General features: G+C 45.6%; 1 long non-coding RNA gene across 1 annotated transcript; it reads left to right on the top strand.

Annotated features, from left to right (window-relative positions):
- Window positions 1-95,899: 95,899 nt before the first annotated feature.
- Window positions 95,900-263,942, top strand: LOC141156376 (uncharacterized). The gene is made up of 4 exons (XR_012247598.1): window positions 95,900-96,009; window positions 99,590-99,698; window positions 105,391-105,429; window positions 263,732-263,942. It is a non-coding gene; the product is annotated as an uncharacterized lncRNA (long non-coding RNA).
- The last annotated feature ends 24,416 nt before the right edge of the window (window positions 263,943-288,358 follow it).

The following is a 288,358-nucleotide window of genomic DNA, read 5'->3' as shown; positions in this document are numbered from 1 at the left end:
CCACCACTATACCACCAGGGTGACCTTGATCCGTGTTGCCAGCATTGCAAGTTCTCCTGTCCTAATTTTTTGCAGCTTTTGCTTGGAAGGCATAGGCATAGACTATGGGAGACCAACTCCTCAATAATGGGAATAATGTTTTTAATATGCTGTACTGCATGGTTCTTGTAAGGGGCATTGCAAGTTCCTCCATCCTAATTTTTGGCAGCTTTTGCTTGGAAGGCATAGGCAAAGACTATGGGAGACCCACTCCCCCATAATGGGAATAACGTTTTTAATATGCTGTACTGCATGGCTCTTGTAAGGGGCATTGCAAGTTGCGCCGTCCTAATTTTTGGCAGCTTTTACTTGGAAGGCATAGGCAAAGACTATGAGAGACCCACTCTCCAATAATGGGAATAATGTTTTTAATATGCTGCACTGCATGGCTCTTGTAAGGGGCATTAAAACAGTCTTGTTAAGCTACTGTGACCTCCACGTCTCTTCCAAAGGGCATTAAAACCGTCTTGTTACACCACTCTGAACTCTACAGCTCTTCCAAGGGGCATTAAAACAGTCTTGTTAAACCACTCTGAACTCCACAGCTCTTCCAAGGGGCATTAAAACCATCCTGTTAAGCTACTGTGACCTCCACGTCTCTTCCACGGGGCATTGATATTGTCTTTTTATTCCACTGCGACCTCCACCACTCTTCCAAGGGGCATTAAAACCATCTTGTTAAGCTACTGTGACCTCCACGTCTCTTCCAAGGGGCATTAAATCCATCTTGTTAAGCTACTGTGAACTCCACGTCTCTTCCAAGGGGCATTAAAACCGTCTTGTTAAACCACTCTGAACTCTGCAGCTCATCCAAGGGGCATTAAAACCATCTTGTTAAGCTACTGTGACCTCCACGTCTCTTCCTCGGGGCATTAATATTGTCTTTTTATTCCACTGCGACCTCCACCACTCTTTCAAGGGGCATTAAAACTGTCTTGTTAAGCTACTGTGACCTCCACGTCTCTTCCAAGGGCAACTAAAACCGTCTTGTTAAGCTACTGTGACCTCCACGTCTCTTCCAAGGGGCATTAAAACCGTCTTGTTAAACCACTCTGAACTCCGCAGCTCTTCCAAGGGGCATTAAAACCATCTTGTTAAGCTACTGTGACCTCCATGTCTCTTCCACGGGGCATTAATATTGTCTTTTAATTCCACTGCGACCTCCACCACTCTTCCAAGGGGCATTAAAACTGTCCTGTTAAGCTGCTTTGACCTCCACGTCTCTTCCAAGGGCCACTAAAACCGTCTTGTTAAGCTACTGTGACCTCCACATCTCTTCCAAGGTGCATTAAAACCGTCTTGTTAAACCACTCTGAACTCCGCAGCTCTTCCAAGGGGCATTAAAACCATCTTGTTAAGCTACTGTGACCTCCACGTCTCTTCCACGGGGCATTAATATTGTCTTTTTATTCCACTGCGACCTCCACCACTCTTCCAAGGGGCATTAAAACCATCTTGTTAAGCTACTGTGACCTCCACGTCTCTTCCAAGGGGCATTAAAACCGTCTTGTTAAGCTACTGTGAACTCCACGTCTCTTCCAAGGGGCATTAAACCCACCTTGTTAAGCTACTGTGACCTCCACGTCTCTTCCACGGGGCATTAATATTGTCTTTTTATTCCACTGCGACCTCCACCACTCTTTCAAGGGGCATTAAAACTGTCTTGTTAAGCTACTGTGACCTCCACGTCTCTTCCAAGGGCAACTAAAACCGTCTTGTTAAGCTACTGTGACCTCCACGTCTCTTCCAAGGGGCATTGAAACCATCTTGTTAAACCACTCTGAACTCCGCAGCTCTTCCAAGGGGCATTAAAACCATCTTGTTAAGCTACTGTGACCTCCACGTCTCTTCCACGGGGCATTAATATTGTCTTTTTATTCCACTGCGACCTCCACCACTCTTCCAAGGGGCATTAAAACTGTCTTGTTAAGCTGCTTTGACCTCCACGTCTCTTCCAAGGGCCACTAAAACCGTCTTGTTAAGCAACTGTGACCTCCACATCTCTTCCAAGGGGCATTAAAACCGTCTTGTTAAGCTACTGTGACCTCCACGTCTCTTCATCGGGGCATTAATATTGTCTTTTTATTCCACTGCGACCTCCACCACTCTTCCAAGGGGCATTAAAACCATCTTGTTAAGCGACTGTGACCTCCACGTCTCTTCCAAGGGGCATTAAAACCGTCTTGTTAAGCTACTGTGAACTCCACGTCTCTTCCAAGGGGCATTAAACCCGTCTTGTTAAACCACTCTGAACTCCGCAGCTCTTCCAAGGGGCATTAAAACCATCTTGTTAAGCTACTGTGACCTCCACGTCTCTTCCACGGGGCATTAATATTGTCTTTTTATTCCACTGCGACCTCCACCACTCTTCCAAGGGGCATTAAAACCATCTTGTTAAGCTGCTTTGACCTCCACGTCTCTTCCAAAGGCCACTAAAACCGTCTTGTTAAGCTACTGTGACCTCCACATCTCTTCCAAGGGGCATTAAAACCGTCTTGTTAAACCACTCTGAACTCCGCAGCTCTTCCAAGGGGCATTAAAACCATCTTGTTAAGCTACTGTGACCTCCACGTCTCTTCCACGGGGCATTAATAATGTCTTTTTATTCCACTGCGACCTCCACCACTCTTCCAAGGGGCATTAAAACTGTCTTGTTAAGCTACTGCTTGGAAAGCATCGCCAAACCGCGCGCCTATCAGCGTCAGCAGGGACAAGGAACAGCATGGCAGATGTGACATCCTACATGGTGAGCTGCAACATGTGCTACATGTTCTCAGAACGACCAGAAGCTGAAAGCAACTTCACCTGCAAGAAGTGTAGACTACTGGCTCTTTTAGAAAAAAAGGTGCGGCGACTGGAAGAAAGAATTGCGACATTAAAACTCATCAAGGAAAATGAAGACTTCCTGGACAGAACAGAAGCGTCACTACTGGTCACGGAAAGTGAAGGAAGCGTCAGAGAACCTCCAGAGGCAGACAAGTGGAGGCAAGTGACCAAAAGAAGCAAGAAGACCATGGAGACACCACCAACCACACAACTGAGAAACAGATTCCAAGGACTTGTGGAGGACGAAGATGGCACACCTAAGGATGAGGAACTACCAGCAAGCAAAAAAGAAAAGAGCACCCAGAAACACCCAGAAGCGACAAGAAAAAGGACAGCCAAGAAGGGAAGAAGAGTGGTGGTGGTGGGAGACTCACTACTGAGAGGAACAGAAGCAGCTATCTGCAGACCGGACATAACCGCAAGAGAAGTATGCTGCCTCCCAGGGGCGAAGATCAAGGATGTTACCGATAGGATACCGAAGCTCATCAGTTCCAAGGATGTCCACCCATTTCTTCTGATACATGTTGGCACCAATGACACGGCAAAGAGGGACCTACTGACAATCTGCAAGGACTTTGAAGCATTGGGGAAGAAAGTAAAAGAACTGGATGCGCAGGTAGTTTTTTCTTCTATCCTTCCAGTAGACGGGCATGGCGTCAGGAGATGGAACAGGATCCTTGATGTGAACAACTGGCTTAGACGATGGTGCAGACAACAAGGATTTGGATTCCTGGACCACGGTGTGAATTACCTATATGACGGACTCCTTGCCAGAGACGGACTACACCTCAATAAACCCCGGAAACACACATTCGTCAGGAGACTCGCAACACTCATCAGGAGGGCGTTAAACTAGAAGAAGAGGGGATGGGAAGAAAAACGCCGGACACGAACATGCAACCAGAGAGCATACTAATGAAAGATATGAAGTGCGACAAAGAAGGTCCAAGACAAGATACTTGGAAGGGAGGTAAGAAAATTTCTAATACATTCCACAGGGAGAAGATTGGAACAAAACAAAATCGTGTAAACTGCGTGCTAGCAAATGCCAGGAGCCTGACAAACAAGATGGATGAACTGGAAGCAGAAATATCTACAGGTAACTATGACATAGTGGGAATAACCGAGACATGGTTAGATGAAAGCTATGACTGGGCAGTTAACTTACAGAGTTACAGTCTGTTTAGAAGGGATCGAAGAAGTCGGAAAGGGGGTGGAGTCTGTCTATATGTAAAGACGTGTCTAAAGCCTACAATTCGGGAAGATGTATGGGAGGGAAATGAGGAGGTCGAGTCCTTATGGGTGGAGATACATGGGGCAAAAAACAAAAATAAAATTATCATAGGAGTCTGTTATAAACCACCAAATATAGCAGAAGCCACGGAAAGTCTATTAATGAGACAAATAGACGAAGTAGCAAAAAATAACGAGGTGATTATTATGGGGAACTTCAACTACCCCGATATAGACTGGGAAACCGAAAGCTGTAGATCTCAGAAAGGAAACAGGTTTCTGTCAATTATCAAAGACAATTATTTGTCACAACTTGTGCAGGAACCAACTAGAGGGACGGCCCTTTTAGACTTAATATTAACTAACAGGCCAGACAGAATAACTGAGGTGCAGGTTGGGGGGCACCTGGGAAATAGTGACCACAACATTATACAATTCCACATGTGCTTCAGTAGGGTGCCCAGCAAGGGAGTCACAAAAACACTGAACTTCAGGAGGGCAAAGTTTGATCAGCTAAGAGATGCCCTTCACCTTATAGACTGGGATAGTATCTTTAGTAATAGGAGCACGGATAGAAAATGGGACATTTTCAAAACAGTCCTACATAGTCACTGTAGAAGGTACATACCTTATGGGAATAAAAGGGCTAGGAATAGGAGGAAGCCAATGTGGCTAAATAAGGAAGTCAAGAGGGCAAAGAAAAACAAAAAAAGGGCTTTCGGTAAACTTAAACAAGAAGGCAGCGAGGAAGAGCTAATATCTTATAGGGAAAAAAACTAAATCTGTAAGAAACAAATAAGAATAGCAAAAGAGGAGACAGAGAGACTAATTGCCAAGGAAAGTAAAACGAATCCCAAACTGTTCTTTAACTATATAAACAGTAAAAGGATTAAAACTGATGGAGTTGGCCCACTGAAAAATAACCTGGGTAAAATCATAGAGGGCGATGAGGGTAAAGCAAACCTACTCAATAGCTTCTTCTCCACTGTTTTCACCAAAGAAAACAATTTATCGGAGGAAATGAAGAGTGATAAAGTAAACCCTCCGCTAAATATCACCCACCTAACCCAGGAGGAAGTTCAGAAACGCCTAAATAATATCAAAATAGACAAGTCACCAGGCCCAGATGGCATACACCCCCGGGTACTAAAAGAATTAAGTAATGTGATAGACAGACCGCTGTATTTTATATTCAAGCACTCTTTATGGACAGGGACTGTCCCACTAGACTGGCGCCAAGCAAATGTGGTGCCAATATTCAAAAAGGGGTCTAAAAGTGACCCTGGGAACTATAGACCAGTCAGCTTAACATCTGTTGTGGGTAAATTGTTTGAAGGATTTCTTAGAGATGCTATTGTAGAATATCTTAATGATAATAACTGTCTAACTCCATATCAACATGGATTCATGAGGGATCGCTCCTGCCAAACAAACCTGATCGCCTTCTATGAGGAGGTGAGCTCACAGCTGGACCAGGGAGAGTCAGTGGATGTTGTATACCTTGACTTCTCCAAAGCGTTTGATACCGTGCCACACAAAAGGTTGGTATATAAAATGAGAATGCTTGGTCTGGGGGATAATGTGTGCAAGTGGGTAAATAGCTGGCTGAGTGATAGAAAGCAGAGTGTGGTTATCAATGGAGTAAGCTCAGGGTGTGTCAGGGTTACTAGCGGGGTGCCTCAAGGGTCTTTCTTGGGCCCTATATTATTTAATATATTTATTAATGATCTAGTGGAAGGGTTGCATAGTAAAATAGCAATATTTGCAGATGATACTAAACTTTGTAAAGTAGTTAATACAGATGAGGATAGGGCACAGCTACTGGAGGATTTAGATAAATTGGGGAGTTGGGCCAAAAAATGGCAAATGGGGTTCAATGCCAATAAATGTAAGGTCATGCACATGGGAAAGAAAAACAGCAGTCACCCATACATATTAAATGGGAAACCGTTGGGGAAATCTGACATGGAGAAGGACCTGGGCGTCTTGGTTAATAGCAAATTAAATTGGAGTGCCCAGTGTCAGGCAGCAGCTGCGAAGGCAAATAGAGTCATGGCATGCATCAGAAGAGGAATAGGAGCATATGATGAGAACATTGTTCTTCCTCTGTATAAAGCGCTGGTAAGGCCGCACTTAGAATATTGTGCACAGTTCTGGGCTCCGGTGCTCAGGAAAGACATATTGGAGCAAGAGAGGGTACAAAGGAGGGCGACTAAGGTAATAAAGGGAATGGAGGGACTAGAATACCCAGAGAGGTTGTCAAAATTAGGCCTATTTACATTGGAAAAGAGAAGGCTTAGGGGAGACCTCATAAACATGTATAAATACATCAGGGGGCAGTACTGAGATCTCTCCCATGACCTGTTTATACCAAGGATGGTGACAAAGACGAGGGGGCACACTATGCGTCTGGAGGAAAAGAAGTTCCTACACCAGCATAGAGGGGGATTCTTTACGGTCAGAGCCGTGAGACTCTGGAACTCTCTGGGAGAGGAAGTGGTGATGTCCAACTCACTTAATGAGTTCAAGAGAGGCCTGGACGCCTTTCTTGAGAACAATAAAATTACATCTTATGCTTAGTTAATTAATCCAGGGATTTAATCTGACTGCCAGATTGGTGTCGGGAAGTGAATTTTTCCTCAATGATGTAAATTGGCCTATACCGCATGGGTTTTTTTTGTCTTCCCCTGGATCAACGCTGCAGAATAGCTGCAGTGCACAAGAAATAGGCTGAACTGGATGGACGCTTGTCTTTTTTCGGCCTTATAAACTATGTAACTATGTAACTATGTACTGTGACCTCCACGTCTCTTCCAAGGGGCATTAAAACCATCTTGTTAAACCTCTCTGATCTCCACAGCTCTTCCAAGGGGCATTAAAACCATCTTGTTAAGCTACTGTGACATCCACGTCTCTTCCACGCGGCATTGATATTGTCCTTTTATTCCACTGCGACCTCCACCACTCTTCCAAGGGGCATTAAAACCGTCTTGTTAAGCTACTGTGACCTCCACGTCTCTTCCGAGGGGCATTAAAACTGTCTTGTTAAACCACTCTGAACTCCACAGCTCTTCCAAGGGGCATTAAAACCATCTTGTTAAGCTACTGTGACCTCCACGTCTCTTGCACGGGGCATTGATATTGTTTTTTTATTCCACTGCAACCTCCACCACTCTTCCAAGGGGCATAAAACCATCTTGTTAAGCTACTGTGACCTCCACGACTCTTCCAAGGGGCATTAAAACCATCTTGTTAAACCACTCTGAACTCCACAGCTCTTCCAAGGGGCATTAAAATCGTCTTGCTAAGCTACTGTGACCTCCACGTCTCTTCCACGGGGCATTGATATTGTCCTTTTATTCCACTGCGACCTCCACCACTCTTCCAAGGGGCATTAAAACTGTCTTGTTAAGCTACTGTGACCTCCACGTCTCTTCCAAGGGGCATTAAAACAGTCTTGTTAAACTACTCTGAACTCCACAGCTCTTCCAAGGGGCATTGAAATGTTGTTTTTAATTACCTCTAACCTCCACAACTCTTCCAACGGGCATTGCATTTCCTCCTAATTTTAGTCAGCTTTTGCTTTTCAATGCATAGGCAAATACTAAGGGAGTCCCACTCCCCAATAATGGGTAGAAGGTTTTTTAGGACGCTGTAATCCACGTCTGTTTCAAGGGGCATTGCAGTTCCTCATAATTTTTGGAAAGCCTTCCATTCACTGCTTAGGCCAACAGTGTACAGGAGACCCAGTTGCTATAAATGGAAAAAACGGTTTAGTTAAGGCCCTCTGACCTCCATGTCACTTCCAAGGGGCATTGGAGTGCCTCGAAATTTTTGGTAGGCATTGCACTCACTGTATGCCCTATAACTGTGTAGCCGAACCGCTCCTTTTGTTACAGAAATATATCCGACAAGACATGTGTGGTTGACTGGCCTGATATTGATGTGAATGGTCCCTGTTCCACCACCTCATCCATGATTTATCACCTGAAGCTTTGTTTTAATGGGAGTCATTGAAATGGGATAGTAGCAGGAAAACATCCAGCAATCCTCGGAGGAGGTAGGATATGCGCCAAAACGCTGACCACCTCAGGCCTAGCCGCTAGTGTTGAGCGAGCATGCTCGACACTGCTCGGCACTCGCCCGAGCATCACACTACTCGGGATGTTCGGCGAGCACCGAGCATTTCGGGGTTACTCGGGCGGGAGCTCGGGTCTCCGCCCTGCATGTTTGGCGCTCTTTACAGAGCCAATGAACATGCAGGGATTGCCAGCCAGTCACTGTAATGCCGCAGCCATGCTGTTTGTGGGCATTACAGTGAATGGCTGGCCGCACAGCGTCACCTCGAGTATTTAAAACCGGGCGCCGCCATCTTGGACACAGTTGCTCCGGATCAGACAGTGTAGGGACAGCACTGCTGATTTAGGGAGAGATATATCCTGCGATATAGTTAGTGTAGGGTCTGTAAAGGCTGCCAGATCAAACAAACAGTCCTTCTCAGGACTAATACCCATCCCAGATATCAGGCAGGCAGGCAGGCAGTATAGGAGACGCAGTGGTTATACCAGCAAACGCTGCATTACAGTCCTGTGTGCTCCTGTTGCTGAAATTGCTGGACTTAGCTCCAGGTCTCGGGGGCCAGGAAAAATCCATTTTTTTTCATCTAAATCCTCTTTTTTTTCCCTCCTTCACACTGTACAAATACCCATCTTATTAACCTTTTGGTGTCACCCCCTCCCCCCAAAAAAAAGTGTTTCTCTGATTTTTCAGACACAAATATATCTGTTAAAAATAGTCTTGTGTAGGCTACAGAAATGGAAGTGTGGTTTGCAGTTCCACAGTTCAAACCTCTGTATTATCCAGTTTTGGGCCACTTGTCTCTTAAAAAAACAGTTTGAGTATGTCACTCACTGTTCAGCCGTAAATATATATATTTTAAAAAGTCTGGTATACACCAGTAAATTATAACTGTGGTTTTGCTGTTCCACGGTAAAAAATCTCTATTATCCTGCTTTTGGCATTTTTTGCTGTAAAAAAATCAGTAGTAGTGTCTACTGATTGTTCAGACACAAATATATCTATTGAAAATAGTCTGGTGTAGGCCCGAGAAATACAAGCGTGATTTTGCAGTTCCACGGGTCAAATCTCTGTATTATCCTGCTTTTTTGCATTTTTTGCTGTAAAGAAAAACAGTAGTATCTCCTGATTGTTCAGACACAAATATATCTGTTGATAATAGTCTGGTATACACCAGTGAATTATAACTGTGGTTTTGCTGTTCCATGGTAAAAAATCTCTATTATCCTGCTTTTGGCATTTTTTGCCGTAAAGAAAACAGTAGTAGTGTCTCCTGATTGTTCAGACACAAATATATCTATTGAAAACAGTCTGGTATACACCAGTAAATTATAACTGTGGTTTCGCTGCTCCACGGTAAAAAATCTCTATTATCCTGTTTTTGCCATTTTTTGCCATAAAGAAAAACAGTAGTAGTGTCTCCTGATTGTACAGACTAATATATCTGTTGAAAATAGTCTGGTGTAGGCCCGAGAAATACAAGTGTGGTTTTGCAGTTCCACGGGTCAAATCTCTGTATTATCCTGCTTTTGGCAGTTTTTGCCGTAAAGAAAACAGTAGTAGTGTCTCCTGATTGTTCAGACACAAATATATCTATTGAAAACAGTCTGGTATACACCAGTAAATTATAACTGTGGTTTCGCTGCTCCACGGTAAAAAATCTCTATTATCCTGTTTTTGCCATTTTTTGCCATAAAGAAAAACAGTAGTAGTGTCTCCTGATTGTACAGACTAATATATCTGTTGAAAATAGTCTGGTGTAGGCCCGAGAAATACAAGTGTGGTTTTGCAGTTCCACGGGTCAAATCTCTGTATTATCCTGCTTTTGGCAGTTTTTGCCGTAAAGAAAAACAGTAGTAGTATCTCCTGATTGTTCAGACACAAATATATCTGTTGAAAATAGTCTGGTATACACCAGTAAATTATAACTGTGGTTTTGCTGTTCCACGGTAAAAAATCTCTATTATCCTGCTTTTGGCATTTTTTGCCGTAAAAAAAAAACTAATAGTGTCTCCTGCTTGTTCAGACACAAATATATCTGTTTAAAATAGTCTGGTATACACCAGTAAATTATAACTGTGGTTTTGCTGTTCCACGGTAAAAAAATCTCTGTTAACCTGCTTTTGGCATTTTTTGCCGTAAAAAAAAACTAATAGTGTTTCCCTGATTTTTCAGACACAAATATATCTGTTGAAAATAGTCTGGTGTAGGATCGAGAAATACAAGTGTGGTTTTGCAGTTCCATGGGTCAAATCGCTGTATTATCCAGCTTTTTTACATTTTTTGCCGTAAAGAAAAACAGTAGTGTCTCCTGATTGTTCAGACACAAATATATCTGTTGAAAATAGTCTGGTGTAGGCCCGAGAAATACAAGTGTGGTTTTGCAGTTCCATGGGTCAAATATCTGTACTATCCTGCTTTTGTCATTTTTTGCCATAAAGAAAAACAGTAGTAGTGTCTCCTGATTGTTCAGACACAAATATATCTGTTGAAAACAGTCTGGTATACACCAATAAATTATAACTGTGGTTTTGCTGTTCCAAGGTAAAAAATCTCTATTATCCTGCTTATGGCATTTTTGCCATAAAAACAAAATAATAGTGTCTACTGATTGTTCAGACACAAATATATCTGTTGAAAATACTCTGGTGTAGGCCCGAGAAATACAAGTGTGGTTTTGCAGTTCCACGTGTCAAATCTCTGTATTATCCACTTTTGAGCCATTTTTACTTAAAAAAAAAACAATTTGAGTGTGTCGCTCACTGTTCAGCCGCAAATATATCTATTTAAAATTTTCTGGTATACCCCAGTAAACAATAACTGTGGTTTTGCCATTTCACGGTAAAAAATCTCTATTATTCACCTTTTGGTATTTTTTCCGTAAAGAAAAACAGTAATAGTTTCTCCCTGATTGTTCAGATTGTTTAAAAGAGTCAGGTGTAGGCCAGAGAAATAGAACTGTAGTTTTCCTCTTCCACAGTTCTAATCTACTTTTTATTACCCTTTTTCTATTGATAGTGCGAGTATAAGCTATTTTACTTCCTTTGCAATGGGCAAGGTGCGTGGCAAGGGACATGGAACTGGACGTTCTGGTGATGGTGCGTGCAGAGGACGGGGCCGTGGCCAAGGTGAAAATGTGCCACAACCAGCAGCCACATCTTCTCACTCCCACTTCTTGACCGAATTACTAGGGAAGCACAGAACAACACCAGTATTGTGAACTGATCAGTGTGAACAGGTTATTAATTGGATAGCAGATAATACTTCCAGTTACCTGGGCACTACCACCTCCGGTCTGTCTTCCACACGGTCAACTCTTACTGTAGTAGCCATGAGTCTCGACCGCATACTCCTCCTCACCCTGATGCTCCTTCCTCCCACCATGCTGAGTGTCGTCAGACAGCAACTGATCCCACACTTGGACACTCTGAAGAGCTGTTCACTGGTCCATTTCCAGATTTGTGCCTCTCGCCCCCTTGAAGTGGTGGAAGAGGAGATCCCATGTAGCGATGGCCAAATATTTGAACAGCCACAGCCACAGGAAGTCGACGCTGGCAATTTGTCACAAGAGGTGGACGATGGCGAGACACAATTGCCAGGAAGTGAGGAGGAGGATCATAGTGCGCAAGTGGAAGAGGAGGAGGTTGTGGATGATTTAGTAACTGACCCAACATGGCAGGAGGACATGCAGAGCGAGGCCAGCAGCACACAGTGTGAGGGAGGCAGAGTACCCCAACAGGCAGGAAGAAGCAGTGTGGTAGCCGCACACAGAAGGCGGGCAACAGTTCCCCGTAACACCAACACCAGGGACGTTGTCAGTACAACCTGTAGGTCTTCCAGAGTCTGGAATTTTTTTAAAGACTCTGATGATAACTCCAAAAAGGCCATTTGTACCACCTGCCATGCCAGCATCAGCAGGGGTGACAAAATTACCAGCCTGACCACCAACAGCATGATCAGGCATATGGCAGCAAAGCACCGGACTTTGTGGGGCGAACCCCAGGGTCCACGACCAGTGTCAGCGGGTGTCACCACTGCTTCTTCCACTGTTGTGCGTTCAATAGAACCCCCTATTGTGTGTGCAAGGCAATCCCCTGTCCATACTGCATGCAAAGATGCCCCCTCCTCTCAGTCTTCACTTGTTATGGCAGTTTCTCAAGAAACAGAATCAACGTCCACGTCCACGTCCCACCACAGCGATCAATTGTCCATATTCACTTTCTGACACCGGAGGGTGTGGACATGTCTGTCTGCCTCTCTGCTAGATTGTGGAGACAATACGGCGCCGGACTACTGGCAGCCCATTGCAGCAGCAGAAGCTTCTACTTTATTTCAGTTACAGTTTTGTTACAGTTATTTTATTTTATTACCTTCTTTGGATTGCAACGTTCCTGTATACTCATATATTGGGGATGGAAGATACAACACTTCCCACACTATCATCTGCTGCTGGGCACACAGCACGAGATCTGCACCTGGATCTTCTTCCACCACTTACAAGTCTCCTGCAGGTACAGACACTCTGGGGCACGTAATACGGACCATCTCAGCTAATGCTACTGAAGGATGCATGCTGCTACCCACAGCCTGTGACAGGGATACATCCATATGTGAGCGGTGGAGGTCACTGCATACGATCTGCCATGGAGAGGACTGGTGTGACGGGTGGAAACAATGACGGGATGGTGGACCCTAGGTCTGTTGCTAAACGAGCAGTGTATTCTAGGGATCGTCTTCTGGAACTGCGCAGGATAAAGTCTTCTCCAGCAGTGGCAATACTGAATGTTCCACGGGAAATAAGGAGACCTTTCAGAGGCTGCAGAGCAGGCAAGAAGATCAAGTCCTGGAGGAGAAGGTTTAAACCAGTGGTCCCATCCATTATCATGGGTAACGTGCGATCGCTGGGAAATAAGTCGGATGAACTGCTGGCTCTGAGTAAGACCCAGAAGGAGTTTAGGGAATGCAGTCTCATGTGCTTTACAGAAACCTGGCTGCATGAGGAGGTCCCAGATTCATGTGTCTCGGTACCAGGGTTTCAAATGGTTCGGGCTGATAGAGAGAGAGTTAGATGCGGCAAGAAAAAAGGTGGAGGAGTGATTCTCTACATTAACAACAGATGGTGCAATCAGGGGCATGTAACTGTTAAGGAGAAACATTGCTGTCCAAATATTGAACTGCTAGCAGTGGGCCTCAGGCCTTACTATCTGCTTAGAGAATTCACTCTTGTTATTGTAGTTGTGATGTATATACCACCATCTGCGAACCCAGAGGCTGCTGGGGATGTGTTGTCAGGGGTGATGGCCCGGCTTCAGACTAAACACCCAAACTCTCTAACTGTAATTTCTGGGGATTTCAATCGAGTAAAGATCTCATCTGCAATACCAAAGTTCTATCAATATGTCAAATGTCCTACACGGGACAACAACACACTGGATCTCCTCTTTGCTAATGTTAAGAATGCTTATTCATCGGCTGCATTACCCCCCTGGGGAAATCTGACCACAATCTCATACTATTGTCTCCTGCTTACCAACCAGACGTCCGAAAACAACCAGTGACAATTAAAAAGATAAGGAAGTGGTGTCCAGCAGCAGAGGAGGCGTTACAAGACTGCTTTGATTGTACAGACTGGGAGGTGTTGTGTATCATGAAAGAGAATTGTGATGTTAATGAGATTACTGGCAGAGTTACTGATTACATCAACTTCTGTATGGACATAGAAGTACCTGTTCAAGAGATTCGGTGTTATGCAAACAATAAGCCATGGATTACAAAAGAGTTGAAACATTTACTAAACATGAAAAAACTGGCTTTTAAAAGGAAGGACAAGGAGGCATTGAAAATTATACAGCGAGACCTAAAGGGGAAAATTAAGATTGCCCGTGAGGCATTCAGAGTTAAATTAGAAAATCAATTTGCACAAAAAAGCTCCAGAGAGGTGTGGGCTGGAATGAAGCTAGTGACTGGGTTTAAGGCAAGGTCGGAGCAGGGGGGTGGTGGACTTAGAATGGCTAATGAAATGAATGAGTTCTTCAATAGATTCAGCAATAAAGGTGCGGTAGCAGCAGGGAAGGGGGAGGAGGCCGGGGAACAACTAGCTAAATTAACAGGGGGTGAAATAGATCATTTCTCGGTCTCCAAAAATGACGTGAGGGACCAGTTTAGTAAGCTGGCCATTGGCAAAGCAGCAGGGCCTGACGGTCTCAGTCCACGTGTCCTCAGAGTGTGTGCAAATCAGTTGTGTACTGTCTTCCAGCATCTCTTTAACCAGAGCTTACAATCAAAGAGAGTACCAGTGCTATGGAAGACTTCCTGCCTGGTGCCGGTTCCCAAGACTACCTTCCCGGCTTCCCCGGGGGACTATAGACCGGTGGCCTTAATATCGCATGCGATGAAGTCCTTGGAGAGAATAGTACTTGCTCACTTGTGTCCGAGGGTGATGGCGCATACTGATGCTCTTCAGTTTGCGTACCGACAGGGACTGGGGGTGGACGATGCTGTAGCATCTATGCTACAAACAGTACATTCCTTTTTGGACAATGATGGAACCACTGTGCGTGCTTTGTTCTTTGATTTCTCTAGTGCGTTCAACACATTACAGCCACTCTTACTGCGTGGAAAGTTGATTAAAATGGCGGTGGATGAGGGACTTGTGAATTGGATAATTGACTACCTGTCGGATAGGCCACAGTTTGTTAGGTGGGGGACGGCTACATCAGATAGTGTACTGAGCAGTGTCGGAGCCCCGCAGGGAACAGTGCTGTCGCCATTCCTCTTTACATTGTACACAGCTGACTTTCAGTATAAATCAGACCGTTGTCACCTCCAGAAGTACTCGGATGACTCTGTGATAGTTGGCGGTATTGGGAAGGACCGGGATGAAGAGGAATATAGAAAGGTGGTTGCGGACTTTGTAGTATGGTGCCGGCTAACCATCTAGAACTAAATGTTAAGAAAACCAGGGAGTTGGTGATGAGCTATGGAAGGTGCAAGAAGGTATGCCTACCTGTTACCATTGACGGTCAGGATGTGGAGATGGCGGACAGTTTCAAATATTTGGGGGTTTACCTGGATAGCAAGCTAGACTGGAAGTGCCACATGGAGAAGGTTTACAAGAAGGGGATGAGTAGATTGTACTTCCTAAGGAAGTTAAGGTCTTTTAATGTGTGTGGCAAAATGCTTGAGGTGTTCTACCAATCCATTGTGGCTAGTGCCACCTTTGCAGCAATAATTTGCTGGGGTAACAGTGTGCGTGTTGCTGACGCCAACAAGCTCAACAAACTTATAAAGAAGGCTAGCGCGACGGTGGGCCTACAGCTTGGGACTTTTGAAGAGGTGGTAGAGGATAGGATTAAGAAGAAGTGCAGAGCTATAATGGGCAACAACACACACCCGCTTTATGAACTGTTTGCGAAACAGAAGAGCACATTCAGCAATCGCCTAATACAACTAAGGTGTAAAAAGGAAAAATACAGGAGATCGTTTGTTCCAACAGCTATGGGGGTGTTTAACAAATGTTTGAAAAGCAATGTCTAAAGCATTCCAAATGTTATGTTATCATATGTGTCATGTTCGAGATCTGTATTCTGCTGCTGTGATACCGCAATTTCCTCCGGGATAAATAAAGTATATCTTATCTTATCTTATCTTATCTTATATCCCAGACCTTTGAACGAAAGCGCAAATTCACAGCTAACGTTCCACAAGCCACAGTCCTAAATTCGCAAATTTCACGACTGCTTGCATTGGAAATGCTGCCTTTTAGGCTGGTGGAGACCTGCTGGGGACTGTTTATGGACACCCGGCTGCCCCCTGGAGGCTGGGGACCGAGAGTGGACACCGCCGCCGGGCGGCTGGGGACTGAGTATGGATTCCAGGCCACCAACGCAGCCATGACGTGGTGGCCAGATTCCGCCTCCACATGCCTAAAAGGCCCAATTTCAAGTGCAAGCAAGCATGCAGTATGGTATTGCAGTCTGGGGGTGGGTGGGTGGCAGGCTGCACACTTACGCTTGTGACTCTCCCTCTGGGCCGTGGGGCACTCGGATCCATGCAATAGGGAAACGGTGGGAGTAGTAGTGGCAACCCGGTTCCATGGATCAGGGTGGTCAGGCCAGTGGCAGTCCGTTATGTGCTGATGATTATGTCCGACTACGCCACCCGTGGATTTGCAGTCATTAGGAACCGCCGCTGCAAGGCAGACCGCTGGGGCTGATGATGTATGCAGCTGGGATGGTGTGACTCCCCACGGGAAGAGTGCGGACCCAGGGCAGTGTAGTGGATGGTGGGAGTGTTGGTGGTGAGAGTCCCAGTGCCGTTAGTGCTGGAAGAGCAAGGAGCACACAGACAACAGGTTGCAGTCCAGGGTCTTTACTAGAACAGGTAAACTGACCCACAAACAGTCCTGGCTAGTAGGGGACCTGGATGTCTGAGAGCAATTGGGAAATTGGCCCTGGTCAGGGTGAGGGTGTAGGCCTACCGTGCTTTCTGTGCTCCTTCTGGCTATCTCCTCCTTATAGGGTAACAGCCCACGTTTCCGAGCTTTCCGTGTACTCTCGCCTGTATAGCCTGCGACGTGGGTTCCTTTCTGCTCCCGGCCTGGTACGGCTTTACTGGTCCCTTCTGTTGTGGCAGAGCCTCCAGGTTTCTTAGGCCAAGGAACATACAGTCCCCTGCGGACTGGCTTTCTGCTGTGGGATGTGAAATCCTCCCAGCCTCAGACACCAAAGTCTGGTAAATTAAGTCCTTTATCTGCCAAGACAGGCTCACTTCGCCTCTTGTCTCTGGCTTGTGGCTCTCCTCCTGCTACTCTTCTTCTTAGGTGCAATACAACTTTCTGTCCCTGCTCTGCTCTGGGACAAGTCTCAGTCCTGAGACAGGTTGTCCAGTTCTCTCTAACCCTGCCCCCAGTTCCAGCTTTTATAGGAGCAGCCTGCTCCCCCTACTGGCCTGTGACAGGAGGTATTGCATGCTAATGTTCCCCTGACTAGAGAACCTCCCCCTTGCTCTCAGACACAGCTTTATTACATTTTGTGGCATCCAGGCCAGTGTGACACATTCCCCCCTAGTAAAATTTAGTACTCTGGGACTGAACAATAAACAAGGATTATATGCATGACCATAAAACAGACGACGCACAGATTGAGTTCTTAAGGTCACAGTGTGGTCTGTGACCGGGTGTCCATATCACCAATACAACGGGAAGCCTTAACCAGGTGGGGGTCTGTCCTACCCCAAGTCCTTTACAGTCTTATTTCATTCCTTGGCTAGGCTCCGAATGCAGTCCATGCAAGGTCCCAGTTATAAAAAAGTCCATAACCTTTGAGTCCTTACGGTAACTGCAAGAAACTGAAACACGCTATTAATAATCACGCAGGTAACTTGGCAAACATTTCAGTAAATGAGCATCAGTCGGTGGCGCTCGTAGGTGGTCCTAAGGGTATGCAGCAAATTTTAGAACAGGAGCCACTACCTGTCCAGAAGGTATCAGAGATAGAAACCTGGATAAAAAACTAGATTAATTTGCGCTGCCCTGTGGGCCAAAGTAATTAGATCTCAGGTGTTAGCAGGTATATAAAAGCGGCTGAATAACAACCTAAATAGATTGGTAAATTAAAATAACAATTTAATGGTAAAGTTTAAAAGGACAATGACAATAGAAATTTAAAAGTACAACGAATATAAAATATTAAAATGGCTAGAGGTAATGACAATGATTGAGATAAATGGTGGGTATCGGCGTGGAATAAAAGGTGCAAGTGAACTCCTTGTCAGATCCTGGTTAGTCAGCTGGTTAGCAGTTCATAAGAGTCCGCTTGTATAATAGTAGGAAGCGGGGACCAAAGTATGGGTGACAGTCCAGTTGCTGGGTCTAGAAAAAACGGAGGAGGGGGAAATTAATATAGGGAAGGTAACTGATGTAATAGCTGAATAGAGATGAATGGTAGTTACCTAAGGTACTAGGTTTGGTGTAAGTACTCAAGTGGCGGGAGGCCTTGTGAAGACACTGTGAAAGGTATAAACAAGAAAAATCAGTATAATGCTAGCAAACAAATAAGTGGAGTGTAAATGGTAGTTACCAGTAAAGATGGATGTGAGCCTTGTTAGGTAGGATGAAGAGTGAGCCCACTAATAGATGTTAAAAGGTTCTTTGGAGACCTGTGTAGATGGGAGAATACAAGGTGAAAATAGGGATGAGGTTGATTGTTGATTCTAAATGATGGAGGTAGAGGTTATTACTTGCTTGAATGGGGAACGTGTGTGGTCCCAAAAATAGGGGCACGCTCCTAGGTGGTAAAAGGACCGATGTTCTGGCTGGGAGGGGGGTGGGTATGACCCCCAAAATCCAATTGGCTGTTATGATCAATAGGATGATGCTTGGATCACTTAGGTGATCTGAGGAGGGAATAAGAATGGAGGTTAAAAAAAAAAAAAAAAAAATGGCACTGAATGGTAGTTCACTTAATGTACTGAGGGACTTGGAACAAATAGCGTGAAATCTGGGGGAGGGAAAAGAGAGTGCCAACTATATTGGTTGTTTATGGTAGGCTAGAGCGTCGGAGGTTTTGCAGCCTACCTCCTTGGTAGAAGAGATCTTTGCTGTAGTGGTCAGTGCGCGTTTCTTGAATGATAATGATGAAGCTTGATAATAGGGGGTTTTGGGGCTTACCTTCCGGATGTTGAAGGTGGAAGCCTGCGTCTTCGAGTGTCCGTCTGAGCGGAGATGAAAGGGCGGTTCTTACCTCCGTTCCTATGGTGGAGTCCCCCGGGTGGGTAGCTGGAGAGGAGGATGGGCGGGGGATGCAGGAGCAGAGTCCCGGCCGGCGACTACTGCTCTGTACCTTACCGCACGTGTAATTGTGGAACTGGTGCAGGACCTAGGAGGACCTGATGTGACGTCACAGTCACGTGTAGATCACGTGATTCAATGGAAGACGGTGTGGCAGAAGGACCAATTCCTACTAGTTTCGAAAGCTCCGGCTTTCTTCATCTTCTCACTCCCACTTCTTGACCGAATTACTAGGGAAGCACAGAACAACACCAGTATTGTGAACTGATCAGTGTGAACAGGTTATTAATTGGATAGCAGATAATACTTCCAGTTACCTGGGCACTACCACCTCCGGTCTGTCTTCCACACGGTCAACTCTTACTGTAGTAGCCATGAGTCTCGACCGCATACTCCTCCTCACCCTGATGCTCCTTCCTCCCACCATGCTGAGTGTCGTCAGACAGCAACTGATCCCACACTTGGACACTCTGAAGAGCTGTTCACTGGTCCATTTCCAGATTTGTGCCTCTCGCCCCCTTGAAGTGGTGGAAGAGGAGATCCCATGTAGCGATGGCCAAATATTTGAACAGCCACAGCCACAGGAAGTCGACGCTGGCAATTTGTCACAAGAGGTGGACGATGACGAGACACAATTGCCAAGAAGTGAGGAGGAGGATCATAGTGCGCAAGTGGAAGAGGAGGAGGTTGTGGATGATTTAGTAACTGACCCAACATGGCAGGAGGACATGCAGAGCGAGGCCAGCAGCACACAGTGTGAGGGAGGCAGAGTACCCCAACAGGCAGGAAGAAGCAGTGTGGTGGCCGCACACAGAAGGCGGGCAACAGTTCCCCGTAACACCAACACCAGGGACGTTGTCAGTACAACCTGTAGGTCTTCCAGAGTCTGGAATTTTTTTAAAGACTCTGATGATAACTCCAAAAAGGCCATTTGTACCACCTGCCATAACCAGCATCAGCAGGGGTGACAAAATTACCAGCCTGACCACCAACAGCATGATCAGGCATATGGCAGCAAAGCACCGGACTTTGTGGGGCGAACCCCAGGGTCCACGACCAGTGTCAGCGGGTGTCACCACTGCTTCTTCCGCTGTTGTGCGTTCAATAGTACCCCCTGTTGTGTGTGCAAGGCAATCCCCTGTCCATACTGCATGCAAAGATGCCCCCTCCTCTCAGTCTTCACTTGTTATGGCAGTTTCTCAAGAAACAGCATCAACGTCCACGTCCCACCACAGCGATCAATTGTCCATATCCCAGACCTTTGAAAGAAAGTGCAAATCCATATCCCAGACCTTTGAATGAAAGCGCAAATTCACAGCTAACGTTCCACAAGCCACAGTCCTAAATTCGCAAATTTCACGACTGCTTGCGTTGGAAATGCTGCCTTTTAGGCTGGTGGAGACCTGCTGGGGACCGTTTATGGACACCTAGCTGCCCCCTGGCGGCTGGGGACCGAGTGTGGACACCCGACCGCCGGGCGGCTGGGGGCTGAGTATGGATTCCAGGCCACCAACCCAGCCATGACGTGGTGGCCAGATTCCGCCTCCACATGCCTAAAAGGCCCAATTTCAAGTGCAAGCAAGCATGCAGTATGGTATTGCAGCCTGGGGGTGGGTGGGTGGCAGGCTGCACACTTACGCTTGTGACTCTCCCTCTGGGCCGTGGGGCACTCGGATCCATGCAATAGGGAAACGGTGGGAGTAGTAGTGGCAACCCGGTTCCATGGATCAGGGTGGTCAGGCCAGTGGCAGTCCGTTATGTGCTGATGATTATGTCCGACTACGCCACCCGTGGATTTGCAGTCATTAGGAACCGCCGCTGCAAGGCAGACCGCTGGGGCTGATGATGCATGCAGCTGGGATGGTGTGACTCCCCACGGGAAGAGTGCGTACCCAGGGCAGTGTAGTGGATGGTGGGAGTGTTGGTGGTGAGAGTCCCAGTGCCGTTAGTGCTGGAAGAGCAAGGAGCACACAGACAACAGGTTGCAGTCCAGGGTCTTTACTAGAACAGGTAAACTGACCCACAAACAGTCCTGGCTAGTAGGGGACCTGGATGTCTGAGAGCAATTGGGAAATTGGCCCTGGTCAGGGTGAGGGTGTAGGCCTACCGTGCTTTCTGTACTCCTTCTGGCTATCTCCTCCTTATAGGGTAACAGCCCACGTTTCCGAGCTTTCCGTGTACTCTCGCCTGTATAGTAGAGATGAGCGTTGTTCTACTCGAACTGTTCGCCAATCTCAAATTCGAGCTGTTTTGGGCGGTGTTCGAGCCGTTCGGCGAACACGAACGATTTGAGAAAAATTCGGCTGTTCGAGGTTATGTTCGATAACTGTTCGTGCACCAAAATCATAACTGGATTTTTTCTCAGTAATGATGAAAATTAATGTTAATACGCAGTTTGAGTGTACAGCGGGGTGGGGGGAGGGGCAGGGGATGGATCTCTGCAGGAATAATGAAGATCTCCATTTTTTTTTCTCTTTCCCGCATTTGCAGAGGGAAGGTGCAGTCTGTCAGCCTATCAGCAGCGCACACACGGAGCGAACTGCTGTTTTTCACACAAGCAAGGGCATGTGTCATTGGCAGTGTATGTCACATGTCCTTGCCCTATAAGACCAAGCCATTTTCCCCGTCGCCACCATTTTCTCACTGCTGCAGCTGCGTGTTAGACGGCACCGCTGTTGCTGTGTGCGCTATACCTTGTTAATTTCAAGCCAATTTTCGCACAAATCTACAGATAGCTTGGGAGTAGGGAATAGTTGTGATTGCAGTCCTTTTAAGGACTAGGTTACAGCATTTCCTACGACTTTTATCAGGCAGGTCTGTGCTCTTAAATAGATAGATTGTGGGAGTAAAGACTAATTGTAATTGCAGTCCTTTTCAGGACTAGGTTACATCAGTTCCTATCAGTTTTTGCCAGGCAGGTCTGTGCCAGTGCTGTGCAAGTTTTTTTCACAGCATTTGGCTGAATCTAGCAAAGCTAACCCTTTTTGGCCTATTGCAGAGTGTGTTAGTCAGTGGAGTAGCCTATCTGTGTTGCAAGATATACCACCTGTGTATAGAATACCAATTTTTTTACTGCACCTAGTGAAGTAAAATCTTTTGGGCATAGCATCATTCTATTAGTCCATCTATACTGACCTCCATCAGGTTGCAAATTGAATATAATTTTTATCTGCATCTACCTCTGAAAAACTATTTGGGCTTCTAGCTGTGTGTGGGACTTGTTCTATTAGTCCATCTATACTGACCTCCATCAGGTTGCAAACTGAATATAATTTTTTTCTGCATCTAGCTCTGAAAAAATATTTGGCCTTCTAGCAGTGTGTGGGACTTTCTCTATTAGTCCATCTATACTGACCTCCATCAGGTTGCAAACTGAATATATTTTTTTTCTGCATCTACCTCTGAAAAAATATTGGGCTTCTAGCTGTGTGTGGGACTTGTTCTATTAATCCATCTATACAGACCTCCATCAGGTTGCAAACTGAATATAATTTTTTTCTGCATCTAGCTCTGAAAAAATATTTGGCCTTCTAGCAGTGTGTGGGACTTTCTCTATTAGTCCATCTATACTGACCTCCATCAGGTTGCAAATGAAAAATAATTTTATCTGCATCTACCTCTGAAAAAATATTTGGGCTTCTAGCTGTGTGTGGTACTTGTTCTATTAGTCCATCTATACTGACCTCCATCAGGTTGCAAACTGAATATAATTTTTTTCTGCATCTAGCTCTGAAAAAATATTTGGCCTTCTAGTAGTGTGTGGGACTTTCTTTATTAGTCCATCTATATTGACCTCCATCAGGTTGCAAATTAAAAATAATTTTTATCTGCATCTAGCTCTGAAAAAATATTTGGCCTTCTAGCAGTGTGTGGGACTTTCTCTGTTAGTCCATCTATACTGACCTCCATCAGGTTGCAAATTAAAAATAATTTTTATCTGCATCTACCTCTGAAAAAATATTTGGGCTTCTAGCTGTGTGTGGGACTTGTTCTATTAGTCCATCTATACTGACCTCCATCAGGTTGCAAACTGAATATAATTTTTTTCTGCATCTAGCTCTGAAAAAATATTTGGCCTTCTAGTAGTGTGTGGGACTTTCTCTATTAGTCCATCTATACTGACCTCCATCAGGTTGCAAATTAAAAATAATTTTTATCTGCATCTAGCTCTGAAAAAATATTTGGCCTTCTAGCAGTGTGTGGGACTTTCTCTATTAGTCCATCTATACTGACCTCCATCAGGTTGCAAATTAAAAATAATTTTTATCTGCATCTACCTCTGAAAAAATATTGGGCTTCTAGCTGTGTGTGGGACTTGTTCTATTAATCCATCTATACAGACCTCCATCAGGTTGCAAACTGAATATAATTTTTTTCTGCATCTACCTCTGAAAAAATATTTGGGCTTCTAGCTGTGTGTGGGATTTGTTCTATTAGTCCATCTATACTGACCTCCATCAGGTTGCAAACTGAATATAATTTTTTTCTGCATCTAGCTCTGAAAAAATATTTGGCCTTCTAGCAGTGTGTGGGACTTGTTCTATTAGTCCACCTATACTGACCTCCATCAGGTTGCAAATTCAAAATAATTTTTTGTCTGCATCTAGCTCTGAAAAAATATTTGGCCTTCTAGCAGTGTGTGGGACTTTCTCTATTAGTCCATCTATACTGACCTCCATCAGGTTGCAAACTGAATATATATTTTTTCTGCATCTACCTCTGAAAAAATATTTGGGCTTCTAGCTGTGTGTGGGACTTGTTCTATTAGTCCATCTATACTGACCTCCATCAGGTTGCAAATCGAATATAATTTTTTTCTCCATCTAACCCAGCCAATAGTTTTGGCCTAATACCACAGTTTGGCCACTCAGCTCTGCTCGGTTCCCATCCATTGTTTTTTTGTGCAAACAACTCCAGAGTTGTGAAGTAGTTAACCACCAAAATGAGTGGATAAAGGCCTGCTGCTGGTGGAAAGGGGAATAGGCGTGTTGGGAAGGGGAAAAAAGGTTGTGTCCGTGGGGTAGATGTTAAAGCAACAGTAACATCTGCAGAAGAAAGACCATCTTCCAGCCAAACTGAAATGTCTACTTCTTTTAGCGGACAATGTGATAAGATCCCTTTCTTACGGCCACGCCAATCGCTACAAAATCCAGATGAGGCACAAAAACAGCAGGTGCTTCAACGGATATCAAGTGCTCCTTTAAGTGGGCTCTCCTCCACATCAACTTCAACATCACAAATACTCCAGTCTTCAAAGGTGTCACCCCAATCGCACTTGCTTCCTCACAGCTCCCAAATCTCCAGGGCAGACCGCTGAGGCTGGTGTTGTGGGTGCAGCAGAGCGTAGCATAACTCCCCACGGGAGGAGTATAGCCTCAGGGCAGTGTATGCGGAGGATGGGGTGATGGTGCAGGGCAGCAGCAGTAACGACACAGAGTCAGTGATGCAGTCCAGGGCCTTTACTCACAGTTCTTATTATCCAGACCACGTCTGCAGGTAACGGCTGCCCACGTCGTACTGTGCTCACCAGGTGAGGGGCTCAGACAACTCCCAGATAACTTTGGAGCGCTTCACAGGACCCCCTTTGTGTGTCCTTTGTCTGGCCTTTCTTACCAACCCTTCTGTCCGGCTGCCTCGGGCCTCCTCTTGGTAAACTTGGCGCCAGTTTCCCTGACCCTATGTGGTGCCTTCCTAGCAGGTGTAGCGAGGGGCTGCGCCACATAAAATGTCAGAGCCTCCGGTTTCTAGCTGAGGGTCGTTTCCTGCCTCCACTAGTTTCGGGGACCGGTCTCCCCCTTTGGCCTGACCCCTCCACGCAGGTGGATTCGGACATGCGGTGGCGACTCGCCCGTCCGCACCCCTGGGATCCCTTCATTCCTCATTCCTGGAGCCTTCTCCGCTCCTCTTCCTTCCTTCTCCCTCTTCCAGGCCTGGGCCTCTGTTACTAGGCCCGCCTCCGGAGCAGAGCTCATGCAGAGCCCCTGCTCCCTGCCACTTCTGCTCAGACTTCTCTGCACTGAACAAAGATGGTGCCCACCTTTTATACTCCCTTCTCAATGCACCCAGGAACTGCTTCCTCCCTGCTCCTGCACTACAGGGTTCCCCTTCCTCAGTGTTCCCTCCCCCCACTCCAGCCAGGGACAGGGACTGTCGTGCCCATCTCAGAGGCATATTGGCATATTCCACACTCCATCCTTACCTGAGAGTGAGATATCACACCTCTGGGTGAGGTGCAATACCTCTGTAGCAACCGAGCCCTCAGGGTGCTACAGTTCCACTTATCTTCAGCCTAGGTGACGTATTGTGATACAGGGCCGTGATTTTGGCTATAAAAGGGTCCCCTAGACCCCTACCCCAAGCTTTTTAAGAGAATCATATATGGCGTGCCAGGAGACTCTATGGAATGCTTTCTCAGCATCCAACGAGAGTATCTAATTACAAATTTTTAACTGCATCTAGCCCAGGAAATACTTTGTGCCTAGTAGCAGTGTCTGCTAGTCAGCGGATTATCCCGTCTGTTAAGCAAGCTACACCACCTGTAGTTTGGACACTTAATTTTTTCAAAGGAAATGCTTCGGGACCACGGGATACTCAGTGAAGAGCATCAGGAGGCACCCCAAGGCATAGGGGCTGGGACTGGCAGTAGGATGCCTTGCGGTGGACAGCCGAGCTCGATCCTTATAAAAGCTTTTTAACTGCAGCAGCTTTAGTGGACGCTACTGGAGCTGGAATTACGCGGCTGCTGGCATGAGACTTGTCCTCCAATAGATCCTTGTAAATGGATTTAAAGTGTATTCATTCAAATTAGAGAGACAATTTAAATTAAAAAGCTTAGAGCTGCCTCCACCACAGGGGGGCTCGCTCGACCCACCAGCGGACAGGCACCAGTATTGGGAGAGGGGGGCTGGCCATCAGGGTTCACCGCGGCTCTGGCACAAACCCGGCGACACGGAGGTGGCACGGGCAGGAGCGGACTGAACGTGTCGGCTTCTCACTTTTTGGATTTTAGAAGGGCATGACATGCCTATATTTGTGTCTCCCCCTCCTTTTACTCCTCCACCTCTTTTATTTTCGCATGACTATATGTACTTGTCACTTTTCCATGTGTTAGTTGTGTCTTCTGAGCAGTTTGTCAGCTTTTGGACACCTTTGAAGGTGTTTTCTATGTGTTTCTATGTGTTTTTGTTTGCCTGCCATTGGTTTTAACGGTGTTCGAAGGTGTTCGACGAACAGTTCGACGAACAGTTCAGCGAACACACGGGTGTTCGACAAACCGAACCGAACTCGAACACTACGGGGGTGGCTCAACACTACTGTATAGCCTTAGTCCATAACCTTTGAGTCCTTACGGTAACTGCAAGAAACTGAAACACGCTATTAATAATCCCGCAGGTAACTTGGCAAACATTTCAACATTTGGTAACAGGGTTATTTACAATTTTTGTGCACCCTATATTCTCCAGCGAGCGGGTATCTGCCCCTTTGTGCTCCTGGTTGACCTCCTTAACCCACTGTCTGGTGGTGGACCGACCTGGCTTTCCCCATTAGCGTTAGGGGTACAGCTACCAGCTGGGTGTACAGGTAGGGCAGGCAGCTGTCTGCAGCTCCTTTGGCTTACCGCAGGCATGGCAGGCTCACTGTCAGCAGAGGGTTGACTCTCCTGGGCTGCTGGTACAGGCTCTTCTGCCTCTGGAACTGTTTGCTCCTCTTCACCTCCTGGCTCTGGTGCAGGTTGTTGCGCAGTCGGTTGCAGGAAATGCAGGACGGGTACCACTATGGCATCGTTTATTCGAGTCCAGGACTGAGGGAACTCTCCGAGAACGGTGCTGATCATTTCTTCCTTGTCCTCTGTGGGTTCTAGGTCACTTTGATCCTCTTCTGCACTACGGAGTTGCTCGGGGCAAGTTTTTAGGTGGTCTCTGGAGACGGTACTAGTGGTTTCTCCTCCGTCCTTGGTGATCACGCACACCTTCGGGTTGTCGTGATCAGACTGCAGTACGGTGTAGGGTTCCCTTTCCCACTGGTTGTCCAACTTGTGAAGCCTTCTCTTTCGCTTCAGGACCTGCTCACCAGGTTCTAGGGGACCAGCAGGGGCATGTTGGCTGAAGAGTTTTTCTTGCCTCTCTCTCACCTGGGCCAGGCTCTTCTCCACACTCTCCTGTACCTTCTTGTACTGCAGTTAACTTTCCGGATCCCAGTCCGCATCCGGGGAGGTGTCCTCAGGTGTCAGGACTCCCATCTCCAGGTCTACGGGCAGCTTACCTGGTCTGGCTCGCATCAGGTAAGCCGGGGTGCAGTTGGTAGCATTCACCGGGATATGATTGTATAAGTCTATCAGGTCCGGCAGTTTTTCTGGCCACAGGCTGCGTTCCTCCAGGGGCAACGTCTTTAGGAGATCAACGACTATGTTGTTCATTTTCTCACACATACCGTTGGTTTGTGGGTGGTAAGGCGTTGTCCGAATCTTCTTACAGCCATAGAGATTGCAGAACTCTTGGAAGATTTCAGCCTCGAACGCTGGATCCTGGTCTGTCAGGACCTGTTCCGGATACCCGTGTGGACGGCAGAAGTATTGCTGGAAGGCTCTGGCCACTGTTTGGCCTGTCAAGTCCTTTACCGGGACCACCACTAGAAAACGGGAATAGTGGTCCACGATTGTCAGGGCATAGATGTATCCTGACCGGCTTGGAGCCAATTTGACGTGGTCCAGAGCTACCAGCTCAAGAGGCTGTGTGGTGACGATGGGCCTCAAGGGTGTCTTCTGGCTGGCACGGTCCTTCCTCCTTAGGTGACAAGGGCCACAGTCTCTGCACCACTTCTCTACAGCCCCTCTCATGCCGACCCAAAAGAACCTTCCTCTTAGCAGGAACTCCAGTTTCTTCCAACCGAAGTGCCCCGCTCTGTCATGGTAAGCCCCCAGGACCATAGCTGCATCCCGCCTTGGGACCACGACTTGCCAGGTCAGCTCGTGCGTCCGGTGGTTGACAATCTTTCTGCACAGCTTGCCTTCATAGAGGAACAGCTTGCTCTTCTCTTTCCATAGCTGCTTGGCTTCCTCTGGAGCATCCAGATCTATGCGGACATCTTCCTGGGTCAGCAGATCTTTCACCAGGTGGTTGGCAGGGTCACTCTCTTGGGTCTCGGCCCAGCTGTGGTGAGGTAGGGGATTGATCATCACGGTTGTTAGATCCTCCTCCTTCACGTGGTGGGAGTATTGAGCGGCTCCATACCGGTGAAACGCGGGGAGTTCTACCTCCTCCAGCTCTTCTGGGTCTTCGTCACCTTCAGGTAAGTGAGGCATTCTCGATAGGGCATCAGCGTTGGCATTGGTTTTGCCAGCCCGGTACTTGATCACGAAGTCATAATTGGAGAGACGGGCCATCCACCGCTGTTCCAGGGCACCAAGTCTTGCATTGTCTAGCTTTGTTAACGGGTTGTTGTCCGTGTACACCGTGAACTTTGCGGAGGCCAGGTAATGCTTGAAGCATTCCGTCACGGCCCACACCACCGCCAAGAATTCTAGCTTAAAGGAGCTGTAATTCTCCGGGTTCCTCTCGGTGGGTCTCAGCTTCCGGCTGGCGTACGCGATCACCCTTTCTCTGCCCTGTTGGTTTTGGGACAGTACGGATCCCAGTCCCACATTACTGGCGTCTGTGTGGAGAATAAAAGGCTGGCCATAGTCAGGTTAGGCCAGGATCTCATCCCCCGTGAGGGCCATCTTCAACTGGCGGAAGGACTCCTCTTCCGGTTTATCCCACTTGAAGGGTGGCTTTTGACTACTGGACTTAGACTGTCCGATCAGGAGGTCCTGCATAGGAGCTGCCATCTTAGTGAACCCGGGGATGAACCTTCGATAGTAGCCTACCAACCCGAGGAACTGTCTCACCTCTTTGATGTTCGAGGGGCTTGGCCAGCTCTTGATTGCCGTGACCTTGTAAGGGTCGGGGGCCACTCCTTCCGCGCTTACCACGTGTCCTAGGTACTAGACCTTTGGTTTCAGCTGGTGACACTTCGATGGTTTCACCTTCAGGCCGTAGCCTGCCAGGGCTTCGAACACCTCGGCCAGATGCTTTAGATGGTCCTCGTAGGTCTTCGAATAGACGATCAAGTCGTCCAGGTAAAGGAGGACCGTCTCGAAGTTTCGGTGCCCTAGACAGCATTCCATCAGCCTCTGGAAGGTCCCTGGTGTGTTGCAGAGCCCAAAGGGCATACAGTTGAACTCACTCAGTCCCATCGGGGTGGTGAAGGCGGTCTTCTCCTTGTCAGCCTCTGCCACAGGAACCTGCCAGTACCCGCTAGTAAGGTCCAAAGTAGGAAAGAAGTTAGCTGATTTTAGTGTGGCTAAAGACTCCTCTATTCTGGGCAGCGTGTATGCGTCTTTATGGGTGATACGGTTGATTTGTCTAAAGTCCACGCACATTCTCATGGTGCCGTCTTTCTTTTTCACAAGAACCAAGGGGGCTGCCCAGGGGCTACAGCTATCTCTAATGACCCCAGCTTCTTTCATTTCTCTTGGCATGCCCTTTGCGTTCTGATGATGTGCAGGGGGTACAGGTCTGTGTCTTTCTTTTATCGGTGGGTGGCTCCCTGTGGGGATGTGGTGTTCTATCCCCTTTACTCTGCCGAAGTCTAGCGGGTGCTTACTAAAGACTCTCTCGTACTTCCGTACCACCCGGTAGATTCCTTGTTTTTGGTGCAGGGGAGTGGAGTCAGCTCCCACGTGGAGTTTCTGGCACCAGTCCTCCTTTTGTTTCTGGGAGCCATTACCCTCCGCCTGTGGAGATGGAGGCAAGGGTTCCACGGCCCTGATAGCTTTGTGTTCGACAGCAAACAGTTTGGCGAGTGTAGCGTACCTGGGTAAGTGTACTTCCTTCTCCCCAATGTTGAGGATGCGGACGGGCACCCTCCCATGACGGACATCAACCACCCCCCGGGCTGTCAAAATGGTGGGCCTGCTGTCTGAGTACACGGGTTCTACCATGGCTTGGTAGTCTCTACCTCTCAACCCGATTGCAGTACGACACCAGATCATCATTTCACTTTTGGGAGGCATGGAAATGGGGAATGGGTCACTCAGTCTTACGCTACCGATCTCACCACCAGACAGTTCTACCTGCTGCCGTCTCATCAGGGCTTTTATCTCCTTGTTGAGGACTCTCTGTTGGCTGGAACTAGCATTCACCACCACCTGTTGTAGAATTACAATTACCTCTGAAAGACAATTTTCAATCACGTTAGTACCCACAGTTATTTTAGGGTGACTTTCACGACGGTCAATGTCCACAATAATTACTCCCTGTGCCGGTAGTTCAACTTTACCAATTTTAATGGTCATCTCCTTGAACCCCATCTGCGGCACGGGCAAGCCATTACTGGCGATGATGCTCAAGTTACTGTCTGGATGCCGCGTGATATCAGCATCAGTCCAATACTGCTTAAAAAGTACATAAGGGATAGTGGTTACTTGCGACCCAGTATCCAGCAAGGCGCTCATGGGTAAAATCGGGTGCCCCCCAACGTACTTATCATGCCAATTATAAGGGCCTGGTGATCTTATGCCTGGGGGTCGGCCCTCTGCCCCAGGATGGACCCGTTTAAATTACAGTACCTGGAAATGTGTCCGGGCTGGTTGCATCGACGGCAAATGGGCTGTCCATCCTCTGTGTAGCGGTCTGTGGGCCTCCCTCGGAACGACGGGATCCTCCTCTGTCGACGACACGGGACATCCTCCGGACTTGAAGCCAGCTCGATGGGTCTTGACGGGTCCACTTGTAACGCCTGGATGGTCCTGGTCAATGCCGCGACGCTCCTGGTCAGCTCCTGGACTTGTTGGTGCAGATCTTTTGACGGGGCTTGGTTCAGGGCCTGTGCATCAGCCCCCACAGAGTCCATAGGGGAGGGCGCTGCCTCCTGGTGGTAGGTGAGAGCAGGACGTCGGGGGTTTATAGCGACACTGGTTGCGGGTTCACGGAGCACCCTTATGGCCCTGTCCTTAAATTGGGCAAAGGTCAGATCAGGGTTCTGAAAGAACATGAGGCGCAGTTGGGCCCTGTGGGCGCTAGACAGCAGACCTTCTATGAATTGTTCTGTTAGCAGCTTGTCCGTTTCCTGCACGCTGCCAGGGTCAGTTTGTTTGATGGCCCTCAAGGCTTCCTGCAAATTTAGGGCATAGTCTCTGATGCTGTCCTGTGCCCGCTGCTTACATCCATAGAACCGCATTTTAATTTCTGCTGAGGTACGGGTATCAAAGGTACCTCGCAGCCGCGCCAGAATGTCCTTCACAGTCCTTTTCTCCTCAGTGGGCCATGACTTTACCTCCCGCTGGGCTGCGCCAGTTAACTGCCCTGTCAGTATGCTAACCTTCTGTTCCTCTGTCAGGGGGTAAACTTGGAACAAACCGTACAGCCTTTCCTTAAAATCAGTGAGGGCATGGGGCTGCCTGAGTACTTAGGCAGCCAGGCCGCTCCAGGGATGTAGGGGAGGGAAAATGGAATCACCGCTGTTGCAGCTGCGTTGGTGGTAGTGGGCGCCACTGTGTCCGACATCTTCCTCCCTCCTAGTTAAGCGCGGCCTACCTTCCGACGATCCTCTTCTGTAGGCCGCGGCTTCGCTGATGCTGCTCCGGGCGAGGACTTTGCGTCGCGTCCTGGTGACGTCAGCGTCATTCTCTCTCCCTTCCAGGACCTTGTGCAGCGTCGGTGCGTGGGGCGGAGCTTCGGGTCTTGCGCCGTTTGGACGTCCACGCCCCTCTTCTTCCCGCGCGGCGTCCTGAAGATGGCGTCCGATGGCGGGAAAACGGCCGAAGATGGCGGGAACCGACGGAAGATGGCGGGAGATGGCTGGAAATGGCGGGAAGCGGCTCCGGATGGCGGGAAACCTCTTTTCAGGTAGGTGCACAGTCGTTTTCAGGCACGCAATACCCGTTTGTGGCGGGTTGGTTACAATCCTGCCGACTACGCCAAAGCTGACTCGCCCCCTGGGCCGCGGGGCACTCGGATCCGGGCAATAGGGAAACGGTGGGAGTAGTAGTGGCAAACCGGTTCCATGGCTCAGGGTGGTCAGGCCAGTGGTAGTCCGTTATGTGCTGATGATTATGTCTGACTACGCCACCCGTGGATTTGCAGTCATTAGGAACCGCCGCTGCAAGGCAGACCGCTGGGGCTGATGATGTATGCAGCTGTGATGGTGTGACTCCCCAGGGCAGTGTAGTGGATGGTGGGAGTGATGGTGGTGAGAGTCCCAGTGCCGTTAGTGCTGGAAGAGCAAGGAGCTCACAGACAACAGGTTGCAGTCCAGGGTCTTTACTAGAACAGGTAAACTGACCCACAAACAGTCCCGGTTAGGAGGGGACCTGGATGTCTGAGAGCAATTGGGAAATTGACCCTGGTCAGGGTGAGGGTGTAGGCCTACCGTGCTTTCTGTGCTCCTTCTGGCTATCTCCTCCTTATAGGGTAACAGCCCACGTTTCCGAGCTTTCCGTGTACTCTCGCCTGTATGGCCTGCGACGTGGGTTCCTTTCTGCTCTCGGCCTGGTACGGCTTTACTGGTCCCTTCTGTTGTGGCAGAGCCTCCAGGTTTCTTAGGCCAAGGAACATACAGTCCCCTGCGGACTGGCTTTCTGCTGTGGGATGTGAAATCCTCCCAGCCTCAGACACCAAAGTCTGGTAAATTAAGTCCTTTATCTGCCAAGACAGGCTCACTTCGCCTCTTGTCTCTGGCTTGTGGCTCTCCTCCTGCCACTCTTCCTCTTAGGTGCAATACAACTTTCTGTCCCTGCTCTGCTCTGGGACAAGTCTCAGTCCTGAGACAGGTCGTCCAGTTCTCTCTAACCCTGCCCCAGTTCCAGCTTTTATAGGGGCAGCCTGCTCCCCCTACTGGCCTGTGACAGGAGGTATTGCATGCTAATGCTCCAGTGACTAGAGAACCTCCCCCTTGCTCTCAGACACAGCTTTATTACATTTTGTGGCATCCAGGCCAGGGTGACACACTTGCATTCCAAGAAAACAAAGCAGATGCTAACTTGTATCATCATCATCATGGTCCTCACCTTAGCACTCTCAACTCCTCTGATGGAGAAGCCAGGGCCCACCTGAGAAGTCTGGTTCTCTGGTGGGCTTGTCCAATGCTGCCCTAAAGCAGGCCGGGCTAAGAAAAGTGTGTGGGGGGATGTTCCAAGGAGAAATAGGAGGGCTGGGGACCGTTTATGGACACCCGGCTGCCCCCAGGTGGCTGGGGACCGTGTGTGGACACCCGTCCGCGGCGCGGCTGGGGACCAAGTATGGACACCCAGCTGTCCCCTAGCGGCTGGGGACCGAGTGTGGACACCCGGCCGCCGGGTGGCTGGGGACTGAGTATGGATTCCAGGCAGCCAATGCAGCCATGATGTAGTGGCCAGATTCCGCCTCCACATGCCTAAAAGGCCCAATTTCAAGTGCAAGCAAGCAGTATGATATTGCAGCCTGGGGGTGGGTGGGTGGCAGGCTGCATATTTGCGCTTGCATTGCAAGGAATGGGGGAGGTATAATTGAACACTGCCCTGGAACAAGAACTTGCACGGGGATAGTTGCAAGTCTGCATCTTCTGATGCGGCAAGGATGACTTCTGATGGGCACACTTTTAGGCAGTGACCTGGGTGTCAGAGATGCTTCCAGGGGTCTTCCCCATGCTGTTCCCATGTCTTTTCAGCATTGTATGCATGTGTCACACAGTACATGGCCAGATAACGTTGTAAAATGTTAAAATTATATTTCCCGGTGAATGCATTTGTCACGGTTGAAAGCAATACAAAAGAGCAAAAACGCATAAAAAATGCTACTTGTGAACATAGCCCAAGGTGTGGAGGAGTATTTTTTTGGGGGGTTATTTATTTTACCTTATACACAAGTCTTTACCCTGGAAAGGGTGTTCCTTAACATATTTCACAGGAAAACTGTTTCAGTTTAGTTTTTGAACGTTTTATTGTGAGCCCGTAAAAGTGGATTAATACCTCTGACCACGTTGTTGACAGCAGTGACCTGGGGGTCATAAATGCTTGCTGGGGCGATCCCCATGCTGTCCCCATGTCATTTGAGCAATGTCACTATTGTTTTGGGCACTTTTTAGGCTTACTACAAACTGCCAGGGGTGCCGCCGCAAAAATGCTCAGGTCTTCCATAGACTAACATTGGGCTCGTTGCTCAGGTCGAGCACCCGATCATTTTAGTGCTCGCTTAACACTAGTCATTACTAGTGATGAGCGAGCATGCTCTTTACTGCTTTGTGCTCGCCCGAGCATCTCACTGCTCGAGATGCTCGGCGCTAGCCGATAGAAAGCAGAGGGTGGTTATCAATGGAGTAAGCTCAGGGTGTGTCAGGGTTACTAGCGGGGTGCCTCAAGGGTCTGTCTTGGGCCCTATATTATTTAATATATTTATTAATGATCTAGTGGAAGGGTTGCATAGTAAAATAGCAATATTTGCAGATGATACTAAACTTTGTAAAGTAGTTAATACAGATGAGGATAGGGCACAGATACAGGAGGATTTAGATAAATTGGGGAGTTGGGCCAAAAAATGGCAAATGGGGTTCAATGCCGATAAATGTAAGGTCATGCACATGGGAAAGAAAAACAGCAGTCACCCATACATATTAAACGGGAAACCGTTGGGGAAATCTGACATGGAGAAGGACCTGGGCGTCTTGGTTAATAGCAAATTAAATTGGAGTGCCCAGTGTCAGGCAGCAGCTGCGAAGGCAAATAGAGTCATGGCATGCATCAGAAGAGGAATAGGAGCATATGATGAGAACATTGTTCTTACTCTGTATAAAGCGCTGGTAAGGCCGCACTTAGAATATTGTGCACAGTTCTGGGCTCCGGTGCTCAGGAAAGACATATTGGAGCTAGAGAGGGTACAAAGAAGGGCGACTAAGGTAATAAAGGGAATGGAGGGACTAGAATACCCAGAGAGGTTGTCAAAATTAGGCCTATTTACGTTGGAAAAGAGAAGGCTTAGGGGAGACCTCATAAACATGTATAAATACATCAGGGGGCAGTACAGAGATCTCTCCCATGACCTGTTTATACCAAGGATGGTGACAAAGACGAGGGGGCACACTATGCGTCTGGAGGAAAGGAGGTTCCAGCACCAGCATAGAAGGGGTTTCTTTACGGTCAGAGCCGTGAGACTCTGGAACTCTCTGGGAGAGGAAGTGGTGATGTCCAACTCACTTAATGAGTTCAAGAGAGGCCTGGACGCCTTTCTTGAGAACAATAAAATTACATCTTATGCTTAGTTAATTAATCCAGGGATTTAATCTGACTGCCAGATTGGTGTCGGGAAGTGAATTTTTCCTCAATGATGTAAATTGGCCTATACCGCATGGTTTTTTTTTGCCTTCCCCTGGATCAACGCTGCGGAATAGCTGCAGTGCACAAGAAATAGGCTGAACTGGATGGACGCTTGTCTTTTTTCGGCCTTATAAACTGTGTAACTATGTAACTATATGTATCCGAGTATTTCAGGAGTTGCTCGGCGTGAGCTCAGGTCCCCTCACTGCATGTTTGGAGCTCTATACAGAGCCAATGAACATGCAGGGATTGTCTGCCACTCACTGTAATGTCGTAGCCATGTTGGTTGTGCAATTACAGTGATTGGCTGGCCGCACAGCGTCATCAGGTCTATATCAGACCTGGCGCCACCATGCTTGTCACAGTCACTCCGGAATCAGACAGTGTAGGGAGAGGTGTGGCTGAGCTAGGGAGATATTTGCTTGTTTCTAGTTAGTGTAGGTATACCAAACTATATTAGAGACACATATCCATTTCAACAAACAGTCCTTCTGAGTACAAATCCTTCTGCAGAGATATCAGGCAGGCAGTATATAAAGGCAGGCAGGCAGTGTATATAGCAGACTCCAGTGTATATAGCACAAGAGGCTCCATTCCAGTTTTGTTTGCTGCTGATGCTATTAGATATTTCTAGACATAGGCCCAGGTCTCAGTGGTCAAGAATAATTTTTGGGGGGATCTTAATCCTCATTATTTGCTTAAAAAGCAATCCAGAGAACACCGTTTTTCTGCGCCATTTGCTTGTTGGCACTGCAAAATACAGCCAGGTCCTTTCCATATTACAGCATTAAAAAAAAAACTATTTAAAACTGTGGTTTGTCCATCACACGGATCAGATATAAAATACTGCCATTTCTGGCCTGAAATTTGTTTCAGTGTGTCAGTGAAGCTATTGACACCAGTTTACTGTTCAAAATAGTTACCTACTGGCCAGCTAATTAAAACTTTGTATTCTCTGTCACACGGATCACATATACGTTTTCAGAAAATACTGCCATTTCTGGCCTCCATTAAAAATTTGTTTCAGTGTGTCAGTGAAACTATTGACACCAGTTTGCTGATCAAAATAGATACCTACAGGCCAGCTATTGAAAACTGTGTTTTCTCCGTCACACTGATCACATATACGTTTTCAGAAAATACTGCCATTTCTGGCCTCCATTAAAAATTTGTTTCAGTGTGTCAGTGAAACTATTGACACCAGTTTCCTGATCAAAATAGTTACCTACAGACCAGCTATTGAAAACTGTGTTTTCTCCGTCACACGGATCACATATATGTTTTCAGAAAATACTGCCATTTCTGGTCTCCATTCAAAAAAAATTTCAGTGTGTCAGTGAAGCTATTGACATCAGTTTGCTGTTCAAAATAGTTACATACAGGCCAGCTATTGAAAACTGTGTTTCTCCATCATACGGATCACATATACATTTTCAGAAAATACTGCCATTTCTGGCCTCCATTAAAAATTTGTTTCAGTGTGTCAGTGAAGCTATTGACACCAGTTTGCTGATCAAAATAGTTACCTGCAGGCCAGCTATTTAAAACTGTGGTTTGTCCGTCTCATGGACCACATATAAGTTCGCTCCACATTCAGCCATTTGTTGTGAGCGTGAAAGATATTGTGCTCCATTTAAAATGGGCAAGGCACGTGGCAAGGGACGGGGAACTGGAAGTGATGGTGATGGTGCCTTCAGAGGCTGAGGCAATGGGCAAGCTGAAATTGTGCCACAACAAACACGGACATCTTCTCGCTCGACCTTCCTGTACCAATTAATAGGGGACTGCAGAACACCACTATTGAACACAGAGCAGTGTGAAAAGGTTATTGGTTGGATAGCAGATAATGCTTCCAGTTACTTAGCCACCACCATCTCCACCCTGTCTTCCACATGGTCAAGTCTCAGTAGCCGTGAGTCTGGTCTGAATATTCTTCACCCTGAACCTCCTCCCTCCCACCATGCCGAGTGCCCAGAGACAACTGATCCCACACTTCGACACTCGGAAAAGCTCTTCACTTTTCCATTTATAGATTCGGGCCTCTAGCCCTTTCCACTTGAAGCGAGGCTAGAGGAGATTGCATGTCGCGATGCCCAAATATTTGAGCTGCCACGGTCACATAAAGGCGACGGTAAGAAAGTGTCACAAGAGGTGGACGATTATGAGACACAATTGCCAGAAAGTCCGGAGGAGGACTGGGGTGCGGAAGTGGAAGACGAGGTGGTGGATGACATAGTAACTGACCCAACCTGGAAGGAGGACATACAGAGCGAGGACAGCAGCACACAGGGGGAGGGAGGCAGAGCATCCCAACGGGAAGGAAGAAGCAGTGTGGTGGCTGCAGACAGGAGGCAGGCAACCGTTCCCCGAAACACCAACACAAAGGAAGTTGCCATTACAACTGTTAGGTCTTCCCGAGTCTGGTTGTTTTCTAAAGACTCTGCCGATAACCCCAAAAAGGCCGTTTGTGCCACCTTCCAGGCCAGCATCAGCAGGGGTGTCAAAACTACCAGCCTGACCACCAACAACATTATCAGGCACATGGCAGCAAAGCACCCGACTTCGTGGGCCAAACCCCAGGGTCCAGGAACAGTGCCTGCGGGTGGCACCACTGCTTCTTCGGCTGTTGTGCATGCAAGCTAATTCCCTGTCCATGGTGAATGCGAAGATCCCTCCTGCCCTGCACCTGTCATTGCACACTCTCAAGTAGCAGCATCAGGAAGCACGTCCAAGTCCTTGTCCCAGCGCAGCATTCAGTTGTCAATACCCCAGTCCTTGGAATGCAAGCGCAAATACGCAGCCATTGCACCACAGGCCACACTACTAAATTCCCACATTTCGTGACTACTTGTGCTCGAAATGTTGCCTTTTAGGCTTGTGGAGATGGAAGCATTCCGCAACCTGATGGCGGAAGCCGTCCCTAGGTAATTGGGCCCCAGCCGCCACTATTTCTGCCGGTGTGCCATCCCCGTATTACACAAGCATGTGTCCCAAAACATTAGCCATGTCCTCAACAACGCAGTTACCGGGAAAGTCCACCTAATGACGGACACGTGGACAAGTGCTTGTGGGCAGGGACGGTACATCTCGCTGACGGCACACTGGGTTAACATAGTGGAAGCCGAGATCCAGTTGGATTTTGGGACAAAACATGTCCTCCCGACGCCGAGGATAGCACGCCCTAGATCAATAAGGGTTGCCCCCACAGTCTACAGCTCCTGCACCTCATCCTCCTCAGCCTCCTCCTCCTATTCAGCCTCCTTCTCCAAAATGACCACATCAGTCACAAGCTGGAAGCACTGCAGCACTGCCTCGGCCAAGCAGCAACAGGCTGTGCTGAAGCTAATATGCTTAGGTGACAAACCACACAATGCTGAAGAGTTGTGGACAGCTCTGAAAGAGCAGGCAGATCTGTGGCTCACACCGCTGAACCTACAGCCAGGCATGGTCGTGTGTGACAATTGTCGAAACTTAGTGGCGGCTCTGAGGCAAGGCGAGCTCACACACGTACTATGCCTGGCGCATGTGTTTAACCTCGTGGTTCAGCAGTTTTTTAAATCCTACCCGGAGCTGCCGGATCAGCCTGTTAAAGTACGCCGCCTGTGTGCCCATGTTAGAAAGTCACCTACAGCTTCCGCTGCCCTTGCCGTGTTTCAGCAGCATTTGCAGCTTCCGGCTCAGAGACTGGTGTGCGATGTCCCCACGCGTTGGAACTCTACACTGCAATTGCTGGGAAGGATTTGTGAGCAGAAGAGGACAGTTGTTGAGTACCAGCATCAACAAGGCCATCGGTATTCATTTCAGACTCCACACATAAGACCTCAGGAGTGGACATGGATGTCAGACATATGTACCATCCTCCAAAACTTTGAGGACTCCACGAAGATGGTGAGCGGTGATGACGCCATAATTAGCGTCACCATCCCACTTCTCTGTCTTCTGAAATGCACTCTGCTCACAATCAAAGAGGATGCATTGCAGGCGGAGCACGATGAGATGGATCAAGGAACCATACAGGGTGATTACACACAGCCCAGCCTCATCTCATTCCAACGTGGATTGGGTGACAATGAGGAAGAGGAGGAGGAGGAAGAAGAACAGGAGCTAGTTTCATGCGCTATAGACAATACTACCTGCACAACTATCATACCGTCTGTTCAGCGTGGATGGCCTGAGGACAGAGAGGGAGGAAGAGAGCATGGTCACTTGTCCTCTTGGTGAGGACACGGAAGTCTTGCCTGTTAGCAGTCTGGCACGCATAGCTGAGCTAATGTTACGCTGCCTTTCCCATGACCCTCGCGTTCTCAAAATTTTGGGTGACAGTCATTACTGGTTGGTGACACTTCTAGACCACGCTACAAGGAGAACTTTCTATCTCTTATTCCTGAGGTGGACAGATCTACAAAAATGGGGCAGTACCAGAAGGCCCTTGTTGCAGAATAAATAAAAAAATTCCCATCTGAAAACTCTGGCGCCAGAGGTCACAGTTCATTGGACAACCAAGGACTACAGGCGAGAGAGACACAACTCCAATCCAGCAGAGTCAGGCGAACAATGTCAAAGTTCTGGGAGAATTTTCTCAGCCCCTTCCATCGCATAAGCCCTGAGTCGCGGGGTACTCTCACAAGGAGTGCAAAGTTTGGGAAGATGCTAAGGGAGGGAGTAGCTTGCCGACAGTACCAACATCCTCCGTGATTCCTCTGTGCCTTATAATTATTGGGTACTCAAGGTGAATACGTAGAATGAACTGACTCACTACGCCTTGGAGGTCCTGGCCTGCCCTGCCGCCTGCGTTTTATCAGAGCGGGTTTTTAGTGCTGTAGGTAGAATTATAACTGATAAGCGCATCTGCCTGTCAACTGAAAATGCTGACAGGCTGACTCTTAAAAAATGAACTAGGGCTGGATTGGGCCAGACTTCTCAACACCACCGAATGATAGCAGCGTAACATAAACTCAAATCCAGTGTCTTTTTTTGGGAGGTGTATTCCCATGCAACTTTTTACAACCACACAAGGGTATATGCATCCTGATTTTGACAATTTGCTCTTGCCCTCCTCTTTCTCCTCATCCTCATCCTCCACCACCATATCACCAGGGTGACCGTGGTCCGTGATGCAACACCCACATAATTTTTTTAAAGGGTGTTTATGATGGCCGTAAAAAACAAAAATTATACAGTATGTTGTTGTATACCCCCCAGGGGTAAATGTTTGTCAGCCCATACACTTAGTGCATGGGCATTACAAGTATAAGAGACCTGCTCCTTTCTAGTGGGAACATTTTTTTATGAGGCCCTCTAAGTCTCTTCCAAGGGGCATTGTAGCGCCAGCCCTTGCATTCACCTCATAGGCCAATTATATGGGAGACCCTCTACTTTCTAATGGGAATTTGTCATTACTGTGGCCCTGCTCTATGTGTCTTTAAATTGTTAGTGGGGTTTTTCAAAAATTTGGTCAGCCGTTGGACTCACTGCATACCTTTAACTGTATAGCAGACTCTCTCCTTTCTAACATGTCATACTCATTACTGTGGCCCTGCTCTATGTGTCTTTAAATTCTTAGTGTTTTTTTTTCCAAATTTTGGCAGCCCTTGTAGTCACAGCATGGGCATTACCACTATATGAGAGCCGCTCCTTTATAATGGGAACATTTTTTTTACTGAGACCCTCCTCTATGTCTCTTCAAAGGAGTATTGGGTTGCGTCCGAATTTTTGGCAGCACTTGCAGCCATTGCATACGCAATAAAAGTATAGGAGACCCACTCGTTAATAATGGGAACGACAAAGCATTGCGGGGTAATGCCTCTCTAACAATAGCGAGGGCCAACTGCTGGCCTTTTAAGAATAGTAAGGGCCGCCTGATGGCCCTATAAAATAGCCTTTATGACTTTCAGAGTCCCGACATCATAAATGAAAAAGGATGTGTCTGATGATGAGTCACACTCCACATTGCCAGATAAGGTTGTAAAATGTTAAAATGACATTTCCCGATGAATGCATTTGTCTTAAGAAATAACGTAAAAAAAAAACAGTAGGATCTTTCTTTAGTATAAAAAACAGAGTCACTAATGTAACCTCAATGTAATCACATTGACCACATCAGTCACAAGCTGACAGCACTGCAGCACTGCCTTGGCCAAGTGGCAACAGGCTGTGCTGAAGATAACATGATTAATGCTTAGGTGACAAACCGCCCAGCGCTGCAGAGTTGTTGAAAGCTGTAACACAGCAGCCTAATCTGTGGCTCTCACCGCTGAACATGCAGCCAGGCATGGTTGTGTGTGACAATGGGTGGAACCTGGTGACGGAGAAATGACAGCCGGAGTAGATACTGTTTCCCTCTATGCCAGTCCTTTCACCGAGCTAAAGAATATGGCTGTGGTGAAATGCAACTCCCACTGAGAAGCTGTTTCAGATTGAAAAACATTGGGCCAACCAAAGGATTTGATTCTGAGGGCTCACCTTTCTCCCCTGCTCAAGAGCCCCATAGCAGCTGCAAAGTTAGCGCTATCATGAACTCTCTTGAGGTAGAAGTCAGGGCACACCAGAGGATTCTCTGGTGGGACCGTTCAACCCTGCCAAGAAGCAGTTCTGGCTAAGAAAAGTGTGTGGGAAAGTTCCCAGACACTCTATGGCTGTTTTTTACTGAGGTAGAAACCCACGCAAACATTGGGAGAAGATACAAAATCCTTGAATATGTTTTATTTGCTGGGATTTGGACCCAGGATCCCAGTGCTGCAAGGCTTCAGTGCGAACCACTGATCCAATGTTCTGCCATTCACCCTCTGATATTTAACAGGCTAGAGAAGCTTGCACCTACTGCCACTCTATCTTCAGCTCCTTTGTGAGAAACTAATGTATTTGGGCAGCCACTCAGTCTACCAAATACAATTCCTGAGAAGGAAATTGGGGATGGCTTCACTACTGGTACTGGGGGCAGTGCTAATACCATGGCGTCGTACCATAGTTTACTGGAAATATTCCAGGCTGGTAGGAGGCAAGCAGATTCCCACAGAAAAGTACTAGCAGTAATATTCAGGGACCCGCTCTTGTAGAAGGCGAAAACAACACCGGGAGAAATAATGGCGGCTGGGGACCGAGTATGGACACGAGGCCGCCGCCGGCATGAGATTATGATAAGTTTTCACCTCCACAAGCCTAAAAGGCCACATTTCAAGTGCAAGCAGCTGCCCAGAAATCTGGCAGTTTAGTATTGCGTCCTGTTTGGCTGGCTGTATACTTGCGCTTGCATTCCAAGTAGCAGAAAACTAAGCAGATGGTGGCCTCTATCATCTTCATGGCCTCACTTTGGCACTCTGAACTCTCCTGAAGGAGAAGCTAGAGCCCACCGGAGGAGTCTCTGGTTCTCTGGTGGGCCCGTCCATCCCTGCTGAGAAGCAGCCCTGGCTAAGAAAAGTGTGGGGGAAGGTTCCTGGACACTCTATGGCTGCTTTTTTAATGTGGATTGGACGTGCTTATGCAGGTTATTTCTCATACCGCACTGCAGATCAGGCCATTGCCCAACTCTGTAGTCATGAAATTAAATGAAAGATGTTTGTGTGTCAAAGCACCACTGACAAGTGCGAGCTGAAGTTGGACGGGCTGCCATTACTTCTTCAACAAGCTGCATTAGAGGACTTCCAAGGAGAAATGACACCCAGAGTAGATATGGTTTCCCTCTATGCCAGTCCTTTCACCAAGCTAAAGAATATGACTGTGGTGAAATACAACTCAGCAAAAAAAGCTGTGGTCTGGCTCCATACCGTCCCTGGCCACAATCACCTGTCCACTTGTTTGTTGTTAGGCTGTCCTTTCCAGTAAGTGCACTGGGGAGGGCACTGGTAAAGTTGTGGGACCCGTGCTGGTGGAAGGACAAAGATGATACCGGTTGAAATAGTGGCGGCTGGGGACCGAGTATGGACACGAGGCATGAGGCATGAGGTTGAGAAAAGCTTCCGCCTCCACGAGCATAAAAGGCTACATTTCAAGTGAAAGCAGCTTTAGAGGACTTCCTGGGAGAAATGACAGCTGGAGTAGATATGTTTTCCCAAGTCCTTTCACCAAGCTAAAGAATATGGCTGTGGTGAAATTCAACTCAGCAAAAAAAGTTTTTGACTGGCTCCGTACCGTGCCTGGCCACATTCACTTCACCACGTGTTTATGGTTAGGCGGTCCTTCCCAGTACGTGCACTGGGGAGGGCATGGGTAATGTTGTAGGACCCATGCTTGTGGAATGCGAAGACGAAACCGGGAGAAATAGTGGTGGCTGGGGACCGAGAATGGACACCCGGCCGCCGCCGGCATGAGGTTGTGAAAAGCTTCCGCCGCCATGAGCCTAAAGAGCCACATTTCAAGTGAAAGCAGCTTTAGAGGACTTATTGGGAGAAATGACAGCTGGAGTGGATATGGTTTCCCAAGTCCTTTCACCAAGCTAAAGAATATAGCTGTGGTGAAATACAACTTAGCAAAACATTCACCTGACCACGTGTTTGTGGTTAAGCGGTCCTTCTCAGTAAGTGCACTGGGGAGGGCACGGGTAATGTTGTGGGACCCATGCTTGTGGAAGGCGGAGACGATGCCGAGAGAAATAGTGGCAGCTGGGGACCGAGTATGGACACTCGGCCACCACCGGCATGCGGTTGTGTAAAGCTTCCACCTCCTCGAGCCTAAAAGGCCACATTTCAAGTGAAAGCAGCTTTAGAGGACTTCCTGGGAGAAATGACAGCTGGAGTGCATATGGTTTCCCAAGTCCTTTCACGAAGCTAAAGAAAATGGCTGTAGTGAAATACAACTCAGCAAGAATAGCTGTGGACTGGCTCTGTACCGTCCCTGGCCACATTCACTTGACCACGTATTTGTGGGTAGGCAGTCTTTCCCAGTAAGTTCACTGGGGAGGGCACGGGTAACGTTGTGGGACCCGTGCTTGTGGAAGGCGGAGACGACACCTGGAGAAATAGTGGCGGCTGGGGACTGAGTATGGATACCCAGTCGCCGCCACCATAACATTGTGGACAGCTTCAGCCTCCACGAGCCTAAAAGGCTACATTTCAAGTGCAAGCAGCTGTCAAAAATTTGGCAGTATAGTATTGCAGCCTGTGGGTGGGTGGCTGGCTGCATACTTGCGCTTGCATTCCAATGAATGGGGTAGGGACAACTGAACGCTGCACTGGGACAAGGACGTGGACGGTGATTGTTGCAAGTCTGCAATGACAGGTGCATGGCGGGAGGCATCTTTGCATGCGCCAAGGATCACTTATGATGGGTACACTTTTAGGCAGTGACCTGGGAGTCAGAGATGCTTCCAGGGGTCTTCCCCATGCTGTTCCCATGTCTTTTCAGCAGTGTATGCCTGTGTCTGATGATGTGTCACACACCGCATGGCCAGATAAGGTTGTAAAATGTTAAAATGACATTTCCCAGTGAATGCATTTGTCTTGGTTGAAAGCAATGCAAAAGTGCAAAAATGCATCATAAACGCTACTTGTGAACATATCTTAAGGTGTGGAGGAGTATTTTTGTTTTTGGTTATTTATTTTGCCTTATATACAAGTCATTACCCTGGAAAGGATGTTCCTTAACATATTTCCCAGGAAAATCTATTTTAGATTAGTTTTTGTATGTTTTATTTTGAGTCCGTAAAAGCGTAATACCTCTGACAACATTGTTGACAGCTGTGACCTGGGAGTCAGAAATGCTTTTAGGGGTCTTCCCCATGCTGTTCCCAAGTCAACTGAGCACTGTTCCCATCGATTTGGGCAATTTTTAGGCCCTGCAGACCACCCGGGGGGGAGCCACCTGAAAAATGCTCGAGTTTCCCATAGACTTACATTGGTCTCGTTGCTCGGGTCGAGCACCCGAGTATTCCAATTTGTTCGACCCGAGCAATGAGTACCCAAGCATTTTAGTGCTCACTCATCACTAGTTAAAATCTTTTACACATGATCAAACAGGGGAAAGTTTTGTCATTAAAAATCATATGTCTTGTTCTAGTAATTTTGTAGTATATGTGATTATATGCAGCTGTAAAAGCTGTAAGTCGGTAGAACAATCAAACCCCTGCATAAGAGATTGAACTCACACAGATCAAATATTTCTAATAGTTTTTTAAAACATGGTCTGTCCCGACATTGTACTGTGAGGCATAATAAGGAATATAAGAATTTAAAAATAATCCCAATAGAACAAATCCCCCTGCACTCCCCAAATCGGATTGAACAGTTAAACAGGAAGGAAATCTATTGGATATATAAATTAAATACTCTGACTCCAAATGGGCTCAATGAAATTACAGATGTGTTTTTATAATATAAAAACTATTTTTTGATGATATTTATTAGGTTATTTATTCTAATTTTACTTTATATTATATAATTAATTGATTGGTTTTAAAAGACAGTTATTAATTTATAATTATCAGTTTATACAGGTAATTGTTTTTAATATAACATTAATTTTACCCACTTTCTGCTGGTTCCTTTCAGTAGATTTACTTTTTAGTAATTTTAAATCATTTAATTATTTATTTACGTTAGCTTTGGAATTAATGCATCATATTCCTTGGTGTGATCAATGGGACTATATTCAGTAAAATATTACAATAGCTCTATTTAGTAAGTTTAGTATATCCAATAAGTAGGTTTGAAATAGGTAAATTAATGGGGGATAATATAGATATAATGCGCCGATAATTATTGAGGTCACGTAAATGTCGGGTTTCCTGTTCTCTGCTTTAGTTTGTTCTTTGTATGCAAGGAAAAGCATTTTAGCTTTTAAACACTAAATTATGTGTTAATTTTATGGGTAAATTTGATATAAGGCGGTGCAGAACTGTGAAGAGCTTTGTGGGTGAGAGCGATGAGTTTATATTGGACCCTGTAGTGAATGGGTAACCAGTGTAATGACTGGCACAAGATGGAGGCATCGATGAAGCGGCTGGACAGAAATACTACCCTGGATGCCACATTCAGGACGGATTGGAGAGGATAAAGTTTGGTAAGAGGGAGACTGATCAGAAGCGAGTTGCAGTAGTCCAGACGGGAGTGAATAAGAGCGACAGTAAGAGTTTTAGCAGTTTCAAAGGTGAGAGAAGGTCGGATTCTGGAGATGTTTTTAAGATGCAGGTGACAAGACCAGGTGAGTGATCGCATGTAGGGAGTAAAGGAAAGTTTAGTGTCGACTATGGCCCCAAGGCAGCGGGCATGCTGCTTGGGAGTTATGGTTTAACCCTGCAAGGTAATTTCAATGTTAGGTAGAGTTAGATTAGTAGAGGGGAGAAACATAAGAAGTTCAGTTTTGGAGATATTCAGTTTAAGATAGAGAATGAACATGATGATAGAGACAGCAGACAGACAATCCTTGGTATTTTGTATTAGGGTAGGGGCGGTGTCAGGGGAAGAAATGTATAATTGGGTGTCGTCAGCATAAAGATGGTACTGAAACCAAATTCTGCTGATTGTTTGTCCAATAGGGGTAGTGTATAGAGAGAAGAGGAGGGGGCCTAGGACTGAGCCCTGCGGAACCCCGATAATAAGGGGAAAAGGAGAGGAAGAGGAGCCGGCAAAAGATACAGTGAAGGAGCGGTCAGAGAGGTAGGAGGAGAACCAGGAGAGAATAGTGTCTTTGAGGCCTACGTACAGTGCAGACCAAACGTTTGGACACACATTCTCATTTAAAGATTTTTCTGTATTTTCTTGACTATGAAAATTGTATATTCACACTGAAGGCATCAAAACTATGAATTAACAAATATGGAATTATATACTTAACAAAAAAGTGTGAAACAACTGAAAATATGTCTTATATTCTAGGTTCTTCAAAGCAGCCACCTTTTGCTTTGATGACTGCTTTGCACACTCTGAATAAGAGAGAGGTTAAATATTTTAGTCAGGTGAGTGGTGACCACCGGTGACAGAGACTGCAGGAGATGTGAGGGAATGAGGTCACTGTTGCAGGTTGTAGGACGAGAAGAAGCGAGAAGCTTCCTCTGTGACAGGCTCAAAGATAGTTAGTGAGCTTGAAGTGCAGCAGAGAAGGGGATTCAGGCACTGAGGAGATTGGGCTGAGGTGTCCTGATTAGTGATGAGCGAGCACTAAAATGCACGGGTACTCGATGCTCGGGTTGAGCAAATTGGAATGCCTGGGTGCTCGACCCGACCAACGAGCCCAATGTAAGTCTATGGGAAACTCGAGCATTTTTCAGGTGGCTTCCCTCGGCGGTCTGCAGAGGGCCTAAAAATTGCCAAAATCGATGGGAACAGTGCTAAAATGACATGGGAACAGCATGGGGAAGACCCCTGGAAGCATTTCTGACTCCCAGGTTACTGCTGTCAACAACATTGTCAGAGGTATTATGCCACTTTTACGGACTCACAATGAAACATACAAAAACGAAACCAAAATAGATTTTCCAGGGAAATATGTTAAGGAACATCCTTTCCAGGGTAATGACTTGTATATAAAGCAAAATAAATAACCAAAAGCAAAAATGCTCTTCCACACCTTGGGCTATGTTCACACGTAGCATTTTTGATGCGTTTTTTCACTTCTGCATTGCTTTCAACCGTGACAAATGCATTTACCAGGAAATGTCATTTTAACATTTTACATCCTTATCTAGCCATGTGGTATGTGAGATATGATCAGACACATCGTGTTTCATTTATGAAGGAGGGACTCTGAAAGTCACAAAGCCTATTTTTATAGGGCCATCAGGCAGCCTTTACTATTCTTAAAGGGCCAGCAGTCGGCCCTCACTATTCTTAGAGAGCCATCAGCCGGCTATGTTTTATTGTTCCCATTATTAAAGAGTGGGTCTCCTATACTTTTATTGAGTATGCAGTGAGTGGCAGGGCTGCCCAAAATTTAGGCGCACCCCAATACCACTTTGAAAATTTTGATGCACCCCAATACCCCTTTGAAGAGACTTAAAGAAGGGCCTCCTGAAAACAATGTTCCCATTATTAGGAAGTGGGTCTCCCATTGTGCTGGTCTATGCAGTGAATGCAAGGGTTGCCAAAAATTTGGAGGCACTTCAATGCCCCTTGGAAGAGACATGGAGGTCAGCGGGTCTCCTGAAAACAATGTTCCCATTATTAGGAAGTGGGTCTCCCATAGTGTTGAACTATGCAGTGAATGCAAGGGTTGCCAAAAATTTGGAGGCACTCCAATGCCCTTGGAAGAGATGAGGAGGTCAGAGGACCTCTTGAAAACAATGTTCACCTTATTAGGAAGTGGGTCTCCCATTGTGTTTGCCTATGCAGTGAATGCAAGTGTTGCCAAAAATTTGGAGGCACTCCAATGCCCCTTGCAAGAGACGTGGAGGAGAGCCTCATAAAAAAATGTTCTCATTAGAAAGGAGCGGGCCTCCTATACTTGTAATGCCCATGCAAGTGTATGGGCTGACAAACATTTACCCCTGCGAGGTAGACATGAACATACTGTATAAAAAATGATTTTTACGGGCATCATAAAAAATTATGTGGGTGTTGCTTCATGGACCACGGTCACCCTGGTGATATGGTGGTGGAGGAGAACAAGAGCAAATAGCCAAAATCAGGAAGTGTATAACCATGTCTGGGTGTGAAAAGGTGCATGGGAATACAACTCCCAAGAAAAGACACTGGATTTGAGTTTATGTTACTCTGCTATCATTTGGTGGTGTTGAGAAGTCTGGCCCAATCCAGCCCTTGTTCATTTTAATAAGAGAATAAGAATCAGCCTGTCAGCATTTTCAGCTGACAGGCGGATGTGCTTATCAGTTATCATTCCACCAGCAGCACTAAAAACCCGCTCTGATAAACCGCTGGCAGCAGGGCAGGCCAAGACCTCCAAGGCATTGAGAGCCAGTTCATTCCACATATCCAGCTTGGATACCCAATAATTATAAGGGGCTGAGGAATCATAGAGGATGTTGGTGCGGTCGGCAAGTTACTCCCACAGCATCTTCCCAAACTTTGCACTCCTTGTGAGAGTACCCCGCGCCTCAGGGCTTGTGCGATGGGAGGGGCTGAGAAAATTCTCCCAGAACTTTGACAGTGTTCGCCTGACTCTGCTGGATTGAAGTTGTGTTTCTCTTGCCTGTACTCCTTGGTTGTCCAATGAAGTGTGCCCTCTGCTGCCAGTGTTTTCAGATGGGAATTTATTAATAGTTCCGCAACAAGGTCCTTCTGGTACAGTCCCATTTTTGTTGACCTGTCCACCTCAGGAATAAGAGATATAAAGTTCTCCTTGTAATGTGGGTCTTGAAGTGTCACTAACCAGTAATGACTGTTACCCAAAATTTTGTGAATGAGAGGGTCATAGAAAAGGCAGCATAACATAAACTCAGCCATGCGTGCCAGACTACTAACAGGCAAGACTTCCGTGTCCTCACCAAGAGGATGACTGACCAACTCTCCTCCTCCTCTCTGTCCTCTGGCCATCCACGCTGAACAGACGGTATGACAGCTATGCAGGTAGTACCGTCTATAGTGCATGAAACTATCTCCTGTCCATCCTCCTAATCCTCCTCTTCCTCACTGTCACCCAATCCACATTGGGATGAGATGAGGTTGGGCTGTGTGTAATCACCCTGTATGGTTCCTTGCTCCATCTCATCATGCTCTGCCTGCAATGCATCCTCTTTGATTGTAAGCAGAGAGCGTTTCAGAATACAGAGAAGCGGGATGGTGATGCTAATTATGGCGTCATCGCCACTCACCATCTTGGTGGAGTCCTCAAAGTTTTGGAGGATGGTACATATGTCTGACATCCATGTCCACTCCTGAGGTCTTAGGTGTGGAGTCTGAACTGAATACCGACGGCCTTGTTGATGCTGGTACTCAACAACTGCCGTCTTCTGCTCATAAATTCTTCCCAACATCTGCAGTGTAGAGTTCCAACGCGTGGGGACATCAGACACCAGTCTGTAAGCCGGAAGCTGCAAATGCTGCTGAAACACGGCAAGGGCGGCAGAAGCGGTAGGTGATTTTCTAAAATGACCATACAGGCAGCATACTTTGACAAGCAGATCCGGCAGCTCCGGGTAGGATTTGAGAAACTGCTGAACCACGAGGTTAAGCAAATGGGCCAGGCATGGTACGTGTGTGAGCTTGCCTCGCCTCAGAGCTGCCACCAGGTTCCGGAGATTGTTCCACAAGACCATGCCTGGCTGTAGGTTCAGCGGTGTGAGCCACAAATCTGCCTGCTCTTTCAGAGCTGTCCACAACTCTTCAGCATTGTGCGGTTTATCACCTAAGCATATTAGCTTCAGCACAGCCTGTAGCCGCAAGGCCAAGGCAGTGCTGTAGTGCTTCTAGCTTGTGACTGATGTGGTGTTTTCGGAGATGGAGGCTGAAAGTCTGAAGAAGAGGAGGAGGCTGAGGAGGATGAGGTGCAGGAGATGTAGACCTTGGGGGTAACCCTGGTTGACCTAAAGCCCGAAATCCTTGGCGTTGGGTGGACGTGTTCCGTCCCAAGGTCCGACTGGGTCCCTGCTTCCACTATGTTAACCCAATGTGCCGTCAGCGAGATGTACCGTCCCTGCCCACAAGCACTTGTCCACGTGTCCGTGGTTAGGTGGACTTTCCCAGTAACTGCGTTGTTGAGGGCACGGCTAATGTTTTGGGACACGTGCTTGTGTAATGCGGGGACGGCACACCGGGAGAAATAGTGGCAGCTGGGGACCGAGTACCGATGGATGGCTGCCGCCATCAGATTTCGGAATGCTTCCGTCTCCACGAGCCTAAAAGGCAACATTTCGAGCGCAAGCAGTCGTGAAATGTGAGAATTTAGTACTGTGGCCGGTGGGGCGTTGGCTGCATATTTGCGCTTGCGTTCCAAGTAGAGATGAGCGGTGTTCGACTAGAACTGTTCGCCAATCTCAAATTCGAGCTGTTTTGGGCGGTGTTCGAGTTGTTCGACGAACCCGAATGATTTGCAAAAAATTCGGCTATTCGAGGTTATGTTCGATAACTGTTCGTGCACCAAAAGCGTGTCCTGCATGTCTGGCGCTATTTAGAGCACCAATCATGCAGGGATTGTCTGCCACTCACTGTAATGCCACAGCCATGGTAGTTGTGGCATTAGAGTGATTGCCCAAATCGATGGGAACTGTGCTCACAGTGAAACATGAAAAGCCGGCAATTCAGCAGCGGCATACACCGGTACCCGACAATTTTGAACCGAAAGAATAGAGCTTCACACATAGATTAGATAGATAGAAACATGTCAGTCACATATATAAGAAGTACAGTGACAGTGTTGATTACTGTACTTGTCATTTAGTGTAAAGGATTTATAAAAAAAAATATTAGTGTTTTCATGCACCGTCTCTTTAAAAAAGCCGGCCGGCAATTCAGCAGCGGTACCCGACAATTTAGAATAGAAGGAATAGAGAATCACACATAAATTAGATAGATAGAAACATGTCAGTCACATATATAAGAAGTACAGTGACAGTGTTGATTACTGTACTTGCCATTTAGTGTAAAGGATTTATTAAAAAAAATATTAGTGTTTTCATGCACCGTCTCTTTAAAAAAGCCGGCCGGCAATTCAGCAGCGGTACCCGACAATTTAGAATGGAAGGAATAGAGCATCACACATAGATTAGATAGATAGAAACATGTCAGTCACATATATATGAAGTACAGTGACAGTGTTGAATACTGTACTTGTCATTTAGTGTAAAGGATTTATAAAAAAAAAATATTAGTGTTTTCATGCACCGTCTCTTTAAAAAAGCCGGCCGGCAATTCAGCAGCGGTACCCGACAATTTAGAATAGAAGGAATAGAGAATCACACATAAATTAGATAGATAGAAACATGTCAGTCACATATATAAGAAGTACATTGACAGTGTTGATTACTGTACTTGTCATTTAGTGTAAAGGATTTATTAAAAAAAATATTAGTGTTTTCATGCACCGTCTCTTTAAAAAAGCCGGCCGGCAATTCAGCAGCGGTACCCAACAATTTAGAATGGAAGGAATAGAGCATCACACATAGATTAGATAGATAGAAACATGTCAGTCACATATCTATGAAGTACAGTGACAGTGTTGATTACTGTACTTGTCATTTAGTGTTAAAATAAAGGATTTATTTAAAAAAAAATTAGCGTGGGGTTCCCCTTAATTTTAGGCTCTAGATGAGGTTAAGCAGACGGCTGGGGCAGATGTTTGAAGCCTGGGAAGGGGGTAATACCCATGGAGCTTCCCAGGCTACTAATATCAGCCCCCAGCTGAATGCCTAGCCTTTACTAGCTATTAAAATGGGGGACCCCCCAAAAAAATGACGTGGGGTCCCCCCTATTTTAATAGCTAGCAAAGGCTAGGCAGACAGCTGGGGGCTGATATTAATAGCCCAGGAAGGGTGCCATGAATATTGGCCCCCTCCCAGGCTAGAAACACCAGCCGTCAGCCGTCCCAGAAATGGCACATCCATAGGATGCGCCAATTCTGGCACTTAGCCTCGCTCTTCCCACTGCCCTGTAGCGGTGGCAGTGGGGTAATAGGGCTGGGGTTGATGTCAGCTTAAAATGCCAGCTGACATCAAGCCCAGGTTAGTAATGGAGAGGCGTCTATAAGACACCCCCATTACTAACCCCATAGTCAAAGTAAAAAAAAAACACAAACACCCAGAATAAAGTCCTTTAATTGAAATAAAGACACAATTCTTTATTGTTCTAAATTAAACCATACTTACCGTCACGCCCATTCCAGCTGAAGCCAACGATCCCCTGCAATAAAAGAAAAATAATAAAGCAACATCATCCTTACCTTTCCATGGTTCCCACGACAGCTTCAGCTCTGCTACATCGAGATGACAGGCTGGACCGCAGCAGAACGCTGCCATCCAGCCTGTCATCCCGCGGTCACTGAGAAGCGCAGGCATGCTTGCGCTCCACAGCGTCTCTCTGTGACGGCATCCAGATGAGCCGAGGTCACCTCATGCACGTCACTGACAGCGTGGGAAAATTCTCATGCTGAAACGCTGAGTGCAGGAGAATTCTCCCACGCTGTCAGTGACGTGCATAAGGTGAGCTCATGTCCAATGAACTCATCTCACCTCATGCACGTCACTGACAGCGTGGGAAAATTCTCCTGCACTCAGCGCTTCAGCGTGAGAATTCTCCCACGCTGAAGCGCTGAGTGCAGGAGAATTTTCCCACGCTGTCAGTGACGTGCATGAGGTGAGCCGAGTTCATTGGACATTAACTCGGCTCATCTGGATGCCCTCACAGAGAGACACTGTGGAGCGCAAGCATGCCTGCGCTTCTCAGTGTCTGCGGGATGACAGGCTGGATGGCAGCGTTCTGCAGGTCCAGCCTGTCATCTCGATGTAGCAGAGCTGGACCCGTCCTGGGAACCATGGAAAGGTAAGGATGATGTTGCTTTATTATTTTTCTTTTATTTCAGGAGATCGTTGGCTTCAGCTGGAATGGGCGTGACGGTAAGTATGGTTTAATTTAGAACAATAAAGAATTGTGTGTTTATTTCAATTAAAGGACTTTTTTCTGGGTGTTGTGTTTTTTTTAAATACTTTACTAGAAATTCATGGTGGTCATGTCTAATATTGGCGCGACCCCATGAATTTCGGGCTTAGGGCCAGCTGATAATGCCAAGCTGGCCCTAACCCCTTTATTACCTAGTGAGCCAACGCATCAGGGCCCTGGATGAGTTGGGTACAGCGCCAGAAGATGGCGCTTCTATGAACTCGCCATTTTCCGGGGTGGCTGCGGACTGCAATTTGCAGCGGGGGTGGCCCAGAAAGCTTGGGCCTCCCTGCGCTGCGGATTCCAGCCCCCAGCTGCCTAGTTGTACCTGGCTGGACTCAAAAACAGGGCGAAGACCCACGTCAATTTTCTTTAAATTATTTCATGAAATAATTAAGAAAAAAAGGGCTTCCCTATATTGTTGTGTCCGGCCAGGTACAAATAGGCAGCTGGTGGTTGGGGGCAGCCCGTTCCTGCCTGCTGCACCTGACTGGACACAAATATAGTGCGAAGCCCCACGTCAATTTTTTTTAAATTATTTCATGAATTTCCTGAAATAATTTAAAAAAATTGAAGTGGGGCTTCGCACTATATTTGTGTCCAGCCAGGTACAGCAGGCAGGAACGGGCTGCCCCCAACCACCAGCTGCCTATTTGTACCTGGCCGGACACAACAATATAGGGAAGGCCTTTTTTTCTTAATTATTTCATGAATTTCATGAAATAATAAAAAAAAATTGAAGTGGGGCTTCGCACTATATTTGTGTCCAGCCAGGTACAGCAGGCAGGAACGGGCTGCCCCCAACCACCAGCTGCCTATTTGTACCTGGCCGGACACAACAATATAGGGAAGGCCTTTTTTTCTTAATTATTTCATGAATTTCATGAAATAATAAAAAAAAATTGAAGTGGGGCTTCGCACTATATTTGTGTCCAGTCAGGTACAGCAGGCAGGAACGGGCTGCCCCCAACCACCAGCTGCCTATTTGTACCTGGCCGGACACAACAATATAGGGAAGGCCTTTTTTTCTTAATTATTTCATGAATTTCATGAAATAATTTAAAAAAAAATACGTGGGGCTTCGCCCTATTTTTGTGTCCAGCCAGGTACAACTAGGCAGCTGGGGGCTGGAATCTGCAGCGCAGGGAGGCCCAAGCTTTCTGGACCCCCCCGCTGCAAATTGCAGTCCGCAGCCACCCCGGAAAATGGCGCGTTCATAGAAGCGCCATCTTCTGGCGCTGTACCCAACTCATCCAGGGCCCTGGTGCGGTGGCTCACTGGGTAATAAAGGGGTTAGGGACAGCTTGGTATTATCAGCTGGCCCTAAGCCCAAAATTCATGGGGTCACGCCAGTATTAGACATGACTGCCATGAATTTCTAGTAAAGTATTTAAAAAAAACACAATACCCAGAATAAAGTCCTTTAATTGAAATAAACACACAATTCTTTATTGTTCTAAATTAAACCATACTTACCATCACACCCATTACAGCTGAAGCCAACGATCTCCTGCAATAAAAGAAAAATAATAAACCAACATCATCCTTACCTTTCCATGGTTCCCAGGACGGCTCCAGCTCTGCTATATCGAGATGACAGGCTGGACCGCAGCAGAACGCTGCCATCCAGCCTGTCATCCCGCAGACACTGAGAAGCGCAGGCATGCTTGCGCTCCTCAGTGTCTCGCTGTGACGGCATAAAGATGAGCCGAGGTCATGTCCAATGAACTCAGCTCACCTCATGCACGTCACTGACAGCGTGGGAAAATTCTCACGCTGAAATGCTGAGTGCAGGAGAATTCTCCCACGCTGTAAGTGACGTGCATGAGGTGAGCAGAGATCATTGGACATGAACTCACCTCATGCACGTCACTGACAGCGCATCAGCGTGAGAATTTTCCCACGCTGTCAGTGACGTGCATGAGGTGAGTTCATGTCCAATGATCTCTGCTCACCTCATGCACGTCACTGACAGCGTGGGAGAATTCTCCTGCACTCAGCGCTTCAGCGTGAGAATTCTCCCACGCTGAAGCGCTGAGTGCAGGAGAATTTTCCCACGCTGTCAGTGACGTGCATGAGGTGCGCCGAGTTCATTGGACATGACCTCGGCTCATCTGGATGCCGTCACAGCGAGACACTGAGGAGCGCAAGCATGCCTGCGCTTCTCAGTGTCCGCGGGAAGACAGGCTGGATGGTAGCTTTCTCCTGCGGTCCAGCCTGTCATCTCGATGTAGCAGAGCTGGAGCTCTGCTGGGAACCATCGAACGGTAAGGATGATGTTGGTTTATTATTTTATTTTTATTACAGGAGATCGTTGGCTTCAGCTGGAATGGGCGTGATGGTAAGTATGGTTTAATTTAGAACAATAAAGAATTGTGTGTTTATTTCAATTAAAGGACTTTATTCTGGGTGTTTGTGTTTTTTTTAACTTTTACTATGGGGTTAGTAATGGGGGTGTCTTATAGACGCCTCTCCATTACTAACCTGGGCTTGATGTCAGCAGGTGTTATAAGCTGACATCAACCCCAACCCTATTACCCCACTGCCACCGCTACAGGGCAGTGGGAAGAGCGAGGCTAAGTGCCAGAATTGGCGCATCCTATGGATGCGCCATTTCTGGGGCGGCTGACGGCTGGTGATTCTAGCCTGGGAGGGGGCCAATAATCATGGCACCCTTCCTGAGCTATTAATATCAGCCCCAGCTGTCTGCCTAGCCTTTGCTAGCTATTAAATTAGGGGGGACCCCACGTCATTTTTTTGGGGGGGGTCCCCCATTTTAATAGCTAGTAAAGGCTAAGTATTCAGCTGGGGGCTGATATTAGTAGCCTGGGAAGCTCCGTGGGTATTACCCCCTTCCCAGGCTTCAAACCTCTGCCCCAGCCGTCTGCTTAACCTCCGCTAGAGCCTAAAATTACGGGGAACCCCACGCCAATTTTTATTTTAATAAATCCTTTATTTTAACACTAAATGACAAGTACAGTAACCAACACTGTCGCTGTACTTATTATAAATGTGACTGACATGTTTCTATCTATCTAATCTATGTGTGAAGCTCTATTCTTTCTGTTCTAAATTGTCGGGTACAGATGCTGAATTGCCGGCCGGCTTTTTTAAAGAGACGGTGCATGAAAACACTATTATTTTTTTTACTAAATCCTTTACACTAAATGACAAGTGCAGTAACCAACACTGTCGCTGTACTTATTATAAATGTGACTGACATGTTTCTATCTATCTAATCTATGTGTGAAGCTCTATTCTTTCTGTTCTAAATTGTCGGGTACCGCTGCTGAATTGCCGGCCGGCTTTTTTAAAGAGACGGTGCATGAAAACACTAATATTTTTTTTACTAAATCCTTTACACTAAATGACAAGTGCAGTAACCAACACTGTCACTGTACTTCTTATATATGTGACTGACATGTTTCTATCTATCTAATCTACGTGTGATGCTCTATTCCTTCTTGTCTAAATTGTCGGGTACCGGTGTATGCCGCTGCTGAATTTGCCGGCCGGCTTTTTTAAAGAGAGTGTCTTCTGAGCAGTTTGTCAGCTTTTGGACACCTTTGCAGGTGTTTTCTATGTGTTTCTATGTGTTTTTGTTTGCCTGCCATTGGTTTTACTGGTGTTCGACGGTGTTCTAAGGTGTTCGACGAACAGTTCGACGAACAGTTCCTCGAACATCCCGGTGTTCGACGAACCGAACCGAACCCGAACACTATGGGGTATGGGGGTGGCTCAACACTAGTTCCAAGGACTGGGGACTGAACGACAACTGAAAGCTGCGCTGGGACAAAGACATAGACGTGCTTCTTCATGCTGCTACATGAGAATGTACAATGACAGGTGCAGGGCAGGAGGCTTCTTTGTATGCACCATGGACAGGGGATTGGCTTGCATGCACAACAGCGGAAGAAGCAATGGTGCCACCCGGAGACACTGTTCCTGGACCCTGGGGTTCAGCCCAGAAAGTCGGGTGCTTTGCTGCCATGTGCCTGATCATGCTGGTGGTGGTCAGGCTGGTCGTTTTGCCACCCTGCTGATGCTGGCCTGGCAGGTGATGCAAATGGCTTTTTTGGGGTTATCGGCAGAATCTTTAAAAAACAACCAGACTCGGGAAGACCTAACAGTTGTACTGGCAACTTCCTTCGTGTTGGTGTTACGGGGAACGGTTGCCTGCCTTTTGTCTGCAGCCACCACACTGCTTCTTCCTGCCTGTTGGGGTGATCTGCCTCCCTCCCCCATGTGTGCTGTCCTCGCTCTGCGTGTCCTCCTTCCAGGTTGGGTCAGTTACTATATCATCCACCACCTCGTCTTCCACTTCCACACCCTGGTCCTCCTCCTAACTTTCTGGCAATTGTGTCTCATCATCGTGCACCTCTTGTGACACTTTCCCACCGTCGCCTTTGTGTGACCGTGGCTGCTCAAATATTTGGGCATCGCTACATGCGATATCCTCTTGCCCCACTTCAAGTGGACCGGACGAGAGGCCCGAATCTATAAATGGAAAAGTGAACAGCTCTTCAGAGTGTCCAAGTGTGGGATTAGTTGTCTCCGGGCACTCGGCATGGTGGGAGGAAGGAGGATCAGGGTGAGGAATATGCAGTCCAGACTCACGGCTACTGAGACTTGACCGTGTGGAAGACAGGGTGGTGGTGGTGGTGGTGGCTAAGTGACTGGAAGCATTATCAGCTATCCGACCAACAACCTTTTGACACTGCTCTGGGTTCAATAGTCGTGTGCTGTGGTCCCCTAGGAATTGAGACAGGAAGGTCGGGTGAGAAGATGTGGGTGTTTGTTGTGGCATAATTTCAGCTTGCCCATGGCCTTGTCCTCGGCCTCTGCATGCACCATCATCATCACGTCCAGTTCCCTGTCCCTTTCCATGTGCCTTGCCCATTTTAAATAGAGGACAGTATCTTCCACGTTAACTACAAATGACTGAGTTTGGAGCGAACTTATATGTAATCCCTGTGACAAGAAAACAGAGGTTTAAATACCTTGCCTGTAGGTAAGTAGTTTTAACAGCAAACTGGTGTGACTTGCTTCACTGACACACTGAAAGAAATTCTTAATGGAGGCCAGAAATGGCAGTATTTTCTGACAACGTATATGTGATCCGTGTGACACAGAAAACAGAGTTTTAAATACCTGGCCTATAGGTAACTAGTTTGAACAGCAAACCGGTGTCCAAAACTTCACTGACACAGTGAAAAAAAATTGGAATGGAGGCCAAAAATGGCAGTATTTTCTGACAACGTATATGTGATCCTTGTGACGGAGAAGCAGAGTTTTAAATACCTGGCCTGTAGTAACTAGTTTGAACAGCAAACTGGTGTGAAATGCTTCACTGACACACTGAAAGAAATTTTTAATAGAGGTCAGAAATGGCAGTATTTTCTGACAACGTATATGTGATCCGTGTGACGGAGAAAGCAGAGTTTTTAATACCTGGCCTGTAGTAACTAGTTTGAACAGCAAACTGGTGTGAATTGCTTCACTGACACACTGAAAGAAATTTTTAATGGAGGCCAGAAATGGCAGCATTTTCTGACAACGTACAGTACAGACCAAAAGTTTCGACACACCTTCTCATTTAAATATTTTTCTGTATTTTCTTGACTATGAAAATTGTACATTCACACTGAAGGCATCAAAACTATGAATTAACACATGTGGAATTATATACTTAACAAAAAAGTGTGAAACAACTGAAAATATGTCTTATATTCTAGGTTCTTCAAAGTAGCCACCTTTTGCTTTGATGACTGCTTTGCACAGTCTTGGCATTCTATTGATGAGCTTCAAGAGGTAGTCACCGGAAATGGTCTTCCAACAATCTTGAAGGAGTTCCCAGAGATGCTTAGCACTTGTTGGCCCTATTGCCTTCACTCTGCGGTCCAGCTCACCCCAAACCATCTCGATTGGGTTCAGGTCTGGTGACTGTGGAGGCCAGGTCATCTGGCGTAGCACCCCATCACTCTCCTTCTTGGTCAAATAGCCCTTACACAGCCTGGAGGTGTGTTTGAGGTCATTGTCCTGTTGAAAAATAAATGATGGTCCAACTAAACGCAAACTGGATGGAATAGCATGCCGCTGCAAGATGCTGTGGTAGCCATGCTGGTTCAGTATGCCTTCAATTTTGAATAAATCCCCAACAGTGTCACCAGCAAAGCACCCCCACACCATTACACCTCCTCCTCCATGCTTCTCGGTGGGAACCAGGCATGTAGAGTCCATCCGTTCACCTTTTCTGCGTCGCACAACGACACGGTGGTTGGAACCAAAGATCTCAAATTTGGACTCATCAGACCAAAGCACAGATTTCCACTGGTCTAATGTCCATTCCTTGTGTTCTTTAGCCCAAACAAGTCTCTTCTGCTTGTTGCCTGTCCTTAGCAGTGGTTTCCTTGCAGCTATTTTACCACGAAGGCCTGCTGCACAAAGTCTCCTCTTAACAGTTGTTGTAGAGTTGTGTCTGCTGCTAGAACTCTGTGTGGCATTGACCTGGTCTCTAATTTGAGCTGCTGTTAACCTGTGATTTCTGAGGCTGGTGACTCGGATAAACTTATCCTCAGAAGCAGAGGTGACTCTTTGTCTTCCTTTCCTGGGGCGGTCCTCATGTGAGCCAGTTTATTTGTAGCGCTTGATGGTTTTTGCAACTGCACTTGGGGACACTTTCAAAGTTTTCCCAATTTTTCGCACTGACTGACCTTCACTTCTTAAAGTAATGATGGCCACTCGTTTTTCTTTACTTAGCTGCTTTTTTCTTGCCATAATATAAATTCTAACAGTCTATTCAGGACTATCAGCTGTGTATCCACCTGACTTCTGCACAGCACAACTGATGGTCCCAACCCCATTTATAAGACAAGAAATCCCACTTATTAAACCTGACAGGGCACACCTGTGAAGTGAAAACCACTTCCGGTGACTACCTCTTGAAGCTCATCAAGAGAATGCCAAGAGTGTGTAAAGCAGTCATCAAAGCAAAAGGTGGCTACTTTGAAGAACCTAGAATATAAGACATATTTTCAGTTGTTTCACACTTTTTTGTTAAGTATATAATTCCACGTGTGATAATTCATAGTTTTGATGCCTTCAGTGTGAATGTACAATTTTCATACTCAAGAAAATACAGAAAAATATTTAAATGAGAAGGTGTGTCCAAACTTTTGGTCTGTACTGTATATGTGATCCATGTGACGAAGAAAACCTGACCTGTAGGTAACTAGTTTGAGCAGCAGACTGGTGTCAAAAACTTCACTGACACAGTGAAAAAAAATTGGAATGGAGGCCAAAAATGGCAGTATTTTCTGAAAATGTATATGTGATCCGTGTGACGGAGAAAGCACAGTTTAAAATAGCTGGATTTCTACTGCTGTAATATGGAAAGGACCTGGCTGTATTCTGCAGTGCCAACAAGCAAATGGCGCAGAAAATGATGTTCTCTGGATTGCTTTTTCAGTAAATAATGAGGATTAAGATCCAAAAAAGTATTCCTGGCCCCTGAAACCTGGGCCTTTGTATAGAAATATCTAACAGCAGCAGAAGGCAGAATTGGAATGGAGCCTCTTGTGCTATATGCACTGCAGTCTGTTATATACCCTGCCTGCCTGCCTATATACCCTGCCTGCCTGATATCTCTGCAGATGTATTAGTCCTAAGAAGGACTATTTGTTAAGATGGATACACAAGCAAATCTCTCCCTGTCGCAACAGCACCTCTCCCTACTCTGCCTGATTCCGGAGTGACTGTGACGAGCATGGCGGCACTAGGTCTGATATAGACCTAATGACGCTGTGCGGCCAGCCAATCACTGTAATGCCACAACCACCATGGCTGTGGCATTACAATGAGTGGCAGGCAATCCCTGCATGTTGATTGGTGCTCTAAATAGCGCCAAACATGCAGGGAGGGGACCTATTGTGATATTGAAAGCTGTGTGCGCTAAAGTTTTTTTTAGTGTCAGATTCTATTTTAGTGGAGTTGAACTTCAGGTGGTTTCAGAGTAAAAAAATAAATTTTTTCACTTGCTACGCCCAGTCCAAAAAAAATTTTTTCCTGTGCCAAAAGTCATACAGTGCTATAAGCCAGTGTGGCGCCCTGCTGCACACTGGTGCCAAAGAGCACAGAAGGGTGCATGGATGGACTTCTCCACAAGAGGCCCTCACACAGCCTAGTGAGGGCCCTGAGTGTGGCTGAAGGCAAGAGGAGAAGGAAGAAGTAGCGAGGAGGCAGAGGAGCATACCAGGCTCACCCCGAGATATATACCAGACACCGGGTCCGCGCCTACAGGGCCCCTTTATACCCAGTAGGGACCACCGGAACCCCTGGAGGACTACAGGTCCCAGGTTTACCAAACGCTGACTACAGTACCAGGGCTAGGAGTCACAGAGGCCCCAGCGACCAGGGAGAGTGATCTCCAAGAGAAGGCCCTACCACCAGGTCAGCAGGTGCAAGGGAGAGAGAGACAGTAACCAAGCTAGGCCTAGTTCCAGGCAGGTCAGAAGCTTAGCGAGTAAAGCCATGGATCAGGAGGCCTTATACCCGCTCACTGGGGAGAGTCCAAAAGTGTGCCCTTCATCCGGAATACCCTGGACCGTGCCTGCATCATCACCAGTAAAGGTACTGAAGCTTACCCCTGTGGGAATGTCCATCTTTCCTCCGGGACCATCCTGCCATCTCTCACCAGCATCCACCATCTACCCCTACACTGCCCTGAGGCCCGCTCCACCTGTGGGGAGCCATTCTAACCAAGCTGCCCAAACACCTGCCTCAGAGGACTGTCACAGCACTAGTAATCCTTACCAGACACCACAGGTGGCGTCACGAACTTATTACAAACACTTTAAATCCCCTATAAATATTCCCCTTTTTGGTGACCGCCCTGGGCCATGGACCGGGCCAGCCACCGTGATATCTCCCACCGGCATCTAGAGGCCCGGCTGCCGAGTACCCCACGGCCCTGGGGGTGAGTCACCAGCTACTATGTCAGTGGCGGTCAAATTCAGCTTGTACGCACAGTCAAACCTATATATTTTTGGTTGGCAGGCAGAGTCCACCAAAAGTTTTTACTGTGGCAAAGTTGATCCAGTCTGCTAAAAGGCAGATTCTATTTTAGTGACATTGAATTTGTCCTGATTTCAGAGTAAAATATACATTTTTTCCAAAAAATATTTTTTCCTGTGCCAAAAGTCATACAGTGCTATAAGCCAGCTACTACGTCAGTGGCGATCCAAATCAGCTGGACACAGAGCTGATGCAGAGTAATCCAAAAATATTTTTTGCTCTGAGTAAAGTGATACAGCTGGCTGGATCTGAGTTTGAATTTTTTTGGAGCATATATTCTGTGTCATACTGGCCTCATCCACATTCAAAAAAAAATTTCTTCTGTTCCTAAAGTAATACAGCACAGGACATTTCAGTTTCAAATTATTTGGAGAATATCTCGCAGGCTTTAAGGGCCTCATGCACATTAACAAATTTCTTTTGTCTGTTAGTAACATTTTACGACAGGCCATATCTTACCTTGTCATTTAGGTTAGCTGAAATTCAGGTGTGTGCGGAGCTATTGCACAGTAAAAAAACACATTTTTCTTTAGTTAATTGCATGCTCCTACCACTGTATCTGACCAACATGAGTGGGAAAAAGAGAGGGCATGGTGGAAGAGGGAAATGGCTTGGTGTTCAAGGTGTACATGGGGTACGTAGTAATGTTAGTGAAAGCACTAGTGAACCAATACAAACCGTTCCTATCCAAAGACAACTGACAACTTATGTTAGCGGACGGCCTCCTGCACTTTGGCAGTCACACAGCGATACACCTTGTTGATAAGGCCCAGAAAGAGCAGGTGATCCAGTGGATGGCAAGCTCTGCTTCCAGTGCCCTCTCCTCTTCTTCCTCCACCTCAACATCACACGCAGTACAGTCCACAGAGGTGGCACCCCAATTACCCTTGCTTCCCCCTGCGTCACAACTGGCCAACTGCCCAACTGACTGTAGCGAACCACAAATGGGCGAGTCTGTAGAACTCTTCATCCATTCTACAACTACACCATGGGCATCAGAAGTGTACTCCAAACATTAACAGAGTCAAGGGGAGGAAAGAATCTGCACCGATACCCAAAATTTTTTTTAGCTTGGATTCGGGGCAGCACGAAGTAGGGTCCGAACAGGTTCCTGAGCCTCGTCACCAGATGTTAACCGCAGGGGAGGAAGGTGATCCCGATGAGACTCAGATACCTGAGGCTCATGCGGACTGTACTGTGCTGTCAGGTCAACAAGAGGAGTGGGGTCACTCTGAGGGTGAGGAATGGGATAACACATTGGATGATGATGAGGTTGAAGATCCTACTTGGCGTGAACCAAGAGTCACGCAGCCGAGTAGCTCATCTGAGGAGGTGGAGGAGGAAGACGAGGAGGTTACATTTCACTCTACAGCGCAGACACGGAGTGATCCAAGCACGAGGAGCACTGCATCCTTAGCCACAACCGTGGCTGTGGCCAGCAGCGGTCACAGGTCTGCAGCTCACAGGGGAAGCAAGGGTTGCCTAGGATGGGCCTTTTTTGTCACTGCAAAGGATGAGCCAACTCACGTTATCTGCAAACTTTGCGATAAAAAACTCAGTAGAGGGAAAAATTGCAATAATTTAACTACCACATGCATAAACGTTCATATGCTCAAACAACATTCTTTAAGCTGGGAATCTTACCGCACTGAAATACAGACCAGTGCACCTCAACAACCATCAGCTGCCCCATCAAACGTATCCCCTGCTTCTTCCTCCTCCTCTGTTACCACGCCAAGTATTGTCATGCAGGTTTCCCATCGCAGAAACTCCAGTTCTTTACCCGCTCCAGTCAGGCTGAGTGACAGCCCATCAGCTGTAACGGAAGCAGACACGCCTGCTGTGTTTGTTTTACCGAGCACACCGCATGTTTCTCAATCCACCGTAACATCTGCACCTCACTCATGCTCCACCAGTTTTTCCAGGTCACCATACTCCACCCTCTCTTAGCACCTTAGTCAGCCCTAGGTCCCGCAGTTGTGGTCACGTAAAAGATTGTTTCATCCTACGCATGACAAAGCTAAGAGGTTGAACTCCACCATCCCCAATCTGTTGGCCATAGAAATGCTGCTTTTCCACCTGGTAGATACAGATGGTTTCCAAAAACTGATGGTCGTCGCAGTCTCCCAGTACCAGTTGCCCAGTTGCCATTACTTCTCTAAGAAAGCTGTGCCTGCACTACACCAGCATGTCTCAGACAACATCACCCGTTCCTTGTCTAAATCTAAGTGTACCAGGGTGCATTTCACCACAGACACCTGGACGAGTAAGCATGGCCAAGGGAGTTACATCTCGCTGACTGGGCACTGGGTGATGCTGGTGGCTGTGGGGGCAGACAGGGAAGGGGCTTTTCCACAAATCTTAGAATCCCCAAGGCTTGCAGAAGAAACCTCTGTATTTCACACTTCCTCCGTTGCTTCTGCATCCTCCACCTCCTCTAGAGCCTCCACCTGTGCACTCAACCTCTGCCTTAACGAGACATGTGTTCCAAGGGTGCGGAGCGAATACACACCAGCTCCATACTGCGCAGTCAGAGCTCACCATAATCAGGCAGTCTTAAAATTAATATGCCTTGCAGATCGCAGTCATACAGGTGAAGAGTTGTGGGCAGCTCTCCTTCAGCATCATCAAAAGGAGTGTCTATGATGGTGGGAGGCAGTTCACATCTAAGCAACAGCTCTGGGAGGGTATTCTGTCCTCATGCAAAACAATTGAAGCAGAAACCATCCAAAACCTGACAAATTCAATGGACGAGAGAGTTCAGAAGCTCCTTTCGAACAAGTGGTCCTATGTGCAAATGTAACATCACCTAGAATAAAGTTTTGAGTTGAAAACTGTTTGATTTCAGTTTGTAATAACCTGCTAATGCTTATAATTTCAAAAATGACCATTTTTTTGTTCTTTATTAAAATGAAAAGGTTGAAAACTCTGCTGTGCATAATAATTTGGAACATGCATTTTGAGTGCAGTTTGAGTTTTTTATTTTTTAAAAAATATACTGTTATAGGCAGTTTGTACAAAAACCTTTCAATTGTACTCTAATAGTTATTTGACTGGAAAATTACAATGACTGCAATTCATATAGGTAATTTGGGAAAATCTGAGAAAATATTATTTGCATAAAAATTTGGAACACAGTGTAGTTTGATGACAATGATGCCACTTTGCTGGTGTTAGGCCCTCATTTAGGGTAATGTGAACATTCCTGGTTAGGTCTCCATCTCCTCGGTTGGCTGTACTGGAAGAGGTGTGGGACTTATTTACACTATTTCTACAGTAGTGAAATTGATGCCACTTTGCTGGCGTCTGCCATAATTTTTTTTAAATGTGGGGAATTCTGATTGGGTCTCCATCTATTGGGTTGGCTGTAGTGGAACCTTCCTGTTCTGCAGTCTAAGTTGTGTAAGGTTGCGTACCAGTCCTTGCTGACTCCTGATACAGACTCTGCCTGTTGCACTCCTGATACAGACTCTGCCTGCTGCACTCCTGATACAGACTCTGCCTGCTGCACTCCTGATACAGACTCTGCCTGCTGCACTCTGATACAGACTCTGCCTGCTGCACTCTGATACAGACTCTGCCTGCTGCACTATCTAGTCTGTCCTACTGTGTCCAGCTGCTGCGCGTCCATTGGTCTGTCCTGGAGTGGCACCTGGCGTTCATTGGGAGCCAAGTCTAACCTCACCATCAGAGGTTCTAGTGACCAGTCCGGTGCTCGCTTAGTCACGCCCCTCCAGGCTCTCCGAGGTCCGTGGCACAGTGGTTCCACAAACCACGTCCATGCCAGTGCGCCGTCGCAGGCAGGGTCCTTTCTCCTGTTGTACCAGTCGGTGACCCCTTTTGACATCTAAAGCTCAACTGAATAAATGTCGCTGTCATGGTAATAATAATTATAGTATTTGTACTCTGGGTCAATTGATGGCACGTCCCTGGTGTGTACACCTAATTTGATGTGTTTTGGCAGCTTTTGGGCCTGTTTCTAGGTGTTGTGTATGCATTTTTTTGGTCCCCCCATTGACTCCTATGGGATTCGGAAATGTTCGATTTGTTCGGCGAACTTTTCCGAACCGAATATTGAAATGTTTGCTCATGCCTAGTCTTTTCCTCTTGGACAGCTGCCAGCACAGTTAAAACCGTTTGCACCCCATGTCATATTGATTCCTGATCCCAGTGATCCATGGTTGTTCAGCAGCTGGTATATACTTACATAAAGTTGCAGGTTGCAATTTGCTAAGATGAGTGCAAAATTCAATACCTTAGCACTGTTTTTAATCAGTTAAAGCCCTATTTTGTACTTATTATCTTTCCAGTATTTTTACTTTTCCTTCTCATTAGCAACCTAACCCCAATTGGGATGAGATGAGGCTGGGCTGTGGGGCATCACTCTGTATGGTTCATTGCTCCATCTCATCGTACTGCACCTGCAATGCCTCCTCTTTAATTGTGAGCAGCGAGCGTTTCAGACGACAGAGAAGCGGGATGATGATGCTAATAATGGTGTCATCGCCGCTCACCATCTTGGTGGAGTTCACAAAGTTTTGGAGGACAGCACAGATGTCTGACATACATGCCCACTCATCAGTTCTTATGTGTGGAGGCTGACTTGAATAACGATGGATGTGTTGAAGCTGGTACTCAGCAACTGTCCTCTGCTGCTCACAAATCCTTTCCGACATCTGCAATGTTGAGTTCCAATGCATGGTGACATCGCACAAGTTAGTGAGCTGGAAGCTGCAAGCGCTGCTGAAGCACGGCAAGGGCGGCAGAAGCTGTAGGTGACTTTCGAAAATGAACACACATGTGGCGTACTTTGACAAGCAGCTCAGGCAGATCCGGGTAGGTTTTGAGAAACCGCTGAATTACTAGGTTGAGGACAAGGACCAGGCATGGTATGTGTGTAAGGTTACCTAGCTTCAGAGCCGCTACCAGGTTCCGGCCATTGCCACACAAGACCATGCCTGGCTATAGGCTCAGTGGTGACAGCCACAGATCTGCCTGTTCCGTTACAGCTGTCAACAACTATTCAGAGGTGAGCGGTTTATCACCTAAGCATATTAGCTTCAGCAGTGCCTGCAACTGCTTGGCCGAGGCAGTACTGCACTTCTCCGTCTCTTGCCATGTGCCTTGACCATTTTAAATGGAGTGTAATATTTGACCTGCTCCACAAAATGTCTGTATTATTACCGCAGTAATATGGGATCATGGGTGATGACCACGGTTTTAGCCAGTGGCCTTGTAGTACTGTATTGGTCAGCAACCAAGTGTGAATAGGTTTGAACAACACACAACTGCCAGACTTTAAATGGTCTATAATATTTGACACACTCCCAAAAATGTCAGGATTATTATAGCAGTAATATAGGATCACATCTGATGACCAAGGTTTTAAGCACTGGCCTTGTAGTATGGTATTTGTCAGTGACCACTTAACGAGTTCAAGAGAGGCCTGGACGCCTTTCTTGAGAACAATAAAATTACATCTTATGCTTAGTTAATTAATCCAGGGATTTAATCTGACTGCCAGATTGGTGTCGGGAAGTGAATTTTTCCTCAATGATGTAAATTGGCCTATACCGCATGTTTTTTTTGTTGCCTTCCCCTGGATCAACGCTGCGGAATAGCTGCAGTGCACAAGAAATAGGCTGAACTGGATGGACGATTGTCTTTTTTCGGCCTCATAAACTATGAAACTATGAAACTATGACCAAGTGTGAAAAGTTTGGAACAACATACAACTGCCAGACTTTAAATGGTGTAGAATATCTGACACTCTCCCAAAAAATTTTGTATCATTAGCGTAGTAATATGGGATCACATCTGATGAAAACAGATTTTGGCAGTGGCCTATTAGTATGGTATTGGTCAGCGACCAAGTGTGAATAGGTTTAACAGCACACAACTGCAAGACTTTAAATCGAGTATAATATTTGACATGCTCCCAAAAATTTCAGGATTTTTATGCCAGTAATATGGGATCATGTCTGATGACCACAGTTTTAGGAAGTGGCCTTATAGATGTAGTATTGGTCAGTGACCAAGTGTGAATAGGTTCAACAAAACATGGCTTCCAGACTTTAAATGTAGTGTTATAGTTGGCACGCTCCACAAAATGTCTGTATTATTACCGCAGTAATATGGGATCACATCTGATGATGGAAAAATTTCTCTGCTTCCAAAGTACAGCAATGCTAATAAAATCCAAAAAATCTGTCTGTATTCTGCTAACAAGCAAATGGAGAAGTAAAATGGTGTACTGTATTGCTTTTTAAGCAAATAATCAGGATTAAGAGCAAAAAAAAAATAGCCCTGATATATAGGGCTATGGATATCTGTAACAGCAGCAGCAGACAGAACATGCAATGGACCTTATTGTGCTGTATACACTGTCCATAAACCCTCCCTGCCCAACTCCTGCTATCACTAGTAAAATATACAGCTGGATTAGTCCTCAGAAGGACTATTAGTTCAGATGGATATATATATATATTGCTGTGGAATACTTATATCTATTAAACTGCCAATTCTGTCCCTCACTCAGTAGCACCTCTCCCTACTCTGCCTGTTTCCGGGGTAGACTGTGATGAGCATGGCGGCATCGGGTCTTATATAGACCCGATGATGCTATGCAGCCAGCCAATCACTGTAATGCCACAACCAATATGGCTATGGCATTACAGTGAATGGCAGCCAATCCTTGCATGTTAATTGGCTTTCTAAACAGCGCCAAACATGCGGAGCGGGGACCCAAGCTCCCGCACGAGCATCCCAGAAATACTCGCTGAGCATCTCGAGCAGAGAGATGCTTGGGCGAGTACCGAGTAGTGGCGAGCACCCTCGCTCATCACTATTCCCCACTAATGATGAGCTAGCGTGTATTGTTAACTGTTAAGACGAACATTAACGAAGGTGTTTACTAGCCGCTGCATTTGTTTGAGGTATTGTGATGGGACAGGGATTGGCAGAACTCTAAAGAGATAATAGTATTTTAGAAAGAAAGGTCATTTTAAGTGTACGGATGTGACCTAGCCAGGAGAGGTGCAGCTTCTCCTAAGTATGGAGGAGCAAAAGGAGTTTACAAAGTATTTGGGGGTAGTTTGCTGAAAAAAGGGAATCTAAATGGGATGTTAATTTCACCCCTAAGTAGTAAAGATGGTTAGTGGCCCATTGAAAGGGAAAGTTTTGTTTAAACTGGAAGATGATGGCGAGGGGAGGGAGATATTCATGGCGTAAAATTTTGTTTGATTTATTTGTAAGGCAGACATTTCTACAAATTTGTTAAAAGAGTGAAGTAGGGCACATAATGAAGATTGTGGGGCAGTTAGAAACAGCAAAATGTCGTCTGCAAACTGTAATGTAGCGGCTTGCAGCATTACGGTAATGGTCTAGGATGTGTTTTGGCTGACCATGTACCTCCCCCTCAGGTGACTGGTCACATGACTGTGACATAGCACAGGTCCTGTGCACACAGAATGTCTGATCACATGACTGTGACATCAGCACAGGTCCTGTGTGTACACTACAGGATATATAAACCCTGGTAGTTTTGAGACGGGGGTGTGTAAGGCGTGAGGCCTGTTCCCGTGTGGGACACCACTAGATTGTGAGGTCTAGTGAGGCCTATTGAAGCCTGGTGAAGCCTGGAGAAGCCTGAAAGGCGGAGGCTGGATCCTTAGCTGTGTAAGCGATCCCAGTAGCCTTGGAGGGCCAGAGGCTTGGAAGGCAAAAGTCCTGGAAGGCAAAGGCTGGATGTGAGGTGAGACCACATACCAGTAGCCTTTGAAGTAACGAGGGCTGGAGACCCCCATCTGGGAAGCCGTAAAGCCACAGTGGTGGCAGAACAAGTCTGAAGCAGCTAAAACCCGGCAAAGGTAAAACACTGATTGATGTGGACATTTCTATAAGTGACTTTGCTGGGGCTGTAACTGGAGCCAAGTGGGCCTGTCTGCCACTTGAAAGGCTTCTGGACATTATATGTAATATGTCGGCGAGCCACTGAGTTGGACTCTGTTATAGCAGTTATGTTGTATAATAAACTGCTGGAGTGTGAAAACTGGAAAAACGTGGCTGGTGTGCTTTAATTGACCCGGTGCAGCGAGTATCCCCCAGCATGATGACTAGCGCTGCCTTACGAAACATAAAAAGTTTATGGTAAACTGACACAATTTCTCTCTCTTGTATGTCCGAATGAGAGCGGAGATGGATAGCTAATGGTTCGATTACGAGGAGAAATAATAACTGTGATAAGGGGCATCTTTGGCATGTACCTCTATTAATAGGAAAACATTTTGAAGAAAAGCCTGTATAACGAACGCAGGCTGAGGGGGAACTATATAGGGCGTAAATCAACGAGAGGAACTGGTTAAGAAACTTCCATTTACATTGAAATTGAACCTGTTACCAGTAGGTAACGACCTTCCTTATCAGCAACTAAAAACTTGAGAATAAAAGGAACTGACTTCATAAAACAGATTGCAACCCCTTTGGTTTTGTTTGGGGCTTTAGCTGTATAGAATAGTGGGTAAGAAGGGGATAGAAACTTTGGGTTTGTTGTGGAGAAATGCGTCTCCTGGAGACAGATCACGTCAGCTTGCTGAGATTTATAATATTGAAAGGCTTTAGATCACTTGTGCGGGGAATTAAGACCACGCACGTTGTGAGATAAAACCGTTAAAGGCATGATGTAATAGATAGTAGGAATACATATGAATACTCCATATTTGACCTGTAAGTGGAAGTGAGAGCCACTGGTAATAACTGGTATAATACTGGAAATAGTACAACAATATGAAAGGTCTCAGGTAGATGAAAGGGATTGGGATTGAAATTGATAAAGAAACTGGCATAACTTGGTTAGGAAAGGGAAGCTACACCCATTGTGCAGAACAGCAGTGTGTAGTAACACTGAAGGAACATAAGGCGTGCAGAGGACAACGCGTATAATATTTAGTACCAATAGAAAAATAGGGGGAGGAATCTAGGGTGAGCTGGAGGTAATTAGCATGCTTACAGTCTAACAACATATCTTCCAAATCAGGTTAGTTTATATAATGGTGAAGGTCCTGTAACTTGGATGACCAACAAGTAGTTAGGGCTTTGAGAGAGGGTGTATGGGCATTAGGACTAAGTAAGGAAGCAAAAGGGAAATGACCAGGAGAAACTATGTATAGCAACATGAAAAATCAGAAGCCGGGTTAAAGATCAACAATCATTAAATGGATAAACATAAGCTTAGGAAGTTTGTCATAGCTTAACAATAAACAGGCTGAGAAAACATTAAGGATCTATACAAAATCTCAGCTATAGAGCTGTAAAGTGTTTGTTCCATAATACAACTATTAAAAGTCACTTATCTTTCTCAGATATAGGATGAGAATGTAGAGAATAGCTAAGGTTGAAGACCAAGACAGAGCAGTCATCTGGTCTCTGATGTATGATGTACTGGCCTGAAGGTTTGAAGAATATCTGGAAATGAGAAAAACTGTATAACCATGTACAGGTGACTAAGGGATAAAACTGCATAAATGTGTAGTAGGTAAGAAAACTAATGAATTAATCAACAAGTTTTAACAAATTACATTAGCAAACTAGTGATAGCCAAAGTGAACAGGCAAAAATAACTGGTAAGCATAATCTAGGGCCATCTCAAGTATGAGCAAAGTCAGGGGCAACGGTGCCAGGTTCATGTAGGAGTAGGCAGATTGCATGGTCTGGAGTGACGATCTTTAGCTTGCTGTGAAGATGTAGGCGATGAAGAAAAGAGCTCTTAATCTAGGAGGCGCAATTTAGTAGGGCAACGTTTTGCCCCCTCCTGAGAGAGGACTGTATGGACCATTTTGAGGTGTGTGAAAGATAGCTTGAAGGGAAACCCCCAATAGAACTTGATGTTTTTAGCTCATATGACCTCAAGGTATTGCTCTTCTTTTGGCTGTTGTAGAGGGAGCCAGATGTGGGAAAAGTTTGTAGGAGTGTCCTTGAAATTTCAGGGGTGAAGAATTTCTTGCTGCTTGTAGAATTTGTTCTTTCGTTTTAAAGTAATGCATTTTGAGGATGATTTCGCAGGGTGGTCCATTGGGTCTTCTTTTAGTAAGGGCTCTGTGAGTATGATCCATTTCTAGATGATCTATGGAGATTCCAGACAGAAGTTCTTGAAAGAGGGCTGTAGCTGTGCCTTGAAGATGCGTGATCGTCTCAAGCAAGCCTCTAATGCGAATGATGGTCCTGCGAGTGTGGTTTTTAGAATCCTCCAACTTTTTATTTAAAGAATAAATTTCTTCACAGTAGCGTAGATACCAGGGGGGCAGAGGGGGCGGTGGCCCCGGGCCCAGAGCTCTAAGGGGGCCCATCAGGAGCTACGCTATTGTAACTGTATCCGGAGTGCACAGCATGCCGATACAGTTACACTCCTGGCAGAGCAGGGAAACTCTATGTCCCTGCACTGCCCAGCGGCCGCTATGCCAGCATCGGGCCCCCTCGCCTGTCACCACAAGTTCATTGATGAGATAGGGAGCGCAACATTCCCTCTCCCATCAGTCCCCCTCTGCGTCTGACGTCAGTCACGTCATCACTTGCCACCCGGCCCGCTGTGCTGAAGATGTGTGGCAAGGTGCGGCACTCAGAACAGTGAGGGAACGAGGAGGAAAGGTGAGTATTGTGCTTATTCATTTTTTGCCAGGGGGGGTGACATTATACTACGGACCCTGCCTATGAGGGGGGGAGACATTATACTACATACTCTGCCTATGGGGGCACATTATACTACAGACCCTGCCTATGGGGGGGCATTATACTACAGACCCTGCCTATGAGGGGAAGAGCATTATGCTACAGACTCTGCCTATGGGGGGGAATTATACTACAGACTCTGCCTATGGGCGGGATAATTATACTACAGACTCTGCCTATGGGAAGGGGGAGCATTATACTACAGACTGTGCCTATGGGGGGATAATTATGCTACATACACTGCCTATGGGAAAGGGGGATGAATTATACTATAGACTCTGCCTATGGGAGGGCATTATACTACATACTCTGCCTATAGGGGGAATTATACTATATGTATGCTATTTGTACAGTGTGGGGATTACAGTTAAGGTTATATAGTGTTGGAGATAATACGGGGTCTTTGCACAGTGTGGGGGCAATCATACAGTGTGGGAGATATTGTGGGGCCATCATACAGTGTGGGAGATAATGTGGGGTCTTTGCACAGTGTGGGGGCCATCAAACAGTGTGGGAAATAATGTAGGGTCTTTGCACAGTGTGGGGGCCATCATAGAGTGTGGAAGATAATGTGGGGTCTTTGCACAGTGTAGGGGCCATCATACAGTGTGAGAGATAATGTGGGGTCTTTGTACAGTGTGGGGGCCATCATACAGTGTTGGAGACATCAGTTTGGAGGCTACTAAGGGGTCAGTATACTGCGTGCAGGGGGTACTATACAGTGAAGGGCATTATACTGTGTACAGTAGAGCATCATACTGTGTAGAGGGGAGCTGTACAGAGGGGAGACTCAGGACAATATTAAATCTTAAGTGACCACTTATGGTTATAGGGGAACTCAGGTTATTGTGACTGTCAAAGGGGCACACAGAGGGCACTATTACTTTCTAGGGGGAAAAATGTTGGCAATGTTTTCTAGAGCACTTGCACAGGGCATTACTGTATTCTAGAGGTTTGTTTTACCATCTAGAGGGCAGACAGTAGGTGCAGTAATAGGGACACATACGCCAGCAGCAGCTCAGTATGGAATTATCAGCAGGATGAGGAGTTTGTGCAGGTTGGGAATAGATGTGGTCGGTGCCTGAAATGTAAGGAGTCAAATGTGTCTTTGTTGTGATCTCTGCAGACCTGAGACTGTGAGTCCTGGATGGAGAAGTTGTCGTGTCGGTCTTGGCCAGATGGAAAAGATGGGAAAAGTGAACAATTTAATCAGAAAGAACGTCAGCTGTAAGTCACCATATATAACTCTGCTGTGATCTCTTATATATTCTTCAGGTCTGGCATCTATCAATATACAGTGGGTTCGGAAAGTATTCAGACCCCTTTAAATTTTTCACTCTTTGTTTCATTGCAGCCATTTGGTAAATTCTAAAAAGTTCATTTTTTTTCTTATTAAAGTACACTCTGCACCCCATCTTGAGTGAAAAAAAACAGAAATGTAGAAATTTTTGCAAATTTATTAAAAAAGAAAAACTGAAATATCACATGGTCATAAGTATTCAGACTCTTTGCTCAGACACTCATATTTAAGTCACATACTATCCATTTCCTTGTGATCCTCCTTGACATGCTTCTACTCCTTCATTGGAGTCCAGCTGTGTTTAATTAAACTGATAGGACTTGATTTGTCTATATAAGACCTCACAGCTCACAGTGCATGTCAGACCAAATGAGAATCATGAGCTCAAAGGAACTGCCCTCCCGCTGTGTATAGATGGCTAATTGCTGCCTCCCGCTGTATCTGGGGGGCGCCGTGCGGCCTCCCGCTGTGTATAGATGGCTACGTGCGGCCTCCCGCTGTGTATAGATGGCACCGTGTGGCCTCCCCCTGTGTATAGATGGCGCCGTGCGGCCTCCCGCTGTGTATAGCTGGCTACGTGTGGCCTCTTGCTATGTATAGATGGCTACGTGCAGCCTCCCGCTGTGTATAGATGGCTACGTGTGGCCTCCTGCTATGTATAGTAGGATTGTGGCAGCTCATATTGTGTGTAGGGTCTCATACTGTATATAGGGGATATCAGCATACTTAATTGTGCTCAATATTAAGTCATACAATTAATGTAAAAAAATTATTTAATATATTAATATTGTGCCAAATTAATTTCACGTGAACTATCACATTATCTATCACAGGGGATCATGTGACATGTCACGTGATACATCAGGTGTGTGTGGGGTGTGGGGCCACGTCTTCTAAACTGCCCGGGGCCCTTGCTACTCTTAATCCACCCCTGCTCTGGTGCTATCCAAGAATCTTGTAGTGCTTAGATAATATATTCGAGCCCCTGCGGCTGCATGTTTTGTTTTTGTCTGTTAGACAACCACAACACTTAACAAACTGGCAATCCCCGCATGTGTTGCATCTGTCTAACAGCAGATACAACACTATATATACAGTCCAGAACAAAAGTTTGGACACACCTTCTCATTTAAAGATTTTTCTGTATTTTCATGACTATGAAAATTGTACATTCACACTGAAGGCATCAAAACTATGAACTAACACATGTGGAATTATACACTTAACAAAAAAGTGTGAAACAACTGAAAATATGTCTTATATTCTAGGTTCTTCAAAGTAGCCACCTTTTGCTTTGATGACTGCTTTGCACACTCTTGGCATTCTCTTGATGAGCTTCAAGAGGTAGTCACCGGAAATGGTTTTCACTTCACAGGTGTGCCCTGTCAGGTTTAATAAGTGGGATTTCATGCCTTATAAATGGGGTTGGGACCATCAGTTGTATTGTGCAGAAGTCAGGTGGATACACAGCTGATAGTCCTACTGAATAGACTGTTAGAATTTGTATTATGGCAAGAAAAAAGCAGCTAAGTAAAGAAAAACGAGTGGCCATCATTACTTTAAGAAATGAAGGTCAGTCAGTGCGAAAAATTGGGAAAACTTTGAAAGTGTCCCCAAGTGCAGTTGCAAAAACCAACAAGCGCTGCAAAGAAACTGGCTCACATGAGGACCGCCCCAGGAAGGGAAGACCAAGAGTCACCTCTGCTTCTGATGATAAGTTTATCCGAGTCACCAGCCTCATAAATCACAGGTTAACAGCAGCTCAGATTAGAGACCAGGTCAATGCCACACAGAGTTCTAGCAGCAGACACATCTCTTCAACAACTGTTAAGAGGAGACTTTGTGCAGCAGGCCTTCATGGTAAAATAGCTGCTAGGAAACCACTGCTAATGACAAGCAGAAGAGACTTGTTTGGGCTAAAGAACACAAGGAATGGACATTAGACCAGTGGAAATCTGTGCTTTGGTCTGATGAGTTCAAATTTGAGATCTTTGGCTCCAACCACTGTGTCTTTGTGCGACGCAGAAAAGGTGAACGGATGGACTCTACATGCCTGGTTCCCACCGTAAAGCATGGAGGAGGAGGTGTGATGGTGTGGGGGTGCTTTGCTGGTGACACTGTTGGGGATTTATTCAAAATTGAAGGCATACTGAACCAGCATGTCTACCACAGCATCTTGCAGCGGCATGCTACTCCATCCGGTTTGCGTTTAGTTGGACCATCATTTATTTTTCAACAGGACAATGACCCCAAGCACACCTCCAGGCTGTGTAAGGGCTATTTGACCAAGAAGGAGAGTGATGGGGTGCTATGCCAGATGACCTGGCCTCCACAGTCACCAGACCTGAACCCAATCAAGATGGTTTGGGGTGAGCTGGACCGCAGAGTGAAGGCAATAGGGCCAACAAGTGATAAGCATATCTGGGAACTCCTTAAAGATTGCTGGAAGACTATTTCCGGTGACTACCTCTTGAAGCTCATCAAGAGAATGGCAAGAGTGTGCAAAGCAGTCATCAAAGCAAAAGGTGGCTACTTTGAACCTAGAGTATAAGACATATTTTCAGTTGTTTCACACTTTTTTGTTAAGTATATAATTCCACATGTGTTAATTCATAGTTTTGATGCCTTCAGTGTGTATGTACAATTTTCATAGTCAAGAAAATACAAAAAAATCTTTAAATGAGATGGTGTGTCCAAACTTTTGGTCTGTACTGTATATAAACCCTATAGGGCCTGAACAGTTGTGTACTTAGCTTAATGGGGTCTTCTTCTGAAGCTTTTTCTCCTTTTTTGGTCATTCAGGGATCCATCAGGGAATTCTTTCAATCAGGACAACAAAAGGAGACTATAAGCCGAATGGCAATTAGAATAACAGCTCACAGGTCCAGGCAATATGCCCCCACAAAGTCTCTACATACAATATGAGCCCCCACACAGCCCCCCATATAGAGTAGGAGTCCACACAAAACCCCCTACATACAGTATGAGCCCACCATAGCCCTGTATATACAATATGAGCCCTCACATAGTCCCCAATATACAGTTGTGCTCAAAAGTTTACATACCCTGGCAGAATTTTTGCTTTCTTGGCCTTGTTTCAGAGAATATGAAAAATAACACAAAAACTTTTTCTCCACTCATGGTTATTGATTGGGTGAAGCCATTTATTGTCAAACTACTGTGTCTTCTCTTCTTAAATCTTAATGACAACCAAAAACATCCAAATGACCCTGATGAAAAGTTCACATACCCCAGTTCTTAATACCGTGTATTGCTCCCTCTAACATCAATGACAGCTTGAAGTCTTTTGTGGTAGTTGGGGATGATGTTCTTTCTTTTCTCAGATGGTAAAGCTGCCCATTCTTCTTGGCAAAAAGCCTCCAATTCCTGTAAATTCCTGGGCTGTCTAGCATGAACTGCACGCTTGAGATCTCCTCAGAGTGGCTCAATGATATTGAGGTCAGGAGACTGAGATGGCCACTCCAGAACCTTCATTTTGTTCTGTTGTAGCCAATGACAGGTCGACTTGGCCTTGTGTCTTGGATAGTGTTGAGCCCCGTAGTGTTTGGGTTCGGTTCGTCGAACACCGGCATGTTCGCCGAAAGGTTCGTCGAACATCGTCGAACACGGTTAAAACCAATGGCAGGCAAACAAAAACACATAGAAATGCATAGAAAACACATAGAAAACACCTTCAAAGATGTCCAAAAGCTGACAAACTGCTCAGAAGACACAACTAACACATGGAAAAGTGACAAGTACATATAGTCATGCGAAAAGAAAAGAGGTGGAGGAGTAAAAGGAGGAGGAGACACAGACATAGGCATGTCATGCCCTTCTAAAATCAAGAAAGGCTGGAGTAAAAATCTAAAATTAGCCTACCAACACCCAGACGTCGTGACAAGAAAATTAAAAAAGAAATATCTTTTTGTAGAATGGCGGTTCCATTCAGAACACTTTCCTTACAAGACGTAGTGGTATCCCCGTTGGGAGTCATGCCAAAAACGGAACCCAATACATTCGGACTAATCCACCATTTGTCATATCCAAGGGGCAGGTCAGTAAATGACAACATCGACGCGGAACCAAGTACAGTAGTATATACTGTACCTCCTTTGACAAGGCAATCAGGCAGGTCAAGAAGTTGGGAAGGGGCACCCTAATGGCCAAAACAGACATTGAGGGGGCGTTCCGGTTACTTACTACCTGTGCCTCCAAATAGTGTCCACCTATTGGGCTTCTTCTGGGAAGGAGCATATTATATAGATCTGTTTGCCCATGGAGTGCTCCATATCCTGCTCACTATTTGAGGTGTTTAGTTGCTCCCTCGAATGGGTCGTCATGGACGTTTCTAAGGGGGCACATATTATCCATTACCTCGACGACTTCTTATGCCTGAGCCCAAAAGATTCGCCACAGTGTGAATACACATGGTAGTCCACCTGTGAGAAGGAGAGAGCTGGAGGGAAAGCGGACACCACAGAGCCGAGGGGTTAGATGGAGAACGGAAGAAGGAAAGAGGGCGAGGGCGGTAAGGGAGTATGGTGGAAGGCCGACCTGAGCTCCCCCATGTTCCTGCTGGGCGAGGAACAGCCCTGGGAAGAAAAGCCGCTTGCGCATCCCTTTGAGGTTACGGGCACGAGCGGGCAGAGGGACTACGCTGGAGTGTGAAGCCGACATGGCCAAGCCGTTCTTGTCCGTGCGACCTCCGTGTCGCCGGGTTTGTGCCAGAGCCATGGTGGACCCTGACAGCCAGCCCCCCTCTCCCAATACTGGTGCCTGTCCGCTGGTGGGTCGAGACACCCCGAGGTGGAGGCAGGTCTAAGCTCTGTAATTTAAATTGGCTCTGTAATTTGAATGAGTACACTTTAAATCCTTTTACAAGGATCTATTGCAGGGCAAGTCTGGCGCCAGCAGCCGTGGTAGCAGGAAGAGGAAGAGGCGGAGCCTGCCATGTGCTGCTGTGTTTGAGGTGTGGAGAGAGCTCCTGCGAAGGGAGGTTTTGTTTTTTCATCTGGGACTTTTGTCTGCCCCTTCCCAGGAAAGCAGGCGTGCATGGGGACTGGCCTCTGGGGCTGGGTCCCCGGCTCCCACCTCCCAGTCCATGCCAGCGGGGGGTGGGAGGAACACCATTTCGGCTAGGACAGCAAGATCTGGCCAAGCACCTGGCGAGGGGTCTAGCATGAGGACCCGGGTGAGGAGGACCCCTGTGGCCATGACCGCGGTGGCTCCTTCCCCCAGAGGTGGGTCAAGTGCGAGCAGAGGTGCTGCGGAGGTGCACCCTGATTGGGGCACCAAGGTGGCAAAGGAGGCTACCATCAGCTATATCACCCATGTCCACGAGCACCTCTGTGAGTAATGTAGAAAAAATATTTCAGCTCACCTGGGTCAGCCTGCTCGGTCCACTTTCTCATGAGGCACGGTGCTCGGATTGTAAAGATCCCCATCTGGGAGACATTAGGCAGTGATGAAGAGGTAGTAATCTCGCAACTCGTGAAAGTGACTTAAAAAATAGCCTTTATTGAGCACCTCTGTGAGTATGAAGAAGCCTCAAAAAAGCTAAGATCCCTCTGGGGGGAGTTGAGAGCAGCTCAGGGGAGGTCCGAGAGGTCCTCCAGCAGCAAGAAGCCTGAGCTGTCCGCCGCGGTCCAGAAGATATAGCGGGCCATCCAGGAGTTGGAGGATCGGAGATGTACCATCTTGGCAGGCAGCGGACCCTTTAAGGAGAAGCTCAAGAATGAGGACCGGTTCAGAGCCATGACCGGTGGGGCTCTGGAGGGGTCTCAGAGCCCCAGCCAGGCGGTGGAGGACATGGAGGAAGAGGAGGCATGCGCTGAGGAGGTCGTGCCCTACCCACTGTCTGGTGGCCTGGTAAGTGATCTCCAGGCGTCACATAGCGGGATAGCCCCCCAGCAGATGGCTCTCCCGTCTGATTCGTGCCCTTCACAGGGCAGTGGGAGCGAGGGGGAGGATGAGGAGGAGGGGAGTAATAGTGAGGGGGGCTGCCTCATCATGAAGCAAATCCAGCAGGTCGAGTCCCCGTTTCATTTTGGTCAGTTAACATTCGGGGATGAGATCTGCGAGGATGAGGCACCCGGGATGGGGAAGAAGAGGAAGGTGAAGAAAAGGCAGAAGAAAGCTCCGGTCGCACATAAGTTTGTGTATGTCCACCTCCCTGGGGCCCCCTGTCCCGTTGTGTGGTACCCACCCCGGTACGGGCCCAGTTGTGGGTCCGCAGCAAGGGAGCGGGGAGAATATAGGCCATGGCACGCAGAGTGCTGCCTCTGTTGGTAATAATGGAGGCAGTGGGGAGGATGTGTCTGACATGGAGCATGGCGCAGAGGGCGGCCCGTCGGTGGTTAACATCAGTGGTGGTGCTCAGGCTGGACCCCCTGTGAAAGGGGGGTCTGGTCTGGCACCCGGTGCGCCTGCCGGTGTGCGGGGGGTGGCGGGTGCATCTGCCGCTGCCCCTAGTACTGCTGGCGGCGCAGCGACAGCCGGGGCCGCATCTTCGGCAGCGCGTGCTGGGGTGTCTGAGTCCCTCACACACGAATCCACTAAAACTGAATCGCTTTTGGGGGCCCAGGTACCTGCTAAACTCAAGGGCGCAGGGCCTGTGGCTCCGGCAGAGCCGGCTCATAAAAAGGTGGGGTCTGCTCCCCTGGCGGGGTCTGCGGCAAGGTCGGGGCCCCCTGCGCAGGGGCCCAGTAATGGGTCTGCACAGGGGGTTCCGCCGCTGGTGGATGCCGAGGGGGAGTGGCCTAACCTGGGGCCGGTCGCCAGAGACAAGCTCTTTGCAGTCAAAGGTGTGACGCTGCGGGGTGCTGAGCCCTTGGGAGCTGATGCCGCAAGTCCAGGGGCCCCCGTGAGTAGACCCGGTTCCGGGTCACTTTCGGGGGCCCAGCGCGGCCGGCTTCAGGAGGCGTGGCCTCCCTGGCGTCTGCTGTTCAAGTGGGCATGGCCTCAGAGGATCTCTCTGTACCTTTGGGTGTGGGGCGTGGCCTCGCAGGCAAGCCCCGCCCCGTGTGCGTGGCTCCGCCGAAAAGGGGAGGATCTTAGCACCAACAGCGCGGCCAGCTGGGAGCAGTGGTGCCACAGCCGCAGCGGAAAGATGCAAAGAAGGTGCCTGTCGGTCGGAGTCCCCTGCATCTGGGGGTTTACCTGGGGCAGGGGCTCCGGCTGTGCGGGTGTCAGGAGAAGCAGGGCTGGTCGGAGTTAATCCTGTTTCACTTCCCATCTCACTTCCTGTGGGTGGAACAGGAGGCTCTGCCAGTGATGCAGGAACTGTGCTGCTAAAGCCTTGTAGCGTCGTGCTTAAAGGGCCAGTAGCACCTGGCAAGCAGAACCCCCCGGCAGGGAAGGTGCCTCAAATTGGAGGTAAAGCCTCACAAAAACAAAATCATTGTGACCCTGTGGCACCCCTGAGGGTTCAGTCGCCACAGAGGTACTGCACCTCACCCAGAGGTGTGGCATCTCCTTCTCTCAGGTAAGGATGGAGTGCTGCCCGGGACCCTAACACCTGCACCCAACACTACACTGCTCCAGACCAGCTGGAGGGGCAAGATGCACTGCTTTTTGCTGGCCCCATCCCTGGCTGGAGTGGGGGGAACCAAAGTGAGGGGGAACCAAGTAGTGGGTGTGGGTGGAGGACGCAGACCAGGGGAGCACTTGAAGAAGATACATATATATGTATACAGAGAAGCCATCTTGTAGTAGAGTCGGACGTAGAGGGAGTGAGAGGACGTGGAGAACGGAGGCTCTTCAGGAGCTCCGCTCGGGAGGCCGGTTTGGCCTGTCATGCCCAAGACTGAGAGAGGAGAGGGAGCAGGAGGAAGGCTTCAGTAACTGAAGGGATCCCAGGGGGTACGATGAGTGCAGGATGACACCCGTACGCCCGAGTCTGCCAGGCGGTGGAGGGATCAGGCCGCAAGAAGGGAACCGGTCCCTGGACTAGCAGAGTTACTTTAGGTCTCAGCTAGAAAACGGGAGGCTCCTGCCCTTTCAAGGTGCAGTTGCCACATACTCACCTAAGCCACCGAAAAAGGGCACCAAGCAAGGTATGGGAACTCCAAGTTGCCCAAAGGGATCCCAAGGTGCCTGATCAGGACTTTGTGTGGCGGGGCGCAGAACAGGAGGGAGAGACCCAACGTGGGAAGTCGGCTAAGAAAGGAACATACAGAAAGGGGTCCCTGTTAAGTGCTCTTGAGATACTTGAGGGAGTGCTGAACCCCTGCCTGGTAAACACAGCGCGACGTGGGAGGCTGTCACCTGTACAGGCAACCTGAGGAACTTAATAACTGTGAGTAAACTCGGACGACTGCACCCCACTGTCTCTGTCAGTTATTGCTGCTACTTTATCGCTCCTGCACTACAATGCCCAGCATCACCATCTGCATCAACCCTGCCCCGGGGGCCCGCTTCGCCTGTGGGGAGCAGAAACATCTCAGCAGCCAGCCCATCATCCCTGGAGGTCTTCAGCAGCTCTGGTACCCATTACCGGGAACCACAGGTGGCGTCACAAGACAAAACTGTTATTCATCCCTTCAAGTAACAAACACCCCTTTTTAAGAGTGACCCCAGGGTACGGACCCGGGAGCTGACCGCTGTGACATCCCAAGAAGGTAAAGGCCCGGGTACCGAGTCCCCCATATCCCCCTGGGCGAGTCAACCCCAGTGTGCATGGGAGTGGGGTGAGTGGGGTGAATGTTGACGTGGATGTGGATGGTGTGGGGATGGATGTGTCTGCGGCTGGGGATACGAGTGTTGGTATGTCTGTGACAAGGGGAGAGAGTGGAGTGGCTGGTGGTAGTGGGTGGCTTGGGGAGGGGGCTGGTCCATCTGCCCCCCCGGCTGCAAGCCCCCGGTCTTTTGAGGGGGTGGTAGCCGGGGCCTCGGGGGTTTCTCGGGGGTTTCCTCACCTCTGGACCTGAGGGACGGTGACTTGCAATGTCTTTTCTTGGAGGCCCTCAAAAAGGGAGAGTGGATGATCGAGAGAGAAGGAAGAGAGGTGGACCTGGCCTTTTGGCTGGATAGACATGGCCTGGCCGCCTTCCAAGATAAAAGGGAGGGGGAGATGGTATGGTCCCTCCCGACAGCCGGGCAGGGGGTGGCCAGGAGGAATGTGGTCTGTCTTCGGTGGAGGGGCAGTGAAGCGTGCTCACCGAGATCAAGGGTCGTGGAGCTCCTCCTGAAAATGGACTTGAGGACGACCGACATCTTTGCCCTAATCCATCCTTTTGGTACCTCCATCTTTGAGATCAGTTTTATTCGGCCAGAGGGCCTAGAGCTTTTTAGGTCGAATTTTGAACTGGTGAAGGGGAGCCCGGCTGGCGAGACTTTGCTGTACAGGCGGTGTCTGACGAGAATGGTGTTAAGATAGTGACCGTTCTGACCAACAACGAGTCACTCTCTGGAGTGGATATAATGATGTGGCTGTCCCGTTATGGGGAGGTCACGGACGTCCCAAAAAATAACAGGGACGAGTTTGGCATTTGGTCAGGGGGCTGGACCTTCATGGTGAAGTTGAAGGTCTCAGGCGGTACTATCACCCACATCCCCTCCTCAGCATTCCTGGGGAGGGACAGGATCCTACCAGGGGCAACCGAAGGTCTGCCACAGGTGTGGTGATCCCTGCCACTTCAGCGTGGGCTTCAAGGTGCAGAAATGTGCCTCGCGTGGCGGGGTAGGTAATCTTGCCGCGGCATGTGGTGACATTAGGTGTCACCTATGTGGTGATCTAGGTCACCCGTATAGCCACTGCCCCCGCTCCTTTTCTAATACCATCTCTGGTCAGGCAGGGGAGAGCCGTGGGGTGGTCCCTGGCGGTGCATCCTCTCCTGGAGCCGGAGGTGGGGGCAGGAGAGGAGCTGAGGGGCCAGTGAGGGATGGCGAGGCCGGTACATCCGCCCACCAATGGCAGTGGGTGAGGCGCCGTGGGGGTAGGGGGCAGAATAAGCCTCAGGCAACTGGGGTGATGACTGTCCCCTCCCCAGAAGCGGCAGCCAGAGCTCCTGAGGCCCCTGGGGAGGAGGCGGTGAGCGAGGAGATCAGGAGGATGGAGAGGGAGGAGGTGGCTGCTCCCGTGGACTCCTCTCAGTATGAAAGTCTGGACGAGGAGGTGGTGGAGCAGCCTAAAAATTCAGGTGACAGTAAGACTGGTAAGAGTCGGAGGAGGAGGAGCAAAAAAGGGGCAAAAACATCTAAGGCCCCCCCCTGGCCACTAAGGTCCAACGGAAGTGCTCCCCTCGGATCCCCCTCTCCAACCGGTTCCAAGCCCTTGACGACTCTGCTGGGTCGGAGGTCGAGGGTGAGGGACCGGCAGTAACATCTGGAGTGCCTTCAGGGAATGGTGAGGTCCGTCCTCCGGGGGACTCAGTTTCCCCTGGGGAGGGACTGCCCCAGGGTCCCGAGGGGAGGAACCCGTTACGGGGAAGGAGGTGTCCGGAGAGATGGATACCTCGGTATCACTTAAGAGGAGGGGAGACTTGGGCTCCTCCTCGGATGGTGAAGGGAAGAAATCTGGGGGTACAGTAAAGAAGAAGGCCATCTAACTCAATCACCCATGATGGCGGAACCTACCCCGTTGACTCTGGCATCGATTAATGTTGCCAGGATTAAGTCAGATGCGGCTAGATTCACGGCCTTTGATTTTTTCACCCGAGTTGAGGCTGATATTTTATTTTTGCAGGAGACCAGACTAACGGACATGGGGGCCATTTATAAGGCACGGAGGCAGTGGAGGTGCGGGCCCTCATACTGGTCTCTTGCGGCCGAGCTGTATAGCGGGGTAGCAGTCCTTTTTAAGGCCGCTTCGGTGGAGTGCAGACAGGTGATTGAGGTAGAAATGGGGAGGTGCTTAGTCCTTGACGTCTTCATGAGGGGACAAGAGATTCGGCTCATTAAGTGTCTCTTCCTGAAGATCAAGCCCTATCTTTTTATGAGCCGACAGGTTGTCTTCGGTGGGGACTTTAACACTTTAACTAGGTCCTGTGATAGGGGAGGCCCCAGAGACCGCATGGCTTATGATAGTATAGCCCTGAATAGTATAATGAGTGAAGCTCGCCTGGTGGATGTTCACATCCGGCACACCCCAGGTCACGGGGGATTCACCTTTTATAGGGGTAGTAGTAGGTCCAGGATAGATAGGTTTTTTTTAAAGGAGGAGGCCGTCTCTACTGCAGTGTCCGCTGTTGAGGTGGAATTCTCTGACCACTGTTTAATTTTCTTTTCCTTGAATGTTACAGAGACCCCCCGGATGGGGAGAGGCCTTTGGAAGCTGAATTCGGCCCTGTTGGAAGAAGCCGAGGTGAGACAATCCTTTGAGGAGTTTCTTCAGAGCCAGGTACCTCTCTTGGGACTCTGTAGCAGTAAGTCTGAGTGGTGGGAGATCTTCAAAAGAAGGGTCGCAAGGTTCTTCTGTCAGCTCTCGAGCCTCAGAGGCCTGAACAGGTACCGCCTGTATCGGGATCTGGGGAGGAAACTTGAGCAGCTCGTCTCGACTGGAGGGGACGATGAGGAAATCTCCAGGGTGAAGGCCTTGCTCAAGAGGTGTCAGTATGATAGGCACACGTCCTTGGTTTTTGAGAGGGATTTTGGGAAGTACCGCTCGCCCGACCCCTACAGGAACTGCAGGATGTCAGTGAATTGCAAGGTGGTAATGGGACTGATCGACAGTACGGGATCCCTGAACAGATCCAAATCAGGGATCCAGGAGGAGGTCAGATCCTTCTACTCACACCTCTTGGGGAGGAGGGATCCTGATTAGATATTAGCAATGGGATGAAACTAAATGGGAGGAGACACATTAGATATTAGAAAAAACTTTTTGACAGTTAGGGTGATTAATGAGTGGAACAGGCTGCCACGAGCGGTGGTGAGTTCCCCTTCAATGGACGTCTTCAAACAGAGGCTGGACAGACATCTGTCTGAGATGATTTAGTGAATCCTGCTTTGAGCAGGGGGTTGGACCAGATGACCCAGGAGGTCCCTTCCAACTCTACCATTCTATGATTCTATGATTCTATGATTCTATGATCGGGATGAGATGTCGGCTTTCCTGGCAGAAGCCATCCCTGAGCCAGGGGATGACCCCTCTCTTCATGTTTTGACAGAGGTGATCAGGGAAGAGGAAGTGAGATGGGCCATTGATGGGCTCCGGCCCAAGAAATCGCCTGGTCTGGATGGCTTAACATCCGAGTTTTTCAGGACTTTTAGGGACTCTTTAGCACCCGTCATGACTGAGGTCTTTAATGAATGTCTCTCCCAGACATTCTGCCTGGTTCAATGAGGAAGTCTGCCCTGGTTATTCTTCAAAGGGTAAAGACTCGTCCCGTATTGAGAATTGGCGTCCCATAGCGCTTCTCAATACGGACCAAAAGTTTCTGGCAAAGGTGCTTTTTAATCGGTTGGTGAAGTTTGCGCCTCGGCTCCTTTCGGGGGCCCAGCACTGCTCTGTTCCAGGTCGCAGTACTTTTAGTGCTGTGCTCGGTGTCCGAGAGGCAGTGGAGCAGAGTAGGGCAAGTCACTGGAAGGGGTACTTGCTATCTTGAGACCAGGCGAAGGCCTTTGACTGGGTTAACCATGAGTACCTCTGGTCCCTCCTTCTGAGGTACGGTCTGCCCAGGCGGTTTGTTGATTGGTTAAGAGTGTTATACAATGGGGCAGAGACTTTTCCGCTTGTGAACGGTTGGGTTGGACACCCTTTTGAGGTGAAGTCTGGTGTCCGCTAGGGCTGTCCTCTGAGCCCACTGTTATAAAAGTGTTCGCGATCGACCCCCTTCTAAGGAGGGTGGAGCGCGGACTGTTGATGGGAGTCGGGATGGACCGGGCAGAGTCAGAGGCCACCTTGAGGATAGTGGCATACGCCGACAAGGTTTCCCTTTTTGTATCCTCAAGAGAGGAGGCGGATTGGGTCATGTCTGAGGTTGAGCGCTACTCGGTGGCATCCGGGTCCATGATCAACCGGGATAAGTGTGAGAGTCTGTTGCTGGGAGGGGGAGGTCCGAGTTTTGATCTCCCGGACACCCTTCCAGGGCCTCAGGCCACAGCAAAAATTCTAGGCATCAGTTTCGGCCCGGGGGATTATCCCCAGCAAAATTGGGAGGGCAGACTGAAGATTGCCACCCAGAAGGTGGATCAGTGGAAGGGTTGGTCCTTGACCCTGAGGGAAAGGGTTAGCCTGGCCAAGGGGTATTTGCTCTCTTTACTAATATACCTGGGCAGCGTTTGCATCTTGCCAGAGCCTCTTTGGACAAGGGTCTACAGCTTGTTCTTCCAGCTATTGTGGGGGAATAGGCTGAACCTAATCAAGAGGGAGGTCACGTACTGCGCGAGGAGACTAAGAGGGTTGGGTATGGTCAACCCAGTGGTGTTTTTAGTAAACACCTTTCTTAAGGCTAACATCGCCAACCTCTGGTTGGGGAGGGCTCCTCCGTGTGTATTCTCCTGTAGGGGGTGGTTTCGGCCTTTCTTCCAGGAATGGGAGATGGGAGGGCAGGTGAAGGACCTGTGAACGCCTCATGGGCTTCTTCCGGCTTACGCTACTCCAGTTCTGAAGGTGATCCGCAAGTGGGGTCTGGGATTGTGGGAGATCAGGACCTTGTCGAGAAAACTACTTGACAATAGGGTTCTGTTGGCCCACTTCCAGAAGCCCCTGGCGCTCAAGGATTGCCCAAGCTGGGATCTGGAGGTGGGGCTTGGGCTTTTGAACTAAAAACGGATCCCTGTGAAGTTTTGGGACTTGGCTTGGTGCTGCTTCCATGGGAGACTGTATGTGAGGGACAACCTGAAGTACAGGAACTCTGATGACCGGGATTGTCCCCGCGAGGACTGTGGCGGCATGCTTGAAAGCATGGAGCACTTCCTGCTTCGGTGTCCCTTTAATACAGAGGTCTACAGCAGGGTGGGTGCTTCCATTGACTGGCCTCGGCTGGCAAGCCTTTCTTATGCGGAGTGGGCCTATGGGGTATTCAGGTCCCTTGGTGGCCGAGATTGGGGCATGGTTTTTTTAGTTAGCTTAGTAACTAGGTTTTACACGTGGAACGCACGGTGTTTAGTGTCCACCCAGCAGAAAGCCCTCCCCAGGGAGGAGGTGATTAGGAACATCCTGGTTGACCTGGCAAAACTGCGCTCGCTGGAGTACGAGAGGCTGGGTGCAGGGAGGGCCTCCCTTCTATGGAGGGGGTTCTCATTTAATGTGCCCTAGGGATAGTTAGGGTCCTGTGTGCTTGTTTATAGGGTGAGTTTAGTCCTTTTTATATTTATTTATAGGGACAGATAGATGTGTAGGGACAGGGCGGGACAGATAGGGATAGTCCTTAGGGTCAGGCAGTTAGTATTAGGTTGGTAGTGAGGGCCAGTGAGGGACAGGTAGGGATAGGTAGGGAAAGATTGGTAGGGTGGTAGGGACAGATTTTTCTTTTCTTTATTAGGGAGGGTCAGGGTGTTGTGAAGTAGGTCAGGGTGAGGGCCTCTGCAGTTTCCAGTTTCCCGGTGGTGGGCTGTTACCCTCACTTTGTAGCTTTTGTTTTTGGTATTTGAACCTGTATATAGGGCTCGCAGGCACCAAACTTGGGTCTGATTCTGGTTCATGATAATGTAATAGGTGTTGTTATAAGATGCTGCAAAGTTGTGTATATTATTTTGTATGTTTATGGTTATCATGTATATTATTCTTGTATGTAAGTGTATTATAAAGTGTGTGGGGGGTTTAGTTTAGGTTGGGTCGGGGGGAGAGGGGGAGGGTTTTTGGGGTTCGGTGGAGGGGGGTTTGCTATCATGGACGTCCTGAAGTGGATGAAAAGGCGAAAGGACCTGTTTTTTTCCGGACCTGTTTTTTATCCTGGCCACAAACTCTAGTGGGACCCTTGTGTGATGTGATAAGGCTACAAACTCTCGTGGGACCTTGGGTGTCGGGTGTGGATATTTAGTTCAGGTTTTGTTACATTTTATAAAAAAATAAATAAAAAAAATAAAAAAATGTTTGTGCAGTGTTGTGTCGGCCAAGAGGACTACATTTCTCTCTTTTGGCAGTGGGCCAGGTTTTTAGTTCTCTTTTTTGGGGTTTTTCATGAGTGCATAAGAGTGAATTTGTGTATGTTAGGAAGGGGCAAATGGAAAAAAGGAAAAAAAGGACAAAGAAGAGGGTCAAGGCCTTCCCTTGCTGATGGGGGTTTTGAGCAAGAGGTAGTGCTCTAGTGGACATTTTTCTAGCTAAAAGATTGCTGGACTTTGTGTTTTGTTTTTTTGGGGGGGTTTCCTTGGGGATTTGTTTACTGGGGCTTATATTTGTATGTTGTTGTTTTGTTGTGTTTTGTACTTTTATATAAAATAAAAAAGAGTTCCAGCTCCAGTAGCGTCCACTAAAGCTGCTGCAGTTAAAAAGCTTTATAAGGATCGAGCTTGGCTGTCCACCGCAAGGCGTGCTACCGCCAGTCCCAGCCCCTTTGCCTTGGGGCCCCTCCCCGATGCCCTTGACTGAGTGTACCGGGGGGCCAGAAGCATTTCCTTTGAAAAAATTAAGTGTCCAAAGCACAGGTGGTGTAGCTTGCTTAACAGCTGGGCTACTCCGCTGACTAGCAGACACTGCTACTAGGCCCAAAGTATTGCCTGGGCTAGATGCAGTTAAAAATTTGTAATTAGATCTACAGGCGGTGTAGCTTGCTTAACAGCTGGGCTACTCCGCTGACTAGCAGACACTGCTACTAGGTCCAAAGTATTGCCTGGGCTAGATGCAGTTAAAAATTGTTATTAGATACAAAGGCGCTGTAGCTTTCTTCTGATGGGCTACTCCGCTGACTACGAGACACTGCTACTGTACTAGCCCAAAATAATTGGCTGGGTTAGATGCAGTAAAAAATTGTTATTAGATACACAGGTGGTGTAGCTTGCTTCAGATGGGCTACTCCGCTGACTACGAGACACTGAAGGTTTGGAGCAGACCTCTGATTCCCAGGCTATAGTATGAGTAAACAGCTCTGCAGAGTCAACCATCTGTGTTACCCCAAGCCATAGTGTATGTAGTTTCTTACGGTTAAAAGGGGGTGAGCGACCCTACCCACCTGGAATTGATGATACCAACGTCATGTAAAACACAGCAAGGAGACTCCAAAAAGAGTCCCCATTTTTTCCAAAAATTGTGGCACAGACACCACTTAAGTGGCATCAATTGCCCAAGAGTTGCTTAAAATGGTTGGTGAGGTGATTTTCCAAAATCCTCAAGCTTTTATTCTCCGCAGGATGACACAGGGGTAGAAAAGTCCTTGCGGATCAATGATTTGTTCACCTTTATGAACGTGAGTCTGTCTACATTCTCAGTGGACAGCCGCGTGCGCTTATCTGTCAGCACACCACCAGCAGCGCTGAACACACGTTCAGAGAGAATGCTGGCTGCGGGGCACAACAAGATCTCCAAGGCGTGAGTGGCAAGCTCAAACCATTTTTCCAGATTGGAAGCCCAAAATGAGCAAGGGTCCAGTGGCACAGTCATGGCTTCGATGTTCACTTGGAGATACTCCTGTACCATCCTCTCTAGGCGTTGACTATGTGTCAGACTTCTTGTCTCCTGTGGCCTTGCAAAGGATGGTCTAAAAAATTGGTAAAACGATTCCACAAAATTGCTGTTACCAGCAGATATGGTGTTACTGTTACGGTTTGAGTGATGAAGACTCGACAGTCCCACGGTTGGCAGGTTAGAACTGTGAGATTCACTATGTGCACCACTGGTGTTTTGTGGAAAAGCAGTGTAAGATTCTGTAACAGCCTCTGCTGGTACTCCTGCATGCGTGAATCCCTTTCTATGGCAGGAATTATTTCGGCAAATTTACTTTTGTACCACGGATCTAAGAGTGTGGCAACCCAGTAGTCGGGATTACTTCTAATTCTCACAATCCGAGAATCATGTTGCAGGTAGTGCAGCAAGAAGGCACTCATGTGTCTTGCGCATCCAGGAGGACCAAGTCCTTGTTGTGTTGGTGGCGAGGTAAGGATCATGCTTCCTTCCTCTGCCCTCTCTCCCCTTTTGTCAATCATTTTGGTGGTTAACTAATTGGCAACTCTGTAGTTGTTTGCACAAAAAACGATGGATAGGAACCGAGCAGAGCTGAGTGGCCAAACTGTGGTAATAGATCAAAAGGATTGGCTGGGTTAGATGCAGTAAAACAATTTTATTAGATACACAGGCAGTGTAGCTTGCTTCACAGCTGGGCTACTCCAATGACTACGAGACACTGCTACTATACCCAAAAGGATTTACTGGGTTAGATGCAGTAAAAAATTGTTATTAGATACACAGGTGATGTAGCTTGCTTCAGATGGGCTACGCCACTGACTACCAGACACTACTACTAGGCCCAAAAGGATTTACTGGGTTAGATGCAGTAAAAAATTTGAATTAGATACACAGGTGGTGTAGCTTCCTTCACAGGTGGGCTACTCTGCTGAATACCAGACACTGCTACTAGGCCCAAAAAGATTTCCTGGGTTAGATGCAGTAAAAAATTAGAATTAGATACACAGGCGGTGGAGCTTCATTCACAGGTGGGCTACTCCGCTGACTACGAGACACTGCTACTAGGCCCAAAAGTATTTACTGGGTTAGATGTAGTAAAAAATTGTTATTAGATACACAGGTGGTGTAGCTTGCTTCAGATGGGCTACTCCGCTGACTACCAGACACTGCTACTAGGCCCAAAAAGATTTCCTGGGTTAGATGCAGTAAAAAATTACAATTAGGTACACAGGCAGTGTAGCTTCCTTCACAGGTGGGCTACTCCGCTGACTACCAGACACTTCTACTATGGCCAAAAGGATTTCCTTGGTTAGATGCAGTAAAAAATTGTTATTAGATACACAGGATGTGTAGTTTCCTTCACAGGTGGGCTACTCCGCTGACTACCAGAAACTGCTACTAGGCCCGAAAAAGATTTCCTGGGTTAGATGCAGTAAAAAATTAGCATTAGATACACAGGTGGTGTAGCTTGCTTCAGATGGGCTGCTCCACTGACTACCAGACACTGATACTAGGCCCAAAAGGATTTCCTGGGTTAGATGCAGTAAAAAATTAGAATTAGATACACAGGCGGTGGAGCTTCCTTCACAGGTGGGCTACTCCGCTGACTACGAGACACTGCTACTATGCAGAAAAGGATTTACTGGGTTAGATGCAGTAAAAAATTGGTATTAGATACACAGGTGGTGTAGCTTGCTTCAGATGGGCTACTCCACTGACTACCAGACACTGCTACTAGACCCAAAAGGATTGGCTGGCTTAGATGCAGTAAAAAATTGGTATTAGATACACAAGTGGTGTAGCTTGCAACACAGATAGGCTACTCCAATGACTAACAGACACTGCTACAGGCCCAAAAGGATTGGCTGAGCTACATTTCGTCAAATGCTGTGAAAAACACTTGCACAGCACTGGCACAGACCTGCCTGGCAAAAAGTGCTATGAACTGCTTTAACCTAGCCCTCAAAAGGGCTGCAATTAAAACTAGTCCCTACTCCCTAAACCTATCTCTCTATGTAACTGGAAATTCGCTCGCAATTCACACAGTTATACTGTATAGCGCCCACAGCAGCAGCGGTGCCGTCTAACACTCAGCTGCAGCAGTGAGAAAATGGTGGCAACAGGGAAAATGGCTGGATCTTATAGGGCAAGGACATGTGACATACACAGCCAATGACACATGCCCTTGCTTGTGTGATAAAAAAGCACTTCGCTGTGTGAGTGCGCTGCTGATAGGCTGACAGACTGCAGCGCCCCACTGTAAATGCTGGATAGAAAAAAAAAATGGAGATCGGCATTATTTCTGCAGAGATCCATCCCCTACCCATCCCCTGCCAACTCTACACTGAAACTGTCTATTAACATTGATTAACAGTATTACTGTGAAAAAATCCAGTTACGCTTTTGGTGCACGAACAGTTATCGAACATAAACTCGAACAGCCGAATTTTTTGCAAATCGTTCCAGTTCGTCGAACGACTCGAACACCGCCCAAAACAGCTCGAATTTGAGATTGGCGAACAGTTCGAGTCGAACACCGCTCATCTCTAGTCTTGGATCATTGCTATGTCCAAGTATGTCCCATGCGCAGCTTCCAGGCTGATGAGTGCAAATTTGCTTCCAGTATTTGCTGATAACGTGCTGCATTCATCTTTCCTTCAACTTTTACCAAGTTTCCTGTGCTTTTGTAGCACACACATCCCCAAAACATCAGCAATCCACCTCTGTGCTTTCCAGTAGGAATGATATTCCTTTCATCATAGGCCTTGTTGACCTCTCTCCAAATGTAACGTTTACGGTTGTGGCCAAAAAATTCAATTTTGGTCTCATCACTTCAAATTACCTTGTTCCAGGAGTTTGAGGCTTGTCTCTGTGCTGTTTGGCATATTGTAGGCGAGATACTTTGCAGCATTTGAGTAGTAATGGCTTTCTTCTGGTGACTCAACCATGCAGCCCATTTTTCTTCAAGTGCTAGTTTTCAAAGAGTCTTGAATTTCAGCTTATCTTATTTGTGGGTTTTTCTTCACATCCTGAACAATTTCCCTAGCAATTGTGGCCGAAATTTCTGTTGGTCTACCTAACCGTGGTTTGTTTTTTACAGAGCCCTTGATTTTCTAATTGTTATTCCCAGTTTGAACACTTCTGACTGGCATTATCAATTCCTTGGATATCTTTTTGCATCCCTTTCCTGTGTTATACAGTTCAACTACCTTTTCCTATAGATCCCTTGACAATTCTTTTGCTTTCCACATGACTCACAATCCAGAAACATCAGTGGCTGGATGAAAGATGCAAAAGTCTGTCTGGATCCCAGAAACTCACTCAGCTTTTATGCACACACACTGATTACAAGCCAACAGGTCACAGGTGAGGATGTTACCCTTAGTAGCCATTCAAACCCATTTGTGTCAAATTCTGTGCATGTTATCAGGCCAAATCACCAGGGTATGTGAACTTTTGATCAGGGTCATTTGGATGTTTATGGTTGTCATTAAGATTTAAAAAGAGAAAACACAGTAGTTTGACAATAAATGACTTCACCCAACCAATAACTATGAGTGGAGAGAAAATATTTTTGTTATCAGTCATATTCTCAGAAATAAGGCCAGGAAGGCAAAAATTCTGCCTGGGTATATAAAGTTTTGAGCACAACTGTACAGTATGAGCCCCCATATAGCTACGGTAAGTACCCTTACACAGACCCATAGAAACAGTTTGAGCGCCCACATAACTTCCTTTATACAGTATGAATCCACACAAAGTCCCCTACATACAATGACACCACACAGTCCCCTAATATACAGTATGAGACCCCAACATAGCCCCCTACATACAGTATGAACCCCCACACAGCCATATACATACAGTATGAGTCCTCACATAGCTCCCAATATATAGTAGGAGCCCCCACGTAGCTCCTTGCAGCCCCCAAACCCACAGGATAACATTAATCTGTAGCCCCCAAGATAATATACTATGCAGCCACTAGCAGCCCCCACGGTCACATAACCTGCGGCCTCCCCATGGTCACATAACCTGCGGCCTCCCCATGGTCACATAACCTGTGGCCCCCCCATGGTCACATAACCTGTGGCCCCCCATGGTCACATACCTTGCGCCCCACCTCCCCATGGTCACATACCCTGCAGCCCCCCCCATGGTCACATACACTGTGGCCATCCCCATGGCCTTATACCCTGCTGGCCCCCATGGTCACATACCTTGCGCCCCACCTCCCCATGGTCACATACCCTGCAGCCCCCCCCCCCATGGTCACATACACTGTGGCCATCTCCATGGCCTTATACCCTGCTGGCCCCCATGGTCACATACCCTGCAGCCCCCCAATGGTCACATACCCTGCAGCCCCTCCATGGTCACATACACTGTGGCCCTCCCCATGGCCTTATACCCTGCTGGCCCCCATGGTCACATACCCTGCAGCCCAAAGGGTGACACGCCCAAGTCACTCTCTCACAGAACAGGATGCAGCTATTTGCTTCTTACCATCACCAGGAGCTGCCAGCAGGAGGGAACAGGAAGCAAGGCAGCAGAAGACCATGGGGGGGGCAGAGCCAGCACTGAGCACCAGACCGAGCTGCAGTGCAGAAGCAAAGAGCCAGAATCCCAGGGGCTCTGCACGTGAGTACAGCAGACATGGGCATGCAGAGCGCACTGCGTGCATAACATTATAATGAGGGCAATCTGGCCATGGGCTCTCCCCCCCCCCCCAGAGCTTCGGGCAGATTGCCCTCATTATAATCCGCCTATGTACATACCCAAGTGAGTCAGCAAGTATGCACCAACTTTGGGAACGTGTAGAAGAGACCTGGGATCAGAATTTGGTCGAGACATGCTTGAATTTAATTGAGAGCATGCCCAGAAGGATTCAGGCAATGTTTAAAGGTAAAGGTGGATTTACAAAATACTAACAAACTAATGCAAATTAAAATTTAGATTTTTTAGGAGCAAACAGTAACAATGCAGTGACATGACAATAATCTGCATAAATAATCATAATATAAATAGTTGCAAATGTATGTATGAGATAGCCAAGATGATTGTCTATAATACGATGGTTGTCTCACTTTCAAAGCAGTAGTGGATGGTGAGATATGGATTCTGAAAGTCAAAAGTTCAAAACATTGTTATTGTTAACCTTTCACTCGTCAGTGTATACATGTAAATGGGTTTTCTGTTAATGTATATATCTGGTGCCTTGAATGCTTGTTAGATTTGCTAGTGCAGAGATGCCCCACAGAAACATAGAGTTAGGCTATGTGCCCACGATGCAGAAATGCTGCATATTTTTTACGCTTCTCCCTGGCAGGAAAAACGCATGCGTTTTTTACATGCGTTTTTCCTGCCAGGTAGAAGCGTTTGACAAGCGTTTTTATGCATTTCTGCATGCGGGTTATCAAGTGTGACCAAGTGCTTGACAACTTGGTCACACTATATAAATCCATGCAACCGGCATGGATTTATAGTAGTGTGACCAAGTTAGTGAAAAAAAAAAAATAGGAAGAATGGTAAAAAATAAAAAAATAAAGTTTATACTTACCTTCCGATGTCCTCCCGGTGTTTTGTCCACTTCGTCCGGTGTCTTGCATTGCTCGCGGTGGTGTGAAGGACCTGCGGTGATGTCAATGAGTCATGTGATGGGTCACATGACTCAATGACGTCATGGCAGGTCCTTCACAACAGCGCGAGCAATGCAAGACACCGGACAGAGCGGACAAAACACCGGGAGGACATCGGAAGGTGAGTATAAACTTTATTTTTTATTTTAAATTATTTTTTTTACAGTTTCTATGGTACCCAGGTCTGGATGAGTCTCCTCTCCTCCAGACCTGGGTACCATCCGCACATAGAAACGCATATTATCCGTGTGTACAAATGTACTGAGACGGATAATATGCGTTTCAATGCAAGTCAATGGCGGCGATTACGCTGCGTGTCCGCAAAATCAGTGGACATGCTGCAGATTTTTGAGTGCAGCATAAACGCTGCGGAAAAATCCGCAACATGGGCATTGAGATTGCGGCTTGTCATTGGGGATCATGGGGGGCGGATTACCAGTCGTTTCAGAAGCTTTTATGCTGCGGAAATTCTGCAGCATAAATGCTTGGAAAACGCATAGTGGGCACACAGTCAGATCTTGGCATCACAAACAGGATGCGTGACCAGCCCGTTATTAGCGGGTATTGTGTGCCTAAGGACTGTTTTACTACATTGAACAACATGGAACCTCCCATCATGGGCCGGGTCCCAGAATGGCGCCAAAAGCATACCCTGCCCCTTGCAGCAGTGACTGTCCGCATAGATGTGTCCGTCAAGGCAGGAAGTCGGTCACAGTGAGTGACCGACAGCAAATCGCCATGGGACCGCCCCCAAAAGAGGAGAGGAGGAGGAGAAAAGGAATGGAGACAGGGTGTGGTCTTGACCCGTCTAGCCAGACCGCACTCGGCAGTCAAGATGGAAGGAAGCAAGAGCCAAGCCTCCGCCTCTGGCCTGCCGCAGCACCAAGTCACTCCCCTCACCATGGAGGGAGATATGGAAAAGTTGTCCCCGGAGGACGTGGAGTTCCTCGAGAGCGAGGTTCTCGAGCTGGGCAAGCAAGAGGAGCGAGCCCAGCAGGCAGCGGTCGCCCGATGGAAAAGCGAGCTGCTGGAAAAATTGGCAGCACGCCGGAAAGTGACACCGGATGCCAGCAGCCGCAAACCAGCCCCGGCGGAGCTCGCAGAAGACCAGGAGGCCGTGTGGAGTACAGGAGCAGGTAGGAGAGAATGCCCAGTCCCGGGCGCTGCCAGCACCGACCTGCTCCTGGGCCTCCTTCCCCAGCCCCCGCCATATGCTGCCGTGCCCTGGCCGGAACAGCTGTACAGCCCGGAACCTCCACCCCAGGCGCGGAACCAGAAAACTCCTCACCAAGAGCCTTCCCGGAACCCCCACTTCCGGGCGCTGCACCGGAGGATCACCTACTCAGTGCCCCCCCCGGAACCTCTGATCCCGGGTGCTGAAGCCACAGGCCTATTATTGGGAGCCCTCCCGCCACCGCCATCTCCACCTCCGGCACTAGAGTGGCTCTACGGAGCTCCGGTTTTTGATTGGTCCGCCCGCTTTGAGGATCAGCAGCCGTGCCCGCTCCTCCCAATACCAGCGCCCCCGGTTGCCTGCCCCGGCGGAGAGGAGTTATGCTGGGACTACCGGGGGGGGGGACCTGATGGGGCTCTCCTACGAAACCGAGTCCACCGCCCTGCAGAGGAAGGAGTTCTGCAGGCGGGAGCTCCGGCAATTGGAGAGGGAGCGACACGTGCGGGAAGCACGCAGTGAACACCTGGAGGCCCGTGACAAGGCCGCCAAGGCTCAAGTACAACAGGCGGAGACAGCCTACCCCAGCCCCCGTGAGGAGGGCCTGATCATGAAATTCAATTTAAAAGCTGGGTGGGGCTTTATCCACAGTCCCGAATTCAACAGGGACATCTTTGTCAACCGGCGGGATGTGGAGCCTGAGCTGGAGGAAGGCCATCCCGACCGGAACCTGTATCCGGGAGACCGTGTCACGTTCACCCGGCATCATGGTGAGCGTGGCTGGTATGCCCTGCATGTGTACCATGTCAACAAGGACGCACCGCTGCAGGAAGTCCCTCGTGACCCGGCTGGGTCAGGGAAAAATGAGGAGTACCCCAGGCGGGGTCCCCAGTACTAGGAGCAGTATTGGGACTAGTTGCAGTGTTGCAGTATTGAAAATGTTTTCTTTGCATTATATGTTTATCTAAGTACCCGTCAGGGTAAAAAGACATTAGGGACGAGGACAGTGATCTCCCTACAAACTTTCCATTATAAATAGTTCAGCACTTCTTAAAGTGCACCCTATTGGTTTTATAAGTACAATCATTACCTCAGAACAAAAACCCGTTTGGCGTGGCGGAAGACGAGATCCAGTGTCTGGATCCTCTATGCCTTGCAGCCACGCCCAGGGCCTACGTTGAGGGTTTGCGGACGGGTCCCTCATGCTACTGTTGCACTCTGGTGCAGGAACTCTCTTGAAAATGCTTTATATGAAAAGTGTTTTATAGGAATAAGTTCTCTTATGATATTTCATAATGTAACGTTTAAAAGTCATGTGCCTCCCATAAAAGGAAGAATGTTTTTATTGTCTTATATGCGAATGCATTCAAAATTTTGCATGTCAAATATTCCTGTTTTTACTTTGTTCAAGCCCGTGGACGTGCTGTGCTTTACCGGGGGGGAATGTGGCGTCCCTGAGGGTTCGGTCACCACAGAGGTACTGCACCTCACCCAGAAGTGTGCTGTCTCCCTTCTCTCAGGTAAGGAGGAAGTGCTGCTTGGAACCCCAACACCTATATCCACCTACATCCAACTCTACACTACCCCAGGCCAGCAGGAGGGGCAAGACGCAATGTAGTTTTCTGCGGAGCTCTGACCCTGGCTGGGGTGGGGGGAACCCAAAGGCAGGGGGAACCAATAGTGGGTGTGGGTGGAGGAAGTAGTTTATGGGAGCACTCATATAGTAGATATATAAAAGGTAGACATCTTAACAGGGAGGAGTGGTAGTAGTGTGAGATGGAGTAGGAACAGTCTGGGAGCACAGTCTCTGTAGAAGCTCTGCTGTACTACAAGGGCCTAGGACAGAGGCCCCGGAGGGGAGCAGGGAGTAAGTTCCGTTCTGTAAAAGGGATCCTAGGGGGTACGGCGAGTGCAGGCGGCACGCGTACACCCTGAACCTGCCAAGTGTCAGGAGGATCTAGGCCGCAAGAAGGGGACCGGCCCCTGGCCCAGTCGTGCAGCTTTAAGCCTTGGCTGGAAAAAACGGAGGCTTCTTACTTCTATAGCCAGAAGCCAAACCCTCACTTCAATCCAAGTAAGGTCAAGCAGGTCTGTGCAACTCCGACGGACAGGGGGGACCTCGCAGCACCCAAAAAGGATTCACAGTGGGAAGCGCAGGGCAGGAGGGAGTAAGACCCAGCATGAAGTCAGTCTAGAGAGGTACATAAGAAAGTGGGGTTCTGCCAGGTACACCCGAGCTGCCTGAGGAAGGACTGAACCCCTGCCCGGTGAATTAGTGTGATGCGGGAGGCTTGCACCAGTACAGTGCACCTGTGGACTGTCTATGAAATGTGAGTAAATCTTGGATGACTGCACGGTACTGCCTCCGTCCCTTTCTTTCGCCGGTGCCATTTCCCTTCCTGCACTACAAGGCCCAGTGCACCTCCATTTATCTACACTGCCCTGAGGCCTGCTCCACCTGTGGGGAGCCGTTCCATCTCAAGCTGCCCTATCATCTGCCTCAGAGGACTGTTGCAGCGCTGGTGATCCTCACCAGACACCGCAGGTGGCGTCACAACAAATCCCCTATAAATATCCCCTTTTTGCACTGACCGCCCTGGGTCACGGACCGGGTCAGCCACCGTGATATTCACCGAAAGCAGCCATAAGGCCCAGCTGCTGAGTACCCCACGGCCCTGGGGGCAAGTCACATATAGTGCTGAAAAGACATGGGAACAGCATGGGGAAGACCCCTGGAAGCATCTCTGACTCCCAGGTCACTGCCTAAAAGTGTGCCCATCATAAGTGATCCTTGGCGCATGCAAAGATGCCTCCCGCCAGGCACCTGTCGTTGCAGACTTGCAACAATCACCGTCCACATCCTTGTCCCAGTGCAGCGTTCAGTTGTCCCTACCCCATTCCTTGGAATGCAAGCATAAGTATGCAGCCACCCACCCACAGGCTGCAATACTACACTGTGTTCCAAATTATTATGCAAATAATATTTTCTCAGATTTTCCCAAATTACCTATATGAATTGCAGTCATTTTAATTTTCCAGTCAAATAACTATTAGAGTACAATTGAAAGTTTTTTGTACAAACTGCCTATGATAACAGTATATTTTTAAAAAAATAAAAAACTCAAACTGCCCTCAAAATGCATGTTCCAAATTATTATGCACAGCAGAGATTTCAACCTTTTCATTTTAATAAAGAACAAAAAAATGGTCATTTTTGAAATTATAAGCATTAGCAGGTTATTACAGACTGAAATCAACAGTTTTCAACTCAAAACTTTATTCTAGGTGATGTTACATTTGCACATAGGACCCCTTGTTCGAAAGGAGCTTCTGAACTCTCTCGTCCATTGAATTTGTCAGGTTTTGGATGGTTTCTGCTTTAATTGTTTTGCATGAGGACAGAATAACCTCCCACAGCTGTTGCTTAGATGTGAACTGCCTCCCGCCATCATAGACACTCCTTTTGATGATGCTCCAGAGGTTCTCAATGGGGTTGAGGTCAGGGGAGCATGGGTGCCACACCATAAGTTTGTCCCCTTTTATGCCCATAGCAGCCAGAGATCCAGATGTGTTATGTGCAGCATGAGACGGGGCATTATCATGCATGAAATGATCTCGATGGTCCAGATGGATGGTGTGGAGCACGGCTGGTTGATGGACACCCCATGCAAACACGGCTACGGTGCTAACAAGGAGGAGGTGGAGTAATGTTTTGGCTGGAATCATAGGGAGAGAGATTGTCGGCCCTTTTAGGATCCCTGAAGGGGTAAAGATGAACTCCATAATGTATGTTGAGTTTCTCAAACAGCACTTCCTTCCATGGTTCAAGAAGAAGAACTGTGCATTCCACAGCGAGATCATTTTCATGCATGATAATGCACCGTCTCATGCTGCACATAACACATCTGCATCTCTGGCTGCTATGGGCGTAAAAGGGGACAAACTTATGGTGTGGCACCCATGCTCCCTTGACCTCAACCCCATTGAGAACCTCTGGAGCATCATCAAAAGGAGTGTCTATGATGGCGGGAGGCAGTTCACATCTAAGCAACAGCTCTGGGAGGGTATTCTGTCCTCATGCAAAACAATTAAAGCAGAAACCATCTGAAACCTGACAAATTCAATGGACGAGAGAGTTCAGAAGCTCCTTTCGAACAAGGGGACCTATGTGCAAATGTAACATCACCTTGAATAAAGTTTTGAGTTGAAAACAGTTTGATTTCAGTTTGTAATAACCTGCTAATGCTTTTAATTTCAAAAATGACCATTTTTTTCTTCTTTATTAAAATGAAAAGGTTGAAAACTCTGCTGTGCATAATAATTTGGAACATGCATTTTGCGTGCAGTTTGAGTTTTTTATTTTTTTTAAAAATATACTGTTATCATAGGCAGTTTGTACAAAAACCTTTCAATTGTACTCTAATAGTTATTTGACTGGAAAATTACAATGACTGCAATTCATATAGGTAATTTGGGAAAATTTGAGAAAATATTATTTGCATAATAATTTGGAACACAGTATATACTGCCAAATTTTTGACAGCTGTTTGCACTTGAAGTGTGGCTTTTTAGGCTCGTGGAGGTGGAAGCTGTCCACAATGTTATGGCTGTGGCAACTGGGTATCCATACTCGGTCCCCAGCCGCCACTATTTCTCCCGGTGTCATCTCCGCCTTCCACAAGCACGGGTCCCACAACATTACCCGTGCCCTCCCCAGTGAACTTACAGGGAAGGCAAAAAAAGGAGCATGGACCGCACCTCCAAAAATCATACATTTGATCTAATGCCTCTCGGCAAAAATATATATAACTGAACATGAGGTTCTTAGTTTAACATTCTGATCAGACTGTATGAAGCCCACTGTCACGTGACGGCAAACCTCGTAGTGGGTCCTGACATTTCCTACCTAAACGGGAGCGGAGCCGTGCGCCAACCACCGCCACAGCAACAATGCACCAGCAGGGAGGGCAGCCTGGTGCCTACAGCACCTATGCTGCAAGACCGAGTCCCCATGACTCCAAGCCACGCCGCCCCACAAGCACAAAACCACAGCAACAATGGCCGACACACTGCACCAACACCACAAGAAAGGAGCATTGTGACTCACCTTCCTAAAGCTCTCAAATGAGAGCAAAAATAGGCTAGACCCTCTTTGCAGTCTCCTGCTAATTAAAATCACCTGTGCCAAATGGGAGGAGTGCTTACAGGGAAGGACCGCCTACACACAAACACGTGGTCAAGTGAATGTGGCCATAGATATAATCAAAGACCCCACCAGATGTTCTATTTGCTCCTGGTGGTAATTAGAAGTGACACAAATTAGTTCAATAAAATAGTTTTTTATTTGAAATATTAATTAAAAATTATTATTATATTAAAAAAACAGAAAAAGATGCAGGAAAAAAAGTACAGGAGCTATCATTTACAGAAAATTAAAGCGATAATAGTAAATACAACATCAATTATAGTTCTCAACCTTGTTCAAAAAAATGTTCAAAAAGATGTATATTTATTTAGGTTTTCATTTGCACATTGCCCCTTGGCTTAAACTACTAATGCACAATGCCCTTAGAAATATTGAGATACTGTCTTATTGCAGACCCTCCAGATAGAAAGATAAGCTATTTTAGGCTCAAAGGCCATATACTAATTAAACATAGGAGGTTAAATTTCATGCATATAAGGTGCTAGTGCAATTGTAAATATGATTTTGTCCAATACATTCTATTGCCTACTGCCCTCTGATCTCAATAGTTAGTTATACATTCCCCAAGGTCTCAGACCTGTATTACTGCAGAACCTTTATGGGTAGTCACATCATTAGAACTCACAGGTGCATGTGAAAATATATAGGTCAAGTTGGATATCACAGGGGCTCTTCAATATAAAGAAATACCCTCAGTGTTATCAAAACATACCAACTTTTACTTCTCTGGGGTAAAGGACTTACACATATGTACAAAAAACTGGTAGAACTTAAGTTGTTTTTACCTGGTTAAGAAAGATGCTGTCAGTGTGGGAGCTCCTGTACACTGCCCCGATGTGCACGTTTCGTCCAGCTTCTTCGGGGGTGTGTCTAGCTACAGGGGCATGATCAATTAAATACTAGAACTGACCAATGAAAAAAAACATATATGGCGTCATTTGTTGCTGGCAGAAAGGATAGCCAATGGAAAAATTCAATGTGAGTTGCGTTAATTGTTGCTGGTATTTACGGCGCATTCGCCGATTGATCCGAATGTGTTTTGATGAGGAGTCCGGAAGATCGGTCACATGACATAGCCACTCCGCCCCCCCTTGCCCCGGGGCTGGGGAGGAAAGAGTGACAAGCCTCTCTGGACCGTGATTACGGGCTCCCTATACATTCACAGTCAGAACATGCGCTCCCACCGCAACAACAGCAAACACCATTCTAGTTAAGGGTAAAGAGATAAGCTAAAAAGGATTTTTTTAAACACTGAATTATATGTTTGAAAAGAGTGTCTAATCTTGAAAAACTTGATAAACATACATATTAGATTTCATAGCATCTTAGGGCATCCAAAATTTACCCAGCAGGATTTAAAATATAAATACAACCATTTAGAGAAATACCAGTGTTATAACTTATAGTTACGAATACCATAAATATGTGTTCTTTATGTAAATTCAATACATTTAATAAAAATAATTGTATAAAAAATGAGTAATTGCAAAATGTGATGTGAATGTGACTTTGAAAGTGAAGAGGTGCAATTTTTAATATTAATTAAAAATATGATGAATACATAAAAATTATGAAAATAATGCCCGTAAAAAACATGAACATGTTGTGACAAAGTAATCAATGACATTAATTTATATTTAAAATGGTGAGTAAAAAAAATAATAAAATTAATAAATATTAAATTATTAATAAATAAGGAATTTATAGAAAATATATTGTGATGAATTATTAAAAAAAAAATATATATATATAGTGATATAAGAATCCATCTAGCCATGATAAAAGACCCAAACTGACCCATTTCATCAAATAACTGTATCAGACCGATTCATATGTCAAAAAGGCTTATCTCCATGATTAATCAACATTAGCTGTCCCTATTGGACTATATAACAATATCCACATACATATCATACAGGGGACAATAAACATAAAAAATCCTACATAAGAGTCACCTTACTAAGTTTGATTACAAACATTTCTGAAATTTCTCTCTTTCTTCACAGATTCCTGTCCAAGATAACATTATCACCCGACATAACATGGTAAGTATCATGAATAAATTTTCTTGTTGACCCAGTATATTTAATATAATTCTTGAGTCCCATACGTAACTTGATATAGTTCGATGAGGATTAGAATGTCCAAAATTTTATGACTGGAGGATTCCTACTCTGCAACTCATGATATACCTTCTGTGGTGAGTTTCTTGCTCAAAATCTTACGATACGCCTTGAATGACCCCAATGGAATTGACCAGTTCTACCAATGATGGTGAATAGTAGTATGTAAGAAAAACAAACAGTTAAAAATGTTAAAACATTTTAAAAGCATAACCACTGCATAAAACGTGCACAAAGGTGCTAAAAAATGCAGAAAATACAAAAAGGGTACATGTATACTGCATGGTGTCATAACACGAGCTATAAGAAGGCCCCAAAAGCGAGGCTTTCATTTAATCCCTGTGGAGCCAAAGCACCCAGTTTATAGATCCACCTGCTCTCTTGTTTAGCCAGTTTCTTGGCCAGATCTCCACCCCTGAACCCCATGGTGACTAAATCAATACCTCTTATTTTCAATAATGCAGAATTACATTTATGATATTTCTTAAAATGTTTGGGAATAGTTTTTAGAGTTGAGTCATCTGTGCACATTTTTGCTTTATCAATATCCAAGCAGTGCTCTCTAGTTCTTATTTTTAGTTCATGGCTTGTAAGGCCAATGTAGATTTTCTTACAAGGACATTCTGCCTGATAGATGACTCCTTTTGAAGAACATGTAATATGATATCTAATCTTGAAATCTCTTGACTAGTGTTGAGCATTCCGATACTGAAATATCGGGTATCGGCCGATATTCGCGGTATCGGAATTCCGATACTTAATTCCGATACTTTTACAATATCGAATACCGGAATCGGAAGTTCCCATAATGCCTGCGCTCTGCAGTGTCTCTGAAGGATGACAAGCTGGATGGCAGCGCTCAGCTGAGATCCAGCCTGTCATCAGAATGCCATCCCAGCGTGGGAGAATTCTCCTGATCGTTTAAAAGCCGGCGGGCGTTAAAAAGCCGCCGGCTTTTAAACAATCACACAGCCCCATACTGCTTCCCCGCAGCCTTCCACCCCGATCCTCCGCTCCCCTCGCCACCTCCCATCCCGATCGTAAGTTAGGACCGGGCGGGGAGCGCAGCACCAAGGAGCGGGGAGCGAAGGACCCGGGCGGGGAAGCCGGCAGTGAAAAGACTTCACCGCCGGCTTTCCCGTTCTGTGCTGCGCTTTCCCGCCGGTTATTTCAAATGAACAGCTGAGGTATCAGGTGATGCTGATCAGCTGTTCATTTGAAGTCGCCGCGGTGCCCTCAGAGGGTTCACGTGAGTTCATGCTTGACTGCATTGCATAAACTCACATGAACTTTCCCACGGCCGCACAGGTCAGCCTCACCTCCCAGACGATCAGCCCGTCATGATTGGTGTGAGTGGGTGTCTGTGTGCGGTGTCTGCGAGTGTGTGCAGGGTGTCTGTGCGTGTGTCTGCGAGTGTGTGCGGTGTCTGTGCGATGTCTGCGGGTGTGTGCGTGCAGGCAGACATAGGCCGATGGGAGTAGTAGTGTCACATCGGCCTATGTCTGTCCCCCGTCCACTCGTGCCAGCAGGATCAGCTCGATGGGAGCAGTAGTTCCCATCAGCCTGATCCTGCTATTTAAATTGCCCTACTGTGTCCCCAATAAATTTTAAATACATGTCATTGGTGGCCAGTGGTTACCTAAAATAAATTAGTTTATACATTACCTGTCTCCGCCGATCGCCACCTAAAATAAAGTAAAAAGTAAAAAACTACACCTATACTCACCTACACACCTAATTCCCCGAAGCCATTGATCTCCTGTAATAAAATATAAAATAATAAACCACAACCTTATCCTTACCCCTCCGTAGCAGTCCACGAGTGTCCCACGATGATCTCCAGTTTAGAGCAGCCACATAGAATGTGACCACTCTGAACCGCTGCCGCCGGTAGAATGACGGGGCCGTAAAGCAGCCCCGTCATTGCATAAGCGGGTTCGCCGGAGTTCAGGCAGCGCTGCTCCGGTTAGCTCCTTTATGGCCCTGCTGTATCGTGAGAAATTCCCACGGTACAGCAGTGCCGTAAAGGCGGTCTCCGGAGCTGCGCTGCCTGAATGCACTCCAGTGACCTCAGTCAGTGGCTCCCGCTGCCGGGAGCGGACGTGTTCCCGGCAGTGTGAGCTTACAGCAGCCATGCACAGCTGTCACCATCTCCAGATGTGACAGCTGTGCATGGGAGATCAGCGCAGGAACGTGGACAGGTAACTATTTTTTTTTAGTAAACTAAGAATTAAATAAAATTGTGTGTTTTATTTCAAATAAATTATTTTTTTCTGGGTGTAGTGTGTTTTTTCTTTTTAACACTTTGTAGGTTAGTAATGGGGGTGTCTTATAGACACCCATCATTACTAACCAGGGCTTCATGGCAGCTGGCGCTGACATGAACCCCACCACTATTACCCCCTGCCACCGCACCAGGGCAGCGTGGAAGAGCGAGGCTAAGTGCCAGAGTTGGCGCATCCTATGGATGCACCATTTCTGGGGCGGCTGATGGCTGGTGTTTCTAGCCTGGGAGGGGGCCAATATTCATGGCACCCTTCCTGGGCTATTAATATCAGCCCTCAGCTGTCCGCCTAGCCTTTGCTAGCTATTAAATAGGGGGTACCCCACGTCATTTTTTTTGGGGTGTCCCCCATTTTAATAGCTATTAAAGGCTAGGTATTCAGCTGGGGGCTGATATTAGTAGCCTGGGAAGCTCCGTGGGTATTACCCACTTCCCAGGCTTCAAACATCTACCCCAGCCGTCTGCTTAACCTCCGCTAGAGCCTAAAATTATGGGGGATCCCACGCCAATTTTTTTTTAAATAAATCCTTTATTTTAACACTAAATGACATTTGAGGAGTTAATAAAGATGCAGTCCCTAAATTATTATTTATTTTTTAATTTTTCCCAAAAATTTTGACGTGGGCTTTGCCATATTTTTGTATGCCAGCCAGGTACAGCATCCAGCTTCTATGAACGCGCCATTTTCCGGGGTGGCTGCGGACTGCAATTTGCACCGGGGGCGGGGCAGAAAGCTTGGGCCTCCCTGAGATGCAGATTCCAGCCCCCAGCTGCCTAGTTGTACCTGGCTGGACACACAAATAGGGAGAAGCCCCACGTATTTTTTTTTTTAATTATTTCATGAAATTCATGAAATAATAAAGAAAAAAAGGGCTTCCCTATATTGTTGTGTCCGGCCAGGTACAAATAGGCAGCTGGTGGTTGGGCGCAGCCCGTTCCTGCCTGCTGTACCTGGCTGGACACAAATATAGTGCGAAGCCCCACGTCAATTTTTTTTTAATTATTTCAGGAAATTTATGAAATAATTTAAAAAAAATTGATGTGTCATCCCGCAGACACTGAGAAGTGCAGGCATGCTTGCGCTCCTCAGTGTCTCTCTGTGACGGCATAAAGATGAGCCGAGGTCATGTCCAATGAACTCGGCTCACCTCATGCACGTCACTGACAGCGTGGGAAAATTCTCCTGCACTCAGCGCTTCAGCGTGAGAATTTTCTCACGCTGTCAGTGACGTGAATGAGGTGAGGTCATGTCCAATGAACTCAGCTCACCTCAAGCACGTCACTGACAGCGTGGGAAAATTATCACGCTGAAGCGCTGAGTGCAGGAGAATTCTCCCACGCTGTCAGTGACGTGCATGAGGTGAGCTGAGTTCATTGGACATGAACTCGGGTCATCTGGATGCCGTCACAGAGAGACACTGAGGAGCGCAAGCATGCCTGCGCTTCTCAGTGTCTGCGGGATGACAGGCTGGATGGCAGCGTTCTGCTGCGGTCCAGCCTGTCATCTCGATGTAGCAGAGCTGAAGCTGTCCTGGGAACCATGGAAAGGTAAGGATGAGGTTGCTTTATTATTTTTCTTTCATTGCAGGAGATCGTTGGCTTCAGCTGGAATGGGCGTGATGGTAAGTAGAGTTTAATTTAGAACAATAAAGAATTGTGTGTTTATTTCAATTAAAGGACTTTATTCTGGGTGTTTGTTTTTTTTTTAACTTTGACTATGGGGTTAGTAATGGGGGTGTCTTATAGAAGCCTCTCCATTACTAACCTGGGTTTGATGTCAGCTGGCATTATAAGCTGACATCAACCCCAGCCCTATTACCCCACTGCCACCGCTACAGGGCAGTGGGAAGAGCGAGGCTAAGTGCCAGAATTGGCGCATCCTATGGATGCGCCATTTCTGGGGCGGCCGACGGCTGGTGTTTCTAGCCTGGGAGGGGGCCAATATTCATGGCACCCTTCCTGGGCTATTAATGTCAGCCCCCAGCTGTCTGCCTAGCCTTTGCTAGCTATTAAATTAGGGGGGACCCCACGTCATTTTTTTGAGGGGGTCCCCCATTTTAATAGCTAGTAAAGGCTAGGTATTCAGCTGGGGACTGATATTAGTAGCCTGGGAAGCTCCGTGGGTATTACCCCCTTCCCAGGCTACAAACATCTGCCCCAGCCGTCTGCTTAACCTCCGCTAGAGACTAAAATTAAGGGGAACCCCACGCCAATTTTTTTTTTAAATAAATCCTTTATTTTAACACTAAATGACAAGTACAGTAAGCAACACTGTCACTGTACTTCATATATATGTGACTGACATGTTTCTATCTATCTAATCTATGTGTGAAGCTCTATTCTGTCTGTTATAAATTGTCGGGTACCGCTGCTGAATTGCCGGCCGGCTTTTTTAAAGAGACAGTGCATGAAAACACAATTATTTTTTTAAATAAATCCTTTACACTAAATGACAAGTACAGTAAGCAACACTGTCACTGTACTTCATATATATGTGACTGACATGTTTCTATCTATCTAATCTATGTGTGAAGCTCTATTCTTTCTGTTCTAAATTGTCGGGTACCGGTGTATGCCGCTGATGAATTGCCAGCTTTTCATGTAATACATTCTACATTATTCTTAGTTGTTTTACTTCATGTAGAATTAACCTACAAGGAAAGAAAGGGTTTATTTTCATTCCGATATTTGTGTCCCATTGACTTGCATTGGTTTCCGGTATCGGAATCGGCGATATCCGATACTTTTTGGGTATCGGTCCGATCCAATCTGATACGATATTTCCTGATATCGGAAGGTATCGCTCAACACTACTCTTGACCCATCAAAGTTTTTACATTTTTTTGCTTTTACCAAATTAGCACATGCTTTACAAAGACCGCAGGGAAAAAAAATCTCTTGGTCCCTCAGTCTTTTTCAATCCTTCTCATGGTGGATCGTAGTGACTATGTGTCAAAGCATCTCCCAAATACCGTGACCATTTAGCCACGATAGAAGGCTTTGGTGGCAAGATTTGTTTCAAAATAGGGTCTGTAAATAAGATGTTCCAGTGTTTCTTAACCATTTGTATGTCTATTGTTGGAATTGGTTTTGTAAAGCAACAAATTTCTTGAGGTAGCTTTGGCTCTCAAAAAACCTCTTTTAATACTTCTATGGCTATATCCTCTTTCCTTAAACTGTTGTGACAGTTGTTTGGCATGATGTTCAAATTCTGTCATTTCTGAGCAAATTCTTCTGACTCGCAAAAACTGCCCAGTCGAGATACCTTGAATGGTAGAACTCAAATGACACGATGTAGCGTGTAGCAGAGAATTAGTTGCCGTGGGTTTCCAATATAGGGTAGTAGTCAGTCGTCCTGCCGGGTCTGTTGAAACAAATATATCCAAAAACTCAATTGATCTTCCAAATTTGTAAGTCAATTTGATGTTATAAATATTTTTGTTCAATCTATCCATCAATTGATCCAACTCAGCCACTGACCCTTCCCATATAAAAAGGATGTCATCAATAAATCGGATCCAGTTGTGGATTTTACCCACTTCCTGGATTCGTTCCTCTTGAAATATTTCTCGTTCCCAAAGGCCAAGGAAAAGATTTGCATAGGAGGGGGCGCAAGATGCCCCCATCGCTGTTCCCTGCAATTGCAAAAATATCTTTTTATTGAATGTAAAGACATTGTGAGTTAAAACAAACTTTAACAATGTCATAATCAATTCCATCATTGGTTTCTCCACATTGCTGTTTTGTAAAAACCATCTTGCTGCTCTTAGACCTTTCGAGTGTTTTATGGAGGTGTATAAAGCTTCTACGTCAGCTGTGACTAGAAGCATATATTTGTTTAAACATATATTGTCCAACCTTCCCAGGGCAGACGTGGTATCTTGTATATAAGAAGGCAACTTACCTACCAGTGGTTTAAGATAGTAATCCACCACCTTACATGCAATCTCACATAATACCTCATTCCCTGAGACAACAGGTCTCCCTGGTGGATCAAGTGCACCTTTGTGAATTTTGGGAATGAGGTAAAATGTGGGTAGTCGTGGAATTAATTTTTTATAGGCATCGAGAAGTTTTTTAGGAATGATGTGGTTTTCAAAGGCTTGTTCCAAAAATGAATATTAATTCACTATGACATAGGGTTGAATGCAAGTTGTTTGTAACATTTTTTGTCATTTAACAAGATGTTAGCTTAATTTTCATATTTTTGATTAGGCCAAATTACAATATTGCCTCTTTTGTCCGCCACCTTGAAAACCACGTCATTCCATTGTCCCAACTCCTTCAAAGTCTGTCTTTCTTGGAAATTGAGGTTGGATCCACTGCAATCATTTGTGGCCAAATCCTCAATTTCTCTACTTACCATTTTGGTAAAATTGTCTACCGCTGGCACTAAAGACAGAGAGGGAAATTTTTTTGCTTGTTTTATAAGATGATTAGGGAATGTACTTACACTTGGTGAGTTTTCATCAATCAATGACTGTAAAATATTCAGTGCTTATCTCTCCTGGTCAGTTGGGAACATTTCCAAAATATCAGTTTTATGGTGTAATTTTTTTAGAATCAATTTTCTTGCAAATAAATGCAGATCCTTTATCGCCGAGAACGTGTCTATTTGGGATGAAGGGGAAAAGGTTAAACCTCTCTGTAACACTGCTGTCTGAGTAGTTGTTAAAGTATGAGTTGAAAGGTTTATTACCTTCAAATTATCATCTTGGTAATTTTTAGAGGGCCTGTCATATGTTTTTTTCCTTTGGTACAATCTGGTCCTGGGACGCTGTTCCAATTCAGTACCAGATCCATTGTCTTGACTATGTGATGTAAGGGATTGAATAGAGGAACTTCTTGAAAGGTTCCTTTTGACAGGATTTGCCTTCAACTGCCATCTGAAAATGTTGTTATTTTGAAAATCACTCAAATCTCTTTCATATTTTTTTAATTTGTCAGCACTTATAGCCTTCTCCCATTTTTCAAAATCCTTTTCCAATCCTAGAAGCATTTCCTGGAAATTCTCTGCTCTCATTTTCTGTTGTAAGGTTTTCTGTAGTATATCAATTTCATCTTCAATTTTCTTCAATGAAGAGGTATTTTTCGCAATAATAATATCAATAAATTCCAGAGAGCAGGTATTAGCTGCCAAGATCCATCTCTGTGTTAATGCTTCATCTTCTAAATAAAATGTTGGATATGTCTGTATTCTTAAACCTCTTGGTATGATTTTTTGTTCTACATAATTTTGAAGAGATGTTTTTGTCCACCATAGTTGTTTTTTCATACAACATATTTTTGTATTTTCTCAAATTTTCTTGAATTGAAGAAGGGATATGATTTATTCCCACACCTGCACCCTTTCTGAAAATATCCATAGCTTTGGCCAGCCAGGTATTCTCTCTGGCCTTGAAATCCATTACTGTCGGACCCTGTTTAACAAAAGTCAAATACAATCATTTAATCAAAGAATGTCCTTTTTTAACCACTATGCCTGGAAACACTGAATTGGCACTTCTCAAATGCATAGATATCATCAAAGGCCCCACCAGATGTTCTATTTGCTCCTGGTGGTAATTAGAAGTGACACAAATTAGTTCAATAAAATAGTTTTTATTTGAAATATTTTTAAAAAATTATTATTATATTAAAAAACAGGAAAAGGTGCAGGAAAAAAGGTATAGGAGCTATCCGTCACAGAAAATGAAAGTGATAATAGTAAATACAACATCAATTATAGTTCTCAACCCTGTTCAAAAAAATGTTCAAAGAGATGTATATTTATCTAGGTTTTCATTTGCACATTGCTCCTTGGCTTAAACTACTAAGGCACAATGCCCTTAGAAATATTGAGATACTGTCTTATTGCAGACCCTCCAGATAGAAAGATAAGCTATTTTAGGCTCAAAGGCCATATACTAATTAAACATAGGAGGTTAAATGTCATGCATCTAAGGTGCTAGTGCAATTGTAAATATGATTTTGTCAAATACATTCTATTGCCTACTGCCTTCTGACCTCAATAGTTATACATTCCCCAAGGTCTCAGACCTGTATTACTGCAGAACCTTTATGGGGAGTCACATCATTTGAACTCACAGGTGCATGTGAAAATATATAGGTCAAGTTGGATATCACTGGGACTCTTAAGCTGTTTTTACCTGGTTAAAAAAGATGCTGTCAGTGTGGGAGCTCCTGTACACATTTAATTTCATGAGTTGGGCAATGGCCTGATCTGCAATGAAGTTTGAGAAATAACATGCATAAGTGTGGCACCCCAGGGGTCCGGTTGCCACAGTGGCATTGCCTCCCTCACAAGAGGTGATGCCATGACTGGAAGCAAGCAAGGGTCCCCTAGTCAGGTACACTAGCATGCAACACATTCCTGGCTCCAGACCAGCAAGGGGAGCTCCTCCCCTTAGCAACTGGAATCTGGAGGCGGGATTAGTTAGACTGAGTGTGAGGAGTTGAAGTCAGGATGTCGATGAGGAAAGATCTGGGGAGTGAAGCTGCGCAGCAGTTCACCCCAGAGGTAATAAGCACAGAAGAACTGGACAACGGAGTCCGAGGTTGTGGGGCACCAAAGGCCCAGCAGCAGAAACCGGAGGGCAGGAGACAGCAGGTCTCCTGGCCCCATCAGACGCCCAGAGGCTCAGCAGCACAGAGGGCCCAGCACTGCCATGTGGGAGCGACACGCCAGGAAGGCCCGAGCTGCCTGCCATACGGGTGAGCACAAAGGCGTTGTACTCAGGGATGAGGGCCACAGCACAGCTATAAGCAGCAGGGCCAAAGAGATTAATGTAAAGGGAAGGCCTCCAACTTCACCTGGCGAGGTGGATTCCTTACTTGCTTCCAGGCTGCCCGAGATGGCAGAGATGGAACGGCTCCCCACAGGTGGAGCAGGCTTCAGGGCAGTGTAGAAGATATATGGAGGAGGTGCGCTGGGCTTTGTAGTGCAGGGGAAGCGATGGCGCAGCAGAAGTAACGGACAGAGACAGGGGCTTTGCTTCATTACCTTTACTGGTGATGCTGCAGGCACGGTCCAGGGTACTCCAGGTGAAGGACGCACTTCTGGACTCTCCCCAGTGAGTGGGTATAGGGCCTCCTGTTCCGTTGCTTTATTCTCTAAGCTTCTGGCCTGCCTGGAGCTGGGCCTAGCTTGGTTATTGTCTCTCTCTGCACCTGCTGACCGGGTGGTAGGGCCTTCTCTTTGGAGATCACTCTCCCTGGACGCTGGGACCTCTGTGACTCCTGGCTCTGGTACTACAATCAGCATTAGGTGGACCTGGGACCTGTAGTTCTCCAGGGGTTCCAGTGGTTCCTTCTGGGTATAAGGAGTCCCTGTAGGCGCGGACCCGGTGTCCGGTATATAAATCAGGGTGAGCTTACTATACTCCTCTGCCCCCTTAGTTCCACTCTCCTTTTCCTCTCGCCGTCGACCACCCTCGGGGCCCTCACTACTTGGTAGCTGGCGTGCTGCGTCTTCACAGCTCTCTGAGCGTCGGCACGCTCTCAGCTCACTCAGAGCTGTGTTCCTGTCTGGACACTCACAGACTGAACTGAAACTAAGACCAAGACTGAGCTGTCTGGCTCCACCTTCCCTTTATATATCCCTAACGGGCTCCTTCTGCTGGTCTGAGGTGGAAGGTGGAGGTGTATGAATGTAGTGAGGGCCTCTTGTGGAGAAGTCCGTTCATGCACATTTCTGGGTTCTATGGCACAGATGTGGAGCAGGGCGCCACATAAGCACATCCGATCCACATTAAAAAAGCAGCCATAGAGTGGACAGGAACCTTCTCCCACACTTTTCTTAGCCAGGGCTGCTTCTCGGCAGGGTTGAACGGGCCCACCAGAGTACCGGAGACTCCTCCGGTGGGCCCTGGCTTCTCCTTCAGGAGAGTTCATAGTGCCGAGGTGAGGCCATGATGATGATAGAGGCCACCATCTGCTTAGTTTTCTGTTACTTGGAATGCAAGCACAATTATGCAGCCAGCCACTCACCCACCCACAGGCCGCAATACTAAACTGCCAGATTTCTGGGCAGCTGCTTGCACTTTAAATGTGGCCTTTTAGGCTTGTGGAGGTGGAAGATTTTCACTACCTCATGCCGGCGGTGGCCGGGTGTCCATACTCGGTCCCCAGCCATCACTATTTCTCCCGGAGTCGTCTACGCCTTCCACAAGCACTTGTCCCACAACATTACCCGTGCCCTCCTCAGTGCACTAACTGGGAAGGACCGCCTAGCTACAAACACGTGGTCAAGTGAATGTGGCCAGGGACGGTACGGAGCCAGTCCGCAGCTTTTTTTGATGAGCTGTATTTCACCACAGCCATATTCTTTAGCTTGGCGAAAGGACTTGTGAAAACATATCTACTCCAGCTGTCATTTCTCCCAGGAAGTCCTCTAAAGCTGCTTTCACTTGAAATGTAGCCTTTTAGGCTCATGGAGGCGGAAGCTTTTCACAATCTCATGTCGGCGGTGGCCGGGTGTCCATACTCAGTCCCCAGCCACCACTATTTCTCCCCGTTTCGTCTCCGCCTTCCACAAGCACGGGTCCCACAACATTACCTGTGCCCTCCCCAGTGCACTTACTGGGAAGGACCGCCTACCCACAAACATGTGGACATGTGAACGTGGTCAAGGACAGTACGATCCAGTCCTCAGCTGTTTTTGCTGAGTTGTATTTCACCACAGCCATATTCTTTAGCTTGGTGAAAGGACTTAGGAAACCATATCTACTCCAGCTGTCATTTCTCCCAGGAAGTCCTCTAAAGCTGCTTTCTCTTGAAATGTGGCCTTTTAGACTCGTGGAGGCGGAAGCTTTTCACAACCTCATGCTTCATGTCTCGTGTCCATACTTGGTCTCCAGCCGCCACTATTTCTCCTGATGTTGTCTCCGCCTTCTACAAGAGCGGGTCCCTGAACATTACTGCTGGTACTTTTCAGTGAGAATCTGCTTGCCTCCTACCAGCCTGGAATATTTCCAGTAAACTATAGTACGATGCCATAGTATTAGCACTGCCCCCAGTACCAGTAGCGAAGCCATCCCCAATTTCCTTCTCAGGAATTTTATTTGGTAGACTGAGTAGCTGCCCAAATACATTATTTTCTCACACTGGAGCTGAAGATAGAGTGGCAGTAGGTGCAAGTTTCTCCAGCTTGTTAGATATCAGAGAGTGAACAGCAGCACATTGGATCAGTAGTTAGCACTGAAGCCTTGCAGCGCTGGGATCCTGGGTTCAAATCCCACCAAGGACAACATCTGCAAGGATTTTGTATGTTCTCCCCGTGTTTGCGTGGGTTTCCACCTCAGTAAAAAAGCAGCCATAGAGTGTCCGGGATCCTTCCCACACACTTTTCTTAGCCAGGACTGCTTCTCGGCAGGGTTGGACGGTCCCACCAGAGAATCCTCTGGTGTGCCCTGGCTTCTACATCAGGAGAGTTCATGATAGCGCTAACTTTGCAGCTGCTATGAGGCTCTTGAGCGGGGGAGAAAGGTGAGCCCTCAGAATCAAATCCTCTGGTGGGCCCAATGTTTTTCAATCTGAAACAGCTTCTCAGTGGGAGTTGTATTTCACCACAGCCATATTCTTTAGCTCAGTGAAAGGATTGGCATAGAGGGAAACCGTTTCTACTCCGGCTGTCATTTCTCTGTCACCAGGTTCCGCCCATTGTCACACGCTGTATGTTCAGCGGTGAGAACCACATATCAGGCTGCTGTGTTACAGCTTTCAACAATTCTGCAGCACTGGGCGGTTTGTCACCTCAGCATTAAGCATGTTATCTTCAGCACAGTTGGTTGCCACTTAGCCAACGCAAAGCTGCAGTGCATTCAGCTTTTGACTGCTGTTGTCATTTCGAAGATGGAGGAGGAGGTGCAGGAGCTGAACAATGTGATTACATTGAGGTTACATTGGCGACTCTGTTTTTCATACTAAACAAAGATAATACTGTTTTTTTTATGTTATTTTTTAAGACAAATGCATTCACTGGGAAATGTAATTTTAACATTTTGCAACTTCATCTGACAATGTGGTGTGTGACACATCATCAGACACAGTCTGTTTCATTTATGATGGAGGGACTCTGAAAGTCACAAATGCTATTTTTATAGGGCCATCAGGAGGCCCTTACTATTCTTAAAAGGCCAGGAGTTGGCCCTCACTATTGTTAGATAGCCATCAGCCGGCTATGCTTTGTTGTTCCCATTATTAACGAGTGGGTCTCCTATACCGTTATTGCGTATGCAGTAACTGCAAGGGCTGCCAAAAATTCAGACGCAACCCAATACCCCTTTGAAGAGGCATAGAGGAGGGTCTCAGTAAAAAAAATGTTCCCATTATAAAAGAGCGCGTCTCCTATAGTGGTAATGCCCATGCTGTGACTGCAAAGGCTGCCAAAGTTTGGAAAAAACCCCATTAAGAGTTTAAAGACACATAGAGCAAGGCCACAGTAACAAGTACGACATGTTCCCATTAGAAAGGAGAGAGTCGGCTATACAGTTATAGGGTATGCAGTGAGTCCAACGGCTGACCAAATTTAGGAAAAACCGCACTAAGAATTTAAAGACACATAGAGCAGGGCCACGGTAACGAGTACGACATGTTCCCATTAGAAAGGAGTAGGTCTACTATAGTGGTAATGCCCATGCTGTGACTGCAAGGGCTGCCAAAATTTGGGAAAATCCTCACTAAGAATTTAGAGACACAGAGCAGGGCCACAGTAACGAGTACAACATGTTCCCATTAGAAAGGAGAGAGTCTGCTATACAGCTATAGGGTAGGCAGTGAGTCTAACCGCTGACCAAATTTAGGAAAAAAAACACTAAGAATTTAAAGACTCATAGAGCAAGGCCACAGTAACGACTACGACATGTTCCCATTAGAAAGCAGCGGGTGTGCTATACAGTTGTAGGGTATGCAGTGAGTCCAATGACTGACAAAATTTGGGAAAAACTCCACCAAGAATTTAAAGACGCATAGAGCAGGTCCACAGTAACGAGTACGACATGTTCCCATTAGAAAGGAGCGGGTGTGCTATACACAGTGAGTCAAATGACTGACGAAATTTAGGAAAAATCCCACTAAGGATTTAAAGACACATAGAGCAGGGCCACAGTAACGACAAATTCCCATTAGAAAGGAGAGGTTCTCCCATAGTGTTGGCATATGCAGTGAATGCAAGGGCTGCCAAAAATTGGGAGGCACTCCAATGTCCCATGGAAGAGACATACAGGGCCTCATGAAAAAATGTTCCCATTATTAGGAAGTGGGTCTCCGATAGTGTTGGCCTATGCAGTGAATGCAAGTGACGCGCCCCCTGGGACATATTCCTTTTTGAGGGGAATACCCGGCACCGGATCAGATGGGGGGTTGTAGTCTCCGAGCGGCTGTGACCCGGCCCGTGCCCAGGGCGTCAAGCTCAGTGTTATGTGGCAGTCCTACAGATGTTATTAAGAGTTCTTTTGTGTCGACTACGCCACCCGTTGTGATGCGGTCACTGTGGCCGCCGCTGCAGCAGGGTCCGCTGAGGCTGATGGTGGGTGCGCAGCTTGGTGGGATAACCCCCAACGGGAGGGGTATAGCCTCAGGGGGGACAGGTGCAGAGGATGGGGGTTGTGGTGGTGCAGTGCAGACGGCAATGAAGACAGAGTCGGGTTGTGCAGTTAAGGGTGTTTACTTACTGCAGATGTTGTACTGGTCACTCCAGCTGCGAGTGACCACCCGAGCCGTGCTGCGTCCACCAGGTCCTGGATCCAGCCAACCCCCAAACAAGTCCGGAGCGTGGCCCTGAGCTCTCCTTCTGTCCCGTTCTCTGGCCGTCCCCACCAGTGATCCACCTAGGTCCAGCTCCCTCGGGCCTTCTGTTGGGACACCCTTGGCCCTGGGTTCCCTGACCCTTCATGTGGTGTGCCTTCGGGGTGGATGTGATGGGTGACCGTGGCAAACGCTGCCCACGATCTCCGGTCTCTGGCTGGGGAATGTTTTTACCCCCACCAGCTTGGGTTCCGGCACCCTGATGCCGACTCTTCACCCGGGGATTTTAGTTGGGATCTCAGAGTCCTTTTCTTCTGTGCCTCTGGGTCTCTCTCTTTTCTCCTCTCTCACTCTGGGTCTTTGTCTTTCTTCTCTCCTCTGCTCCTGACTTGTTCTCTGCAACTCACTGACTCTCTGCATCTGACCCTGATCTTTGTTGGTGCCCACCTTATATACACCCTCTATGTGTGAGCTCAGGTGACCAGCACCCAATGAGCTCCTATCTTTACCCAGGCTGCTCCCCCTATCTGCCCCTACACTACATGGGATGTACCACCCCCCTCCCACTCCAGCCAGGAACAGACTCGGTCGTACCTGCACATTTCTAAGTGGGAGTACCGTCGGCCTGTTCCCCGGAAATGGGATGTGTGTAGTGCATGCAGCCTACCGAGCTCAGATCCACACTCCTTCCTTACCCGGGAGTGGAATATCACACCTCTGGGTTGAGGTGCAATACCCCTGTAGCAGCCGAATCCTCAGGGTGCTACATTCCCCCCTGGTAAACCACAGCACGTCCTCGGGCTGTAAGACATAAATAACACCAAAAACATACATTTTTTTTTTTTTCATAAACATATAAAACATTATATATATAAAACTTTTCATATCAACATTCTCGTCGTCTCTTGTTTCAGGTTCCTCCTCCGGACACTGTGCAACGTGTGTCCGGGAAAAGTGCGACAGTCTCTTAGAAAAACTGGTTTTCCTATAAAACCGGTAGGGGGCGCTTTAGGAAGCGCAACTATATACAGGGGAAGTTGGCCGCTCTCAGTCCTCGGCCAGGTAGAGGGAAGGGAATGGCTGCTCACAGTCCTCAGCCTGTGGGATGAAGGGGTTAACGGGTAAACAGTTCACTCAGCTGGTCCCAACGGGGACTATATATATATGTATCAACAGTTTCTTTGGTACCCGGTCGGGTAACTATTTACATCACTTCTCTGCCGCACTCAACGGCGTCTTCCTCCTGCTCTTTGCTTATAGCTGGTTGTAACTTCAGACCCGTCCGGATCCTCTTGCTCTTCCTCCTCGCACTGCAACTCCTCCTCCGTCAGGCGGTGTACGTGGAGGGCGTAAGGTCCTTTGGCACACTTGTGCCGGGTAAAGGTGACCTCGTCTCCGATGTAGAGATCACGACCTCTGTGCCCCTCCGGCAGATGGGACTCCACGTCTCTGCGCGTGACAAAGACGTCGCCGGGGGTGTTGTTGTCTCTGATGAAGCCCCACCCGTGCTGCTGGTTAAACTTTATTACAGTCCCGGTGGTACGGGGACTGTGCGCTGCACGGGGGTCCCTCCTGGTCCGGCTCTTTTGCTCGGCGCTCCTTATTTGGGCCTGTTGTTCCCGGACCCGCCTCTCTCTCCGCTCCCTCGCAAACTCCTCGAGCTGTTGGCGGCAGCACTCCGCACGCTCTGCTGCAGCGGCCCTAGTTTCCTGAGTGAACCCCATTAGATCTTCTCCGGTGGGGTCCCACTCAAACTGTGCTTCCGCTAGCTGGGGCGAGATCCGTGCCACGGGCTTCGGAGCCGGAATCAGGGGTGCACACATGGCCCCAACCCTCCTCTGGTGCTCCAGTTCGTAATACTTCTGGGGCCAGATGAAAGGCTGCCCGTCCGGCCACGTGTGCTGGGCAAACAAGTCTTCTCCCAGACGCGGCACCCTTGGTTTTACGGGTGCGGGCGCGGTGGTGGTGGCGCCCGGGTTGCCCAGGCCTTGCGGCCAGGCCTGGGGCACCTGGAAGGTGAAGGGCACCGTTAATACGGCGGCGCCCTGGGCTACCTGGCCTTGCGACCAGGCCGGAGGCTCCGCGGAGGTAGGGGGCGCTGTTGGTGATGCGACGCCCGGGAATTCTAGGCCCTGCGACCAGGCTGGTGGTACTTCCTGCTTGGTCACGCTCGGGGTCGAGGCGTGTGACGTCACAGGGGTCGCGGCGGCGGCTTCCGGTTGGGGCCTAGTCTGCGTCGGTGACATGGCGTTTTCGGGCACAGCAGGGGGACTTTCGGGCTCTGCGACGGGGAGCTGGGGCAGGTAAGCGGTGTCACGGCTTGGGGTATAGGCGTCCCCTTTACCTGCCTCCATGCGTTCGGCTCCCTCCTCGGCGCCGTCTCCGGCCTTGGGTCCTCCCGCGCCATCCTCAGAGGCGGTCTCCTTCCTCATCTCGGCTGGCGTGCTCCGGGTCTTGGTTTGCTGGGCCATCTCCCGGCTCCACTCCGCCAATGTCTCTCGCTGTACCCGGGCCATCCTCCGTGCGAGGCCCTCCAGGGCAGTCTGTGCACACTCCCGGTCTCGGGGGAGCTGTGCAAGGACCTCCACTAGGCCTAGTGGGGTCGTGGTGTCCAGCAGGCTCCTGACCAACGGGTCGGTGCTGCTCTGCTCTTCTTCCAGCAGGCTCCTGGCCAGCGGGCCGGTGCTGCTCTGCTCTCTGGACATCTCCGGGTGAGCTTCTCTGCTACTCCTCTCCAGACTTCTTGCCTCCGGGTGCGCTCGCTCCAGACTGCTCCAGGCGGCACCCATCTTCGCTCTTTTCTTTCGTCTCCTCCCACTTCGAGGGCGGTCCCGGGGCAACTCGGTGACTGTCAGCTCCAGGGGTAGTTCTTTCACGCTGACAGACACCTCCAGCATCACAGTCTCTGTTGGTGGGGGCGGTTTCCACTTTTGGCGCCATTTTCTGTCCTGGCCCACGATGGGAGGTGGCCTCTTGCCCTCCTTTGGCACGCCCATAATGGCGTCCGCTGCTCTTCCAAGGCGGGAAATCTGCGGTTTTGGCGGGAAGCATCGCCCAGTGGCGGGAAACTCTGCAGATGGCGGGACCAAGCTGGAAATGGCGGACAATCGGCGGGAAACGACTGGTGATGGAGTCCGATGGCGTGGACCCTCCGGAACCGGCGGGAGACTTCTTTCTGAGGTAAACTTGTTCTTTTCTTCAGGCACGCAGTACCCGGTTGTTGTGGGCACGTAATCCTGCCGACTACGCCAAAGTTGACGCGCCCCCTGGGACATATTCCTTTTTGAGGGGAATACCCGGCACCGGATCAGATGGGGGGTTGCAGTCTCCGAGCGGCTGTGACCCGGCCCGTGCCCAGGGCGTCAAGCTCAGTGTTATGTGGCAGTCCTACAGATGTTATTAAGAGTTCTTTTGTGTCGACTACGCCACCCGTTGTGATGCGGTCACTGTGGCCGCCGCTGCAGCAGGGTCCGCTAAGGCTGATGGTGGGTGCGCAGCTTGGTGGGATAACCCCCAACGGGAGGGGTATAGCCTCAGGGGGGACAGGTGCAGAGGATGGGGGTTGTGGTGGTGCAGTGCAGACGGCAATGAAGACAGAGTCGGGTTGTGCAGTTAAGGGTGTTTACTTACTGCAGATGTTGTACTGGTCACTCCAGCTGCGAGTGACCACCCGAGCCGTGCTGCGTCCACCAGGTCCTGGATCCAGCCAACCCCCAAACAAGTCCGGAGCGTGGCCCTGAGCTCTCCTTCTGTCCCGTTCTCTGGCCGTCCCCACCAGTGATCCACCTAGGTCCAGCTCCCTCGGGCCTTCTGTTGGGACACCCTTGGCCCTGGGTTCCCTGACCCTTCATGTGGTGTGCCTTCGGGGTGGATGTGATGGGTGACCGTGGCAAACGCTGCCCACGATCTCCGGTCTCTGGCTGGGGAATGTTTTTACCCCCACCAGCTTGGGTTCCGGCACCCTGATGCCGACTCTTCACCCGGGGATTTTAGTTGGGATCTCAGAGTCCTTTTCTTCTGTGCCTCTGGGTCTCTCTCTTTTCTCCTCTCTCACTCTGGGTCTTTGTCTTTCTTCTCTCCTCTGCTCCTGACTTGTTCTCTGCAACTCACTGACTCTCTGCATCTGACCCTGATCTTTGTTGGTGCCCACCTTATATACACCCTCTATGTGTGAGCTCAGGTGACCAGCACCCAATGAGCTCCTATCTTTACCCAGGCTGCTCCCCCTATCTGCCCCTACACTACATGGGATGTACCACCCCCCTCCCACTCCAGCCAGGAACAGACTCGGTCGTACCTGCACATTTCTAAGTGGGAGTACCGTCGGCCTGTTCCCCGGAAATGGGATGTGTGTAGTGCATGCAGCCTACCGAGCTCAGATCCACACTCCTTCCTTACCCGGGAGTGGAATATCACACCTCTGGGTTGAGGTGCAATACCCCTGTAGCAGCCGAATCCTCAGGGTGCTACATTAGCACTGCCAAAAATTGGGAGGTACTCCAATGCCCCTTGGAAGAGACTTAGAGGTCCTCATAAAAAAATGTTCCCATTAGAAAGAAGAGTCTGCTATACAGTTATAGGGTATGCAGTGAGTCCAACGGCTGACCAAATTTAGGAAAAACTCCACTAAGGATTTAAAGACAGATAGAGCTAGGCCACAATAACGAGTATGACATGTTTTCATTAGAAAGAAGCGGTTGTGCTATACAGTTATAGGATATGCATTGAGTCCAAAGGCTGACCACATTTAGGAAAAATCCCACCAAGAATTTAAAGACACATAGAGCAAGGCCACAGTAATGAGTATGACATGTTCCCATTAGAAAGGAGCGGGTGTGCTATACAGTTATAGGGTATGCAGTGAGTCAAATGGCTGACCAAATTTAGGAAAAATCCCACCAAGGATTTAAAGACACATAGAGCAGGGCCACAGTAATGACAAATTCCCATTAGAAAGGAGAGGATCTACCATAGTGTTGGCCTATGCAGTGAATGCAAGGGCTGCCAAAAATTGGGAGGCACTCCAATGCCCCATGGAAGAGACATACAGGGATCAAGAAAAAATGTTCCCATTATTAGGAAGTGGGTGTCCCATAGTGCTGGCCTATGCAGTGAATGCAAGGACTGCCAAAAATTGGGAGGCACTCCAATGCCCCTTGGAAGAGACTTAGAGGTCCTCATAAAAAAATGTTCCCATTAGAAAGAGCGAGTCTCCTATACTTGTAATGCCCATGCACTAAGTATGGGCTGACAAACATTAACCCCTGGGGGCTATACATGAACATACTGAATAAAAACATTTTTTTTACGGGCATCATAAACACCCTTAAAAAAATGATGTGGGTGTTGCATCACGGACCACAGTCACCCTGTTGATATGGTGGTAGAGGATGAGGATGAGGAGAAGGAGGAGGATAAGAGCAAATAGCCAAAATCAGAAAGTGTATACCCATGTGTGGATGTGAAAAGTTGCATGGGAATACAGCTCCCAAAAAAAGACACAGGATTTGAGTTTATGTTACGCTGCTATCATTCGGTGGTGTTGAGAAGACTGGCCCAATCCAGCCCTTGTTCATTTTTATAAGAGTCAGCCTGTCAGCATTTTCAGTTGACAGGCAGATGCACTTATCAGTTATAATTCCACCAGCGGCACTAAAAACCCACTCTGACAAAACGCTGGTGGCAGGGCAGGCCAGGACCTCCAAGGCGTAGAGAGCCAGTTCATTCCACATATCCACCTTGGATACCCAATAATTATAAGGCACAGAGGAATCTCGGAGGATGTCGGTTCGGTTGGCAAGGTACTCCCTCAGCATCTTCCCAAACTTTGCACTCCTTGTGAGAGTACCCTGCGCCTCAGGGCTCGTGCAATGGGAGGGGCTGAGAAAATTCTCCCTGAACTTTGACAGTGTTCTCCTGCCTCTGATGAATTGGAGCTGTGTCTCTCTCGCATGTACTCCTTGGTTGTCCAACGAACTATAACCTCTGCCTCCAGCGTTTTCAGATGGGAATTTTTTTAATAGTTCCGCAACAAGGGCCTTCTGGTACTGCCCCATTTTTGTAGACCTGTCCGCCTCAGGAATAAGAGATATAAAGTTGTCCTTGTAGCATGGGTCTAGAAGTGTCACCAACCAGTAATGACTGTCACCCAAAATTTTGAGAACGCGAGGGTCATGGGAAAGGCATCTTAACATAATCTCAGGCCATGCGTGCCAGACTGCTAACAGGCAAGACTTCCGTATCCTCCCCAAGACTACGAGTGACCATGCTCTCCTCCTCTCTGTCCTCAGGCCCTCCACGCTGAACAGACGGTATGACAGTTGTGCAGGTAGTACCATCTATAGCTCTTGAAACTAGCTCCTTTTCTTCCTCCTTCTCCTCCTCCTCTTCCTTATAGTGACCTAATCCACTTTGGGATCACATAAAGCTGGGCTGTGTAATCATCCTGTATGGTTCCTTGTTCCATCTCATCGTGCTCCGCCTGCAATGCATCCCCTTTGATCATGAGCAGAGAGCGTTTCAGAAGACAGAGAAGCGGGATGGTGACGCTAATTATGGCATCATCACCGCTCATCATCTTGGTGGAGTCCTCAAAGTTTTGGAGGATGGTACATATGTCTGACATCCATGTCCACTCCTGAGGTCTTATGTGTGGAGTCTGAACTGAATACCAACAGCCTTGTTGATGCTGGTACTCAACAACTGCGCAATTCTGCTCACAAATCCTTCCCAACATCTGCAGTGTAGAGTTCCAATGCGTGGTAACATCACACACCAGTCTGTGAGCCGGAAGCTGCAAACGCTGCTGAAGCACCGCAAGGGCAGCGGAAGCTGTAGCTGACTTTCTAAAATGGGCACACAGGCAGCATACTTTGACAAGCAGATCTGGCAGCTCCGGGTAGCATTTGAGAAATCACTGAACCACGAGGTTAAGCACATGGGCCAGGCATAGTACGTGTGTGAGCTCACCTTGCCTCAGAGCTATCACCATGTTCCTGCCATTGTCACACAAGACCATGCCTGGCTGCAGGTTCAGCGGTATGAGCCACAGATCTGCGTGCTCTTTCAGAGCTGTCCACAACTCTTCAGCATTGTGCGGTTTGTCACCTAAGCATATTAGCTTAAACACAGCCTGTTGCTGCTTGGCCAAGGCAGTATTGCAGTGCTTTCAGCTTGTGACTGATGTGGTCATTTCGGAGATGGAGGCTGAAGGAGGAGGCTGAGGAGGATGAGGTGCAGGAGCTGTAGACTGTGGGGGGCAACACTGATTGACCTAGGGCCTGCGATCCTTGGCATCGGGGGGACGTTTTCCGTCCCAAGGTCCGACTGGGTCCCGGCTTCCACTATGTTAACCCAGTGTGCCATCAGCGAGATGTACCGTCCCTGCCCTCAAGCACTTGTCCACGTGTCCGTGGTTAGGTGGACTTTCCCGGTAACTGCGTTGTTGAGGGCACTGCTAAAGTTTTGGGACACGTGCTTGTGTAATGCGTGGGACGGCACACCGGGAGAAATAGTGGTGGCTGGGGACCGAGTACCTAGGAAAGGCTGCGGCCATCAGGTTGCGGAATGCTTCCATCTCCACGAGCTTGAAAGGCTACATTTCTAGCGCAAGGAGTCGCAAAATGTGGGAATTTAATAGTGTGGCCTGTGGGGCTTTGGCTGCGTATTTGCTCTTGCGTTCCAAGGACTGGGGTATGGACAACTGAACGCTGCGCTGGGACAAGGATGTGGACGTGCTTCCTAATGCTGCTACTTGAGAGTGTGCAATGACAGGTGCAGGACAGGAGGCATCTTCGCTTGCACCATGGACAGGGGATTGACTTGCATGCACAACAGCGGAAGAAGCAGTGGTGCCACCCGCAGATACTGATCCTGGACCCTGAGGTTTGGCCCACAAAGTTGGATGCTTTGCTGCCATGTGCTGATCATGCTGGTGGTGGTCAGGGTGGTCATTTGCCAACCCTGCTTATGCTGGCCTGACAGGTGGTGCAAATGGCCTTTTTGGGATTATCGGTTATTCCGCACTCTGGTCCTCCTCCTGACTTTCTGGCAATTGTGTCTCATCATCGTCCACCTCTTGTGACATTTTTCCACCGTTGCCTTCATGTAACCGTGGCTGCTCAAATATTTTCCATCGCTACATGCGATCCTCTTGCCCCGCTTCAAGTGGACCGGGTGAGAGGCCTGAATCTATAAATGGAAAAGTGAACAGTGCTGGATCAGTTGTCACCGGGCATATTGGAAGGAAGGAGGTTCAGAGTGGGGAATATGCAGTCCAGACTCACATCTACTGAGACTTGACCATGTGGAAGACAAAGTGGTGGTGGTTAAGTGACTGGAAGCATTATCTGCTATCCAACCAATAACCTTTTCACACTGCTCTGTGTTCAATAGTGGTGTTCTGTGGTCAACCTATTAATTGGGACAGGAAGGTCGAGCGAGAAGATGTGGGTGTTTGTTGTGGCACAATTTCAGCTTGTCCATGGCCTCGGTCTGCATGCACCATCACCATCACGTCCAGTTCCCCGTCCCTTGCCACGTGCCTTGCCCATTTTAAATGGAGGACAATATCTTCCACGCTCACTACAAATGACTGGATTTGGAGCGAACTTATATGTAATCTGTGTGACGGACAAACCACAGTTTTAAATACCTGGCCTGTAGGTAACTATTTTGAACAGCAAACTGGTGTCAATTGCTTCACTGACACGCTGAAAAAATAATTTAATGGAGGCCAGAAATGGCAGTATTTTCTGAAAATGTACAGTACAGACCAAAAGTTTGGACACACCTTCTCATTCTTAGATTTTTCTGTATTTTCATGACTATGAAAATTGTACATTCACACTGAAGGCATCAAACTATGAATTAACACATTTGGAATTATATACTTAACAAAAAAGTGTGAAACAACTGAATATATGTCTTATATTCTAGGTTCTTCAAAGTAGCCACCTTTTGGTTTGATGACTGCTTTGCACAGTCTTGGCATTCTCTGCATGAGCTTCAAGAGGTAGTCACCGGAAATGGTCTTCACTTCACAGGTGTGCCCTGTCAGGTTTAATAAGTGGGATTTCTTGCCTTATAAATGGGTTTTGGGACCATCAGTTGTGTTGTACAGATGTCTGGTGGATACACAGCTGCTAGTCCTACTGAATAGACTGTTAGAATTTGTATTATGGCAAGAAAAAAGCAGCTAAGTGAAGAAAAACGTGTGGCCATCATTACTTTAAGAAATGAAGGTCAGTCAGTGTGAAAAATTGGGCAAACTTTGAAAGTGTCCCCAAGTGCAGTTGCAAAAGCGCTACAAAGAAACTGGCTCACATGAGGACCGCCCCAGGAAAGGAAGACCAAGAGTCACCTCCGCTTCTGAGGATAAGTCACCAGCCTCAGAAATCGCAGGTTAACAGCAGCTCAGATTAGAGACCAGGTCAATGCCACACAGAGTTCTAGCAGCAGACGCATCTCTACAACAACTGTTAAGAGGAGACTTTGTGCAGCAGACCTTCATGGTAAAAAAGCTGCTAGGAAACCACTGCTAAGGACAGGCAACAAGCAGCAGAGACTTGTTTGGGCAAAAGAACACAAGCAATGGACATTAGACCAGTGGAAATCTGTGCTTTGGTCCAGGGGTGGATTAAGAATAGCCAGGGCCCCGGGCAGTTAAGACTGCGTGCCCCCCCCCCCCATGACTGGTCGGGGGTCACCATATACCTGAAACATTATTATTGAAAAAAAATAGCTGCCGAGTGAAACTAAACTAAAAAACAGCCGTTAATCTAAAATTTACCTTTAGTTAAAAAAAATACTTTAACCCATAGTATTGAACAGACCAACTTTAATATGTAAACATCCGTGTGTCATCAGTGTGACAAGTACCGACGCCTGGGAATCAGCGTTGCGGTTAGCTCTGTTCCCAAGCCTCAGGGGCTGACTGCTGCCCTCATCATGGATCCTTGCGATCAGGATGAGCAGGGACAATAACGAGAGTAGTAGTGTCTGTCTGCTTCCGCATGATCCACCTGCAAAATTAAGATTAAAATAATAAAATTCTTATACTCACCTCTCCTAGGTGTCCCGTGCTGTAATCCATGCGACTGCTGCTGCAGAGGAGCTGGGGAGAATGAGCCGCTCCATAGCTGTGCTCAGTGAGTGACAGGACATGGCTCCTGAGCGCAGCTGTGGAGCGGCTCATTTTCCCCGGCTGCATCAGTGGATTACAGCATGGGACACTTAGGAAAGGTGAGTATATGGATTTTATTATTTTAATCTTATTTTTACATAGGGACAGACACTTCTACCCTCGTCATTGTCCCTGTGTAGCACCCTGAGGATTCGGCTGCTACAGGGGTATTACACCTCAAGCCAGAGGTGTGGTATTCCACTCCCGGGTAAGGATGGAGTGTGGAACGGAGCTCAGTTAGCTGCATGCACTACACACATCCCATTTCCGAGGAACAGACCGATGGTACTCCCACTAGAGAAATGTGCAGGTACAACAGAGTCTGTTCCTGGCTGGAGTGGGAGGGGGGTGGAACATCCCAGTAGTGTAGGGGCAGATAGGGGGAGCAGCCTGGGTAAAGTTAGGAGCTCATTGGGTGCTGGTCACCTGAGCTCACACATAGAGGGAGTATATAAGGTGGGAACCATCTTAGATCAGGGTCAGTCTGTGAGATGTCAGTCTTTGTAGAGGAAGAGAGCAGAGGAGAAGAGCAGCTCCAAGGCCAAGAGAGAGAGAGAGAGAGGAGAAAGAAAGACCCAGAGGGGGAGAAAGAAGGAACTCCAAGAGCCCAAATTAGATCAGAGGGTGAAGAGTTGGCAACAGGGTACCGGATCCCAAGCTGGCAGAGGCTACAGCACACCTTAGCCAGGAACCGGAGGTCGTGGGCAGGACTGATCTGCCACGATCACCCACTAAATCCACCCGGAAGGCAGACCAGGAATAGGGTCAGGGAACCCAGAAACAAGGGTTTACCACCAAGAGGCCCGAGGGAGCCGAACATAGGTGGATCCCTGGTGGGGAAGGCCAGAGAAGAGGACAGGACAGAAAGGGAGCTCAGGACCACGCTCCAGAATCACCTGGGGGTTGGCCGAGTCCAGGACCTGGTGGACGCAGCACGGCTCGGGTGGTCACTTAAGGCCGGAGTGACCAGAACAACTGCAGTAAGTAAACAAACCCTGAACTGCACAGCCTGACTCTGAGTCTCATTTCCATCCCCGCTGCACCACCACAACCCCCATCCTCTGCAACTGACCCCCTGAGGCTATACCCCTCCCGTTGGGGGTTATACTACCTGAGCTGCACATACATCACCAGCCTCAGCGGACCCTGCTGCAGCGGCGGCCGTACTGACCGCAAATCAACGGGTGGCGTAGTCGACACAAAAGAACATCTAGTAACATCATAAGGACTGCCACACACTGAGCTTGACACCCTGGGCACGGACCGGGTCACAGCCACTCGGAGACTACAACCCCCATCTGATCCGGCTCCGGGTATCCACAACAACACTGGCCCAGGGGGCGCGTCACCTGCTCTTGCTGATCACAGAGCCGCCAGGGAACCGTAATGAGGGCAGCGTTCAGCAACTGGCGCTTGGGAAAAGTGCGAACTGTACACTGATTCCCAGGCGGTGGTCTGTGTGATCCTGATGCAGCACACGGGCGGCACATCATGTGTGACACACTCGGACACGGATATCTCCAGTACCGTTTTTTCTAGTACTGGAAATAGTCAGATGTGTGAAACCAGCCTAATGACATGTAATCTCACCCGTGGTGCGGGTTTACAAGATGGAGCATGGCTGCATGTGAATTTCTGTAGCAAAGACCAGTGTCTTCAGTGTATGACCAATAGCATGTCATTAGATGAGGTAACTCTGCATGTAACTAAACACAAGTGCTGTAATTACAATGCAGCGAAAATATGCTGCATCCAAACGCTACCATTCCTGAATCCTGAACATGGCCATGTACAAGCAGAATTTGCAGTGGCGCTCTGTATCTAAGGGCAAGGATCCTTTCATTGTGTAAAAAATGTGGGGGATAGGAGTGGACTGAAACTACATGGGGCAAATGCCCCTGCACACTATGTACCTCTGCACCTTGGAAATTTTGCTTGTATATTTATACAAATAATGAAATACATGATGCAAGCAAAATTTCTAAGATGATAGGGGGGAGGGAGTAGACAGTGTGCAGGGGCATTTGTCTTTATGTAGTTCAGTCCACTCCTCTCCCATCCCCAACATTATGTACAAATTTTAAAAATGACAATGATCCTCTGCCCTTTCATACAAAGTGCTGCTGGCTGCCAGGCTGCCCACCCCGTTCCACTGCCACAGTCCACAGACACTGTCTGAGACAGACGATGATATAAGCTAATGTTTGTCTGTGGCAAGTGGCAGGAACACTAGAAGGCAGCCAGCAAGCACTCTGTATAAAACTGCAGGGGACCATCCATTATTCATTGATATACAAAAAACATACCTTTAAGACATAATACACACTTTGAGACTGAAGCAGCAGGGCTCAGCAGGAGACCAGGCAGGCTGCAGACAAACTGTGGGTCACTGTGCGTGGGTGGGGGCTCCTCTTCAGCAGATGCTGCAGGGCAGAATGACACTGGCTCATGTTGTCAGCCATTTCATGAACTTTTAAATAGAACCGCGCCCCTGTGTATGCTGGGCCCTGCCTGACGTCATGTGGCAGGGCGGTCCCAGCATCATTCAAACTGCCCGCCCCGGTGGATCTGCAGCTGGCCTGATGGCAGCGGCTGTGTCATGCAGCGTGTCTGTGAGTGGCTGCTTTGAACTTTGGTACCGCCCTGCTTGACGTCATGTGGCAGGGCAGTCCCAAAGTTCAAAGCAGCCACTCACAGACACGCTGGCTGCATCGCGCAGTCCTGTATGTGCACTAGCGCCGGCGTGAAATTTAAATGATGTTGGGACCGCCCTGCCACATGACGTCAGCAGGGCGGTCCCAACAGCAACCAGCCACTCACAGACATGCTGGCTGCATAAGGCAGCTCTGTAATTGCAGTCACACCGGCTGGAAATTTAAATGATGTTGGGACCACCCTGGCACATGACGTCAGGCAGGGCGGTCCCAAAAGCAGCCATCCACTCACAGACACGCTGGCTGCATCACGCAGCTCTGTATGTGCACTATCGCCGGCGGGAAATTTAAATGATGTTGGGACCGCCCTGCCACATGACATCAGGCAGGGCGGTCCCAACAGCAGCCAGCCACTCACAGACACGCTGGCTGCATCAGGCAGCTCTGTAATTGCAGTCGCACTGGCTGGAAATTTAAATGATGTTGGCACCGCCCTGCCACATGACGTCAGGCAGGGCGGTCCCAACAGCAGCCAGCCACTCACAGACACGCTGGCTGCATCAGGCAGCTCTGTAATTGCAGTCACACCGGAGGGAAATTTAAATGATGTTGGGACCGCCCTGCCACATGACGTCAGGCAAGGCGGTCCCAACAGCAGCCAGTCACTCACAGACACGCTGGCTTCATCAGGCAGCTCTGTAATTGCAGTCACACCGGAGGGAAATTTAAATGATGTTGGGACCGCCCTGCCACATGACGTCAGGCAGGGCGGTCCCAACAGCAGCGAGCCACTCACAGACACCCTGGCCACCTGCATCACGCAGCCGCTCCAATCTGGCCACCGCGGCTGTATATTCACCATCACGGGCAGACAATTTAAATGATGTTGGGACCGCCCTGCCACATGACGTCAGGCAGGGCGGTCCCAACAGCATTTAAACTGCACGCCCGTGCTAGTGAATAGACAGCTGCGGCAGCCAGATGGGAGCGTCATGTGTCACTGGCAGGGCGGGGTCACACAGCATGATTCAAACCGCCTACAGCTGTGGGCCCGCAGCGGTGATCGTGATCATCTAACCTTCGGCCAGCGCGGCTGTGCCTGTGACCGAAAAAAATGCGCATTATAATGGGAGTAATTCATGGGCCCCCTGGGGCCTCGGGCCAGGGGCGGTAGCCCCGATTGACCTCATTATAATCCGGCTCTGCTTTGGTCTGATGAGTCCAAATTTGAGATCTTTGGTTCCAACCACCGTGTCTTTGTGCGATGCAGAAAAGGTGAACGGATGGACTCTACATGCCAGGTTCCCACCGTGAAGCATGGAGGAGGAGGTGTGATGGTGTGGGGGTGCTTTGCTGGTGACACAGATGGGAATTTATTCAAAATTGAAGGCATACTGAACCAGCATGGCTACCACAGCATCTTGCAGCAGCATGCTATTCCATCCGGTTTGCGTTTAGTTTGACCATCATTTATTTTTCAACAGGACAATGACCCCAAACACACCTCCAGGCTGTGTAAGGGCTATTTGACCAAGAGGGAGAGTGATGGTGTGCTACACCAGATGACCTGGCCTCCACAGTCACCAGACCTGAACCCAATCGAGATGGTTTGGGGTGAGCTGGACCGCACAGTGAAGGCAAAAGGGCCAACAAGTGCTAAAGATCTCTGAGAACTCCTTCAAGATTGTTGGAAGACCATTTCCAGTGACTACCTCTTGAAGCTCATCAAGAGAATGCCAAGAGTGTGCAAAGCAGTTATCAAAGCTAAAGGTGGCTACTTTGAAGAACCTAGAATATAAAGACATATTTTCAGCTGTTTTACACTTTTTTGTTAAGTATATAATTCCACATGTGTTAATTCATAGTTTTGATGCCTTCAGTGTGAATGTACAATTTTTGTAGCATCGGCGTCTCTGCCCCATACTAGGCAGAGATGCCATCCCTATCACCTCCCTGCTCCTGGCGCGGCGTCCTCCAGCGCTTCTCTCCCCGCTGCTTCCGGCACGCGCTCCTTCCCCGGCAGTGTGCTTAGCGCGCGCGCCGTCCTAAGGAGTCCCCGGCCAATTGCCGGAGGACCTCCCATATATTAGGCACCTCCTCCAAAATGGAGGTGCCCGAGCAATGTTGTTGCAAAGCCTTTCAACTCTGCTTCAGCCCTCAGGTCCCGTTACCAGTTACCTGCCAGTTACCTGCCAGTCACCAGCCAGTCACTTGCCAGATTCCTGCCTGTTGCTTATCTATCTGCGGTCCGACAGTCTGCCTACTAGCCCTGCCAGTCTGTCTATGGATCAGTCTGCCCGCTCACCTGGGAGCGCTCACCTACTACCTGTCTGCTAGCCTACCTGGAGGCTCCGCCGTCACGTGCTGTGACCACCTGCCTGTCCAGAGACTCTTGCCCGCTCACCTGGGAGCGCTCACCTGCTACCTGCCTGTTAGCCTACCTGGAGGCTCCGCCATCACGTGCTGTGACCACCTGCCTGTCCAGAGACTCTTGCCTGCTCACCTGAGAGCGCTCACCTGCTACCTGCCTGCTAGCCTACCTGGAGGCTCTGCCATCACTTGCCGTGACCACCCGCCTGTCAAGAGACTGTCCCCGTCACTTGCCGTGACCTCCTGCCCCTCTACCCAGAGACTGTCCCCGTCACTAGCCGTGACTACCTGCCCGCCTTCCCTGGGAGCCACCCGCTTCCTTACAAGGACTGCCCCCTTGTATAGTTGCTCAGAGATTCCACCTCCCAGACCTGTTACAGTTTGCTCGGGCCATGGAACCCGGTGGCCCCCAGATCTCCGATCTGCACCAGGTAGTCTTACGTCAGAAAACTCATCAGGAAGTGGTACTGTCTTATCTACGGTCCGTTAACTCTCGTCTAGGCGCATTGTGTGACTCGTCTTTGTCTACCTCTGGTCCAGCCGTGCCCATTCCTGTGGTACCGCAATCCCATCCCTTCATGGTACCCGACTATGGACCTCGGCTTCTGGCACCTCCACGCTTTGCCGGCGAACCTACTTTAGCTCGGGGTTTCATAAACCAGTGCACCCTGCACTTTGAGCTATTGGCATACCAGTTCATCTCCGACCGGGCCAAGGTGGCCTTCATCATGTCCCATCTCACTGGGGAGGCACTGGCATGGCTAAATCCCCTGTGGGAGAGAGGGGATCCCCTGGTGTCCGACCTGCCGTCTTTCCTCGCTGCTTTCCGGAAAGTCTTCGATGAACCTGGACGGAAAATCTCTTCTGCCTCCTCTCTGCTACGTCTCCGCCAAGGGAGTCTCACCGTGGGCCAATATGCCATACGGTTCCACACCCTCGCTTCTGAGCTTGCCTGGGAAAATGAGGCTCTGGTGTCCGTCTTCTGGGAGGGTCTTTCCGGTCGGATTAAGGACAAGTTAGCTGGTCGGGACATTCCTACCACTCTGGATGACCTGGTGTCACTAGCTACCCGGATTGGCATCCGGTTCCAAGAACGTGCCAAAGAGACTGCCTGGGAGAAAGACTTTTCTCGCTCTGCTCCTACTTCCCTGAGACCTGCCTCTCAACCAGTCACTCCGCGGGCGCACTCGCCTGAACCGATGCAGATCGACCAGACCAAGATGGTCAAATCTCGCCAAGAATCTCGCCGAGCCGAGGGAAGCTGTTTCTATTGTGGCAGTATGGAGCACTTCATCCGTTCCTGCCCGGAAAAGCCGGGAAACGCCAGTGTCTAGGACCACTCGGAGAGGTCGTCCTAGACAAAAGTAAGCCCTCTCCGTCTCTGACTTTACCGGTCTCTATTGCTTGGGGAGAAAAACGTCACTTTGAACTCGCCCACCTGGATTCTGGAGCTGCTGGAAACCTCATCTCCCAGTCTCTGGTAGAGAGATACTGTATTCCCACCAAATCCCTGGCTGAACCACTGTCAGTCGCCTCCGTGGATGGAAGACTTCTCTCGGAGACCATCCTGCTCGTCACTGAACCCATAACCCTGCAGGTGGGAATGCTGCACTCTGAGGAAATCTCATTCCATTTTTTTCGGTCACAGGCACAGCCGCGCTGGCCGAAGGTTAGATGATCACGATCACCGCTGTCCGGACTTTCTCACTCCCTGTTGCTAGGTCTACCTTGGCTCCAGACACACGAACCCTTATTGAACTGGCGATCCGGTGAGGTACACCGATGGGGCCCAGACTGCCATAAGACCTGCCTGGTTCCAGTCCGCCCAGCTCGCCCTCCGCCTACTCCAGCTAATTTACCAGGTCTCCCGGCTCCTTACTGGCCCTATGCGGACGTCTTCGGTAAGAAGGAAGCAGAGACGTTGCCACCCCATAGGCCATATGACTGCCCGATCGACCTGGTACCTGGCACCACTCCTCCCCGTGGGCGTATCTACCCATTGTCTGCAGCCGAGACCCGGGCCATGTCTGAGTACATTGAAGAGAATCTGGCTAGGGGATTTATCCGAAAATCTACCTCCCCGGCTGGAGCCGGATTCTTCTTTGTCAAAAAGAAAGACGGCTCGCTACGTCCCTGTATTGACTACAGAGGACTCAATCTCATCACAGTAAAAAACAAATACCCCCTGCCGCTCATCTCCGAATTGTTTGACCGTCTCAAGGGCGCCAGGATCTTCTCCAAGCTGGATCTACGAGGAGCATATAACCTGGTCCGTATCCGTCAAGGAGACGAGTGGAAGACTGCATTCAATACCCGGGAAGGTCACTATGAGTACCTTTTGATGCCCTTTGACCTCTGTAATGCCCCCGCTGTCTTTCAAGAGCTGGTCAATGACATCTTCCGTGACCTCCTGTACTCCTGCGTAGTGGTATACCTGGACGATATCTTGGTCTTCTCTCCGGATCTCCCCACACACCGAAGGGATGTTCGTCAGGTCCTGCTTAGGCTTTGGCAGAACCACCTCTATGCCAAATACGAGAAGTGCCTCTTCGACCAGACCTCCCTACCGTTCTTGGGCTATGTCATCTCCCAGACAGGTCTGCAAATGGATCCCGAGAAGCTCTCTTCCATTCTAAAATGGCCTCATCCTGAAGGTTTGAAGGCGATACAGTGATTCCTGGGCTTCGCTAATTACTATCGTCTTTTCATCCCACACTTCTCGTCTCGGACTGCTCCCATGTCTGCGCTTACCCGTAAGGGGGCAAATCCCAAGATATGGTCGCCTGAAGCCGAGGAGGCCTTCCTTTCCTTAAAGAAAGCCTTCGCCTCTGCTCCCGTCCTGCACCGTCCGGACTGTAATAAACAATTCTACCTGGAGGTTGATGCCTCCTCCTCCGGAGCCGGAGCGGTGCTCAACCAAAAATCTTCTACCAGGAGAATGGTAACCTGCGGCTTCTTCTCCAAAATCTTCTCCTCGTCTGAGCGCAACTACTCCATAGGAGACCGTGAATTGCTAGCCATCAAATTGGCACTGGGGGAGTGGCGCTATCTTCTTGAAGGGGCCCTTTATCCGGTAATTATCTACACAGATCACAAAAACCTGGCGTATCTCCAAAATGCCCAGAGACTCAATCCTCGCCAGGCCCGGTGGTCGTTGTTTTTTGCCCGCTTCGACTTCATTCTTCATTTCCGTCCGGTGGACAAGAACGTCAACGCTGATGCCTTGTCCCGGTCCTTCCTGTCCTCCGATCAAGAGGAAGAGCCAATGCACATCATCGACTCCTCCAAGGTGATGAATGTGGCCCCCTTGGATCTGACTCGTCTCCCACTCGGTAAGACGTTTGTAGCTGTACCAGATCAGGAGAGGGTTCTTCGCTGGGGACATTCTTCTAAACTAGCTGGCCATGCTGGTCAAAAGAAGACCTTCCAACTCATTACCCGGCATTACTGGTGGCCTACCCTGCGTAAGGACGTGGTAGACTTTGTCGTGGCCTGCTCATCCTGTGTCCGTAACAAAGTTCCCAGACATCTACCAGCCGGCCATCTCCTGCCCCTTCGCATGCCTGCTGCTCCTTGGCAGCACATCGCTATGGACTTTATCACCGATCTTCCTATTTCTGCCAGTTGTACAGTCATTTGGGTTGTCGCTGACCGCTTTTCTAAGATGGCCCACTTCATTCCCCTGCCTGGTCTCCCATCTGCACCCGAGCTGGCTAAAGACTTTATCCGCCACATCTTCCATCTCCATGGCCTGCCCCTCCACATCGTGTCGGATCGTGGGGTTCAGTTCACCTCACGCTTCTGGAGAGCCACATGTAAGCTGCTAGACATCACCCTGGACTTCTCCTCCGCTTACCACCCACAGTCCAATGGTCAAGTGGAGCGGATCAATCAGATCCTGACCAGTTACCTCCGGCACTTCGTTAATGCACACCATTCGGACTGGGTGGATCTCCTACCATGGGCCGAATTCTCTTACAATAACCATGAGAGCGAATCCTCTTCCAAATCCCCGTTCTTTATAGTCAGTGGCCAACATCCCCGGATTCCACTTCCTGTCTCCGTTTCTGTGGACAACCCTGCTGCGGAGTCTCTTGTCAGCGAATTTTCTACTATTTGGGAGAGTACCAGGTCTGCTCTTCTTCTGTCCTCTGAGCGGATGAAGAGATATGCTGAAAGAGACATCTGGATCCGCCTCAATTCCGTCCCGGAGACAAGGTTTGGCTCTCGTCCAAACCTGTGTGGCTCAAAGTACCCTCCTTCAAGTTGGGCCCTCGATTCATCGGTCCCTTCGTAGTCCTCAGGCAAATTAACCCTGTGGCCTACAAATTAAAACTCCCGGCCACCCTACGGATTCCCAACTCCTTCCACGTATCTCTCCTCAAACCCATTGTCTTTAACTCTTTTTCCAATAATCCAGGTACCCCTCCTGCTCCGGTTTCCGCTGATGACGTCTTTGAGGTAGAGAGTATTCTGGCCTCCAAGAGGGTAAGAGGAAAGACCTTTTTTTCTGGTAGATTGGAAGGGGTTTGGTCCTGAGGAGAGAACTTGGGAACCCAGGGAGAACATCAACGCCCCGCTTCTCCTTGAAAAATTTCTTTCTGGCCAAAAAAAGAGGGGGCCTAAAGGGGGGGGTACTGTAGCATCGGCGTCTCTGCCCCGTACTAGGCAGAGACGCCGTCCCTCTCACCTCCCCGCTCCTGGTGCGGTGTTTTCCAGCGCTTCTCTCCCCGCTGCTTCCGGCACGCGCTCCTTCCCCGGCAGTGTGCTTGGGGCGCGCGCGCGCTCCCCCTCTCTTAAAGGGACCACGCGCGCCGTCCTAAGGAGTCCCCGGCCAATTGCCGGAGGACCTCCCATATATTAGGCACCTCTTCCAAAATGGAGGTGCCCGAGCAATGTTGTTGCAAAGCCTTTCAACTCTGCTTCAGCCCTCAGGTCCCGTTACCAGTTACCTGCCAGTTACCTGCCAGTCACCTGCCAGTCACCTGCCAGATTCCTGCCTGTTGCTTATCTATCTGCGGTCCAACAGTCTGCCTACCAGCCCTGCCAGTCTGTCTATGGATCAGTCTGCCCGCTCACCTGGGAGCGCTCACCTACTACCTGTCTGCTAGCCTACCTGGAGGCTCCGCCGTCACGTGCTGTGACCACCTGCCTGTCCAGAGACTCTTGCCCGCTCACCTGGGAGCGCTCACCTGCTACCTGCCTGTTAGCCTACCTGGAGGCTCCGCCGTCACATGCTGTGACCACCTGCCTGTCCAGAGACTCTTGCCCGCTCACCTGGGAGCGCTCACCTGCTACCTGCCTGCTAGCCTACCTGGAGGCTCTGCCGTCACGTGCCGTGACCACCTGCCTGTCCAGAGACTCTTGCCCGCTCACCTGGGAGCGTCCACCTGCTACCTGCCTGCTACCCTACCCGGAGGCTCTGCCGTCACTTGCCGTGACCACCCGCCTGTCAAGAGACTGTCCCCGTCACTTGCCGTGACCTCCTGCCCCTCTACCCAGAGACTGTCCCCGTCACTAGCCGTGACTACCTGCCCGCCTTCCCTGGGAGCCACCCGCTTCCTTACAAGGACTGCCCCCTTGTATAGTTGCTGAGAGGTTCCACCTCCCAGACCCGTTACAATTTTCATAGCCATGAAAATACAGAAAAATCTTAAAATGAGAAGGTGTGTCCAAACTTTTGGTCTGTACTGTATATGTGATCCGTGTGATGGAGGAAACACAGTTTTAAATACCTGGCCTGTAGGTAACTATTTTGAACAGCAAACTGGTGTCAATTTCTTCACTGACACACTGAAACAAATTTTTAATGGATGCCAGAAATGGCAATATTTTCAGCGCAATTATATGTGATCCGTGTGATGGAGAAACCACAGTTTTAAATAGCTGGATTTTTAGCGCTGTAATATGGAAAGGACCTGGCTGTATTCTACATTGCCAACAAGCAAATGGCACCGAACAACGGTGTTCTCTGGATTGCTTTTTAAGCAAATAATGAGGATTAAGATCCAAAAAAAAATTATTCCTGGCCCCTGAGACATGGGTTTATTTCTAGAAATATCTAACAGCAGCAGCAGACAAAACTGGAATGGATCCTCTTGTGCTATGTGCACTGCAGTCTGCTATATACCCTGCCTGCCTATATACACTGCCTGCCTGATATCTCTGCAGATGGATTAGTCCTCAGAAGGACTGTTTGTTGAGATGAATATGTGTCTCTAATATAGTTTGGTACACCTACACTAACTAGAAGCAAGCAAATCTGTCCCTAGCTCAGCAGCACCTTTCCCTACACTGTCTGATTACGGACTGTGACGGGCATGGCGATGCCAGGTCTGATATAGACCTAATGACGCTGTGCGGCCAGCCAATCACTGTAATGCCACAACCAACATGGCTATGGCATTACAGTGAGTGGAAGGCAATCCCTGCATGTTCATTGGCTCTGTAAAGAGCTCCAAACATGCAGGGAGGAGACTCGAGCTCCCACCGAGCAACTCCAGAAATACTCAGCAAGCGCCGAGCATCTCGAGCAGTGAGATGCTTGGGCAAGCACCGAGCAGTAGCGAGCATGCTCGCTCATCACTAGTTGTGAGCACTTCCGGAGCCATCACAGCCATGCTAAAATATTGGACTGTATAAAAGTCAGATAACGGGGCCTGCCATCATTCTGCTCTGCTTAGTGAAGGGATAGGACACTGCTGGAGTGAGGGACAGTGTTAGGTAGCACACTCTGCCACAAATCCACTTTGTGTACTCTGCACTTGACTCAGTGAGAGCAGTGTGCCAAAAAGCGCTGTGTTTACACTGAAACCCATATCTGTGGGAGTACTGTGCCAAAAACTACTGTGTGTTCTCTGCAATCTCACCTGTGGGATTACTGTGCCAAAAGCCACTGTCTGTACTCTGCAACCCTAAGTGTAGGAGCACTGTGCCTTTAAGATGCTGTGTGTACTCAGCGCCCCCCACCTATGGGAGTACTGTGCCATAAGCCCAAAAGCTGCCGTGTATACTCTAAAACCCATATCTGTGGGAGTACTGTGCCAAAATCTGTTGTGTATACACTGCAACCCTGCCTGTGGAAGTCCTGTGCCAAAAGCCGCTGTGTATTCTCTGCAACCCATATCTGTGGGAGTACTGTGCCAAAAGCTGCTGTGTGTACTCTACAATCCCGCCTGTGGGAGTACTGTGCCAAAAGCCGCTGTGTGTTCTCTGCAACCCATATCTGTGGGAGTACTGTGCCAAAAGCCGTTATGTGTACTCTGCAATCCCACCTGTGGGACTACTGTGTCAAAAGCCGCTGTGTGTAGTTAGCAGTAGTGTTGAGCCACCCCCATAGTGTTCGAGTTCGGTTCGTCGAACACCCGTGTGTTCGCCGAACTGTTCGTCGAACTGTTCGTCGAACACCTTCGAACACCGTTAAAACCAATGGCAGGCAAACAAAAACACATAGAAACACATAGAAAACACATTCAAAGGTGTCCAAAAGCTGACAAACTGCTCAGAAGACACAACTAACACATGGAAAAGTGACAAGTACATATAGTCATGCGAAAAGAAAAGAGGTGGAGGAGTAAAAGGAGGGGGAGACACAGATATAGGCATGTCATGCCCTTCTAAAATCCAAAAAGTGAGAAGCCGAGACGGCCAGTCCGCTCCTGCCCGTGCCACCTCCGTGTCGCCGGGTTTGTGCCAGAGCCGCGGTGAACCCTGACGGCCAGCCCCCCTCTTCCAATACTGGTGCCTGTCCGCTGGTGGGTCGAGAGAGCCCCCCTGTGGTGGAGGCAGCTCTAAGCTTTTTAATTTAAATTGTCCCTCTAATTTGAATGAATACACTTTAAATCCATTTACAAGGATCTATTGGAGGGCAAGTCTCATGCCAGCAGCCGCGTAATTCCAGCTCCAGTAGCGTCCACTAAAGCTGCTGCAGTTAAAAAGCTTTTATAAGGATCGAGCTCGGCTGTCCACCGCAAGGCATCCTAGTGCCAGTCCCAGCCCCTATGCCTTGGGGTGCCTCCTGATGCTCTTCACTAAGTATCCCGTGGTCCCGAAGCATTTCCTTTGAAAAAATTAAGTGTCCAAACTACAGGTGGTGTAGCTTGCTTAACAGCCGGGATAATCCGCTGACTAGCAGACACTGCTACTAGGCACAAAGTATTTCCTGGGCTAGATGCAGTTAAAAATTTGTAAGTAGATACTCTCGTTGGATGCTGAGAAAGCATTCCATAGAGTCTCCTGGCACGCCATATATGATTCTCTTAAAAAGCTTGGGGTAGGGGTCTAGGGGACCCTTTTATAGCCAAAATCACGGCCCTGTATCGCAATGCGTCACCTAGGCTGAAGATAAATGGAACTGTAGCACCGAGGGCTCGGTTGCTACAGACGTATTGCACCTCACCCAGAGGTGTGATATCTCACTCTCAGATAAGGATGGAGTGTGGATCAGGACCCGACACCTGCATGCATTACACCACATTGCCGTGGGGCAGGGCGACCAATATGCCCCTGAGATGGGCACGACAGTCCCTGTCCCTGGCTGGAGTGGGGGGAGGGAACACTGAGGAAGGGGAACCCTGCAGTGCAGGAGCAGGGAGGAAGCAGTTCCTGAGTGCATTGAGAAGGGAGTATAAAAGGTGGGCACCATCTTAGTTCAGTGCAGAGAAGTCTGAGCAGAAGTGGCAGGGAGCAGGGGCTCTGCATGAGCTCTGCTCCGGAGGCGGGCCTAGTAACAGAGGCCCAGGCCTGCAAGAGGGAGAAGGAAGGAAGAGGAGCGGAGAAGGCTCCAGGAACGAGGAATGAAGGGATCCCAGGGGTGCGGACGGGCGAGTCGCCACCGCACGCCCGAATCCACCTGCGTGGAGGGGTCAGGCCAAAGGGGGAGACCGGTCCCCGAACTAGTGGAGGCAGGAAACGACCCTCAGCTAGAAACCGGAGGCTCTGACATTTTATGTGGCGCAGCCCCTTGCTCCACCCGCTAGGAAGGCACCACATAGGGTCAGGGAAACTGGCGCCAAGTTTACCAAGAGGAGGCCCGAGGCAGCCGGACAGAAGTGTTGGTAAGAAAGGCCAGACAAAGGACACACAAAGGGGGTCCTGTGAAGCGCTCCAAAGTTATCTGGGAGTTGTCTGAGCCCCTCACCTGGTGAGCACAGTACGACGTGGGCAGCCGTTACCTGCAGACGTGGTCTGGATAATAAGAACTGTGAGTAAAGGCCCTGAACTGCATCACTGACTCCGTGTCGTTACTGCTGCTGCCCTGCACCATCACCCCCATCCTCCGCATACACTGCCCTGAGGCTATACTCCTCCCGTGGGGAGTTATGCTACGCTCTGCTGCACCCACAACACCAGCCTTAGCGGTCTGCCCTGTAGCGGCGGTTCACTCTGACCGCAATCCACGGGTGGCGTAGTCGGACATTTAAACATCAAAACCACATAAATAGTTCCGCCACTGGTTTGACCGCCCTGAGCCACGGAACCGGATCGCCGCCACGAAGACTACAACCACCAGCATCCACCAAAAAGGGTCCGGCTCCGGGTGTCCCAAGGCCCAGGGGGTGCGTCAGAACATTTTCATCACCTTTCACTATCACCAATGGGACAAGGCAGGGATGTCCTCTGTCCCCTCTCTTATACATCCTAGTGACGGAGCACCTGCTCTCATCAATTCGCCATAACCCCAATATTAGGTGGATTGAGGTGGGAGGCACCGAGTACAAGTGCTCTCTATTTGCTGATGATGTCCTAGTATATATCACTCAATCACATATATCCATCCCTGCTGTTATGGCTGAAATAGATCACTTTGTTACATGGTAAAATTTTAAAATCAATGCAGCGAAGTCTGAGGCCCTCGATGTCTCCCTCCCTAAATCCATATAGGATTCCATCCAGTCCAACTTTCCCTTTGCCTGGCCCTCACAGGGTATCAAATACTTAGGAATTCCTATTCATAGAGACCTCTCCCATCTATGTTATCTTAATTTTGGGCCCTTTATTGAACAATTCCATACAGACCACGGTTGGCAAGTTAGAACTGTAAGATTCACTACGTGAACCACTGGTGTTTTGTGGAAAAGCACATGTACACCGCGTTCCAAATTATTATGCAAAAAGTGTTTAGGAGTGATAAGGGAAGAATTTGTTTGTTTGTCAGTTAAACTCATTGATGGTGATGTGTGTCAGGGCTCTTTATATCACTGTAAGCAATTGCAGACACCTGTGCTAATTAGTTTGGCAGGTGTGTCCAATGAAAGGCAAGACTACTTAAGAAGGCTCTCTCACATTATTAAGCAGCCTACATTTTCTGCCAAAATGGGAAAGAAAAAGGATGTGTCGGCTGCTGAGAAGCAACAAATTGTGGAGTGTTTAGGTCAAGGCATGACTACAATCAACATTGTGCGATGATCAGGATGAAGTGTCTTGGCAATCAAGAAGTATGTAGCTGATTCACAGTACACACATGTGCGTGCTGATAAGGGCAAATTGAGGACTCTTTCCTACAGGCAATTACGTCAGGTTGAAAGAGCAGCGGCAAAAAAGCCTTGTCATAGCAGCAGACAAGTTTTTGAAGCTGCTTGTGCCTCCAACGTCCCCCGAACAACAAGATGCAGGGTCCTTCAGAGGTTTGCAGCTGTGCATACGCCATCCTGTCGACCTCCTCTATCCACTTCACACAAGCAGAAACGGCTCCAGTGGGCCAAACATTACATGAAGACTGATTTCAAAACTGTTTTGTTCACGGATGAGTGCCGTGCAGCGCTCGATGGTCCAGATGAATGGAGTGGAGGATGGCTGGTTGATGGACACCCCACGCAAACACGGCTACAGCGCCAACAAGGAGGAGGTGGAGTAATGTTTTGGGCTGGAATCATGGGGAGAGAGATTGTCGGCCCCTTTAGGATCCCTGAAGGCGCTAAAGATGAACTCCATAATGTATGTGGATTTTCTCAAACAGCACTTCCTGCCATGGTTCAAGAAGAAGAACCGTGTATTTCACAGCAAGATCATTTTTCTGCATGATAATGCACCATCTCATGCTGCACATAAAACATCTGCATCTCTGGCTGATATGGGCATAAAAGGGGACAAACTTATGGTGTGACCCCCATGCTCCCCTGACCTCTACCCCATTCAGAACCTTTGGAGCATCATTAAAAGGAGTGTCTATGATGGCGGGAGGCAGTTCACATCTAAGCAACAGCTCTGGGAGGGTATTCTGTCCTCATGCAAAACAATTGAAGCAGAAACCATCCAAAACCTGACAAATTCAATGGACGAGAGAGTTCAGAAGCTCCTTTCGAACAAGGGGTCCTATGTGAAAATGTAACATCACCTAGAATAAAGTTTTGAGTTGAAAACTGTTTGATTTCAGTTTCTAACAACCTGCTAATGCTTATAATTTCAAAAATGACCATTTTTTTGGTCTTTATTAAAATGAAAAGGTTGATCGAAAAGTTTGGGGGATCTAAGAGTGTGGCAACCCAGTAGTCATGATTACTTCGAATTCTGACAATATGAGGGTCATGCTGCAGGTAGTGCAGCAAGAAGGCACTTATGTGTCTTGCGCATCTCGGAGCCCCAAAATTATTTTCCGGGCTAGATGCAGCTAAAAATTATTTTTAATTTTAAATCTGGTGAAGCTTATTATAGATGGCCTAATAGGATCAGTGCTGCACACTGCTACAAAGCCCAAATTATTTTCCAGTCAAGATACAGATAAACATGATTAGTAATTTGAAAGCTTAAAACGGTTGGTAGGGTGATTTTAACCAATCATCAAGCTTTTACTCTCCCCAGGATGACACAGGGGTAGAAAAGTCGTTTCGGATCCATGATTTGTTCATCTTTATGAACGTGAGTCTGTCTACATTATCAGTGGAGAGCCGCGTGCGCTTATCTGTCAGCACACCACCAGCAGCGCTGAACACACGTTCAGACAGAACGCTGGCTGCGGGGCATGACAAGATCTCCAAGGCGTAAGTGGCTAGCTCCGGCCATTTATCCAGATTGGAAGCCCAAAAAGAGCAAGGGTCCAGTGACACAGTCGTGGCTTCAATGTTTACTTGGAGATACTCCTGTACCATCGTCTCTAGGCGTTGACTATGTGTCAGACTTCTTGTCTCCTGTGGCCTTGCAAAGGATGGGCTAAAAAAGTGGTGAAATGATTCCGCAAAATTGATGTTACCAGCAGATACTGTGGTTCTGTTACGGTTTGAGTGCTGAACACTTGACGGTCCCACGGTTGGCAAGTTGGAACTGTGAGATTCACTACGTGCACCACTGGTATTTTGTGGAAAAGCACATGTAAGATTCTGCAACAGTCTCTGCTGATACTCCTGCATGCGTGCATCCCTTTCTATGGCAGGAATAATTTCTGCAAATTTACTTTTGTACCGGGGATCTAACAGTGTGGCAACCCAGTAGTCAGGATTATTTCTAATTCTCACAATTCGAGGGTCATGTTGCAGGTAGTGCAGCAAGAAGGCACTCATGTGTGTTGCGCATCCAGGAGCACCAAGTCCCTGTTGTGTTGGTGGCGAGGTAACAATCATGCTTCCTTCCTCTGTCCTCTCCCCCCAACCTCGCACAACAGAAATGTGATCAAGGTCTCCCTCATCTGATGAGTCTTCCATCAGTTCGTCCTCCACTTCTTCCTGGGCTCCTGCACCTTCCTCACTAGTTTGGCTGCTACCATGCGCCCTGGTAAAATCATCTCCCCCACCCTCACATGCCTGCCGCCCTGGTGCTGCCGACCGTCTGGACCTTGCAGATGTTAGCCCTTACGCATACAACTCCTCCTCCTCTACTTCCTCCACCTCCTCTTGTGCCACCACCTGACTCCGAATTCTGTTTAACATGTGCTCCAGCATGTAAATCACCGGAATAGTCATGCTGATAATGGCATCGTCAGCACTAAACATCTTCGTCGCCATTTCAAAACTGTGCAGAAGGGTGCATAGGTCCCTGATCTGAGACCACTCCTCCAGCGTGATTTGCCCCACCTCTGAATCTCGTTGGCCCAGGCTATACGTCAGAACGTATTGCACCAGGGCTTGTCGGTGCTGCCACAGTCGCTGCAACATGTGCAGAGTTGAATTCCACCGGGTAGGCACATCGCATTTTAGCCGGTGAAGTGGCAGGCCCAACGACTTCTGTAGAGATGTAAGTCGCTGAGCTGCGGGATGCGAACGGCGGAAGTGAGCACACAGCGACCATGCCCTCTGCAGAAGGCCATCTAGTCTGGGATAGTGGGCTAAAAATTGCTGGACAACCAGGTTCAACACGTGAGCCATACAAGGCACGTGTGTGACATTGCCCCGGCGAAGGGCCGCACCCAGGTTTGCAGCATTGTCGCACACGGCCTTCCCTTGTTTCAGGTCCAGTGGAGACAACCATTCATGAAATTGGTTCTCCAGAGCTGACCACAACTCCTCAGCTGTGTGACTCACATTTCCCAGACATTTCAATGTAAAAACCGCCTGATGACGTTGAGCCCTACTGCCAGCATAGTAAGGAGGTGTGCAGGATCCCTTCTGCGCAGTTAGAAAGCTTGTGGCATGACCAGACAGGCTTTGGGTGCAGGTGGAAGACCGAGAGGAGGTTGAGGAGGCAGAAGCAGTGGAGGAAAAATGACATAAAGAGGATTGACGCACAACTCGTGGGGACGGCAAGACTTGGACAGCAGCCCCTTGTCCTGCTGTCACCATAGTTACCCAGTGCCCAGTCAGCGACATGTAACGCCCCTGTCCATGCCTACTCGTCCAAGTGTCTGTGGTGAAATGCACCCTGTCACACACAGAGTTTCTCAAAGAAGCGGTGATGTTGTGTGCGACATGCTGGTGGAGCGCAGGCACACCTTTCTTTGAGAAGTAGTGCCGACTGGGCATCTGGTACTGGGGCACTGCGACGGACATAAGGTCTCGAAAATCCTCTGTGTCCACCAGGCGGAAAGGCAGCATTTCTGTAGCCAAGAGCTTGCAGATGGTGAAATTCAACCTCTTAGCTTTCTCATGGCTAGGAGGAAATGGTCTTTTACTTGTCCACATCTGAGGGACCGAGGGCTGGCTATTGTGCTTAGACGGGGTTGATAAGGGTGTCCCCGGCAAACTGCCGGTCTGTGAGGAAGATGCAGGCGGACATGTTAGGTTGCCTTGATCCAAAGGTGGTGCTATCGATGTCGGACAGCGCTCAACACCAGCTGGTGTTACCACCTCCAAAGAAAATGATGACCTGCCAATCACGCTGGCTGTTGCGGGTAAAGAGGTGGCAGGTCTGCGCCCCAAAACAGGTGTGACTGCTGTCCCCCCAGTCACAGAGGATGAAGAGGCCGCGGATGCACAAGATATGGCAGACGGTGGTTGGCCCGGCCGGCTAGACCGCATTGTAGCACACTGAGCTTCCCACTGCAACTTATGCTTCATGTCCATGTGCCGGTTCATGCATGAAGTACTCAAACTATGTATTTTTTGGCCTCTACTTAGCTTTTGCTGACAAATGTTACAGATAACACGAGTTGGGTCATCTTTATCGATCTGAAAAAATGCCCAGGCTATGCAAGGCTTAGCACCCATGCGACCTGAAGAGCCACCACGACTTGTGGTGAGAGGCAGAGTTGTGTTTGAGGATGCAGTTGTTGACGTGCTTCCAGTACTACGTCTCTGTCCAGGAAGGCGCAACCTGACCTCGTCGTCACTAGCATCTTCCTCCACCTCCTCTGCTGACCTCATCTCTTGGCTGACTGTGGGTTGACAGTAAGTGGGATCTCCGACCTCATCATCATCACCCTTTGCGTTATCACACCCGTCGTCCTCAGAGCCAACCTGTTCCTGCCCTGACAAAAAACTAAAGTTGTCGCTCCAATCAGGTATTTGAGTCTTATCATCGTCTTCCTCATTGTCTCCACCAACAGGAGTTACAGTTTGGGAATGAGGGTCTACATTATGGTCAGAACCTTCTGCGTCTGGTCCTGGATCCGACTCATAAAGATTCTGGGCATCAGTGCAGATCATTTCCTCGTCTGGATTCACAGAAGCGCTGGAGTCGACCTCTGATTCCCAGGCTATAGTATGAGTAAACAGCTCTGCAGACTCAACCATCTGTTCTACCTCATACTCAGACGGGCAGCTGGAGATTTGGGAGCTGTGAGGAAGCAAGTGCGATTTGGGTGACACCTTTGAGGACTGGAGTATTTGTGATGTTGAAGTTGATGTGGAGGAGAGCCCACTTAAAGGAGCACTTGATATCCGTTGAAGCACCTGCTGTTTTTGTGCCTCATCTGGAATTTGTAGCGATTGGCGTGGCCGTAAGAAAGGGATCTTATCACATTGTCCGCTAAAAGAAGTAGACATTTTAGTTTGGCTGGAAGATGGTCTTTCTTCTGCACCTACCCCACGGACACAACCTTTTTTCCCCTTCCCAACACGCCTATTCCCCTTTCCACCAGCAGCAGGCCTTTTTCCACTCATTTTGGTGGTTAACTAATTCACAACTCTGGAGTTGTTTGCACAAAAAAACAATGGATGGTAACCGAGCAGAGCTGAGTGGCCAAACTGTGGTATTAGGCCAAAACTATTGGCTGGGTTAGATGCAGAAAAAAATTATTTTTAATTTGCAACCTGATGGAGGTTAGTATAGATGGACTAATAGACCAAGTCCCACACACCGCTAGAAGCCCAAATATTTTTTCAGAGCTAGATGCAGAAAAAAATTATTTTTAATTTGCAACCTGATGGAGGTCAGTATAGATGGACTAATAGACCAAGTCCCACACACTGCTAGAAGCCCAAATATTTTTTCAGAGATAGATGCAGAAAAAAATTATTTTTAATTTGCAACCTGATGGAGGTCAGTATAGATGGACTAACAGAACAAGTCCCACACGCTGCTAGAAGCCCAAATATTTTTTCAGAGATAAATGAAGAAAAAAATTATTTTTAATTTGCAACCTGATGGAGGTCAGTATAGATGGACTAATAGACCAAGTCCCACACACTGCTAGAAGCCCAAATATCTTTTCAGAGCTAGATGCAGAAAAAAATTATTTTTAATTTGCAACCTGATGGAGGTCAGTATAGATGGACTAATAGACCAAGTCCCACACACCGCTAGAAGCCCAAATATTTTTTCAGAGCTAGATGCAGAAAAAAATTATATTCAATTTGCAACCTGCTGGAGGTCAGTATAGAAGGACTAATAGAACAAGTCCCACACACTGCTAGAAGCCCAAATATTTTTTCAGAGCTAAATGAAGAAAAAAATTATTTTTAATTTGCAAACTGATGGAGGTCAGTATAGATGGACTAATAGAATGATGCTATGCCCAAAAGATTTTACTTCACTAGGTGCAGTAAAAAAATTGGTATTCTATACACAGGTGGTATATCTTGCAACACAGATAGGCTACTCCACTGACTAACACACTCTGCAATAGGCCAAAAAGGATTAGCTTTGCTAGATTCAGCCAAATGCTGTGAAAAAAACTTGCACAGCACTGGCACAGACCTGCCTGGCAAAAACTGATAGGAACTGATGTAACCTAGTCCTGAAAAGGACTCCAATTACAATTAGTCTTTACTCCCACAATCTATCTATTTAAGAGCACAGACCTGCCTGATAAAAGTCGTAGGAAATGCTGTAACCTAGTCCTTAAAAGGACTGCAATCACAACTATTCCCTACTCCCAAGCTATCTGTATATTTGTGCGAAAATTGGCTTGAAATTAACAAGGTATAGCGCACACAGCAACAGCGGTGCCGTCTAACACGCAGCTGCAGCAGTGAGAAAATGGTGGCGACGGGGAAAATGGCTTGGTCTTATAGGGCAAGGACATGTGACATACACTGCCAATCACACATGCCCTTGCTTGTGTGAAAAAAAGCACCTCGCTCCGTGTGTGCGCTGCTGATAGGCTGACAGATTGCACCTCCCCACTGCAAATGCGGGAAAGAGAAAAAAAAATGGAGATCTTCATTGTTCCTGCAGAGATCCATCCCCTGCCCCTCCCCCCGCCCCGCTGTACACTCAAACTGCGTATTAACATTAATTTTCATCATTACTGAGAAAAAATCCAGTTATGATTTTGGTGCACGAACAGTTATCGAACATAACCTCGAACAGCCGAATTTTTCTCAAATTGTTCGTGTTCGCCGACCGGCTCGAACACCGCCCAAAACAGCTCGAATTTGAGATTGGCGAACAGTTCGAGTAGAACAACGCTCATCTCTAGTTAGCAGCTGTGTTTGTACAAGCAGTGTGCATTAAAAATAATTCTACTCTTCAGACATCTCGTTGCCATTTGTAGACCAAACAAGTAATTTATCTGGACTGCTGTGCATTTCTAGTACTGTGGCAAATAAATCTCAGAAGTCATCTCGTTGCCATTTGTAGGGCAAACAAATTATTTTTCTGGACCACTTTGTGTTTTCTAGTAGTGTGGCAAACAAATAAATCTCAACAGGCGTCTCGTTTCCATTTGTGGGGCAAGCAAATAATTTTTGTGGACCGCTGTGTGTTTTCTAGTAGTGTGGCAAATAAATCTCAGCAGCCGTCTCGTTGTTATTTGTAGGGCAAACAAATATTTTTTCTGGATTGCTGTGTGTTTTCTAGTGGTATGGCAAATAATTAAATCTCTTTGCCATTTGTAGCACAAACAAATAATTTTTTTACACTGATGTGTGTTTTCTAGTAAGAAATAAATAAATCTCAGAAGTCATCTCGTGGCATTTGTAGAGAAAACAACTAATTTTTCTGGACTGCTGTGTGTTTTCTAGTAGTGTGGCAAATAAATAAATCTCAGCAGAAGTCTCATTGCCATTTGTAAAGCAAAAAATAATTTTTCTGGCCTACTGTGTGTTTTCTAGTAAAGTGGCAAATAAATAAATCAACACTTCTGCCATCTCTTTGCGAGTACTGTGCAGAAAAATCACTTCCCAAAATGAGGGGAGCATCAAAAAGGGTACGTGGACGTGACCGTGGTGGTTCTTGTGTAGCTGCTGATGGTGGTGGTGGCATAGCTGCTGCAAGGAGAGGACATGGTCATTCTGTACCTGCTATGTGCCCAAATACAACATCTTCAATACAACACAGCACAGCAAAAGCGGGAGCAGGGTGTAAAGGCACAGTGGGCGACCCCTAGCCAGTATGCCGGTTGCTACTGCCCACGGCGCCACTGAAATCAGCTCACCAAAGCAAGCTGAAAAGAGCTCCCTGGTGTGGCCTTTCTTCAGGGAATATTCTGATGACAAGTGTCGGGTGTTTTGCATGCTGTGCCGTAAGATCCTGAAGCAACTCACCTCACCACAACTCACTAACCGAATTCTCCCCTGTTCCCTCCTAAATGTTAATGTTAATCTGCTCCTGCCTATTCATCTGTCTCCACATCCTCCATGCACCCAATATTACACGGGAACTGCACTTAGACAGATACTGGCTGATGACCATGTTCTACCTATTGTGTCTCCCTATTTCCACATAAATTGTAAGCTTGCAAGCAGGGCCCTCACTCCTCCTGTAACTGTTTAAATGTGATACATTGTATTGTTTTTATTGTACATGCCCCTACTTAATTGTAGCGCACCACCTACATGATGAGTCTTCTGAATTCAAAGCATAAGGTGCAGTGGGGTACACACCTTAAAAAGCATGACAAATCTCAGCCTCCCCCTGCTCCCTCTTCTGCTGCGGTCTCGGCCTCTTCCTCCCATTCATGATCATCAGAGCCATCTGCCTTCCCACAAAGAGAACATCTGACAGCATCACCACCACCAAAACCAGTGTCACCAAGCATCTCCACACCATCACATGAAAGTGCTCAGCTTTTCTTCCCCCAAACCCTTGAGAGAAAGAAGAGAAACCCCCTAGCCACCAACGAGCCATGGTCCTGAATAACAGCATTTCCAAATTACTGGCCTTTGAAATGCTGCCATTCCGACTGGTGGAGACTAGTGATGGGCGAGCGAGCTTGGCACTGCTCAATTCTCGATTGAGCATTAGGGTGCTCAATCGAGTATCGAGCAGTGCCGAGTATTGTCTGGCGCTGGAGTGCTCGGGTCCCTGAAATAAGCTCATTTGATTCTGAATCAGCTGAGCTTTTCCCTGCGCTGAAGTCGGGAAATCCCCTGCTGGGAGAGCAGGGACTCCTCTGTCAGCCTGACTCTTTGTGAGTTGAAGAGCTCTGGGGGCGTGGTGTTTCTCTCTGCCGTAAGAAGTTAATTTGAATCATCTGAGCTGAGCGCCGCACTGAAGCCAGGTATATAAATCTATGTCTATCTATCAATCTATCTATCTATCTCCATATCTATTTCTATCGGATGGATGGATGGATATGGATGTTGTAAGGCTACAGTGTTCACACCGTGCAGTAACTGAGGCAGTGACCCAAGCAAGTCCAACATAAACAGCTTTTATTTCAGCAACTCACGGGTTAACAGAAAGTCCTCCGGTTGGCAGCCGGGTTAACAGAAAGTCCATATGACGCGCCCCCTGGGCCATGTTCAGGGGATACCCGGAGCCGGATCTGGATAGGGGTAGTAGTCCTTGTGGCGGTGACCCGGTCCGTGCCCAGGGTGTCAAACTAGGAGGCAGTGTTTGGCAGATAATGCTGTATGGTTCGACTACGCCACCCGTTGAATGCAGCTATGGAGCTGCCGCTGCAGGGCAGACCGCTGAGGCCGGTGGTAGGATGGTGCAGCGTGGATGGTATAACCCCCAACAGGAGGGGTTTGGCCTCAGGGCAGCTATTGTGAGTTGGATGAGGGGAGTGATGGTGCGGGTGTCCCAGTACTGAGGGTGCAGGTGATACAACGAAACACGGAGGCTTGAAGTGCAGTTTCAAAGACTTTACTCACTGTTCTTTATCCGGTCGCTTGTGCACAGTAAGGACCACCCGAGTCATGCTGCGTTCACCAGGGCAGGGACTCGGCCAGCTCCCAGGTAGTTCCAGAGCGTGGTCCAGAGCTCCCCTCTCTTCCTTCCTACTGGCCGTTCTCACCAGGGACCCACCTATGTCCGGCTCCCTCGGGCCTCTTGGTGGTGAAACCTTTCCTGGCTTCCCTGGCCCTACGCGTGGTATGCCTACCTGGTGGATGTGGTGAGGGTCGTGCCAAAGCTTGACCATGACCTCCGGTTCCTGGCTAAGGATGATTAGCCTCTGCCAGTTTGGGATCCGGTACCCTTCTCTGCCAACCCTTCACCCTCTTCGTTCTCCTGTGGGATCTCAGGGTTCCCTCTCTCCTTGCGTCTCTGGGCCTTTCTGTCTCTTTCTCTTTGCTTCAGGCCTGGCCCTGGAGCTGGGCCCAGCCGGAGCCACAGCTCCCTGTCAGCCCCCTCTGGCTGAACTCCTCTCTGAACAGACCCTGTCTCTAGATGGTGCCCACCTTATATACTCCCTCTATGTGTGAGCCCAGGTGACTAGCACCCAATGGGCTCCTAGCTATACCCAGAGTCCCTCCCCTATCTGCCCCTACACTACAGGGATATTCCTCCCCCCTCCCCATTCCAGCCGGGGACAGACGCTGTCGTACCTGCACATCTACCTAGTGGGAGTACCGTTGTTCTGTCCCCCGGAAATGGGGTGAGTGTAGTGCATGCAGCTATCTGAGCTCTGTCCCACACTCCATCCTTACCCGGGAGTGGAATACCACACCTCTGGGTCGAGGTGCAATACCCCTGTAGCAGCCGAGTCCTCGGGGTGCTACATTCCCCCCTGGTAAACCACAGCACGTCCTCGGGCTGGAAAAGAGTAAAACATATAAAACATACAAAATTTTTTTTTTAAAGTATATACTAACATATAAAACATTATAAGAACATTATCAGAAAAATATAATATCATAGGTAACTTTTCATATTACTATCTCAGCAGCATAAACTTTCAATTTAAAACTCTTTCACATTAAACGTTCTTGTTCTTCCGGTCACGGTGCAACTTGTGACCGGGTAAAGTGCAACAGTCACTAATAGAAAAGACAGTTCTTTATAAAACCAGTAGGGGGCGCTTAAGGAAGTGCAACTATTTACAGGGTATGGCCACTCTCAGTCCTCGGCCAGTGGGGAATAGGAATGGCTGCTCACAGTCCTCAGCCTGTGGGGAATAGGAATGGCTGCTCACAGTCCTCAGCCTGGTCAGGGATAGGGGCACACAGGTAACAGTTCACTAGTCCCAACGGGGGCCATACTCTTCATTCACAACAGTTCTCATACCCCGACGGGTAACTTTGTACAGTCCTGTTCACCTCTTATTGGTAACGATGCCCTCCTGCTCCTTCCTGAGGGTAGTCTTCAAACCCGTCCGGGTCCTCTTGATCTCCCTCGTACCGCAGCTCTTCCTCCGTCAACCGGTGCACGTGAAGGGCGTCCGGTCCTTTGGCACATTGATGCCGGGTGAAGGTGACCTCATCACCCAGGTAAAGGTCACGTCCGCGGTGTCCCTCCGGCAGATGGCTCTCGACATCCCTGAGGGTGACAAAGACATCGCCGGGGGTTCTGTGATCCCGGATAAAGCCCCAACCGTGCTCCAGTTGGAACTTTATTACGGTCCCGGTGGCGCGGGGACCGTGGGCCGCAAGGGGGTTTCGTCGGGTCCGGCGTTTCTGCTCCGCACTTTGGACCTGCAGCTGCTCCTCACGGACCCGCCTCTCTCGCCGTTCTCTGTTGAAGACCTCCAGTTGTTGTCGGCAGCACTCCGCACGCTGGGCTGCGGCCGCCCGGGTCTCCTGGGTGAACCCCATGAGGTTTTCACCGGTGGGGTCCCAAGCGAATTGAGCCTCCTCCAACGGGAGCGGAACAATTTTGGCGGGCGCCGGAGCTGGGATCAGGGGCTCACACAAGGGCCGCTCCCTCCGGAGTCGGGGGTTAACGTACTCCGGGGGCCACACAAAGGGCTGCCCATCCGGGCAGGTATGCTGCGCAAACAGATCTTCACCCAGGGGCAGCACTGTGGAAGCCGAGGGCGCAGTGGGGGCATCGGCGCCCGCATTCACCAGGCCGTGCGACCAGGCCGGTGGCACTCTGAAGGTGAAGGGAACTTTAGAGACAGCGGCGCCCGGGGGTACTCGGCCCTGCGGCCAGGCCGGTGGTATTTCCTGCTTCGCCGCGCTAAGGATTGGGGCGCGGGGCGTAGCAGGGGGCGTGGCCGCGGCTCCTGCCATTTGAGGCCTAGTTTGGAGCAGTGGCGGTGCAGCAACGGGCACTATCAGTGGGACTTCGGGCTCTGCGACGGGGAGCTGGGGCAGGCTTACGGCCTCTGGGCTTGGGGTGATGACGTCCCCTCTACCTGCTTCCATCTCTTCAGCTCCCTCCGCGGCGTCGTCTCCGGCCTCCATCCCTTCTGCATCATCTTCAAGGGCAGGCGTGCTCCTCGTTGCGGGTGGCGTCCTCCGCTGGCGGGTTCCAGCCTGCTGGGCCATCTCCCTGCTCCACTCGGCCAGCGCTTCTCGCTGCACTCGGGCTACCTTCCGAGCCAAGCCCTCCAGCGCGGTCTGTGCATGCTCCCGATCTCTGGGGAGCTGTGCCAGGATCTCCACCAGGCCTTCGGGGGTGGCGGCCTGCAACAGGCTCCTGACCATGGGGGTCGGTGCTGCCTGACTCTCCCTCCATCTCCGGGTGTGATCTCTCCAGACTCCTCCAGGCTGCACCCATCCTCTCTCTTCCGTTCTTTATCTGCCCACACTGAGGGTGGTCCCGGGGCAACTTGGTGATTGTCAGTTTCAGGGGCAGCCCCCTCACGCTGATGGACATTTCTATTATTGTAGTCTCTGCTGGTGGGGGCGGTTTCCGCTTTTGGCGCCGTTCTTGGACCTGGCCCACGATGGGAGGTGGCCTCTTGCCACCCTCTGGCACGCCCACAATGGCGTCCGCTCTGCCAGGGCAGGAAATCGTCTCAGATGGCGGGAATTGTCTCTTTATGGCGGGAAACTCCGTGGATGGCGGGAAAAGGCTGCAGATGGCGGGCAAACGGCGGGAAACGATCCGAGATGGCGTCCGCTGGCGGGGACCCTCTGGAATTGGCGGGAGACTCCTTTTTACGGTAAATGTGAACTTTTCTTCAGGCACGCAGTACCCGGTGGTGGCGGGCACGTAATCCTGCCGACTACGCCAAAGTTGACGCACCCCCTGGGCCATGTTCAGGGGATACCCGGAGCCGGATCTGGATAGGGGTAGTAGTCCTTGTGGCGGTGACCCGGTCCGTGCCCAGGGTGTCAAACTAGGAGGCAGTGTTTGGCAGATAATGCTGTATGGTTCGACTACGCCACCCGTTGAATGCAGCTATGGAGCTGCCGCTGCAGGGCAGACCGCTGAGGCCAGTGGTAGGATGGTGCAGCGTGGATGGTATAACCCCCAACGGGAGGGGTTTGGCCTCAGGGCAGCTATTGTGAGTTGGATGAGGGGAGTGATGGTGCGGGTGTCCCAGTACTGAGGGTGCAGATGATACAACGAAACACGGAGGCTTGAAGTGCAGTTTCAAAGACTTTACTCACTGTTCTTTATCCGGTCGCTTGTGCACAGTAAGGACCACCCGAGTCATGCTGCGTTCACCAGGGCAGGGACTCGGCCAGCTCCCAGGTAGTTCCAGAGCGTGGTCCAGAGCTCCCCTCTCTTCCTTCCTACTGGCCGTTCTCACCAGGGACCCACCTATGTCCGGCTCCCTCGGGCCTCTTGGTGGTGAAACCTTTCCTGGCTTCCCTGGCCCTACGCGTGGTATGCCTTCCTGGTGGATGTGGTGAGGGTCGTGCCAAAGCTTGACCACGACCTCCGGTTCCTGGCTAAGGATGATTAGCCTCTGCCAGTTTGGGATCCGGTACCCTTCTCTGCCAACCCTTCACCCTCTTCGTTCTCCTGTGGGATCTCAGGGTTCCCTCTCTCCTTGCGTCTCTGGGCCTTTCTGTCTCTTTCTCTCTGCTTCAGGCCTGGCCCTGGAGCTGGGCCCAGCCGGAGCCACAGCTCCCTGTCAGCCCCCTCTGGCTGAACTCCTCTCTGAACAGACCCTGTCTCTAGATGGTGCCCACCTTATATACTCCCTCTATGTGTGAGCCCAGGTGACTAGCACCCAATGGGCTCCTAGCTATACCCAGAGTCCCTCCCCTATCTGCCCCTACACTACAGGGATATTCCTCCCCCCTCCCCATTCCAGCCGGGGACTGACGCTGTCGTACCTGCACATCTACCTAATGGGAGTACCGTTGTTCTGTCCCCCGGAAATGGGGTGAGTGTAGTGCATGCAGCTATCTGAGCTCTGTCCCACACTCCATCCTTACCCGGGAGTGGAATACCACACCTCTGGGTCGAGGTGCAATACCCCTGTAGCAGCCGAGTCCTCGGGGTGCTACACATACACAATGGCTGCCGTGGGCAACGGCCGCGCTGGGCCGCTTAAAGCCTGACAGGTGCAGAGGCTTCCCAGGCGTGGGTTCAGCCACCCTCAATCCTGCTGAGCTTTCCTGATTTGCTTCTAGCAGGTTCCAACATAGAACACCACTAATCCTTAGTGCAGGGGTTTTAAAGGACCTGTGGCAAGAGCCACTGGAAAACCCGAGTTGGAGGGAGGAGGCTGCCCCACTGTCTCCTGTGACCTCCTCCCAGAAATGAAGGCCCTGCCAGGTTTTTACTAATCTGCCTTAGCCAGATAGCCTGACTAGGTCCATGCTCACCTTCATTCCTGCATTGCAGCAGCAGGTGTGTCTGTGACTGCAATGCACTCCAATGGTTTTAATAGGTCTCTGTACACATTCTGGGGGAGATATAATGTCCCTCGTATAGGATCCCGGTCACTGCCTCACAATGTATATGGATGGATAGATGGATGGATGGATATGGATGGATGGATGGATATGTATGAATATGGATGGATATGGATGGATATAGATGGATATAGATGGATGGATAGATATACATGGATGAATGGATATACATGGATGGATGGATATGGATGGATGGATATGCATGGATGGATATGGATGAATGGATATGAATGGATGGATGGATATGGATGGATGGATGGATATACCTGGCTTCAGGTTGGCACATGACTCAGATGATTCAAGTGAGCTTCTTACGGGGAGAGAGAGAACACTTCCCCAGAGCTCTTCACCTCACAAACATCCGGCTGACAGAGGAGTCCCTGCTCTCCCAAAAGGGGAATTCCTGGCTTCAGTGCAGGGCGGCTCAGCTGATTCAGGATTAAATGAGCTCCCTCTTTACTAATATAGTTCTCTCCCTCTCTCTCATCATCCACCTACCTGGCCGTCGAATGCGGGTCTCACGGAAAAATGCTTTAGCCCTTGATTGACTTACATTATGCTCGGTACTCGAGTCAAGCAGGTCTGATCGTCCGACCTTCTCGATTCGAATACCGAGCACTCGAGCAGTTTACTGCTCACTCATCACTAGTGGAGACGGATCGTTTAAAAAACTCATGGCAGTGGCAGTCCCGCAGTACATTCTATCTAGCCGCCACTATTTTCCTGGCATGCCATTCTTGCCCTGCACACACATGTGGACAAAATAAGGTGTGCACTGCACAATTCCATCAGTGGCAAGGTCTACATAACCACTGATACATGAACCAGTAAGCATGGCTAGGGATGTTACATCTCCCCAACTGCCCACTGAGTAAATGTATTGGCGGTTGGGACAGAGGCAGAAGGCATTCTGGCCCATGTCATACAACAACAGAGGATAGTTGGAAGTTTCTCTGCCCAGGTTGCCTCCTCCTCCTACTCCGCTTCCTCCACCGCCTCCTTATGTGGTCGAAGGAAGACCTGCACCATGAACTTCAGCACAGCCAGGTGAAAATGACAGCAGGCTTTTCTGAAACTCCTGTTTGGGGGATAAATCCCACACCACGGAGGAGCTGTGGACAGGGTATTGAACCGCAGACAGATGAGTGGTTCGTGCAGGTGAACGTCAAGCTCGGCCTGGTGGTGTGTGATTATAGAAGAAATCTCGTTGTATCTTTGGGACTAGCCGGTTTGATGCAGATCCCTTGCCTGCCGCATTTGCTGAACTTGGTGGTGCAAAGCTTTCTGAAAAACTATCCACACATGTCAGAGCTGCTGCTGAAAGTTCGGCCAGTATTTGCATGCTTTTGCCATTCTCACTCTGCTGTTGCTCGCCTGTTAGCGCTGCAGTGTCACTTCTGCCTTCCCGCTCACCGGCTGATAAGCAACGTACCAAGAAGGTGGAACTCCTCCTTGCATATGCTGTAAAGACAGTGTGAGCAACAGCAGGCAATAGTGGAGTTTCAGCTGCAGCACGCACAGGTGAGTCGCTCTGCAGAAAAACACCACTTCACCACCAATGAGTGGGCCTCCTTGTGAGAGGTGTGTGCCGTGTTGCACTACTTTGAATATTCTACCATAATTACTTCCGTCACTGGAGCGGGATCGCAAAATGCGTGAATACAAGCACATATTGGTAGAGAAACTATTGATGGCTTTCCCATCTGACAGCGGGGGTTCAGTGGAAGAACAAGGCAGAGGCAGAGGAGGAAGTCACCAATGCAGCTAGGGCACCACCAGCACCTCTGAAGGCAAGGTTAATATGGCTAAATGTGGCAAAACTTTATGAGCACTCCACAACATCCGGCACTACAATCTGATATGGTTCGTATTAGCAAGAGTCAGCGTTATAACAACATGGTGGGAGAGTACCTGTCCAAACGTCTAACTGATGGGTCTCCACATTTAACTTCTGGGTCTGCAAATGGCCTGAATTTGCTCTTTATGCTGTGACAGAGTCACTGGTGTTATATGTGAGGGGAGTAGTGATGAGCGAGTACTAAAATGCTCGGGTCGAGCAAATTGGAATGCTCGAGTGCTCGGCCTGAATAACGAGCCCAGTGTAAGTCTATGGGAAACTCGAGCAGTTTTTAGGTGGCTGCCCCCGGCGGTCTGCAAAGGGCCTAAAAATTGCCCAAATCGATGGGAACAATGTTCAAATGATATGGGAACAGCATGGGGAAGATCCCTGGAAGCATTTCTGACTCCCAGGTCACTGCTGTCAACAACGTTGTCAGAGGTATTTCACCACTTTTACGGACTCACAATAAAACATGCAAAAACAAAACCAAAATGGATTTTCCTGGGAAATATGTTAAAGAACATCCTTTCCAGGGTAATGACTTGTACACTGTGTTCCAAATTATTATGCAAATAATATTTTCTCAGATTTTCCCCAATTACCTATATGAATTGCAGTCATTGTAATTTTCCAGTCAAATAAATATTAGAGTACAATTGAAAGGTTTTTGTACAAACTGCCTATGATAACAGTATATTTTTAAAAAAATAAAAAACTCAAACTGCACTCAAAATGCATGTTCCAAATTATTATGCACAGCAGAGTTTTCAACCTTTTCATTTTAAAAAAGAACAAAAAAATTTCATTTTTGAAATTATAAGCATTAGCAGGTTTTCAACTCAAAACTTTATTCTAGGTGATGTTTACATTTGCACATAGGACGAGAGAGTTCAGAAGCTCCTTTCGAACAAGCGGTCCTATGTGCAAATGTAAACATCACCTAGAATAAAGTTTTGAGTTGAAAACCTGCTAATGCTTATAATTTCAAAAATGAAATTTTTTTGTTCTTTTTTAAAATGAAAAGGTTGAAAACTCTGCTGTGCATAATAATTTGGAACATGCATTTTGAGTGCAGTTTGAGTTTTTTATTTTTTTTAAAAATATACTGTTATCATAGGCAGTTTGTACAAAAACCTTTCAAGTGTACTCTAATAGTTATTTGACTGGAAAATTACAATGACTGCAATTCATATAGGTAATTGGGGAAAATCAGAGAAAATATTATTTGCATAATAATTTGGAACACAGTGTATATAAGGCAAAATAAATAACTAAAAGCAAAAATGCTCCTCCACACCTTGGGCTATATTCACACGCAGAGTTTTTGATGCGTTTTTGCACTTTTACATTGCTTTCAACCAAAACAAATGCATTCATTGGGAAATGTCATTTTAACATTTTACAACCTTATCTGGCCATGTGGTGTGTGACACATCATCAGACACATCCTGTTTCATTTATGATGGAGGGACTCTGAAAGTCACAAAGCCTATTCTAATAGGGCCATCAGGCGGCCCTTACTATTCTTAAAGAGCCAACTCTCGCTATTGTTAGAGAGCCATCAGCCGGCTATGCTTTGTTCTTCTCATTATTAACGAGTGGGTCTCCTACACTGTTATTGCGTCTGCATTGACTGCAAGGACTGCCAAAAACTTTGCGGCACTCCAATGCCCCTTACAAGAGACGTAGAGGTCAGAAGCCTCCTAAAAACAATGTTCCCATTATTAGGAAGTGGATCTCCCATAATGTTTGCCTATGCTGTGAAGCAACGGCTGCCAACAGTTTGGAGGATCTCCAATGCCCCTTGCAAGAGACGCGTAGAGGTCAGAGAACCTTCTAAAAACAATGTTATCCATCATCCGTGTGACGGATAAACCACAGTTTTAAATAGCTGGCCTGTAGGTTACTATTTTTCACAGCGTCTTGGTGTCAATAACTTCACTAACACACTGCAACAAAATTTACATGGAGGCCAGAAATGGCTGAATTTGGAGCGAACTTATATATGATACGTGTGACGTAAAACCACAGTTTTAAATAGCTATCCTGTAGGTTACTATTTTTCATGGCAACCTGGTGTCAATAACTTCACTGACACACTGCAAAAAAATTTAAATAGAGGCCAGAAATGACTGAATTTGGAGCGAACTTAAATGTGATAAGTGTGATGGAAAACCACAGTTTTAAATTTTAAATGGAGGCCAATATTTTCCATGTTCACTACAAACTTCTGGATTTTTATCGCTGTAATATGGAAAAAATCTGGATGCATTTTGCTGTGGCAACAAGCAAATGTAGCATAAAAACGGTGTTCTCTGGATTGCTTTTAACCAAATAATCAGAATTAATATCAAAAAAATAATTATCCCTGGCCTCCGATACCTGGGGCTATTTGCAGAAATATCTGTTACAGCAGCAGCAGACAGAACTGGAATGGAGCCTCTAGTGCTGTATTATACACTGCAGTCTGCCACATACACTGCTTGCCTGCCTAGCTCTGATCTATATGTATATGTATATACTAGTGATGAGCGAGCACTAGTGTTGAGCGAGCATGCTAGACACTGCTCGGTACTCGCCCGAGCATCTCACTACTCGGGATGTTCGACGAGCACTGAGCATTTCCGGGTTACTCGGGCGGGAGCTCGGGTCTCCGCCCTGCACGTTTGGCGCTCTTTACAGAGCCAATGAACATGCAGGGATTGCCAGCCAGTCACTGTAATGCTGCAGACATGTTGCTTGTGGGCATTACAGTGATTGGCTGGCCGCACAGCGTCACCTTGAGAATTTAAAACTGGGCGCCGCCATCTTGGACACTGTCGCTCCGGATCAGACAGTGTAGGGTCAGTGCTGCAGAGCTAGGGAGAGATTTATACTGCAAAATAGTTAGTGTAGGGTCTGTAAAGGCTGCCAAATCAAACAAACAGTCCTTCTCAGGACTAATATCCATCCCAGATATCAGGCAGGCAGGCTGTATAGGAGACGCAATGGTTATACCTGCAAACGCTGCATTACAGTCCTGTGTGCTCCTGTTGATCAAATTCCTAGACATATCCCCCTGTTTCAGGGGCCAGGAAAAATCTTTTTTTCTTTCATCTAAATCCTGTATTTTTTTTTTCCTCAGTCAGACAGTACAAATACGCGTATAATTAACCTTTTGGTATTTCCCCCCCAAAAAAAAAAAATTGAGTGTGTCTGTGACTGTTCAGACACCAATATATCTGTTTAAAAGAGTCTGGTGTAGGCCAGATTAATAGAACTGTGGTTTTGCAGTTCCACTGGTCAAATCTCTGTATTTTCCTGCTTTTGGCATTTTTTCCGTAAAAAAAAACAGTAATAGTGTCTCCTTGACTGCTCAGACACAAATATATCTGTTTAAAAGAGTCTGGTGTAGGCCAGATAACTACAACTGTGGTTTTGCAGTTCCACGGGTCAAATCTCTGTATTATCCTGCTTTTGGCATTTTTTCCGTAAAAAAAAAACAGTAAAAGTGTCTCCTTGACTGTTCAGACACAAATATATCTGTTAAAAAGAGTCTGGTGTCGGCCAGATAACTAGTACTGTGGTTTTGCAGTTCCATGGTTCAAATCTCTATATTATCCTGCTTGTGGCATTTTTTCCATTAAAAAAACAGTAATAGTGTCTCCTGACTGTTCAGATACAAATATATCTGTTTAAAAGAGTCTGGTGTAGGCCACATAAATATAACTGTGGTTTTGCAGTTCCACAGTTCAAATCTCTGTATTATCCACCTTTTTGCCTTTTTTACATAAAAAATAAAAAAATTGATTGTCTTGCTCAGTGTTCAGACACAAATATATCTGTTTAAAAGATTCTGGTGTAGGCCAGAGAAATAGAACTGTGGTTTTCCTCTTCCACGGTTCTAATCTCCTTTTTATTACCCTTTTTCCATTGATAGTGCGAGTGTAAGCTATTTTACTTCATTTACAATGGGCAAGGCGTGTGGCAAGGGACGTGGAACTGGACGTTCTGGTGATTGTGCGTGTAGAGGACGGGGCCGTGGCCAAGGTGAAAATGTGTACTAGGGAAGCACACTACAACACCAGTATTGCGAACTGATCAGTGTGAACAGGTTATTAATTGGATAGCAGATAATACTTCCAGTTACCTGGGCCGCCACCACCTCCGGTCTGTCTTCGACACGGTCAAGTTTTAGTAGCCGTGACTCTCGACCGTATACTTCTCCTCACCCTGATGGCCCTTCCTCCCATCATGCTGAGTGTCGTCAGACAGCAACTGATCCCACACTTGGACACTCTGAAGAGCTGTTCTCTGGTCCATTTCCATATTTGTGCCCCTTGCCTGCTCCGCTTGAAGTGGTGGAAGAGGAGATCCCATGTAGCGATGGCCAAATATTTGAACAGCGAAGGCCAGAGGAAGTCGACGCTGGCAATTTGTCACAAGAGGTGGATGATGACGAGACACAATTGCCACGAGGTGAGGAGGAGGATCGTGGTGCGCAAGTGGAAGAGGAGGAGGTGGTGGATGATCTAGTAACTGACCCAACATGGCAGGAGGACACGCGAGAGCGAGGTCAGCAGCACACAGGGGGAGGGAGGCAGAGTAGCCCAACAGGCAGGAGGAAGCAGTGTGGTGGCCGCACACAGAAGGTGGGCAACAGTTCCCCGTAACACCAACACGAGGGACGCTGCCAGTACAACCGGTAGGTCTTCCAGAGTTTGGAATTTTTTTAAAGACTCTGCTGATAACCGCAAAAAGGCAATTTGTACCACCTGCCACGCCAGCATCAGCAGGGGTGACAAAACTACCAGCGTGACCACCACCAGCATGATCAGGCACATGTCAGCAAAGCACCCGACTTTGTGGGGTGAACCCCATGGTCCACGACCAGTGTCAGCGGGTGTCAACCCTGCTTCTTCCGCTGTTGTGCCTGTAATAGAACCCCCTGTTGTGCGTGCAAGGCAATCCCCTATACATACTGCATGTAAAGATGCCCCCTCCTCTCAGTCTTCACTTGTTATGGCAGTTTCTCAAGAAACAGCATCAAAATCCACGTCCATGTCCCACCGCAGTGTTCAATAGTCCATATCATAGAGCTTTGAACGAAAGAGCAAATTCGCAGACAACGCCCCACAGGCCACAGTCCTAAATTCGCACATTTCACGACTGCTTGCGTTGGAAATGCTGCCTTTTAGGCTGGTGGAGACTTTGTAAATGTTTTTTCCCAGCGATATGCGCTCCTGAAGGATGATGATGGAACTTGATATTCGGATTCAAAGAATTTTTATTTCAAACTAAAATACAACCGGTTTCGACTTCTTTGAGTCTTCCTCAGGTATAACATCATGCATATAAACAGATCTATCTACACACATTTAATAGCAGATATCCCTGCTTGTCATTTTGGGTGGAGACTGAAAGATCTGTTTTTCAGACACACCCAGATACTCAGATATGCAGGATTTTGCACTCTGAGGAATCTAACAAAACCCATATACTAAATGACTTTCATACAGTTTTAAAAAAAAAAAAAAAATTTTTTTACACACAGTTTTTTTCTTTTTTTTCTCCTTTCCTTCCTTCCTTCACACAGAAAGCATTTTCTTTTCTAAAAACACTATAAATATAATTATAATTTTACCATATATAAAATGTCTTCTAAAATGTTATTGAACATACTAAAAGTGTGATTTCATACAGAAATGTAAAATCCTGCAAAAATGTACATTATAACAAAATTTAAAACCTTTTCTTTCTTCATATTAAAACCATTATCAAATACAATTTAGTAGAAAAAAATTAATAAAGAAAAAAAAAAATATATATATATATATATATATATATACACATATATACATACATATATACACATACATGCATATATGCATATATACACACGAAAAAATATATACACACACATATATATATATGCATGCACATGCATACCTGTCGACATTTGCATGTCAAATACCCTCTATAATATCATTTAATCCATCTGGGTATAATGTACCCAGACGGAAGATCCAATATGATTCTTTCCGGTTTAAATTTTGTACCCTATTAGTACAATTCTCAGGTATTTGCTCCAATGGGGTCACGGAAATATTAAATATTTTATTATGCTTCAAACATAAGTGCCGAGATAAGCTCTGTTTTAAAAACCCATTTTTGGTATTGTGCCTGTGGCCATTCATACGGGATCGTAGGGACTGGATGGTCCGAACCACGTATTGCAGGCCACAGGTACAGGTAATGACATATATTACAAAATCACTATCACATGTTAATTTTTGTGTGATTGCTATAGTTTCACCCGTACTGTACGATGTAATATACTGAGTCATATGATTGATGATTTTGCAGGTACAACATTTTCGGGAGCCACATCGATGGACCCCCGGTTTGAAAGCATCCGTTTTATTTGTCCTAGTTTTTTCTTTTTTCTTAATACATTCCTGTTCCCCATCTTTGGTCATTCTGAGATTACTAGGGGCAATTATACCCTTCACTGTTTGGCCCCTACGAAAGGTAATATTGGGTCTATCTGGTAGAAGTTTTTTCAAAAATGTATCCTTTTTCAACAAGTACCAGTATTTATTTAAAATGTTTCTTATCTCCGTATTACTACGATTGAAAGCGGTAATAAAGTTATACTGCCACCCATCTTTTTTTCTTTCCTTATTCTTATTAATTATCTGCTTGGGCTTTTCTCCTCCTTCCTTCGTTATCCCCTCCTCCACATCCTTATTTTTGTTATTCTCTCTAGATAAGCACTCCTGCTGAGTTCTTGCTAGATTAGTTCTGTATGCTGCCATAATTAATCGTTTTGGATATTTCTTATCTGTAAACCTATTGATCAGAATTTTTGATTGTTCCACATAATCTTCCTTATTTGTATTATTTCTCCTAATTCGACGAAATTGGCTATAAGGAATGTTTTGATTCCATTTTTGATGGTGTGCGCTCCGAAAATCAAGGAAGCTATTAGTATCAGTTTTCTTAAAGTACGTTTTAGTGCTGATTTTTTTATTTTTATGGGATATTTCTAAATCGAGGAAATTTATTTTTTCTTTATTGACCTGTGCAGAAAACGTGATCCCCCAGTCATTCCTATTTAATGTCGTGATGAATTCTCGAGCTTCAACCTCAGTACCTTTCCAAAAAATGATTAGATCGTCAATATAGCGACGATAATATAATATGTTGTTACAGTGGGGGCGCTGACACAAGGGCGATGAGGACTCGAAGCATCCCATGAAAAGATTTGCAAAACTTGGGGCTACCCGAGTCTCCATCGCTGTGCCAAGCCGCTGTATATACAATTGCCCCTGGAAAGTGAAAAGGTTATGTTCCAATATAAATTTTAGACCCATTATTAAAAATCGTCTCTGATTTTCTGGCATATCTACTATCCCATTCAAATAATGTGAAACTGAATTGATTCCCAATATGTGTTCAATATTGGAGTAGAGAGCATGTACGTCTAAGGTTATGAACATGTAATCTTCTTCCCATGCAAAATTTTCACATTCTTTTATTAATTGACTGGAGTCTAGGAGAAAAGAGGGTAATTTTCTAACTAGATCCTGTAAGTGCAGATCGATGTAATGTGACAGTTGACTGGTTAGTGACCCTATACCCGAAATTATCGGTCGTCCGGGAGGTTTCACAGGGTCTTTATGCACCTTTGGCAGGTGATAAAAGAGGGCTGTATTTGGATTTTTGTTAGTCAGGAATCGTTTTTCCCTTTTATTTATGATGTCTTGTTTGAAGGCAGTGTCTATCAACCTATGATATTCTTCAATATGTTTTTTGGAAGGGTCAACATCTAATTTTTTATAATATTTTGCGTCTGATAATATATTGTATGCTTCCTCCAAATAGTCATCTCGGTCCTGAATGACAATACCCCCTCCTTTATCTGCCCCTCAAATCACGATTTTTTCATTGTCCTTTAGTTTTATTAAGGCTTCTTTTTCTTCCTTTGAAATATTCGTTTTTTGAATAGATCTTTTATTCCTGGTTCTTACTCCAGAACTCATGTTTTCTGTTTTCCCTTTTTGTATGTTTTTCTCTCCAGTCCTATTTAATCCCCGAAATTCCTCGGATACCAAAGCGTAAAAAGTATCCAAATGGCTGCCCCGGTGGTGAGTGGGGTTAAAATTGGATTTGGGGCGGACATTTTTATGTATACTATTACTGGGTTGTATGGTATCAGCTTTTTCAATAGTTTTTCCTTCATTCGTATCTTTACACCCTGCTGTTCGATCCATTATAGCAAAATGTCTAATAAGTGTTAATTTGCGGACATATTTATTTAGATCTAGGAATAAATCAAAAGGCCTGGCTCTCTGTGTGGGACAGAAGCCCAGACCTTTAGATAGAATTGCTTCTTCAGCCTTAGAGAGTTGGTATTTAGATAAATTAAATAATTTTATCGTACTGTTCTCTACATTCCCTTCAATATTATTCTTTTTTATACACCTCCTTCTTATGGAGAGACCAGAGTTTTTTTCTTTTCTCCCTCCTCTAGAACCTCTGGTCCTCCTTTTCTTTTTGAGGATTGCAACGGTGTTGGAGGAAAATACTTTGTGATCAGATTCTTCTTTTGTACCTGTATTGGAGACGCTACCAGCGAGCCAGTCTCCAGACTGGGTAAAATGATCTCCGTGGGTGGTCGTGTTGGTCTTGGTACAATCTCTAAAAAAGATATATTTGAATTTGCTGGAGAAGGAGATGGTGCTTGCACTACTGTGGTGTAAAGATTAGGTGATTCAGTGGTATTATGTGTTTGTGAAAATACTATAGTTAGAGCATAATTCAGATATGTGATTCTGTGGTCGTATTATTACCTGTGATTTTGTATTAGACTCTACTAAATTGGGAGAAAGAAAGGAGAAGAGTGAATTGTTGAATTCCTCTTCCTCCATAATTGATATATCTCCCTCAGAATTATGTGTACTAGTCTCCTCGCTAGCTGCTCCATAAATTCTTTTCTTATGTAATGGTAGAGAAATCGCACCTGGAGTGGAAGATATGACCCTAGTATTTTGTTTCTCTTGTTCCAAAATATTATTATTTTTATTCATGTTATTTTTTATATTCATTTTTGGAATAGCCCCTGCTTCCAACGCAGTAAAGGTTCTTTGGGGTTTAAATGAACCCTCCATATGGGCAGAATTAGTCTTAGAATTGTAAAAGGTACGCAAACCCTTTACTATTTCATTTTGTTTTTTCAAAAACCTATTATTATCTACCTCTAATGCGGTTCCTATGGAGTTTACCTGACCAGAGGTTTTTGGTTTTGTGGGAACTTCATTATTTTTAGTCACTCTCCACCCCGGCTGCGGTTTCTCCGGATGTTTATTCACCCGTTTTTTTAGGTCAAAAAAATCTCTGCAAACCTTTTTGGTCTTCATCTCAATTAAATTGCTTTCAAAAGTTTGTAAATTTCTATTTGTATCCCTATTAAGTGCTTCATACAGAGGTAAAGAACTATACTCTACTAGTTCTCCAAGATCACTTTCACATAATGCCGCAAAATTTTTTGCCAACTTATTACGTTTTTCTATTAAAAGTTTCATAAGGTTGTAGGAACAATCATCTAATATACTGTACCATTTTTCCGTGAATTCATTATCTTCTATAAATGTGCTATTAAAATGTATCCGCAGACCATTTGGGATAATTTTCTGCTCCAAAAAGATATTCAAAAAGTCTGCGTCCAGCTGGTGTTTAATTTCACCTTTCATATTTTTCCCAAAGCTAAAAAATAACCTGGAGATATTTTTCTTAGTTTCATTATCAATCTCCAAAGGATTAGACTTATTTATGTCAACTACAGGTGTAGATAAGATTAAAGTAGAAAGGATATTTTTACGTCTCTCAATTCGATTAGTGAAAAGTTCCATATTATAAGCCGCTGCTGTCCTCTTTCTTGGCCTTTAGGAAGTTTCTCCTCTGTAGCTGTTCAGATGCGATCCTCACAACACGATATATATGAAACAAGAGGGGATTGTAGGGAGAGAAAATAGGAAGCGCAGGCTTCTAAGTGTAGTAGTTAGATTCCAAGGGTATATACTCAGTATAAATCCACTCACCTATTTGGTATCTTGAGGTAAAGCATGTAAATCCAATCAGTGGATCACTCCATTCCTCTTTCCATTCAGTTTGCTGCAGAAATCTGGGAGCTGATGAGAGCACTGGACAGAGCTTTCATAGGCAATACCACTTTGTAAATGTTTTTTCCCAGCGATATGCGCTCCTGAAGGATGATGATGGAACTTGATATTCGGATTCAAAGAATTTTTATTTCAAACTAAAATACAACCGGTTTCGACTTCTTTGAGTCTTCCTCAGGTATAACATCATGCATATAAACAGATCTATCTACACACATTTAATAGCAGATATCCCTGCTTGTCATTTTGGGTGGAGACTGAAAGATCTGTTTTTCAGACACACCCAGATACTCAGATATGCAGGATTTTGCACTCTGAGGAATCTAACAAAACCCATATACTAAATGACTTTCATACGGTTTTAAAAAAAAAAAAAAATTTTTTACACACAATTTTTTTCTTTTTTTTCTCCTTTCCTTCCTTCCTTCACACAGAAAGCATTTTCCTTTCTAAAACCACTATAAATATAATTATAATTTTACCATATATAAAATGTCTTCTAAAATGTTATTGAACATACTAAAAGTGTGATTTCATACAGAAATGTAAAATCCTGCAAAAATGTACATTATGACAAAATTTAAAACCTTTTCTTTCTTCATATTAAAACCATTATCAAATACAATTTAGTAGAAAAAAATAAATAAATAAAAAATATAAAAATAAAAATATACACATATATACATACATATATACACATACATGCATATATGCATATATACACACGAAAAAATATATACACACACATATATATATATATATATATATATATATATATATATATATATGCATGCACATGCATACCTGTCGACATTTGCATGTCAAATACCCTCTATAATATCATTTAATCCATCTGGGTATAATGTACCCAGACGGAAGATCCAATATGATTCTTTCCGGTTTAAATTTTGCACCCTATTAGTAGTGTTGAGCCACCCCCGTAGTGTTCGAGTTCGGTTCGGTTCGTCGAACACCCGTGTGTTCGCCGAACTGTTCGTCGAACATCTTCGAACACCGTTAAAACCAATGGCAGGCAAACAAAAACACATAGAAACACATAGAAAACACCTTCAAAGGTGTCCAAAAGCTGACAAACTGCTCAGAAGACACAACTAACACATGGAAAAGTGACAAGTACATATAGTCATGCGAAAAGAAAAGAGGTGGAGGAGTAAAAGGAGGGGGAGACACAGATATAGGCATGTCATGCCCTTCTAAAATCCAAAAAGTGAGAAGCCGACACGGCCAGTCCGTTCCTGCCTGTGCCACCTCTGTGTCGCCGGGTTTGTGCCAGAGCCGCGGTGGACCCTGACTGCCAGCCCCCCTATCCCAATACTGGTGCCTGTCCGCCGGTGGGTCGAGGCCCCCCACGGTGGGGGGGGAAGTAACATCTGCAGAAGAAAGACCATCTTCCAGCCAAACTAAGATGTCGACTTCTTTTCGTGGACAATGTGATACGATCCCATTCTTACGGACACGCCCATCGCTACAAATTTTAGATGAGGCACAAAAACAGCAGGTGCTTCAATGGATATCAAGTGCTCCTTCAAGTGGGCTCTCCATCACCTCAATTTCAACATCACAAATACTCCAGTCCTCAGAGGTGTCACCCCAATCGCACTTGCTTCCTCACAGCTCCCAAGTCTCCAGCTGCCCGTCTGAGTATGGGGTAACACAGATGGCTGAGTCTGCCCAGCTGTTTACTCATACTATAGCCTGGGAAACGGAGGTCTGCTCCAGAGCTTCTGTTAATCCAGATGAGGAAATGATCTGATCCGATGCCCAGAATCTTTATAAGTTGGATCCAGGACCAGATGAAGAAGGTTCTGAGCATAATGTAGACCCTTGTTCCCAAACTGTAACTCCTGTTGGTGGAGACAATGATGAAGACGATGATGAGACTCAAATACCTGATTGGAGCGACAACTTGACTTTTCGGTCAGGGCAGGAAGAGGTTGGCTCTGAGGGCGACGGGTGTGATAACACACAGGGTGATGATGACGAGGTTGGAGATCCCACTTACTGTCAACCCACAGTCAGACAGTCGATGAGGTCAGCAGAGGAGGTGGAGGAGGATGTGACTAGCCCTGGGGATGGGGATGACTCGGTACCCGGGCATTTGCCTGGCCTTGGGGATGTCGCCGTGGTCGGCTCCCTGGCCCGTGCCCTGGGGTCTCTCTTTAAAAGGGTGGATAATTGTTAATTTTATAAGAGTTCATGACGCCACCTGTGGTATCTGGTGACAAGCACCAGCGCTGCAGCAGTCCACTGAGGCCGGTGATAAGGCAGCTCGATGGTATAGCTCCCCACAGGTGGAGCTAGGTCTCAGGGCAGCGTATGCAGGGGGAATGCAGGACAGGCGAGACCCAGCTGGGTCAGAGCAAGAACGGGAACGGACACGGTAGTCACTTCAGTACCTTTTACTGGTGGAAATTCAGGCACATCCCGGAGCACTGTAGGGTGAAGGGTGCATATCAGGATCCTCCCCAATGAGCGGGTGTAGGGCCTCCTGTTTCTTGCCTCTGCGTAGTAAGTTTCTGACCTGCCTGGAGCTAGGCCTAACTTTGTCTCTGTCCTGCGCTGGCTGACCTTGTGGTAGGGCCTTCTCTTGGAGTTCACGCTCCCAGTATGCGGGGCCTAAGCGTCTCCTGGCTCTGTTACATATCAGCACCTTAGCGATCCTGGGACTTGTAGTTCTCCAGGGATTCCGGTTATGCCTTACTGGGTCATAGAGATACCGGTAAGCTCGGATCCTGTGTCCGGTAAATGCTTCGGGGTGAGCTGGTTAAGCTCCTCTGCCCCTTATGTACTAACTCGCCACTCGCCTTCGGCCTACTCGGGCCCTCACTAGGCTATACACACTAACGGCAGTTTGCCGCGCTTCACTGATCTTACGGCACCGGCACACCTTAAGCTCTATCTGGGCTCCCTGAATCTAGCAAGCAGGAGCCTCGTGCTCCACTGCTGAACTATTAACTGCGTTCTCTAGACTAGACTGAGCTCCACTGCAGACTGACCTCTCTTAGGCTTCTCTACTGCAGGAACTCTTCAGAGGAACTGAACTGCCTAGCTCCACCTTCCCTATTTATATCCCTAACGGGCTCCCTCTGCTGGTCTGAAGTGGAAGGTGGAGATGTGTGAATGTTTATGGGGGCCTCTTGTGGAGGATTCCATCAATGCACTCTTGTAGGATCTGTGATACCAAGCGCAGCGGGGCATCACAGATGCTATTGACGACGAGGTTAGGTTGCGCCTTCCTGAACAGAGACGGAGTACTGGAAGCACGTCAACAACTGCATCCTCAACCACAACTCTGCCTCTGACCACAAGTCGTAGTGGCTCTTCAGGTCACATGGGCTCTAAGCCTTGCATAGCCTGGGCATTTATTCAGATCGATAAGGATGACCCAACTCGTGTTATCTGTAATATTTGTCAGCAAAAGCTAAGTAGAGGCCAAAAAATACATAGTTTGAGTACTTCATGCATGTACCGTCACATGGATATGAAGCATAAGTTGCAGTGGGAAGCTCACCGTGCTACAATGCGGCCTAGCCGGCTGGGCCAACCACCGTCTGCCCCATCTTGTGCATCCGCAGCCTCTTCATCCTCTGTGACTGGGGGGACAGCAGTCACACATGTTTTTGAACGCAGACCTGCCACCTCTTTACCCGCAACAGCCAGTGTGATTGGCAGGTCGTCAGTTCATTGGGAAGTGGAAACACCTGCTAGTGTTGAGTGCTCTCCGACATCGAGAGCACCACCTTTGGATCAAGGCAACCTAACATGTCCGCCTGCATCTTCCTCACAGACCGGCAGTTGCCGGGGACACCCTACTCAACACCGTCTAAGCACAACAGCCAGCCCTCGGTCCCGCAGATGTGGAAAAGTAAAAGACCATTTCCTCCTAGCCATGAGAAAGCTAAGAGGTTGAATTTCACCATCTGCAAGCTGTTGGCTACAGAAATGCTGCCTTTCCACGTGGAGGACACAGAGGGTTTTCAAGACCTTATGTCCGTCACAGTGCCCCAGTACCAGATGCCCAGTCGGCACTACTTCTCAAAGAAAGGTGTGCCTGCGCTCCACTAGCATGTCGCACACAACATCACCGCTTCTTTGAGAAACTCTGTGTGTGACAGGGTGCACTTCACCACAGACACTTGGACGAGAAGGCATGGACAGGGGCGTTACATGTCGCTTACTGGGCACTGGGTAACTATGGTGACAGCAGGACAAGGGGCTGCTGTCCAAGTCTTACCGTCCCCACGAGTTGTGTGTTAATCCTCTTTATCTCGAACTTCCTCCACTGCTTCTGCCTCCTCAACCTCCTCTCGGTCCTCCACCTGCACCCAAAGCCTGTCTGGTAATGCCACCTGCTTTCTAACTGCGCAGAAGGAATCCTGCACACCTCCTTACTATGCTGGCAGCAGGGCTCAACGCATCAGTGTTTACTTTGAAATGTCTGGGAACTGTGAGTCACACAGCTGAGGAGTTTTGGTCAGCTCTGGAGACCCAGTTTCATGAAAGGTTGTCTCCACTGGACCTGCAACCAGGGAAGGCCATGTGCGACAATGCTGCAAACCTGGGTGCGGCACTGCGCCGGGGCAATGTCACACACGTGCCTTGTAGTGTTGAGCCACCCCCGTAGTGTTCGAGTTCGGTTCGGTTCGTCAAACACCCGTGTGTTCGCCGAACTGTTCGTCGAACTGTTCGTCGAACACCTTCGAACACCGTTAAAACCAATGGCAGGCAAACAAAAACACATAGAAACACATAGAAAACACCTTCAAAGGTGTCCAAAAGCTGACAAACTGCTCAGAAGACACAACTAACACATGGAAAAGTGACAAGTACATATAGTCATGCGAAAAGAAAAGAGGTGGAGGAGTAAAAGGAGGGGGAGACACAGATATAGGCATGTCATGCCCTTCTAAAATCCAAAAAGTGAGAAGCCGACACGTTCAGTCCGCTCTTGCCCGTGCCACCTCCGCGTCGCCGGGTTTGTGCCAGAGCCGCGGTGAACCCTGACGGCCAGCCCCCCTCTCCCAATACTGGTGCCTGTCCGCTGGTGGGTCGAGCGAGCCCCCCTGTGGTGTAGGCAGCTCTAAGCTTTTTAATTTAAATTGTGTCTCTAATTTGAATGAATACACTTTAAATCCATTTACAAGGATCTATTGGAGGGCAAGTCTCATGCCAGCAGCCGCGTAATTCCAGCTCCAGTAGCGTCCACTAAAGCTGCTGCAGTTAAAAAGCTTTTATAAGGATCGAGCTCGGCTGTCCACCGCAAGGCATCCTACTGCCAGTCCCAGCCCCTATGCCTTGGGGTGCCTCCTGATGCTCTTCACTGAGTATCCCGTGGTCCCGAAGCATTTCCTTTGAAAAAATTAAGTGTCCAAACTACAGGTGGTGTAGCTTGCTTAACAGCCGGGATAATCCGCTGACTAGCAGACACTGCTACTAGGCACGAAGTATTTCCTGGGCTAGATGCAGTTAAAAATTTGTAATTAGATACTCTCGTTGGATGCTGAGAAAGCATTCCATAGAGTCTCCTGGCACGCCATATATGATTCTCTTAAAAAGCATGGGGTAGGGGTCTAGGGGACCCTTTTATAGCCAAAATCATGGCCCTGTATCGCAATACGTCACCTAGGCTGAAGATAAATGGAACTGTAGCACCCTGAGGGCTCGGTTGCTACAGAGGTATTGCACCTCACCCAGAGGTGTGATATCTCACTCTCAGGTAAGGATGTAGTGTGGATCAGGACCCGACACCTGTATGCATTACACCACATTGCCGTGGGGCAGGGCAACCAATATGCCCCTGAGATGGGCACGACAGTCCCTGTCCCTGGCTGGAGTGGGGGGAGGGAACACTGAGGAAGGGGAACCCTGTAGTGCAGGAGCAGGGAGAAAGCAGTTCCTGGGTGCATTGAGAAGGGAGTATAAAAGGTGGGCACCATCTTAGTTCAGTGCAGAGAAGTCTGAGCAGAAGTGGCAGGGAGCAGGGGCTCAGCATGAGCTCTGCTCCGGAGGCAGGCCTAGTAACAGAGGCCCAGGCCTGGAAGAGGGAGAAGGAAGGAAGAGGAGCGGAGAAGGCTCCAGGAACGAGGAACGAAGGGATCCCAGGGGTGCGGACGGGTGAGTCGCCACCGCACGCCCGAATCCACCTGCGTGGAGGGGTCAGGCCAAAGGGGGAGACCGGTCCCCGAAACTAGTGGAGGCAGGAAACGACCCTCAGCTAGAAACAGGAGGCTGTGACATTTTATGTGGCGCAGCCCCTCGCTAAACCCGCTAGGAAGGCACCACATAGGGTCAGGGAAACTGGCGCCAAGTTTACCAAGAGGAGGCCCGAGGCAGCCGGACAGAAGGGTTGGTAAGAAAGGCCAGACAAAGGACACACAAAGGGGGTCCTGTGAAGCGCTCCAAAGTTATCTGGGAGTTGTCTGAGCCCCTCACCTGGTGAGCACAGTACGACGTGGGCAGCCGTTACCTGCAGACGTGGTCTGGATAATAAGAACTGTGAGTAAAGGCCCTGGACTGCATCACTGACTCCGTGTCGTTACTGCTGCTGCCCTGCACCATCACCCCCATCCTCCGCATACACTGCCCTGAGGCTATACTCCTCCCGTGGGGAGTTATGCTACACTCTGCTGCACCCACAACACCAGCCTCAGCGGTCTGCCCTGGAGCGGCGGTTCACTCTGACCGCAATCCACGGGTGGCGTAGTCGGACATTTAAACATCAAAACCACATAAATAGTTCCGCCACTGGTTTGACCGCCCTGAGCCACGGAACTGGGTCGCCGCCACGGAGACAACCACCAGCATCCACCAAAAAGGGTCCGGCTCCGGGTGTCCCAAGGCCCAGGGGGCGCGTCAGAACATTTTCATCACCTTTCACAATCACCAATGGGACAAGGCAGGGATGTTCTCTGTCCCCTCTCTTATACATCCTAGTGACGGAGCACCTACTCTCATCAATTCGCCATAACCCCAATATTAGGTGGATTGAGGTGGGAGGCACCGAGTACAAGTGCTCTCTATTTGCTGATGATGTCCTAGTATATATCACTTAATCACATATATCCATCCATGCTGTTATGGCTGAAATAGATCACTTTGTTACATGGTCAAATTTTAAAATCAATGCAGCGAAGTCTGAGGCCCTCGATGTCTCCCTCCCCAAATCCATATAGGATTCCATCCAGTCCAACTTTCCCTTTGCCTGGCTCTCACAGGGTATCAAATAAATTAGGAATTCCTATTCATAGAGACCTCTCCCATTTATGTTATCTTAATTTTGGGCCCTTTATTGAACAACTCCATACAGACCACAGTTGGCAAGTTAGAACTGTAAGATTCACTACGTGAACCACTGGTGTTTTGTGGAAAAGCACATGTACACTGTGTTCCAAATTATTATGCAAAAAGTGTTTAGGAGTGATAAGGGAAGAATTTGTTTGTTTGTCAGTTAAACTCATTGATGGTGATGTGTGTCAGGGCTCTTTATATCACTGTAAGCAATTGCAGACACCTGTGCTAATTAGTTTGGCAGGTGTGTCCAATGAAAGGCAAGACTACTTAAGAAGGCTGTCTCACATTATTAAGCAGCCTACATTTTCTGCCAAAATGGGAAAGAAAAAGGATGTGTCGGCTGCTGAGATGCAAAAATTTGTGGAGTGTTTAGGTCAAGGCATGACTACAATCAACATTGTGCGATGATCAGGATGAAGTGTCTTGGCAATCAAGAAGTATGTAGCTGATTCACAGTACACACGTGTGCGTGCTGATAAGGGCAAATTGAGGACTCTTTCCTACAGGCAATTACGTCAGGTTGAAAGAGCAGCGGCAAAAAAGCCTCGTCATAGCAGCAGACAAGTTTTTGAAGCTGCTGGTGCCTCCAACGTCCCCCGAACAACAAGATGCAGGGTCCTTCAGAGGTTTGCAGCTGTGCATACGCCATCCTGTCGACCTCCTCTATCCACTTCACACAAGCAGAAACGGCTCCAGTGGGCCAAACATTACATGAAGACTGATTTCAAAACTGTTTTGTTCACGGATGAGTGCCGTGCAGCGCTCGATGGTCCAGATGGATGGAGTGGAGGATGGCTGGTTGATGGACACCCCACGCAAACACGGCTACAGCGCCAACAAGGAGGAGGTGGAGTAATGTTTTGGGCTGGAATCATGGGGAGAGAGATTGTCGGCCCCTTTAGGATCCCTGAAGGCGCTAAAGATGAACTCCATAATGTATGTGGATTTTCTCAAACAGCACTTCCTGCCATGGTTCAAGAAGAAGAACCGTGTATTTCACAGCAAGATCATTTTTTTGCATGATAATGCACCATCTCATGCTGCACATAAAACATCTGCATCTCTGGCTGATATGGGCATAAAAGGGGACAAACTTATGGTGTGACCCCCATGCTCCCCTGACCTCTACCCCATTCAGAACCTTTGGAGCATCATTAAAAGGAGTGTCTATGATGGCGGGAGGCAGTTCACATCTAAGCAACAGCTCTGGGAGGGTATTCTGTCCTCATGCAAAACAATTGAAGCAGAAACCATCCAAAACCTGACAAATTCAATGGACGAGAGAGTTCAGAAGCTCCTTTCGAACAAGGGGTCCTATGTGAAAATGTAACATCACCTAGAATAAAGTTTTGAGTTGAAAACTGTTTGATTTCAGTTTCTAACAACCTGCTAATGCTTATAATTTCAAAAATGACCATTTTTTTGGTCTTTATTAAAATGAAAAGGTTGATCGAAAAGTTTGGGGGATCTAAGAGTGTGGCAACCCAGTAGTCATGATTACTTCGAACTCTGACAATATGAGGGTCATGCTGCAGGTAGTGCAGCAAGAAGGCACTTATGTGTCTTGCGCATCTCGGAGCCCCAAAATTATTTTCCGGGCTAGATGCAGCTAAAAATTATTATTAATTTTAAATCTATTGAAGCTTTAGTATAGATGGCCTAATAGGATCAGTGCTGCACACTGCTACAAAGCCCAAATTATTTTCCAGTCAAGATACAGATAAACATGATTAGTAATTTTAAATCTGGTGGAGCTTATTATAGATGGCCTAATAGAATCAGTGCTGCACACTGCTACAAAGCCCAAATTATTTTCCAGCCAAGATACAGATAAACATGATTAGTAATTTGAAAGCTTAAAACGGTTGGTAGGGTGATTTTAACCAATCATCAAGCTTTTACTCTCCCCAGGATGACACAGGGGTAGAAAAGTCGTTTCGGATCCATGATTTGTTCATCTTTATGAACGTGAGTCTGTCTACATTATCAATGGAGAGTCGCGTGCGCTTATCTGTCAGCACACTCCAGCAGCGCTGAACACACGTTCAGACAGAACGCTGGCTGCAGGGCATGACAAGATCTCCAAGGCGTAAGTGGCTAGCTCCGGCCATTTATCCAGATTGGAAGCCCAAAAAGAGCAAGGGTCCAGTGACACAGTCATGGCTTCAATGTTTACTTGGAGATACTCCTGTACCATCGTCTCTAGGCATTGACTATGTGTCAGACTTCTTGTCTCCTGTGGCCTTGCAAAGGATGGGCTAAAAAAGTGGTGAAATGATTCTGCAAAATTGATGTTACCAGCAGATACTGTGGTTCTGTTACGGTTTGAGTGCTGAACACTTGACGGTCCCACGGTTGGCAAGTTGGAACTGTGAGATTCACTACGTGGTGCACTGGTATTTTGTGGAAAAGCACATGTAAGATTCTGCAACAATCTCTGCTGATACTCCTGCATGCGTGCATCCCTTTCTATGGCAGGAATAATTTCTGCAAATTTACTTTTGTACCGGGGATCTAACAGTGTGGCAACCCAGTAGTCAGGATTATTTCTAATTCTCACAATTCGAGGGTCATGTTGCAGGTAGTGCAGCAAGAAGGCACTCATGTGTGTTGCGCATCCAGGAGCACCAAGTCCCTGTTGTGTTGGTGGCGAGGTAACAATCATGCTTCCTTCCTCTGTCCTCTCCCCCCAACCTCGCACAACAGAAATGTGATCAAGGTCTCCCTCATCTGATGAGTCTTCCATCAGTTCGTCCTCCACTTCTTCCTGGGCTCCTGCACCTTCCTCACTAGTTTGGCTGCTACCATGCGCCCTGGTAAAACCATCTCCCCCACCCTCACATGCCTGCCGCCTTGGTGCTGCCGACCGTCTGGACCTTGCAGATGTTAGCCCTTCCGCATACAACTCCTCCTCCTCTACTTCCTCCACCTCCTCTTGTGCCACCACCTGACTCCAAATTCTGTTTAACATGTGCTCTAGCATGTAAATCACCGGAATAGTCATGCTGATAATGGCATCGTCAGCACTAAACATCTTCGTCGCCATTTCAAAACTGTGCAGAAGGGTGCATAGGTCCCTGATCTGAGACCACTCCTCCAGCGTGATTTGCCCCACCTCTGGATCTCGTTGGCCCAGGCTATACGTCAGAACGTATTGCACCAGGGCTTGTCGGTGCTGCCACACTCACTGCAACATGTGCAGAGTTGAATTCCACCGGGTAGGCACATCGCATTTTAGCCGGTGAAGTGGCAGGCCCAACGACTTCTGTAGAGATGTAAGTCGCTGAGCTGCGGGATGCGAACGGCGGAAGTGAGCACACAGCGACCGTGCCCTCTGCAGAAGGCCATCTAGTCTGGGATAGTGGGCTAAAAATTTCTGGACAACCAGGTTCAACACGTGAGCCATACAAGGCACGTGTGTGACATTGCCCCGGCGAAGGGCCGCACCCAGGTTTGCAGCATTGTCGCACACGGCCTTCCCTGGTTTCAGGTCCAGTGGAGACAACCATTCATGAAATTGGTTCTCCAGAGCTGACCACAACTCCTCAGCTGTGTGACTCACATTTCCCAGACATTTCAATGTAAAAACCGCCTGATGACGATGAGCCCTACTGCCAGCATAGTAAGGAGGTGTGCAGGATCCCTTCTGCGCAGTTACAAAGCTTGTGGCATGACCAGACAGGCTTTGGGTGCAGGTGGAAGACCGAGAGGAGGTTGAGGAGGCAGAAGCAGTGGAGGAACTTTGACATAAAGAGGATTGACGCACAACTCGTGGGGACGGCAAGACTTGGACAGCAGCCCCTTGTCCTGCTATCACCATAGTTACCCAGTGCCCAGTCAGCGACATGTAACGCCCCTGTCCATGCCTACTCGTCCAAGTGTCTGTGGTGAAATGCACTCTGTCACACACAGAGTTTCTCAAAGAAGCGGTGATGTTGTGTGCGACATGCTGGTGGAGCGCAGGCACACCTTTCTTTGAGAAGTAGTGCCGACTGGGCATCTGGTACTGGGGCACTGCGACGGATATAAGGTCTCGAAAATTCTCTGTGTCCACCAGGCGGAAAGGCAGCATTTCTGTAGCCAAGAGCTTGCAGATGGTGAAATTCAACCTCTTATCTTTCTTATGGCTAGGAGGAAATGGTCTTTTACTTGTCCACATCTGAGGGACCGAGGGCTGGCTATTATGCTTAGACGGGGTTGATAAGGGTGTCCCCGGCAAACTGCTGGTCTGTGAAAAAAAGAATGGATGGGAACCGAGCAGAGCTGAGTGGCCAAACTGTGGTATTAGGCCAAAACTATTGGCTGGGTTAGATGCAGAAAAAAATTATATTCAATTTGCAACCTGATGGAGGTCTGTATAGATGGATTAATAGAACAAGTCCCACACACAGCTAGAAGCCCAATATTTTTTCAGAGGTAGATGCAGAAAAAAATATATTCAGTTTGCAACCTGATGGAGGTCAGTATAGATGGACTAATACAACAAGTCCCACACACAGCTAGAAGCCCAATATTTTTTCAGAGGTAGATGCAGAAAAAAAATATATTCAGTTTGCAACCTGATGGAGGTCTGTATAGATGGATTAATAGAACAAGTCCCACACACATCTAGAAGCCCAATATTTTTTCAGAGCTAGATGCAGAAAAAAATATATTCAGTTTGCAACCTGATGGAGGTCTGTATAGATGGATTAATAGAACAAGTCCCACACACAGCTAGAAGCCCAATATTTTTTCAGAGGTAGATGCAGAAAAAAATATATTCAGTTTGCAACCTGATGGAGGTCTGTATAGATGGATTATTAGAACAAGTCCCACACACAGCTAGAAGCCCAATATTTTTTCAGAGGTAGATGCAGAAAAAAATATATTCAGATTGCAACCTGATGGAGGTCTGTATAGATCGACTAATAGAAGATGCAGGCGGACATGTTAGGTTGCCTTGATCCAAAGGTGGTGCTATCGATGTCGGACACCTCCAAAGAAAATGATGACCTGCCAATCACGCTGGCTGTTGCGGGTAAAGAGGTGGCAGGTCTGCGCCCCAAAACAGGTGTGACTGCTGTCCCCCCAGTCACAGAGGATGAAGAGGCCGCGGATGCACAAGATATGGCAGACGGTGGTTGGCCCGGCCGGCTAGGCCGCATTGTAGCACACTGAGCTTCCCACTGCAACTTATGCTTCATGTCCATGTGCCGGTTCATGCATGAAGTACTCAAACTATGCATTTTTTGGCCTCTACTTAGCTTTTGCTGACAAATGTTACAGATAACACGAGTTGGGTCATCTTTATCGATCTGAAAAAATGCCCAGGCTATGCAAGGCTTAGCACCCATGCGACCTGAAGAGCCACCACTACTTGTGGTGAGAGGCAGAGTTGTGTTTGAGGATGCAGATGTTGATGTGCTTCCAGTACTACGTCTCTGTCCAGGAAGGCGCAACCTGACCTCGTCGTCACTAGCATCTTCCTCCACCTCCTCTGCTGACCTCATCTCTTGGCTGACTGTGGGTTGACAGTAAGTGGGATCTCCAACCTCATCATCATCACCCTGTGCGTTATCACACCCGTCGTCCTCAGAGCCAACCTGTTCCTGCCCTGACAAAAAACTAAAGTTGTCGCTCCAATCAGGTATTTGAGTCTTATCATCGTCTTCCTCATTGTCTCCACCAACAGGAGTTACAGATTTGGAATGAGGGTCTACATTATGGTCAGAACCTTCTGCGTCTGGTCCTGGATCCGACTCATAAAGATTCTGGGCATCAGTGCAGATCATTTCCTCGTCTGGATTCACAGAAGCGCTGGAGTCGACCTCTGATTCCCAGGCTATAGTATGAGTAAACAGCTCTGCAGACTCAACCATCTGTTCTACCTCATACTCAGACGGGCAGCTGGAGATTTGGGAGCTGTGAGGAAGCAAGTGCGATTGGGGTGACACCTTTGAGGACTGGAGTATTTGTGATGTTGAAGTTGATGTGGAGGAGAGCCCACTTAAAGGAGCACTTGATATCCGTTGAAGCACCTGCTGTTTTTGTGCCTCATCTGGAATTTGTAGCGATTGGCGTGGCCGTAAGAAAGGGATCTTATCACATTGTCCGCTAAAAGAAGTAGACATTTTAGTTTGGCTGGAAGATGGTCTTTCTTCTGCAGATGTTACTGTTGCTTTAACACCTACCCCACGGACACAACCTTTTTTCCCCTTCCCAACACGCCTATTCCCCTTTCCACCAGCAGCAGGCCTTTTTCCACTCATTTTGGTGGTTAACTAATTAACAACTCTGGAGTTGTTTGCACAAAAAAAGAATGGATGGGAACCGAGCAGAGCTGAGTGGCCAAACTGTGGTATTAGGCCAAAACTATTGGCTGGGTTAGATGCAGAAAAAAATTATATTCAATTTGCAACCTGATGGAGGTCTGTATAGATGGATTAATAGAACAAGTCCCACACACAGCTAGAAGCCCAATATTTTTTCAGAGGTAGATGCAGAAAAAAATATATTCAGTTTGCAACCTGATGGAGGTCAGTATAGATGGACTAATACAACAAGTCCCACACACAGCTAGAAGCCCAATATTTTTTCAGAGGTAGATGCAGAAAAAAAATATATTCAGTTTGCAACCTGATGGAGGTCTGTATAGATGGATTAATAGAACAAGTCCCACACACATCTAGAAGCCCAATATTTTTTCAGAGCTAGATGCAGAAAAAAATATATTCAGTTTGCAACCTGATGGAGGTCTGTATAGATGGATTAATAGAACAAGTCCCACACACAGCTAGAAGCCCAATATTTTTTCAGAGGTAGATGCAGAAAAAAATATATTCAGTTTGCAACCTGATGGAGGTCTGTATAGATGGATTATTAGAACAAGTCCCACACACAGCTAGAAGCCCAATATTTTTTCAGAGGTAGATGCAGAAAAAAATATATTCAGATTGCAACCTGATGGAGGTCTGTATAGATGAACTAATAGAGAAAGTCCCACACACTGCTAGAAGGCCAAATATTTTTTCAGAGCTAGATGCAGATAAAAATTATTTTTAATTTGCAACCTGATGGAGGTCAGTATAGATGGACTAATGGAGAAAGTCCCACACACTGCTAGAAGGCCAAATATTTTTTCAGAGCTAGATGCAGATAAAAATTATATTCAATTTGCAACCTGATGGAGGTCAGTATAGATGGACTAATAGAACAAGTCCCACACACAGCTAGAAGCCCAAATATTTTTTCAGAGGTACTGTAGATGCAGATAAAAATTATTTTTAATTTGCAACCTGATGGAGGTCAGTATAGATGGACTAATAGAACAAGTCCCACACACAGCTAGAAGCCCAATATTTTTTCAGAGGTAGATGCAGAAAAAAATATATTCAGTTTGCAACCTGATGGAGGTCAGTATAGATGGAGTAATAGAACAAGTCCCACACACAGCTAGAAGCCCAAATATTTTTTCAGAGGTAGATGCAGATAAAAATTATTTTTAATTTGCAACCTGATGGAGGTCAGTATAGATGGACTAATAGAGAAAGTCCTACACACTGCAAGAAGGCCAAATATTTTTTCAGAGCTAGATGCAGATAAAAATTATATTCAATTTGCAACCTGATGGAGGTCAGTATAGATGGACTAATAGAGAAAGTCCCACACACTGCTAGAAGGCCAAATATTTTTTCAGAGCTAGATGCAGATAAAAATTATATTCAATTTGCAACCTGATGGAGGTCAGTATAGATGGACTAATAGAACTAGTCCCACACACAGCTAGAAGCCCAAATATTTTTTCAGAGGTACTGTAGATGCAGATAAAAATTATTTTTAATTTGCAACCTGATGGAGGTCAGTATAGATGGACTAATAGAGAAAGTCCCACACACTGCTAGAAGGCCAAATATTTTTTCAGAGCTAGATGCAGAAAAAAATTATATTCAGTTTGCAACCTGATGGAGGTCAGTATAGATGGACTAATAGAGAAAGTCCCACACACTGCTAGAAGGCCACATATTTTTTCAGAGGTAGATGCAGAAAAAAATATATTCAGTTTGCAACCTGATGGAGGTCTGTATAGATGGATTAATAGAACAAGTCCCACACACAGCTAGAAGCCCAATATTTTTTCAGAGGTAGATGCAGAAAAAAATATATTCAGTTTGCAACCTGATGGAGGTCAGTATAGATGGACTAATACAACAAGTCCCACACACAGCTAGAAGCCCAAATATTTTTTCAGAGGTAGATGCAGATAAAAATTATTTTTAATTTGCAACCTGATGGAGGTCAGTATAGATGGACTAATAGAGAAAGTCCCACACACTGCAAGAAGGCCAAATATTTTTTCAGAGCTAGATGCAGATAAAAATTATATTCAATTTGCAACCTGATGGAGGTCAGTATAGATGGACTAATAGAGAAAGTCCCACACACTGCTAGAAGGCCAAATATTTTTTCAGAGCTAGATGCAGATAAAAATTATATTCAATTTGCAACCTGATGGAGGTCAGTATAGATGGACTAATAGAACAAGTCCCACACACAGCTAGAAGCCCAAATATTTTTTCAGAGGTACTGTAGATGCAGATAAAAATTATTTTTAATTTGCAACCTGATGGAGGTCAGTATAGATGGACTAATAGAGAAAGTCCCACACACTGCTAGAAGGCCAAATATTTTTTCAGAGCTAGATGCAGAAAAAAATTATATTCAGTTTGCAACCTGATGGAGGTCAGTATAGATGGACTAATAGAGAAAGTCCCACACACTGCTAGAAGGCCACATATTTTTTCAGAGGTAGATGCAGAAAAAAATATATTCAGTTTGCAACCTGATGGAGGTCTGTATAGATGGATTAATAGAACAAGTCCCACACACAGCTAGAAGCCCAATATTTTTTCAGAGGTAGATGCAGAAAAAAATATATTCAGTTTGCAACCTGATGGAGGTCAGTATAGATGGACTAATACAACAAGTCCCACACACAGCTAGAAGCTCAATATTTTTTCAGAGGTAGATGCAGAAAAAAATATATTCAGTTTGCAACCTGATGGAGGTCTGTATAGATGGATTAATAGAACAAGTCCCACACACAGCTAGAAGCCCAATATTTTTTCAGAGGTAGATGCAGAAAAAAATATATTCAGTTTGCAACCTGATGGAGGTCAGTATAGATGGACTAATACAACAAGTCCCACACACAGCTATAAGCCCAATATTTTTTCAGAGGTAGATGCAGAAAAAAATATATTCAGTTTGCAACCTGATGGAGGTCTGTATAGATGGATTAATAGAACAAGTCCCACACACAGCTAGAAGCCCAATATTTTTTCAGAGGTAGATGCAGAACAAAATATATTCAGTTTGCAACCTGATGGAGGTCAGTATAGATGGACTAATACAACAAGTCCCACACACAGCTAGAAGCCCAATATTTTTTCAGAGCTAGATGCAGAAAAAAATTATATTCAATTTGCAACCTGATGGAGGTCAGTATAGATGGACTAATAGAATGATGCTATGCCCAAAAGATTTTACTTCACTAGGTGCAGTAAAAAAATTGGTATTCTATACACAGGTGGTATATCTTGCAACACAGATAGGCTACTCCACTGACTAACACACTCTGCAATAGGCCAAAAAGGATTAGCTTTGCTAGATTCAGCCAAATGCTGTGAAAAAAACTTGCACAGCACTGGCACAGACCTGCCTGGCAAAAACTGATAGGAACTGATGTAACCTAGTCCTGAAAAGGACTCCAATTACAATTAGTCTTTACTCCCACAATCTATCTATTTAAGAGCACAGACCTGCCTGATAAAAGTCGTAGGAAATGCTGTAACCTAGTCCTTAAAAGGCCTGAATCACAACTATTCCCTACTCCCAAGCTATCTGTAGATTTGTGCGAAAATTGGCTTGAAATTAACAAGGTATAGCGCACACAGCAACAGCGGTGCCGTCTAACACGCAGCTGCAGCAGTGAGAAAATGGTGGCGATGGGGAAAATGGCTTGGTCTTATAGGGCAAGGACATGTGACATACACTGCCAATGACACATGCCCTTGCTTGTGTGAAAAAAAGCACTTCGCTCCGTGTGTGCGCTGCTGATAGGCTGACAGATTGCACACTCCCCACTGTAAATGCGGGAAAGAGAAAAAAAAAATGGAGATCTTCATTGTTCCTGCAGAGATCCATCCCCTGTCCCTCCCCCCACCCCGCTGTACACTCAAACTGCGTATTAACATTAATTTTCATCATTACTGAGAAAAAATCCAGTTATGATTTTGGTGCACGAACAGTTATCGAACATAACCTCGAACAGTCGAATTTTTCTCAAATTGTTCGTGTTCGCCGAACGGCTCGAACACCGCCCAAAACAGCTCGAATTTGAGATTGGCGAACAGTTCGAGTAGAACAACGCTCATCTCTAGTGCCTTGTATGGCTCACGTGTTGAACCTGGTTGTCCAGCAATTTTTAGCCCACTATCCCGGACTAGATGGCCTTCTGCAGAGTGCACGGTCGCTGTGTGCTCACTTCCGCCGTTCGCATCCCGCAGTTCAACGACTTACATCTCTACAGACGTCATTGGGCCTGCCAGTTCACCGGCTGAAATGCGATGTGCCGACACGGTGGAATTCAACTCTGCACATGTTGCAGCGACTGTGGCAGCACCGACAAGCCCTGGTGCAATACGTTCTGACGTATATCCTGGGCCAACGAGATCCAGAGGTGGGGCAAATCACGCTGGAGGAGTGGTCTCAGATCAGGGACCTATGCACCCTTCTGCACAGTCTTGAAATGGCGACGAAGATGTTTAGTGCTGACGATGCCATTATCAGCATGACTATTACGGTGATTTACATGCTGGAGCACATGTTAAACAGAATTCGGAGTCAGGTGGTGGGACAAGAGGAGGTGGAGGAAGTAGAGGAGGAGTCGTATGCGGAAGGGATAACATCTCCAAGGTCCAGACGGTTGGCAGCACCAAGGCGGCAGGCATGGGAGGGTGGGGGAGAGGGATTAACCAGGGCGCATGGTAGCAGCCAAACTGTTGAGGAAGGTGCAGGAGCCGAGGAAGAAGTGGAGGACGAACTGGCAATGGGCATGGAAGACTCATCAGATGAGGGAGACCTTGATCACATTTCTGTTGTGCGAGGTTGGAGGGAGAGGGCAGAGGAAGGAAGCATGATTCTTACATCGCTACCAACACAACAAGGACTTGGTCCTTCTGGATGCGCAAGACACATGAGTGCCTTCTTGCTGCACTACCTGCAACATGACCCCCGGATTGTCAGAATTCGAAGTAATCCCGACTACTGGGTTGCCACGCTCTTAGATCCCTGGTACAAAAGTATATTTGCCGAAATAATTCCTGCCATAAAAAGGTATTGACGAATGCAGGAGTATCTGTTGCAGAATCTTACATGTGCTTTTCCACAAAACACCAGTGGTGCACGTAGTGAATCTCACAGTTCTAACTTGCCAACGGTGGGACTGTCGAGTCTTCATCACTCAAACAGTAACAGTAACACAGTATCTGCTGGTAACAGCAATTTTGTGGAATCGTTTCACCACTTTTTTAGACCATCCTTTGCAAGGCCACAGGAGACAAGAAGTCTGACACATAGTCAATGCCTAGAGAGGATGGTACAGGAGAATCTCCAAGTGAACATCGAAGCCATGACTGTGTCACTGGACCCTTGCTCATTTTGGTATTCCAATCTTGAAAATCGCCGGAGCTCGCCACTCACGCCTTGGAGATCTTGTCATGCCATGCAGCCAGCGTTCTCTCTGAACGTGTGTTCAGCGCTGGTGGTGGTGTGCTGACAGATAAGCGCACGCGGCTGTCCACTGAGAATGTAAACAGACTCACGTTCATAAAGATGATCAAATCATGGATTCGCAAGGACATTTCTACCCCTGTGTCATCCTTGGGAGACTAAAAGCTTGGGGATTTGGTAAAATCACCTCACCAACCGTTTTAAGCAACAGTGGGGCAATTGATGCCACTTAACCCTAGAACGCATGACCATAAAAATCTACACTTTCACATACCTGGGGCCCTTTAGGCCCGTGTGCAAATAACATGGAATAACTCAAACTCAAATGACAAACAACTATATACATGAAGAATACCTAGAGTTTCAAAATTCTAACTAAAGCAATCTTGCAGAAAATAGAAAACAATTAACTGGGCGGGCCTGCAAGGCCACAGGTATGCGTTCTAGGGTTAAGTGGTGTCTGTGCCACAATTTTGGGAGTTCCCTTGCTGTGTCTTACGTGACGTTGGCATCGTCAATTCCAGGTGGGTTGGGTCGCACCCCCCCCTTTTAACTGTAAGAAACTACATACACTATGGCTTGGGGTAACACAGATGGTTGAGTCTGAAGAGCTGTTTACTCAGAGGTCTGCTCCAAATCTTCAGTGTCTGCTAGTCAGCGTAGAATTTTTAACTGCATCTAGCCTAGGCAATACTTTGGGCGTAGTAGCCCAACTGCGAAGCAAGCTGCACCGCCTGTATATCTAATAAGAATTTTTAAATTAATCTAGCCTAGGCAGACTGTGGGGACCCCCAACCAAACCCAGATGCTCAGCCCCCCTACCGCCCCCCTTTCATGGACAACCCAATAATGTAACTCTTACAACTGGATGGGTGAGGATCGGTCACAGCTTTATTTACTCTTTATACTCATTCCATTAGAAAGGCATTTTATTTCTAAAATAATTCAGCTTGTTGCAGCATGCCCTGGGTCCCCACTCCGGCAAGTTGGCCAACAAGTGTAACTCTCCAACATGTCCTTTCTATTTCCAGGCCACGGAGGATCCAGCATACTCGTATGCAGGACTCTGACCCCCACCCATCACTCTTAACGCTTGTTCCACTCCGTCCTGGAGTCCTGACAGGAATATGTCCAGTCCAATATCTATTAAGTGAACACCGTCGGGCCGTATGAGGCCTGCTTTATCTCCTTCCAGTTGTCGGGGTCGTATCACTACTAGTGTTGAGCCACCCCCGTAGTGTTCGAGTTCGGTTCGGTTCGTCGAACACCCGTGTGTTCGCCGAACTGTTCGTCGAACTGTTCGTCGAACACCTTCGAACACCGTTAAAACCAATGGCAGGCAAACAAAAACACATAGAAACACATAGAAAACACCTTCAAAGGTGTCCAAAAGCTGACAAACTGCTCAGAAGACATAACTAACACATGGAAAAGTGACAAGTACATATAGTCATGCGAAAATAAAAGAGGTGGAGGAGTAAAAGGAGGGGGAGACACAGATATAGGCAGGTCATGCCCTTCTAAAATCCAAAAAGTGAGAAGCCGACACGGCCAGTCCGCTCCTGCCCGTGCCACCTCCGTGTCGCTGGGTTTGTGCCAGAGCCGCGGTGAACCCTGATGGCCAGCCCCCCTCTCCCAATACTGGTGCCTGTCCGCTGGTGGGTCGAGCGAGCCCCCCTGTGGTGGAGGCAGCTCTAAGCTTTTTAATTTAAATTGTCTCTCTAATTTGAATGAATACACTTTAAATCCATTTACAAGGATCTATTGGAGGGCAAGTCTCATGCCAGCAGCCGCGTAATTCCAGCTCCAGTAGCGTCCACTAAAGCTGCTGCAGTTAAAAAGCTTTTATAAGGATCGAGCTCGGCTGTCCACCGCAAGGCATCCTACTGCCAATCCCAGCCCCTATGCCTTGGGGAGCCTCCTGATGCTCTTCACTGAGTATCCCATGGTCCCGAAGCATTTCCTTTGAAAAAATTAAATGTCTAAACTACAGGTGGTGTAGCTTGCTTAACAGCCGGGATAATCCGCTGACTAGCAGACACTGCTACTAGGCACAAAGCATTTCCTGGGCTAGATGCAGTTAAAAATTTGTAATTAGATACTCTCGTTGGATGCTGAGAAAGCATTCCATAGAGTCTCCTGGCACGCCATATATGATTCTCTTAAAAAGCTTGGGGTAGGGGTCTAGGGGACCTTTTATAGCCAAAATCACGGCCCTGTATCACAATACGTCACCTAGGCTGAAGATAAATGGAACTGTAGCACCCTGAGGGCTCGGTTGCTACAGAGGTATTGCACCTCACCCAGAGGTGTGATATCTCACTCTCAGGTAAGGATGGAGTGTGGATCAGGACCCGACACCTGCATGCATTACACCACATTGCCGTGGGGCAGGGCGACCAATATGCCTCTGAGATGGGCACGACAGTCCCTGTCCCTGGCTGGAGTGGGGGGAGGGAACACTGAGGAAGGGGAACCCTGTAGTGCAGGAGCAGGGAGGAAGCAGTTCCTGGGTGCATTGAGAAGGGAGTATAAAAGGTGGGCACCATCTTAGTTCAGTGCAGAGAAGTCTGAGCAGAAGTGGCAGGGAGCAGGGGCTCTGCATGAGCTCTGCTCCGGAGGCGGGCCTAGTAACAGAGGCCCAGGCCTGGAAGAGGGAGAAGGAAGGAAGAGGAGGGGAGAAGGCTCCAGGAACAAGGAATGAAGGGATCCCAGGGGTGCGGACGGGCGAGTCGCCACAGCACGCCCGAATCCACCTGCGTGGAGGGGTCAGGCCAAAGGGGGAGACCGGTCCCCGAAACTAGTGGAGGCAGGAAACGACCCTCAGCTAGAAACCAGAGGCTGTGACATTTTATGTGGCGCAGCCCCTCGCTACACCCGCTAGGAAGGCACCACATAGGGTCAGGGAAACTGGCGCCAAGTTTACCAAGAGGAGGCCCGAGGCAGCCGGACAGAAGGGTTGGTAAGAAAGGCCAGACAAAGGACACACAAAGGGGGTCCTGTGAAGCGCTCCAAAGTTATCTGGGAGTTGTCTGAGCCCCTCACCTGGTGAGCACAGTACGACGTGGGCAGCCGTTACCTGCAGACGTGGTCTGGATAATAAGAACTGTGAGTAAAGGCCCTGGACTGCATCACTGACTCCGTGTCGTTACTGCTGCTGCCCTGCACCATCACCCCCATCCTCCGCATACACTGCCCTGAGGCTATACTCCTCCCGTGGGGAGTTATGCTACGCTCTGCTGCACCCACAACACCAGCCTCAGCGGTCTGCCCTGCAGCGGCGGTTCACTCTGACCGCAATCCACGGGTGGCGTAGTCGGACATTTAAACATCAAAACCACATAAATAGTTCCGCCACTGGTTTGACCACCCTGAGCCACGGAACCGGGTCGCCGCCACGAAGACTACAACCACCAGCATCCACCAAAAAGGGTCCGGCTCCGGGTGTCCCAAGGCCCAGGGGGTGCATCAGAACATTTTCATCACCTTTCACAATCACCAATGGGACAAGGCAGGGATGTCCTCTGTCCCCTCTCTTATACATCCTAGTGACGGAGCACCTGCTCTCATCAATTCGCCATAACCCCAATATTAGGTGGATTGAGGTGGGAGGCACCGAGTACAAGTGCTCTCTATTTGCTGATGATGTCCTAGTATATATCACTCAATCACATATATCCATCCATGCTGTTATGGCTGAAATAGATCACTTTGTTACATGGTCAAATTTTAAAATCAATGCAGCGAAGTCTGAGGCCCTCGATGTCTCCCTCCCCAAATCCATATAGGATTCCATCCAGTCCAACTTTCCCTTTGCCTGGCCCTCACAGGGTATCAAATACTTAGGAATTCCTATTCATAGAGACCTCTCCCATCTATGTTATCTTAATTTTGGGCCCTTTATTGAATAACTCCATACAGACCACGGTTGGCAAGTTAGAACTGTAAGATTCACTACGTGAACCACTGGTGTTTTGTGGAAAAGCACATGTACACTGCGTTCCAAATTATTATGCAAAAAGTGTTTAGGAGTGATAAGGGAAGAATTTGTTTGTTTGTCAGTTAAACTCATTGATGGTGATGTGTGTCAGGGCTCTTTATATCACTGTAAGCAATTGCAGACACCTGTGCTAATTAGTTTGGCAGGTGTGTCCAATGAAAGGCAAGACTACTTAAGAAGGCTGTCTCACATTATTAAGCAGCCTACATTTTCTGCCAAAATGGGAAAGAAAAAGGATGTGTCGGCTGCTGAGAAGCAACAAATTGTGGAGTGTTTAGGTCAAGGCATGACTACAATCAACATTGTGCGATGATCAGGATGAAGTGTCTTGGCAATCAAGAAGTATGTAGCTGATTCACAGTACACACGTGTGCGTGCTGATAAGGGCAAATTGAGGACTCTTTCCTACAGGCAATTACGTCAGGTTGAAAGAGCAGCGGCAAAAAAGCCTTGTCATAGCAGCAGACAAGTTTTTGAAGCTGCTTGTGCCTCCAACGTCCCCCGAACAACAAGATGCAGGGTCCTTCAGAGGTTTGCAGCTGTGCATACGCCATCCTGTCGACCTCCTCTATCCACTTCACACAAGCAGAAACGGCTCCAGTGGGCCAAACATTACATGAAGACTGATTTCAAACCTGTTTTGTTCACGGATGAGTGCCGTGCAGCGCTCGATGGTCCAGATGGATGGAGTGGAGGATGGCTGGTTGATGGACACCCCACGCAAACACGGCTACAGCGCCAACATGGAGGAGGTGGAGTAATGTTTTGGGCTGGAATCATGGGGAGAGAGATTGTCGGCCCCTTTAGGATCCCTGAAGGCGCTAAAGATGAACTCCATAATGTATGTGGATTTTCTCAAACAGCACTTCCTGCCATGGTTCAAGAAGAAGAACCGTGTATTTCACAGCAAGATCATTTTTCTGCATGATAATGCACCATCTCATGCTGCACATAAAACATCTGCATCTCTGGCTGATATGGGCATAAAAGGGGACAAACTTATGGTGTGACCCCCATGCTCCCCTGACCTGTACCCCATTCATAACCTCTGGAGCATCATTAAAAGGAGTGTCTATGATGGCGGGAGGCAGTTCACATCTAAGCAACAGCTCTGGGAGGGTATTCTGTCCTCATGCAAAACAATTGAAGCAGAAACCATCCAAAACCTGACAAATTCAATGGACGAGAGAGTTCAGAAGCACCTTTCGAACAAGGGGTCCTATGTGAAAATGTAACATCACCTAGAATAAAGTTTTGAGTGGAAAACTGTTTGATTTCAGTTTCTAACAACCTGCTAATGCGTATAATTTCAAAAATGACCATTTTTTTGGTCTTTATTAAAATGAAAAGGTTGATCGAAAAGTTTGGGGGATCTAAGAGTGTGGCAACCCAGTAGTCATGATTTCTTCGAATTCTGACAATATGAGGGTCATGCTGCAGGTAGTGCAGCAAGAAGGCACTTATGTGTCTTGCGCATCTCGGAGCCCCAAAATTATTTTCCGGGCTAGATGCAGCTAAAAATTATTATTAATTTTAAATCTGGTGAAGCTTTAGTATAGATGGCCTAATAGGATCAGTGCTGCACACTGCTACAAAGCCCAAATTATTTTCCAGCCAAGATACAGATAAACATGATTAGTAATTTGAAAGCTTAAAACGGTTGGTAGGGTGATTTTAACCAATCATCAAGCTTTTACTCTCCCCAGGATGACACAGGGGTAGAAAAGTCGTTTCGGATCCATGATTTGTTCATCTTTATGAACGTGAGTCTGTCTACATTATCAGTGGAGAGCCGCGTGCGCTTATCTGTCAGCACACCACCAGCAGCGCTGAACACACGTTCAGAAAGAACGCTGGCTGCGGGGCATGACAAGATCTCCAAGGCGTAAGTGGCTAGCTCCGGCCATTTATCCAGATTGGAAGCCCAAAAAGAGCAAGGGTCCAGTGACACAGTCGTGGCTTCAATGTTTACTTGGAGATACTCCTGTACCATCGTCTCTAGGCGTTGACTATGTGTCAGACTTCTTGTCTCCTGTGGCCTTGCAAAGGATGGGCTAAAAAAGTGGTGAAATGATTCCGCAAAATTGATGTTACCAGCAGATACTGTGGTTCTGTTACGGTTTGAGTGCTGAACACTTGACGGTCCCACGGTTGGCAAGTTGGAACTGTGAGATTCACTACGTGCACCACTGGTATTTTGTGGAAAAGCACATGTAAGATTTTGCAACAGTCTCTGCTGATACTCCTGCATGCGTGCATCCCTTTCTATGGCAGGAATAATTTCTGCAAATTTACTTTTGTACCGGGGATCTAACAGTGTGGCAACCCAGTAGTCAGGATTATTTCTAATTCTCACAATTCGAGGGTCATGTTGCAGGTAGTGCAGCAAGAAGGCACTCATGTGTGTTGCGCATCCAGGAGCACCAAGTCCCTGTTGTGTTGGTGGCGAGGTAACAATCATGCTTCCTTCCTCTGTCCTCTCCCCCCAACCTCGCACAACAGAAATGTGATCAAGGTCTCCCTCATCTGATGAGTCTTCAATCAGTTCGTCCTCCACTTCTTCCTGGGCTCCTGCACCTTCCTCACTAGTTTGGCTGCTACCATGCGCCCTGGTAAAACCATCTCCCCCACCCTCACATGCCTGCCGCCTTGGTGCTGCCGACCGTCTGGACCTTGCAGATGTTAGCCCTTCCGCATACAACTCCTCCTCCTCTACTTCCTCCACCTCCTCTTGTGCCACCACCTGACTCCGAATTCTGTTTAACATGTGCTCCAGCATGTAAATCACCGGAATATTCATGCTGATAATGGCATCGTCAGCACTAAACATCTTCGTCGCCATTTCAAAACTGTGCAGAAGGGTGCATAGTTCCCTGATCTGAGACCACTCCTCCAGCGTGATTTGCCCCACCTCTGAATCTCGTTGGCCCAGGCTATACGTCAGAAAGTATTGCACCAGGGCTTGTCGGTGCTGCCACAGTCGCTGCAACATGTGCAGAGTTGAATTCCACCGGGTAGGCACATCGCATTTTAGCCGGTGAAGTGGCAGGCCCAACGACTTCTGTAGAGATGTAAGTCGCTGAGCTGCGGGATGCGAACGGCGGAAGTGAGCACACAGCGACCGTGCCCTCAGCAGAAGGCCATCTAGTCTGGGATAGTGGGCTAAAAATTGCTGGACAACCAGGTTCAACACGTGAGCCATACAAGGCACGTGTGTGACATTGCCCCGGAGATGGGCCGCACCCAGGTTTTCAGCATTGTCGCACACGGCCTTCCCTGGTTTCAGGTCCAGTGGAGACACCCATTCATGAAATTGGTTCTCCAGAGCTGACCACAACTCCTCAGCTGTGTGACTCACATTTCCCAGACATTTCAATGCAAAAACCGCCTGATGACGTTGAGCCCTACTGCCAGCATAGTAAGGAGGTGTGCAGGATCCCTTCTGCGCAGTTAGAAAGCTTGTGGCATGACCAGACAGGCTTTGGGTGCAGGTGGAAGACCGAGAGGAGGTTGAGGAGGCAGAAGCAGTGGAGGAACTTTGACATAAAGAGGATTGACGCACAACTCGTGGGGATGGCAAGACTTGGACAGCAGCCCCTTGTCCTGCTGTCACCATAGTTACCCAGTGCCCAGTCAGCGACATGTAACGCCCCTGTCCATGCCTACTCATCCAAGTGTCTGTGGTGAAATGCACCCTGTCACACACAGAGTTTCTCAAAGAAGCGGTGATGTTGTGTGCGACATGCTGGTGGAGCGCAGGCACACCTTTCTTTGAGAAGTAGTGCCGACTGGGCATCTGGTACTGGGGCACTGCGACGGACATAAGGTCTCGAAAATCCTCTGTGTCCACCAGGCGGAAAGGCAGCATTTCTGTAGCCAAGAGCTTGCAGATGGTGAAATTCAACCTCTTAGCTTTCTCACGGCTAGGAGGAAATGGTCTTTTACTTGTCCACATCTGAGGGACCGAGGGCTGGCTATTGTGCTTAGACGGGGTTGATAAGGGTGTCCCCGGCAAACTGCCGGTCTGTGAGGAAGATGCAGGCGGACATGTTAGGTTGCCTTGATCCAAAGGTGGTGCTATCGATGTCGGACAGCGCTCAACACCAGCTGGTGTTACCACCTCCAAAGAAAATGATGACCTGCCAATCACGCTGGCTGTTGCGGGTAAAGAGGTGGCAGGTCTGCGCCCCAAAACAGGTGTGACTGCTGTCCCCCCAGTCACAGAGGATGAAGAGGCCGCGGATGCACAAGATATGGCAGACGGTGGTTGGCCCGGCCGGCTAGGCCGCATTGTAGCACACTGAGCTTCCCACTGCAACTTATGCTTCATGTCCATGTGCCGGTTCATGCATGAAGTACTCAAACTATGTGTTTTTTGGCCTCTACTTAGCTTTTGCTGACAAATGTTACAGATAACACGAGTTGGGTCATCTTTATCGATCTGAAAAAATGCCCAGGCTATGCAAGGCTTAGCACCCATGCGACCTGAAGAGCCACCACGACTTGTGGTGAGAGGCAGAGTTGTGTTTGAGGATGCAGTTGTTGACGTGCTTCCAGTACTACGTCTCTGTCCAGGAAGGCGCAACCTGACCTCGTCGTCACTAGCATCTTCCTCCACCTCCTCTGCTGACCTCATCTCTTGGCTGACTGTGGGTTGACAGTAAGTGGGATCTCCAACCTCATCATCATCACCCTGTGCGTTATCACACCCGTCGTCCTCAGAGCCAACCTGTTCCTGCCCTGACAAAAAACTAAAGTTGTCGCTCCAATCAGGTATTTGTGTCTTATCATCGTCTTCCTCATTGTCTCCACCAACAGGAGTTACAGTTTGGGAATGAGGGTCTACATTATGGTCAGAACCTTCTGCGTCTGGTCCTGGATCCGACTCATAAAGATTCTGGGCATCAGTGCAGATCATTTCCTCGTCTGGATTCACAGAAGCGCTGGAGTCGACCTCTGATTCCCAGGCTATAGTATGAGTAAACAGCTCTGCAGACTCAACCATCTGTTCTACCTCATACTCAGACGGGCAGCTGGAGATTTGGGAGCTGTGAGGAAGCAAGTGCGATTGGGGTGACACCTTTGAGGACTGGAGTATTTGTGATGTTGAAGTTGATGTGGAGGAGAGCCCACTTAAAGGAGCACTTGATATCCGTTGAAGCACCTGCTGTTTTTGTGCCTCATCTGGAATTTGTAGCGATTGGCGTGGCCGTAAGAAAGGGATCTTATCACATTGTCCGCTAAAAGAAGTAGACATTTTAGTTTGGCTGGAAGATGGTCTTTCTTCTGCAGATGTTACTGTTGCTTTAACACCTACCCCACGGACACAACCTTTTTTCCCCTTCCCAACACGCCTATTCCACTTTCCACCAGCAGCAGGCCTTTTTCCACTCATTTTGGTGGTTAACTAATTAACAACTCTGGAGTTGTTTGCACAAAAAAACAATGGATGGGAACCGAGCAGAGCTGAGTGGCCAAACTGTGGTATTAGGCCAAAACTATTGGCTGGGTTAGATGCAGAAAAAAATTATATTCAATTTGCAACCTGATGGAGGTCTGTATAGATGGATTAATAGAACAAGTCCCACACACAGCTAGAAGCCCAATATTTTTTCAGAGGTAGATGCAGAAAAAAATATATTCAGTTTGCAACCTGATGGAGGTCAGTATAGATGGACTAATACAATAAGCCCCACACACAGCTAGAAGCCCAATATTTTTTCAGAGGTAGATGCAGAAAAAAAATATATTCAGTTTGCAACCTGATGGAGGTCTGTATAGATGGATTAATAGAACAAGTCCCACACACAGCTAGAAGCCCAATATTTTTTCAGAGCTAGATGCAGAAAAAAATATATTCAGTTTGCAACCTGATGGAGGTCTGTATAGATGGATTAATAGAACAAGTCCCACACACAGCTAGAAGCCCAATATTTTTTCAGAGCTGGATGCAGAAAAAAATATATTCAGTTTGCAACCTGATGGAGGTCTGTATAGATGGATTAATAGAACAAGTCCCACACACAGCTAGAAGCCCAATATTTTTTCAGAGGTAGATGCAGAAAAAAATATATTCAGTTTGCAACCTGATGGAGGTCTGTATAGATGGATTAATAGAACAAGTCCCACACACAGCTAGAAGCCCAATATTTTTTCAGAGGTAGATGCAGAAAAAAATTATATTCAATTTGCAACCTGATGGAGGTCAGTATAGATGGACTAATAGAATGATGCTATGCCCAAAAGATTTTACTTCACTAGGTGCAGTAAAAAAATTGGTATACTATACACAGGTGGTATATCTTGCAACACAGATAGGCTACACCACTGACTAACACACTCTGCAATAGGCCAAAAAGGATTAGCTTTGCTAGATTCAGCCAAATGCTGTGAAAAAAACTTGCACAGCACTGGCACAGACCTGCCTGGCAAAAACTGATAGGAACTGATGTAACCTAGTCCTGAAAAGGACTCCAATTACAATTAGTCTTTACTCCCACAATCTATCTATTTAAGATCACAGACCTGATTGATTAAAGTCGTAGGAAATGCTGTAACCTAGTCCTTAAAAGGACTGCAATCACAACTATTCCCTACTCCCAAGCTATCTGTAGATTTGTGCGAAAATTGGCTTGAAATTAACAAGGTATAGCGCACACAGCAACAGCGGTGCCGTCTAACACGCAGCTGCAGCAGTGAGAAAATGGTGGCGACGGGGAAAATGGCTTGGTCTTATAGGGCAAGGACATGTGACATACACTGCCAATGACACATGCCCTTGCTTGTGTGAAAAAAAGCACTTCACTCCGTGTGTGCGCTGACAGATTGCACCTCCCCACTGCAAATGCGGGAAAGAGAAAAAAAAATGGAGATCTTCATTGTTCCTGCAGAGATCCATCCCCTGCCCCTCCCCCCACCCCGCTGTACACTCAAACTGCGTATTAACATTAATTTTCATCATTACTGAGAAAAAATCCAGTTATGATTTTGGTGCACGAACAGTTATCGAACATAACCTCGAACAGCCGAATTTTTCTCAAATTGTTCGTGTTCGCCGAACGGCTCGAACACCGCCCAAAACAGCTCGAATTTGAGATTGGCGAACAGTTCGAGTAGAACAACGCTCATCTCTAATCACTACACCACCTCTGTCTCTTCTAAATTTTGCCATCCGAATATTTATTACCCGCCTTGTCCATTCGATGGCCGTGATGTCTCGCGCACCTTGCCATACCGCTATCGGCACAATCTCTGACCATACTATAGCTAATTTTGTGAAATATTCTCTGAAGCGCTCAGTGTCTAGTTTCATTATTGCCATTAGTTATGCGCTCTTGTGATGACCTAGGTTGTTTCCCCCGGCCTGTATAACTAAGATGACCGGACCTCTTGCCTCTCTCCCTACCTTGATTACCTCCATTAGTACCTGTGGCCATAGCAGGCCTCTAATACCTCTCCAGTTGAAATATGTGTTATGAAACTCTAATTTCCTCCTGCCTGGGCAGACTTTCGCCCTTTTTTGTGCCCAATATATATACGAGTGGCCTATCACTCACACTGTTGGCTTAGCGTCACCTGTAAAAGAAACAAACCACATTAGGATAACAAGTCCGGTCTTATGTATCTCGCCAAACACGTGGATCGCCATCTCCCTATCCTCTGAACTTCCGTTTCTGACAGTCCTGCTCTTGCTGCTTCCATGGCCGCACCTATGCGGAATGAGTGTGTCCCGTAATCTTTGGGGTGGTTCCCTGCCGATGTTATGCATTTATTAAATATAGCTTGGAACAAGTATCTTGATAATGGCGTTCCATCAATGTGTGATACGAAGAAATTACTTTGTGATCTGATTGTTAGATATGTTTTTACTATTGTTACCCGACTCAGTGTACCGTTTGTGGGTTGTAGAAGTACCCAAGTACCCCTGCCCGCTGGAACCATTTTCGATTGGTGTATGCGTACACGTATTGCATTATTGGCTATGACTACTTCCTGGTGTAATAAGCGTCCACTGGTGGTAATTTTGGATTGAGGGACTAATTCGCTTATACATAGCGCCCCGAAGAAGGCGATCACAAATGCAGTAGACATTAGTGTTGCTTCAAATTGTGAGTGTCATGTTAATGGTGTTAGGGATAAGATGTGAGAAATCAGTTTTAGTGACACGGGACGGGACGTCTACATTCCTGACTTGGCTGACCCCTTTTCCACCCTTTTATGGATTGTCTGATGATGAATCTTTGTCACATCTCCCCAATTCAGTAGTTGGAAGTGAAATGCTACTCCGGTCAGACACCATTGCGCTGATGCCCCTGATATGCCCCTCATCATTAGCTGGTGGAGAAATTCTATGGTGACTTGTGATCTGGCTTGTTCACATTGGTCAACCCGTCTGCCTGCTACTAGTCGTGTCCACTCTTCCCATGCCTTACCGTATGCTTGCCACGTTGACGGGGCAACTGACGCTCTGATTAATGGCATCAACTATTCGCCACTAGATCCCATAGGGAGGGTGGGCAACTGTTGCCCGATGGGTGGGCGTTGTGGAAGAGCTCTGTGAAAATCTGCCAATTGAATTGTTATAAAGCATTAGCAGCAGCTTTATACCCCTCAGCATAGTGGCTAGCGCGGACCCATACATTGTGTTTTAGGCACAGGAATACTAGCCTGCGTAGTAGGCCTAGCACTGGGAGAGACGATGATGCCATCTTATTAATGCAGTGCGCTAGGCTGGTGTTTTGTGTTATGAAGCGTATATTTTTGTTAGCCAGGCGCGCGCCCCATATTTCTATTGCTACCACTATTGGGAAAAATTATTTTCAGGGCTAGATGCAGCTAAAAATTATTATTAATTTCAAAGCTGGTGGAGCTTGGTATAGATGGCCTAATACAATGAGTCCCACACACTGCTAGAAGCCCAAATATTTTTTCAGAGGTAGATGCAGATAAAAATTATTTATAATTTGCAACCTGATGGAGGTCAGTATAGATGGACTAATAAAGAAAGTCCCACACACTGCTAGAAGGCCAAATATTTTTTCAGAGCTAGATGCAGATAAAAATTAGATTCAATTTGCAACCTGATGGAGGTCAGTATAGATGGACTAATAGAGAAAGTCCCACACACTCCTAGAAGGCCAAATATTTTTTCAGAGCTAGATGCAGATAAAAATTATATTCAATTTGCAACCTGATGGAGGTCAGTATAGATGGACTAATAGAACAAGTCCCACACACAGCTAGAAGCCCAAATATTTTTTCAGAGGTAGATGCAGATAAAAATTATATTCAATTTGCAACCTGATGGAGGTCAGTATAGATGGACTAATAGAACAAGTCCCACACACAGCTAGAAGCCCAAATATTTTTTCAGAGGTAGATGCAGATAAAAATTATTTTTAATTTGCAACCTGATGGAGGTCAGTATAGATGGACTAATAGAGAAAGTCCCACACACTGCTAGAAGGCCAAATATTTTTTCAGAGCTAGATGCAGATAAAAATTATATTCAATTTGCAAACTGATGGAGGTCAGTATAGATGGACTAATAGAGAAAGTCCCACACACTGCTAGAAGGCCAAATATTTTTTCAGAGCTAGATGCAGATAAAAATTATATTCAATTTGCAACCTGATGGAGGTCAGTATAGATGGACTAATAGAACAAGTCCCACACACAGCTAGAAGCCCAAATATTTTTCAGAGGTAGATGCAGATAAAAATTATTTTTAATTTGCAATCTGATGGAGGTCAGTATAGATGGACTAATAGAGAAAGTCCCACACACTGCTAGAAGGCCAAATATTTTTTCAGAGCTAGATGCAGATAAAAATTATATTCAATTTGCAACCTGATAGAGGTCAGTATAGATGGACTAATAGAACAAGTCCCACACACAGCTAGAAGCCCAAATATTTTTTCAGAGGTAGATGCAGATAAAAATTATTTTTAATTTGCAACCTGATGGAGGTCAGTATAGATGGACTAATAGAGAAAGTCCCACACACTGCTAGAAGGACAAATATTTTTTCAGAGCTAGATGCAGATAAAAATTATATTCAATTTGCAACCTGAAGGAGGTCAGTATAGATGGACTAATAGAACAAGTCCCACACACAGCTAGAAGCCCAAATATTTTTTCAGAGGTACTGTAGATGCAGATAAAAATTATTTTTAATTTGCAACCTGATGGAGGTCAGTATAGATGGACTAATACAACAAGTCCCACACACAGCTAGAAGCCCACTATTTTTTCAGAGCTAGATGCAGACAAAAAATTATTTTGAATTTGCAACCTGATGGAGGTCAGTATAGATGGACTAATAGAGAAAGTCCCACACACTGCTAGAAGGCCAAATATTTTTTCAGAGCTAGATGCAGAAAAAAATTATATTCAGTTTGCAACCTGATGGAGGTCAGTATAGATGGACTAATAGAGAAAGTCCCACACACTGCTAGAACGCCACATATTTTTTCAGAGGTAGATGCAGAAAAAAATATATTCAGTTTGCAACCTGATGGAGGTCTGTATAGATGGATTAATAGAACAAGTCCCACACACAGCTAGAAGCCCAATATTTTTTCAGAGGTAGATGCAGAAAAAAATATATTCAGTTTGCAACCTGATGGAGGTCAGTATAGATGGACTAATACAACAAGTCCCACACACAGCTAGAAGCCCAATATTTTTTCAGAGGTAGATGCAGAAAAAAATATATTCAGTTTGCAACCTGATGGAGGTCTGTATAGATGGATTAATAGAACAAGTCCCACACACAGCTAGAAGCCCAATATTTTTTCAGAGGTAGATGCAGAAAAAAATATATTCAGTTTGCAACCTGATGGAGGTCAGTATAGATGGACTAATACAACAAGTCCCACACACAGCTAGAAGCCCAATATTTTTTCAGAGGTAGATGCAGAAAAAAATATATTCAGTTTGCAACCTGATGGAGGTCAGTATAGATGGACTAATACAACAAGTCCCACACACAGCTAGAAGCCCAATATTTTTTCAGAGGTAGATGCAGAAAAAAATATATTCAGTTTGCAACCTGATGGAGGTCTGTATAGATGGATTAATAGAACAAGTCCCACACACAGCTAGAAGCCCAAATATTTTTTCAGAGGTAGATGCAGATAAAAATTATTTTTAATTTGCAACCTGATGGAGGTCAGTATAGATGGACTAATAGAGAAAGTCCCACACACTGCTAGAAGGCCAAATATTTTTTCAGAGCTAGATGCAGATAAAAATTATATTCAATTTGCAACCTGATGGAGGTCAGTATAGATGGACTAATAGAACAAGTCCCACACACAGCTAGAAGCCCAAATATTTTTTCAGAGGTAGATGCAGAAAAAAATATATTCAGTTTGCAACCTGATGGAGGTCTGTATAGATGGATTAATAGAGAAAGTCCCACACACTGCTAGAAGGCCAAATATTTTTTCAGAGCTAGATGCAGATAAAAATTATATTCAATTTGCAACCTGATGGAGGTCAGTATAGATGGACTAATAGAACAAGTCCCACACACAGCTAGAAGCCCAAATATTTTTTCAGAGGTAGATGCAGACAAAAAATTATTTTTAATTTGCAACCTGATGGAGGTCAGTATAGATGGACTAATAGAGAAAGTCCCACACACTGCTAGAAGGCCAAATATTTTTTCAGAGCTAGATGCAGATAAAAATTATATTCAATTTGCAACCTGATGAAGGTCAGTATAGATGGAGTAATAGAACAAGTCCCCCACACAGCTAGAAGCCCAAATATTTTTTCAGAGGTACTGTAGATGCAGATAAAAATTATTTTTAATTTGCAACCTGATGGAGGTCAGTATAGATGGACTAATACAACAAGTCCCACACACAGCTATAAGCCCAATATTTTTTCAGAGCTAGATGCAGACAAAAAATTATTTTGAATTTGCAACCTGATGGAGGTCAGTATAGATGGACTAATAGAGAAAGTCCCACACACTGCTAGAAGGCCAAATATTTTTTCAGAGCTAGATGCAGATAAAAATTATATTCAATTTGCAACCTGATGGAGGTCAGTATAGATGGACTAATAGAACAAGTCACACACACAGCTAGAAGCCCAATATTTTTTCAGAGGTACTGTAGATGCAGATAAAAATTATTTTTAATTTGCAACCTGATGGAGGTCTGTATAGATGGACTAATAGAGAAAGTCCCACACACTGCTAGAAGGCCAAATATTTTTTCAGAGCTAGATGCAGATAAAAATTATATTCAATTTGCAACCTGATGGAGGTCAGTATAGATGGACTAATACAACAAGTCACACACACAGCTAGAAGCCCAATATTTTTTCAGAGGTAGATGCAGATAAAAATTATTTTTAATTTGCAACCTGATGGAGGTCAGTATAGATGGACTAATAGAGAAAGTCCCACACACTGCTAGAATGCCAAATATTTTTTCAGAGCTAGATGCAGATAAAAATTATATTCAATTTGCAACCTGATGGAGGTCAGCATAGATGGACTAATAGAACAAGTCCCACACACAGCTAGAAGCCCAAATATTTTTTCAGAGGTAGATGCAGATAAAAATTATTTTTAATTTGCAACCTGATGGAGGTCAGTATAGATGGACTAATAGAGAAAGTCCCACACACTGCTAGAATGCCAAATATTTTTTCAGAGCTAGATGCAGATAAAAATTATATTCAATTTGCAACCTGATGGAGGTCAGTATAGATGGACTAATAGAACAAGTCCCACACACAGCTAGAAGCCCAAATATTTTTTCAGAGGTACTGTAGATGCAGATAAAAATTATTTTTAATTTGCAACCTGATGGAGGTCAGTATAGATGGACTAATACAACAAGTCCCACACACAGCTAGAAGCCCACTATTTTTTCAGAGCTAGATGCAGACAAAAAATTATTTTGAATTTGCAACCTGATGGAGGTCAGTATAGATGGACTAATAGAGAAAGTCCCACACACTGCTAGAAGGCCAAATATTTTTTCAGAGCTAGATGCAGAAAAAAATTATATTCAGTTTGCAACCTGATGGAGGTCAGTATAGATGGACTAATAGAGAAAGTCCAACACACTGCTAGAAGGCCACATATTTTTTCAGAGGTAGATGCAGAAAAAAATATATTCAGTTTGCAACCTGATGGAGGTCTGTATAGATGGATTAATAGAACAAGTCCCACACACAGCTAGAAGCCCAATATTTTTTCAGAGGTAGATTCAGAAAAAAATATATTCAGTTTGCAACCTGATGGAGGTCAGTATAGATGGACTAATACAACAAGTCCCACACACAGCTAGAAGCCCAATATTTTTTCAGAGGTAGATGCAGAAAAAAATATATTCAGTTTGCAACCTGATGGAGGTCTGTATAGATGGATTAATAGAACAAGTCCCACACACAGCTAGAAGCCCAAATATTTTTTCAGAGGTAGATGCAGATAAAAATTATTTTTAATTTGCAACCTGATGGAGGTCAGTATAGATGGACTAATAGAGAAAGTCCCACACACTGCTAGAAGGCCAAATATTTTTTCAGAGCTAGATGCAGATAAAAATTATATTCAATTTGCAACCTGATGGAGGTCAGGATAGATGGACTAATAGAACAAGTCCCACACACAGCTAGAAGCCCAAATATTTTTTCAGAGGTACTGTAGATGCAGATAAAAATTATTTTTAATTTGCAACCTGATGGAGGTCAGTATAGATGGACTAATACAACAAGTCCCACACACAGCTAGAAGCCTAATATTTTTTCAGAGCTAGATGCAGACAAAAAATTATTTTGAATTTGCAACCTGATGGAGGTCAGTATAGATGGACTAATAGAGAAAGTCCCACACACTGCTAGAAGGCCAAATATTTTTTCAGAGCTAGATGCAGATAAAAATTATTTTTAATTTGCAACCTGATGGAGGTCAGTATAGATGGAAGAGAAAGTCCCACACTCTGCTAGAAGGCCAAATATTTTTTCAGAGCTAGATGCAGATAAAAATTATATTCAATTTGCAACCTGATGGAGGTCAGTATAGATGGACTAATAGAACAAGTCCCACACACAGCTAGAAGCCCAAATATTTTTTCAGAGGTACTGTAGATGCAGATAAAAATTATTTTTAATTTGCAACCTGATGGAGGTCTGTATAGATGGACTAATAGAGAAAGTCCCACACACTGCTAGAAGGCCAAATATTTTTTCAGAGCTAGATGCAGATAAAAATTATATTCAATTTGCAACCTGATGGAGGTCAGTATAGATGGACTAATACAACAAGTCACACACACAGCTAGAAGCCCAATATGTTTTCAGAGGTAGATGCAGATAAAAATTATTTTTAATTTGCAACCTGATGGAGGTCAGTATAGATGGACTAATAGAGAAAGTCCCACACACTGCTAGAATGCCAAATATTTTTTCAGAGCTAGATGCAGATAAAAATTATATTCAATTTGCAACCTGATGAAGGTCAGCATAGATGGACTAATAGAACAAGTCCCACACACAGCTAGAAGCCCAAATATTTTTTCAGAGGTAGATGCAGATAAAAATTATTTTTAATTTGCAACCTGATGGAGGTCAGTATAGATGGACTAATAGAGAAAGTCCCACACACTGCTAGAATGCCAAATATTTTTTCAGAGCTAGATGCAGATAAAAATTATTTTCAATTTGCAACCTGATGGAGGTCAGTATAGATGGACTAATAGAACAAGTCCCTCACACAGCTATAAGCCCAAATATTTTTTCAGAGGTACTGTAGATGCAGATAAAAATTATTTTTAATTTGCAACCTGATGGAGGTCAGTATAGATGGACTAATAGAGAAAGTCCCACACACTGCTAGAAGGCCAAATATTTTTTCAGAGCTAGATGCAGAAAAAAATTATATTCAGTTTGCAACCTGATGGAGGTCAGTATAGATGGACTAATAGAGAAAGTCCAACACACTGCTAGAAGGCCACATATTTTTTCAGAGGTAGATGCAGAAAAAAATATGTTCAGTTTGCAACCTGATGGAGGTCTGTATAGATGGATTAATAGAACAAGTCCCACACACAGCTAGAAGCCCAATATTTTTTCAGAGGTAGATTCAGAAAAAAATATATTCAGTTTGAAACCTGATGGAGGTCAGTATAGATGGACTAATACAACAAGTCCCACACACAGCTAGAAGCCCAATATTTTTTCAGAGGTAGATGCAGAAAAAAATATATTCAGTTTGCAACCTGATGGAGGTCTGTATAGATGGATTAATAGAACAAGTCCCACACACAGCTAGAAGCCCAAATATTTTTTCAGAGGTAGATGCAGATAAAAATTATTTTTAATTTGCAACCTGATGGAGGTCAGTATAGATGGACTAATAGAGAAAGTCCCACACACTGCTAGAATGCCAAATATTTTTTCAGAGCTAGATGCAGATAAAAATTATTTTCAATTTGCAACCAGATGGAGGTCAGTATAGATGGACTAATAGAACAAGTCCCTCACACAGCTAGAAGCCCAAATATTTTTTCAGAGGTACTGTAGATGCAGATAAAAATTATTTTTAATTTGCAACCTGATGGAGGTCAGTATAGATGGACTAATAGAGAAAGTCCCACACACTGCTAGAAGGCCAAATATTTTTTCAGAGCTAGATGCAGAAAAAAATTATATTCAGTTTGCAACCTGATGGAGGTCAGTATAGATGGACTAATAGAGAAAGTCCAACACACTGCTAGAAGGCCACATATTTTTTCAGAGGTAGATGCAGAAAAAAATATGTTCAGTTTGCAACCTGATGGAGGTCTGTATAGATGGATTAATAGAACAAGTCCCACACACAGCTAGAAGCCCAATATTTTTTCAGAGGTAGATTCAGAAAAAAATATATTCAGTTTGCAACCTGATGGAGGTCAGTATAGATGGACTAATACAACAAGTCCCACACACAGCTAGAAGCCCAATATTTTTTCAGAGGTAGATGCAGAAAAAAATATATTCAGTTTGCAACCTGATGGAGGTCTGTATAGATGGATTAATAGAACAAGTCCCACACACAGCTAGAAGCCCAAATATTTTTTCAGAGGTACTGTAGATGCAGATAAAAATTATTTTTAATTTGCAACCTGATGGAGGTCAGTATAGATGGACTAATACAACAAGTCACACACACAGCTAGAAGCCCAATATTTTTTCAGAGGTAGATGCAGAAAAAAATATATTCAGTTTGCAACCTGATGGAGGTCTGTATAGATGGATTAATAGAGAAAGTCCCACACACTGCTAGAAGGCCAAACATTTTTTCAGAGCTAGATGCAGATAAAAATTATATTCAATTTGCAACCTGATGGAGGTCAGTATAGATGGACTAATAGAACAAGTCCCACACACAGCTAGAAGCCCAAATGTTTTTTCAGAGGTAGATGCAGATAAAAATTATTTTTAATTTGCAACCTGATGGAGGTCAGTTTAGATGGACTAATAGAGAAAGTCCCGCACACTGCTAGAAGGCCAAATATTTTTTCAGAGCTAGATGCAGATAAAAATTATATTCAATTTGCAACCTGATGGAGGTCAGTATAGATGGACTAATAGAACAAGTCCCACACACAGCTAGAAGCCCAAATATTTTTTCAGAGGTAGATGCAGATAAAAATTATTTTTAATTTGCAACCTGATGGAGGTCAGTATAGATGGACTAATAGAGAAAGTCCCACACACTGCTAGAAGGCCAAATATTTTTTCAGAGCTAGATGCAGTTAAAAATTATATTCAATTTGCAACCTGATGGAGGTCAGTATAGATGGACTAATTGAACAAGTCCCACACACAGCTAGAAGCCCAAATATTTTTTCAGAGGTACTGTAGATGCAGATAAAAATTATTTTTAATTTGCAACCTGATGGAGGTCAGTATAGATGGACTAATACAACAAGTCCCACACACAGCTAGAAGCCCAATATTTTTTCAGAGCTAGATGCAGACAAAAAATTATTTTGAATTTGCAACCTGATGGAGGTCAGTATAGATGGACTAATAGAGAAAGTCCCACTCACTGCTAGAAGGCCAAATATTTTTTCAGAGCTAGATGCAGAAAAAAATTATATTCAGTTTGCAACCTGATGGAGGTCAGTATAGATGGACTAATAGAGAAAGTCCAACACACTGCTAGGAGGCCACATATTTTTTCAGAGGTAGATGCAGAAAAAAATATATTCAGTTTGCAACCTGATGGAGGTCTGTATAGATGGATTAATAGAACAAGTCCCACACACAGCTAGAAGCCCAATATTTTTTCAGAGGTAGATGCAGAAAAAAATATATTCAGTTTGCAACCTGATGGAGGTCTGTATAGATGGATTAATAGAACAAGTCCCACACACAGCTAGAAGCCCAAATATTTTTTCAGAGGTAGATGCAGATAAAAATTATTTTTAATTTGCAACCTGATGGAGGTCAGTATAGATGGACTAATAGAGAAAGTCCCACACACTGCTAGAAGGCCAAATATTTTTTCAGAGCTAGATGCAGATAAAAATTATATTCAATTTGCAACCTGATGGAGGTCAGTATAGATGGACTAATAGAACAAGTCCCACACACAGCTAGAAGCCCAAATATTTTTTCAGAGGTACTGTAGATGCAGATAAAAATTATTTTTAATTTGCAACCTGATGGAGGTCAGTATAGATGGACTAATACAACAAGTCACACACACAGCTAGAAGCCCAATATTTTTTCAGAGGTAGATGCAGAAAAAAATATATTCAGTTTGCAACCTGATGGAGGTCTGTATAGATGCATTAATAGAGAAAGTCCCACACACTGCTAAAAGGCCAAATATTTTTTCAGAGCTAGATGCAGATAAAAATTATATTCAATTTGCAACCTGATGAAGGTCAGTATAGATGGACTAATAGAACAAGTCCCACACACAGCTAGAAGCCCAAATATTTTTTCAGAGGTACTGTATATGCAGATCAAAATTATTTTTAATTTGCAACCTGATGGAGGTCAGTATAGATGGACTAATACAACAAGTCCCACACACAGCTAGAAGCCCAATATTTTTTCAGAGCTAGATGCAGACAAAAAATTATTTTGAATTTGCAACCTGATGGAGGTCAATATAGATGGACTAATAGAGAAAGTCCCACACACTGCTAGAAGGCCAAATATTTTTTCAGAGCTAGATGCAGATAAAAATTATATTCAATTTGCAACCTGATGGAGGTCAGTATAGATGGACTAATAGAGAAAGTCCCACACACTGCTAGAAGGCCAAATATTTTTTCAGAGCTAGATGCAGATAAAAATTATATTCAATTTGCAACCTGATGAAGGTCAGTATAGATGGACTAATAGAACAAGTCCCACACACAGCTAGAAGCCCAAATATTTTTTCAGAGGTACTGTAGATGCAGATCAAAATTATTTTTAATTTGCAACCTGATGGAGGTCAGTATAGATGGACTAAAACAACAAGTCCCACACACAGCTAGAAGACCAATATTTTTTCAGAGCTAGATGCAGACAAAAAATTATTTTCAATTTGCAACCTGATGGAGGTCAGTATAGATGGACTAATAGAGAAAGTCCCACACACTGCTAGAAGGCCAAATATTTTTTCAGAGCTAGATGCAGATAAAAATTATATTCAATTTGCAACCTGATGGAGGTCAGTATAGATTGACTAATAGAACAAGTCCCACACACAGCTAGAAGCCCAAATATTTTTTCAGAGGTAGATGCAGATAAAAATTATTTTTAATTTGCAACCTGATGGAGGTCAGTATAGATGGACTAATAGAGAAAGTCCCACACACTGCTAGAAGGCCAAATATTTTTTCAGAGCTAGATGCAGATAAAAATTATATTCAATTTGCAACCTGATGGAGGTCAGTATAGATGGACTAATAGAACAAGTCCCACACACAGCTAGAAGCCCAAATATTTTTTCAGAGGTAGATGCAGATAAAAATTATTTTTAATTTGCAACCTGATGGAGGTCAGTATAGATGGACTAATAGAGAAAGTCCCACACACTGCTAGAAGGCCAAATATTTTTTCAGAGCTAGATGCAGATAAAAATTATATTAAATTTGCAACCTGATGGAGGTCAGTATAGATGGACTAATAGAACAAGTCCCACACACAGCTAGAAGCCCAAATATTTTTTCAGATGTACTGTAGATGCAGATAAAAATTATTTTTAATTTGCAACCTGATGGAGGTCAGTATAGATGGACTAATACAACAAGTCCCACACAGAGCTGGAAGCCCACTATTTTTTCAGAGCTAGATGCAGACAAAAAATTATTTTGAATTTGCAACCTGATGGAGGTCAGTATAGATGGACAAATAGAGAAAGTCCCACACACTGCTAGAAGGCCAAATATTTTTTCAGAGCTAGATGCAGAAAAAAATTATATTCAGTTTGCAACCTGATGGAGGTCAGTATAGATGGACTAACAGAGAAAGTCCCACACACTGCTAGAAGGCCACATATTTTTTCAGAGGTAGATGCAGAAAAACATATATTCAGTTTGCAACCTGATGGAGGTCTGTATAGATGGATTAATAGAACAAGTCCCACACACAGCTAGAAGCCCAATATTTTTTCAGAGGTAGATGCAGAAAAAAATATATTCAGTTTGCAACCTGATGGAGGTCTGTATAGATGGATTAATAGAACAAGTCCCACACACAGCTAGAAGCCCAAATATTTTTTCAGAGGTAGATGCAGATAAAAATTATTTTTAATTTGCAACCTGATGGAGGTCAGTATAGATGGACTAATAGAGAAAGTCCCACACACTGCTAGAAGGCCAAATATTTTTTCAGAGCTAGATGCAGATAAAAATTATATTCAATTTGCAACCTGATGGAGGTCAGTATAGATGGACTAATAGAACAAGTCCCACACACAGCTAGAAGCCCAAATATTTTTTCAGAGGTACTGTAGATGCAGATAAAAATTATTTTTAATTTGCAACCTGATGGAGGTCAGTATAGATGGACTAATACAACAAGTCCCACACACAGCTAGAAGCCCAATATTTTTTCAGAGCTAGATGCAGACAAAAAATTCTTTTGAATTTGCAACCTGATGGAGGTCAGTATAGATGGACTAATAGAGAAAGTCCCACACACTGCTAGAAGGCCAAATATTTTTTCAGAGCTAGATGCAGATAAAAATTATATTCAATTTGCAACCTGATGGAGGTCAGTATAGATGGACTAATAGAACAAGTCCCACACACAGCTAGAAGCCCAAATATTTTTTCAGAGGTAGATGCAGATAAAAATTATTTTTAATTTGCAACCTGATGGAGGTCAGTATAGATGGACTAATAGAGAAAGTCCCACACACTGCTAGAAGGCCAAATATTTTTTCAGAGCTAGATGCAGATAAAAATTATATTAAATTTGCAACCTGATGGAGGTCAGTATAGATGGACTAATAGAACAAGTCCCACACACAGCTAGAAGCCCAAATATTTTTTCAGATGTACTGTAGATGCAGATAAAAATTATTTTTAATTTGCAACCTGATGGAGGTCAGTATAGATGGACTAATACAACAAGTCCCACACAGAGCTGGAAGCCCACTATTTTTTCAGAGCTAGATGCAGACAAAAAATTATTTTGAATTTGCAACCTGATGGAGGTCAGTATAGATGGACAAATAGAGAAAGTCCCACACACTGCTAGAAGGCCAAATATTTTTTCAGAGCTAGATGCAGAAAAAAATTATATTCAGTTTGCAACCTGATGGAGGTCAGTATAGATGGACTAATAGAGAAAGTCCCACACACTGCTAGAAGGCCACATATTTTTTCAGAGGTAGATGCAGAAAAACATATATTCAGTTTGCAACCTGATGGAGGTCTGTATAGATGGATTAATAGAACAAGTCCCACACACAGCTAGAAGCCCAATATTTTTTCAGAGGTAGATGCAGAAAAAAATATATTCAGTTTGCAACCTGATGGAGGTCTGTATAGATGGATTAATAGAACAAGTCCCACACACAGCTAGAAGCCCAAATATTTTTTCAGAGGTAGATGCAGATAAAAATTATTTTTAATTTGCAACCTGATGGAGGTCAGTATAGATGGACTAATAGAGAAAGTCCCACACACTGCTAGAAGGCCAAATATTTTTTCAGAGCTAGATGCAGATAAAAATTATATTCAATTTGCAACCTGATGGAGGTCAGTATAGATGGACTAATAGAACAAGTCCCACACACAGCTAGAAGCCCAAATATTTTTTCAGAGGTACTGTAGATGCAGATAAAAATTATTTTTAATTTGCAACCTGATGGAGGTCAGTATAGATGGACTAATACAACAAGTCACACACACAGCTAGAAGCCCAATATTTTTTCAGAGGTAGATGCAGAAAAAAATATATTCAGTTTGCAACCTGATGGAGGTCTGTATAGATGCATTAATAGAGAAAGTCCCACACACTGCTAGAAGGCCAAATATTTTTTCAGAGCTAGATGCAGATAAAAATTATATTCAATTTGCAACCTGATGAAGGTCAGTATAGATGGACTAATAGAACAAGTCCCACACACAGCTAGAAGCCCAAATATTTTTTCAGAGGTACTGTATATGCAGATCAAAATTATTTTTAATTTGCAACCTGATGGAGGTCAGTATAGATGGACTAATACAACAAGTCCCACACACAGCTAGAAGCCCAATATTTTTTCAGAGCTAGATGCAGACAAAAAATTATTTTGAATTTGCAACCTGATGGAGGTCAGTATAGATGGACTAATAGAGAAAGTCCCACACACTGCTAGAAGGCCAAATATTTTTTCAGAGCTAGATGCAGATAAAAATTATATTCAATTTGCAACCTGATGGAGGTCAGTATAGATGGACTAATAGAACAAGTCCCACACACAGCTAGAAGCCCAAATATTTTTTCAGAGGTAGATGCAGATAAAAATTATTTTTAATTTGCAACCTGATGGAGGTCAGTATAGATGGACTAATAGAGAAAGTCCCACACACTGCTAGAAGGCCAAATATTTTTTCAGAGCTAGATGCAGATAAAAATTATATTCAATTTGCAACCTGATGGAGGTCAGTATAGATGGACTAATAGAACAAGTCCCACACACAGCTAGAAGCCCAAATATTTTTTCAGAGGTACTGTAGATGCAGATAAAAATTATTTTTAATTTGCAACCTGATGGAGGTCAGTATAGATGGACTAATACAACAAGTCCCACACACAGCTAGAAGCCCAATATTTTTTCAGAACTAGATGCAGACAAAAAATTATTTTGAATTTGCAACCTGATGGAGGTCAGTATAGATGGACTAATAGAGAAAGTCCCACACACTGCTAGAAGGCCAAATATTTTTTCAGAGCTAGATGCAGATAAAAATTATATTCAATTTGCAACCTGATGGAGGTCAGTATAGATGGACTAATAGAACAAGTCCCACACACAGCTAGAAGCCCAAATATTTTTTCAGAGGTAGATGCAGATAAAAATTATTTTTAATTTGCAACCTGATGGAGGTCAGTATAGATGGACTAATAGAGAATGTCCCACACACTGCTAGAAGGCCAAATATTTTTTCAGAGCTAGATGCAGATAAAAATTATATTCAATTTGCAACCTGATGGACGTCAGTATAGATGGACTAATAGAACAAGTCCCACACACAGCTAGAAGCCCAAATATTTTTTCAGATGTACTGTAGATGCAGATAAAAATTATTTTTAATTTGCAACCTGATGGAGGTCAGTATAGATGGACTAATACAACAAGTCCCACACAGAGCTAGAAGCCCACTATTTTTTCAGAGCTAGATGCAGACAAAAAATTATTTTGAATTTGCAACCTGATGGAGGTCAGTATAGATGGACAAATAGAGAAAGTCCCACACACTGCTAGAAGGCCAAATATTTTTTCAGAGCTAGATGCAGAAAAAAATTATATTCAGTTTGCAACCTGATGGAGGTCAGTATAGATGGACTAATAGAGAAAGTCCCACACACTGCTAGAAGGCCACATATTTTTTCAGAGGTAGATGCAGAAAAAAATATATTCAGTTTGCAACCTGATGGAGGTCTGTATAGATGGATTAATAGAACAAGTCCCACACACAGCTAGAAGCCCAATATTTTTTCAGAGGTAGATGCAGAAAAAAATATATTCAGTTTGCAACCTGATGGAGGTCTGTATAGATGGATTAATAGAACAAGTCCCACACACAGCTAGAAGCCCAAATATTTTTTCAGAGGTAGATGCAGATAAAAATTATTTTTAATTTGCAACCTGATGGAGGTCAGTATAGATGGACTAATAGAGAAAGTCCCACACACTGCTAGAAGGTCAAATATTTTTTCAGAGCTAGATGCAGATAAAAATTATATTCAATTTGCAACCTGATGGAGGTCAGTATAGATGGACTAATAGAACAAGTCCCACACACAGCTAGAAGCCCAAATATTTTTTCAGAGGTACTGTAGATGCAGATAAAAATTATTTTTAATTTGCAACCTGATGGAGGTCAGTATAGATGGACTAATAGAGAAAGTCCCACACACTGCTAGAAGGCCAAATATTTTTTCAGAGCTAGATGCAGATAAAAATTATATTCAATTTGCAACCTGATGAAGGTAAGTATAGATGGACTAATAGAACAAGTCCCACACACAGCTAGAAGCCCAAATATTTTTTCAGAGGTACTGTAGATGCAGATCAAAATTATTTTTAATTTGCAACCTGATGGAGGTCAGTATAGATGGACTAATACAACAAGTCCCACACACAGCTAGAAGCCCAATATTTTTTCAGAGCTAGATGCAGACAAAAAATTATTTTGAATTTGAAACCTGATGGAGGTCAGTATTGATGGACTAATAGAGAAAGTCCCACACACTGCTAGAAGGCCAAATATTTTTTCAGAGCTAGATGCAGATAAAAATTATATTCAATTTGCAACCTGATGGAGGTCAGTATAGATGGACTAATAGAACAAGTCCCACACACAGCTAGAAGCCCAAATATTTTTTCAGAGGTAGATGCAGATAAAAATTATTTTTAATTTGCAACCTGATGGAGGTCAGTATAGATGGACTAATAGAGAAAGTCCCACACACTGCTAGAAGGCCAAATATTTTTTCAGAGCTAGATGCAGATAAAAATTATATTCAATTTGCAACCTGATGGAGGTCAGTATAGATGGACTAATAAAACAAGTCCCACACACAGCTAGAAGCCCAAATATTTTTTCAGAGGTACTGTAGATGCAGATAAAAATTATTTTTAATTTGCAACCTGATGGAGGTCAGTATAGATGGACTAATACAACAAGTCCCACACACAGCTAGAAGCCCAATATTTTTTCAGAGCTAGATGCAGACAAAAAATTCTTTTGAATTTGCAACCTGATGGAGGTCAGTATAGATGGACTAATAGAGAAAGTCCCACACACTGCTAGAAGGCCAAATATTTTTTCAGAGCTAGATGCAGATAAAAATTATATTCAATTTGCAACCTGATGGAGGTCAGTATAGATGGACTAATAGAACAAGTCCCACACACAGCTAGAAGCCCAAATATTTTTTCAGAGGTAGATGCAGATAAAAATTATTTTTAATTTGCAACCTGATGGAGGTCAGTATAGATGGACTAATAGAGAAAGTCCCACACACTGCTAGAAGGCCAAATATATTTTCAGAGCTAGATGCAGATAAAAATTATATTCAATTTGCAACCTGATGGAGGTCAGTATAGATGGACTAATAGAACATTTCCCACACACAGCTAGAAGCCCAAATATTGTTTCAGATGTACTGTAGATGCAGATAAAAATTATTTTTAATTTGCAACCTGATGGAGGTCAGTATAGATGGACTAATACAACAAGTCCCACACAGAGCTAGAAGCCCACTATTTTTTCAGAGCTAGATCCAGACAAAAAATTATTTTGAATTTGCAACCTGATGGAGGTCAGTATAGATGGACAAATAGAGAAAGTCCCACACACTGCTAGAAGGCCAAATATTTGTCAGAGCTAGATGCAGAAAAAAATTACATTCAGTTTGCAACCTGATGGAGGTCAGTATAGATGGACTAATAGAGAAAGTCCCACACACTGCTAGAAGGCCACATATTTTTTCAGAGGTAGATGCAGAAAAAAATATATTCAGTTTGCAACCTGATGGAGGTCTGTATAGATGGATTAATAGAACAAGTCCCACACACAGCTAGAAGCCCAATATTTTTTCAGAGGTAGATGCAGAAAAAAATATATTCAGTTTGCAACCTGATGGAGGTCAGTATAGATGGACTAATACAACAAGTCCCACACACAGCTAGAAGCCCAATATTTTTTCAGAGGTAGATGCAGAAAAAAATATATTCAGTTTGCAACCTGATGGAGGTCTGTATAGATGGATTAATAGAGAAAGTCCCACACACTGCTAGAAGGCCAAATATTTTTTCAGAGCTAGATGCAGATAAAAATGATATTCAATTTGCAACCTGATGGAGGTCAGTATAGATGGACTAATAGAACAAGTCCCACACACAGCTAGAAGCCCAAATATTTTTTCAGAGGTACTGTAGATGCAGATAAAAATTATTTTTAATTTGCAACCTGATGGAGGTCAGAATAGATGGACTAATAGAGAAAGTCCCACACACTGCTAGAAGGCCAAATATTTTTTCAGAGCTAGATGCAGATAAAAATTATTTTTAATTTGCAACCTGATGGAGGTCAGTATAGATGGACTAATAGAGAAAGTCCCACACACTGCTAGAAGGCCAAATATTTTTTCAGAGCTAGATGCAGATAAAAATTATATTCAATTTGCAACCTGATGGAGGTCAGTATAGATGGACTAATAGAACAAGTCCCACACACAGCTAGAAGCCCAAATATTTTTTCAGAGGTACTGCAGATGCAGATAAAAATTATTTTTAATTTGCAACCTGATGGAGGTCAGTATAGATGGACTAATAGAGAAAGTCCCACACACTGCTAGAAGGCCACATATTTTTTCAGAGGTAGATGCAGAAAAAAATATATTCAGTTTGCAACCTGATGGAGGTCTGTATAGATGGATTAATAGAACAAGTCCCACACACAGCTAGAAGCCCAATATTTTTTCAGAGGTAGATGCAGAAAAAAATATATTCAGTTTGCAACCTGATGGAGGTCAGTATAGATGGACTAATACAACAAGTCCCACACACAGCTAGAAGCCCAATATTTTTTCAGAGGTAGATGCAGATAAAAATTATTTTTAATTTGCAACCTGATGGAGGTCAGTATAGATGGACTAATAGAGAAAGTCCCACACACTGCTAGAAGGCCAAATATTTTTTCAGAGCTAGATGCAGATAAAAATTATATTCAATTTGCAACCTGATGGAGGTCAGTATAGATGGACTAATAAAACAAGTCCCACACACAGCTAGAAGCCCAAATATTTTTTCAGAGGTACTGTAGATGCAGATAAAAATTATTTTTAATTTGCAACCTGATGGAGGTCAGTATAGATGGACTAATACAACAAGTCCCACACACAGCTAGAAGCCCAATATTTTTTCAGAGCTAGATGCAGACAAAAAATTCTTTTGAATTTGCATCCTGATGGAGGTCAGTATAGATGGACTAATAGAGAAAGTCCCACACACTGCTAGAAGGCCAAATATTTTTTCAGAGCTAGATGCAGATAAAAATTATATTCAATTTGCAACCTGATGGAGGTCAGTATAGATGGACTAATAGAACAAGTCCCACACACAGCTAGAAGCCCAAATATTTTTTCAGAGGTAGATGCAGATAAAAATTATTTTTAATTTGCAACCTGATGGAGGTCAGTATAGATGGACTAATAGAGAAAGTCCCACACACTGCTAGAAGGCCAAATATTTTTTCAGAGCTAGATGCAGATAAAAATTATATTCAATTTGCAACCTGATGGAGGTCAGTATAGATGGACTAATAGAACATTTCCCACACACAGCTAGAAGCCCAAATATTGTTTCAGATGTACTGTAGATGCAGATAAAAATTATTTTTAATTTGCAACCTGATGGAGGTCAGTATAGATGGACTAATACAACAAGTCCCACACAGAGCTAGAAGCCCACTATTTTTTCAGAGCTAGATCCAGACAAAAAATTATTTTGAATTTGCAACCTGATGGAGGTCAGTATAGATGGACAAATAGAGAAAGTCCCACACACTGCTAGAAGGCCAAATATTTGTCAGAGCTAGATGCAGAAAAAAATTACATTCAGTTTGCAACCTGATGGAGGTCAGTATAGATGGACTAATAGAGAAAGTCCCACACACTGCTAGAAGGCCACATATTTTTTCAGAGGTAGATGCAGAAAAAAATATATTCAGTTTGCAACCTGATGGAGGTCTGTATAGATGGATTCATAGAACAAGTCCCACACACAGCTAGAAGCCCAATATTTTTTCAGAGGTAGATGCAGAAAAAAATATATTCAGTTTGCAACCTGATGGAGGTCAGTATAGATGGACTAATACAACAAGTCCCACACACAGCTAGAAGCCCAATATTTTTTCAGAGGTAGATGCAGAAAAAAATATATTCAGTTTGTAACCTGATGTAGGTCTGTATAGATGGATTAATAGAACAAGTCCCACACACAGCTAGAAGCCCAAATATTTTTTCAGAGGTAGATGCAGATAAAAATTATTTTTTAATTTGCAACCTGATGGAGGTCTGTATTAATGGACTAATAGAGAAAGTCACACACACTGCTAGAAGGCCAAATATTTTTTCAGAGCTAGATGCAGATAAAAATTATATTCAATTTGCAACCTGATGGAGGTCAGTATAGATGGACTAATACAACAAGTCACACACACAGCTAGAAGCCCAATATTTTTTCAGAGGTAGATGCAGAAAAAAATATATTCAGTTTGCAACCTGATGGAGGTCTGTATAGATGGATTAATAGAGAAAGTCCCACACACTGCTAGAAGGCCAAATATTTTTTCAGAGCTAGATGCAGATAAAAATTATATTCAATTTGCAACCTGATGGAGGTCAGTATAGATGGACTAATAGAACAAGTCCCACACACAGCTAGAAGCCCAAATATTTTTTCAGAGGTACTGTAGATGCAGATAAAAATTATTTTTAATTTGCAACCTGATGGAGGTCAGTATAGATGGACTAATAGAGAAAGTCCCACACACTGCTAGAAGGCCAAATATTTTTTCAGAGCTAGATGCAGATAAAAATTATTTTTAATTTGCAACCTGATGGAGGTCAGTATAGATGGACTAATAGAGAAAGTCCCACACACTGCTAGAAGGCCAAATATTTTTTCAGAGCTAGATGCAGATAAAAATTATATTCAATTTGCAACCTGATGGAGGTCAGTATAGATGGACTAATAGAACAAGTCCCACACACTGCTAGAAGCCCAAATATTTTTTCAGAGGTACTGCAGATGCAGATAAAAATTATTTTTAATTTGCAACCTGATGGAGGTCAGTATAGATGGACTAATAGAGAAAGTCCCACACACTGCTAGAAGGCCACATATTTTTTCAGAGGTAGATGCAGAAAAAAATATATTCAGTTTGCAACCTGATGGAGGTCTGTATAGATGGATTAATAGAACAAGTCCCACACACAGCTAGAAGCCCAATATTTTTTCAGAGGTAGATGCAGAAAAAAATATATTCAGTTTGCAACCTGATGGAGGTCAGTATAGATGGACTAATACAACAAGTCCCACACACAGCTAGAAGCCCAAATATTTTTTCAGAGGTAGATGCAGATAAAAATTATTTTTAATTTGCAACCTGATGGAGGTCAGTATAGATGGACTAATAGAGAAAGTCCCACACACTGCTAGAAGGCCAAATATTTTTTCAGAGCTAGATGCAGATAAAAATTATATTCAATTTGCAACCTGATGGAGGTCAGTATAGATGGACTAATAAAACAAGTCCCACACACAGCTAGAAGCCCAAATATTTTTTCAGAGGTACTGTAGATGCAGATAAAAATTATTTTTAATTTGCAACCTGATGGAGGTCAGTATAGATGGACTAATACAACAAGTCCCACACACAGCTAGAATCCCAATATTTTTTCAGAGCTAGATGCAGACAAAAAATTCTTTTGAATTTGCAACCTGATGGAGGTCAGTATAGATGGACTAATAGAGAAAGTCCCACACACTGCTAGAATGCCAAATATTTTTTCAGAGCTAGATGCAGATAAAAATTATATTCAATTTGCAACCTGATGGAGGTCAGTATAGATGGACTAATAGAACAAGTCCCACACACAGCTAGAAGCCCAAATATTTTTTCAGAGGTAGATGCAGATAAAAATTATTTTTAATTTGCATCCTGATGGAGGTCAGTATAGATGGACTAATAGAGAAAGTCCCACACACTGCTAGAAGGCCAAATATTTTTTCAGAGCTAGATGCAGATAAAAATTATATTCAATTTGCAACCTGATGGAGGTCAGTATAGATGGACTAATAGAACAAGTCCCACACACAGCTAGAAGCCCAAATATTGTTTCAGATGTACTGTAGATGCAGATAAAAATTATTTTTAATTTGCAACCTGATGGAGGTCAGTATAGATGGACTAATACAACAAGTCCCACACAGAGCTAGAAGACCACTATTTTTTCAGAGCTAGATGCAGACAAAAAATTATTTTGAATTTGCAACCTGATGGAGGTCAGTATAGATGGACAAATAGAGAAAGTCCCACACACTGCTAGAAGGCCAAATATTTGTCAGAGCTAGATGCAGAAAAAAATTACATTCAGTTTGCAACCTGATGGAGGTCAGTATAGATGGACTAATAGAGAAAGTCCCACACACTGCTAGAAGGCCACATATTTTTCGAGAGGTAGATGCAGAAAAAAATATATTCAGTTTGCAACCTGATGGAGGTCTGTATAGATGGATTAATAGAACAAGTCCCACACACAGCTAGAAGCCCAATATTTTTTCAGAGGTAGATGCAGAAAAAAATATATTCAGTTTGCAACCTGATGGAGGTCAGTATAGATGGACTAATACAACAAGTCCCACACACAGCTAGAAGCCCAATATTTTTTCAGAGGTAGATGCAGAAAAAAATATATTCAGTTTGTAACCTGATGTAGGTCTGTATAGATGGATTAATAGAACAAGTCCCACACACAGCTAGAAGCCCAAATATTTTTTCAGAGGTAGATGCAGATAAAAATTATTTTTTAATTTGCAACCTGATGGAGGTCTGTATAGATGGACTAATAGAGAAAGTCCCACACACTGCTAGAAGGCCAAATATTTTTTCAGAGCTAGATGCAGATAAAAATTATATTCAATTTGCAACCTGATGGAGGTCAGTATAGATGGACTAATACAACAAGTCACACACACAGCTAGAAGCCAAATATTTTTTCAAAGGTAGATGCAGAAAAAAATATATTCAGTTTGCAACCTGATGGAGGTCTGTATAGATGGATTAATAGAGAAAGTCCCACACACTGCTAGAAGGCCAAATATTTTTTCAGAGCTAGATGCAGATAAAAATTATATTCAATTTGCAACCTGATGGAGGTCAGTATAGATGGACTAATAGAACAAGTCCCACACACAGCTAGAAGCCCAAATATTTTTTCAGAGGTACTGTAGATGCAGATAAAAATTATTTTTAATTTGCAACCTGATGGAGGTCAGTATAGATGGACTAATAGAGAAAGTCCCACACACTGCTAGAAGGCCACATATTTTTTCAGAGGTAGATGCAGAAAAAAATATATTCAGTTTGCAACCTGATGGAGGTCTGTATAGATGGATTAATAGAACAAGTCCCACACACAGCTAGAAGCCCAATATTTTTTCAGAGGTAGATGCAGAAAAAAATATATTCAGTTTGCAACCTGATGGAGGTCAGTATAGATGGACTAATACAACAAGTCCCACACACAGCTAGAAGCCCAATATTTTTTCAGAGGTAGATGCAGAAAAAAATATATTCAGTTTGTAACCTGATGTAGGTCTGTATAGATGGATTAATAGAACAAGTCCCACACACAGCTAGAAGCCCAAATATTTTTTCAGAGGTAGATGCAGATAAAAATTATTTTTTAATTTGCAACCTGATGGAGGTCTGTATAGATGGACTAATAGAGAAAGTCCCACACACTGCTAGAAGGCCAAATATTTTTTCAGAGCTAGATGCAGATAAAAATTATATTCAATTTGCAACCTGATGGAGGTCAGTATAGATGGACTAATACAACAAGTCACACACACAGCTAGAAGCCCAATATTTTTTCAGAGGTAGATGCAGAAAAAAATATATTCAGTTTGCAACCTGATGGAGGTCTGTATAGATGGATTAATAGAGAAAGTCCCACACACTGCTAGAAGGCCAAATATTTTTTCAGAGCTAGATGCAGATAAAAATTATATTCAATTTGCAACCTGATGGAGGTCAGTATAGATGGACTAATAGAACAAGTCCCACACACAGCTAGAAGCCCAAATATTTTTTCAGAGGTACTGTAGATGCAGATAAAAATTATTTTTAATTTGCAACCTGATGGAGGTCAGTATAGATGGACTAATAGAGAAAGTCCCACACACTGCTAGAAGGCCAAATATTTTTTCAGAGCTAGATGCAGATAAAAATTATTTTTAATTTGCAACCTGATGGAGGTCAGTATAGATGGACTAATAGAGAAAGTCCCACACACTGCTAGAAGGCCACATATTTTTTCAGAGGTAGATGCAGAAAAAAATATATTCAGTTTGCAACCTGATGGAGGTCTGTATAGATGGATTAATAGAACAAGTCCCACACACAGCTAGAAGCCCAATATTTTTTCAGAGGTAGATGCAGAAAAAAATATATTCAGTTTGCAACCTGATGGAGGTCAGTATAGATCGACTAATACAACAAGTCCCACACACAGCTAGAAGCCCAATATTTTTTCAGAGGTAGATGCAGAAAAAAATATATTCAGTTTGTAACCTGATGTAGGTCTGTATAGATGGATTAATAGAACAAGTCCCACACACAGCTAGAAGCCCAAATATTTTTTCAGAGGTAGATGCAGATAAAAATTATTTTTTAATTTGCAACCTGATGGAGGTCTGTATAGATGGACTAATAGAGAAAGTCCCACACACTGCTAGAAGGCCAAATATTTTTTCAGAGCTAGATGCAGATAAAAATTATATTCAATTTGCAACCTGATGGAGGTCAGTATAGATGGACTAATACAACAAGTCACACACACAGCTAGAAGCCCAATATTTTTTCAGAGGTAGATGCAGAAAAAAATATATTCAGTTTGCAACCTGATGGAGGTCTGTATAGATGGATTAATAGAGAAAGTCCCACACACTGCTAGAAGGCCAAATATTTTTTCAGAGCTAGATGCAGATAAAAATTATATTCAATTTGCAACCTGATGGAGGTCAGTATAGATGGACTAATAGAACAAGTCCCACACACAGCTAGAAGCCCAAATATTTTTTCAGAGGTACTGTAGATGCAGATAAAAATTGTTTTTAATTTGCAACCTGATGGAGGTCAGTATAGATGGACTAATAGAGAAAGTCCCACACACTGCTAGAAGGCCAAATATTTTTTCAGAGCTAGATGCAGATAAAAATTATTTTTAATTTGCAACCTGATGGAGGTCAGTATAGATGGACTAATAGAGAAAGTCCCACACACTGCTAGAAGGCCACATATTTTTTCAGAGCTAGATGCAGATAAAAATTATATTCAATTTGCAACCTGATGGAGGTCAGTATAGATGGACTAATAGAACAAGTCCCACACACAGCTAGAAGCCCAAATATTTTTTCAGAGGTACTGTAGATGCAGATAAAAATTATTTTTAATTTGCAACCTGATGGAGGTCAGTATAGATGGACTAATAGAGAAAGTCCCACACACTGCTAGAAGGCCACATATTTTTTCTGAGGTAGATGCAGAAAAAAATATATTCAGTTTGCAACCTGATGGAGGTCTGTATAGATGGATTAATAGAACAAGTCCCACACACAGCTAGAAGCCCAATATTTTTTCAGAGGTAGATGCAGAAAAAAATATATTCAGTTTGCAACCTGATGGAGGTCAGTATAGATGGACTAATACAACAAGTCCCACACACAGCTAGAAGCCCAATATTTTTTCAGAGGTAGATGCAGAAAAAAATATATTCAGTTTGTAACCTGATGTAGGTCTGTATAGATGGATTAATAGAACAAGTCCCACACACAGCTAGAAGCCCAAATATTTTTTCAGAGGTAGATGCAGATAAAAATTATTTTTTAATTTGCAACCTGATGGAGGTCTGTATAGATGGACTAATAGAGAAAGTCCCACACACTGCTAGAAGGCCAAATATTTTTTCAGAGCTAGATGCAGATAAAAATTATATTCAATTTGCAACCTGATGGAGGTCAGTATAGATGGACTAATACAACAAGTCACACACACAGCTAGAAGCCCAATATTTTTTCAGAGGTAGATGCAGAAAAAAATATATTCAGTTTGCAACCTGATGGAGGTCTGTATAGATGGATTAATAGAGAAAGTCCCACACACTGCTAGAAGGCCAAATATTTTTTCAGAGCTAGATGCAGATAAAAATTATATTCAATTTGCAACCTGATGGAGGTCAGTATAGATGGACTAATAGAACAAGTCCCACACACAGCTAGAAGCCCAAATATTTTTTCAGAGGTACTGTAGATGCAGATAAAAATTATTTTTAATTTGCAACCTGATGGAGGTCAGTATAGATGGACTAATAGAGAAAGTCCCACACACTGCTAGAAGGCCAAATATTTTTTCAGAGCTAGATGCAGATAAAAATTATTTTTAATTTGCAACCTGATGGAGGTCAGTATAGATGGACTAATAGAGAAAGTCCCACACACTGCTAGAAGGCCAAATATTTTTTCAGAGCTAGATGCAGATAAAAATTATATTCAATTTGCAACCTGATGGAGGTCAGTATAGATGGACTAATAGAACAAGTCCCACACACAGCTAGAAGCCCAAATATTTTTTCAGAGGTACTGTAGATGCAGATAAAAATTATTTTTAATTTGCAACCTGATGGAGGTCAGTATAGATGGACTAATAGAGAAAGTCCCACACACTGCTAGAAGGCCAAATATTTTTTCAGAGCTAGATGCAGATAAAAATTATATTCAATTTGCAACCTGATGGAGGTCAGTATAGATGGACTAATAGAACAAGTCCCACACACAGCTAGAAGCCCAAATATTTTTTCAGAGGTAGATGCAGATAAAAATTATTTTTAATTTGCAACCTGATGGAGGTCAGTATAGATGGACTAATAGAGAAAGTCCCACACACTGCTAGAAGGCCAAATATTTTTTCAGAGCTAGATGCAGATAAAAATTATATTCAATTTGCAACCTGATGGAGGTCAGTATAGATGGACTAATAGAACAAGTCCCACACACAGCTAGAAGCCCAAATATTTTTTCAGAGGTACTGTAGATGCAGATAAAAATTATTTTTAATTTGCAACCTGATGGAGGTCAGTATAGATGGACTAATACAACAAGTCCCACACACAGCTAGAAGCCCAAATATTTTTTCAGAGCTAGATGCAGACAAAAAATTCTTTTGAATTTGCAACCTGATGGAGGTCAGTATAGATGGACTAATAGAGAAAGTCCCACACACTGCTAGAAGGCCAAATATTTTTTCAGAGCTAGATGCAGATAAAAATTATATTCAATTTGCAACCTGATGGAGGTCAGTATAGATGGACTAATAGAACAAGTCCCACACACAGCTAGAAGCCCAAATATTGTTTCAGATGTACTGTAGATGCAGATAAAAATTATTTTTATTTGCAACCTGATGGAGGTCAGTATAGATGGACTAATACAACAAGTCCCACACAGAGCTAGAACCCCACTATTTTTCAGAGCTAGATGCAGACAAAAAATTATTTTGAATTTGCAACCTGATGGAGGTCAGTATAGATGGACAAATAGAGAAAGTCCCACACACTGCTAGAAGGCCAAATATTTTTTCAGAGCTAGATGCAGAAAAAAATTATATTCAGTTTGCAACCTGATGGAGGTCAGTATAGATGGACTAATAGAGAAAGTCCCACACACTGCTAGAAGGCCACATATTTTTTCAGAGGTAGATGCAGAAAAAAATATATTCAGTTTGCAACCTGATGGAGGTCTGTATAGATGGATTAATAGAACAAGTCCCACACACAGCTAGAAGCCCAATATTTTTTCAGAGGTAGATGCAGAAAAAAATATATTCAGTTTGCAACCTGATGGAGGTCAGTATAGATGGACTAATACAACAAGTCCCACACACAGCTAGAAGCCCAATATGTTTTCAGAGGTAGATGCAGAAAAAAATATATTCAGTTTGCAACCTGATGTAGGTCTGTATAGATGGATTAATAGAACAAGTCCCACACACAGCTAGAAGCCCAAATATTTTTTCAGAGGTAGATGCAGATAAAAATTATTTTTAATTTGCAACCTGATGGAGGTCTGTATAGATGGACTAATAGAGAAAGTCCCACACACTGCTAGAAGGCCAAATATTTTTTCAGAGCTAGATGCAGATAAAAATTATATTCAATTTGCAACCTGATGGAGGTCAGTATAGATGGACTAATACAACAAGTCACACACACAGCTAGAAGCCCAATATTTTTTCAGAGGTAGATGCAGAAAAAATATATTCAGTTTGCAACCTGATGGAGGTCTGTATAGATGGATTAATAGAGAAAGTCCCACACACTGCTAGAAGGCCAAATATTTTTTCAGAGCTAGATGCAGATAAAAATTATATTCAATTTGCAACCTGATGGAGGTCAGTATAGATGGACAAATAGAACAAGTCCCACACACAGCTAGAAGCCCAAATATTTTTTCAGAGGTACTGTAGATGCAGATAAAAATTATTTTTAATTTGCAACCTGATGGAGGTCAGTATAGATGGACTAATAGAGAAAGTCCCACACACTGCTAGAAGGCCAAATATTTTTTCAGAGCTAGATGCAGATAAAAATTATATTCAATTTGCAACCTGATGGAGGTCAGTATAGATGGACTAATAGAACAAGTCCCACACACAGCTAGAAGCCCAAATATTTTTTCAGAGGTACTGTAGATGCAGATAAAAATTATTTTTAATTTGCAACCTGATGGAGGTCTGTATAGATGGACTAATAGAGAAAGTCCCACACACTGCTAGAAGGCCAAATATTTTTTCAGAGCTAGATGCAGATAAAAATTATATTCAATTTGCAACCTGATGGAGGTCAGTATAGATGGACTAATACAACAAGTCACACACACAGCTAGAAGCCCAATATTTTTTCAGAGGTAGATGCAGAAAAAATATATTCAGTTTGCAACCTGATGGAGGTCTGTATAGATGGATTAATAGAGAAAGTCCCACACACTGCTAGAAGGCCAAATATTTTTTCAGAGCTAGATGCAGATAAAAATTATATTCAATTTGCAACCTGATGGAGGTCAGTATAGATGGACAAATAGAACAAGTCCCACACACAGCTAGAAGCCCAAATATTTTTTCAGAGGTACTGTAGATGCAGATAAAAATTATTTTTAATTTGCAACCTGATGGAGGTCAGTATAGATGGACTAATAGAGAAAGTCCCACACACTGCTAGAAGGCCAAATATTTTTTCAGAGCTAGATGCAGATAAAAATTATATTCAATTTGCAACCTGATGGAGGTCAGTATAGATGGACTAATAGAACAAGTCCCACACACAGCTAGAAGCCCAAATATTTTTTCAGAGGTACTGTAGATGCAGATAAAAATTATTTTTAATTTGCAACCTGATGGAGGTCAGTATAGATGGACTAATAGAGAAAGTCCCACACACTGCTAGAAGGCCAAATATTTTTTCAGAGCTAGATGCAGATAAAAATTATATTCAATTTGCAACCTGATGGAGGTCAGTATAGATGGACTAATAGAACAAGTCCCACACACAGCTAGAAGCCCAAATATTTTTTCAGAGGTAGATGCAGATAAAAATTATTTTTAATTTGCAACCTGATGGAGGTCAGTATAGATGGACTAATAGAGAAAGTCCCACACACTGCTAGAAGGCCAAATATTTTTTCAGAGCTAGATGCAGATAAAAATTATATTCAATTTGCAACCTGATGGAGGTCAGTATAGATGGACTAATAGAACAAGTCCCACACACAGCTAGAAGCCCAAATATTTTTTCAGAGGTACTGTAGATGCAGATAAAAATTATTTTTAATTTGCAACCTGATGGAGGTCAGTATAGATGGACTAATACAACAAGTCCCACACACAGCTAGAAGCCCAATATTTTTTCAGAGCTAGATGCAGACAAAAAATTCTTTTGAATTTGCAACCTGATGGAGGTCAGTATAGATGGACTAATAGAGAAAGTCCCACACACTGCTAGAAGGCCAAATATTTTTTCAGAGCTAGATGCAGATAAAAATTATATTCAATTTGCAACCTGATGGAGGTCAGTATAGATGGACTAATAGAACAAGTCCCACACACAGCTAGAAGCCCAAATATTTTTTCAGAGGTAGATGCAGATAAAACTTATTTTTAATTTGCAACCTGATGGAGGTCAGTATAGATGGACTAATAGAGAAAGTCCCACACACTGCTAGAAGGCCAAATTTTTTTTCAGAGCTAGATGCAGATAAAAATTATATTCAATTTGCAACCTGATGGAGGTCAGTATAGATGGACTAATAGAACAAGTCCCACACACAGCTAGAAGCCCAAATATTGTTTCAGATGTACTGTAGATGCAGATAAAAATTATTTTTAATTTGCAACCTGATGGAGGTCTGTATAGATGGACTAATAGAGAAAGTCCCACACACTGCTAGAAGGCCAAATATTTTTTCAGAGCTAGATGCAGATAAAAATTATATTCAATTTGCAACCTGATGGAGGTCAGTATAGATGGACTAATACAACAAGTCACACACACAGCTAGAAGCCCAATATTTTTTCAGAGGTAGATGCAGATAAAAATTATTTTTAATTTGCAACCTGATGGAGGTCAGTATAGATGGACTAATAGAGAAAGTCCCACACACTGCTAGAATGCCAAATATTTTTTCAGAGCTAGATGCAGATAAAAATTATATTCAATTTGCAACCTGATGGAGGTCAGCATAGATGGACTAATAGAACAAGTCCCACACACAGCTAGAAGCCCAAATATTTTTTCAGAGGTAGATGCAGATAAAAATTATTTTTAATTTGCAACCTGATGGAGGTCAGTATAGATGGACTAATAGAGAAAGTCCCACACACTGCTAGAAAGCCAAATATTTTTTCAGAGCTAGATGCAGATAAAAATTATATTCAATTTGCAACCTGATGGAGGTCAGTATAGATGGACTAATAGAACAAGTCCCACACACAGCTAGAAGCCCAAATATTTTTTCAGAGGTACTGTAGATGCAGATAAAAATTATTTTTAATTTGCAACCTGATGGAGGTCAGTATAGATGGACTAATACAACGAGTCCCACACACAGCTAGAAGCCCACTATTTTTTCAGAGCTAGATGCAGACAAAAAATTATTTTGAATTTGCAACCTGATGGAGGTCAGTATAGATGGACTAATAGAGAAAGTCCCACACACTGCTAGAAGGCCAAATATTTTTTCAGAGCTAGATGCAGAAAAAAATTATATTCAGTTTGCAACCTGATGGAGGTCAGTATAGATGGACTAATAGAGAAAGTCCAACACATTGCTTGAAGGCCACATATTTTTTCAGAGGTAGATGCAGAAAAAAATATATTCAGTTTGCAACCTGATGGAGGTCTGTATAGATGGATTAATAGAACAAGTCCCACACACAGCTAGAAGCCCAATATTTTTTCAGAGGTAGATTCAGAAAAAAATATATTCAGTTTGCAACCTGATGGAGGTCAGTATAGATGGACTAATACAACAAGTCCCACACACAGCTAGAAGCCCAATATTTTTTCAGAGGTAGATGCAGAAAAAAATATATTCAGTTTGCAACCTGATGTAGGTCTGTATAGATGGATTAATAGAACAAGTCCCACACACAGCTAGAAGCCCAAATATTTTTTCAGAGGTAGATGCAGATAAAAATTATTTTTAATTTGCAACCTGATGGAGGTCTGTATAGATGGACTAATAGAGAAAGTCCCACACACTGCTAGAAGGCCAAATATTTTTTCAGAGCTAGATGCAGATAAAAATTATATTCAATTTGCAACCTGATGAAGGTCAGTATAGATGGACTAATACAACAAGTCACACACACAGCTAGAAGCCCAATATTTTTTCAGAGGTAGATGCAGAAAAAATATATTCAGTTTGCAACCTGATGGAGGTCTGTATAGATGGATTAATAGAGAAAGTCCCACACACTGCTAGAAGGCCAAATATTTTTTCAGAGCTAGATGCAGATAAAAATTATATTCAATTTGCAACCTGATGGAGGTCAGTATAGATGGACTAATAGAACAAGTCCCACACACAGCTAGAAGCCCAAATATTTTTTCAGAGGTACTGTAGATGCAGATAAAAATTATTTTTAATTTGCAACCTGATGGAGGTCAGTATAGATGGACTAATACAACAAGTCCCACACACAGCTAGAAGCCCAATATTTTTTCAGAGCTAGATGCAGACAAAAAATTATTTTGAATTTGCAACCTGATGGAGGTCAGTATAGATGGACTAATAGAGAAAGTCCCACACACTGCTAGAAGGCCAAATATTTTTTCAGAGCTAGATGCAGATAAAAATTATTTTTAATTTGCAACCTGATGGAGGTCAGTATAGATGGACTAATACAAAAAGTCACACACACAGCTAGAAGCCCAATATTTTTTCAGAGGTAGATGCAGAAAAAATATATTCAGTTTGCAACCTGATGGAGGTCTGTATAGATGGATTAATAGAGAAAGTCCCACACACTGCTAGAAGGCCAAATATTTTTTCAGAGCTAGATGCAGATAAAAATTATATTCAATTTGCAACCTGATGGAGGTCAGTATAGATGGACTAATAGAACAAGTCCCACACACAGCTAGAAGCCCAAATATTTTTTCAGAGGTACTGTAGATGCAGATAAAAATTATTTTTAATTTGCAACCTGATGGAGGTCAGTATAGATGGACTAATACAACAAGTCCCACACACAGCTAGAAGCCCAATATTTTTTCAGAGCTAGATGCAGACAAAAAATTATTTTGAATTTGCAACCTGATGGAGGTCAGTATAGATGGACTAATAGAGAAAGTCCCACACACTGCTAGAAGGCCAAATATTTTTTCAGAGCTAGATGCAGATAAAAATTATTTTTAATTTGCAACCTGATGGAGGTCAGTATAGATGGACTAATAGAGAAAGTCCCACACACTGCTAGAAGGCCAAATATTTTTTCAGAGCTAGATGCAGATAAAAATTATATTCAATTTGCAACCTGATGGAGGTCAGTATAGATGGACTAATAGAACAAGTCCCACACACAGCTAGAAGCCCAAATATTTTTTCAGAGGTACTGTAGATGCAGATAAAAATTATTTTTAATTTGCAACCTGATGGAGGTCTGTATAGATGGACTAATAGAGAAAGTCCCACACACTGCTAGAAGGCCAAATATTTTTTCAGAGCTAGATGCAGATAAAAATTATATTCAATTTGCAACCTGATGGAGGTCAGTATAGATGGACTAATACAACAAGTCACACACACAGCTAGAAGCCCAATATTTTTTCAGAGGTAGATGCAGATAAAAATTATTTTTAATTTGCAACCTGATGGAGGTCAGTATAGATGGACTAATAGAGAAAGTCCCACACACTGCTAGAATGCCAAATATTTTTTCAGAGCTAGATGCAGATAAAAATTATATTCAATTTGCAACCTGATGGAGGTCAGCATAGATGGACTAATAGAACAAGTCCCACACACAGCTAGAAGCCCAAATATTTTTTCAGAGGTAGATGCAGATAAAAATTATTTTTAATTTGCAACCTGATGGAGGTCAGTATAGATGGACTAATAGAGAAAGTCCCACACACTGCTAGAATGCCAAATATTTTTTCAGAGCTAGATGCAGATAAAAATTATATTCAATTTGCAACCTGATGGAGGTCAGTATAGATGGACTAATAGAACAAGTCCCACACACAGCTAGAAGCCCAAATATTTTTTCAGAGGTACTGTAGATGCAGATAAAAATTATTTTTAATTTGCAACCTGATGGAGGTCAGTATAGATGGACTAATACAACGAGTCCCACACACAGCTAGAAGCCCACTATTTTTTCAGAGCTAGATGCAGACAAAAAATTATTTTGAATTTGCAACCTGATGGAGGTCAGTATAGATGGACTAATAGAGAAAGTCCCACACACTGCTAGAAGGCCAAATATTTTTTCAGAGCTAGATGCAGAAAAAAATTATATTCAGTTTGCAACCTGATGGAGGTCAGTATAGATGGACTAATAGAGAAAGTCCAACACACTGCTTGAAGGCCACATATTTTTTCAGAGGTAGATGCAGAAAAAAATATATTCAGTTTGCAACCTGATGGAGGTCTGTATAGATGGATTAATAGAACAAGTCCCACACACAGCTAGAAGCCCAATATTTTTTCAGAGGTAGATTCAGAAAAAAATATATTCAGTTTGCAACCTGATGGAGGTCAGTATAGATGGACTAATACAACAAGTCCCACACACAGCTAGAAGCCCAATATTTTTTCAGAGGTAGATGCAGAAAAAAATATATTCAGTTTGCAACCTGATGGAGGTCTGTATAGATGGATTAATAGAACAAGTCCCACACACAGCTAGAAGCCCAAATATTTTTTCAGAGGTAGATGCAGATAAAAATTATTTTTAATTTGCAACCTGATGGAGGTCAGTATAGATGGACTAATAGAGAAAGTCCCACACACTGCTAGAAGGCCAAATATTTTTTCAGAGATAGATGCAGATAAAAATTATATTCAATTTGCAACCTGATGGAGGTCAGTATAGATGGACTAATAGAACAAGTCCCACACACAGCTAGAAGCCCAAATATTTTTTCAGAGGTACTGTAGATGCAGATAAAAATTATTTTTAATTTGCAACCTGATGGAGGTCAGTATAGATGGACTAATACAACAAGTCACACACACAGCTAGAAGCCCAATATTTTTTCAGAGGTAGATGCAGAAAAAAATATATTCAGTTTGCAACCTGATGGAGGTCTGTATAGATGGATTAATAGAGAAAGTCCCACACACTGCTAGAAGGCCAAATATTTTTGCAGAGCTAGATGCAGATAAAAATTATATTCAATTTGCAACCTGATGGAGGTCAGTATAGATGGACTAATAGAACAAGTCCCACACACAGCTAGAAGCCCAAATATTTTTTCAGAGGTAGATGCAGATAAAAATTATTTTTAATTTGCAACCTGATGGAGGTCAGTATAGATGGACTAATAGAGAAAGTCCCACACACTGCTAGAAGGCCAAATATTTTTTCAGAGCTAGATGCAGATAAAAATTATATTCAATTTGCAACCTGATGAAGGTCAGTATAGATGGACTAATAGAACAAGTCCCACACACAGCTAGAAGCCCAAATATTTTTTCAGAGGTACTGTAGATGCAGATCAAAATTATTTTTAATTTGCAACCTGATGGAGGTCAGTATAGATGGACTAATACAACAAGTCCCACACACAGCTAGAAGCCCAATATTTTTTCAGAGCTAGATGCAGACAAAAAATTATTTTGAATTTGCAACCTGATGGAGGTCAGTATAGATGGACTAATAGAGAAAGTCCCACACACTGCTAGAAGGCCAAATATTTTTTCAGAGCTAGATGCAGATAAAAATTATATTCAATTTGCAACCTGATGGAGGTCAGTATAGATGGACTAATAGAACAAGTCCCACACACAGCTAGAAGCCCAAATATTTTTTCAGAGGTAGATGCAGATAAAAATTATTTTTAATTTGCAACCTGATGGAGGTCAGTATAGATGGACTAATAGAGAAAGTCCCACACACTGCTAGAAGGCCAAATATTTTTTCAGAGCTAGATGCAGATAAAAATTATATTCAATTTGCAACCTGATGGAGGTCAGTATAGATGGACTAATAGAACAAGTCCCACACACAGCTAGAAGCCCAAATATTTTTTCAGAGGTACTGTAGATGCAGATAAAAATTATTTTTAATTTGCAACCTGATGGAGGTCAGTATAGATGGACTAATACAACAAGTCCCACACACAGCTAGAAGCCCAATATTTTTTCAGAGCTAGATGCAGACAAAAAATTTTTTGAATTTGCAACCTGATGGAGGTCAGTATAGATGGACTAATAGAGAAAGTCCCACACACTGCTAGAAGGCCAAATATTTTTTCAGAGCTAGAGGCAGATAAAAATTATATTCAATTTGCAACCTGTTGGAGGTCAGTATAGATGGACTAATAGAACAAGTCCCACACACAGCTAGAAGCCCAAATATTTTTTCAGAGGTAGATGCAGATAAAAATTATTTTTAATTTGCAACCTGATGGAGGTCAGTATAGATGGACTAATAGAGAAAGTCCCACACATTGCTAGAAGGCCAAATATTTTTTCAGAGCTAGATGCAGATAAAAATTATATTCAATTTGCAACCTGATGGAGGTCAGTATAGATGGACTAATAGAACAAGTCCCACACACAGCTAGAAGCCCAAATATTTTTTCAGATGTACTGTAGATGCAGATAAAAATTATTTTTAATTTGCAACCTGATGGAGGTCAGTATAGATGGACTAATACAACAAGTCCCACACAGAGCTAGAAGCCCACTATTTTTTCAGAGCTAGATGCAGACAAAAAATTATTTTGAATTTGCAACCTGATGGAGGTCAGTATAGATGGACAAATAGAGAAAGTCCCACACACTGCTAGAAGGCCAAATATTTTTTCAGAGCTAGATGCAGAAAAAAATTATATTCAGTTTGCAACCTCATGGAGGTCAGTATAGATGGACTAATAGAGAAAGTCCCACACACTGCTAGAAGGCCACATATTTTTTCAGAGGTAGATGCAGAAAAAAATATATTCAGTTTGCAACCTGATGGAGGTCTGTATAAATGGATTAATAGAACAAGTCCCACACACAGCTAGAAGCCCAATATTTTTTCAGAGGTAGATGCAGAAAAAAATATATTCAGTTTGCAATCTGATGGAGGTCTGTATAGATGGATTAATAGAACAAGTCCCACACACAGCTAGAAGCCCAAATATTTTTTCAGAGGTAGATGCAGATAAAAATTATTTTTAATTTGCAACCTGATGGAGGTCAGTATAGATGGACTAATAGAGAAAGTCCCACACACTGCTAGAAGGCCAAATATTTTTTCAGAGCTAGATGCAGATAAAAATTATATTCAATTTGCAACCTGATGGAGGTCAGTATAGATGGACTAATAGAACAAGTCCCACACACAGCTAGAAGCCCAAATATTTTTTCAGAGGTACTGTAGATGCAGATAAAAATTATTTTTAATTTGCAACCTGATGGAGGTCATTATAGATGGACTAATACAACAAGTCACACACACAGCTAGAAGCCCAATATTTTTTCAGAGGTAGATGCAGAAAAAAATATATTCAGTTTGCAACCTGATGGAGGTCTGTATAGATGGATTAATAGAGAAAGTCCCACACACTGCTAGAAGGCCAAATATTTTTTCAGAGCTAGATGCAGATAAAAATTATATTCAATTTGCAACCTGATGGAGGTCAGTATAGATGGACTAATAGAACAAGTCCCACACACAGCTAGAAGCCCAAATATTTTTTCAGAGGTAGATGCAGATAAAAATTATTTTTAATTTGCAACCTGATGGAGGTTAGTATAGATGGACTAATAGAGAAAGTCCCACACACTGCTAGAAGGCCAAATATATTTTCAGAGCTAGATGCAGATAAAAATTATATTCAATTTGCAACCTGATGGAGGTCAGTATAGATGGACTAATAGAACAAGTCCCACACACAGCTAGAAGCCCAAATATTTTTTCAGAGGTACTGTAGATGCAGATAAAAATTATTTTTAATTTGCAACCTGATGGAGGTCAGTATAGATGGACTAATACAACAAGTCCCACACACAGCTAGAAGCCCAATATTTTTTCAGAGCTAGATGCAGACAAAAAATTCTTTTGAATTTGCAACCTGATGGAGGTCAGTATAGATGGACTAATAGAGAAAGTCCCACACACTGCTAGAAGGCCAAATATTTTTTCAGAGCTAGATGCAGATAAAAATTATATTCAATTTGCAACCTGATGGAGGTCAGTATAGATGGACTAATAGAACAAGTCCCACACACAGCTAGAAGCCCAAATATTTTTTCAGAGGTAGATGCAGATAAAAATTAGTTTTAATTTGCAACCTGATGGAGGTCAGTATAGATGGACTAATAGAGAAAGTCCCACACACTGCTAGAAGGCCAAATATTTTTTCAGAGCTAGATGCAGATAAAAATGATATTCAATTTGCAACCTGATGGAGGTCAGTATAGATGGACTAATAGAACAAGTCCCACACACAGCTAGAAGCCCAAATATTGTTTCAGATGTACTGTAGATGCAGATAAAAATTATTTTTAATTTGCAACCTGATGGAGGTCAGTATAGATGGACTAATACAACAAGTCCCACACAGAGCTAGAAGCCCACTATTTTTTCAGAGCTAGATGCAGACAAAAAATTATTTTGAATTTGCAACCTGATGGAGGTCAGTATAGATGGACAAATAGAGAAAGTCCCACACACTGCTAGAAGGCCAAATATTTTTTCAGAGCTAGATGCAGAAAAAAATTATATTCAGTTTGCAACCTGATGGAGGTCAGTATAGATGGACTAATAGAGAAAGTCCCACACACTGCTAGAAGGCCACATATTTTTTCAGAGGTAGATGCAGAAAAAAATATATTCAGTTTGCAACCTGATGGAGGTCTGTATAGATGAATTAATAGAACAAGTCCCACACACAGCTAGAAGCCCAATATTTTTTCAGAGGTAGATGCAGAAAAAAATATATTCAGTTTGCAACCTGATGGAGGTCAGTATAGATGGACTAATACAACAAGTCCCACACACAGCTAGAAGCCCAATATTTTTTCAGAGGTAGATGCAGAAAAAAATATATTCAGTTTGCAACCTGATGTAGGTCTGTATAGATGGATTAATAGAACAAGTCCCACACACAGCTAGAAGCCCAAATATTTTTTCAGAGGTAGATGCAGATAAAAATTATTTTTAATTTGCAACCTGATGGAGGTCTGTATAGATGGACTAATAGAGAAAGTCCCACACACTGCTAGAAGGCCAAATATTTTTTCAGAGCTAGATGCAGATAAAAATTATATTCAATTTGCAACCTGATGGAGGTCAGTATAGATGGACTAATACAACAAGTCACACACACAGCTAGAAGCCCAATATTTTTTCAGAGGTAGATGCAGAAAAAAATATATTCAGTTTGCAACCTGATGGAGGTCTGTATAGATGGATTAATAGAGAAAGTCCCACACACTGCTAGAAGGCCAAATATTTTTTCAGAGCTAGATGCAGATAAAAATTATATTCAATTTGCAACCTGATGGAGGTCAGCATAGATGGACTAATAGAACAAGTCCCACACACAGCTAGAAGCCCAAATATTTTTTCAGAGGTAGATGCAGATAAAAATTATTTTTAATTTGCAACCTGATGGAGGTCAGTATAGATGGACTAATAGAGAAAGTCCCACACACTGCTAGAATGCCAAATATTTTTTCAGAGCTAGATGCAGATAAAAATTATATTCAATTTGCAACCTGATGGAGGTCAGTATAGATGGACTAATAGAACAAGTCCCACACACAGCTAGAAGCCCAAATATTTTTTCAGAGGTACTGTAGATGCAGATAAAAATTATTTTTAATTTGCAACCTGATGGAGGTCAGTATAGATGGACTAATACAACAAGTCCCACACACAGCTAGAAGCCCACTATTTTTTCAGAGCTAGATGCAGACAAAAAATTATTTTGAATTTGCAACCTGATGGAGGTCAGTATAGATGGACTAATAGAGAAAGTCCCACACACTGCTAGAAGGCCAAATATTTTTTCAGAGCTAGATGCAGAAAAAAATTATATTCAGTTTGCAACCTGATGGAGGTCAGTATAGATGGACTAATAGAGAAAGTCCAACACACTGCTAGAAGGCCACATATTTTTTCAGAGGTAGATGCAGAAAAAAATATATTCAGTTTGCAACCTGATGGAGGTCTGTATAGATGGATTAATAGAACAAGTCCCACACACAGCTAGAAGCCCAATATTTTTTCAGAGGTAGATGCAGAAAAAAATATATTCAGTTTGCAACCTGATGGAGGTCAGTATAGATGGACTAATACAAGTCCCACACACAGCTAGAAGCCCAATATTTTTTCAGAGGTAGATGCAGAAAAAAATATATTCAGTTTGCAACCTGATGGAGGTCTGTATAGATGGATTAATAGAACAAGTCCCACACACAGCTAGAAGCCCAAATATTTTTTCAGAGGTAGATGCAGATAAAAATTATTTTTAATTTGCAACCTGATGGAGGTCAGTATAGATGGACTAATAGAGAAAGTCCCACACACTGCTAGAAGGCCAAATATTTTTTCAGAGATAGATGCAGATAAAAATTATATTCAATTTGCAACCTGATGGAGGTCAGTATAGATGGACTAATAGAACAAGTCCCACACACAGCTAGAAGCCCAAATATTTTTTCAGAGGTACTGTAGATGCAGATAAAAATTATTTTTAATTTGCAACCTGATGGAGGTCAGTATAGATGGACTAATACAACAAGTCACACACACAGCTAGAAGCCCAATATTTTTTCAGAGGTAGATGCAGAAAAAAATATATTCAGTTTGCAACCTGATGGAGGTCTGTATAGATGGATTAATAGAGAAAGTCCCACACACTGCTAGAAGGCCAAATATTTTTGCAGAGCTAGATGCAGATAAAAATTATATTCAATTTGCAACCTGATGGAGGTCAGTATAGATGGACTAATAGAACAAGTCCCACACACAGCTAGAAGCCCAAATATTTTTTCAGAGGTAGATGCAGATAAAAATTATTTTTAATTTGCAACCTGATGGAGGTCAGTATAGATGGACTAATAGAGAAAGTCCCACACACTGCTAGAAGGCCAAATATTTTTTCAGAGCTAGATGCAGATAAAAATTATATTCAATTTGCAACCTGATGAAGGTCAGTATAGATGGACTAATAGAACAAGTCCCACACACAGCTAGAAGCCCAAATATTTTTTCAGAGGTACTGTAGATGCAGATCAAAATTATTTTTAATTTGCAACCTGATGGAGGTCAGTATAGATGGACTAATACAACAAGTCCCACACACAGCTAGAAGCCCAATATTTTTTCAGAGCTAGATGCAGACAAAAAATTATTTTGAATTTGCAACCTGATGGAGGTCAGTATAGATGGACTAATAGAGAAAGTCCCACACACTGCTAGAAGGCCAAATATTTTTTCAGAGCTAGATGCAGATAAAAATTATATTCAATTTGCAACCTGATGGAGGTCAGTATAGATGGACTAATAGAACAAGTCCCACACACAGCTAGAAGCCCAAATATTTTTTCAGAGGTAGATGCAGATAAAAATTATTTTTAATTTGCAACCTGATGGAGGTCAGTATAGACGGACTAATAGAGAAAGTCCCACACACTGCTAGAAGGCCAAATATTTTTTCAGAGCTAGATGCAGATAAAAATTATATTCAATTTGCAACCTGATGGAGGTCAGTATAGATGGACTAATAGAACAAGTCCCACACACAGCTAGAAGCCCAAATATTTTTTCAGAGGTACTGTAGATGCAGATAAAAATTATTTTTAATTTGCAACCTGATGGAGGTCAGTATAGATGGACTAATACAACAAGTCCCACACACAGCTAGAAGCCCAATATTTTTTCAGAGCTAGATGCAGACAAAAAATTTTTTGAATTTGCAACCTGATGGAGGTCAGTATAGATGGACTAATAGAGAAAGTCCCACACACTGCTAGAAGGCCAAATATTTTTTCAGAGCTAGAGGCAGATAAAAATTATATTCAATTTGCAACCTGTTGGAGGTCAGTATAGATGGACTAATAGAACAAGTCCCACACACAGCTAGAAGCCCAAATATTTTTTCAGAGGTAGATGCAGATAAAAATTATTTTTAATTTGCAACCTGATGGAGGTCAGTATAGATGGACTAATAGAGAAAGTCCCACACATTGCTAGAAGGCCAAATATTTTTTCAGAGCTAGATGCAGATAAAAATTATATTCAATTTGCAACCTGATGGAGGTCAGTATAGATGGACTAATAGAACAAGTCCCACACACAGCTAGAAGCCCAAATATTTTTTCAGATGTACTGTAGATGCAGATAAAAATTATTTTTAATTTGCAACCTGATGGAGGTCAGTATAGATGGACTAATACAACAAGTCCCACACAGAGCTAGAAGCCCACTATTTTTTCAGAGCTAGATGCAGACAAAAAATTATTTTGAATTTGCAACCTGATGGAGGTCAGTATAGATGGACAAATAGAGAAAGTCCCACACACTGCTAGAAGGCCAAATATTTTTTCAGAGCTAGATGCAGAAAAAAATTATATTCAGTTTGCAACCTGATGGAGGTCAGTATAGATGGACTAATAGAGAAAGTCCCACACACTGCTAGAAGGCCACATATTTTTTCAGAGGTAGATGCAGAAAAAAATATATTCAGTTTGCAACCTGATGGAGGTCTGTATAAATGGATTAATAGAACAAGTCCCACACACAGCTAGAAGCCCAATATTTTTTCAGAGGTAGATGCAGAAAAAAATATATTCAGTTTGCAATCTGATGGAGGTCTGTATAGATGGATTAATAGAACAAGTCCCACACACAGCTAGAAGCCCAAATATTTTTTCAGAGGTAGATGCAGATAAAAATTATTTTTAATTTGCAACCTGATGGAGGTCAGTATAGATGGACTAATAGAGAAAGTCCCACACACTGCTAGAAGGCCAAATATTTTTTCAGAGCTAGATGCAGATAAAAATTATATTCAATTTGCAACCTGATGGAGGTCAGTATAGATGGACTAATAGAACAAGTCCCACACACAGCTAGAAGCCCAAATATTTTTTCAGAGGTACTGTAGATGCAGATAAAAATTATTTTTAATTTGCAACCTGATGGAGGTCATTATAGATGGACTAATACAACAAGTCACACACACAGCTAGAAGCCCAATATTTTTTCAGAGGTAGATGCAGAAAAAAATATATTCAGTTTGCAACCTGATGGAGGTCTGTATAGATGGATTAATAGAGAAAGTCCCACACACTGCTAGAAGGCCAAATATTTTTTCAGAGCTAGATGCAGATAAAAATTATATTCAATTTGCAACCTGATGGAGGTCAGTATAGATGGACTAATAGAACAAGTCCCACACACAGCTAGAAGCCCAAATATTTTTTCAGAGGTAGATGCAGATAAAAATTATTTTTAATTTGCAACCTGATGGAGGTTAGTATAGATGGACTAATAGAGAAAGTCCCACACACTGCTAGAAGGCCAAATATATTTTCAGAGCTAGATGCAGATAAAAATTATATTCAATTTGCAACCTGATGGAGGTCAGTATAGATGGACTAATAGAACAAGTCCCACACACAGCTAGAAGCCCAAATATTTTTTCAGAGGTACTGTAGATGCAGATAAAAATTATTTTTAATTTGCAACCTGATGGAGGTCAGTATAGATGGACTAATACAACAAGTCCCACACACAGCTAGAAGCCCAATATTTTTTCAGAGCTAGATGCAGACAAAAAATTCTTTTGAATTTGCAACCTGATGGAGGTCAGTATAGATGGACTAATAGAGAAAGTCAAACACACTGCTAGAAGGCCAAATATTTTTTCAGAGCTAGATGCAGATAAAAATTATATTCAATTTGCAACCTGATGGAGGTCAGTATAGATGGACTAATAGAACAAGTCCCACACACAGCTAGAAGCCCAAATATTTTTTCAGAGGTAGATGCAGATAAAAATTAGTTTTAATTTGCAACCTGATGGAGGTCAGTATAGATGGACTAATAGAGAAAGTCCCACACACTGCTAGAAGGCCAAATATTTTTTCAGAGCTAGATGCAGATAAAAATGATATTCAATTTGCAACCTGATGGAGGTCAGTATAGATGGACTAATAGAACAAGTCCCACACACAGCTAGAAGCCCAAATATTGTTTCAGATGTACTGTAGATGCAGATAAAAATTATTTTTAATTTGCAACCTGATGGAGGTCAGTATAGATGGACTAATACAACAAGTCCCACACAGAGCTAGAAGCCCACTATTTTTTCAGAGCTAGATGCAGACAAAAAATTATTTTGAATTTGCAACCTGATGGAGGTCAGTATAGATGGACAAATAGAGAAAGTCCCACACACTGCTAGAAGGCCAAATATTTTTTCAGAGCTAGATGCAGAAAAAAATTATATTCAGTTTGCAACCTGATGGAGGTCAGTATAGATGGACTAATAGAGAAAGTCCCACACACTGCTAGAAGGCCACATATTTTTTCAGAGGTAGATGCAGAAAAAAATATATTCAGTTTGCAACCTGATGGAGGTCTGTATAGATGAATTAATAGAACAAGTCCCACACACAGCTAGAAGCCCAATATTTTTTCAGAGGTAGATGCAGAAAAAAATATATTCAGTTTGCAACCTGATGGAGGTCAGTATAGATGGACTAATACAACAAGTCCCACACACAGCTAGAAGCCCAATATTTTTTCAGAGGTAGATGCAGAAAAAAATATATTCAGTTTGCAACCTGATGTAGGTCTGTATAGATGGATTAATAGAACAAGTCCCACACACAGCTAGAAGCCCAAATTTTTTTTCAGAGGTAGATGCAGATAAAAATTATTTTTAATTTGCAACCTGATGGAGGTCTGTATAGATGGACTAATAGAGAAAGTCCCACACACTGCTAGAAGGCCAAATATTTTTTCAGAGCTAGATGCAGATAAAAATTATATTCAATTTGCAACCTGATGGAGGTCAGTATAGATGGACTAATACAACAAGTCACACACACAGCTAGAAGCCCAATATTTTTTCAGAGGTAGATGCAGAAAAAAATATATTCAGTTTGCAACCTGATGGAGGTCTGTATAGATGGATTAATAGAGAAAGTCCCACACACTGCTAGAAGGCCAAATATTTTTTCAGAGCTAGATGCAGATAAAAATTATATTCAATTTGCAACCTGATGGAGGTCAGCATAGATGGACTAATAGAACAAGTCCCACACACAGCTAGAAGCCCAAATATTTTTTCAGAGGTAGATGCAGATAAAAATTATTTTTAATTTGCAACCTGATGGAGGTCAGTATAGATGGACTAATAGAGAATGTCCCACACACTGCTAGAATGCCAAATATTTTTTCAGAGCTAGATGCAGATAAAAATTATATTCAATTTGCAACCTGATGGAGGTCAGTATAGATGGACTAATAGAACAAGTCCCACACACAGCTAGAAGCCCAAATATTTTTTCAGAGGTACTGTAGATGCAGATAAAAATTATTTTTAATTTGCAACCTGATGGAGGTCAGTATAGATGGACTAATACAACAAGTCCCACACACAGCTAGAAGCCCACTATTTTTTCAGAGCTAGATGCAGACAAAAAATTATTTTGAATTTGCAACCTGATGGAGGTCAGTATAGATGGACTAATAGAGAAAGTCCCACACACTGCTAGAAGGCCAAATATTTTTTCAGAGCTAGATGCAGAAAAAAATTATATTCAGTTTGCAACCTGATGGAGGTCAGTATAGATGGACTAATAGAGAAAGTCCAACACACTGCTAGAAGGCCACATATTTTTTCAGAGGTAGATGCAGAAAAAAATATATTCAGTTTGCAACCTGATGGAGGTCTGTATAGATGGATTAATAGAACAAGTCCCACACACAGCTAGAAGCCCAATATTTTTTCAGAGGTAGATGCAGAAAAAAATATATTCAGTTTGCAACCTGATGGAGGTCAGTATAGATGGACTAATACAACAAGTCCCACACACAGCTAGAAGCCCAATATTTTTTCAGAGGTAGATGCAGAAAAAAATATATTCAGTTTGCAACCTGATGGAGGTCTGTATAGATGGATTAATAGAACAAGTCCCACACACAGCTAGAAGCCCAAATATTTTTTCAGAGGTAGATGCAGATAAAAATTATTTTTAATTTGCAACCTGATGGAGGTCAGTATAGATGGACTAATAGAGAAAGTCCCACACACTGCTAGAAGGCCAAATATTTTTTCAGAGCTAGATGCAGATAAAAATTATATTCAATTTTCAACCTGATGGAGGTCAGTATAGATGGACTAATAGAACAAGTCCCACACACAGCTAGAAGCCCAAATATTTTTTCAGAGGTACTGTAGATGCAGATAAAAATTATTTTTAATTTGCAACCTGATGGAGGTCAGTATAGATGGACTAATACAACAAGTCACACACACAGCTAGAAGCCCAATATTTTTTCAGAGGTAGATGCAGAAAAAAATATATTCAGTTTGCAACCTGATGGAGGTCTGTATAGATGGATTAATAGAGAAAGTCCCACACACTGCTAGAAGGCCAAATATTTTTTCAGAGCTGGATGCAGATAAAAATTATATTCAATTTGCAAAATGATGGAGGTCAGTATAGATGGACTAATAGAACAAGTCCCACACACAGCTAGAAGCCCAAATATTTTTTCAGAGGTAGATGCAGATAACAATTATTTTTAATTTGCAACCTGATGGAGGTCAGTATAGATGGACTAATAGAGAAAGTCCCACACACTGCTAGAAGGCCAAATATTTTTTCAGAGCTAGATGCAGATAAAAATTATATTCAATTTGCAACCTGATGAAGGTCAGTATAGATGGACTAATAGAACAAGTCCCACACACAGCTAGAAGCCCAAATATTTTTTCAGAGGTACTGTAGATGCAGATAAAAATTATTTTTAATTTGCAACCTGATGGAGGTCAGTATAGATGGACTAATACAACAAGTCTCACACACAGCTAGAAGCCCAATATTTTTTCAGAGCTAGATGCAGACAAAAAATTATTTTGAATTTGCAACCTGATGGAGGTCAGTATAGATGGACTAATAGAGAAAGTCCCACACACTGCTAGAAGGCCAAATATTTTTTCAGAGCTAGATGCAGATAAAAATTATATTCAATTTGCAACCTGATGGAGGTCAGTATAGATGGACTAATAGAACAAGTCCCACACACAGCTAGAAGCCCAAATATTTTTTCAGAGGTAGATGCAGATAAAAATTATTTTTAATTTGCAACCTGATGGAGGTCAGTATAGATGGACTAATAGAGAAAGTCCCACACACTGCTAGAAGGCCAAATATTTTTTCAGAGCTAGATGCAGATAAAAATTATATTCAATTTGCAACCTGATGGAGGTCAGTATAGATGGACTAATAGAACAAGTCCCACACACAGCTAGAGCCCAAATATTTTTTCAGATGTACTGTAGATGCAGATAAAAATTATTTTTAATTTGCAACCTGATGGAGGTCAGTATAGATGGACTAATACAACAAGTCCCACACAGAGCTTGAAGCCCACTATTTTTTCAGAGCTAGATGCAGACAAAAAATTATTTTGAATTTGCAACCTGATGGAGGTCAGTATAGATGGACAAATAGAGAAAGTCCCACACACTGCTAGAAGGCCAAATATTTTTTCAGAGCTAGATGCAGAAAAAAATATATTCAGTTTGCAACCTGATGGAGGTCTGTATAGATGGATTAATAGAACAAGTCCCACACACAGCTAGAAGCCCAATATTTTTTCAGAGGTAGATGCAGAAAAAAATATATTCAGTTTGCAACCTGATGGAGGTCAGTATAGATGGACTAATACAACAAGTCCCACACACAGCTAGAAGCCCAATATTTTTTCAGAGGTAGATGCAGAAAAAAATATATTCAGTTTGCAACCTGATGGAGGTCTGTATAGATGGATTAATAGAACAAGTCCCACACACAGCTAGAAGCCCAAATATTTTTTCAGAGGTAGATGCAGATAAAAATTATTTTTAATTTACAACCTGATGGAGGTCAGTATAGATGGACTAATAGAGAAAGTCCCACACACTGCTAGAAGGCCAAATATTTTTTCAGAGCTAGATGCAGATAAAAATTATATTCAATTTGCAACCTGATGGAGGTCAGTATAGATGGACTAATAGAACAAGTCCCACACACAGCTAGAAGCCCAAATATTTTTTCAGAGGTAGATGCAGATAACAATTATTTTTAATTTGCAACCTGATGGAGGTCAGTATAGATGGACTAATAGAGAAAGTCCCACACACTGCTAGAAGGCCAAATATTTTTTCAGAACTAGATGCAGATAAAAATTATATTCAATTTGCAACCTGATGAAGGTCAGTATAGATGGACTAATAGAACAAGTCCCACACACAGCTAGAAGCCCAAATATTTTTTCAGAGGTACTGTAGATGCAGATAAAAATTATTTTTAATTTGCAGCCTGATTTAGGTCAGTATAGATGGACTAATACAACAAGTCCCACACACAGCTAGAAGCCCAATATTTTTTCAGAGCTAGATGCAGACAAAAAATTATTTTGAATTTGCAACCTGATGGAGGTCAGTATAGATGGACTAATAGAGAAAGTCCCACACACTGCTAGAAGGCCACATATTTTTTCAGAGGTAGATGCAGAAAAAAATATATTCAGTTTGCAACCTGATGGAGGTCTGTATAGATGGATTAATAGAACAAGTCCCACACACAGCTAGAAGCCCAATATTTTTTCAGAGGTAGATGCAGAAAAAAATATATTCAGTTTGCAACCTGATGGAGGTCAGTATAGATGTACTAATACAACAAGTCCCACACACAGCTAGAAGCCCAATATTTTTTCAGAGGTAGATGCAGAAAAAAATATATTCAGTTTGCAACCTGATGGAGGTCTGTATAGATGGATTAATAGAACAAGTCCCACACACAGCTAGAAGCCCAAATATTTTTTCAGAGGTAGATGCAGATAAAAATTATTTTTAATTTGCAACCTGATGGAGGTCAGTATAGATGGACTAATAGAGAAAGTCCCACACACTGCTAGAAGGCCAAATATTTTTTCAGAGCTAGATGCAGATAAAAATTATATTCAATTTGCAACCTGATGGAGGTCAGTATAGATGGACTAATAGAACAAGTCCCACACACAGCTAGAAGCCCAAATATTTTTTCAGAGGTACTGTAGATGCAGATAAAAATTATTTTTAATTTGCAACCTGATGGAGGTCAGTATAGATGGACTAATACAACAAGTCACACACACAGCTAGAAGCCCAATATTTTTTCAGAGATAGATGCAGAAAAAAATATATTCAGTTTGCAACCTGATGGAGGTCTGTATAGATGGATTAATAGAACAAGTCCCTCACACAGCTACAAGCCCAATATTTTTTCAGAGGTAGATGCAGAAAAAAATATATTCAGTTTGCAACCTGATGGAGGTCAGTATAGATGGACTAATACAACAAGTCCCACACACAGCTAGAAGCCCAATATTTTTTCAGAGCTAGATGCAGAAAAAAATTATATTCAATTTGCAACCTGATGGAGGTCAGTATAGATGGACTAATAGAATGATGCTATGCCCAAAAGATTTTACTTCACTAGGTGCAGTAAAAAAATTGGTATTCTATACACAGGTGGTATATCTTGCAACACAGATAGGCTACTCCACTGACTAACACACTCTGCAATAGGCCAAAAAGGATTAGCTTTGCTAGATTCAGCCAAATGCTGTGAAAAAAACTTGCACAGCACTGGCACAGACCTGCCTGGCAAAAACTGATAGGAACTGATGTAACCTAGTCCTGAAAAGGACTCCAATTACAATTAGTCTTTACTCCCACAACCTATCTATTTAAGAGCACAGACCTGCCTGATAAAAGTCATAGGAAATGCTGTAACCTAGTCCTTAAAAGGACTGCAATCACAACTATTCCCTACTCCCAAGCTATCTGTAGATTTGTGCGAAAATTGGCTTGAAATTAATAAGGTATAGCGCACACAGCAACAACGGTGCCGTCTAACACGCAGCTGCAGCAGTGAGAAAATGGTGGCGACGGGGAAAATGGCTTGGTCTTATAGGCAAGGACATGTGACATACACTGCCAATGACACATGCCCTTGCTTGTGTGAAAAAAAGCACTTCGCTCCGTGTGTGCGCTGCTGATAGGCTGACAGATTGCACCTCCCCACTGCAAATGCGGGAAAGAGAAAAAAAAATGGAGATCTTCATTGTTCCTGCAGAGATCCATCCCCTGCCCCTCCCCCCACCCCGCTGTACACTCAAACTGCGTATTAACATTAATTTTCATCATTACTGAGAAAAAATCCAGTTATGATTTTGGTGCACGAACAGTTATCGAACATAACCTCGAACAGCCGAATTTTTCTCAAATTGTTCGTGTTCGCCGAACGGCTCGAACACCGCCCAAAACAGCTCGAATTTGAGATTGGCGAACAGATCGAGTAGAACAACGCTCATCTCTACCTATTAGTACAATTCTCAGGTATTTGCTCCAATGGGGTCACGGAAATATTAAATATTTTATTATGCTTCAAACATAAGTGCCGAGATAAGCTCTGTTTTAAAAACCCATTTTTGGTATTGTGCCTGTGGCCATTCATACGGGATCGTAGGGACTGGATGGTCCGACCCACGTATTGCAGGCCACAGGTACAGGTAATGACATATATTACAAAATCACTATCACATGTTAATTTTTGTGTGATTGCTATAGTTTCACCCGTACTGTACGATGTAATGTACTGAGTCATATTATTGATGATTTTGCAGGTACAACATTTTCGGGAGCCACATCGATGGACCCCGGGTTTGAAAGCATCCGTTTTATTTGTCCTAGTTTTTTCTTTTTTCTTAATACATTCCTGTTCCCCATCTTTGGTCATTCTGAGATTACTAGGGGCAATTATACCCTTCACTGTTTGGCCCCTACGAAAGGTAATATTGGGTCTATCTGGTAGAAGTTTTTTCAAAAATGTATCCTTTTTCAACAAGTACCAGTATTTAATTAAAATGTTTCTTATCTCCGTATTACTACGATTGAAAGCGGTAATAAAGTTATACTGCCACCCATCTTTTTTTCTTTCCTTATTCTTATTAATTATCTGCTTGGGCTGGTGGAGACGGAATCCTTCCGCAACCTTATGGCGGTGGCCGTCCCTCGGTATTCGGTCCCCAGCCGAAACTGTTTTGCCCGGTGTGCCATCCCCGCACTACACAAGCACGTTTCCCAAAACATCTGCCGTACCCTCAACAATGCAGTTACTGGGAGATTCCACCTGACAACGGACACGTGGACAAGTGCTTGTGGCCAGGGACGGTACATCTCCCTGACGGCACACTGGGTAAACATAGTGGAAGCCGGAGCCCAGTTGGACCTGGGGACGGAACACATCCTCCCCACACCGAGGATTGCGAGCCCTATGTCAGTCAGAGTTGCCCCCACAGTGTACAGCTCCTGCGCATCATCCTCCTTCTCATGTTCAGCCTCCATCTCAGATATCACCACATAAGTTACAAGCTGGAAGCACTGCAGTACTACCTCAGCCAAGGGACAACAGGCTGTGCTGAAACTCATAAGCTTAGGTGATAAACTTCACACTGCTTGTGAGTTGTGGACAGCTGTGAAAGAGCTGGCAGATCTGTGGCTGAGACTGCTGAACATACATCCAGGCATGGTCGTGTGTGACAATGGGCGTAACCTGGTGGCGGCTCTGAGGCGAGGCGAGATCACACACGTACCATGCTTGGCTCAGGTGCTTAACCTAGTGGTTCAGGGGTTTCTTGAATCATACCCCGAGTTGCCAGATCTGCTTGTCAAAGTACACCGCCTGTCAGATCATTTTTGCAAGTCAGCTACAGCTTCCGCCGGCCTTGCTGTGTTTCAACAGCGTTTGCAGCTTCCGGCACACCAACTGTTGTGTGATGTCCCCACACGTTGGAACTCTACCCTCCACATGTTGCAAAGGATTTGTGAGCAGAAGAGAGCAGTTGTGGAGTACCAGCTGCAACAAGGCCGTCGAAATTCTGGTCAGACTCCACACATAAGACCTCAGCAGTGGACCTGGATGTCTGACATATGTACCATCCTGACAAACTTTGAGGAGTCCACCAAGATGGTGAGTGGCGATGACGCCAGCATTAGCATCATCATCCCACTTGTCTGTCTTTTGCAACGCTCTCTGCAGAGAATTAAAGAGGAGACATTGCAGCCAGAGTATGATGAGATGGATCAAGAAGCCGTAATGGGCAATTACACAGAGCCAAGCCTCATCTCATCCCAACGTGCATTGGGGGACAATGAGGGAGAGGAGGAGAAGGAAGAACAGGAGCTGGTGTCATGCGCTGTAGACAGTAGTACCTGTACAACTGTCATATTGTCGGTTCAGCGTGGGTGGCCTTAGGACAGGGGGGGTGAGGAGGAGGAGGAGGAGAGCATGGTCAGTCGTAATCTTGGTGAGGACACGGAAGTCTTTCCTGTTACCAGTCTGGCATGCATGGCTAACTTTATCTTACGCTGCCTAAACCGTGACCCTCGCTTTGTCAAAATGTTGGGTGACAGTCATTACTGGTTGGTGACACTTTTAGACCACCGCTACAAGGAGAGCTTTCACTCTCTTATTCCTGAGGTGGAGAGGTCTACAAAATGGGGCAGTACCAGAAGGCCCTTGCTGCAGAACTGTTAAAAAAATTCCCATCTGAACACGCTAGCGGCAGATGTCACAGTTCGTTGACCAACCAAGGCGTACAGGCGAGAGAGACGAGATGCAACTCCAATCCAGCAAAGACAGGGGAACACTGTCAACATTCTGGGACAGTTTTCGGAGACCTGCCCAGCTTACAGGCCCTGAGGCGTGGGGTACGCTGACAAGAAGCGAAAAGTTTCAAAAGATGGTGAGGGAGTACCTTGCCGACCGTACCAGCATTCTCCGTGATTCCTCTGTGCCTTTTAATTATTGGGTATCCAAGCTGGACACTTGGAATGAACTCGTTCTGTATGCCTTGGAGGTCCTGGCCTGCCCTGCCGCTAGTGCGTTATCGGAGCGTGTTTTTAGTGCCGCTTGGGGAATTATAACTGATAAGCGCACTTGCCTGTCAACTGACAATGCTGACAAGCTGACCCTTATCAAAATGACCAAGGGCTGGATTGGGCCAGACTTCTCATCACCACCAAATGACAGCAGAGTAACATAAAGTCAAATCCACTGTGTTATTTCGGGAGGTGTATTCCCATGCACCGCTTCACACCCACACATGGGTATACCCTTCGTCATTTCGGCTGTTTTTGGCTCTTCTCCTTATCCTCAGCCTCCACCACCACTATACCACCAGGGTGACCATGGTCCGTGTTGCCAGCATTGTAAGTTCCTCCGTCCTAATTTTTGGCAGCTTTTGCTTGGAAGGCATAGGCAAAGACTATGGGAGACCCACTCTCCAATAATGAGAATAATGTTTTTAATATGCTGTACTGCATGGCTCTTGTAAGGGGCATTAAAACCATCTTGTTAAGCTAATGTGACCTCCACCACTCTTCCCAGGGGCATTAAAACCGTCTTGTTAAACAACTCTGACCTCCACATCTCTTCCAAGGGGCATTAAAACCATCTTGTTAAGCTACTGCGACCTCCACATCTCTTCAACGGAACATTAAAACCGTCTTGTTAAGCTACTGCGACCTCCACGTCCCTTCCAAGGGGCATTAAAACTGTCTTGTTAAACCACTCTGAACTCCACGTCTTTTCCAAGGGGCATTAAAACCGTCTTGTTAAGCTACTGCGATCTCCACCACTCTTCCAAGGGGCATTGATTTTGTCTTTTTATTCCACTGCGACCTCCACCATTCTTCCAAGGTGCATTAAAAGAGTCTTGTTAAGCTACTGCGACCTCCACCACTCTTCCAAGGGGCATTGATATTGTCTTTTTATTCCACTGCGACCTCCACCATTCTTCCAAGGGGCATTAAAACCATCTTGTTAAGCTGCTGCGACCTCCATCACTTCTTCAAGGGGCATTAAAACCGTCTTGTTAAGCTACTACAACCTCCAAGTCTCTTCAAAGGGGCATTAAAACCGACTTGTTAAACCACTTTGAACTCCACGTCTCTTCCAAGTGGCATTAAAACCATCTTGCTAAGCTACTGCGACCTCCACCACTCTTCCAAGGGGCATTGATATTGTCTTTTTATTCCACTGCGACCTCCACCATTCTTCCAAGGGGCATTAAAACCGTCTTGTTAAACCACTCTGAACTCCACAGCTCTTCCAAGGGGCATTGAAATGTTGTTTTTAATTACCTCTAACCTCCACGACTTTTCCAATGGGCATTGCATTGCCTCCTAATTTTAGTCAGCTTTTGCTTTTCAATGCATAGGCGAACACTAAGGGAGACCCACTCCCCAATAATGGGTAGAAGGTTTTTAGTATGCTGTAATCCATGTCTGTTTCAAGGTGCATTGCAGTTCCTCATAATTTTTGGAAAGCCTTCCATTCACTGCTTAGGCCAACAGTGTACAGGAGACCCAGTTGCTATAAATGGAAAAAACGGTTTAGTTAAGGCCCTCTGACCTCCATGTCAGTTCCAAGGGGCATTGGAGTGCCTAGAAATTTTTGGTAGGCATTGCACTCACTGTATGCCCTATAACTGTGTAGCCGAACCGCTCCTTTTGGTACAGAAACATATCCTACAAGACATGTGTGGTTGACAGGCCTGATATTGATGTGAATGGTCGCTGTTCCTCCTGCTCTTTCTCCTTTTGCCACCACCTCATCCATCATTCATCACCTGAAGTTTTGTTTTAATGGGAGTCATAGAAATGGGATAGTAGCAGGAAAACATCCAGCAATCCTCAGAGGAGGTAGGATATGCGCCAAAAAGCTGACCACCTCAGGCCTAACCGCTACTACATACATGCGCTTGCATTCCAAGGAAAAGAAAACTAAGGAGATGGATGGCCTCATGATCATGAATAATTTACTCGTGTAGGAGGCCAACCACTGCTGCTGTCTACCTTCTGAACTTTGTGTTGAAGCCTGATTCACCCAGGACCCGCAATCCTCTATGTCTGGAGGATGTGTTGCATGCCAGTGTCCAACTGTGTCCCGGCTTCCTCAATATTAACCCAGTGTGAAGGCGTCAGTCAGATGGACCATCCCGGGCCACATTCACTTGTCCATGTGTTTGTGGTTAGGCTGTCCTTGAAATAGGGGCGGCTGGTGACCGCTTATGGACACCCGGCCGCCCCCCGGGCGGATGGGGACCGAGTATGGACACCCGGCCGCCCCCTGGCAGTTGGGGACCAAGCGTGGGGACTGAGTATGGATACCAGGCCGCCAACGCAGCCATGACATGGTGGCCGGCATCTGCCTCCACATGCCTAAAAGGCCCAATTTAAACTGCAAGCAAGGTAGCAGTATGGTATTGCAGCCTGGGGGTGGGTGGGTGGCAGGCTGCATACTTGCGCTTGCATTGCAAGGAATGGGGGAGGTACAATTGAACACTGCCCTGGGACCAGGACTTGCACGTGGATAGTTGCAAGTCTGCATCTTCTGATGCGGCAATGATCACTTCTGATGGGCACACTTTTAGGCAGTGACCTGGGTGTCAGAGATGCTTCCAGGGGTCTTCCCCATGCTGTTCCCATGCCTTTTCAGCACTGTATGCATGTGTCACACAGCACATGACTAGAACCAAAACCAAAAATACTCCTCCACACCTTGGGCTATGTACACACGTAGCATTTTTTATGCCTTTTTGCACTTTTGCATTGCTTTCAACCAAGACAAATGCATTCACTGGGAAATGTCATTTTAGCATTTTACAACCTTATCTACCATGTGTTGTGTGACACATCATCAGACACATGCATACAGTGCTGAAAAGACATGGGAACAGCATAGGGAAAACCCCTGGAAGCATCTCTGCCTCCCAGGTCACTGCCTAAAAGTGTGCCCATCATAACTGATCCTTAGCATATGCAAAGATGCCTCACACCAGGCACCTGTCGTTGCAGACTTGCAACAATCACCGTCCATGTCGTTGTTCCAGTGCAGCGTTCAGTTGTCCCTACCCCATTCCTTGGAATGCAAGCGTAAGTATGCAGCCAGTCACCCACCCACCCACAGGCTGCAATATTACACTGCCAAATTTTTGACAGCTGCTTGCACTTGAAATGTGGCCTTTTAGGCTCGTGGAGGCGGAAGCTGTCCACAATCTTATGGTGGCAGCGACCAGGTACCCCAGTGTCATTTCCACCTTCCACCACCCCTTGTCCCACAACATTACCCGTGCCCTCCCCAGTGAACTTACTGGGAAGGACCGCCTACCCACAAACATGTGGTGAAGTGAATGTGGCCAGGGATGGTACAAAGCCAGTCCACAGCTTTTTTTGCTTCGTTGCATTTCACCACAGTCATATTCTTTATCTTGGTGAAGGGACTTGGGCAACCATATCTACTCCAGCTGTCATTTCTCCCAGGAAGTCATGTAAAGCTGCTTTCACTTGAAATGTGACCTTTTAAGCTCATGGAGGCAGAAGCTTTTTACAACCTCATGCCTCATACCTTGTGTCCATACTCGGTCTCCAGCCGCCACTATTTCTCCCAGTGTTGTCTCCGCCTTCAACAAGCAAGGGTCCCTGAACATTATTGCTGGTACTTTTCTATGGGAATCTGCTTGCCTCCTACCAGCCTGGAATATTTCCAGTAAACTATGGTACAACGCCATGGTATTAGCACTGCCCCCAGTACCAGTAGCAAAGCCATCCCCAATTTCCTTCTCAGGAACTTTATTTGGTAGTCTGAGTGGCTGCCAAAATACATTAGTTTCTCACAAAGGAGCTGAAGATAGAGTTTCAGTAGGCGCAAGTTTCTCCGGCCTGTTAGATATAAGAGGGTCAACGGCAGCACATTGGATCAGTGGTTAGCACTGAAGCCTTGGAGGGCTGGGAACCTGGGTTCAAATCCCAGCAAGGACAACATCTGCAAGGATTTTGTATGTTCTCCCCGTGTTTGCGTGGGTTTCCACCTCAGTAAAAAAGCAGCCATAGAGTGTTCAGGAACCTTCCCACACACTTTTGTTAGCCAAGACTGCTTCTTGGCAGGGTTGGACTGTCCCACCAGAGAATTCTCTGGTGTGACCTGGCTTTTACATCAGGAGAGTTCATGATAGCGCTAACTTTGCAGCTGCTATAGGGGTCTTGAGCGGGGGAGAAAGGTGAGCCCTCAGAATCAAATCTTCTCGTGGGCCCAATGTTTTTCAATCTGAAACAGCTTCTCAGTGGGAGTTGTATTTCACCACAGGCATATTCTTTAGCTCTGTGAAAGGACTGGCATAGAGAGAAACCGTATCTACTCCGGCTGTCATTTCTCCGTCACCAGGTTCCGCCCATTGTCACACACGACCATGCCTGGCTGTATGTTCAGCGGTGAGAGCCACAGATCAGGTTGCTGTGTTACAGCTTTCAACAACTCTGCAGCGCCGGGCGGTTTGTCACCTAAGCATTAAGCATGTTATCTTCAGTCCAGCCAGTTGCCGCTTGGCCAAGGCAGTGCTGCAGTGCTTTCAGCTTGTGACTGATGTGGTCATTTAGGAGATGAAGGCTGAAGAGGAAGAAGGGGCTGAGGAGGATGAGGTGCAGGAGCTGTATACTGTGGGGGCAACCCTGATTAGCCTAGGGCCTGCGAACCTTTGCGTCGGGGGACATGTTTCATCCCAAGGTTCGACTCGGTCCCGGCTTCCACTATTTTAACCCAGTGTGCATCAGCGAGATGTACCGTCCCTGCCCACAAACACTTGTCCACGTGTCCGTGGTTAGGTGGACTTTCCCAGTAACTGCGTTGTTGAGGGCATGGCTAATGTTTTGGGACACGTGCTTGTGTAATGCGTGGACGGCACACCGGGAGAAATAGTCGCGGCAGGGGACCGAGTACCAAGGAATGGCCGCCTCCATCAAGTTGCGGAATGCTTCCATCTCCACAAGCCTAAAAGGCAACATTTCGAGTGCAAGCAGTCATGAAATGTGGGAATTTAGTAGTGTGGCCTGTGGGGCGTTGGCGGCGTATTTGCTCTTGCGTTTCAAGGACTGGGGTATGGACAACTGAACGCTGCACTGGGACAAGGACGTGGACGTGCTTCCTGATGCTGCTACTTGAGAGTGTGGAATGACAGGTGCAGGGCAGGAGGCATCTTCGCATGCACCATGGACAGGGGATTGGCTTGCAAGCACAACAGCTTAAGAAGCAGTGGTGCCACCCACAAACACTGTTCCTGGACCCTGGGGTTCAGCCAACAAAGTCGGGTGCTTTGCTGCCATGTGCCTGGTCATGCTGGTGGTGGTCATGCTGGTCTTTTTGCCACCCCTGCTGATGCTGGCCTGGCAGGTGGTGCAAATAGCCTTTTTGGGGTTATCAGCAGAATCTTTAAAAAAACAACCAGACTCGGGAAGACCTAACAGTTGTACTGGCAACTTCGTGTTGGTGTTACAGGAAAAGGTTGCCTGCCTTCTTTCTGCAGCCATCACACTGCTTCTTCTTGCCTGTTGGGGTGCTCTGCCTCCCTCCCCCCGTGTGCTGCTCTTCTCGCTCTGCATGTCCTCCTGCCAGGTTGGGTCAGTTACTATATCATCCACCACCTCATCTTCCACTTCCGCACTCTGGTCCTCCTTCTGACTTTCTGGCAATTGTGTCTAATCATCTTCCACCTCTTGTGACACTTTCCCACCGTCGTCTTCGTGTGACCGTGGCTGCTCAAATATTTGGGTATCGCTACATGTGATCTCCTTTTGCCCCGCTTCAAGTGGACCGGACGAGAGGACCAAATCTATAAATGGAAAAATGAACAGCTCTTCGGAGTGTCCAAGTGTGGGATCAGTTTTCTCCAGGCACTCGGGATGGTGGGAGGAAAGAGGTTCAGGATGAGGAATATGTGGTCCAGACTCACAGCTACTGAGACTTGACCGTGTGGAAGACAAGGTGGTGGTGGCTAAGTGACTGAAAGCATTATCTGCTATCCAACCAATAACCTTTTCACGCTGCTCTGTGTTCAATAGTGGGGTTCTGAGGTCCCCTATTTATTGGGACAGGACGGTCGAGCGAGAAGATGTGGGTGTTTGTTGTGGCACAATTTCAGCTTGCCCACGGCCTCGGCCTCTGCATGCACCATCACCATCACATCCAGTTCCCCATCCCTTGCCACGTTCCTTACCCATTTTAAATGGAGAACAATATCTTCCATGCTCACTACAAATGACTGAATTTGGAGCGAACTTATATGTGATCCGTGTGATGGACAAACCACAGTTTTAAATAGCTGGATTTTTAGCACTATAAAATGGAAAGGACCTGGCTGTATTCTGCAGTGCCAACAAGCAAATGGCGCAGAAGAACGATGTACTCTGGATTGCTTTTTAAGCAAATAATGAGGATTAAGGGCCAAAAATAAATTATTCCTGGTCCTTGAGACCTGGGCCTATTTCTAGAAATATCCAACAGCAGCAGCAGACAAAACTGGAATGGAGCCTCTTGTGCTATGTGCACTGCAGTCTGCTATATACCCTGTCTGCATGCCTATATACACTGCCTCCCTGATATCTCTGCAGATGGATTAGTCCTCAGAAGGACTGTTTGTTGAGATGAATATGTGTCTCTAATATAGTTTTGTACACCTACACTAACTAGAACAAGCAAATCTCTCCCTAGCTCAGCAGCACTTCTCCCTACACCGTCTGATTCCGGAGTGACTGTGACGAGCATGGCGGTGCCAGGTCTGATATAGACCTGATGATGCTGTGCGGCCAGCCAATCTCTGTAATGCCACAACCAACATGGCTACGGCATTACAGTGAGATGCTCAGGCGAGCACCGATCAGTAGCGAGCATGCTCGCTCATCACATATATATATATATATATATATATATATATATATATATATATATATATATATATATATATACAGTACAGACCAAAAGTTTGGACACACTTTCTCATTTTAAGATTTTTCTGTATTTTCATGACTATGAAAATTGTACATTCACACTGAAGGCATCAAAACTTGAATTAACACATGTGGAATTATATAGTTAACAAAAAAGTGTGAAACAACTGAAAATATGTCTTATATTCTAGGTTCTTCCAAGTAGCCACCTTTTGCTTTGATGACTGCTTTGCACACTCTTGGCATTCTCTTGATGAGCTTCAAGAGGTAGTCACCAGAAATGGTCTTCCAACAATCTTGAAGGAGTTCCCAGAGATTCTTAGCACTTGTTGGCCTTTTTGCCTTCACTCTGCGGTCCAGCTCACCCCAAACCATCTCGATTGGGTTCAGGTCTGGTGACTGTGGAGGCCAGGTCATCTGGCGTAGCACCCCATCACTCTCCTGCTTGGTCAAATAGCCCTTACACAGCCTGGTGGTGTGTTTGGGGTCATTGTCCTGTTGAAAAATAAATGATGGTCCAACTAAACGCAAACCGGATGTAATAGCATTCCGCTGCAAGATGCTGTAGTAGCCATGCTGGTTCAGTATGCCTTCAATTTCGAATAAATCCCCAGCAGTGTCACCAGAAAAGCACCCCCACACCATCACACCTCCTCCTCCATGTTTCACGGTGGGAACCAGGCATGTAGAGTCCATCCGTTCAACTTTTCTGCGTCGCACAAAGACACGGTGGTTGGAACCAAAGATCTCAAATTTGGACTCATCAGATCAAAGCACAGATTTCCACTGGTCTAATGTCCATTCCTTGTGTTCTTTAGCCCAAACAAGCCTCTTCTGCTTGTTGCCCATCCTTAGCAGTGGTTTGCTAGCAGCTATTTTTCCATGAAGGCCTGCTGCACAAAGTCTCCTCTTAACAGTTGTTGAAGAGATGTGTCTGCCGCTAGAACTCTGTGTGACATTGACCTGGTCTCTAATCTGAGCTGTTGTTAACCTGCGATTTCTGAGGCTGTTGACTCGGATAAACTTATCCTCAGAAGCAGAGGTGACTATTGGCCTTCCTTTCCTGGGGCGGTCCTCATGTGAGCCAGTTTCTTTGTAGCGTTTAATGGTTTTTGCAACTGCACTTGGGGACACTTTCAAAGTTTTCCCAAATTTTCGCACTGACTGACCTTCATTTCTTAAAGTAATGATGGCCACATGTTTTTCTTTACTTAACTGCTTTTTTCTTGCCATAATACAAATTCTAACAGTCTTTTCAGTAGGACTATCAGCTGTGTATCCACCAGACTTCTGCACAACACAACTGATGGTCCCAACCCAATTTAGAGGGAATGAAATCCCACTTACTAAACCTGACAGGGCACACCTGTGAAGTGAAAACCATTTCCGGTGACTACCTCTTGAAGCTCATCAAGAGAATGCCAAGAGTGTGCAAAGCAGTCATCAAACCAAAAGGTGGCTACTTTGAAGAACCTAGAATATAAGACATATATTCAGTTGTTTCACACTTTTTTGTTAACTATATAATTTCACATGTGTTAATTCAAAGTTTTGATGCCTTCAGTGTGAATGTATAATTTTCGTAGTCATGAAAATGCAGAAAAATCTTTAAATGAGAAGGTGTGTCCAAACTTTTGGTCTGTACTGTATATATAGCTCTGGCAAAAATTAAGAGACTGTCAAGGTAAAGTATATACAGTATATCTTATAGAAAATCAATTAGTTTCTTTTAATAGATTACCTAATCAGTGTGAATTAATATAGAGATGATGGAATAATCTATTTGTATGTATGTATGCAAATGTTTATATGCACAAGGATTATGTTAATAGTTAATGAATACATAACTAACAGTTTCTGTTCTTATTGCAGACATGAACAACTAAACGATTTCCTGGGATTGACATATTCATGAGCATGGCTGATAACAGAGAGATTCATGTCGAGTTGGCAAAGATGGCGCTGTTAGACGACTTCACCCCTCCCATCAGAATTCCTAAGGCGCTACTGAGGCCTGGAGATACATGGATGAGCAAATTGCAGTGTGCCAAGCTATCAAAAGGAGTAATGAATTTTACTAATCACACCTAGAAGTTGAATACTATATAACCCCATGTCTACGTAATAAAGTATGCCATTTTGCGTGGTTCAGTCTGAGTGAAGTTTTTCAACCAGATTAGCAAATTTGGTTAATTAGTTTCTTTGCATGCACTCGGACATCTTTTAATATGGAGGAGAGCAGTTACCTGGTGTATCTTAAATTGGTGAAACCTCCACAAATGGTGCCGTGACTCAGATCACACTCAAGGGGACTCTAGGTCTTGGGGTGCCCATGACCGGACCACCTACAGACGAGCCGGGACTGTTCAAAGCGAGAGCTGATCAACTCTCATCACTGAATACGGTAAGTCTGCAGATTTAATGAATCCGTAGGGCTTATTCACATTTTGAGCGGTCTCTGGTGAGTTTGTGGTGTCTAGATTGGCCCTTAGGGACAGCCCCAAGCGACGGGCGGGTCCCCGCTGTGTTATTCCAAGAACTCTGGTGTGTAGTCGCTCCTGGCTAACTGCTGCTCTGTGGTTTCTGAGGTGTTCCGTCCCATTAGAACGATCTTTGTACGCAGGGTCGTACAAGTATACACTTGAGAATTTAGGAAAATTTCTTTGTTTATAACGCGGGCATTCGGGGAGTGACGTTGTTGCTGTTAAGTCGTGTATTAAGACACCATTAGGGCACGGGCGCGGTAGGCCAACCAATCCTCTATTAAGTCATGTAAGAAGTCGTGGGACACGCGGGGAGTGGAGTTGCTGATGAGTCGTGTATTAAGACGCCATTAGTACGCGGGCACGCTGGGTCAACCAATCCTCTATTAAGCCGTATATTTAAACGTCACTAGGATGTGGATGCACGGGGTGTTCAGTGCTTCATTAAGTCGTAAAAGAATCAATTCAGTGCTTGGTAGGGAGTGTAGGGACTAGTGTTAAGCGAGCACTAAAATGCTCGAGTGCTCGAAGCTCGGGCCGAGCTCACCGTGATACTCTGGTGCTCGACCCGAGCAACGAGCCCAATGTTAGTCTATGGGAGACCCGAGCATTTTTGCGGTGGCACCCCTGGCAGTCTGTAGAAAGCCTAAAAAGTGCTCAAAACGATAGTAACAGTGCTCAAAAGACATGGGGACAGCATGGGTATCGCCCCAGGAGGCATTTCTGACCCCCAGGTCACTGCTGTCAACAACGTGGTCAGAGGTATTAAGCCACTTTTATGGGCTCACAATAAAACGTTCAAAAAAGAAACTGAAACTGTTTTCCTGTGAAATATGTTAAGAAACTTCCTTTCCAGGGTAAAGACTTGTGTATAAGGTAAAATAAATAACCAAAAACAAAAATGCTCCTCCACACCTTGGGCTATATTCACAAGTAGCATTTTTTATGCGTTTTTGCACTTTTGTATTGCTTTCAACCGTGACAAATGCATTCACAGGGAAATGTCATTTTAACATTTTACAATCTTATCTGGCCATGTGCTGTGTGACACATGCATTCAGTGCTGAAAAGACATGGGAACAGCATGGGGAAGACGCCTGGAAGCATCTCTGACACCCAGGTCACTGCCTAAAAGTGTGCCCATCAGAAGTGATCCTTGCCGCACCAGAAGATGCAGACTTGCAACTATCCCCGTGCAAGTCCTTGTCCCAGGGCAGTGTTCAATTGTACCTCCCCCATTCCTCGGCAGCGAGGAATCCATACTCAGTCCCCAGCCGCCAGGGTGCCGCCGGGTGTCCATACTTGGTCCCCAGCCGCCCCGTGGCCGGGTGTCCACACACGGTCCCCAGTCGCCTGGGGGCGGCCGGGGGTACATAAATGGTCCCCAGCCGCCCATATTTCTCCTGTCAACTTCCCCCACACTTTTCTTAGCCTGGCCTGCTTTAGGGCAGCATTCGACGAGCCGACCAGAGAACCAGACTCCTCCGGTGGGCCCTGGCTTCTCCATCAGGCGAGTTGAGAGTGCCAAGGTGAGGAGCATGAAGATGATGATAGAAGTTAGCGTCTGCTTTGTTTTCTTGGAATGCAAGCGTAAGTGTGCAACCTGCCACCCACACACCCCCAGGCTGCAATACCATACTGCTAGCTTGCACTTGAAATTGGGCCTTTTAGTTTGGAGGAGGCCGAAGCTGGCCATTACTAGAGATGAGCGTTGTTCGACTCGAACTGTTCGCCAATCTCAAATTCGAGCTGTTTTGGGCGGTGTTCGAGCCGTTCGGCGAACACGAACGATTTGAGAAAAATTCGGCTGTTCGAGGTTATGTTCGATAACTGTTCGTGCACCAAAATCATAACTGGATTTTTTCTCAGTAATGATGAAAATTAACGTTAATAAGCAGTTTGAGTGTACAGCGGGGTGGGGGGAGGGGCAGGGGATGGATCTCTTCAGGAATAATGAAGATCTCCATTTTTTTTTCTCTTTCCCGCATTTACAGTGGGGAGGTGCAATCTGTCAGCCTATCAGCAGCGCACACACGGAGCGAAGTGCTTTTTTTCACACAAGCAAGGGCATGTGTCATTGGCAGTGTATGTCACATGTCCTTGCCCTATAAGACCAAGCCATTTTCCCCGTCGCCACCATTTTCTCACTGCTGCAGCTGCGTGTTAGACGGCACCGCTGTTGCTGTGTCCGCTATACCTTGTTAATTTCAAGCCAATTTTCGCACAAATCTACAGATAGCTTGGGAGTAGGGAATAGTTGTGATTGCAGTCCTTTTAAGGAATAGGTTACAGCATTTCCTACGACTTTTATCAGGCAGGTCTGTGCTCTTAAATAGATAGATTGTGGGAGTAAAGACTAATTGTAATTGCAGTCCTTTTCAGGACTAGGTTACATCAGTTCCTATCAGTTTTTGCCAGGCAGGTCTGTGCCAGTGCTGTGCAAGTTTTTTTCACAGCATTTGGCTGAATCTAGCAAAGCTAATCCTTTTTGGCCTATTGCAGAGTGTGGTAGTCAGTGGAGTAGCCTATCTGTGTTGCAAGATATACCACCTGTGTATTGAATACCAATTTTTTTACTGCACCTAGTGAAGTAAAATCTTTTGGGCATAGCATCATTCTATTAGTCCATCTATACTGACCTCCATCAGGTTGCAAATTGAATATAATTTTTTTCTACATCTAGCTCTGAAAAAATATTTGGGCTTCTAGCAGTGTGTGGGACTTGTTCTATTAGTCCATCTATACTGACCTCCATCAGGTTGCAAACTGAATATAATTTTTTTCTGCATCTAGCTCTGAAAAAATATTTGGCCTTCTAGCAGTGTGTGGGACTTGTTCTATTAGTCCATGTATACTGACCTCCATCACGCTGCAAATTCAAAATAATTTTTTGTCTGCATCTAGCTCTGAAAAAATATTTGGCCTTCTAGCAGTGTGTGGGACTTTCTCTATTAGTCCATCTATACTGACCTACATCAGGTTGCAAATTAAAAATAATTTTTATCTGCATCTACCTCTGAAAAAATATTTGGGCTTCTAGCTGTGTGTGGGACTTGTTCTATTAGTCCATCTATACTGACCTCCATCAGGTTGCAAACTGAATATAATTTTTTTCTGCATCTAGCTCTGAAAAAATATTTGGCCTTCTAGCAGTGTGTGGGACTTTCTCTATTAGTCCATCTATACTGAACTCCATCAGGATGCAAATTAAAAATAATTTTTATCTGCATCTAGCTCTGAAAAAATATTTGGCCTTCTAGCAGTGTGTGGGACTTTCTCTATTAGTCCATCTATACTGACCTCCATCAGGTTGCAAATTAAAAATAATTTTTTGTCTGCATCTAGCTCTGAAAAAATATTTGGCCTTCTAGCAGTGTGTGGGACTTTCTCTATTAGTCCATCTATACTGACCTCCATCAGGTTGCAAATTCAAAATAATTTTTTGTCTGCATCTAGCTCTGAAAAAATATTTGGCCTTCTAGCAGTGTGTGGGACTTTCTCTATTAGTCCATCTATACTGACCTCCATCAGGTTGCAAACTGAATATATTTTTTTTCTGCATCTAGCTCTGAAAAAATATTTGGCCTTCTAGCAGTGTGTGCGACTTTCTCTATTAGTCCATCTATACTGACCTCCATCAGGTTGCAAATTAAAAATAATTTTTATCTGCATCTAGCTCTGAAAAAATATTTGGCCTTCTAGCAGTGTGTGGAACTTTCTCTATTAGTCCATCTATACTGACCTCCATCAGGTTGCAAATTAAAAATAATTTTTTGTCTGCATCTAGCTCTGAAAAAATATTTGGCCTTCTAGCAGTGTGTGGGACTTTCTCTATTAGTCCATCTATACTGACCTCCATCAGGCTGCAAATTAAAAATAATTTTTATCTGCATCTACCTCTGAAAAAATATTTGGCCTTCTAGCTGTGTGTGGGACTTGTTCTATTAGTCCATCTATACTGACCTCCATCAGGTTGCAAACTGAATATAATTTTTTTCTGCATCTAGCTCTGAAAAAATATTTGGCCTTCTAGCAGTGTGTGGGACTTTCTCTATTAGTCCATCTATACTGACCTCCATCAGGTTGCAAATTAAAAATAATTTATATCTGCATCTAGCTCTGAAAAAATATTTGGCCTTCTAGCAGTGTGTGGGACTTTCTCTATTAGTCCATCTATACTGACCTCCATCAGGTTGCAAATAGTGTTGAGCCACCCCCGTAGTGTTCGAGTTTGGTTCGGTTCGTCGAACACCCATGTGTTCGCCGAACTGTTCGTCGAACTGTTCGTCGAACACCTTCGAACACCGTTAAAACCAATGGCAGGCAAACAAAAACACATAGAAACACATAGAAAACACCTTCAAAGGTGTCCAAAAGCTGACAAACTGCTCAGAAGACACAACTAACACATGGAAAAGTGACAAGTACATATAGTCATGCGAAAAGAAAAGAGCTGGAGGAGTAAAAGGAGGGGGAGACACAGATATAGGCATGTCATGCCCTTCTAAAATCCAAAAAGTGAGAAGCCGACACGTTCAGTCCGCTCTTGCCCGTGCCACCTCCGCGTCGCCGGGTTTGTGCCAGAGCCGCGGTGAACCCTGACGGCCAGCCCCCCTCTCCCAATACTGGTGCCTGTCCGCTGGTGGGTCGAGCGAGCCCCCCTGTGGTGGAGGCAGCTCTAAGCTTTTTAATTTAAATTGTCTCTCTAATTTGAATGAATACACTTTAAATCCATTTACAAGGATCTATTGGAGGGCAAGTCTCATGCCAGCAGCCGCGGTAATTCCAGCTCCAGTAGCGTCCACTAAAGCTGCTGCAGTTAAAAAGCTTTTATAAGGATCGAGCTCGGCTGTCCACCGCAAGGCATCCTACTGCCAGTCCCAACCCCTATGCCTTGGGGTGCCTCCTGATGCTCTTCACTAAGTATCCCATGGTCCCGAAGCATTTCCTTTGAAAAAATTAAGTGTCTAAACTACAGGTGGTTTAGCTTGCTTAACAGCTGGGATAATCCGCTGACTAGCAGACACTGCTACTAGGCACAAAGTATTTCCTGGGCTAGATGCAGTTAAAAATTTGTAATTAGATACTCTCGTTGGATGCTGAGAAAGCATTCCATAGAGTCTCCTGGCACGCCATATATGATTCTCTTAAAAAGCTTGGGGTAGGGGTCTAGGGGACCCTTTTATAGCCAAAATCACGGCCCTGTATCGCAATACGTCACCTAGGCTGAAGATAAATGGAACTGTAGCACCCTGAGGGCTCGGTTGCTACAGACGTATTGCACCTCACCCAGAGGTATGATATCTCACTCTCAGGTAAGGATGGAGTGTGGATCAGGACCCGACACCTGCATGCATTACACCTCATTGCCGTGGGGCAGGGCAACCAATATGCCCCTGAGATGGGCACGACAGTCCCTGTCCCTGGCTGGAGTGGGGGGAGGGAACACTGAGGAAGGGGAACCCTGTAGTGCAGGAGCAGGGAGGAAGCAGTTCCTGGGTGCATTGAGAAGGGAGTATAAAAGGTGGGCATCATCTTAGTTCAGTGCAGAGAAGTCTGAGCAGAAGTGGCAGGGAGCAGGGGCTCTGCATGAGCTCTGCTCCGGAGGCGGGCCTAGTAACAGAGGCCCAGGCCTGGAAGAGGGAGAAGGAAGGAAGAGGAGCGGAGAAGGCTCCAGGAACGAGGAATGAAGGGATCCCAGGGGTGCGGACGGGCGAGTCGCCACCGCACGCCCGAATCCACCTGCGTGGAGGGGTCAGGCCAAAGGGGGAGACCGGTCCCCGAACTAGTGGAGGCAGGAAACGACCCTCAGCTAGAAACCGGAGGCTCTGACATATTATGTGGCGCAGCCCCTCGCTACACCCGCTAGGAAGGCACCACATAGGGTCAGGGAAACTGGCACCAAGTTTACCAAGAGGAGGCCCGAGGCAGCCGGACAGAAGTGTTGGTAAGAAAGGCCAGACAAAGGACACACAAAGGGGGTCCTGTGAAGTGCTCCAAAGTTATCTGGGAGTTGTCTGAGCCCCTCACCTGGTGAGCACAGTACGACGTGGGCAGCCGTTACCTGCAGACGTGGTCTGGATAATAAGAACTGTGAGTAAAGGCCCTGGTCTGCATCACTGACTTCGTGTCGTTACTGCTGCTGCCCTGCACCATCACCCCCATCCTCCGCATACACTGCCCTGAGGCTATACTCCTCCCGTGGGGAGTTATGCTACGCTCTGCTGCACCCACAACACCAGCCTCAGCGGTCTGCCCTGTAGCGGCGGTTCACTCTGACCGCAATCCACGGGTGGCGTAGTCGGACATTTAAACATCAAAACCACATAAATAGTTCCGCCACTGGTTTGACCGCCCTGAGCCACGGAACCGGGTCGCCGCCACGAAGACTACAACCACCAGCATCCACCAAAAAGGGTCCGGCTCCGGGTGTCCCAAGGCCCAGGGGGTGCATCAGAACATTTTCATCACCTTTCACAATCACCAATGGGACAAGGCAGGGATGTCCTCTGTCCCCTCTCTTATACATCCTAGTGACGGAGCACCTGCTCTCATCAATTCGCCATAACCCCAATATTAGGTGGATTGAGGTGGGAGGCACCGAGTACAAGTGCTCTCTATTTGCTGATGATGTCCTATTATATATCACTCAATCACATATATCCATCCCTGCTGTTATGGCTGAAATAGATCACTTTGTTACATGGTAAAATTTTAAAATCAATGCAGCGAAGTCTGAGGCCCTCGATGTCTCCCTCCCCAAATCCATATAGGATTCCATCCAGTCCAACTTTCCCTTTGCCTGGCCCTCACAGGGTATCAAATACTTAGGAATTCCTATTCATAGAGACCTCTCCCATCTATGTTATCTTAATTTTGGGCCCTTTATTGAACAATTCCATACAGACCACGGTTGGCAAGTTAGAACTGTAAGATTCACTACGTGAACCACTGGTGTTTTGTGGAAAAGCACATGTACACTGCGTTCCAAATTATTATGCAAAAAGTGTTTAGGAGTGATAAGGGAAGAATTTGTTTGTTTGTCAGTTAAACTCATTGATGGTGATGTGTGTCAGGGCTCTTTATATCACTGTAAGCAATTGCAGACACCTGTGCTAATTAGTTTGGCAGGTGTGTCCAATGAAAGGCAAGACTACTTAAGAAGGCTCTCTCACATTATTAAGCAGCCTACATTTTCTGCCAAAATGGGAAAGAAAAAGGATGTGTCGGCTGCTGAGAAGCAACAAATTGTGGAGTGTTTAGGTCAAGGCATGACTACAATCAACATTGTGCGATGATCAGGATGAAGTGTCTTGGCAATCAAGAAGTATGTAGCTGATTCACAGTACACACGTGTGCGTGCTGATAAGGGCAAATTGAGGACTCTTTCCTACAGGCAATTACGTCAGGTTAAAAGAGCAGCGGCAAGAAAGCCTTGTCATAGCAGCAGACAAGTTTTTGTAGCTGCTGGTGCCTCCAACGTCCCCCGAACAACAAGATGCAGGGTCCTTCAGAGGTATGCAGATGTGCATACGCCATCCTGTCGACCTCCTCTATCCACTTCACACAAGCAGAAACGGCTCCAGTGGGCCAAACATTACATGAAGACTGATTTCAAAACTGTTTTGTTCACGGATGAGTGCCGTGCAGCGCTCGATGGTCCAGATGGATGGAGTGGAGGATGGCTGGTTGATGGACACCCCACGCAAACACGGCTACAGCGCCAACAAGGAGGAGGTGGAGTAATGTTTTGGGCTGGAATCATGGGGAGAGAGATTGTCGGCCCCTTTAGGATCCCTGAAGGCGCTAAAGATGAACTCCATAATGTATGTGGATTTTCTCAAACAGCACTTCCTGCCATGGTTCAAAAAGAAGAACCGTGTATTTCACAGCAAGATCATTTTTCTGCATGATAATGCACCATCTCATGCTGCACATAAAACATCTGCATCTCTGGCTGATATGGGCATAAAAGGGGACAAACTTATGGTGTGACCCCCATGCTCCCCTGACCTCTACCCCAATCAGAACCTTTGGAGCATCATTAAAAGGAGTGTCTATGATGACGGGAGGCAGTTCACATCTAAGCAACAGCTCTGGGAGGGTATTCTGTCCTCATGCAAAACAATTGAAGCAGAAACCATCCAAAACCTGACAAATTCAATGGACGAGAGAGTTCAGAAGCTCCTTTCGAACAAGGGGTCCTATGTGAAAATGTAACATCACCTACAATAAAGTTTTGAGTTGAAAACTGTTTGATTTCAGTTTCTAACAACCTGCTAATGCTTATAATTTCAAAAATGACCATTTTTTTGGTCTTTATTAAAATGAAAAGGTTGATCGAAAAGTTTGGGGGATCTAAGAGTGTGGCAACCCAGTAGTCATGATTACTTCGAATTCTGACAATATGAGGGTCATGCTGCAGGTAGTGCAGCAAGAAGGCACTTATGTGTCTTGCGCATCTCGGAGCCCCAAAATTATTTTCCGGGCTAGATGCAGCTAAAAATTATTTTTAATTTTAAATCTGGTGGAGCTTATTATAGATGGCCTAATAGGATCAGTGCTGCACACTGCTACAAAGCCCAAATTATTTTCCAGTCAAGATACAGATAAACATGATTAGTAATTTGAAAGCTTAAAACGGTTGGTAGGGTGATTTTAACCAATCATCAAGCTTTTACTCTGCCCAGGATGACACAGGGGTAGAAAAGTCGTTTCGGATCCATGATTTGTTCATCTTTATGAACGTGAGTCTGTCTACATTATCAGTGGAGAGCCGCGTGCGCTTATCTGTCAGCACACCACCAGGAGCGCTGAACACACGTTCAGACAGAACGCTGGCTGCGGGGCATGACAAGATCTCCAAGGCGTAAGTGGCTAGCTCCGGCCATTTATCCAGATTGGAAGCCCAAAAAGAGCAAGGGTCCAGTGACACAGTCGTGGCTTCAATGTTTACTTGGAGATACTCCTGTACCATCGTCTCTAGGCGTTGACTATGTGTCAGACTTCTTGTCTCCTGTGGCCTTGCAAAGGATGGGCTAAAAAAGTGGTGAAATGATTCCGCAAAATTGATGTTACCAGCAGATACTGTGGTTCTGTTACGGTTTGAGTGCTGAACACTTGACGGTCCCACGGTTGGCAAGTTGGAACTGTGAGATTCACTACATGCACCACTGGTATTTTGTGGAAAAGCACATGTAAGATTCTGCAACAGTCTCTGCTGATACTCCTGCATGCGTGCATCCCTTTCTATGGCAGGAATAATTTCTGCAAATTTACTTTTCTACCGGGGATCTAACAGTGTGGCAACCCAGTAGTCAGGATTATTTCTAATTCTCACAATTCGAGGGTCATGTTGCAGGTAGTGCAGCAAGAAGGCACTCATGTGTGTTGCGCATCCAGGAGCACCAAGTCCCTGTTGTGTTGGTGGCGAGGTAACAATCATGCTTCCTTCCTCTGTCCTCTCCCCCCAACCTCGCACAACAGAAATGTGATCAAGGTCTCCCTCATCTGATGAGTCTTCCATCAGTTCGTCCTCCACTTCTTCCTGGGCTCCTGCACCTTCCTCACTAGTTTGGCTGCTACCATGCGCCCTGGTAAAACCATCTCCCCCACCCTCACATGCCTGCCGCCTTGGTGCTGCCGACCGTCTGGACCTTGCAGATGTTAGCCCTTCCGCATACAACTCCTCCTCCTCTACTTCCTCCACCTCCTCTTGTGCCACCACCTGACTCGGAATTCTGTTTAACATGTGCTCCAGCATGTAAATCACCGGAATAGTCATGCTGATAATGGCATCGTCAGCACTAAACATCTTCGTCGCCATTTCAAAACTGTGCAGAAGGGTGCATAGGTCCCTGATCTGAGACCACTCCTCCAGCGTGATTTACCCCACCTCTGAATCTCGTTGGCCCAGGCTATACGTCAGAACGTATTGCACCAGGGCTTGTCGGTGCTGCCACAGTCGCTGCAACATGTGCAGAGTTGAATTCCACCGGGTAGGCACATCGCATTTTAGCCGGTGAAGTGGCAGGCCCAACGACTTCTGTAGAGATGTAAGTCGCTGAGCTGCGGGATGCGAATGGCGGAAGTGAGCACACAGCGACCGTGCCCTCTGCAGAAGGCCATCTAGTCTGGGATAGTGGGCTAAAAATTGCTGGACAACCAGGTTCAACACGTGAGCCATACAAGGCACGTGTGTGACATTGCCCCGGCGAAGGGCCGCACCCAGGTTTGCAGCATTGTCGAACACGGCCTTCCCTGGTTTCAGGTCCAGTGGAGACAACCATTCATGAAATTGGTTCTCCAGAGCTGACCACAACTCCTCAGCTGTGTGACTCACATTTCCCAGACATTTCAAAGTAAAAACCGCCTGATGACGTTGAGCCCTACTGCCAGCATAGTAAGGAGGTGTGCAGGATCCCTTCTGCGCAGTTAGAAAGCTTGTAGCATGACCAGACAGGCTTTGGGTGCAGGTGGAAGACCGAGAGGAGGTTGAGGAGGCAAAAGCAGTGGAGGAACTTTGACATAAAGAGGATTGACGCACAACTCGTGGGGACGGCTAGACTTGGACAGCAGCCCCTTGTGCTGCTGTCACCATAGTTACTCAGTGCCCAGTCAGCGACATGTAACGCCCCTGTCCATGCCTTCTCGTCCAAGTGTCTGTGGTGAAATGCACCCTGTCACACACAGAGTTTCTCAAAGAAGCGGTGATGTTGTGTGCGACATGCTGGTGGAGCGCAGGCACACCTTTCTTTGAGAAGTAGTGCCGACTGGGCATCTGGTACTGGGGCACTGCGACGGACATAAGGTCTCGAAAATCCTCTGTGTCCACCAGGCGGAAAGACAGCATTTCTGTAGCCAAGAGCTTGTAGATGGTGAAATTCAACCTCTTAGCTTTCTCATGGCTAGGAGGAAATGGTCTTTTACTTGTCCACATCTGAGGGACCGAGGGCTGGCTATTGTGCTTAGACGGGGTTGATAAGGGTGTCCCCGGCAAACTGCCGGTCTGTGAGGAAGATGCAGGCGGACATGTTAGGTTGCCTTGATCCAAAGGTGGTGCTATCGATGTCGGACAGCGCTCAACACCAGCTGGTGTTACCACCTCCAAAGAAAATGATGACCTGCCAATCACGCTGGCTGTTGCGGGTAAAGAGGTGGCAGGTCTGCGCCCCAAAACAGGTGTGACTGCTGTCCCCCCAGTCACAGAGGATGAAGAGGCCGCGGATGCACAAGATATGGCAGACGGTGGTTGGCCCGGCCGGCTAGGCCGCATTGTAGCACACTGAGCTTCCCACTGCAACTTATGCTTCATGTCCATGTGCCGGTTCATGCATGAAGTACTCAAACTATGTATTTTTTGGCCTCTACTTAGCTTTTGCTGACAAATGTTACAGATAACACAAGTTGGGTCATCTTTATCCATCTGAAAAAATGCCCAGGCTATGCAAGGCTTAGCACCCATGTGACCTGAAGAGCCACCACGACTTGTGGTGAGAGGCAGAGTTGTGTTTGAGGATGCAGTTGTTGACGTGCTTCCAGTACTACGTCTCTGTCCAGGAAGGCGCAACCTGACCTCGTCGTCACTAGCATCTTCCTCCACCTCCTCTGCTGACCTCATCTCTTGGCTGACTGTGGGTTGACAGTAAGTGGGATCTCCAACCTCATCATCATCACCCTGTGTGTTATCACACCCGTCGTCCTCAGAGCCAACCTGTTCCTGCCCTGACAAAAAACTAAAGTTGTCGCTCCAATCAGGTATTTGAGTCTTATCATCGTCTTCCTCATTGTCTCCACCAACAGGAGTTACAGTTTGGGAATGAGGGTCTACATTATGGTCAGAACCTTCTGCGTCTGGTCCTGGATCCGACTCATAAAGATTCTGGGCATCAGTGCAGATCATTTCCTCGTCTGGATTCACAGAAGCGCTGGAGTCGACCTCTGATTCCCAGGCTATAGTATGAGTAAACAGCTCTGCAGACTCAACCATCTGTTCTACCTCATACTCAGACGGGCAGCTGGAGATTTGGGAGCTGTGAGGAAGCAAGTGCGATTTGGGTGACACCTTTGAGGACTGGAGTATTTGTGATGTTGAAGTTGATGTGGAGGAGAGCCTACTTAAAGGAGCACTTGATATCCGTTGAAGCACCTGCTGTTTTTGTGCCTCATCTGGAATTTGTAGCGATTGGCGTGGCCGTAAGAAAGGGATCTTATCACATTGTACGCTAAAAGAAGTAGACATTTTAGTTTGGCTGGAAGATGGTCTTTCTTCTGCAGATGTTACTGTTGCTTTAACACCTACCCCACGGACACAACCTTTTTTCCCCTTCCCAACACGCCTATTCCCCTTTCCACCAGCAGCAGGCCTTTTTCCACTCATTTTGGTGGTTAACTAATTCACAACTCTGGAGTTGTTTGCACAAAAAAACAATGGATGGTAACCGAGCAGAGCTGAGTGGCCAAACTGTGGTATTAGGCCAAAACTATTGGCTGGGTTAGATGCAGAAAAAAATTATATTCAGTTTGCAACCTGATGGAGGTCAGTATAGATGGACTAATACAACAAGTCCCACACACAGCTAGAAGCCCAATATTTTTTCAGAGGTAGATGCAGAAAAAAATATATTCAGTTTGCAACCTGATGGAGGTCAGTATAGATGGACTAATACAACAAGTCCCACACACAGCTAGAAGCCCAATATTTTTTCAGAGGTAGATGCAGAAAAAAATATATTCAGTTTGCAACCTGATGGAGGCCAGTATAGATGGACTAATACAACAAGTCCCACACACAGCTAGAAGCCCAAATATTTTTTCAGAGGTACTGTAGATGCAGATAAAAATTATTTTGAATTTGCAACCTGATGGAGGTCAGTATTGATGGACTAATAGAGAAAGTCCGACACACTGCTAGAAGGCCAAATATTTTTTCAGAGCTAGATGCAGAAAAAAATTATATTCAGTTTGCAACCTGATGGAGGTCTGTATAGATGGATTAATAGAACAAGACCCTCACACAGCTAGAAGCCCAATATTTTTTCAGAGGTAGATGCAGAAAAAAATATATTCAGTTTGCAACCTGATGGAGGTCAGTATAGATGGACTAATACAACAAGTCCCACACACAGCTAGAAGCCCAAATATTTTTTCAGAGGTACTGTAGATGCAGATAAAAATTATTTTGAATTTGCAACTTGATGGAGGTCAGTATAGATGGACTAATAGAGAAAGTCCGACACACTGCTAGAAGGCCAAATATTTTTTCAGAGGTACTGTAGATGCAGATAAAAATTATTTTTAATTTGCAACCAGATGGAGGTCAGTATAGATGGACTAATAGAGAAAGTCCGACACACTACTAGAAGGCCAAATATTTTTTCAGAGCTAGATGCAGAAAAAAATTATATTCAGTTTGCAACCTGATGGAGGTCAGTATAGATGGACTAATACAACAAGTCCCACACACAGCTAGAAGCCCAATACTTTTTCAGAGGTAGATGCAGAAAAAAATATATTCAGTTTGCAACCTGATGGAGGTCAGTATAGATGGACTAATACAACAAGTCCCACACACAGCTAGAAGCCCAATATTTTTTCAGAGGTAGATGCCGAAAAAAATATATTCAGTTTGCAACCTGATGAAGGTCAGTATAGATGGACTAATACAACAAGTCCCACACACAGCTAGAAGCCCAAATATTTTTTCAGAGGTACTGTAGATGCAGATAAAAATTATTTTGAATTTGCAACCTGATGGAGGTCAGTATAGATGGACTAATAGAGAAAGTCCGACACACTGCTAGAAGGCCAAATATTTTTTCAGAGCTAGATGCAGAAAAAAATTAGATTCAGTTTGCAACCTGATGGAGGTCAGTATAGATGGACTAATAGAATGATGCTATGCCCAAAAGATTTTACTTCACTAGGTGCAGTAAAAAAATTGGTATTCTATACACAGGTGGTATATCTTGCAACACAGATAGGCTACTCCACTGACTAACACACTCTGCAATAGGCCAAAAAGGATTAGCTTTGCTAGATTCAGCCAAATGCTGTGAAAAAAAACTTGCACAGCACTGGCACAGACCTGCCTGGCAAAAACTGATAGGAACTGATGTAACCTAGTCCTGAAAAGGACTCCAATTACAATTAGTCTTTACTCCCACAACCTATCTATTTAAGAGCACAGACCTGCCTGATAAAAGTCGTAGGAAATGCTGTAACCTAGTCCTTAAAAGGACTGCAATCACAACTATTCCCTACTCCCAAGCTATCTGTATATTTGTGCGAAAATTGGCTTGAAATTAACAAGGTATAGCGCACACAGCAACAGCGGTGCCATCTAACACGCAGCTGCAGCAGTGAGAAAATGGTGGCGACGGGGAAAATGGCTTGGTCTTATAGGGCAAGGACATGTGACATACACTGCCAATGACACATGCCCTTGCTTGTGTGAAAAAAAGCACTTCGCTCCGTGTGTGCGCTGCTGATAGACTGACAGATTGCACCTCCCCACTGTAAATGTGGGAAAGAGAAAAAAAAATGGAGATCTTCATTGTTCCTGCAGAGATCCATCCCCTGCCCCTCCCCCCACCCCGCTGTACACTCAAACTGCGTATTAACATTAATTTTCATCATTACTGAGAAAAAATCCAGTTATGATTTTGGTGCACGAACAGTTATCGAACATAACCTCGAACAGCCGAATTTTTCTCAAATTGTTCGTGTTCGCCGAACGGCTCGAACACCGCCCAAAACAGCTCGAATTTGAGATTGGCGAACAGTTCGAGTAGAACAACGCTCATCTCTAGTTGCAAATTAAAAATAATTTTTTGTCTGCATCTAGCTCTGAAAAAATATTTGGCCTTCTAGCAGTGTGTGGGACTTTCTCTATTAGTCCATCTATACTGACCTCCATCAGGTTGCAAACTGAATATATTTTTTTTCTGCATCTACCTCTGAAAAAATATTGGGCTTCTAACTGTGTGTGGGACTTGTTCTATTAATCCATCTATACAGACCTCCATCAGGTTGCAAACTGAATATAATTTTTTTCTGCATCTACCTCTGAAAAAATATTTGGGCTTCTAGCTGTGTGTTGGACTTGTTCTATTAGTCCATCTATACTGACCTCCATCAGGTTGCAAACTGAATATAATTTTTTTCTGCATCTAGCTATGAAAAAATATTTGGCCTTCTAGCAGTGTGTGGGACTTGTTCTATTAGTCCACCTATACTGACCTCCATCAGGTTGCAAATTCAAAATAATTTTTTGTCTGCATCTAGCTCTGAAAAAATATTTGGCCTTCTAGCAGTGTGTGGGACTTTCTCTATTAGTCCATCTATACTGACCTCCATCAGGTTGCAAACTGAATATATTTTTTTTCTGCATCTACCTCTGAAAAAATATTTGGGCTTCTAGCTGTGTGTGGGACTTGTTCTATTAGTCCATCTATACTGACCTCCATCATGTTGCAAACTGAATATAATTTTTTTCTGTATCTACCTCTGAAAAAATATTTGGGCTTCTAGCTGTGTGTAGGACTTGTTCTATTAGTCCATCTATATTGACCTCCATCAGGTTGCAAACTGAATACAATTTTTTTCTGCATCTACCTCTGAAAAAATATTTGGGCTTCTAGCTGTGTGTGGGACTTATTCTATTAGTCCATCTATACTGACCTCCATCAGGTTGCAAATTGAATATAATTTTTTTCTGCATCTAACCCAGCCAATAGTTTTGGCCTAATACCACAGTTTGGCCACTCAGCTCTGCTCGGTTCCCATCCATTGTTTTTTTGTGCAAACAACTCCAGAGTTGTGAATTAGTTAACCACCAAAATGAGTGGAAAAAGGCCTGCTGCTGGTGGAAAGGGGAATAGGCGTGTTGGGAAGGGGAAAAAAGGTTGTGTCCGTGGGGTAGGTGTTAAAGCAACAGTAACATCTGCAGAAGAAAGACCATCTTCCAGCCAAACTAAAATGTCTACTTCTTTTAGCGTACAATGTGATAAGATCCCTTTCTTACGGCCACGCCAATCGCTACAAATTCCAGATGAGGCACAAAAACAGCAGGTGCTTCAACGGATATCAAGTGCTCCTTTAAGTGGGCTCTCCTCCACATCAACTTCAACATCACAAATACTCCAGTCCTCAAAGGTGTCACCCCAATCGCACTTGCTTCCTCACAGCTCCCAAATCTCCAGCTGCCCGTCTGAGTATGAGGTAGAACAGATGGTTGAGTCTGCAGAGCTGTTTACTCATACTATAGCCTGGGAATCAGAGGTCGACTCCAGCGCTTCTGTGAATCCAGACGAGGAAATGATCTGCACTGATGCCCAGAATCTTTATGAGTCGGATCCAGGACCAGACGCAGAAGGTTCTGACCTTAATGTAGACCCTCATTCCCAAACTGTAACTCCTGTTGGTGGAGACAATGAGGAAGACGATGATGAGACTCAAATACCTGATTGGAGCGACAACTTTAGTTTTTTGTCAGGGCAGGAACAGGCTGGCTCTCAGGACGACGGGTGTGATAACGCACAGGGTGATGATGATGAGGTTGGAGATCCCACTTACTGTCAGCCCACAGTCAGCCAAGAGATGAGGTCAGCAGAGGAGGTGGAGGAAGATGCTAGTGACGACGAGGTCAGGTTGCGCCTTCCTGGACAGAGACGTAGTACTGGAAGCACGTCAACAACTGCATCCTCAAACACAACTCTGCCTCTCACCACAAGTCGTGGTGGCTCTTCAGGTCGCTTGGGTGCTAAGCCTTGCATAGCCTGGGCATTTTTTCAGATCGATAAAGATGACCCAACTCATGTTATCTGTAACATTTGTCAGCAAAAGCTAAGTAGAGGCCAAAAAATACATAGTTTGAGTACTTCATGCATGAACCGGCACATGGACATGAAGCATAAGTTGCAGTGGGAAGCTCACTGTGCTACAATGCGGCCTAGCCGGCCGGGCCAACCACCGTCTGCCATATCTTGTGCATCCGCGGCCTCTTCATCCTCTGTGACTGGGGGGACAGCAGTCACACCTGTTTTGGGGCGCAGACCTGCCACCTCTTTACCCGCAACAGCCAGCGTGATTGGCAGGTCATCATTTTCTTTGGAGGTGGTAACACCAGCTGGTGTTGAGCGCTGTCCGACATCGATAGCACCACCTTTGGATCAAGGCAACCTAACATGTCCACCTGCATCTTCCTCACAGACCGGCAGTTTGCCGGGGACACCCTTATCAACCCCGTCTAAGCACAATAGCCAGCCCTCGGTCCCTCAGATGTGGACAAGTAAAAGACCATTTCCTCCTAGCCATGAGAAAGCTAAGAGGTTGAATTTCACCATCTGCAAGCTCTTGGCTACAGAAATGCTGCCTTTCCGCCTGGTGGACACAGAGGATTTTCGAGACCTTATGTCCGTCGCAGTGCCCCAGTACCAGATGCCCAGTCGGCACTACTTCTCAAAGAAAGGTGTGCCTGCGTTCCACCAGCATGTCGCACACAACATCACCGCTTCTTTGAGAAACTCTGTGTGTGACAGGGTGCATTTCACCACAGACACTTGGACGAGTAGGCATGGACAGGGGCGTTACATGTCGCTGACTGGGCACTGGGTAACTATGGTGATAGCAGGACAAGGGGCTGCTGTCCAAGTCTTGCCGTCCCCACGAGTTGTGCGTCAATCCTCTTTATGTCAAAGTTCCTCCACTGCTTCTGCCTCCTCAACCTCCTCTCGGTCTTCCACCTGCACCCATAGCCTGTCTGGTCATGCCACAAGCTTTCTAACTGCACAGAAGGGATCCTGCACACCTCCTTACTATGCTGGCAGTAGGGCTCAACGTCATCAGGCGGTTTTTACTTTGAAATGTCTGGGAAATGTGAGTCACACAGCTGAGGAGTTGTGGTCAGCTCTGGAGAACCAATTTCATGAATGGTTGTCTCCACTGGACCTGAAACCAGGGAAGGCCGTGTGCGACAATGCTGCAAACCTGGGTGCGGCCCTTCGCCGGGGCAATGTCACACACGTGCCTTGAATGGCTCACGTGTTGAACCTGGTTGTCCAGCAATTTTTAGCCCACTATCCCAGACTAGATGGCCTTCTGCAGAGGGCACGGTCGCTGTGTGCTCACTTCCGCCGTTCGCATCCCGCAGCTCAGCGACTTACATCTCTACAGAAGTCGTTGGGCCTGCCACTTCACCGGCTAAAATACGATGTGCCTACCCGGTGGAATTCAACTCTGCACATGTTGCAGCGACTGTGGCAGCACCGACAAGCCCTGGTGCAATACGTTCTGACGTATAGCCTGGGCCAACGAGATCCAGAGGTGGGGCAAATCACGCTGGAGGAGTGGTCTCAGATCAGGGACCTATGCACCCTTCTGCACAGTTTTGAAATGGCGACGAAGATGTTTAGTGCTGACGATGCCATTATCAGCATGACTATTCCGGTGATTTACATGCTGGAGCACATGTTAAACAGAATTCGGAGTCAGGTGGTGGCACAAGAGGAGGTGGAGGAAGTAGAGGAGGCGGAGTTGTATGCGGAAGGGCTAACATCTGCAAGGTCCAGACGGTCGGCAGCACCAAGGCGGCAGGCATGTGAGGGTGGGGGAGATGGTTTTACCAGGGCGCATGGTAGCAGCCAAACTAGTGAGGAAGGTGCAGGAGCCCAGGAAGAAGTGGAGGACGAACTGATGGAAGACTCATCAGATGATGGAGACCTTGATCACATTTCTGTTGTGCGAGGTTGGGGGGAGAGGACAGAGGAAGGAAGCATGATTGTTACCTCGCCACCAACACAACAGGGACTTGGTGCTCCTGGATGCGCAACACACATGAGTGCCTTCTTGCTGCACTACCTGCAACATGACCCTCGAATTGTGAGAATTAGAAATAATCCTGACTACTGGGTTGCCACACTGTTAGATCCCCGGTACAAAAGTAAATTTGCAGAAATTATTCCTGCCATAGAAAGGGATGCACGCATGTAGGAGTATCAGCAGAGACTGTTGCAGAATCTTACATGTGCTTTTCCACAAAACACCAGTAGTGCACGTAGTGAATCTCACAGTTCCAACTTGCCAACCGTGGGACCGTCAAGTGTTCAGCACTCAAACCGTAACAGAACCACAGTATCTGCTGGTAACATCAATTTTGCGGAAACATTTCACCACTTTTTTAGCCCATCCTTTGCAAGGCCACAGGAGACAAGAAGTCTGACACATAGTCAACGCCTAGAGACGATGGTACAGGAGTATCTCCAAGTAAACATTGAAGCCATGACTGTGTCACTGGACCCTTGCTCTTTTTGGGCTTCCAATCTGGATAAATGGCCGGAGCTAGCCACTTACGCCTTGGAGATCTTGTCATGCCCCGCAGCCAGCGTTCTGTCTGAACGTGTGTTCAGCGCTGCTGGTGGTGTGCTGACAGATAAGCGCACGCGGCTCTCCACTGATAATGTAGACAGACTCACGTTCATAAAGATGAACAAATCATGGATCCGAAATGACTTTTCTACCCCTGTGTCATCCTGGGGAGAGTAAAAGCTTGATGATTGGTTAAAATCACCCTACCAACCGTTTTAAGCTTTCAAATTACTAATCATGTTTATCTGTATCTTGGCTGGAAAATAATTTGGGCTTCGTAGCAGTGTGCAGCACTGATTCTATTAGGCCATCTATAATAAGCTCCACCAGATTTAAAATTACTAATCATGTTTATCTGTATCTTGACTGGAAAATAATTTGGGCTTTGTAGCAGTGTGCAGCACTGATCCTATTAGGCCATCTATACTAAGCTCCACCAGATTTAAAATTAATAATAATTTTTAGCTGCATCTAGCCCGGAAAATAATTTTGGGGCTCCGAGATGCGCAAGACACATAAGTGCCTTCTTGCTGCACTACCTGCAGCATGACCCTCATATTGTCAGAATTCGAAGTAATCATGACTACTGGGTTGCCACACTCTTAGATCCCCCAAACTTTTCGATCAACCTTTTCATTTTAATAAAGACCAAAAAAATGGTCATTTTTGAAATTATAAGCATTAGCAGGTTATTAGAAACTGAAATCAAACAGTTTTCAACTCAAAACTTTATTCTAGGTGATGTTACATTTTCACATAGGACCCCTTGTTCGAAAGGAGCTTCTGAACTCTCTCGTCCATTGAATTTGTCAGGTTTTGGATGGTTTCTGCTTCAATTGTTTTGCATGAGGACAGAATACCCTCCCAGAGCTGTTGCTTAGATGTGAACTGCCTCCCGCCATCATAGACACTCCTTTTGATGATGCTCCAGAGGTTCTGAATGGGGTAGAGGTCAGGGGAGCATGGGGGTCACACCATAAGTTTGTCCCCTTTTATGCCCATATCAGCCAGAGATGCAGATGTTTTATGTGCAGCATGAGATGGTGCATTATCATGCAAAAAAATTATCTTGCTGTGAAATACACGGTTCTTCTTCTTGAACCATGGCAGGAAGTGCTGTTTGAGAAAATCCACATACATTATGGAGTTCATCTTTAGCGTCTTCAGGGATCCTAAAGGGGCCGACAATCTCTCTCCCCATGATTCCAGCCCAAAACATTACTCCACCTCCTCCTTGTTGGCGCTGTAGCCGTGTTTGCGTGGGGTGTCCATCAACCAGCCATCCTCCACTCCATCCATCTGGACCATCGAGCGCTGCACGGCACTCATCCGTGAACAAAACAGTTTTGAAATCAGTCTTCATGTAATGTTTGGCCCACTGGAGCCTTTTCTGCTTGTGTGAAGTGGATAGAGGAGGTCGACAGGATGGCGTATGCACAGCTGCAAACCTCTGAAGGACCCTGCATCTTGTTGTTCGGGGGACGTTGGAGGCACCAGCAGCTTCAAAAACTTGTCTGCTGCTATGACAAGGCTTTTTTGCCGCTGCTCTTTTAACCTGACGTAATTGCCTGTAGGAAAGAGTCCTCAATTTGCCCTTATCAGAACGCACACGTGTGTACTGTGAATCAGCTACATACTTCTTGATTGCCAAGACACTTCATCCTGATCATCGCACAATGTTGATTGTAGTCATGCCTTGACCTAAACACTCCACAATTTGTTGCTTCTCAGCAGCCGACACATCCTTTTTCTTTCCCATTTTGGCAGAAAATGTAGGCTGCTTAATAATGTGAGACAGCCTTCTTAAGTAGTCTTGCCTTTCATTGGACACACCTGCCAAACTAATTAGCACAGGTGTCTGCAATTGCTTACAGTGATATAAAGAGCCCTGACACACATCACCATCAATGAGTTTAACTGACAAACAAACAAATTCTTCCCTTATCACTCCTAAACACTTTTTGCATAATAATTTGGAACACAGTGTACATGTGCTTTTCCACAAAACACCAGTGGTTCACATAGTGAATCTTAGAGTTCTAACTTGCCAACCGTGGTCTGTATGGAGTTGTTCAATAAAGGGCCCAAAATTAAGATAACATAGATGGGAGAGGTCTCTATGAATAGGAATTCCTAAGTATTTGATACCCTGTGAGGGCCAGGCAAAGGGAAAGTTGGACTGGATGGAATCCTATATGGATTTGGGGAGGGAGACATCGAGGGCCTCAGACTTCGCTGCATTGATTTTAAAATTTGACCATGTAACAAAGTGATCTATTTCAGCCATAACAGCATGGATGGATATATGTGATTGAGTGATATATCCTAGGACATCATCAGCAAATAGAGAGCACTTGTACTCGGTGCCTCCCACCTCAATCCACCTAATATTGGGGTTATGGCGAATTGATGAGAGCAGGTGCTCCGTCACTAGGATGTATAAGAGAGGGGACAGAGGACATCCCTGCCTTGTCTCATTGGTGATTGTGAAAGGTGATGAAAATGTTCTGATGCACCCCCTGGGCCTTGGAACACCCGGAGCCGGACCCTTTTTGGTGGATGCTGGTGGTTGTAGTCTTCGTGGCGGCGACCCGGTTCCATGGCTCAGGGTGGTCAAACCAGTGGCGGAACTATTTATGTGGTTTTGATGTTTAAATGTCCGACTACGCCACCCGTGGATTGCGGTCAGAGTGAACCGCTGCTGCAGGGCAGACCGCTGAGGCTGGTGTTGTGGGTGCAGCAGAGTGTAGCATAACTCCCCACTGGAGGAGTATAGCCTCAGGGCAGTGTATGCGGAGGATGGGGGTGATGGTGCAGGGCAGCAGCAGTAACGACACGGAGTCAGTGATGCAGTCCAGGGCCTTTACTCACAGTTCTTATTATCCAGACCACGTCTGCAGGTAACGGCTGCCCACGTCATACTGTGCTCACCAGGTGAGGGGCTCAGACAACTCCCAGATAACTTTGGAGCGCTTCACAGGACCCCCTTTGTGTGTCCTTTGTCTGGCCTTTCTTACCAACCCTTCTGTCCGGCTGCCTCGGGCCTCCTCTTGGTAAATTTGGCGCCAGTTTCCCTGACCCTATGTGCTGCCTTCCTAGCGGGTGTAGCAAGGGGCTGCGCCACATAAAATGTCACAGCCTCCGGTTTCTAGCTGAGGGTCGTTTCCTGCCTCCACTAGTTTCGGGGACCGGTCTCCCCCTTTGGGCTGACCCCTCCACGCAGGTGGATTCGGGCGTGCGGTGGCGACTCGCCCGTCCGCACCCCTGGGATCCCTTCATTCCTCGTTCCTGGAGCCTTCTCCGCTCCTCTTCCTTCCTTCTCCCTCTTCCAGGCCTGGGCCTCTGTTACTAGGCCCGCCTCCGGAGCAGAGCTCATGCTGAGCCCCTGCTCCCTGCCACTTCTGCTCAGACTTCTCCGCACTGAACTAAGATGGTGCCCACCTTTTATACCCCTTCTCAATGCACCCAGGAACTGCTTCCTCCCTGCTCCTGCACTACAGGGTTCCCCTTCCTCAGTGTTCCCTCCCCCCACTCCAGCCAGGGACAGGGACTGTCGTGCCCATCTCAGAGGCATATTGGTCGCCCTGCCCCACGGCAATGTGGTGTAATGCATGCAGGTGTCGGGTCCTGATCCACACTCCATCCTTACCTGAGAGTGAGATATCACACCTCTGGGTGAGGTGCAATACCTCTGTAGCAACCGAGCCCTCAGGGTGCTACAGTTCCATTTATCTTCAGCCTAGGTGACGTATTGTGATACAGGGCCGTGATTTTGGCTATAAAAGGGTCCCCTAGACCCCTACCCCAAGCTTTTTAAGAGAATCATATATGGCGTGCCAGGAGACTCTATGGAATGCTTTCGCAGCATCCAACGAGAGTATCTAATTACAAATTTTTAACTGCATCTAGCCCAGGAAATACTTTGTGCCTAGTAGCAGTGTCTGCTAGTCAGCGGATTATCCCGGCTGTTAAGCAAGCTACACCACCTGTAGTTTGGACACTTAATTTTTTCAAAGGAAATGCTTCGGGACCACGGGATACTCAGTGAAGAGCATCAGGAGGCACCCCAAGGCATAGGGGCTGGGACTGGCAGTAGGATGCCTTGCGGTGGACAGCCGAGCTTGATCCTTATAAAAGCTTTTTAACTGCAGCAGCTTTAGTGGACGCTACTGGAGCTGGAATTACGCGGCTGCTGGCATGAGACATGCCCTCCAATAGATCCTTGTAAATGGATTTAAAGTGTATTCATTCAAATTAGAGAGACAAGTTAAATTAAAAAGCTTAGAGCTGCCTCCACCACAGAGGGGCTCGCTCGACCCACCAGCGGACAGGCACCAGTATTGGGAGAGGGGGGCTGGCCGTCTGGGTTCACCGCGGCTCTGGCACAAACCCGGCGACACGGAGGTGGCACGGGCAGGAGCGGACTGAACGTGTCGGCTTCTCACTTTTTGGATTTTAGAAGGGCATGACATGCCTATATCTGTGTCTCCCCCTCCTTTTACTCCTCCACCTCTTTTCTTTTCGCATGACTATATGTACTTGTCACTTTTCCATGTGTTAGTTGTGTCTTCTGAGCAGTTTGTCAGCTTTTGGACACCTTTGAAGGTGTTTTCTATGTGTTTCTATGTGTTTTTGTTTGCCTGCCATTGGT

Source organism: Phyllobates terribilis, unplaced genomic scaffold (genome assembly GCF_046119375.1).
Source record: "Phyllobates terribilis strain yellow unplaced genomic scaffold, ASM4611937v1 Scaffold_8__6_contigs__length_399053987, whole genome shotgun sequence".
Taxonomy (NCBI): Eukaryota; Metazoa; Chordata; class Amphibia; order Anura; family Dendrobatidae; genus Phyllobates; species Phyllobates terribilis.
The sequence above is the reverse complement of the archived record's forward strand: the minus strand, read 5'-3'. Positions and strand labels throughout refer to the sequence as shown.